Source organism: Crocodylus siamensis, chromosome 6, assembly GCF_052110815.1.
Source record: "Crocodylus siamensis isolate JL-2025a chromosome 6, ASM5211081v1, whole genome shotgun sequence".
Lineage (NCBI taxonomy): Eukaryota > Metazoa > Chordata > Crocodylia > Crocodylidae > Crocodylus > Crocodylus siamensis.
This window is the reverse complement of record NC_143400.1, coordinates 16,556,840-16,834,024: the sequence shown is the minus strand read 5'-3', so window position 1 is coordinate 16,834,024 and position 277,185 is coordinate 16,556,840. Positions and strand designations below refer to the sequence as shown.

Sequence of the window (277,185 nt, the reverse complement as noted above, 5' to 3'; positions counted from 1 at the left end):
CCAGGAAAAAGCCAACCTATTAAATAGGTACTTTGCGTCAGTCTTTCATCAGTCCCATGGGACGCCCATGCCTGCTATGGGACAGGGAAATCTGTGTGAGGGGGATCCCCTACCCTCCATAAATGCTGACCTCGTGAAGGAACACCTTGAGAAGCTGGACACCTTCAAGTCAGCCGGCCCTGACAACCTGCACCCCAGGGTACTCAAGGAGCTGGCGAGCATCATAGCCCAGCCCCTGGCATGGATCTTTGAAAACTCCTGGCACTCTGGTGTAGTGCCTGAAGACTGGAAGAAGGCCAATGTGGTGTCGATCTTCAAGAAAGGGAGGAGAGTGGATCCGGCTAACTACAGGCCCATTAGCCTGACTTCTATCCTGGGGAAAATCTTAGAAAAGTTTATTAAGGAGGCCATCCTTGATGGACTGGCCCAGGCTAACATCCTAAGGGATAGCCAGCATGGGTTTGTTGCGGGTAGGTCTTGTTTGATCAATCTCATTTCCTTCTATGACCAGGTGACCTATCACCTGGATGAGGGAGAAGAGATTGATGTCATGTATCTTGACTTCAAAAAAGCTTTTGTTCTGGTATCCCATGATCACCTCTTGGCCAAACTGGCCAGTTGTGGCCTTGGCTCCACCACAATCCGCTGGCTGGGAAATTGGCTTCGTGGTCGGACCCAGAGGGTTGTGATTGATGGCAGTCACTCATCATGGTGCCCTGTGACCAGTGGGGTCCCCCAAGGCTCTGTCCTGGGACCCATACTGTTCAACATCTTCATTAACGATGTGGGCATTGGAGTCAGGAGTGGACTGGCCAAGTTTGCCGATGACACCAAACTTTGGGGCAAAGCATCCACGCCAGAAGATAGGCGGGTGATCCAGGCTGACCTGGACAAGCTCAGCAAATGGGCAGACAAGGACCTGATGGTGTTTAACACCGAAAAATGCAAGGTTCTCCACCTTGGGAGGAAAAACCTGCAGCACCCTTATAGGCTCATAGTTTCATAGTTTCATAGTAGCTAGAGTCGGAAGGGACCTAGGTAGATCATCTAGTCCGACCCCCTGCCTTGGCAGGAAAGAGCACCGGGGTCAAATGACCCCGGCAAGGTGCTCATCTAACTTCCTTTTAAAAATCCCCAGGACTTCCCCTGGAAGCCGGTTCCAGGCCCTAGCCGCCCTGACTGTGAAGTAGCGCCTCCTAATATCTAATCTAAACCTACCTCCGCCAGCTTGTGACCTTTATTCCTGGTCACTCCTGGCAGCGCACGGGGGAACAGGGACTCCCCCAATACCTGCTGATCCCCCCTGACCAGTTTGTAGCAGGCCACAAGGTCCCCCCTTAACCTTCTCTTGTGGAGGCTAAACAGGTTCAGGTCCCGTAGCCTCTCCTCATAAGGCCTGCCCTGCTGACCCCTGATCATACGAGTGGCCCTCCTCTGGACTCTTTCCATATCGTCCACGTCCCTCTTGAAGTGTGGCGCCCAGAACTGGACGCAGTACTCCAGCTGCGGCCTGACCAGTGCCGCATAGAGGGGGAGGATCACCTCCCTGGACCTGCTCGAGATGCATCTGTGGATGCATGACAGGGTATGGTTGGCCTTCTTGACTGCCTCCCCACACTGCCGGCCCATGTTCATCGTGGAGTCAATGACGACTCCAAGATCCTTTTCCGTCTCCGTGCTGGCAAGAGGGGAGTTCCCCAACCTGTAAGTGTGGTGCCGGTTCTTCCTCCCCATGTGCAACACCTTGCACTTATCAGTGTTAAACCCCATCCTATTCTCATCCGCCCACCGTTGCAACCTGTCAAGGTCAGCTTGTAGCCTATTGCACCCTTCTAGTGCACCCACATCCCCCCACATCTTAGTGTCATCAGCAAACTTGAACAGGGTGCTTTCTACCCCCTCATCCAAGTCACTGATGAAGATGTTGAACAGTGCGGGCCCGAGGACTGAGCCCTGCGGAACCCCACTGCCCACGTCCCTCCAGGTCGAGAAGAACCCATCCACTACCACCCTCTGGGTGCGGCCCTCCAACCAGTTAGCGACCCATTTGACCGTGTGGGCATCGACACCACAGTCTCCCAGCTTTTTGATGAGGACAGGGTGAGAGACAGTGTCGAAAGCCTTCCGGAAGTCCAGAAAGACTACAACCACAGCAACCCCTGCGCCTAATGATTTGGTGACCTGATCGTAAAAGGCCACCAGGTTGGTCTGACAAGACCTGCCACTGATGAACCCATGTTGGTTGCCCCTGAGCACGCATTCCCCCGCAAGGCCCTCCTGGATGTGTGCCAGGAGAATTTTTTCAAAGAGCTTACCCGGGATTGAGGTAAGACTAACTGGCCTGTAATTTCCCGGGTCCTCTTTTTTTCCCTTTTTGAAGATAGGGACCACACTGGCCCTCCTCCAGTCCTCCGGCACCTCACCAGAGCACCACGAGTGCTCATAGAGCCGCGCCAGGGGTCCCGCAATGACCTCGGCCAGTTCCTGTAGAACCCTAGGGTGAAGATCGTCCGGACCAGCGGACTTGAACACGTCCAGCCTCTCCAGAAGTACCCTAACTAACTCCTCGCTAACCCCTGGCCCAGGCGTGTCTCTCCCGGGGCCCGAGGGGGGCCCAGCAGGGAGGTGGCTAAACTGGTCCCTACTTAGGAAGACAGAGGCAAAGAAATCGTTAAATATGTTAGCTTTGTCATCTGGCATGACGACTAAGTTGCCCATCGTGTCCTGCAGGGGCCCCACATTACCCGGGACCCTCTTTTTACCCCCTATGTATTTGAAGAAGGACTTCTTATTGTCCTTAATCCGGGAAGCTAGTCCTATCTCCATCTCTGCCTTGCCCCCCTACATCCTCGGGCGACTGTAACATAGTCCTTCTTGGTGATGAGCCCATCCCTCCATTGGGTGTATGCCTCCCTTTTAGCAAGGAGACATTCCTGGATGCTCCTAGTGAGCCATGGGGGTTTATGTGCCCTCCTGCTCCCTTTGACCCTTGTTGGGATTACCTCCCTTTGGGCATGGAGGATCGTCTCCTTAAGGAGCAACCACTCACCTTGGACATCTGGCTCCCTTCCCCTCTGGGTCCTCAGCGCTTCCCCAACGATCCTCCTTAGCTTGTTGAAGTCAGCCCTCCTAAAGTCTAGGGCTGTTGCCTTGCTGCAGCCCTTTGCCACCTTACGCTGGATGGTGAATTCCAGCAAGCGATGATCATCACCCGCAGCCCCCTCACCAGGTCGTCACCCGTGGCCAGCACCAGGTCCAACAAGGCGTCCCCCCCGGTGGGGCTGTGCACCTCCTGGGTTAGATGGAGGTCCTGCACTCTGGCTAAGAACTGACGTGAGCGGTCAGACTTGGCTGACTGCTCTTCCCAGCAGATGTCTGGGAAGTTCAGGTCCCCCATGATGACCACATCCTTAGCCCTCACTGCCTCTGTGAGCTGACCTAAGAATTCCTGGTCGAGCTCTTCTCCCTGGTTGGGAGGTCTATAGTAGACTCCCACCGTTAAGTCTCTATCCCCTGGACTGCCTTTTACTCTAACCCAGAGCACCTCAGACTGCCCCCCCTCTACCCCCTTGCTAATTGACGAGGAAGTATATTCCTCCTTGATGTAGAGTGCTACGTTGGATAGCACTACAGAAGAAAGAGACTTGGGGGTCATCATTGACCACAAGATGAACATGAGCCTGCAATGCGATGTTGCGGCTAATAAAGCGATCAAAACGCTGGCTTGCATCCATAGATGCTTCTCGAGCAAACCCCGGGACGTCATTCTCCCCTTGTACTCGGCCTTGGTGAGGCCGCAGCTGGAGTACTGCGTCCAGTTTTGGGCACCACGATTCAAAAAGGATGTGGAGAAGCTTGAGAGAGTGCCGAGAAGAGCCACACGCATGATCAGAGGTCAGGAAAACAGATCTTACGATGACAGGCTGAGAGCCATGGGACTCTTTAGCCTGGAAAAGCGCAGGCTCAGGGGTGATCTGATGGCCACCTGTAAGTTTATCAGGGGTGACCACCAGGATCTGGGGGAACGTCTGTTCACCAGAGCGCCCCAAGGGATGACGAGGTCGAACGGTCACAAACTCCTGCAAGACCGTTTCAGGCTGGACATAAGGAAGAATTTCTTTACTGTCCGAGCCCCCAAGGTCTGGAACAGCCTGCCAGTGGAGGTGGTTCAAGCACCTGCATTGAACACCTTCAAGAGTAAATTGGATGCTTATCTTGCTGGGATCCTATGACCCCAGCTGACTTCCTGCCCTTTGGGCAGGGGGCTGGACTCGATGATCTCCCGAGGTCCCTTCCAGCCCTGATGTCTATGAAATCTATGAAATACCATCTACCACCACGAGGTTTGTGTCCTGTACATCAGGAGGTTCCTTATCCAGCTGATACAGGTCGGGGGACTCCCATCTGCTTCAGCATCTCAAAGAGGAACCTGTGCAATCCTCTGTCATAGGCTTTCTCCAGGTCCAAGTTCAGTACAGCGACTTTCTGCCCTTTTTCCTGTTCCAGCTGGCACACGTCCCTCAATTGCAGCAGGCCCCATGGAACTGACACCCCAACACCCCGCACGACTGGTCCTCATGGATGACGGTACCTAGGATGGACTTTGGCCAGCAGCTTATAGTTGAAGTTCAGGAGGCTGATAGGTCCCCAAGCCTTCAACTCTTCCCTCAGGCCCTGCTTATACAGAGGGCTGTATTTCAGCCCAAGGCGGGTGATCGTGATGCGGTGCTGCTGAACAGCTTGTGGGCAGCCACAGCATCCCACCCCAGAAGCAGCTGCATTTCATTGCTTGGCGAGCAGCCCCTATTCTGCGTGGCAGTGCAGCAGGGGCTGTCTCACACCAGAGCAAGCTGCATCACAGGCTGGGGTGCTTGGCAGAGAGGACTCCCCCACACACACTGCTCAGACACAGCCCACAGCACCCATGGGTGTTTGAGTACAGGGGGCCAAGCCAAACCTTGATCTCATCTGTAGCTATTTGCAAAGATGTAAATGAATGGAAGGGCTTTAGCCCTGCCCCCCTGCAACTCATGATGGCATCTACGCCATGCAGGGAAACAGCAGGCGAGGGTGCTGTGACATGTGTGTAACATGGCAGCAACACACCTAGGATGGTGGAGGAAGCCCACAGCGAGGTGGAGGCACTGCGAGACCTCCTGCTTCTCCAGCCACATCTCGGGGAGCCCGTGGCCCCCAGCCTGGGGGGAGACTGGTGACCATGTGGCTGCCACTGGGTCACAGCACCACCCAGTGGTAGCCCCTGGAACAGAGGGCTCTGCCCTGGGACCTGGCCACGAGCAGCGGGGTGGTGGCCCGCACCTGCCATACTAATGCAGGCCTGGGCTGATATGTAGCAGCTGCCTCTTTGGCATGGCCAGGTCCCAAAAGGGGACCTGATGAAGCAGGGCTGGGGGGTGGGAGGGGGGCATGGGTAGTACCCCAGCGGGTACGCAGGACTGCAAGCCCTGGCCCCAGCCCTGGCCCCAGCCCTGGCCAGTGCGAGTCCTGCACTTACTCACAAAAGCCCCCGTCAACCGGTGCTGAGCCTGGGAGCCAAAGGAGTTGGATGTGCTGGCAGCAGTAGTAGGCTGTTCCCTTTTCCTAGTGCACCCCCAGCACCAGTGCTACAGGGGCAGACCTGAGCACAGCTGATGCCCCAGCCCCGGGGGCCGTTACCTGGCACATCTGGGTTCAAGACCCCGGGGCCCAAATGGCTGGGACAACAAGGAAGCCAGTGGTCTGGGGGGCCTGAAGGAACTGCTGGATCTGCATGGGCTGGCGCGGGAGCAGGAGGCACTGGCTGTGCCCAGGGCCTGAAGGCTGCCCCACTGACGCACAGCAAGTCAGCGTGGGAGTCCAAGCACCTCGCTGGGCTGTTAACACACCAGCGGGTTTTCTCCATGGCTGTGACAGGGTCTCTGCCATCGACGACCCTATTAGCAGGAACACAGGGCAGCACTCTTACCCCACTCAACACACACCCTTCCCCAGGCCCAGAGCCCAGGGAAACCCACCCAAGGCCATGCGGGTAGTGGGGTGGCAAAGCAAAGAACAAAACCCTGGCCTGGCACCCTAACCACTGGACCACCTTGCCTCTGTCGCAGAGTCCATGACCCCTTCCAAAGACACAGAGTCGCTGTCAGTCTCAAACTTTATTCAGCATGCTGGGCACCCTGAGCAAGCTCAGAGGCCCCGAATAAAACTGTTAGAGGCAATTTATAGTTTACAGTCAAGATGCGCGTGCAAGTGGGAATTTTCCACTGTGACAAAAAACAAGGTATCAGGCCAGTTTGAGAGACTCCTAATTGGTTCAAACTGGTTTTTGTGGCTACATGTTTGTTTGGGAATGCTGGCTAATAGGGAGGGGGCTACATCCTTGATTGCTTCAGACTTCAAGGCGACTAGGATTTGGTCATCCCAGAGACTTATCAAGCTGTGTCCTTGAACTGCTGAGTCTGCTTTGTAGTTAATTTCTACAATATTATCTATGGTCTTGCTAATTAATTTCTACACCGCCACTGCCTGCGAGTTGCCAGGACAGGGCTGGACGGCTCCAGGGTCCAGTGGGGCTGGGCCAGGCGTTTCCCCTCCACTGTGGACACTGCCAGGAGGCAGCACGGGGTGGTGGGGAGTCAGCGTCTGTCATGATGTCCTGGGTCCCTCCTGGTAGTGCCCAGCTGCTTCAGGCCCTGGAGCTCAGTGGATCGTGGTCCCCATTTGGTGGGGGTGAGGTTATGCCATGGCACAGCCCCCCACTGTAGTGTTACCGCAGGGCAAAGGGCCGTGACCGTGCACCCACACCCACCACTCTTCGCTCTGGGTCCTGGAGGCTAAGGGCAGGGATTGCCACGCTCAGCCCCGGGGCTGTGCTCTGCACCAGGCAGGGGAGCAGTGGGCGAGACCGGGGGCACCGGGCTGGGCAAACTGTCAGGCTCAGCCGGGTGGGGGGAGGCAGCAGGCCCAATGGACCCATTGCTCTGACCCACGCAGTGTGAACTGGGGAGCAGGGACTATTTGATGTCCATTGAACTGGGGAGCAGGGCCCGGCCCAGACGCCCATCCCCCTCTATCCACATAAACCCCCTCATGCCCTTTACAACCCCTCCCCCCAAACCCACCTCCCCATCATATCCACCCCTTGTCCACCCCAGCCGCGCTGTCCTGGCTCCTGTCCCTCCATTGCGCCTGGCCCCTTCCTGCCCGCGTTGCTCCAGCCTGTGTGTACATGGGGACTCTCACCCCAGCTCTGCCCACCCCCTCCGGTGCTGGGAGGAAAGAGCAGACGCCAGCTTCGACCGCCTGGCAGCAGCATCCTCTGGGGAGAAGCAGGAGATTAATTGGCATTGACCCGGGCAGGATCGATAGCAGCCAGCCAGCTGGGCAAAGAGCTGCTATCCTGGCCTGCACCCGTGAGTGGCACACACACCTCCTCACACACCACCAGCGTTTTATGCCCATCACCCACTGGGGCCAGACCCCCATGGGGCAGGATTGGGTCCTTCACAGGGCTGGGATGGGGGTCTGTGCCCCGGCCATGGGGCTCCAAGCCAGTTCTGCTGTCATGGCCAGGCTGGGGCCTGTGGTGCCCATCCTCCCGCCCCGGTGAGAAGTGGGTGGCATAGAGCCAGCTCCTGGGGGCATGGGGGGTCCATGCTGCCCCTGCGCTGTAGTCTGGCTGCTCTGCTCAGCTTAGGGGGGTTGGCTCTGGGAGCAACCGGACTGCAGAGCCAGGGAGGCTGCGAGCCGTCGAGAGCAAGGCTGGGGCAGGGGCATGTTCAGTGCTCTGCGAATGCACATGTCCCAAAAAGACCGGATCATAGAGCCCCTCTCAGCTGTGGCACTGGGCTAGCAATGCCGGGGACTTAGCACAGCCCCTGCCGCTGTGTCCTGGGGACAGCGGGAGAGATGGAGCCAGGCCATGACAGCCACGGTTTGACGTGGTTTTTGGCATAGGGCTCCTGGGAGTGTGGGCCCACCCCTGCCCATCTCCCTGCTCCCACCACTAGCCTCCACCCCCTCAGTTTATTTTTCCCTCTAGCCCCAGGAGGGTGCTCCCCTGGCGTCCTCCAGCCAGCCACTGGCAGCGCCTTGGCCCCCTGGCAGCCTGCTCCCCTCCTCCCTGCAGCTGCCCTGGGGGGTCCAGCACAGGCCAGCAGTTCTGGGATGGAGCAGGCCAGTTCTGCCCCACCAGCATCTTAGAGACCCCCAGGGCACAGGCCTCACCTCATGGCTATGTCCTGGGGGTCAAGTCACAACTAAACACCTGCTAGTGTTCAGCCTGCAGAGAGAGAAGACTGCAGGCCTTTCATAGCTGGGCTTTTTTGCAAGCTTAGACACAGATTCAGAGGCAGGTACTTAATGACTATCCTTTCTGCACACTGAATCATGCCACAACAGCACTCCCCAATGATCCTCCGTTCCCTTTTAGCTGGCCAGGTATTGCCACCACCCGGGTTAGACAAAGAGGTGGAAGGCAGGTCTATAACCAAAGCTTTTATTGATTTGCACCCCAAATCCCAGGAATAAGCCCCTGCCTCCATGCCTATCACAACAGCACAATATTCTCATCTGCAGCAACTGGAGAGAGGATGGCAGCACGCAGGCTGGCAGCAGCTTGCCTTGAACGTGCTGAGGTCTTCCCCAAACTCTCCCTGTTTCGCCGCAGTTATATGTGGCACAGAGAAATATTCTGCCGGGTGTTGTCGCAGTGGGTTTGTCTGACTGAACTAGGCTGAACCAGCTTTTCTGCGGGCTCGAAAGACACGTTAGCTGGGGCCTGTGTCCTTGTGAAAAGGACCATCCTGGGGGAGAGTACTTTGCTCCTCTGCCCTCTTGCCACGTTTGGTTTCTTTTACTTTGCTGGCGAGGCCAGTTGTAAGTGGGCAAGCTCGGTCCGGGACAGGGTTTGCGGCTTCCTCTGGCCTCATGTCTGCAGCTGAGCACCAGCCCCTTGAATACGGCCAGGGCTGACAACAGGTTAACAAAGATACCGGGCGATTTCAATAAAATCCTAGCCGCCCACAGACCACTCGGTTGTTAGCAAAAGCGCAGTTGTCACTTCTAGTGGCGGTGATAGCCGTGGTCGACATAAGTCAAGCAGCAGCTATTTGGCTGTGGCCTGGTTTAATATGAGTGGCTTCCCTGCAACATTTTTTAGTTTACTGTATAGGCTACTGTTGTGACTTAAATATAACTTAGTGATTATTAATTGTGCACCAGCTTCGGCACGTCATTTGTAATTTAGGTGTTAGCTTGGCAGGTAGTCTGCTGTGCTGCTCAGTGAGGTCTCCATGCCAAGCCCTGTCTACAGCCTGTGGCCTCCCCTCCTAGGCACGAACATGCGCCGGCGTCTCCTGGCCCAGGGATCCTTGGGGCCATCCCTGCAGCCTCCGGCTGCACCCTGATGCTCCATGGTGCCTGGGAGCTTCGAAGTGGTGCCAAGGGCCTGCAGGGTCTTGCAATGCAGCCACCTCTGGGGTGGGACCCAGCAGGCATTTCACAGCCACGCTGCATGAGGACTGCCCACTACCGCTGGGTGCCCAGGGCGCTGGGCCGGCGACGAGGCGGGGGCCCCGGGCGTGCAGTGCGGTGCGGGAGCTGCCGGCCCCGCGGCGAGGGGCTGCGGACCGGGCCGGGGCGGGGCCGGGCCGGGCGGGGCGGGGCCGCGCCGGGGGCGGGGCGGGGCTTCCCTGCGCGGAGCCGCCCGCGCCGCCATGGGAGCCGCCCGGGACGCCGTGCCGCGGGGCGCCCCCGCCCCGCTCCTGCTGCTCCTGCTGCTCCTGCTGGGTGAGCGGGGCCTCCGGGGCGGGGGGTGCACCCGCGTCTCCGCGTTTGTGTGCGCGTGCGGGGGGCACCCATTCTGTGCGTGTGTGTGGACAGGAGGGTGTGCACCCGCTTCTGCGTGTGTACGCTTGCAAGTGCATGGGGGGGTGCACCCGGGTGTGTGCGTGCATGCGTGGGGTGTCGAGGCATGGGTGCGTGTGTGCACGCAAGGGGGGCGTACAGGCAGATGTGTGTGCGTGCGGGTGTTTCTGTTGGGGGGGGTGCGCACGCCACATGGGTGTGTACGTGTAGCAGCCGGGGGTGCCCAGTGTTGCCCCCTCCCTTCTGGCCCTGCTGTCGCTTAGATCCGTCCCCAGCCTGCTCCAGTGCCCCCTCCTCTCTCCCCGCGCCGCCCCCGGGCCTGGCCGCGCCCCGGGGGTGCTGGGGGAGGGGCAGGCCCCCGGGCGCATCCCAGAGCTGACCCACATGGGGCAGCAGCCCCCCCCCCGTGTGGGGCAGTGCCACAGGCAGCCCCAGGGATCCAGCTGCAGGCAGCTGCTGTGCCCGTGGCTCAGGCCCCAGCCTCCCCCCACCTTCAACCCTGCCCCTGCCCTTCCCTGCGCCCCCCTGCCTGCCGGCGCCTGGCCCGCCCTTGCCTCTCTGCCTCTAGTTCAGGGCCAGGGGCTGGGGGAGGCGGCCGTAGGGCTCTGCCAAGGCTTTCTGGCCCCGGAGCCAATGTTTTGTGCCAAGAAAGGTGACTCACTCCTGCCTTTTGGCTCCAGGCCGCGTTGAAACGGATGGGCGGGAACGGAGCTCGCTACGGAAAATGGCTCAGGGGCCGGGCTCCCCCTTTCTGGGCCTGGTCTCTGCCAGCTCCTCTGCAGTCCTTGCACTTTCTCTCCCCTGTGGCGTGTGCGTGCGGGCCGGCGGGGACCGGGAGGTTGCTCCGTTTGCAACACCTGCCCTGCAGCAGGGGCGCGTGCTGGCGGCTACGCTGCAGTCAGGGCGCCCTTCCCTGTGCGGAAGTGGGCAGAAAGGGTGCAGGGGAAAGCAGGGCTTGAACCTGCCTGTGCCCGTGGGGAGCAGAGGCCTGGCGGGGGGGGGGGGGGTTCGTGGCAGAGCTACGCTGGGGCAGGGTGAGGGAGGTGGCGGGTGCTCTGTTGTGCTCAGGGCCCTGGTGCCCCGGGTCCTGCTCCCTGGCAGTGCCTGGGGCCGGGGCAGGCTCTGACACCTGGGCTGGCCAGCCTGGACCCAGCACAGCTTGGGGAGTGCTGGATCCGGCCGCCCATGAGCTCTGGATTTGCAGCCCTGCGCGGCTCCGCTGCGGCCTGTGCCATTGCAGGTGCCCGTGGGAGTTGGAGCTGGAGCCAGCACGCCTGCTCCCTGCCTCTGCTCTCAGCTGTGCTCGACACCAGCACTGGGGCCCCAGCGGCAGCCGGAGCGCAGCCCAGGGCACTGCCACCCGCTCGGCAGTGGCGCGGGGGAAGGTGCCAGTGACGAGGCTGGTGCTGCCCCCCCATCATACATCCCCCGCACTGCCAGCAGCGCCATCTGTGCCCTTCCCACCACAGCCATCTGCTGCCCCCTCCCCCACAGCGCCCGGCGCAGGGAGCCGGCCGTGCAAGCTGCATCGCACTGGCATGGTCTCGCGTGGGAGGCAAGAGGTCCCCCAGTGCCCCTGGCTCGTGCACCCCACTTCCCTGGTCCCCGGCCTTGCCTGCACCTCTGCCTTTGCCCTGCAAGCCCAGTCAGGCTCTAAAAACATGGGTTTGGCCGTGTCCTGGAAGCAAGGGACTCCCACTTGCAAAGTTGTCCCCCTGCCAGGATGGCAGAGCTAAGCAGAAGTGCTAGGGGTGCCTGGGGAGTGGGTTATGGGGTGTCCCCCCCATCGGGCTCTCTGCCTGTGCCCCCCAGGTGCCTCTCCTGGTCTTTGCAGCTGTGGGTGCTACAGTGGCCCAGTCTGGGTCAGGGACCGCTGGGTGCTCTCTGTCAGGGGAGCTCTGGGTTGAATGGAAGTGGGGGTGGAGAGCTGATCCCTGGCGCAGGGGATGTCCCCTTGTTCCCTGCCAGCGTGAGCTGCGTGCTGAGCAGCAGCATCATGTGTGACCTCTGTCCCCGCCAGGCTGCGCCACCCCCCGCTGTGGCCTGACCCAGATTGGAGAGCGCGATCCAGCTGTGCAGCCAGGGGGAGAAAGGGCCTTTGTGCCTCTGTGGGCTGCCCAGGGGTCGCCTGCCCATCACGTAGTGCAGGGGCTGGCAAAGAGGGGAGCACTCAGGGATGGGCGCACGGGGCCTGGTACTGCGGGCCCCTGCGTTGCGGAGCTGGGGCCTGGGTTTAGCCATAACCCTGTGGTGGGTGGGGGCAGCTGGGGATGCAGTGAGAGGTGGTGATGGGCTCTCTCTGTTCAGGTTTCCCTGCACATGAGGGTTGGCTGGGCTGGGTCATGGGGCTAGGGGCCCTGGCATGGCCCTGTAGACCCACTGGTGCCGGACCCTGGATGCTGGTACCACTGCTGGGGTCCCAGGCTGGCAGCCCCATCTAGGTCTGCTGCTCCTGGCTGCTGCCCAGGGACCTGGTCTCAGGGAGTCCTGAGTCTTGTCCTTGAGGGCAGGGGCACCTTAATGTCTCAGGGCCTGGGCCCCTGCAGGGTGCGGGCATGGAGCAGGGTGGGCAGCTGGAACTGGCCCTGCCCCAGGGTGCAGCAGGAGAAGGACATGCTTGCAAGGAAAGGTCTAGGGTGACCATGGGGTGCCCCACAGCCCAGCCTGGGCCTCACTTCCCCCCTGCCCCTGCCCCAGGGCATTTCTGGAAGCTGCTGTATTTTAGAGCTGCCTCAGGGCTGCTCTTCCTTTCCCAGGGCAGGGCTGGGACACCTGCTGTCCCTAGAGCTGGACTCCTGGGTTCCCACCTCGCTGTGCTGCCTGGGGCGGTGCTGGGGTGTGCGTGGGTGGGATGTGGGGCCCAGAGCTGTATGTGGGAATGGCGGGGGGCGGGTTATGCATGTGGAGACCTGGGGCCAGGCAGGGTATGTGACTGTGGGAGGGGTATGCATGGCAAGGGAGCCTGGGGGCTGCGTGGCTGGAGTTTGGCAACCCCAGGTAATACGTGGCAGGGCTTGAGCTGCAGGCAGGGAGGGGGCTGTAGCGGTCTGTGGGCCTGGCCCGATGCAGAGAGCCCCAGCCGGTCCCCCCAAGCCTGACCACTCTGTCTCCGCAGGGATGAGCACAGCACGGGAGGTGCACGTCCCGCCAGGGCCCCTGCTGCGGGTAGAGGGCACCGCCGTGGCCATCCCCTGCCACGTGACAGAGTACGAGGGCTCCACACTGCAGCACTTTGAGTGGTCCGTGTACCGCTCGGCCGCGCCCACGATCGCCATCGGCGTCATCAGCACCAAGGACCCTGCCTTCCCCTACGCCATCTTCAGCTCCCGCGTGCGGAGTGGTGATGTGGCCATGCAGCGGCTCCGTGGGGACGCCGTGGAGCTGCGCATTGCCCACCTGCAGCCCGAGGATGATGGCATCTATGAGTGTTACACACCCTCCACCGACTCCCAGTACCACGGCAGCTACAGTAGCAAGGTGGCGCTGAAAGGTACCGTTCGCTACACGGGGTGAAGCGAGGCCACCTCCTTTCGGGCAGCAGTTGCACCCATGCAAAGGTCTGGTCTTGGGTGGGTTATTGATACAGCTGACCCTGGATCACCCCAGCCCCCTGGGCCACGACATCCTCTGTGCCGGGTGCTGCACATGCAACCCCTGCCCCAGCCAGGGCCCATTGCTGCTGGGTTTGGCTGGCAGCTCCTACAGTTCCTGCCTGGGCTGTGCCTGGGATGGATCCTGGTCCCATGACTGCCACAGCTCCCCCCCCCCCCCAGAGATGTGTCATGTGCTGAAAGCAAACAGTAGCCGGATGGGAGCTAGCAGCAGGCTGGGGGAAGGGGGGCATGCGGGCAGGGGGCAGCCCCTCCATAGCCCTCTGGCTGAGCCCCTATGCCACAGGCTGCAGGGACCAATGGGGGGCTCGATGCAGGGCATGCACTGCCCCTGGGTCTGCCCCAGCTCTGGCCATGGTGGGGGTCCAACTGTGGGTCAGAGGGATAACAGCTTTGGGGGGTTGCCTGCTGGGACGTGGCAAGGATGATCTTACCCTGGAGAGGAGAAGACCAGGTTCCTCTTTCCTGTGGCTGAGCTAGTCCTGGGGCCATCCCAGGCTCTTGGGGGACTTCCTTGGGCCTTTCCAGGGGAAGTCTGGCCCTGGGGTTAGAGTGAGTGCCCAGGATCCCGGACTCCTGGGGTCTTTCCTGGGCTCTGGAAGGGGAAGCAGTATCTAGAGAGGCCAGCGCAGTCTGTTCCCATGTGTGTATAATATGGGCTGGTGAGCAGGCGTCGGGACTTCTGGGTCCTCTCCCAGGTTCCTGCAGGAGAGCGAGGTCTTGGGAGTCACAGCAGGAAAGCTAAGAGTCAGGACTCCTGGGTCCTGTCCCTGGCTCTGTGGGAGGCCGGGGGCTTGGTGGTTAGAGCAGGGTGCTAGGGGACAGGACTCCTGGGTTCTCTTGCTGGCAGAGCATGGCCGGGGGCTTCCCCCCTCCCAGCTGCCCTCTGACCCCCACTTCCACTCCCCGCAGTGATCTCCGACTCGCTGCGGGTCACGGCCGCCTCCCCCACACCCCAGCCCCCTCTCCGTGGCCGCATGGCCAGTGCCACCCCGCTCCAGCTGAGCCTGGTGGAGAGCCAGGAGCTGCGGCTGAGGTGCGCAGCGCAGAGCAGGACGCAGGAGCACACCCACCTCTCGGTCTCCTTCGGGGTCTCGGCCCCGGGCACACCTGTGGGGCGCCACACGCTGCAGGAGGTGGTGGGCATACGGCGTGACTTCAGCATGGAGCCGGGCAAGGCCTTCGCAGAGCGCTTGGAGGCTGGGGAGCTGGCCCTGGCCAAGGTGGGTGGCGAGCAGTACACACTGGTGCTGGGCCAAGTGCGGCCTGAGGACGCCGGCACCTACCACTGCACAGCCGGCGAGTGGATCCAGGACCCTGACGGCAGCTGGCAGCTCATTGCCGAGAAGCGAGCGGTGCTGGCTGAAGTCATCGTCCAGCCCATCGGTGAGTACTGGTGTGGGGCCAGGGGGCTTGAGCAGTGGGTCAGGCAGGGAGCATTGGGCAGTGGGGCAGGCAGCTTGTCCATGCCTCCAGCCCTACCTGAGCGGCTCCTGCTACTCTCCCAGGTGGGTTCCCAGCTTGCTTTTGGTGGGCAGGAAAGGGATCTCTCCACTGCTCCTTGCCTGGCATGGGTGGGCAGAGGGCTCTGCAGCTGTAGGGCACCTGTGCATGCTCGTGCAGGGGATGTTACTGGATGGGGGGGTCTCACTCGCTATTTTGTCCGGGCTCCCCTGCAGGCAGCCAGCTGACGGTGTCGGCCAGCCCCGCCGAAGTCCGGCTCACCACTGGTGATGCCTTGGAGCTGCTGTGCAACCTCTCAGGGGCCCTGCCCGCCTTGCCTCACGTGGCCTATGCCGTGGCCTGGGAGGTTAGCAAGGAGGATGCATCCAAGCGCCTGGTGGCCCAGCTGGACCCTGATGGGACAATGGTGCTAGGGCAGAGCTATGCCAACCGCCGCGTGGGCCGGCGCCACGTTGCGCTGCAGAAGCTGGCACCCAACCCCGGTGCCTATCAGCTGCGGGTGGCATCAGCCCAGCCGGATGATGCGGGCATGTACCGCTGTGTAGTTCAGGTGTACGTGCGATCATCCGGTGTGCCACTGAAGGAGGTGGCCAGGAGCCAGTCGCCTGGGCTGCAGGTGCAGATGAAGGCTGAAGGTACAAGACCCTTGGCCCTACCCACCTCCACGAACTTGGGATCCTGTGTGCCAGTGCCCCTCCTGCTCCCCACACTACTGCTGGAGGGGCTGGGGTAGTGGGGTCTGCTCCCCCCAAGCTAGTGCACCCACCCTGACCTCCCCTGTTGGAGACAGGCTTGCCCCACTCCCTTTGGGGTGCCCTGACACCTGCTTTCATTCTCCTTTCAGGCGTGGTGCTGGCAGCCAACGCGTGGCTGCCCGCCCCAGCCATCTACCGTGGGGACACGGCCGAGCTGCTCTGCAACGTGTCGTTGGAGTCGCCACAGCCTACGCACGTGGCCGTGAGCTGGTGGGCAGAGCCGATGCCCATAGCGGAGGGCACAGAGCCACAAGGCCGCCTGGTGGCTGCTGTGAGCCGTGAGGGCGTGGCTGAGTTGGGCCCACGGCTGGCAGGCGGCCACGTGAGCGTGGACAAGGTGGCTCCCCAGTGCTACCGCCTGCGGCTTCATGGCGTGCAGCCCCTCGACCAGGGCCACTACCACTGCGCTGCCACCGCCTGGGTGCGCTTACCCGACCGCAGCTGGTACCAGGCGGGTGCTGCCCGCTCCGGCTCCATCACTGTCTACCCCTACGCCCTCGGTGAGTGCCCCCTCTGCCCCTGCCCAGTCCCCCCCATGTCCCTACAATCTCAGTAAGTGTGCCCCCCTGTGCCTCCCCTACTACCCTGCCCAACCCCCTTTCCCCAGTAGTCTGACAGGGCCGGGTGGAGCTGGGCTGGTCTCAGTGGGGGCAGATGACCGACAAGGAGCAATGGGCTCCAGTTGTAGCAAGGGAAGTTTAGGTTGGATATTAGGAAAAATTCCCTCATGCGGAGGGTAGGAAAGCACTAGAACAAGTTCCCCAGAAAGGTGGTGGTCTCCACCCTTGGAGGTGTTTAAGTCCCGTCTAAACAAAACCTTGGCTGGGTGATGTAGTTGGGGCTGGTCCTGCTTTGAGCAGGGGTTGGACTGGATGTGACCTCCTGAAGTCCTTTCCAACCTTCATTTTGTATGGTCTGGGCTGCCCCTGCTCCCCTCTGCCCCCACTGTTTAACTCCTTCCTCCCCATGCCACGCTGGGTCTGACGAGCACCCCCCTCCCTGCAGCCATGGACACGCTCCTGGTGCCGCTGGTGGCAGGTGTGGTCAGCGCCCTGGTCGTGGGCATCGCCATCCTTGCCACTGTCACTTGCTGCTTCATGAGGCGGCTCCGCAAGAGGTGAACTGGAGCCAGGCCGGGACTCTGGAGGTGAGTGGCCCTGTGCAGTGGAGGGTTGGCATCTGGTGAGCCAGTTCCCACCCTGCCCTGCTTGGGACTCTGTAGCTTGCCAGGTCCTCACCATCAAGTGGACACCCAAGAGCTGGGCCCAACGAACCAGCTCTGATCCAGGAGTCTGGGAGCCAGCAGGAAGCAAGCAGGGGTTGTCACCTGCCCGGAGGCTGCAGGCCCCCCTACAGCCACCTCCCCCCTGCAGTGACCCTCTGTGGGGTCACTGCCTGGTCCCCTGGGTTTGTCATGCCTGCTGCAGGGGTCGGGTGCCCTACTGGATGGGGCTGATCTGCCCTGTGTGGCATGAGTCCCGTACTGCAGCCAGCCAGCAGAGATTCTCCTGGCCTCTGCCAGAGCCAGGCCTGGGCTCTACCCCCTCCCCCTCTCGGCTGGCTGGGGCTGCTCCGGCTGATGGATTTGTGGTGGAAAGTGTGTTTGCTACCAAGACGACAGTGTTTGCCTGTGACCGAGCTTCCCCCAGCTGCTGTTCTGGTGCAGGGAGCCTCTGGGGTGGTTGCTGGGGTCAGCCCTGCCCCGAGCCCGGATCAGGCTCCCAGCAGGCCTGGTGGGGGCTGTGGTTTGCTGTGGGGGGGAGGGGAAGCTGTTTGCGGGAGAGTGGGGCAGAAGCCTAACAGCCAGGCAGGCTGCGTTGCTGCTTCCTCCCTGGAAACGTTGACCGCAGGGCAGAGCCCAGCACGTCAGCACGCGGCCCGCGCGGGGCGACCGCAGGACTGACCAGGAGGCCAGATGCTCGCTGCCCTGGGAGCCCCCGCCAACTCGTCGCTGGCCCTGAGCCCCTGCCTTTGTCTCCCTTTGCAGGCTCCTGCTTCGCCTCGATCTCCGCCCCTTCCACACGACTGCAACCTCCCGGCTGGTGCCCCAGCGTCACCACCCCCAGCTCCGGCCCAGAAAGAACCAGTCCAGCACCTTTTTGGACCAAACTCAACCTGGCAGGATGGACCCGGGGCTGCTCGTTCTGGCAGCAAGCTGCTGCCTCGGCCTGGGGTTACGGGGGGGTGGGGGATGCAAAGGGCAGGGGCACCGGCCTCATCTCCTGGCCTGGCTGCTCTCCTGGATCCTTGGACCAGGCCTGCATGTCCCAGGGTGGGGGATGGGGCTGTCCCCCCCCCCCCCCCCCTCCACATTCCCAGCACTGCTAAGGACTCTGCACCCCTTCCCCGCTGTGCCCTGCCCCTTCCACCCACTCAGTGTTTGGCCCCTTGTGGGCCCTTTGGTTCTGTCCTGTGCAATCCACACTCTTGTGGCCCTTTATCTCTGCAGGATACCCCCCCTTGTCCTTACCCCCGTGCCTGGGGAGAGGCTCAGCACCTTGCTCACAGCACATCCCACAGCTGGAGGCCTGATGGTGTGCCCTGGCTTGGATAAAGAGCGATGTAGGCATTGTGTGCATAGTGGGTAACAACCTACTAGTGCAACCTGTTTGGGGAGCTCCCCTTTATGCGGAGCAGCAGCGATCTTGGGGCCGAAGGTCCAGGGGGTCCCCCTCTGCTTCTAGCCTGCACGGCGGCCACGGGAGAGGGGAGGAGAGTGAAGTGCCAAAGAGTTCAGGCTCCATCCTCCAGGTGCGGCGTGTGGCCCGCAGGCCCCCGCAGCCAGTGGCCCAGCATGGCTGGCTGCCTTGACCTGTGCTGCTTGCAGGGGAATGTGCTGGCTCCACATCCCCCCACCACATGTGGAGGGGCCTGGATCCCAGCCAGGGCCCTAGTGTTGCTCCCTCTGGCCAGGAAAGGCAATGCTGGTGCCCAGCAGGCCAGCACAGTGCCAATAAACCTGCAGAGAGGCCCCCGGACTGCGGCTCTTCCTTTCCAACCGCCCACCCCAGGTAACCGAGGGGAGGGAATCGCTCTCAGAGCACGGCTGAGGCTGACGGCGCAGCACTGCCCTGCGTGAGCGTGGGCGCTGTTCCTCTTTGTGCCAGCCGAGATGGCCAGGTGTGGCCCTGGGGTGACTGGGAAAGCCTCCCTCTGCTCAGGGCCGGACACAGGAGCCCCATCCGGCAGGCACAACTCAAAACGGCGCAGCCTGGCCATGCTTGCTGCTCGGGGCCTGGAGGAGGGGGAGGTCACAGAGCCCCAGCCACAGGCCGGCAGCCAGGGCTCCTGGGTTCTCCACCAGCTCCCAGGTGTCACGGGCCACCTTCAAAGACCAGTGGGTGCAGCTGGGGGGCTCTGTTCAGTGTCCCCGTCGGGAGCACTCACCTTCACTCATTTTAACTCTTTGTCTGTCACGTCCCTCCTGTCCTGTTTTTTGCCTTTGTTGTCCCAAGAATTTAGTTCCATTCATCCATTAGCCCCCATACAGTTGGGGCTATTCATTAGCCAGGTGGGCGTTAGAGCTCATGGTAATTGAATGAACAGATAGTCAGGTGTCGTGGGGCTGGATTGGGCCTTGGAACTGGGCCACCAGCCATGGGCAGCAGGGCCAAGGGAGCCGGAGCCAGGACAGCCCTGCAGTGGGCGAGCAGGAGGCAGGGATCCCATCCACCAGCCCTGGCCCAGCCTCCTCTCCATGTGCGCTGCTGGGCAGAAACTGGGGGTGCCACCTGGCGCTGCACTGGCCCCGGCTCTGGCAAGGCTGCAGAGCCCGTACAGGGGCCGCGTGAGCAAGTGCCGGGGAGAGTCTGCTGGGGCTCCCTGGAGCTGGCCAGTACGATGCCCCCAGCACTGGCCAGATCCCGCATCAGCTGCAGGGCAGGGCAGGTTGCACTTTGGGGCCGTGGGCTGGGTCCAGCCTGCTGTCTCTGCCCTGCCTTGCCCTGGGCCAGCTGCTGGAGAGCAGGACGGTGCTGCTAGCTGAGCCGGAGCTGCCCGCGGTGCAGAGGGGAATCTGAGACTGCCGCCTGTTTTGTTTGGCTCTGGCTGGAGCCCGGAGCAAGCCAGCGCTGGACATCAAAGAGACCCAGTCAGCAGGAGCTGCCGGCTGCACGCCACGTGCTGTCCTGTGAGTCACGGCCAGCGGGCCAGGCAGTGCCAGGGCACGGGGCAGAAAGATAGTTGGGCGGCAGTCAGGCACTGTCCCCCAGGCCTCAGTGCTGACCCCAGGGCAGTCCTTGGGCAGCAGCAGCTGCAATGCCCCAGCCTGGCCCTGGCACTGGGGGTTGCTGTGTCCCAGCTGCCCTTGTTCATGGCCTGGCCCCTGCCCCTTGGGAGCTGGGAGAAGGGTACCTGCCATGTCCAAGCTGCGGGATCCCAGCGCTCGTTGGCTTGGGGCTGGCTGTACTGATGGCAGGTCCAGGGCCTGGCAGGGTCGTGCGAGGCAGTGGGGTGAGCTGCTGTCCTAGTCTGTCCATCTGCAGGGTCCCAGCAGGCTGGGGCTGGTTTGAGGGGTGATGCCAGGAAGCTCCATGTCCTCGGAGAACTGCGCAACGGCTCTGAGCATGCCCTGCAGCTCCCAGCTGCCCCAAACACACGGTGCTTAAAGCCCCAAGCTGCTGCACTGCAAAGGCCGTCCCTTTATTACCGCACAGGGTGGCACGTGTCCAGTGCACCCATCCGGCTGCCCACCTGGACCCAGGGCCACCCCCTCCCAGAGACACAGCAGTGCGGGGGTGGGTTGGGGTGAGCAGGGGGATGCGGTGCCAGGCCTGTGCCTGGGGCTGCCGTGTCCCTGGGCAGGGGCCTGCTCTGGGGCACAAGCTCCTGCTGCAGCTGGATGTGGTGCTGGTTTCACCACCGACCTGTGCCCTTTCCAGCGGGTAGCATGTCCCATGGGATCATTGCAGTTAGTCCTGTTCATCCTTTTTCTGCCCCCTGCCCAGGCCCCAGCTCTACCAAGGCACCTGTCACTGCTGTCTCAGCCCACGGCAAAGGGAGGCAGCAATGGTGGGGATGGGTCGGGCCCTCAGGGTCTGCTCCTCTTTACTACTGACTGTCCTGAGCCCCGGGGCACGTCCCCCACCCCTCTAGGCTGCTTGGAGATAGGGGCACAGGCCGGCCTGGGGGTTAGCTGTGCTCTGCTCCCTACACGCTCAGTGCTACACAGGTGCTGAGGCAGTGCCCATCCTTGACTGCCAGAGGCCAGGGCAGTGGCCACAGGACCCAGGAGTCTGGGTGGCGAGGCCGGTCCTCCCGCATCGTCGTGTCCTGTCATGCCTCCTCCCCGCTGTGTGTTTGTGTTCCCATCCCTGCCACGATCCTCCGCCCGCTCGCACTGTCCAAGCACGTGCATGCCCTGTGGGTCTCCGGCCTCCCATGCGCTCCGTGTTTGCTCTGCAGAAAGACGAGCCGTGGGGGGAGGCATCAAACGGATAGAGGCTGGAATGTGCTTTCCAGACCCCTGCAGCCAGCGTGCTGGAAACAGTGCCCCCCTGGCCCATACATAGCCCATGCCACTCCCCCAACCAGCCCCAGGCCTACAGAGCCACACTCCCCCTGATCCCTCCCAGCCTGCCGGACCGCACTGGACCTGCCCTGGCTCACCCCCGGGTTCGTTCCAAGTGTTTCTTCCCCTCTGCGTGTTGGGGGCACCTGGAGCCGGAGCCGTTTGTGCTGATCCCAGCCTGGGGCACGGTGCAGCATAGCCGGGGCTTGGCCAGCATCTTCTCCTCCCCCGGCTCACACGCATGCACACACAAGTGCACATGCATGCACACACACAAACACATGCAGCATCCCCCAACCGCCCCATGCTTCACTAAATCAGATAGTCAGCAGGTATATTCAGTGCTTATCCCAGAGTCTTTTTTTTCCCCTCACACACAATCTCACACACACACACACACACACACACACACACACACACAGAGTTACACGTCCCATTCCCCCACACACACACACACAAGTACTTCACTGTGTCAGTCAGCTGATACATTCAGTGCTTATCCTGGATCCTCGTCTCCCCATCCCACACACATGCGAGCGTGCGTGCACACACACACACGGCTACACATACACCCAAGTGCTTCACTGTATCTGACAGTCAGCTGGTACATTCAGTGCTTATCTTGGCTCCTTGTTTCCCCCTCACACATGCCCAAGGCCATGCACACGCACACGTGCACACAAATGCACAAACTGCAGCCTGCGCAGTAGCGTAGCACCCCACCCGCCCTGCAAGTTCCCCACTGTGCCCTTGGGCAGTGTGAGCCGCGGCCCCCTCGCCCTGTTGAGGGGCTGACGATGACTGTGAGACCAATGCAGCTGTGGTCCAGTGGAGCTGCTCTGGGGCCCAGGCAGAGGGCGGCACAATGGGCCAGGCCAGGGGCTCCCAGGCTGACAGCAGTGCTCACCCCAACCATGCCACCAGGCCCCCTGAGCCAAGCACAGGCCCTGCCCTCCCACTTTCCCCAGGTGCTGCACCCAGACCTGGCTGCACTTTGGAGGCAGGGGCACAGGCACCGGGGAGGCCCAAAGGGATGGTGGGAAGGAGACCTGGACAGAAATCTGAACCCAGATGGAGCTGGAGATCCCCCCAGCGATGGGGGTGGGGGACACAGGAGAGAAATGCCCCAAAGGGGCCAGTCCAGGGGCAGCTGGGTCAGGCCAGAGACCCAGGGAGGGAACCCCAGCAGGGCACTCAGATCTAGGTCACGGCCCAGCTCAGGGGCCTCTAAGAAAGGGGGGAGCAGAGAAGGGCTCTGGGAGGGGGAAGGGGGCTAGGACCTGAGTGGCACAGCCAGCTTAGTGGACCACATATGTCTGCAGACCCCTCCCCAACCCCCCCGGGGGTTGCAGCAGTGCTGGGGCCCTCCTCTGTGTCCCTTATGCGCTCAGGATCAGGGGTCGCACTCTGGCCTGCTCGGGGCCATCCGCACACCCGCCAAGGGGATGGGCACCGCCCCACGGCTCACTCAGACTGAGCCCCAGCCTCCAGGGGCATCAGCAGCCACAGAAATGCAGCCACCCCTGGGGTAGAGCATAGCGAAGGCCAAGGGAGGTTCAGCACAGACTGAGCCTGCCTGGGGGAGGCTGTGCAGTGTCTGCACAAGGAGCGCAGCTCACCGGTGAGGGCTGAGCCCTCGACCCTGTCACCACAGTGCAGCTGCCCTGGGTGGCAGTGCGGGGGGGCATGGGTCCATGTAACTGCCCCATTTGCAAATGGGGGCAATCCCGGCTCCCCTGCTCCACACCTCCATAGCCTGTGCTCCTTGCAGAGCCCTGCTGGCATTGCTGGGTTGATCTCTGCAATGACCAGGAGGCGGCTCCAGGCTCAGAGCCATCTCTGGGCAGACCCGGCTCCATCTCAGACCCAGCCAGACCCCGATGCTTGGTGCCACATGGAGAAGGGACCCAACAGGCCCTGCTCCCGACTGCTACCTCCATGTCTTAGCTAGCACAAGCTTCTCCGCTGCAAATGGGAAACTAGGTCAGGGATGGTCTGTACCAGACCGAGCCAGTGGGGCAATGGAGGGGCACCGGGCTGGGCCCTATGGGCTCTAGGGTTCGTGGTGCCTGGTGCCTGGTGCCTGGCCTGGGGAGCTAACAGCAGGCAGAGCCATTGCTGGTCCCGTTATGATGCTGTCTGGTGGGGAGGGGGCTTAGCCACGCACACAGGGAGCCCCCAAGAGCTTGCTGGGCAATGGGTGGGAGGGAAACCAAGGCACAGCACAGCACAGGGCCCACAGCAGGGGCAGGGCTGAGAAGGAGGCTGCTCCCTGAGGTCCTCTGCCCACTCCCTAAGGTGCGTCCAGCTGGACCCCAGCACGTCCGGACAGCTTCAGGCAAGGGTCTGTGCAGCCAGCTGGCATGGAGGGGACGCAGCCACAGCCGGGTAGCTCCTGGCATTCCCAGGGACATGGAGGCTGCAGGGGCAGGGGGTTAACAACCCAGCCAGCTTTGAGAGCGAGCCGGAAGAACTGATAACAGGGTGGTGAGAGGTGGCTGCAAGCCACAGCAGGGGCTAGGGTTCACAGTGGCATGTATGACATCCAGGGTGCAGGCTCTGGGCTCTGCCTCCACTCCTGCACAGAGGCTACAGTGGAGTTTTCTGCTCTCCCAGGAGCCCCCGCTCTGTCCCCACCCCCAGGGACACCAGGGCTCAGGCTCCCATGCATGCTGACATGCAGTGTCCTGCTACAACAGGTGCTCAGCACCCCCCCAGGCTCAGCCCCTGTGCATCTCATGCTGCACCTCCCTGAAAGCAGGCACCCTGATGACATGGCAGCTCTGGGGCTGGGGGACACAGGGCTGGGCGCAGCCGTCCTGGCCTGGCTCAAAGGGGCTTTCCTGGGGGTAGGGAGCCACCCCCTCTCCTGCCCCGAGCTGCATCCTCTGTGGGGACTGGCCCTGGCATCAGGGCAGAGGGCACTGCCAGGCAGTACAGAGCCAGGGGCCCTCAGGAGCAGCAGAGCAGCAAGGGCTTTGGGATGGTCAGGGATGCTCCCAGTGTGGCTGCCTCTCCTGCCCGCTCCCCTGCTGTCTCTAGAGCCCAGAGCGGCCCCAGCTCCCTGCACCGCTCCTGGGAGGTCTGGGCCCCCGAAATGGCATTCAGGCAGAGGCTGGCAGATGCCACAGGGGGTGCTGGGCTGGGGGTCCTGGCACCTGCTCCTCTCCAGGCTCTGGCACCTGCAGGGAGGCACCTCAGTGCCTGGGGTGGCAGGAGAGGCCCTTCTCATGCCAGGCTAGCAGGGGGTGCCCTTGCTACCAGGGCATCCAGGTGAGGGCACAGTGCCCTGTACCCAGTACCCTGCTGTGCTGCAGGGGACCAAGTTCCTCCTTTGCTGGAGGCAGGTTTGAACCCATGTCCCCACCCGCAAGTGGGGGTGTGAGGGCAGCTCCAGGAGCCAAGGGCTGGGCACAGTGTCCAGTCCAAAACCTCTTTATTCAAAGGAAGAGCAGGCACCAAGCTGAGCTGGGCATGGGGCTGTGCCTGGGGGGGGCAGAGGGGCAGCTCGCAGGCCCCTGGGCATCGCCCTGCTGCAGCCCGGCCTCATCTGCCCTGCATCCCTGCTGCGTCTGTCCATCTCAGCAGCCATGACCTGGTTGTGGGGGTGAATCCTGCTTTTCTCAACATGGGGCAGAGTTGCTGGCCTCAGCACTCAGTGCCCAGCCTGGATGTCTGAGCACCGGCCCTGCAGCTAATGCACCCTCCACCCACTGGGATCCCTCCACCCACTGGGATCCCTGCAGCCAGCTGCTCCCATCTCCTGCCCTCTGCCACGTCCCTCTAGCCCCAGCCTCCTCCTGAGGCCTCAGACCATGCACCTGGACAGGGTGCACAGCTGCTCTGCCTGCCCTCCACCACCATCAGAAGCCCCCCTGCCCTATCACACCCCCACTATCACTATCACACCTCACTGGCTCCCTGAAATCACATGGATGCCCCCAGCTATGATAGTGCCCCCTGCCAGCCCTTTGCTGGTGTCCAGGGGCACGTCCCTGCATGGCTGTCCTGCACACGGCATCCCTCTTTGCCCCTCTGGCTGCAGCCCAGCTCACACCCTGCCCTCGCCTGCCCGGGTTACTGCACGCTTGCCCTATGAGGCTGCCTCCCCCTACTCCCTCCATCACTCCTCTTGCCCTCCTGCCGCCTGGCCAGCCCCGCCGCACCTGGACGCTGCCCGGCTACACCTTGGACTCACTCTCGGCGTTGGCTAGGCTGCCGTTGCGCTCGGTGCCATCCGCCTCCTTCTCCATCCCATCCTCCACCTTCTCGTCCAGCCGGCTGGGGATGGACCAATAGAGGTGGGCGTCCCTGCGGGCCGCGGCCTCGGCCAGCTCCCGGGCGCTGCAGCTGGGCGTGTTCACCTCGAAGGTCTGGTGGAAGTTGTTGTAGTCCACCTCGTAGAAGCCGTCCTCCAGGCTCAGCACCGACATGAACCGGTGGCCCCACAGCACCTCGTCCACCAGATAGGAGCTCCGGGCCTGGCACGTCATCCCTGCAGAGACAGCCCAGCCGTGGGTGCATGGTCCAGCCTGGAGGAGGGATCCTAGGCTTCCCGCTAGGGAACCCCAGGCCAGTCCCATCCACGCTCCATGCCTCGGTTTCCTGGCCCCAGCCCTGGCTTTTCAGGAGGGGGTCCGGGCATCGAGGCTCTTGCAGACGGGCATGGGGGGCATGAGCCATGGTCAGAGCATGCCTGGGCCTATCCACACTGGTGGGTGCCTGGTTCTTTGGGAAGATCAGGCTTGATCAGAGCCCCGTGTCTATGCGGTGCCCAGTGAGCAACCCGGCTGGTCCCTCTGGGCTCTGCCAGGTCTGTGCTTCCATGAGGTTTCACCCGACCCCCATGCAAGAGAAATCACTTGGTGGGTGAGCAGGTCACCAGCTGCAGCAGCAGGCACAGAGGCCCGCTACCAGCCAGATCTCCCTGCAGCTGGCTCAGCCGAGCGCCGTCCTGCAGCCAGGAGTCATGTAGGCCTGCGCGCCCCAGGACTGGGAGGTCTCAGCACCAGCTGGGCTAGCCCCAGTTGGGGTTGGCTCCTTGCCCCTCCCTACTGCAAGGGTCAGCACCCTTGTCCCTCCCCTGGCTGGGGTCATCACTCCCCTCCCCTCCAGAGAGCGCTTGTGTGTGGGGGGAGCTGTTTGGCAGGGTGGACACCCCCTCAGCTTGTCACCTGTGGTCACTCAGGGAAGGCCTGGGCTTGGTCCAGCTACAGGGGTGGGTCCAGGGAAAGGCAGGGGTGCAGTCAAACCTCCCCTTTGATCCTCCTCCACTCCTGCTATCTGTCGGAGCTGAGGGCCTGATCCTGCAGGAGCCAGGCTGCTCAGCCTCTCTTCCTAGCCCCAGAGGCCAAGGGCCCGATCCTAACTGCACCCCATCCCCCCGATCCCCTTTTCCAAATCCTCAGCCTGCCATTATGCAGACACTGGGGCAGCCTGGAGCCCCTGCTCCAGACCAGAGGACTCACAGAGGCTGGGAAACTGCCCATGGCCAGCCAGTTTGGGGGCTAAATGGGTGCAGGGAGAGCCCTGCCCCTATCCCAAGAGCCGGTTTGGCCATGCACTCGCACCCTGCCAGGGCCTGCCACCTGGGGCTATGGGCAGCTCTGGGCTTGGTGTGCATCACCGGGGGCAGCAAGGCCAGGCAGCGGGTCCAGGCATGGAGCAGGGCAGTTCCTGGTGGGCTGAATGGGGTTGTAGCCATAGCCACGGGGCTGAGTTGGCACTGGTGTAGCCTGCCTGGTTCCTGCCTCCACACACAGCCACTATCAGCTCCAACAGGGCCCTGTTGTGACCTTTTTTTTTTTTTTAAATTTTAGAGATGTTTCATGTGCCAAGCCAAATCAAGTCCAAATCCTTGAGGCAGTCCAGACCCATCAGTGGCCCTACAACCGGCAAACCTCCTCCTCCACCCCCACCAGGGGCTTCAGATATTTCCAGAGTCTTTTGGCAAGCATCCTACATGCAGGCCCAAGCCCAGTTGGGATGCCCCCAGGTTTCGCCTGCCCTCAGCCCTATGGCTGCAGGAGCAAGCTAGGGAGGAGCCTCCCATTTCCATAAAGTGGGCCTTAAGCCCCAACACCTCGGCAGGCACTAAACCATGCCAGAAAAACAGTTATCCCCCAGGGGCATAAGGAAAACTGCCTTCCTGGACCCAGATACTGCCAGGTCAGTATTGTTGTGACCCTGTTGTGACCTGGCCGAGACCCCTGCAGCCATGCTTACAAACATATCCAAAGGGGTCTGGGATCCCTCCATGCCCAACTCCAAAGGGGTTGCTGAAAGGGGATTGTGATCTGGATCTGACCAGGGCTTGTTCCCCAGTTCCTCACTCCCTTGCAGCCTCCAGCATGTCAGGTCCAGGAAACCCTGATTCAGAGGCCGTGCCCCTTGTTCCCATGCTCAATAGCAACCGCTGCCCCTTTCCACCAAGAACGGGTCCAATCCATTTGTGAATCAAGCTGAACTCTCAGCTTCCCCCATGTCTGGTAGCAACGAGCCCCAGTTTAATTACACATTGTGTGAAAAAGACCTGCTGGCATTAGTTTTAAACCTACTACCTACCAGTGGCATGTTGTGACCCTTTTTTCTTGTGTGGCGAGGGACAGTCAACAATCGATCCTTACTGACTTTCTCTTTGCCGTTTAGTTTTTGGAAACCCTTCCCCCCGTCAAGCATCTCTTTTCTAACTGACCAGGCCTGGCCTCTGCAGTCTCTCCTCCTAGGGAGGCCCCTCCATAGCACTCATCATCCTTGTCCTTCCCTAGCTCTTCTGTCTCCTCTCTGACACACGGGGATCAGCTCCAGGAGCAGAAGGGACTGGAGCCGAGCGCTGCGGCGGTGTGGGGACAGCACCTCTGATGCCATGGCACATGGGGTGGCGTCTTTCTGCCCTGACATCACATTGGCTTCCCTACTGCATCCCAGTCTGGCAAACTGGGCAAACTGGGCCTGGAGCCAGTGCCTGGGGTGGGCCTGGACCAGCCTGTCGCTGACCAGCTGACAACTGACTTGAGACCAAACCTTCAGCAGAAGAGAAACTGCTACCAAGAGCCTGAGTGTGGGCAGCTGCGCTGTGCCCGTGGGGCTGGGGCAACTGGTTGGACTGGGGTCTGGGGGTGTCCCTGCAAGGGGGAGCTCCTGGGACAGGAGGTGGGTTCAGGAGGAGACAGTTGGGGAGAAGAAGGAGCCAGAGGGATTAGAGAGAGGGATGGGACAGAGAGAAGGGGCAGGGGCAGTGGAGGCTGGATGAGATGCAGCCCAGCAGCAGGTTGGCACCACCCAGCACTGCAGCCCGTCACCAGCACCTTGGCTCCAGGCATGGGGTGGTGGTGGGGAACAGCCAGTTCTCACACACACAGTGGAAGCACTGAGTTAGCCTGGTGCAAGGACACTTGGGCCCTAATCCCCACAAGGCCCAGCCTTGGGGGTCCTCAGTGCCTCTGCTGCTGCAGGGACACGGACAGGCAGGAATGCATGAGCCGGGGGCAGAAAGGGGCAATGACTCCCCCTTGGACTGATGTGCAGTTTCCCTGGGAGAGGGAAAAGGGAACTGGCTGTGTGGGTGCAGACATGGCCACGCTGGGTCCCTGTGAGCTCTGCTGGGACAGCCCATTCCAGCCTCCCCCTGTGCTAGGGGTAGGGGGGTGCTGGCAGTTCAAAGGCATTGGTGGAGCATGAGTGCCATCTACCGGCATGAAGACACGGCATGTGCCCTTGACCCGTCTCCCCCGGCTGGCAGGGGTTTCTGCAGCAGGCAGGGTAGATTTCATAGAGTCCCAGAGCCATGGGGCTGGAAGGGAGCTCCAGGGGTCACATCCTGAGGCAGGTTCAACCCTGTCTAAAACATCCCAGATAAACCCATCATCTCAACTCTTAGCAAAACTACACAGTCAGCCCTGACGCAGCACCTGACATCTCACCCGAACCAGCCCCAGGGAAAGCAGGAAGGCCGTGGCAGCAACATCCTGCTGCTGCAAGGGTTATTAATATACACTCACGAGATCCCAGGCAGAAGTCGTGCCCCTGCTAGAGAGGAAGGCAACCCCTCCACACCCCCACACACCCCCCCCAATCTGACCACACATCCTTCCTGACCCCACTGGCACAGGCCAGTCCCCATTCCCAGCCTGGGCTGCAACCAACACCGAGTGGCTCTGAAGGAGGCTTACAAACTGCCTGACTCATGGAGCAGAAATGGGGTTGGGGAGCAACCAGCACAGCCCAGAGCCTGGGTAATCCCTGTGGTAGAATATAGGCATCACTACCTTAGAGACTAACTACATCAGAGCCATCTGGAGCAGAAGCTTTCTTGAGCTTACATGCACGTCACCCACAGCCATGAGCGGACGTGCGCAGAGCCATTCCGCATGGGTCTGCGGGGAGCCGGGGAGGGTCAGGGTAGGGGGGCAGGCTGTGGGGAGCCAGCTCTGAGCACTGGCAGGGGGGTCCAGTGCCTGGCTAGGGGCTCGGGAGCTCCTGCAAGGCAGGTCACAGAGGAGCTGGGCCTGTGATGCAATGCTGCCCCAGCCCCCTGCCCACCTCCCTGCATCAGGGCCAGGAGCCGGGGCTGTCTGGGGTGGGGGGCAGGGAGGAGTGCGGGTCGGGGGGGGGTGGAGGAGGCCAGAGAGATGCTCTGCAATGACAGGGCCGCTGGTTACTGTGGTGACGAATGCTGCACTCGAGCTTCTGGTTATGTAACTGCGGTGGGGGGGAAGGTTTAAAAATAAAAGGCTCCGGTTCTCCTGGCAAAGCCCCCAGGAGGCATGGCAGGAGGTGGCGGGGGGGCAGGTGCCTGGGAGCAAGCTCTGACCCCTTGAAGAGACCAGGAGTCAGGAGTTGGGGGGGAGGGAATAAATCCCTGAGCCCCAGTGGCACCAGCCACCCTACCGGGTGTTCACAAGGACCCCCGCACCCTGCACCCTCCCCAGTGCTGCCCAGTGCACACAGGGATTGGGGCCACCTGGCCCTGGGGCTGCAAGCCTGCAGATCCCCAGCCCCTGCTCTGCTGCTGCCAGCCTCACGGGTGCCTGCAGCCCCAGCTCCTTCAGGTCCCCGCAGCTGAGCAGCCCAACCAGCTCCCCTCATCCCCCCAGCAAAGTAGGTGCTCGCTCACAGGGCCCAATCCTGCCAGGGGCTCAGCCCCAGCCCAGGGAGGAGATTGCAGCTGTGGGGCGGGGGTCCAGGCTCAGCTCCCCAGTCCCTGGCAGCTGATGGTGCAGTGGATGGGGTGAAGGGTCTGAGGCAGCTTGTGCATGGGGCTTTGCTCCGGGCCAGCCCTGCTCTAGCAGGCAGCCTGTGCCCCTCAGCTTCCCCTCCTGGCTGGCTCAGCACCCAGGCCTGGCTCTGCAGGTCTGTGCAGGGAGCTGGGCTCACACCCAGGTGGGATCAGCGCCTCATCCTCTGAGCGTGTCTCCAGCGTCTGCCTGGGGAGGTAGAAGTTGTCCCAAGGGAGGCTGGTATCCTGGGGCAGCAAAGCTCTGCAGGGCAAGACAGGGCTTAACTCTGGGTGCACCAAGATGTGGCAGGCCGAGAGCCTCCCTGCCTGCCTGAGCTCTGCGCCAGGAGGTGACAAGTGTCTGTGCTGGGCTCCAGGGCCGTGCTATGCTGGGCAGGGTGCCCGGTGCCCGTGGGCAGATGGCAGGGCACACTGCTGGCTCCGCACTTGCTCCTGGCAGCCAGGAAGCGCATGTGTCCCTGAGCCTGGGAAAAGCACCCGAGAGGCTGGAGCTGCCAGGCAGCCGTGGCCGTGTCCACCAGCCCTCAAGCACCCAGGAAGCTGAATGAGTGTGTCCTCAGCACCCTTAGTTGTAGCATCAGCCGGTCTCTGGATGGCAGCCTGGTCTAGTGGCTAAGGCTCTTCCTGGGGCCCCTGGACTACTGGCTCCTGCCATGATCACTGCTGTTGCCCCACTGAGTGATTTTGGGCCTCTCCACCATCTCTCCACGCGAGGGACAACAAATGAAAAAAGGGAACATGCATGTAGGTCAGAGGGTCAAAACAAGTACACCGTTGGGGGGCACTGAGCAGCCACCTCCCACCGGCTCTCAAACGCAGCTAGTGAACCAACAGCTACTACCCAGTGGTGCTCTGCCCAGAGGGGGACCAGACAAAAACCAGGAAAATGGCTTCACAGTCCCCAGGAACCCTCCTGGCCAGAGCCTCCTTCCTGGTGATGTGAATAGCCAGCTTAGCCAGGGCTAGGAGGAGGCTGACATGGAGATCCTGGGCTTTGATGGGGCCATGGGTGGGGTGTGAAAAAATAAACGTGTGGGGAAAAGTGCAGCCAGAGCCTCAATAAAAGGTTCTAGAGGAGGAGGTGCAAGGCCTGCATCCTGGTGCACACCAGGAACATGTGCGCCAGGGTCTCCCTCTGCCCACAGAATGAGCATGTGTCAGGGGCCGGTATAAACTGTGCCAGATACAGGCTGTCTGGGGCTGTGGCTGTGTCCTGGAGTGAGATCAAGGGCTGAGGGAGTCAGGGCCACTTCAGGAGGGCTGACTACCATGTCACACCCATGGCAACCCTCTGACGGGCTGCAGAGTCCACAAGAGGATCCCTCATGCAATCTCAGTGCACCCCCTGTGTGAGGCCAGCACACCCCGTATGAGGTCAGCCCATCCCCGTGTGAGGTTAGCACATCTCCTGTGCAACATCAGCACATCCCCTGTACGAGGTCAGCACATCCCTGTGCGAGGTCAGTGCATTCCTGTATGGAGTCAGCACATCCTCTGCACAAGCTCAGCGCATCCCTGTGTGAGGTCAGAGCATCCCCTGTGCAAGGCCTGCAGTGTTGGGCTAATGTGTCGCTGCCTCCTTGATGCCCTGGAGATCTGCAGCAGAGCTGGCAGCTCCCCTCTGTACCACGGCCCAGAACCCCGCATTGCTCCATCCTTTCCTGCTTGCAGAAGGTGGTGCTTGGACCCCCAGCTATGATCAGGGTGCCCCTGGGCCCAGCCACACACTAATGGGGGTATCATCCCTGGCCCCAAATCAGGGACCCCCTGAAATGGACTTTCACGTACACTCAAGGCAACGGTCCCTTTCCACAGCCTTGCAGCCTGGGGAAATTGAGGTGGCGGGGCAAGGTGGCGGGGCACTGGCCAGGGCTCAGGCTGATGGAGACAGCAGTGCATCCAAGGCTGCCTGAACCCCAGGGCTTTGGGAGTGGGGCCAAGAAGGGAAATGGAGATCAGGCAGGGGTGCGGGGAGGGGACATATGGCAGGTGTGTGGTACCAGCTGTACCCCATGGAGAGACAAATGTGGGGGATCCTGCTGAGGAGTGAGTGCCCAGGGCATGGGCTGAGCAGCTCTCAGGGGAAAGAGGTGGCGGGTGGGGGAGCAGGGCTCAGCTGGACTCTACCTCATAGTCAAGATCCAGACCCCAGATGGGATCCAGCCTAAAACCTGCAGCCCCTGCCCCTAACTGGGCGAGCCTGGGTCTGCTCAAAACCTGGAGTGACTGTGCAGGAAGAGACGGGTCCAGGTAGTTCTCTAGGCACTGACCCCACACCCGGCCTGGGCCCAGGGAGGCTTGAAGGGACCAGGTTGGAAGCAGTGGGAGCCTGAAATGGGCCCTAAACCTGGACTAGATTAATTGGGATAGGCCTAGCGCAGGGGTGGGGCAAAATGTGGCCTGGGGGCTGGATGTGGCCCACCAGGCCAATCTATCCAGCCCGCGGGGCCCCTAAAAAATTTAGAAAAGTAATATTTATGTACCCTCGGCTGCCTGTCACGTGACCCTCAACGGCTTGCCAAAACTCAATAAGCAGCCCTCTGCTCAAAATACTTGCCCGCCCCTGGCCTAGCATATGCAGTGCCCCAAGCCTGGGCTAGATCGGGGGTAAGACTGTGCTGGGCCCCAAAACTGGTCTGACCCTGTGTGAGGCTGGACCAGCGCCAACGTAAACCCTGCCCTACCCCAATGGCCACCAATGTCAGTGCTGGTTAGACCCAGCCCGGGTCCCATGCCTGCCTTACCCGTGGCCTCCACCATGCCTTCAAGGATAACAACGATCTCGAACTCATCCTTCTCCAGCTCCTGCTTGGAGACCTCCCAGAAGGGGCTGTGCTCGTTGATCTCGTGGCTGATGATGAGGGGCGAGACCAAGAAGAGGCGGTCATCACCCGTCTCAAAGCCCACGTTGATGTCCGTCTGGTTGAGGGGGATGAACTCCCCCTCCAGTGTCTGCTTGGACTTGATGAGCTTGGCCCGGATGGAGGCCTCCACGATGTGCGAGTTCCTCAGGTCCCCGACCCGGAACATGAGGCAGAGGCGGTCATCGCGCAGCGAGACCACGGCGTGGGAGGAGAACACCAGCGTCTCGGCCCGCTTGTTGGGCTGGGAGATCTTGACGAACATGCAACCCACCATGAAGGCGTTGACCATGGAGCCCAGGATGGCCTGCAGCAGCAGCAGCACGATGCCCTCGGGGCACCGGTCCGTAATGACGCGGTAGCCATAGCCGATGGTGGTCTCCGTCTCAATGGAGAAGAGGAAGGCAGAGACGAAGCCATTGAGATTGTTGACGCAGGGCGTCCAGGCCTTGTCCTCCAGGTGGTCGAGGTCACCGCGGCAGTATGCGATGAACCACCAGATGAGGCCAAAGAAGAGCCAGGTGATGGCATAAGCCAGGATGAAGACCAGTAGGCTGAAGCGCCACTTGAGGTCCACCAGGGTGGTGAAGATGTCAGTGAGGTAGCGGTACGTCTCCCGTACATTCCCGTGCTGCACATTGCACTTCCCGTCCTTCTCCACATACCGCTGGTGCTGGCGCTTCTTAACCGGCTTCTTCTTCTCGTGCTCACCTGGGCCCCGGGCAGGTGCCTTGGGGGGCGTGGTGCACAGCGGGGACTTGGCTTCCCGCACCGGTGTCTCGGGTGCGGCAGAGAAGGCCGAGTTCTCCTTCGCCATCTCAGCGCCGCAAGCACCGGCTGTGCTGGCTGTGCTCCTCAGAGTCTGGGGGACAGAGACATCAGTTAGACGGGGCTGGTTACTAACAGGGGGGCCCTGGGGCTGCTGCTAGGAGCTAACCTGCTCTGCACCTGTACCAATGGCCCTCTTCCAGAATGACCAGGCCCACCCAGCACCTGGAGCCCCCTCGCCTGCCCCAGGCCGAGCAGCGGGAGAGGGCTCTGCCAATGCTTCACCACAGTGAGTAGGGCACATGGCCTGTGCCAGCCCCCCTACACGCCCTCTCTCTCACTCTCTCCCTCTCTCTCTCTTGCAGCAGGGGCTTGGCAGTAAATGCTGATGTGCATGCAGGGAGGTTCGCACTTTTTCCATGCCAGCAGCTGCCCGGCATCAGTGCCTGCCTGGACTCATCCTAGCAAAGGCCTTGCCACTGCCCTTCACAGCCTGGCACTGGGAGCCAACTGCATTGCAGTCGACAGTCACAGGTCCCTTCTGCCCCAGCATGGCCATCCTGGCACAGCCCAGCTCTGCTTAAGACTGAGAGAAGGGGCTGGATCAGACTCATGGAGGCTGCACAAGCACCATCCACCAGCTCCGACATGCAGCCACCTCTGGGGAGCATGGCAGGGGCTGTGACCCGGCATAAGTAGCAGTGCAGGTGCTGGGAAAGAAATGGCAGGGGGCAAAGCCCTGGGGCAAGGGAACTTTGAGGGTGCTGTGAGGTGCTGGAGTCTATTGACTCAGGCCCCCACTTCCCAGTGCAGCTGCGCCCCCTTGCCCCAGGGTTGCTGGCTTTCACAACCCTGTTTTCCAGTACAACACCAGGCTCTGGCTCAGCTGCACTCTGGGTCTGCAGCCACGGATGGGGCGGGCACCGGGCTCTGTCACGGGAGGAAGCCAGTGTGCCCTGGGGAAGTGGGCAGGGCTGTGCTCACTGCTGGAGACCAGGCTGGCCTGGACACATCCCCCCACATGCACAGGACATGCAACAGGGCATCCCCACACAGGTACACAACACCAGGCACACACGGCACCCCACATGAGGAACACACACATATCCCCAACTCAGAACAACACACACAAGATGCAACCCAGATGCATGCAACATGCAGCTGTGCACCATGCACAGAGCACTGCACCCAAGACACATGCAGACACAACATGGGGGGAGGCAGGACATGCCCATGCCCATGCCCGGCTCAGCCTGGCCCCCATGGAAAGGCCAGGGCAGAGAAAGACACCCCCAAGCACATGGTTATTTGCATCCGCAGCCCATCAGGGTGCCACCCCGCCCCGCCAACTCACCATGAGAGAGGACAGGGCGAGGGGTCAGGGCTGGAAAAGGAGCCGGGCAGGCAGGGATGGGGGCAGGGGCCTGTCCTGTCCTCAGCTCCCTGCTCTGTCCTGAGCTGACCCCCGCGCACATCCCATCCTGGCCCTGGGAGCTCTCTCGGAGCCAGGCCCGCTTCCACAACCAGCTCTCTGAGCCAGGGGCTGCCTCCCTCCTGGCCCCACGCAGCCCAAATCCCCAGGCAGGCCCTGGAAATGCCAGCGCCCTGTCCCTCCAGCACCTGGAGAAGGGATGGCAGGAGGGCGCTGGGCCCAGCTCAGGCAGGGGCAAACCTGGGTCTTCCGGCCATGGCACCGGCTGCTCCCACCCCGCGCAGTGACCCCCTCTGGCAGGGAAGGGCAGGGTGACCAAGCAGGGCCGCAGCTGCTGCGCCAAGGCCGGGATTGGCATTTCTCCGCGCGGGGAGGAGAGACGTCTCCCGCTGTCCTCGATGCCCGGGGCCAGGCCGCGCTGGCGCCGAGGGCCCCCCAGCACCAAGGGCCGGCAGGTGCTTCCTCCGCTGCTCCCCGCTGCTCCCCACCCCCAAGGGCCTCGGCCGCCCCCCGCCCCCCGCCGCACCGGCACGGCCCCGATCCGGGGGAGACCCCCGGCCTGCTGCCGCACTGACCCCCGGGGGCGCCGCTGGGCCACGCCCCCACGCGCGAGCGGCCCGGGCCGGCCCGCGGAGCTGTCCGCCCGCCCGTGCTGAACCGGCCGGCCCCGCGCACGTGGCGGCCGCGAGCCGCGGGCCCGTCACGGCGCTCCCAGGCGCCCCTGCTCCCCGGCCGTTGCCACGGCAACAGCTCCGGACGTCCTTGGGCCGGTGCGGGATGCCCCCCCGGGCCGGGCACTGCTAGAAATGCCGCCCGCCGCCCGCCGGGGCCGGGGCCGGGGCCGGGGCCGGCGCTGCAGATGGCGCGGGGGGGCTGGATGAGGGGCCGGTGCCCGGCCCGCGCCGCGCGGCTCTCACCTCCTCCCCGCCGCCGAAGGCGCTCGGGGCCCGTGGGCGCGGCGCCCCCGCATGGCGCTGCGGCCGGGGCCGGGGCCGGGGCCGGGGCGGGCGGGCGCGGCTGCTGCGGGTCCCGGCGCTCGGCGGAGCGCCCTGCGCGGGGGGCGGCGCCGGCCGTGACTGGCAGCTCCCCCCCCCCGGCCCCAGGGACCTGCCTGCACCTCCGGGCTGGGGATAGCGGAGCCCCTGGCCCGGCCCCGCCGCCCCCCACCCCTGCCCGGGTCCCTGCCCCGCTGCCCGGGCCAAATGCCCAGCAACGGGCTGAAGACCGGCCTCCCCCGGCACGAGCTGCGCGGCTGGGAGGGCCGGGCCCCCGCCGGAGTGCGGGAGAGGGGCGGGCCAGCTCCGTCCAGGCGTCCGGGCCCGCAGCTCGGCTCCGCAAGGCCGTCCCCCTGCTCCTTCTGTTGCCAAACCTCCGTGGGCCCATTTCACAGCCGGGCAGAGCATGACCGGCCCAGCGGTAGAGCGGGGCAGGGAAGCCAGGGGTCCTGGCTCTCCACCCCTGGGGGCCCTGGCAGAGGCAGGTGCCTCTTGTCATGCCTGCCCTGGGCTTGCCGTTGGGATCAGCGGCTTAATGTGCTCAGAGCAGGACACGGAGGACCTGCGGCGCACCCTGGCAGAGCAGAGCCGTGCAGCAAAGCAGCTGGGTGCAGGGGAGTGCGGGGGCACGGGCTGCTGGCAACAACTCCAGCCTGCCCCCGTCCTGGCTTCACCCCCCACCCCCCGAGGGAGAGGACCTGGCTTCCTGGGAGAGGTGGGTGCAGGAGGTGGCACTGCCAGGACAACACCCCAATGGCTTCTACTCTAGGCTGTGCTAGAGCATTGGGGTCTGCCTAAAGCATGGGGAAAATGGGACCCCAGATGCCCGGCTCCAGGGATGGGGTGAAAGCCAGTGGGTGGAGCAGGAGGGTGCAGCTCCTCCTTGCAGGGAGGACGAAGCCCCCCTTTAGCTTCACCCCCTGCGAGGGAAGGGCCCTGCCCTACCTCAGCTCTGCCACTGCTGGCCCCGGTGACCTTGGCAGCATCCCCGCAGGCCAGCCCCTGCTGCCAGCCCCTTCATCCCAGCTCCCAGCGTCCGAGCCACAGAAGCGGTGACACAGGCTATTCTTAGCTGCTGTGGCAGGGACGTGCCCAAGGTGCTCCACATCCTCCCCTTCCCCCAGGGAGCTGTGCATACGCTCTGCCCTGGAACATGCAGCCGTGGAGAGGCCCCTCCGGGCACAGCAGTCATGCCAGGCTCTTTTCCTGCTCTGCCCTTGACCTGCTGGGGGTGGATGCCGCTCTGCTCCGTGCTGGTGATGCCAGTATCTGGCTGCTCCCGATCCGTTGCAGGCTCATGGGGCAGGCTCACTGGGCTCCCACCCTACACACAACAATAGGCCCAGCATGCTGGGGCCGAAGGGATCCTGCTGTCATCAGGGCTGATGGGGTCATGATGAGTTGGTGCTCCACAGAGTCAGGGCTTCATGAGCTGTGTCCCTCTCCATGCCACTGGCATGCCCAAGGCAGCCCAGGCACAAGGGCAAGGCCCACTCACAGCTGGGGGCAGCATGGTAGTGCTGTGCCAGTGGGGGGGGCCTACTACACCTGCAACCAGGGGATAACAACCCACAACTGTGACCTGCCCTCTGCCTGCTGGAACGTGGATGCCACTCCAGGGTGCTAGGGGATGTGTCAGGTATTTCCCCGCGAACAACTTCGGAGACAGCCAGGAAGGGCTGATCCCAGCTGCAGCGGGGGAGAGGAAAGGACTCATCAAGGCAAGTCATGCCTGACTAACCTGACTGCCTTCTCTGATGAGATGACTGGCTCTGTGGGTGTAGGAAGAGCAGTGGATGTGATCTACCTGGACTTTAGCAAGGCTTTTGATACAGTCTCCCACAACATACTTGCAGGCAAGCGAAGGAAGTCCGGGCTGCATGACTGGATTGTGAGGTGGATACAAAACTGACTGGAACATTGGGCTCAAAGGGTAGAGATCAATGGCTCCATGTTTAGACAGCCGGTTACAAGTGGAGTGCCCCAGGGGTCGATCCTAGGGCCAGTTTTGTTCAATGTCTTCATCAATGACCTGGAAGAAGGCACAGGGTGTACCCTTAGCAAGCTTGCAGATGACACCAAGCTGGAGGGAATAGTAGAGGTGCTGGAGGGTAGGGCTAGGATTCAGAGTGACCTTGACACATTGGACGATTGGGCCAGAAGAAATCTCATGCGGTTCAACAGGGACAAGGGCAAAGTCCTGCACTTAGGATAGAGCAAACCCATGCACCAGTGCAGGCTGGGGGCTGATGGGCTGGGCAGCAGCTCTGCAAAAAAGGACCTGGGGTGACAGTGGGCAATAAACTGAATATGAGCCAGCTGTGTGCCCTTGTTGCAAAGAAGGCTAACGGCATCCTGGGCTGCATTGGCAGGTATGTTGCCAGTAGGGCAAGGGAAGTGATTATTCCCCTCTATTCAGCACTGCTGAGGCTGTATCTGGAGCCCTGTGTCCAGTTTTAGGACTCCAGTACAGAAAGGATGTGGACAAGCTGGAGAGGATCCAGCAAAAGGCAACAAAAATGGTTTGTGGACTGGGGCACATGACTTGTGAGGAGAGGCTGAGGGAACTGGGGTTATTTAGTCTGCAGAAGAGAAGACTGAGGCAGGATTTAATAGCAGCCTTCAGCTCCCTGCAGGGTGGTTGCAAAGAGGATGGAGCTGGGCTGTTCTCAGTGGGGGCAGATGACAGACAAGGAGCAACGGGCTCATTGCAGCAAAGGAAGTTGAATATTATAAAAAAATGTTCTCACCAGGAGGATGGTAAGACACTGGAATGGGCTCCCCAGAGAGGTGGTGGAGTCTCCATCCTTGGAGGTTTTTAAGCCCTGTCTTGACAAAGCCTGGTCTGGGATGATCTGGTTGGGGGTGGTCCTGCTTTGAGCAGGGGGTTGGATTAGATGTGACTGCCAGAGCTCCCTTCCAGCTCTCATTGCCTATGACTCTATGAAAAGCCATCCCAGCAGGGGTTAGGGAAGGGGCAGGCATGACACACTCCTGTTGAGGGAAACCACAGCAAGCCAGAGAGAGCATGCTGCATGCACTCCGCTGGGACCCGCCGTGCAGCTGAGAGCAGGGCAGCCCCCATGGGAGCAGCTGGAGCTCAGCCTCCTTACACCAAGGGCAATTCAGCCCAGTGCCCCAGGGCCACTGCCCTCAGTGACACGTGCCCAGTGTGGCACCCTTGCTTGCCTGGGGCAGGCAGGGCCCTGCTTCTCCTTCCCAGACTCCACTGCTGTGAGGCTTGGGGGGGTGGCATCCCCACTGGGAGGCATTATGGAAAAGCCCTGTGGGTTTTCCCAGAATGCACCTCTGCAGTGCAGACCCGCCTATCCATGGAGGGTGACATGGGGTGGAGCAGGACCATGTGGGTGCAGGCTGGGCCCCAGCCCAGCCCCATCCTGCCCCGAATGGAGCAGCTCGTGCCATTCTGTTGTTGAATGGGCCTACAACCCACCCCAGAGCTGGCTGCCCCATGTGCTGGAGGGTGTTTCCTTGTTGGCTGAGCTCCGCTACGTGGTCTCAGCCACCCCAGCCAGGCCCTCCAACCCCTTGGCCTTCCCCTCTGCCCCTTTGCTTCCCACCAGGGCCAGGTTGGCACTGCATTTACCCCGTGTCCATGGTGCCTTCCCATAGCAGAGCCTCATGTGAAACCATTGGGCAGAGCAGGCACCAGCGCGGGGAGGAAGATTGAGGGGGGGCAGCCAAGCCCAGGGGATCCCAGTGAAGCCGGGACTTGCTGGCCCACCCTGTAGGAGCCACGGCCCCGCACTGTGCAGTGGCAAGGTGGGAGGGGACAGGTGAGGAGCTTGCCCCTGGAGGGAGGCCTTAAAGGGCAGGGAGGGGGCAGAGGCGCGAGGGGACACATCAAGCGAGTGGCATTAGGCCGAGGTTGCCTGGTGCCTTCAGTGCCTGGCAGCTGCCACCAGAGGGCAGCACTGCCCCACGAAGGAGCGGGGGCTGGGGCCTGTCCCAGCCAGGGCTCCTGCACTCACCCCTGGGGAGCTGCAGCCACAGGCCTGGGCTCAGACTCTGCTGGACTGGTGCTGGGGGGCCCGCGGCCTGGCCCTGCTGTGGGGCACAGCCCTGCGGTCGGGGCAGCAGGGGGCAGGATCTGGCCTCCGCAAGGCCCGCTGCTCTGAGGTCTGCTGGGCAGGGCTGACCCCCCGCTCCATGGCACCACCGTCTGTGGGAAACAACATGGGCGACCCTAACTGCAGGGTGGACAGATGTAGAGTGGCCCTGCCCCAGCCAGGCACTCCCTCCCCCAGGGGCGCAGGCTGTCTGCAGACTCAGGCAGCCCCTGGGTGCAGCTGTGGCTCTGAGGCACAAAGGCCTGGAGCCCCTGAAGGAAGGGGGGGCAGGGAAGCCTTGCACAGGGTTTCATGGGGATAACGTGGGTCACCGCTGAGCCCTAAGGAGGGAGCAGGGGTTCCCAGAGCTGCGGGGATGGGAGACATGGGCCAACTCTGGCAGGAGCCAGCCACAGCTCCAGCATCCCCTTCCTGGCAAGGACTGGGGGCAGCCAGCCCTACAGCCCGGCTGCCACCGCTGTGGGCAGGTGTCTCTCCACACCTCAGCTCCCCGGGGCAATATCAGAGCAACGCCAAGCTGCCCCATGCCTGGCACAGATGAGCTGAGGCCTGCGTCCCACCACGGCCCCGGGTTCCAGGCAGAGACTGGGGATGCAGGGGACAGGCCGGGTGGGCAGAGGGACGGGAGGAGTGGGACTCTCAGGTGTGATGTGGCAGAGCCAGAGCCAGAGCAAGTGGGGTCAGGAGGTGATGGAGAAACCCAGGCATCCCAACACTGAGCTCCGTTAGCTTGTGAGGCTGGTGGAGAAGGCAAATACAGGGTGCAAAGCCCTCGCCATGCAGAGGCTCCAGGCTGGGCACCTTCTCATGCCTCCTTCCGGTCTCCAGGGAGCCCAGGCTGGGGTCATTTAGCGTCCCCTCCACGGTATGTCCTGTGGTATGCAGCCCCTCAGCCCCCACTGACCCCATGCATCCAACTTGGATTCACCATCGTGGCTTGGGAGGCCCCTGGCGATGCCCAGTGCTGCTTGAAGCCTCGTGGCATTTGCTCCATGGGCTACCCAAGGCCGCAGCCCTCCCCCTCTTCACCTGGGATTGCACTAGCACCCCGCGATGGCGGGGTCAAGCCCTGGGGTGCTCAGTGCTGCACAAAAGCAGGTGGCCTCTGCCCCCAGGAGCCTGCACTCTCCAGCCACGCCCTGCCTCTGGCTCCGCCTCCTACATACCAAGCCCCATCCGTCCACTGCCACAGGAGCATAGCAGAGCCAGGGGGCAGGAGCCACAGTGCTGAGCCCGTCCCTGGCCAGGCAACACCCGGCATAGGGCTGGGGAGGGGTGGCGGGGTAGTATAAGGGTGGGGGGGTAGTATAAGCAGCAAAGGGGATCAGCCCCCAGTGCTGCAAGAGGATGCCCCAGCCTCCTATCTGATCACTTCTGAGGCTGGATCCGGCCCACAGCCCATAGGTTGCCAACACCTGGCCTAGCCTAGCTGGCGGCTGGAGCACTATGGGGGCAGGAGGCACCCGGGGAGAGGCGCAGGGGCTGGAGCTTCAGCTCCCTGAGCAGGTGCCCAAACCACTAGGGCATTGGGCGGAGAGGTGGATGGTTTCCCCACTCCCCTGGCCCAGTAGGTCTCTCCCCATCACAGAGGGACAACTCTGGGCTGTCAGTGCTGCAGAGATGTGGATAGGCGACGGGACTCTGCCCGCTGTCCAGGGGAGCCCCCGGGTGGCAGGCCGCCCTGCCAACCCCCTGCCTGTGCCCGGTGCCGGCAGTGGCAGGTGTGAGCGCACATTTGCCTCAGGCCCTGGTTAGAGCCACAGAAAGGGGCAGCTCTGCTCCTGGGAGAGACAGGTTCCCACAGGATCGTGGCATAAGGCGGCATTGTGTGAGCTCTGCCGAGGGGCCCGGTGCCTCCGTGCCTGGAGGGGGCAGGGTGGGGATAGGCAGGGCTGGGCATCAGGTGCAGCATGGCAGCCAGCCAAGCCTGGGGGAGGGGGACAACATGGGCACCGCTCCGGGCTCCCCACAGAGCTCCTGGCATCCAGGAGCCAGTCGCCGCTGCCCCCCGGCTGCATCGGGGGAGTTTCACCTCTTCTGCCTCTGCCGTGCCCAGGTGAGCTCTGCTCTGCCACGCAGGGGCCTGCCACCCACGGGCCCTGGGCCACTTGGGATGCGCCATGGCCATTGGCCATGCTGCCCCACAGCCCGGCTGCGAACAAGTCGCTGGTCCAGCGCTGGGCAGCAGGGGCTCCCGGCCGGATCCGATGACCAGTCTGTTTGCTGCTGGGCCCTGGAGCAGATCAGGAGGGGCTCGCGGGACCCTCCAGCCAATCCGCCCTGAAACCTGAACCCCTTTCAGCCAGTGAGATGGAAGGAGATGGCCTAAAAGCAGGAAGAAAAGGGAGAGAGCACAAAGGAAAGAAGCAGGCATTATCCACCCCGAGAAACGGGACGCGTATCACACCTGGGCTTTGTCTGCCGAGGTGGCAGCCCCTCCCACAGCTCCTTCCAGCCAGCCCCTGGGGTACTTGCCCCTTTCTCTCCCTGCGCCATTGTGCAGAGTGGCTGCGCCACGTCTCAGCACAATCCTCCCTAGAGGTGGCTGCATTTCACTGCTGGCAGGCTGCTCCCCGGGCTGGAAGAGGCCTTGAGGCTCATGCAGTCTGGCCCCCTAGTTTCATAGTTTCATAGTTGGGTGGGCTGGAAGGGACCTGAGCAGATCATCAAGTCCGACCTCCTGCCATGGCAGGAAAGGATGCTGGGGTGAAACGACTCCGGCCACCCCTGTAACCTGTCCAGATCTAGTTGTAGCCTGTCCCTCCCTTCTAGTGTGCCCACATCCCCCCACATCTTAATCAGCAAATTTGAACAGGGTGCTTTTCACCCCCTCATCCAAGTCGCTGATGAAGATGTTGAACAGCGCGGGCCCGAGGACTGAGCCCTGGGCGACCCCACTGCCCACGTCCCTCCGGGTCGAATAGGACACATCCAACACCACTCTGGGTGCGGCCCTCCAGCCAATTTGCGACACATCTGACTGTGTAGACATCAACACCACAATCTCCTAATTTTTTAATGAGGATGGGGTGAAAGACAGTGTCGAAAGCCTTCCTAAAGTCCAGGAAGACTACGTCCACTGCAACACCTGTGTCCAAGGCTTTTGTGACCTGGTCGTAGAAGGCCACCAGGTTGGTCTGACAGGACCTGCCTCTAATGAACCCATGTTGGTTGCCCCTAAGCACGATCTCCCCTGCTGGCCCCCCACAGATGTGCTCCTGGATAATTTTCTCAAACAGTTTCCCCAGGATTGAGGTAAGACTAATAGGCCTATAGTTTCCTGGGTCCTCCTTCCTCCCCTTTTTTGAAAATGGGGACCACACTGGCCCTCTTCCAGTCCTCTGGCACCACACCAGAGCACCACAAGTGCTTGTACAGCTGTGCCAGGGGTCTTGCAGTGACCTCTGCCAGTTCCCCCAGCACCCTGGGGTGGAGATCATCAGGACCTACTGATTTGAACACATCTAGTCCCACCAGAAGTTCCCTGACTAGGTCCTTACTGACCCTGGGCCTGGCTGCGCCTCCCCTGGGTCCATCCTGTATCCCAGTGGGGGGATGGCCCTGTCCCTGCTCAGAAAAATGGAAGCAACGAAACTGTTAAAGAGATTAGTTTTGTCATCTGGTGCTACCACCAGATTAACAAGCATGTCCTGCAGAGGCCCCACATTATTTGGCACCTTCTTTTTACCCCCTATGTATTTAAAAAAGGGCTTCTTGTTATCTTGGATCTGGGTCGCTAGTCCCAGTCCCATCTCCGCCTTAGCCTTCCTGACAGCCCCCCTGCAAACTCGAGCCCAGGAGGTATAGCCCTCCTTGGTGATGGCCCCTCCCTTCCACTGGGTGGGGAGGGAGGCGCTGTTCCTACCCCATCCCAGACAGGCACGGAAGAGAGCGTGCTGTTGCCTTCAGCCCCAGAGGTGGCTGCATTTCCATGGGGAGGTGAGACGTGTCCCGTGCATGGTGAAGGGCTGGTGGTTCACGGGGAAAAGGCAGATAGGTAGCTCCAAGGAGCTGATGCGATGCTGTCCCTGCAAGGGGAGGGACGTGGACACAGTATTTGGTGTTGCAGGGACCTCCATTTCCCAGGGCCTTTCAAACCTGCCCAGTGCTAGGAGCTCTGGCTGCTGAGGCCTTCACTGCTTAGGCCTCCCTCACCAAAGCAGAGCTCCTGGTGTCCCCAGCCATGAGCATCGCCCCGGCCGTGCCCCCAGAGACTCACTGTCCCCTGCCCTTCAGGAGGATCCACGCTGCCCTCCTCAGGCACCGTCTGTGCCCGAGTCCGGGAAGCCAGACACACCGTGGTAGGCACCTGTGTGCACTGCTGCTGGCAGTCCCAGGTGAGTCCCCATGCCCCATTGCTGCCCTGATTCAGTCCGCTCTACTTGCCTCCCCGAGGGCAAACCCCCTGAGACTGCCCAGCAGCAATCTCTCCTTTGCTCCCCCTCCTGCTCTGCTGCTGCCCCTCTCGCTACCCCCCTGTGCCCACCCAGGCCCAGACTGACACAGCACCGAGCCCCAACCCCAGCCCAGGCAGCAGGCTGCTTTCCCCTGAGGAGCCCTGAACCCAGCCTTCGGTCACTTTGGGTCATGCACCGGGCCATGACCCCGGTGCCCAGCCTCGAAGGGGCAGCAATGACCTGCCCTGGGGACGAGGCCTTGCAGTCCCATGAAGACAGCACCCTCTCCACTTCCTGTCCCAAACAGCCACGTGTTTTGCCACCTGTCCTTAAGCAGCAGAGCTCAGATTCATGCCCTCATGTGACCCCGTGCTCTCTCTCACTGTCCGTGCAGCCCTGAGTCAGTCCATGGGGTCCCCAGCCCTGGATTGGGATGTGAGCGGCAGCAGGCAGCGCCACACGGGGAGCAGGCATCTGGGGAGCTCACGCTGCTTCATTCCATGTGTTCCTGTCACTTGGGATTCACAATCACAGCCCAGCCCTGCCCAGCCTGGGTGCTGCAGCTGTGGGCTGCACTGGGATGGGGGCAGGGCACCCTCCTGCAGCCCAGTAGCCTAGTGGTTAGTTCACAGGCCCAGAAAGAAGAGAGCCCAGGGTCTAAACCTGCCTCTGTCAGCAAGGCTTGAACCCTCCTCCCTGCCTTGCAAGGGAAGCCTGAGAGCATCCGCTGCTGCTGGAAAGCAGGGACTAGCTCACCTCACAGGCCTGGGCCCAGGGTCATGGGTGACTGGTGCCACCTTAGTCGGGGGGGCACGCGTCCCCCAGTGATGAGTTAGCAACAAGGACCCCGCAGCCGATCTTGCTGACCAGGGGGTAGACACCCCTGCAGCCAATCTCACCAACGGGCAGTGGGGTCCCACCACAGCTGATCGCAAAGTGGTTGTGGCGCTCCCACTCCCTGGCCAGCACTCGCAGCGGGGGGGGGGGGGGGGGCACTGGCACTCCTGCCTGCTCCCCTGCCCATCGCCTGAGCGGCAAGCGCAGCTGGTCAGGGGGTGCATCGATGCTCTCAGGGGGTGCATATGCATCCCCATGCACACCCTACACATCGCCAAGGTGGTGAGGGATTGTGGGGGGCCAGGAGCCAGGGCAGACAGCTTCTCCTTTAGGATCATGGAAAATGAGGGTAGGAAGGGACCTCAGGAGGTCACATCTAATCCAACCCCCTGCTCAAAGCAGGACCAGCCCCAACTCCATCATCCCAGGCAAGGCTTTGTTGAGCTGGGGCTTTCTGCCAGGCCAGGTCCCTGAGTGCCTCTTCCGGCCAGCGCTGTGGATGTTAGGGCTACCATATGTCCGGGTTTTCCTGGACATTTCCTCTTTTTGAGTCCTATGATCTCCATCCAGATAGTTTTGAAATCTGAACAAACATCCGGGATTTTGCTCCACTCCTCTGGTGTGAACAGGGGGAGGGAGACTGACAGCAGGGAGCACCACATGCTTCTCCATGCATATACACATGCCCCACATGCAGCCAGGCAGGGGAGTGGAAACAAGGTGTCCTGGCACCGGGGCTGCGGGTGGGGAGTGAGGGACGCTGGCAGGGGTCGGGGTGGGGGCTATGCATCAGGAGTGTGGGGCACTGGCAGTACCAGGGGGCTGTGGGTGGGGAGTGAGGGGCACCGGCAGGGTTGGGGGGGGCAGGAGCTGTGGGTCAGGAGTGCAAGGAGCTGGCAGTGCCAGGGGGCTGCGACTTAGGAGTGAGGGGCACCAGCATGGCTCAGGCGGCAAGGGTCTGCGGGTCTGGAGTGAGGGGTAGCAGCAGGGATGGGGGCTGTAGGTCAGGAGTGAGGGGCACCAGCACAGCCTAGGGAGGGCAAAGGACTGTGGGTTGGGAGTGAGGAGCACCAGCAGGGTCAGGGTCTGGGGGTCCGGACTGAGGGGCAGCAGCAAGGTTGGGAGTGAGGTGTCCCCCAGCAGGAGTCCTCTTTCTGGAACTGGAAATATGGTAGCCAGGATGTGGCACTGATAATCCCATCGCTGCATCCCCAAGTACGGTGAGAACAGCCTTCCCGGCTGAGATGGGCCAGCACTGTCACAGACGCAGACCTGGCACCCATTTCCACCAACTGGCAGGAGCCAGGGCTGGAGTTGGGCCCTGGAGCTACAGCACATAGGAGGCTTGTTCTCACCTGCCTTAGGACCCTCCGGCGCTTTGGGGAAACATCCCCCCATGCGGCATGCACATGCCTGGGCCAGCCACGGCCCTGTACCCGTTCCTGTCCAGTGGTTCAGAACAGCCCTGCTTGGAGAGCCAGAGGCCGAGGCAGCCTCCTGTCCAGACAGGCCTGCTGGGTCCTGTCTGAGGGGCCCGTGCAGCAATTTTGCCTTTGATCCCAGGCAGGAACGTGGCCCAGGCTGGGCGTGCGCTGCTGTACAGCGCCTGGAGGACTGGGCTTCATCACGGCAGGTGCAGCCCAGGTACGGGGGTGCCTCAGAGCCTTCCTAGACTGCTTGTGGCTTCATAAGGCTTTGCTGGATGTGCCCTGCCCGCGGTCACAGAGGCACCGGGCCAGCTTTCCTCCCAGCCCAGCTCCCATGGCAGCGAGAACCCAAGTGTGGACAAGCTCTGGGGGCCACTCCCATGACAGGGAAGCAGGCCAGGCTGTGGGAAGGGATCCCAGATGTGTCCACAATGGCCTGGGCCCGAGCATCATTCCCAGATGCCACCCCCCCCCCCCCCCCGCCCCCCGCAACCACCACATGAGCTCCCTTGTTGCCTCACCTGGGGCCTGAGTGCACCGCCTCCAGGCTGCACTGGGGGGCCACGGGGGCAGGGGGTGGCTCTCAGTGCCTGGCAGGGGGGTGCAGGACTGGGCCGGGGGTGGGGATCTGGGGGAGGAAGGTGCTGGGGGGCTGCATGAGGGAAGGGGGTTGCCCATGCTGCACCTTGCCTCAGTTGAGCTGAGACCAGCTTGGCTGCACATCCAGGTGGGCGCCATTGCAATGCATTCTGCGTATGTGCCCTACAGTTCCCTGGCAAAGCATGCTGGGAAGCTCCTTGTGGCTTTTAGGGAACCCAGGGGGAGGAGGGGGTCCAGAGATGATGCTGGTGGGAGGGGCTGAGCTCCCAGGTATGGTACCCCTGGGCTCTACCTAGTTTAGCCACATAATGCCCCTCTGGGAGGATGCATGCCCTCCTCCAGGGACCCAGCTGGAGGCCCCCAGGCTCAGGCAGGCTTGGGGGGAACATCCCTGCACTGGGACTCACATGGGAACATCTCATGGGTGCAGCTGCCAGGGCAGGAGGCAGGAGGCTCTGGCCTTGCGGGGGCTCCAGGGAACAGGCTTTGGCACTGGCAGGAAATCTCTTCTGGGGTGCAAGGAGCAGAGCTGGATTCTGCCCGCTGGGTCCAGTCTGGGCCTGCAGTGAGGGATTCCCACCCCCCCCGCACAGGCGCTCTCGCAGCTCGGTGGGTCCAGGGCTCTCTGTCCCCCAGCGCTGGAGAACTGGCATCACCCGCTGCTCCTGACGGGCTCGCTTGGCACGTGTGACCTCAGCTGGCCCGTGGGGCTTTTCCTCCCTTGAAACTTGCTCTGGTCTCTGCAGCTGCCTACCTGAAACAGGGCTATGGGGCACGGTGAAACGTTTCCTGATTCCTCGTTTTCCAATAAACCTCACATTGCTGGGCCCCGACCAGCACTTCCTGCCCGGCGCCAAACCCCAGCACCCTCCATGCAGCCAGCAACGTGCGCTTTGTTAGCTGTCTTCAGCTCCTCAACAATCGCCCCGTTGTGGGGCCGGGAAGAGCAGCACGATGAGCCCAGAAAAGGGTGGGACCTCCGGGCAGGACTCCTGGGTCTGCCACCCACCTGCGATGTGACCTGAAGTCAGCTTGCCGCGTTGCACCTTGGTTTCCCCACCCATAATAACCCCCACTGACGTGGACCCAGGAGCAAGTGGCTGGGAAATGCTTTGAAGGAATTTTCTTGCCTCCTGTTGCTACATGTGAAGGTTTTTTCACCTTTGCAGCATTGGGTGTTGACTGCAGCCAAGGCTGGGCATGGGGACTGGGCTGTGCCAATGCTCCTGCTGGGACTTGAACCAGGAGGGTCCTGGCTGGAGGGTCTTGCCCCTGCATTCAGGGTCAGACCTATGCCATGTCGGACTTTAACCCCCTGCTCAGATTGGTACAGACGGGGTAGAGGGTTTGCCTTCCTCTGTAGCCAGAGGTGTTGGCTTTACCTGGGATCTCTGGAAAGTATTTTAACAACTTTTGCAGCAGCAGGACACTCATCTCCCCCACCTCCCCTGGGGCAGATCAGGGTGCTCCAGGTGTCTTTGGACAATGGGCCTTGAAGCTGTGATGGGGTTAACTATCATTTTCAGAACAGGCTAGACAAGGATACGTCTAGGATAGTTTGGATGGGGAACATCCTGCCTCAGGGGTTGGACTAGATGTGACCTCTGGAGGTCCTTGCCAGCCCGGCTTGTCTAATAGCCCATGAGCTGCGGATGTCAGAAGCCCAGCGCTCGGGGGCGTCAGACACCGGCTTCCCGGGTGCAGCCAAGGGAGCCAACCTGCTCTGCGGCTAGGGAGAGGCAGCAGGTCAGCCCGTACGGACAAGGGATTGGGACTTCTGCTCAGGGTGGTAGAAACAACGCCTCTTCCAGGCAGCTCCAGCCACTGGCTGCCCAGCTGCCCCAGGGGCACAGCAGCTCCTAGCTCTGTGGCTGGGTCACCTGGGCAGGCTCTGGCACAAGATCTGGGGCCGTGGGGTCACTGAGGCAGCACCAACCTCTGCCCTGTGCATTGCCTCCAGGGGCAGCAGCAAAGTGGGGGCTAGCGGTACTCCCTGGAGATGGATCCTGAGCATGTGGCCGAGGTCCCGGGGTCGCAGGCTGCGCACGTATGACACCAGCTCTGCCCCAGCCGCCTGGCAGTGCCTGAGTCTGGCACTCTGGGGGGAGCGGGGGAGCTAGGAGGGATGCATCAGGGCTGGCAACAAGGCAACAAAGCAGAGGGAAGAAGTTAATTTGGGTCTTTCCTGGGCTGTCACAGCCCCTGTCCCCCAGCACAGAAGCTCCAGCTGCCCATGTCACACTGGGGCACGCACCAGCCCCTGTCCTGGGGCACTGCTTGCCAGGGGACGGGGCTTTCCAAGCTCATGGATCCCAGAAGCAGGGGGAATTTCAGAGCGAGCCTCCCCATCGCAGACCGCTCGTGACAAGCCCCAGCTCCCGCGGTCAGTGGGGGCAGGAGGGTCATAGCTCCCAGGTAAGCGACGGGTCAGTTCCAGGCTGAAAACAGGAGCAGCAAAGGCACTAAACCCCCCCGGGTTTACCCGCCGTGCGGAGGATGGCCCTGCCTCTGGGCGCGGGTCGGGGCCTGGCTGCGCTGAGTCCACCTGAGCTCCCCACACAGGCAGGAGGGGGCTGGCCACGAAGCGGGGCCGCTCGGTGCCTCTGCCCAGTCCGGGGCCGGAGGGGCAAGCTGGGCAGGCAGCAGCGAGCTGACCCCTTGCATGGCTCCAGCAATGGAAATTGCCACTCGTCCCCGCTGCAGCACCCTGCACCCCCGGGGGCAGCCACGCAGGCCCCGTGGCTCTGCAGCCACAGCCCAGCAGGGCCATGCTGAGTGCCCACCGTCCATCCGCCCTTCCCCGGGAGCCCTGGCCAGTAACGTGACCCTATCTGCAGCGAGGGATTGATTTCCACCTCATTAACTTTCCTCTAAAACTTTCCCTCTCCATCCTCCCTCCCCCGCCCACCTTCCCTTGCCAGCTCTTTTTCGTTCCTTCGTTCCCCTTTTCTTTCACACTCTCCAGCTCCTCCCACCCCCCTGGGCCTCTCCAATGGCCACTGGCACCAACCTTCTCCCATAGGAGCAGCGGGGACGTCAATCAACTCCCTCAGCCGCCCCCTCCTTTTAAAAAATAATCCTTTCATTCAATGGAACTTGGACAAAGTTTTCTAAGAGGGGAACGGAAAAAAAAAAAAAGAAAGAAGGAGCCATAAAACCCAGGCGAGATCAGGGCCTTTCAGAGCCTCTTATCTGATAGCGGGAGCAGCACTTAAGGGCCCGCGCCCGCTCCTCACCCTCCCCAAGCCTTGGCACTTCAGGGCACCGGCTTTGCCTGCTCACCTGGGAGTGTGAGAACGTGTCTCACGGCACCGCCAGCGCCGGGGAGTCACCGTGTCCTCCGGGGTCCTGTTGCCAGAGCCCTGCCAGCGTGGGCCCGGTCTGCCAAGCCACCCCTGTCCACCACTCAAGGTAGGGAGCGGGGCCGGAGCAAGGGCAGGCTGGGTGTATGCCCTGGGTGGGTGTCGGGGGGCCCTCACGCTGCTGACACCTTGCTAAGGCAGAGAAACCTGCTCCCCTGGAGCCGCCGGGGTCCGACACCAGGGTGACCGGCCTGGGTCTTTCTGCCTGGGTCTCTTGCTCACATTGCCTTGATGCTGATGCATCTCTGGGGGCGTTGGTGGGGTCGGTCCTGGCCTGCTGTGGGCTCAGGGAGAGCAGGACCGGGTCCCAGCGAGGCAGGGGGCTGAGCGATGGTGTGACGCTGGCTGGCGGAGTGCGACTTGCTGAGGAAGTGCAGGCGGAGAGGGGAAGTCTCATGGTAACAGCGCGTGCCTGGGGCCAGCTCCCGCACCTGCACCAGCCCCCGGGTGCTATCTGTGTGTGTGGTGGGTGCTGGCATGGGAGACGTGTATGCTGCAAGAGCCACGGGCAGCAGCCTCTGCCAGCCTACGCGGCTGCAGCACCCCCACCTCTGCCCCATGGCACCCCCGTGTCCCTGCTCCTGGCACTCACGGGCAGAGGAGCTGGGGCAGCACAAGCTGCCCAGGGATCAGGCTCTATGGCTGGGAGGGCGGCATCATCCCGTCCCTGCCAGACCCGCCGCGCAGCCGGAAGCCTGCTCCGCCCTGGAGCCCTTGTGCCTACACCCCTGCCCACCACCCCCAGCCCACGGGCTGCTCCACGCACCCGGCAGTCACCACGCCACTGCCCAGGGCAGCTGGGAACGGGCTGCCCCTGCTGCCTTGGTCTGTCTCGTCCCCGTTGTCCAACTCCAGGTGATTCAGCGGGACGTTGGACAGAGGCTCTTGCTGGCACTGGCTCCCCCAGACCGTTAATGACCGTGCTGCTAATTGACCTCCTGATTCAGCTGACAAGGGGCAGGTGTATTGGAGGTCTGGGCTGGCTGGCAGCAGGGACAGCACCCGTCTCTGCCCTGCCGGCTCCTGTCTGCAGGTGTGGCGATCTCTGGAGGGGCTCCTCTGGGGACACTCCTGCGCTGGAGCAACGGGGCGCTTCCCTGGGCTCCTTCCACGCGGGGAACGGTCCCTCCGCGGGAAAGACCACTGCTTGCAGAGGCCCTGCGGCTGCCCAGGACCTCGGCCTGGAGAGTCACAAGAGTTAATCGCAGGCCCGCTCCGGTGAGCCGCAGCCAGCAGAGCAGAGCGAGCCCCCTCCCCCCCGCACAGCGCAGCCGGGCCAAGATCGGCGCCAGGCAGGGCCCTGAGCCAGCCCAGGGTGCGGGAGCCCCTGGGGCCCAGCCAGGCCCTTCCCCTGGTGCCGTTGGGTTCAGGTTGGGGTGAGAAGTACTTGCCCTGGGAGGGGGCACCTGGGGCAGAGATCATCTCTGGTTATGATGCCCCAGGTGAAACACAGCAGTCCCGCTACCAAGACCCCAGCCTGGGTGATGCCCTCCTGGGGTCGCTGGGAGTCGGGGTGCAGAGCAGCCGGGATGGGGCTGGTGGGGTTTGGAGCATGCTCTGTCTGGCCCGGGCAGCACTGTGGGGGGACGTGGTGCCAGAGAGCTCCTTGCAGAGTTGGCCTCCCAGCTGGGGCTGAGCCAGGGCCCCCCAGGCAGGACGGGGCACCACGTGCCAGGGGGCGGGGGGCTCCCACCGTGCGGCGCCGTCGATCCGGCCGGGGCCTCCCTGGCGAGTGCTTGGGCGCGCAGTTGGGCTGCCTGGTGACACACGCTGGGCCGTGCTCTCCCAGCCTGTGGGCCAGCCCCTGAACCCCTCCGTCTTCAGACTCTGCCCTGTGGGACACCCGTGGGGCTGGGCACAGGGGCTGACAGGGGCAGCCCCTGGCCGAGAGGAGTATGGGGCCATGCCCTGCCCCTGAGCTGGGGGAGCTCAGTCCGTGGAGCATGAGAGTTGGGGCATCTGGGGACCACTGCTGCAGCTTAATCCATCGGAGCTGGGGCTGTCGGGGTCCTACCTGCCAGTCCCCATCCCCCGTGGCTCAGCCCAAGCCTTCTCCACGCCTTTGTCCTTGTGCTGAGGGCCAGCTGTCCTGGGACACCCTGGGAGCTGTGTACCTAGCACAGAGGAGACAGACTCTGGTTAAAGACAGTGGTCCTCAGAGGCTCAGCCCTTTTGGGCACCTCCCTGAGACATGGGGTGGCTCAGCTGCCCTGGCCCCAGGGTCTGATGCCATCATCTGCTCTCCCTAAAACCTGAGCTCCTGGAGTCAAGGGACTCCCACACCCGTGTGTGTGTCTGTGATGATAACCCTGACTCCCCCCCATGCACCTACCGTGCCCATGGTCTCCTGTGCCCTGTAGCTCACAGCCCTGGGTATGCACTGCCCTTGGCACACACTCTGGCACCCAATTAGCCCCTCCACTCCCAGCAGCTTCATCTGCAAGCCAGGCCCCAGCATGAGTGGGAGGACAGCGGTGGGTACAGGGCAGTGTGGGGGTCAACCCCTGGGCCCAGGCCTGGGGCAGACATGGGTGCTGAGGAGGGCTGTCACCGTGCTTGGGACTGGTGGGGTGGCTGTGTCCTGCTGCACAGAGGCAGGAGGGTCTCAGTGTTAGTGACGGAAGCTCAGCTGCGATAAGCCTGGCAAGCCCCGCGGAGAGCGAGTGCATGGGCAGCGCCGTGCCCACCAGGCCAGAGCCCAAAAGGAACTTCCCTGCTGCAAGGGTGGGGGCTGCCGGGCAGCGGCGCAGGAGGCGTTGCTGGAATGGACCTTAGGCTGGACGAGAGCACTGACAGGGAAACTGAGGCACAGCCGGGGCATCAAAAGACCAGAGGCTTGTGCCTCTTGGGGTGCAGAGGGGCCATGACAGAAGGTGCAGGGAGGGGCGTCAGCCCTGTGGAGGGGCAGAGTCCCGATGTGAGGGCAGTGAGGTGGTGCCTGCGCCTGCCGAGCCCTGTGGCTGGGGCTGGGGGAGAGGACAAGGGGCTGGAGGATGGGGGGTGGGTGCAGTACTGGGCAGAGCTGGGATGGATGCCAGCAAGGCCTCCACACAGGGGCGGGGGTGAGCAAGGCCTGGGGAGCAGGGCAGGTAAGACTGAGAGACCCAGAGAGCGGGGGGCAGCCTGCAGGCCCAGGGCAGGACCAGGCAGGGCTGCCCCAGCCAGCTGGGTGCTGGGAGCAGAGCAGCTCTCGGGACAGCGCTGCCTCAGCCCCCAGCACGGGCAGTGCATGTGGGCTGGGCACCATGTCGTGGCCACCCAGCGTGGGGCCCACGTTCTCGCTGGACTTCGGCTCTGCTGTGCGGGCACCCCGAGGCACTGTCCTGCCCCTGTGGCCCCCCGAGAGCCCACTCAGCCACTGCCTGGCTCCAGCGATGCCGGGCAGCTGTGAGCTGCTGAGCTGCCTGGCACCTGTGCCAAGGGGATCCTCAGGCTGCCTTGGGGCACTTGGATGGGCTTCCCCGTGCCACCCACTCGGGGGCAGGTAGGGCCATGTCACTGGGCAGGGTGCATGCACGGGCTGAGCTCAGCTCCCTCCGACACTGCCCAGCTTCTGCCTGGACCATCCCCTGGCAGGTGCCAGGGCGGCTTCATGTCCCAGGCAGCGTAGGGAGCGGGATTTGGATTCCCACTGCCCAGGAGGCCCCAAGAGCTGTTCCCAGGGGCCAGGGGCTGGCTGACTCTTGCTGGGCTCCCCAGGGAGGGTTCATGGCTGGGAATCCCCAGCCTCCATCAGCCTGGGGTCCCCGCCACAGCTCAGCCCTGAGGCTTTCCCTGTGCCCTGCCTCTCCACTGAACTGAAATGGGCTGGAGTAGCTGGCCATGACAGGCAGACATGCCACAGGCTTGGGCAGTGCCAGCTGGGGGGCACAGCATGAGGAGCCCTGGGCTGGACTCCCCCATGTCCCTCTGGGGCCCTCCCCATGGCATCAGGCCCAGCAGCGAGCCCAGGGCTGCACACTGCTTGACGGACGCACTGGCCGGGACCTAGCCAGGCTAGCAGTGATGTGGGGATGGGGGGTCACCCTGGAAAGCAGAGAAATGCAACCACGGAGCCGTGGGATGGGCAGGGGTCAAAGTCAGCCCTGGCAGAAGGCAGGTCTGTGAGAACAGAGGATCTTTAACCAAAGCAAGTCGGAAAAACATTCATGTTGCATCGACCTCAGAGGAGCAGATTTCACTTTTCTCACCCCCAAATGAAACCCCACTTGTGTGGTTCTGGGTCAAGGCTCGGGGGCCTGTTTTACCATTTCCTTCTGATGATGTTTGGGGACTTTTGGCAATGCAGCGTCGCGGCCCAGCAAAACGGGTGGGAAATGCAGGTGTGAAGCGGAGTGTTTTCCAAGAAAAGGCTTTTGGCTCTGAACTTCTCCCCCTTCAATTCACATGCAGTTGGGATGGACCCCGGACCACACTTTGCAGCTGCTGCACTGTGACCTCTATGCGTAGTCAACCCCCTGGCTGCATGGGGACAACATAGGGCTCCAGAGGGATCGGTCCCCAAACCCCTGTGTCCTGCACCTGGCCTGGGAGCGGCATGTTTTCGACCTGCTCTTCACTCTGTTACCTTGGCGTAGGCGCCTCTGCATGATGTGGGGGGACGAGGAACTGGGCCCTTGAGCTTTTCCTGGCAATGGGTGTTTGAAACCCTCTGAGAATTGAACCAGGGGTGTAGGTTGTAGCTGTGTCGGCCTGAGGACATAGGCAGATGAGGCTCTTTGGGTAAATCTGATATCTTTTCTTAGACCAACTCAATTGGGTTGGTCTAATAAAAGATATCAGATTTACCCAAAGAGCCTTGTCTGAGCATTGAAGGGTTTTTTTCTCCCGGCAGCAGTTTTGCAGTCAGCGCAGATGTCCTGAGGGGTGACGCTCTTGCTCCTGGGGGGACACCTCTTGTTTCTGCTGAGAATCTGGTCCGCGTGATGTTCTGTGGATGTTTTAAACTGCATTTATCGAGGGAGGGATTTACTGATGCAGAGAAGGGGACATGGCTTGTCTGGCACTAGCCTAGCCCTGGGGAACCCTGACCCAGCGCCCAGCCCCGCCTGCAGGGTCTCCGCAGTGCCAGGTGGGCTCCACGCCTCAGTTTCCCTCCCGGCACAGAGCGCGTGCTGCTCCTTCCTGCCCTGGCTGAACGCCTGGCAGGGTGCTGTCCGTGCCGGCACTGCATGGGTGTAATTGCCTGGGTGCAGGGCAGCCAGGCCAACAGGAGTGTAGTGGAGGCCCACGGACTTGCTGAAGCCAAGAGCAGCTGACAAGCCGCCAGGTTCCCGTGGGCTTGTTTGGAAGAGCGCCCTGGCCACGGGGAGGTCAGCGCTCCCCGGGTTTCCCTTGCGGGCTCCCACACGGCAGAGGAGCCAGATGGGAGAGCGCTATGCTCAGCGGCACAGCAGTGGAGAGACAGACCCTGGGGAAGGGGCTATGAGCCCCTGAGGGATGAGCACATGGCCGGAGAAGGAGCTCGGGTACCACAGCAGCCGAGACTAGCCCCAGAGCTGAAACTAGAAGGACCTGCTCAGGCCAGGCCAGAAAACCAGACCTTGACCCTGACCTGGGCTGGAAATGCCCAGCTGAGGGCTTGAGAGCTGGTTGGTGCAGCGACATCCACAGGATATCCATGGAGAAAACTGGGGGTGATGCTCGTAGGTGCACAGAGCCCATGATAGGATCCCTTTCATAACTCCACTCTAGCCAGTATCCCCCAGTTACCCAGCAGGATGCCCCGCTAGCTCCCCCACCCTTTACAGCCCAGGCCAATTCCCCTGGGGCCACCGGGACAGAGCGGCGCTGCCCCGGCCTGCAGCTCACCTGCCTGGGGATTAGGAGTGGATTAGCGCCAGATTGTGTTCCTGGTCTGTGCTGAGCAGATAAATCAGCCACCTCTGGAGCGTGATGGGCAGAGGAGGCTACACAGATGCAGGCAGGGCAGGGTGTCCCATGCCTGGCACTGAGGGCAGAGGTCCAGGGCTTAGCACACAGGTCAGCCCCTCCGTGGAGAGGCAGCTGCGAGTCTCATAAGACTCCTGTCTGCAGGTCAAAGCCCTTGGCCAGATGGTAGCGGAGCGGTGAGTAAAGCCCTGACCTGGCTGCGGTACAGTGGTGCCTAATGGCCCTCAAGGATCCTGTCTCATGCATCAGCAGCTATTGAAAGCAATCCTATTTTCTAATTAAAATGGAGGCGGGAGAGGGAATTAGATGATCCAATTCTGCTCAATTAATGGATTGGCTTCTGCTGCCTGGCACGGCCAAACCACATCGTCTCTGAGCAGCTAGAGCAACCAGAGAAAGGCAGGTATGAAATGGGGATGTGGGCACAGGCCTTTTATTCGTGTTACAGTAATGAGTGCTCAAGGTCTTTCCATAGACAAGGGGTGATGATATTGGCTGGCTGCTGGTTTGGCCTGGACATCAAGCACTGACCCTGGAAGTTGCAGTGCTAAAAGGAGGAATGGTGTAGCCGGAGCTAAAACACCCTAAATACACAGCCCTGTAACAGCCGGGGTCCTTGTAAGATCCCCTGCCCACCGCTTCCCGAGCACGTCTTTCTCAGGCTCCTAGCTGCATCGCTTAAAGAAAACCAAAATCCAGCCTCCATGGGGAGAGCAGAGCGGGTGCCCCTCTGCAAACAGTGTTTGCTCTCAGCGCCGGCCCTTAAGCAGTGCGCAGAAAACGCAAGGACACAGCAGGAAAAGTAACAGCCAGGGTTGTGGCCTAGCTTGGGTACCAAACTCCTCCCAACTTTCTGCTTGCTTTCTTTCCTTTTTGGGGGGGTTGGAGGGGGTCTCAATGTTCTCTGTTTGCTCCAGAGCAGAGGTTTGGGGCTTGTTCTCCCTCTCGGCAGCCAAGTCTTTGGGCTGATTTTGACTTAGGGAGGCTCCTTTCTCACCAGAGGGATAAACACAGGCTGTAAACCTGGCTCCTAGAAGACCCCTGCAGCCTGGGCTGTTCCTATCCCGTCCCAAACACCCCTCCAGCCTCAGCTTCCCAGATCCACAGCTTCCCTGCACAGCTGGTGCCACCACCCGCTGCTCTGGGCAGGCTTTCATGTGAAGCTGCTTTGGTGCTGGCTCGGCCCCTCGCTCCATGCCCTCGGCGGTAAGGGAGAAGCACTGTTCTCTATGGCAGCCTTTCAGCTATTTGAAACCTGCTATCATGTCCCCTCTTAATCTCCTTTTCTCCAAACCAAGCCTGCCCAGTTCTCTCCATCATTCATGACAGGGCTTGCCTTCCAGCCCCTTTATCAGCCTGTCACTCACCTCTGGATCCTTTCCAGTTCCCCTGCCGCCTTCAAAGGCAGAGCCCAGAATGGGAGGAGACTCCTACCGGGGTCTCAGGGCAACCAGGTTTTGCGGTGACTCCTGCACGGGGACATTGGCAGGGAGGATCGGGCCCCGTGGGTGCTGTGCTTTGCTGCCTCGCGCCATTCCCACCCCTGCAACGCAGCTGCTGACGTGCTGGAGTGCAGAGAGCACATGGCTGTGGCCGCTGTACAGGGGTTGCAAGCCCCTCGGGGCACGGGTGCTGTCTGTATTGTCTGGTCCCTGGTCCTGTACTGCTGTTACTGCAAGCATGAGTGCACATAAGGATCGCACCCCAGGGTGCTGATTGAGCAGCATCTCCCTGTTTCCAGCTCTCATGATTCTACTCCTGGGATATCTGGTGTCTTCCCTTCAAAACGCCAGGGTCCAGAGTCCTGCGATTAGGTGAGACTCAGATCTTGGCTAGGGAGAAATGCGGCCCCTGAAAGGCTGGAGACCAAGCAAAGGACAAGCAGGCGGCGTGCATCTTCTTAAACAGAGCCTTGGGCTGTTGGCAGCCGTCTCGTGATGTTTAGGGGCCTGGCAGCTGAGCATTAAATATTAGCAGATGTTTATAAGGGACCACGGGCAGCACAGGGCAATGAAGGGAAAGCCGTGGGTGATCCTAAGTGAGGCCTCCATTCTGATCAGACTGGAGGGGACACATCTGGGAGTTGCCTACGTCCCGGGAGCCCGAGGGACACATAGGGGTATGGCCAGATGGGAGCAGCAGTGTCACCTGTTTGGCTCCTCCTTGCCCTCAAGAAGCTCATTGCCATGGTAAAATTCTGTGGCACACCTGTTCATTTCTGACGGCACACCTTTGTGCCACGACACACTGGTTGGGAACCTTTGGTGTAAGACGATGAGAAGAGCTCTGAGCAATAATTCATCCTTCCCATCACCCAGACAGAGAGATCCCCTTGGTCCATAACATAGAGACCCCCAACAAGTTTTCCCCCCATCGCCAGCAAAGCGAGATCTTCCATTGTAGATACTCAAGACCAGATACTCGTGCTGGGTGCTGCACAAGCACCTGGTGAGAAATATCCTCCCCACCCTGGGAGCTTGCTGTCTCAGCAGCTGAGGTTGGATTTCCCCTGATGCAGATCCAGGGGTGAATGTGCACGAGGAGCGTGAGCAGCCACGTTTCCCACGTGGGGTGCCAGAAGGGAAGTGAATTCAGGGAACCTGCAGCAATGCAGGGCCTCAGCCAGGCCGGTCCTTGTGGAGCTGTGCTGGAGCCTCCAAGCAGAGGTTGGATGGGTGTCTGTCTGGGATGAGGCCCAGCAAGGTCTGTGCCCTGTATGTAGGTGACTCTGGAGGTCCCTCCCACCTGCACCATCTTCTGTGATCAAAGGCTTGTCCAACCCAGGGCTTGGCAGCCTACAGGGGGCTGGACCCAGGCAGCAAAGAGTGTGGACCCGGCCTGTGGTGGCATGTGGTAAGGCAAGGACTGGTGACACGCAGCACCTTCCCTGCCCTGTGCCACACGTTCCTCTGCAACCTGCTACTGATCCCCTCTTCAGTGAGCCCCAGCCCTCCTCCTCCATCGCTCTGCTAAGGCAGCTTCTGCTTACCCTTGCCCTTGAATGTGCCACTCCCCATCACCAGTGGTGACAGAAACTTGAACGGCAAGGGTAAGCAGAAGCTGCAGGAGGGGCGTGAGTGAGAGAGCAGCCTTTAGCACCAGGGAGGGAGGGCTGGGGGTGGAGGGGACAGTGGTCTGTGATGTTGTCCAGGTCACAAGCACCATTCTTAAGGGAGCTGACCCTGGTCAGCTAGTCTTAAAACTGCGTGAACAACCTGCTCATCCAACTACCAGACCTATGCCCCCAGTCACTGAGAGCTCCATACCCTGCTCCCCGGACAACAGGAGACCGAGGGCCCTGCCAGCGTCCTGCTGCTGTGGGGGCAGGAAGGAGTTGATTAGATTAAGCTCAAGAGATCCAAGGATGTAACTGAAGTTCCCATTGGCGTTGGCTGCAGACAAGGCTGGGGGTGGGGACTGGGCTGTGCCACTGCCCCTGCTGGGACTGAAACCTGAACTTTCTTGGCCAGAAGGTCTTGCTCTTCCACTCAGGGTCAGACCGATCCTCATCTCTGGGGTCAGGAAAGATTTTTCCCTTGTGGTCAGAGTGCTATGGCCTGGGGTTTGCCTTCCTCTGTAGCAGGGGCACAGCCTCTGGAGTGTCTATTAACAACTTTTTACAGCAGCAAGGCATTGGCCGCTATTGTCCACCTGCTTTCCCTGGGGCAGGGTTGGGTGCGATGTCTTGTGTTATGTCAGGGTTGACAGTAGTTTTACTAAGGGGTTAGATTATGGATGGCCTAGGATGATAGGATCCTAGAAAATGACGGTTGAAGGGATCTCAGGAGGTCACGTCTAGTTCAACCCCCTGCTCAGAGCAGGACCACCCCCAACTCCATCATCCCAGCCAAGGCTTTGTCAAGCCCGATCTTAAACACCTCCAAGGATGGACTGAAGACTCCACCACCTCTCTGGGAAGCCTGTTCCAGTACGTTACTATCCTCCTCATATCCAGCCTCAGCTTCCCTTGCTGCAACTGGAGCCCATTGCTCCTTGTCTGTCATCTGCCCCCACTGGGAACAGCCCGGCTCCATCCTCTTTACAACCCCCTGCAGGGAGTTGAGGCTGCTATCCAGTCCTGCCTCGGTCTTCTCTTTTGGGTTGGGCAGGGCTAATTCTGCCTTAGGCAGGGGGTTGGACTAGATGTGACCTTTGGAGGTCCCTTCCAGTCCCATTTCTCTGTCTCTATGACCCTATAAAATCACCTGCAGACCAGCCCTGCATTACAGGTGCCTTTTCACTGGTACCGCCAATGTTTTCAGTATTGATCAGCTGACTCTGCTAATCCATGTCCCTAAAAGGTGGCCCTCACTAGAGCAGGGGCTGGCAACCTGTGGTTTGCAGGTTAGATCCAGCTTGCAAAAAAGTAGGATCCAGCCCACAAAGATCTGACCTGGATTGAGGCAGTACAGGGGGTCTGTGGCAGGCAGCTGTGACATGCCGCCAGCCCTCTCAGCAGCACCCCACAGCCCTCCCGCCTGCTGTCCTGTGTTTGTGCACCCCCTCACTGGGGATCAGTGGCCAGGGTGAGGGCAAGGGGCTTGTGTGCTCTGGGGGGGCTGGGTTGTGAGCTTCAACCTGTGAGCTCCCTGGCACTACAGCAACCAGCTTAGCATAACCACTCCCCGATGGCCACACACCCTGCATCATGGAGGCACCAGAGGTCCAGGACCCCTGTCACCATCTGGAGCAGACTGGGTGGCTGGTGGCAGCTGGGGTCACTCATGGTCTGATCCTTGTGCTAAACGATCCCCCAGTGCGTCCACCGCGACGGGGACACACTTCACTGCCAGCACCACCGATTATCCGGTCCCCTGAAACTTGTGTGCGAGGAGGTGGCTTTGCTTTTGCAGCCCCTGCAGCATGGTGCCCAGCAGACATGGGCTTTGCCGGGCTTGGAGCTGGTCTGAACACATGCGGGGAAGTCAATCCAAATGAAGGACAGGATGAGTTTCACGTGCCTCAGTGAAATGGCAGGAACCCCCTGCCCTGGGGACACTCTTAGCCAGCAATAAAGTGGCCTGGATTCAGGTCAGCAAATCAGCTCAACACTGCCCGAGGTGGGAGGCAGCTATGGTGGAGCCCAGGGATGTTTCCTGTGTGTGCCAGGCAGCCAAGCCCTTGTTCTGGCTTAGCCAAACCTGGGCAGGAACTGCCAGAAACTAAATCGTCATAAGTCTCTCTTCAAGGGGAATAAGAGCATCATTGTTTGAGGGTGTAGGAGACACAGGTGGCTGGTCCGGTCCACCAGCCTGTCCCCAGCCAGCTGGGCCAAACACGCCAAGCCGGGCCAGGATCAGCTCCAGTGGAGCTCACATTGCCTCTACTCTGTAGCAGAAGCCAGTGCTGATTTCCAAGCTGCTCCACACACACCCCCCTCCCCGAACTGGCCTCTGTGCTCCGGTGCACTGGCTCCTAGGAGCATTACAATGAAAATTAGACCTCAACCTGGGCCATGAGTGGGGCTCCCCACTCCCTTCCCTGCCCCTGACCCCCAAGACCTCACCAGAGCAGCGAGCTGGCAGAGACCCTAGGCAGGAGGGAGAAGCTGGAAAGCCCACGAGGGTCCCTGGGAAGTGACGGAGGTTCACTGAGGGCACCAAGGCACCTGAGCTGTCACCAGGCAGGGGGAGGCCAGTCAGGGAGTCAAAGCCTGGAAACCACCTTGTCCAGGTGCCCACAGCAGCAGGGCAGTGCCCAAGATGCCTGGGACAGGAACGTCCCCAGAAGAGAGTGGACATGCCTCCCACCCCACCAGACCCCCAGTCATCCCAGGCCAGCAGCCAGTGCCCTGCCCAGGGTAGTTTCTCTTCCCTTGGGATCTTTTTCACTAGCCTTTGGCCAGCTACAGCTCAACCAGCTAACTAATTAACCCACCAATTTAACCAGCAGTGGATTTTTAAGTGGGTGAGAAACTCAGGGGAGCTGCTCTCCATTCCCTCCCCTTACAGCGGCATAGCCCCGCTCCATCCCTCCTCAGCTGCGGCCAAAGCAGAGGAAGCCACCCTTCCCTCCTGCTCTCCCCAAACCTGCGTGGGCTTGGCAGAGGTTTGGGGGTCAGTTAAACTGCAGGCTCTAAGTGGAAAGCCAGGGGCTGCCCCCGACTGACAGCCCCCACCCGGCTCCCAGCACCGCAGGCCCGGTGCTGCAGCCGGCTGGGGGAAAGGTCTTTGAGCTGGGGGTGGTCGGAGCCCGGTGGCGCCCACCCCGGCTGCCCGGTCATAATAGGGCAGTGTCAGACCCTGGTGCGGCAGCCACGGCCCCACGTGCCCCTCCGTCTCCGAGCCCCTGGTGTCACGTTCGTTTATGTAGAAAGCCACAGAGTCAAGTGGGACTCAGGGCTGTGAATGGAGGTTACGGGGGCTTGGCATTGACTGTACAAACATTGCACAACACCCACGAGCCTATTCCCCGCGGGAGGGGGCTGCAGCTCCGCTCGTCTCTCCTTGCCACCAGCCTTCGTCCCTCCCGTAATGACCAACGCTTTGTGCTTTTGGGCCCATGCTCTCCGGGCCTGCGTCTTAGATGGAGCCGGCACCACTGCTGCTGGCTTTGGGAGATGGGGAAAATGAGGCAGGGCAGGGCTTCGTGGAGAGCACATGGGCAGAGTCACATCGTCACAGATTGCCTCGGGGCAGCGCTTGGCAGGAAACATTTCCCTGGCCGTTGGGTTGAACGCTGACTGAAGCAGGTCTCCCTTGGGGGCTGACGGTCATGAATAAACTCCAGAGCCCCCCCAAAATGTCCAGGTGAAGCTTTCCCCTTGGCCAGGCAAGGCCACAGTCCCGTGGGAGCCTGGGCAGCTCAGCAGCTAGAAAGGCAGGGCTGTTTGCTGAGGGGTTCAGGGTTTGAGTCCGTGTTCATACAGCAGCTTTGTGGGAGAAACCCGGAGGGCTGGATCGGGACAGGGACCTAGAGGGGCTCTTGACAGCTGCAGCTCAGGCAGCCCCTTTGCTGCATTGCTTTGCCTGGAGAGCCTTGAGCAGGGGCAGGACTGGAGGGGCCCCGCCAGCCCAGGGCCACCAGGCCACCAGGGCCTGTCTATTTGTATCATCCAGTTTGCCCTAAGGGTCACCCGCTAAGTAGTAGCCCCTACTGTATGGGGCCAATGGCTGAATGACACAACTAAATTCTTGGGACAACAAAGGCAAAAAATGGGACAGGAGTGGCATGAGAGTCAAAGGGTCAAAATCTGAAATGAGTGCTCCTGAGCAGAGCCCCCCGGGCTGCACCCACTGGTCCTCCAAGGCGTCGGTGGATGCCGCCCAGTTGTGCTGTGCTCGGAGGCACGCATGGAGCAGGGAGAGGAAAGCGGCCCCACACTCCCCGGCACCTTCCCAGCCAGACTCTCCTTCCTGGTCATGGCCAGAGCCCGCTTGGCCAAAGCCAGGAGGAGGTTGACCAGGAGGTCCCGGGACTTGGTAAGGCCGTGGATGGGGTGTCCAAAAATAAAAAGGTTGGGGGGGAAGTTCATCCAGAACCTCAGGAGGAGGCTCTGGAGGTGGAGGTGGAGGGGCTGCAACCCAGCGCACTGGAGCAGCATGTGCGCCAAGGTCTCCCTCTGCCCGCAGGAGAGGCAGAAGACCGGGGTATCGGTAAAACTCGCCACATACACGCCTGTGGTGACGGCTCCGTGGAGGAGCTGCCAGCTGAGGTCCCCAGTGGCACATGGGATGAAGGTGAAGTACAGACTCAGCCGGCCCCACGACCAGCTCCAGTGGGCTGGAGGACACGGGGGGAATGAGGAGGCCTGATGGTGGGGGACCGGCTAGCAGGGGAAGGGATGCCGGCACCCAGTGGAAAGGGAGATGCAGCGCCCGTCTTTGCCCTGACGGTACAGGTGTCGCAGGCCCCTGTGCTGCTCCAGGCCCAGTTCCTGCCCCGAGAGCTGTGCCGCCCAGCAGAAACGTCCCTGGTGGGGAGGAAATCCGGAAGCACAGCCCAGGGTTGGCTCCCAGAAGCAGCTGGTGGGGTTTGGAGCTGCCAGGGACAGCCCTGCCAGCGCCGGGTTGGGCAGGTGGCCAGAGTGCACGATAAGAGCAATTTGTCTCCCCGTTCCACAGTTTGTCCCCTCGACACCGCCGTGAGGGCGGCATGAAATGGCCCCAATGGGGGACAAGTCGTAAGCGGGGACAGAGGGGCACAGGACCCAGGTGTCCTTCCTGCCCCCCCTGCAGCAGGGAGGAGTCTTGGCGGAGGCGAGGCAGGAGAAGGGTGGATGTGCCTGGGAGGGGGTCGCATTAAAAAGAGGTGGTGATTTAAAGCTGGGGTACTGGCTGGGGCTGGCCGGGCTGGCAAGGGGCTCTGCTCTCTCTCAGATTGACTTCCCACGTCACCTTGCCACCAAAAGACCACAGGGAAAGGTGGGGAGGGGGCTCAGTCCAGCCCCGGGCTGGACCTCGGCGGCCTTTGGGGGGGCGATGGCGAGGGGGAGATTGAGTGCTGCAGGAGGAGGCAGTGAGCAGGGCTGTGCATGCTAATGAGGTGCCCATTGTCAAAGCTCCTTTGTGCGGCTGGAAGCTCCATTCAGCCCCTCTCCTACTGGGCGCACAAAGGATCCACTGTCCGGCCCGTTCCCCCCACAAACAGTCAGATGCTTTCACTAATTCCCCCTCCCTCCCTGGAGCCCAGCGGCCCTGCCCGGGCGGCTGATGCATTAGCCCGCTCCCCTCACCCTGGGACACAGCTGGGGGGCTGGGTGCAGCTGGGAGGGGTCCCTGGCTGACCCCCAGCCTGGCAGGGAACCCAGCAGGTCATGGCCCGGGGGCTGGGCTGCCAGAGGGCTCTCCCACTGGGAAGCAGGCCTGAGCAGGGGGCACTGAGTGGGCTGGAGGCGCTGGGGAGGCCCGGTCTGGGCTTTCTCTGAACCCTGCCGGGGCCCTGTGTGCTGGTGGGTTGTGTGTGCCATGTCCTGGCACCTCAGAGCCAGCCTGAACCCTGCTGCCCCAACCCAGCCAGGACCACCAATGCACTGGGAGGAGGCATTTCAACTATACATTGCCCGCACACGACTGGTCATGCCATGCACATGCACCCGGGAGCATGCACACACAGACCTGCCCACAATATACATGCCAATGAGTCCACACATGCCACTGCCCCTACCACACGTGCGACGTGCGCAAGAGCCTCACAGCACGGGTGAGTACACGCAGACACGCGCCACCAGCGGTTCTCAAGCCCTCGATGGACTTGAGGCATCTCTTAATAGACCCACAGCCCCCTGGGAAAATGCCACCTCTTCGTTTTCACCCTTTGTTTTGACTACCGGAAAATAATAGAGCAATTCTTCTGTTGCAAAGATCACAGCAGGACAGGGCGTTTTTTAACCCTCTGGATTCCTACTGGACATCTCTGGATTTCTCTGACGAATCGTACTAATGGTGCTGACATTGCATGGCATCCCGCGGCACTCTTGAAAGGCTCTCAGGACGCCCCAGGGTTGAGAATCACTGCTCCGTACGCACCAGGGAGCGCACAAGCTGCCCGGCTCCTTGCACACGCAAAGGCACCCAAAGTGGTGACTGCACGCGCGCTGCAGCAGAGGCCATTGGCAAGTGACAGCCGCAGCACTGTTCCCACGATACGCGGCCCACTGGCCAGGTGCCACGGCCCAGCCCCCACACGCAACGTCCTCACGCCCAGCTTTGCACACACACGCAAACCACTCCCACACCCTCCCCTACAACCCGCTGCCCTCGCACAGTGCCCACCCCCAGCTCCCACCCCCAACCCCACACACAGTGCCTCCTACCCCCAACCCATGCACCCTTCTCCCTAAGCACCTGCCCTCACCCCCTCTTTGTGGCTTCACGTGCCTGGAGCCCTCAGGGCACTATGCCGGGGTCCCTCTGGAACCCCCTCTCCGCGGCCCCAGCCGTGCCCTTCATGCCCTGACCCGGCTCCCTGACACCTGAACACAGGTTTTAACAAGCTGGCTCTTGTTGCGGAGGCCAGAATGCTGCCCTGGAGCTGGAAACATGCTTTGGCCTCCGTCTTCTGCATCGTTCAGGTTACAGTTTAACCCCAGCCCCCGAGGCTGGGAAGACCGTGCTGCCCTGGTGTGAGCAAAGGGCTCTGAGCATCCATGTGGATGCTGGGGGGTCTCCCCAGGGTGCTCGCAGAAACCAGGGGTTGTGGTGCTGGGCGCAGGGGGACGGATGGACCCAGATCTGCCAAACTCACAGGCTACCACTACATGAACCACCTGGGGGAGGGGAAGCTGAAGAAACTGGATGTGCCCAAGGTCACGCAGTAGGTTATAGCCGAGCTGGGGCTGAGTCCTGTGGTCCAGGGTCCTGCCCCCGTGCCCTCCCTGCTGGGTCACCCCCCTCAGCAGCATGATGACCAGAACAGGGTCCTGGCTCCCACGGAGACCAGGAGTCCTGTCCTCCACCCCGGTTTGCTGAACGGCTGTGCCCACCGAGACCCACCCGGCTCATGCCTTGGAGCTGAGCAGCGGCTTGCACCCAGGCATCCCACAGCACCGGTGCCTTGTGGTGCTGTATGGGCTGACAATGCCCAGGGATGCCCACAGGCCAGGGCTCGGGGTCTTGAAGGCAGCCACTGCAAAGGTGGGAAACAGAAGAGCTGGGAAAGAGATTCTCCTGAGTATTTTAACTGATAAACCGTTAAACTGTTTTACTGCAAGCTGGTTTCTGCTGCAGAGCACGCTGGAGGGCTGGGAGATGTGGGCCATGAATGTCCTCACACCTGGAGGCAAAGGAGCCAGCTGTTTCACTGAGACCTCCTTTCTCCTAACTGGTTGTTGGGCACTGGAGTTAAACAGTCACCAGCAAAACCCATTTCCCCCTGGAATGAAACATTTCTTCTCTGCTGGCTTGCTGGGCCAGATGTCTGAGCTCAGGATATGATGGTGCTTGCAGTCGCCCATCAGTTGGGCTCCGCTCTGGGCAGATGTGAGTGATCAAATGCAAACCTCAAGCAGGGGTGCAGGTTGTTGGTCTAAGGGCACAGGCAGACAAGATTCTTTGGGTGACCCTGATATCTGTTATTAGACCAGCTCAAATGGCTGGGAAAAAAATCTTTGCAAGCTTTTGGGTATAAATACCCTTTGTCAGGCTGAGAAAGCATCTGCAGTTGGTGTGTGCTCTTCCTGGATGGAAAGGCTTCTTTTTAAAAAAAATACCTTCTGATTTCTTTCTCTATTGAAGGAACATGCACTGTCTCCCCTGCCCAGAGCAGGTTCCCTTGACAGCAGCACAGAGGTGGAGGAAAATTGTCTCAACACTGATGATGCCTCTTCCCTGTCCAGTACCTCAGTTTCCCCATCTATAAAATGGAGACTGTGACTCTGTTTGCAGAAAGAGGAGTTCTGGGTGTCCGGTACGAGGCCGTGGTGTGTGGGTTTAGGCTTGCTGTCCCGCATTGCAGAACAGAGCGGAGTGCATTTGGTGTTTCCCAGGCGTCTGGTCTTTGCTGGTTGCCACATGAGGCCAGGAAGGATTTTTGTCCCCCTCCTGTCGCTACGTGTGTCAGAGATTTTTCTTTCACCTTCCTGGGAAGCGCTGGGTGTTGGCCACGGCAAAGGCTGGGGGATCGTGTCTGGGCTGTGCCAGCACTCCTGCTGGAATTAAAACCGTGAAGTCCCTGGTGAAGTCCCCGCTGCTCAGTGTTAGACTGACGCTGCATTTGGGGTCAGGAAGGAATATTACCACCTGATCAGACTGACGGGGACTGGGGGTTGCCTTCCTCTGTAGTGTGAGGGGCACAGCTTCTGCCTCAGATCTCTTGAGTGCATTTCAACAACCCCTTGCAGCAGTAGGACACGACAGCCCTTGCCCCCCCACTTTCAGGTTTAGGGGCTCTTGCTGAGTTTGGACAATGGGCCTTGCAGTCATGAGCCAGGTCCGCTTGTGTCATTTTAGGAGCAAATTAGACAAGGATTTTTGTGGGATAGTTTGGGAATGACTGTGCTGAGGGCAAGGGGTTGGATTAGATGTGACCTCCAGGGGCCTTGTAGCAAGCAGGGTAGATTTGTACCTTACAGACTAACTAAAGTGTGTATATATAGATAACACAAGCTTTTGTGGGCTAGATCTTACTTCAGACTAACACAACTAACTGTGTTTATCTCCAGCGGTGCTCCTAGCCGTACTCTTCTCTGAAAGCAGCATTAGCCGGCTCGTGATGCTGGGAGGTGGACACGCGTGCAGAGAGAGACAGGCCCTGTCTAGAAGAGATTACAAACCAAACACTTCTCGGGAGAAACTGAGGCACAGAGAGGAGGAGGGATGTGCCCAGTGTGTCCGAGCAGGTCTGAGGTGGTGCTGGGAACAGAGCCCTGTGGTCCAGGTTGCCAGGAGGATGGTGCGTGTGCCAGGCTCACTTCCTGCCAGTGCCCTTATCGCGCCAGGCTCTGGGGAACGCTGTTGGCCTGGGCTGTCCCTCAGGCAGAGGAGCCCGCAGAGGCAACAAGCACAGGCGCAGACTGATGCTGGCTGCTGATAGCATTTCTGCTTTAATGGAGTTCCCTGGGCTTTGAGGGGGCAGCACAGCCTGGGCACCAGTCATGTCCTGGGGTACCCGCAGCCCATGTCCTCAGGCCCTGGGTGCGTCTGCTGCTTTCCTCCCTGCCACAGGGGTGTAGCCCCATGGGCAGCACAAGCATTGCGGTGCCACCATGCCTGCCCATGCACTGTGGGTGGGCAGCGGCTGCCGTCATCCCCCTTCAATGATCCCCGACATAGCGCCCGCCACGACACCCACACTGAATGTGCCGTAGTGGAGGCTGGGCTCCGGCATGGTTGAGGGGAAAGGGGTGGATGCTGAGAGCTTCAGCCTGGGCTCCTGCATCCTGCGCTGCCCCACAGTCCCTGGCAAGGCTCACAGGTTGGGTGGACGTTACAGGATACTGCTGGCATAGCTGGGGTGGGGAGACCCCCTCCCTGCAGTACTCCGCGGTGTGGACACGGCCTCTGAGTCCTCTCAGGGGTCGAGCTTGCACCACATGGGCCAGGGGTCGAGCTCCAGAGACGGGGCCCGGATGGGCTGCCGGTCACCGAGACTGGACCTGCCGTGGTGATGCCTCCTCCCTTGCTTTTGGGGTCTTATCAAGCTTCAGCTTGCAAAGCATTCGGTTTTGTGTTGTCGCCCCCCCACCCCGGCTCCAGCTGGGAGGCTCTTCCAGCTTCTCCCTGCTCCGCTGGGTTGAAACCCTTTCCCCAGGCCCTGCCCGCTCGGGCTCCTTGTTCTCGTGCCAGCACCGGCTTCACTCACTCCTCCCCTTCCCCGCTGCCTCCTCAGCTCCGAGCGTTCATTGCAGGCATCTCACCCCTCCCTGCCAGGGCTTTGCCTGGCTGAGCCAGCCCCACACTCCACAGGCCCCCGGCCCCTCTCACCTTGAATTCACCGTCCAGGTGCCCCTGCCCCCTCTCTCCCCATACCCCCAGTGTTGCACAGCCTCCTTGCCACAGCACCCTCCCGGCAGCAGAGAGTGGTCCAGGGACAGCGCAGCACCCTGGGGCCTCCTCCTTGCCATTTGTGACTGCAGAGCCCCAAGCTGACGTGTGCAACCTCGCACTCGGTGCCTTCAGTCTCCGCCCTGCTTCTGTTACTCCCATCTGGTCCATCCTAGCTGTCCAGGATGATATCCCTTTCCTCCTCCCTAGTAGCAGGACCCCCCTACAAAAAAGCCCTTCACCCAGTCTCTGCCAGCCCCGGCTCTGTGGTAGACCTGGGGGACAGCGGAGGAAAAGAAAGGCAGAGGGTGGGCACCAGTTAACCAGGCTGCAAAACTGCAGGGGCAGAGGACAGCAGGAGGGTGGGCTGTTTGGACCTTCAGGTCCCACCAATTGAAGGCATTATTATAATCAATTCATACGTATCTTTATGACTGAGAGGCCTGGTGGGGGCCCCTGGTCTGCTGCTACCTCTGTCATTTTTCTGTGCTGTGATGGGGCATTCAGGACACCCATTGAGGTCCTGCCACGCTAGGGGCTGTACATGCATACAACCAGAGGTAGCTCCTGTCCCAGTCTCAGCGGAAAGCCCTAAGGCAGATAGAGCCGTGGCCAGGGAGCCCAGGGGAGCAGCGGAGCAGCCCCAGTGAGCTAGGGGACATGTCCCAGCAGTTCATCATTGGTCAGGGCTGTGGCAGGTCAGACAAGGGCTCCTGATCACGGGCCGCGGTGAATCACAGACATGAGGTCCCTGCTGCGGGGCGCTGTCCGTCTAGCTACTCCACAGGATGGAGGCACAAGAGTTGGCAGAGCACGCAGTCAGCCACTGCTCTCTGAGTCCATCCTGTGGGAGACAGAGCCCCACCATCCCCATTTCACAGGTGGAGATGCTGAGGCCCACAGTCGGGGTTAAGGGCAGGAAGGGGACTAGAGACCAGATCTGTAGCCCACCAGGAGCTGTGAGCAGCACTCAGGGGTCTGCAAGTGCCATTGCCCTGGCCTGCGCCACAAGTAGGTTTTGGACCCCGGGTCTTCTGCACCGCAGTGAAAGGCATAGCTCCAGGAGCCGGCAGCAGTAGCAGGCTGTTATCTGCTCTTGGGGGCACAGTGCATGCTCTGCTAGTGTGCTCCACCATGTCCTGCTCCTCTGGTCCCTACTTCTCCCACTGAGGCCCTGCCCTAGTCTCTGCCCTGCCTTACACTGCAATGGTGCCTACAGACCCAAATGCGGTTAGGGCCCCGAGGCGCCGGGTGCTGCACGAACAGCCCATCACCATGTAACTACGCAGGACAGGAGGGACCAGGTCCAGAGCGCAGTGGGAGGACGGGTCAGTGGGGACGGGACCCAGGCGTCCGGGCTCCTAATTCCAACCTGTCTCTGCCTCCCCGCCTGGTTCAGGTGTGTGGGGTCACGTCGCCCCCTCGTGGCCGTGGCCCATCCAGGCTCCAGCTGCAGGGCCGTGGCATCCACACTGCTGAGCTTGGTGCCTAATGGGAAGACATCTGGGGGATCAGCACGGGGGGGGAAGTCAGGGCAGAGGGGCTGGAGCCTCTCACCACTGCAGTGTTGCTGGGCTGCATTGCATCTGCTGCTGTGCTAGGCATGGGCTGTCGCTGCAAGAGCCTGACTTACCTCACCCTGCACAGGGGTGAAATGCCCTTAGCAGAGGTCTCTGCATGGAGGAGAAAGGGGCTGGGGCATGATCCCCTCTGGCCTCTCGCTGGCATGGCTCAAATGGCAGGCGACTCGCTCAGCTTGGCCATTCCAGAGGGGCACATCCAGCTGGTCCAGCCGGCTGTGGGGCCAGGCTCCTGGGCTAGACAGGATGTGGCCTCCCAGCAGCAGCAGGACCCCTCAGCCACACCATGGCAAGGGGACAGTGCTGCCCTACAGCCCCAACCAGCTCTTTTGCCTCCTTACTCTCCAGGCTCTTCAAGGAGCAGATAGGGCCAGCATGCCCCATGGCCTCCCGCCACCTGCACCGTGGCACTGGCTTCGGGGCCAGGTCTCAGGACTGTATAAGGAGAGCACAGTCGTCTCTGCAGAGCAACATGAGCCTGAACCAAGAGTCTGAGCCACAGTGTGAGACAGCACCAAAACGCCGGGGTCTGGGCAGCCTGCTCTGACCCCGCGCCCCACACCCCGGCCGGGCTGGAAGAGAACCCGGGGCGCCTGGCTCCCAGGACTGAGCCGGCACCCTTCCAGGGGTGGGGAGTAGCTGGCGCAAGGGGCTGGCAGGGTCCCCATGACCATCGCCAGAGGCCGCGGGGTCTCCTGCAGCCCCAGCCCCTCTGCACCACACTGGAGGCAGGGAGAGCCATGCCTCACAGGCGCCTGTCCACCAGCATCCATCCCCATCCAGGGGGCTGCTTTCCCAAATCGCTCTGCTCCTGGCCGCCGTGCATTGTGGGAGAAGTGGCCCACCGCTGGCAGAACAGCCGTGGCAGTACGTTCATCCATCTCCCCTAGGCCAGGGGCCAGCAATTATTTCGGCTGGAGGGCTGCTTAACGAGTTCTGGTGACCTGGAGGGCTGCAAGGGTAGCTCCGCCCCTTGACAGGTGCCCCGCCCCTGTTGCCATTTTGGGACAGGAAGTCCCACCCCCTAACCCCTGACCTTTGCCATTGCAAGTCCCTCCCTGTGTCCCCAGAAGTGCTCCTTTAGGGAAGGGGTTTGCCATCTTGGAACCAGGGAAAAAAATATATACTAAAAAAACCAAACATTTACAATAAAATATTTTAATATTATTTAAAAAAATATTTTTGTCCTGACTTGAGTGAGCTGGTAGCGTGTCTATAGAGGTGATTGCATCATAGGTCAAAATGAAGTCTTAGACTTGTATATTGTGGAAGGGTGTGGGGGGCTGGGCATGGGCTTTATGGGGGATTGTGGGGGTACATGTGTGTGTGGGGTGTGGGCATGTGTATGGGGTTTGTGGGGACATGTGGGTGTGGGATTGTGGGGTATGTGTAGGAGGAGGTGGGGGGGGTTGGGTACAGGCCCTCAGGATGCTCATGGCCTGCATCAGGCTGAGCCCCCTGGCAGTGTGCAGTGCACAGTGCCAGGACTCCCCGTGGCTGGGCCACCGGCTCCATTGAGTCCTGCACCATCGGGGAGCCCTGCACGATGAAATCGGCATTGCAAGTGGTGGGGCTTGGCTGGGGTGCCTGAAGGGCGGCAGATGTGGCCCAACTCCGTAGCATGGAGCTCCCTGCCATTCCCCATGACCTGCACAAAGCAGTGAGTGGGGCTGGGACGTCAACTCCCTCGCACAGGGCTTCCCCCTGGGCTTATGGCTCAGGCGGACAACCCGGGGACCTGCATGTGAGCCCTGCGTGATGGAGCCAGGTGGCCCCTGCACCCTTGCTAGCACATGCTCCTGCTATCCTGCCCTGGATCCCTGGCAGCCCCGGCCCTGGTACACTGGTGTGGGCCCCATGCTGCCACCCAGCGGCCGCTTTGCTCCCACCCACCGCTGCCACTGCCACTACTGCCACTGCCACCACCATCATCACTTCCTGACTTTCCCCCCACCTGCCGCCACCTGCCCACCCCCACTGCCACTTCCCTCCCACCACCACCACTTCCCTTCCCCAGCTCACCTGCTGCTGCCGCTGTTTCCCTACCTGTGGGGCTGTGGTCAGGGCCATCCCACGGGTGAAGGTGTGAGTGCAGTGCACACTGCCCCCATGGGAGTGAGCAGGGCTGGCCGCATGTGAGCACTCCATACTAGGCACATACCTGCAGGCTGGATACAACCGCCTGGCAGGCCAGATGCAGCCCATGGGCTGTATTTTGCCCCAGGTCCCAGCAGCAGGCACTCACCCAGATCAGACCGAGTGGAGTCTTCAGCCAGTTGCAAGGAGTGATGCGCACATATTGGTCTCTGAGACCAGCACCCAGCTTCATCGGGCTCCAGGCACAAGGGCAGCCTTTTGCATGATAAACCACAGGTTGCAGACACAGGCCTGGTCACTAATCCTCCCTCGCTTGGTAGCTCAGGGCTATTAGCACTGTTGGAAACAAGGGGAAACTGAGGCACAGATCTAAAGGCACACACAGAAGAGGCCTTTGGGTTAGGGCCTTGTCCGATGGTGGGACTGGCAGAAGGTTCAGGGGATGGAGAGGGAGGTCCAGGAGCTCCTAGTCCCTCACCTGGTCTCTGCACCCTCAGCCCACACCCCTGCCTGCTATGAATGGTTGTAATGACACCCATCCAAACTCAGTCCCAGAGACAGTAGGGAGCCTGGGAAAGGAGAAAGCTCGTGCTGGATCCGTGCTTCTCCAAACTCTTCACAATGTCCTAGTGCAGCCATGCAGGGCTATAGCCCCCCCCTTGCACAGATGGAAAAACTGAGGCATGCAGAGAATGGCTCACTTAGGGTCTGGGACAAAGCAGGAACTTGGCCCCCAGCCTGTGCCAGTCCCTAACTACTGGGTCACCCTTCCCTTGCTGTTGAGCCCCGATACTGGGGAAGAACCATGGGGCTGGGTGCTGGGCAGCACACTGGGGACTGGTTTCTTCCCATCGTGTCCCAGCAGGGCCATGTTGCTGGGGGCTTGGTTCCTCACTGGCTGCCTTGACCCATCTGGGGGGATGCAGCGAGCCTGAGATAAAAATACCTGAACCTGCCCAGGCTCCCCAGGGGTGGTGCTTGGGCACTGCTGTGACTTCACCGGGGCAGCACTGACCCTGGGCCAGGGCAGCTCAGCTTACACAGGGGTATGGCCCCCGGGCACCAAGCACAGGACAGATGCAGCAGAGCCAGGCCACACATGCCTGCACCTGCATTTGAGGTCAGCGCAGCATGTAGCTGCAGCAGCACTCGCCTGCCCACCACCCACGCCGCTCTGCTTTCATCTCTGGGGATGCATTAGCCTACGGGTCCCAGAACGAGGGAGCATTAAGATGCTGCCAGGGCGCTGGGCTGCTGAACCACAAGCAGACGTGGAGCAAGGAGGGATGATCACCAGTGATGAGCCTCATGCCCAGCACCTTCTTCAAGCTGGTTTCCTGGGTGGGCCGTGGAGCTTTTCAAAACACAAAAAGATAGGCTGTGTGTGTGAGCGCACGTGCACATATGCATACGTGTGTATGTGTGTGCATGTGTGAATGTGTGTGTGTGTGTTCATGTATGCATGCATGCATGCCTGCATGTGCATGCAGGTGTGCCTGCATGTATGTGTGTGCATATGCAGACATGTGAGTGTGCATTCATGTGTGTGTCTTTCTGCATGTACGCAGGCTGGCATGTGTGTGCATGTGTGCATGTGTGCATATGCACATAGAGAGAGAGAGAGTGCATGTGTGTGTGTTTGTGTGTGATTTACCCTTTCCACGCTGCCACTGCCCACGCTCAGAGCCCAGGAGAATACCAAGGAGAACAGAGGATGGAGGGTTTGGGTCAAAAAAAATAATCTCAGTTCCCATCTCTTGCACTGTGTGCCCTAGCACAGGATCTTTCTCGGAGGCTTCCCCTTCATCCCAGGCCTGCCCAGAAACAGGAGCTGGGTGCTTGGAAAGCCACATGAAGTTGGTCATCTTCCAGTTACAGAAAAAAACGGGAGGGGGAGAATTTCCCTGAGCGCAGCCCCCAGGACCGCCAGCAGCAAGGGGCCCGGCTGCTCTGCAGAGCCCCTGCCCCTTCCTGTGTGCTCCTGGGACAGGTAAAGCAGCTTTGCCTCCCAGGAGTTCCTTGCTTTCCGCTGCCTCCCCAGAGCTGCCTTGTGTTGGAGAAAAGGTCAGCTACTGTGTAGCACCCATACACCGAAGGGTGTGCTCATACACTGAAGAGCACTGGCCATGTCTCGTCTTTGGGCTCATTCCTAGCTGCGATCAATTCAGCACCGAAGAAGGGAGTGTCAGCATGCGAGTTTATTGCTCTGCAGAGGGGTCACTCAGTGCCACAAAGACAGAGAGCTCCTCCGACCTGAGTTTACAGCTTGGTATTTATACACGGACCGTTACATTGCTGCGCGCGCATTCAGGTTCTTCCGCTTGCCATTGCAAAGTTGCAAGATACACAGAACAACTTTGGGCTGCTTGAGATCAGTTTTGCAGCTAACACTTTTCGCTTACTGTCAGCAAGAGGTACACATTTTGCTTACTGTCAGCAAAAGGCGATCTTTAAGCTTAGGGAAAGGTCATTTGCTTTTCAAGGGTCATCTGCTTCTCATGGGTCATCTGTTTTTTTTATGGTTGCTTTTTCTTTTTCTTACGCTTGCTCAGTGTGTGCAGGTGCGAAACCAGTCTGCTGGCCCACAAAGCCCCCTTTGTGCGGAGGGAGATTGCAGAACCAGACAGCACAGCCTTCCCCAGCGCCCCCCGGGGCTCCCCGCTGAGAACGGTGCTCCGCGGCTTTGTTTCTGGCTGGCACAGGGAGACTGAGGACAGGCAAGACTAGGCCTTTGCTTCCCTCCGTGGTGGATTAGGGTCACAGCGCCACAGGGACTGCCATTGGCTCTTCCCCTATGTCATGGCCCCCTCCTGCTGGGACAGGCACCCAGAAAGGTTCAGAGAGATGCCTCCTGTCCCCCGGGCAAGCAGGCCCCACCAGCCAGGCTCAATATGCTCTTCCCCTCCTGACACCTGTTGCGGGCGCTCTCATTGCTGCTGGTTTGGGGGTTAACACCATGGGGGCAATAGACTCAGGCTCCTGGCAGATCTCCCGTTTGCAAAAGGTGCTTTGCCAACCCAGGGGCTAGGAGCTCTTTTTAATGCAAGCTGAAGTTCGTGGCATCCACACCCCATGATCCCAGGCGCCAGGGTCCACAGCCCCGGGCCCACAGAGCTGGTGTCCCACCCCTTCCTGCAGGCTGTTTACAACCCACTGGAAATGAGACTCATGCTCGCATTTTCCCCAGGCTGCTAACCTCATGCCCTGCCCCAGAGCTGGACACCTAAATGCTCCCCATTTAGAAGTGTCTTTTGTGACCGTCTTCGGTTATAAGCTGCCCCATCGTTGCTGGATCCAGCACTGTCAGCAGTGGGAAAATCCTGGCTCTCCACAGTCTCATTCAGTCGAGTTTTATTAAACAGCTGAAGCGGAGAGACGTGGAGAGGCTGGCGGAGGACATGCACAGCCAGGCTAGGGGCTGACCCCAGGTCGCTGACACCCCAGCGCAGGGCCGGAGACACCAGGCACTGCTCTATAGGACTCCTTGTCTCTGCAGCTTGCGGGGGGGGGAAGCTTTTCGAGCCCAAATTTAGGCTGCCATTGTGGCTTTTCCCTGGCCCCCTGAGACCACAAAATGGTATGAGCTGGGCCCCTAATGCTAGACACACACATACACCCCCCTCCCCACCGCCCTCCCCATCTTTTGTGCCTCAAAGAGCTCCAAGGGCTTTCCAGAAAACTGCTTGGAGAAGGTCCCGGGAGTGAGGTTACAGGGAACCAGATCTGCCGGCTATTCAGTGCCGTGGCAGATTGTCAGCTCAGATTTTGCACAGTGTGTTTTTGGCTGGCGGACAGCGACTGGAGCAGGGGCCACTGCCTGGGGGAGGGAGCTCAGCCTTGCCGGCCCAGCTTGCCATCGTCTAACCTCTTGGCAAAACTACAGTCAGCCCTGCCACAACACCAGACATCACACCCGAACCTGCCACAGACAAAGCAGGGGGACTGCGGCAGCCAACGTCCTGCTGTTGTAAAGGGTGCTAGTATATGCTGGAGAGATCCCAGGTAGAGGCTGTGCCCCTGCTATAGAGGGAGGTAAAACCCCCAGCCTATACCAGTCTGACCCAGGGGGTAAAATCCTGCCTGACCCCCAAATATGACATCGATCTGACCCTGAACAAGAGCTGGCAGTGACTCCAACCCTGCTAGCGACCTTCCTGCTTGCCCTGCAAGGAAAGGGAGCAGATTTGTCGTTCTGATGTTGGCCTGTGTTTCTGTGTGCACGTATGTGTGTGCATGCACATGCTCATGCAAAGCAGTAGCCCCAGGAAGTGGCACACAGAAGATGTATGCAGCAAGAAGCAGAGGCCCTTGATAGCACGTGTTGTGGATGTCAGGGAGGGACACACCAATGCATCCCCTGAAGAGAGGCCAGTTCCCAAAAGGAGAGCAGGGGCCGGAGGGAACGTGGTTGTGGTGAGAGCTCCCATGAACTCCGGTTTCCAGTGCTTCCACCCGGGTCGCTGCACGGCAGAGCGGGCAGAAACACTGGCTGTGGGGGCTCCTCGCTGCCCAGCCCAGCTTCTCCGGACCTAACCCAGAAGCAAGCGTATTGGCATCAAAGAGTGCATTTGTGATGGCCCAGCAGGTGAAACGATGCTGAAAGGAAACCAGCACGGGTTTGTCATGGGTAGATCCTGCCTGACAAACCTTATAGGCTTTTATGACCAGGTCACACACTGCCTTGACACAGGAGCAAAGGCCGATGTCGTCTACCTGGACTTTGGGAAGGCCTTTGACACATCCTGTTCTCATAGGGAAGCTAACGGGCTGTGGAGTGGACGCCTGCAGAGTCAGGGGGGTGGCCATCTGGCGTGGTGGTGGATGGGTCGTTCTCAGCCTGGAAGGAGGTGGGCAGTGGGGTCCCGCAGGATTCGGTCCTTGGACCTGTGTTATTTAATATCTTCATCAGCAATTTGGACGAGGGTGTGGAGACCCTCTCCAAGTTTGCAGATGATAACAAGTTATGGGGCAAAGTTAATGCACCGGAGGGCAGGGAGCAGATACAGGCCGATCTGGACAGGTTAGATCAATGGGCAGAATGAAATAGGATGCAATTCAACAAAGATAAATGGAAGGTACTCCACCTAGGGAGGAGGAATCCCAGCACACCTACAGGTTGGGGGATGACCTCCTCAGCAGCTCAGCAGCTGAAAGGGATCTTGGAGTCATAGTTGACTCCAAGATGAACATGAGCCGGCAATGTAACAAGGCCATCAGCAAGGCCAATCACACCTCGTCGTGTATTAGCACATGCATGACCAACAGATTGAGGGATGTGATATTCCCCCTCTATGCGGCATTGGTCAGGCTGCAGTTGGAGTACTGCGTCCAGTTCTGGGCGTTGCACTTCAAGAGGGATGCGGAGAATCTGGAGGGGGTCCAGAGGAGGACCGCTTGCATGGTTAGTGGTCTCCGTGAAAGACCCTATGAGGAGAGGTTGAGAGATCTGGATCTTGTCAGCCTTTACAAAAGACGACTGAGGGATGACCTTGTAGCCCCCTATACATTTATTAGGGGAGGACAGCAGGGAATTGGGGATGCGCTGTTTACCAGAGCACCCCAGGGAGTAACTAGGAATAATGGGTGCAAACTAATGGAGAGTAGATTTAGGTTAGACATTAGGAAGACATTGTGTACAGTAAGGGTGGCCAGAGTCTGGAACGGGCTGCCAAGAGAGGTGGTGCTGTCACCTAACTTGGAGGTCTTCAAGAGGAGGCTTGACAATCACCTGGCTGGGGTCGTCTGATCTCGGTCCTCTTTCCTGCCAGGGGCAGGGGGTCGGACACGATGATCCATTGGGTCCTTTCTGACTCTATAATCTATGAATCTATGAATCTCATGCCCAGAGACAAGGGAGCCGGGCCTGAGAACTGCAGTGTGGGGGCTCTGCAAATAATCCCCCCTTATGTTGTGATAAACCTGTGCCCTCGGTAGGTTGGGGGGAGAATGGGTGAGCTGCTTATTCTCCCAGCTAAAGACTTTCTCCTGATCACGCTGTGAAAGAAGAGGCTGATGCTGGAGGCAGATGCATCTCCTTCCCATGCCCCTTGCTCACAGCCACCTGCACATGGGCATGGCCTGGGACCAGGATTCAAATTAAGCTTCAACTCTTGGCTGCGGGGGGGCTTCAAAAAAAAGCCGGCTGGGGTTGGGGCTGTGCATAAAGGTCCCAGCCAGTACCGCGGGGCTGGGGCTAGCAGCGGTGGCAGCGGCAAGGAGCCACTGCCACCACAGCTTGGGCTGCTTAGAAGAGTGTTGGGCAAGTTGGGGGTTGTGCGCGGTGGTGCATCGGCTCTGGGCTGTTGTGGGGGAGCAAGGGGTGCTGACCGGCCTGTGGTGCATTCTCGTTTCTTGGGGGGGCTCAGCCCTTGGCAAGCTCCCCTGCAATTTGAACCGTGCCTGGGAGGGCACGGGGAAGAAGAGCTCTGATGCACTCCAGCTGCTGCAAAAGCCCCTGGGGGCTGCCAGCATTAGAGCAGCCCTGGGGGTGCAGTAAATTAGGGGAGAGACAAGCTTTAAGGCCAACTTCATTCTCCTGCCCCTGGGGTCTGTGCTGAGCGCAGCTCGGCTGGCGCTCTGAGGCCGTGGCACTGGGGACATGGGATCCACTCCCTGTTGTAACAACCGTGCTTTATCTACTGACCAGTTGATGCAAACTGCTGGTAGTCACCTAGCACCTCCACACAAGCCTACCCATTGCAGAGCCCTGAATCCCCCTGGGTCTCTCTCCTTCCATCTATAAAAGGGGAGTGGGGCTCAGCCCTGCATCACTGGGTGGACAAGAACCTTATGGAAGGGGTTATGACAGTAGGGGCTGTGCCAGCGCCCTGCATGCATGCACCGCCTGCCCGGGGCACTCCAATCCCATGAGCTCACCCCTAAATCCTGAGACCGAGCTGGGCCTCAGGCAGCAGGGAACCCCAGGCCCTTTTCAATGAGTGTCCTTTGGGATCTTATTATTCAGCCAGGCCGGGCTGTTGGGATCCAGAGGCCTTCAGGCCTGGGTTTGATCTTTGTGCATAGCTCAAGCTGCATGCTTAGCTTAAATTGCGGTTGAGACATGAACCCAGTGAAAGGAGCAGGTTGAAAAATACCGTCCCTGACTTAAAATGGATCAGGAAGTTGCCTAACTATATCGAATAACTATAACTTGGGCAAAAGAGGAACAGTCCAAGCAAAATCTACCCCCTCCCAAGAATAATAAGATTACCTTGGAATTGAAAATTCCAGTTAAAGGTAACCATATTTGGCAAGCGAAACCGAATTTGGCAAGATTATTAATATGCATTAAGAGGAAGGCTTCAGTTAATTGTATGTATGTATATAAAGAGAGGTGAGAGAGGGAACCATCCAGAGCACCCCTGAGGAAAGCCTTGGATCCTGTCACTGATCCAAGGTCCTGTCTTGATATCATACCCGGGAACCAGGAGCCCTGGACAAGACTTCACGGCCTGATCAACCAGTGAAGTTGCATTCACAACGTTACGTGGTGGTGAGCATCTGCTTTGACTAGCTACAAACTTCAAATGTTTAACTGCTAATGGTGCTTCAATTCTAATTAGATTTAAAATCATAGAAACATAGTAAATGAGGGTTGAAGGGACCTCAGGAGGTCATATTTAGTCAAACTCCTGCTCAAAGCAGGACCAGCCCCAACTAGATCATCCCAGCCAAGGCTTTGTCTAGCCAGGTTTGAAAACCTCCAAGGATGGAGCTTCCACCTTCTCTTTGGGTAACCTGTGCCAGTGCTTTACTGTCTTTCTAGTGAGAAAATGTTTCCTAATATCTAACCAAAATTCCCCTTGCTGCAACTTGGGATCGTTGCTCCTTGTTCTGTCATCTGCCACCACTGAAAATAGCCCAGCTCACACCTTCCATTGTAGCTCACACCTTCACCAGGTAGTTGCAGGCTGCTATTAAGTCCCCTCTCTGTCTCCTCTTCTCTAGACTATATTTCATAGATTTCATAGACATCAGGGCTGGAAGGGACCTCGGGAGATCATCGAGTCCAGCCCCCTGCCCAAAGGGCAGGAAGTCAGCTGGGGTCATAGGATCCCAGCAAGATAAGCATCCAATTTACTTTTGAAGGTGTTCAGTGTAGGTGCTTGAACCACCTCTGCTGGCAGGCTGTTCCAGACCTTGGGGGCTCAGACAGTAAAGAAATTCTTCCTTATGTCCAGCCTGAAACGGTCTTGCAGGAGTTTATGACCATTATAAACCCAGTTCCCTCAGTCTATCCTCATAAGTCATGTTCCCCAGCCCCTGAACCATTTTTGTTGCCCTCCACTGGACTCTCTCTAATTTGTCCACCTCCTTTCTGTAGTGGAGGGTCCAAAACTGGACACAGGACTCCAGATGTGGCCTCACCAGTGCTGAATAGAGGGGAAGAATCACTTCCCTGGACCTACTGGCAACACACCTACGTACCTACTAACACACCTACCAGTTGTATCTGTTAGGGTTTAATAAAGTCGCCTTCAGTTTAGGACAACTGTGTCTTAGTCTCCTTGCTTGGTATAAGACCCATTATAGTGTCGCAAGGACACAATAAATTGGTGGAGAAGGCAGGCAGCCAGGTAATGGGTGTGGACGGTGGATGTAGGTCCCCTTGTGTTGTTCAGACTGTGGATGTGGATCCAGCAACATGGTGCAGTCATTTCTGCCCTGTGGAGGGATGCAGATCTGATCGTGTCATTTTGGGAGATCTAAAACACACGTTTTCAAGGCACGACTGTGGATGTAGGTTGTCAGATGATCGTGACTGGAGGTCATCTGTTTAGGCTTTAGACACAAGGTTTTCCCCCAGGGCACAGCTATGGATGTAGGTCATCAGGCAACTGTGGATGTAGGTCATCTGTTTAGCCTTTTAGATATGACTGAGGTAGGTCATTTATTAATTCCCACGGTCTGACCATAGATGTAGGTCATTTTGGACCTTGGGAAAGGGATACCTGAAACACTCACAAATTACAGTTGCTAGTCCTTCTTGGTGACTAGGGTCGCAACCTGTTGCCCAGAATGACCACCCCGACCAGTCTCCTCCCACTGATGGGGACCAGACGCTGGTAGAGCAATGGGCAGTGGATCCAAAAAAAAGGTACTTGTGCTTGGAGTCAAGTGCCTTTCAGGGACATGATGCCTTAAAGCGGGTTGGAAGGCCTTCAGTGTTTGGGCTGCTGCCACCAAACCAAAAGTAATTGAAGAAAAGCAGAAAACAGGAGCCGTGTAGGCTCTCTGGAAGGCTGCAAAGCACTATGCATGTTTAGTTCAAAACCACGAACAACAGATAGCTGCTTTGCTATGGGAAAGGGAGCAGCTCAAGAAAAAGGTTGATCAATATAAAGCTCAATTGTGTGGTGCAAGTGCAAAAGCACCCCAGACCGCTACAGCCTGATGAGCCACAGCGGCAGTAAATTTGCTGAGAAAAGGAAACCACTATATTGTGGGTGATTGTGGTGAATTGGTATCAGGAATGTATGAATCCAAAAGTTTTTGCAGCACTTTCCCCTAATGTAAAGGGTATATTACTCAGTATTAAAACTGTTTGTTCCCCCCAGAAAGTGCTTTTTCATAAGACAAGACAGCAGCCACTGAAAATTATGCAGGAAGCTAAAGACAGCTACAAAATTGGGCAGAAGGCTATAAAGCATAACCAGGAGAGGAATCAAGGCAAAGCCTTGGGTCTCCCATTCAACAAGCAAACTTGTCTGTCCTCCCCCTGTTTGATCCCTGCTGTCATTGACACCCATTAAACAGCTAAACCGTTTCTGTCTAGGTCAAAATTTGATCCAAAGAGGGGTGGCACCAAGGCAAACAATGTTAATTGATATGGGTGCCTCATTTTGAATTGTAAGTAATGGGAAAAAAAGAAGAGGAACTTGGATAAGTGTGGGTTGCACACACACATTTGGTTAGGTCACAGCAAGCTGATAAGAAGGTAATTCCAGTTAATACAAAGGGCTTGTCAGGTCTCTGAAATTAAGAATCCCTAGAGCTCGGAGCAGGTAAAATGGGCAAACCACACTTCAAAAATGGCTCTAAAAAAGTAGTGAACCAACAAGGCAGAGATTGAAATGTAAAATAACCATTGATTCTCAGGACTTTGTGAAAAACAGCAGTTGCCCATGAAATGACTTCCCACTACTAAGCCATGACTGACAGAGAAAAATGCAGATGCCCGAGCTTTAAAGGTAAAATGTAATCAGATGGACTGGCATTTTGGGCCGCTTGAAAAACCTGTCAATGGAAAAGCTGGTGACCCGGTCATGACAGAACAAGGAGCAATGGTCTCAAGTTGCAACAAGGGAAGTTTAGGTAAGATATTAAGAGAAATTTTCTCATGAGAAGGGCAGTAAAACACCAGAACAGGTTACCCAGAAACGTGCTGGAGGTTTTCAAAACTTGGCTAGACAAATCCTTGGCTGGGGTGATTGAGTTGGGGCTGGTCCTGCTTTGAGCAGGGGGTTGGACTAGTTATCCCCTCCAATCCTCATTTTTATGATTATATGAACCAGGTTTACTGGAAAAAAAACAGTGCTTCATCAGGGCTGGACCTGCCAAAATTGCAAATAAGGTGACTCCTACTGTATACCAAGTTAAAATACAGTCAAAGGGAAAGGAAATCAAATTTAAAAGGGTCCACGCATCACAAAGGCTTGAAAAGGGGGCAAAATTCCTAATAGTTATAACCAGATGTTTAGCGAGGTATCTGCCTTGGCAGTTTCTTAATTTTATTTTGCAAGTTAAACATGCATTCCCCATGGAGTATTCAGCAAAAGAAAACATCCATGGGCTTCCAACATCTGGGTTTGTAAAATGCTTGTTACAATATGAAAAGGAAAAAAACCCAAAACACCTGGGCAAGATAGGTTGGTAAATACAGGGCTGAACATCTCCAGTCGTAGAGGACGTGGCCTAGAAAGGACCGCAGCGCGTGGCAGGCCTGAGAGCTGCAGGGGCTGAGGGAAAGGCTTGGCAGGGCAGCAACCATTTGAAAAGGAGCCCATCATTGTGGGTGCCCCAGGGGCAAAATCCCAAGGGAAATCTGTTTCTCAGAGGCATAGGCAGCGGAAGGCCAGGGCTAACGGGGCTTAGTCCCCCAAACTAATTTCACGGTGGCCAGCAACAGCAGCAGGACCACCGCGCCGCTGTCCCGTAGTGCCCAGTGCTGCTCCTCCACCACCGCACACAGCACCAGCACGCGCCAGCCCCGCAAGAGGGAGGAGCAGGGGTCAGCCCCCCCAAATAATATTTACTCATTTTCCCCAAATAATATTTTTTCCTGCCACCTGTGCTCAGAGGTATTTTAAGGTCCCCTGAGTCAGGGCTGTGGCAACAGCCCAGTGGGTCATGCCTTCCAGCAGGGGCCGGAAGGGATGCCCAAGCCTTTGTACCCCTCGGCATGGCGGTGAATGCTAACACAGGGCTTCCCAGGGGCCGGCCAGCGGATCGATGCCCTGGGCTCTTCTCTCGTCCTTGGAAGGCCACACTGGTAGCAGTAGCGAGAAGGAAACCTGGAAGGAAAGAGGCCCCATTCTGCAGGGAGAGGTTCACGGCGGGTAACCGGGCTGCTTGCAGGACTCCGCCAAAGGCCTCAGGAGCCCCCGGACATGGGGCTGAGTCAGACAAAGGGGACCCAAAATGCTCCCCGGGCTTCTCCGCACACCCGGTGCTCTTGCCCCCACCCCAGCCAGGTTTTGCTCCATCTCAGCTTCTCGCCCTGTCAAAATTATGGTAATGAAGGCAGATTTGTCCTGCTCCGGTGCAAAAGCAGCCAGCTCACCCCAGCAGTTGGCAGCACCGCCCTCGCCCTGGGCCCTGGCCGGCGGAGAGGAAACCTGCAGTGCCAACCGTGGGCTTCTTACAGGCAGGGAACACTGTGCCCTCTTTCCAGCCAGCAGATGGATGGACAGATGGACAAATGGCCCTTCAGGGTGGTGCGAATGGTGGGGTGAATGGGGTGGATGGACAGAAAGACGCTTCCTGGGCCCTCCGCCCACGTCTCCCTGTCCCCCTCGCACTCCTCCTTTCAGCAGCCGCCGGAAAAGCCAGGGAGACGAGAAAGGGCCGGGCAGGGGCCAGCGGGGCATGGAGGGCCCAGGGAGCCCTTCGCTTCCAGGAGAAGTTTCCAAACATTGACTCAGGGATGAAAAGGGCCTTTCTTGTTCCCTCCGTACTTGTTTTCTGCTTGCGGGGCCGGGGGGGCGGGCCGTGACTCAGTCGGAAACACACATCGCTTTCTTCCCAGCCGGTTTTGTCTCTGTCTGGTTCCATTGATGTCCCCGGAGAGGATTAGCGAGGGGAGATAAAGCCCAGATCTTTGGCCCTTATGTAATACAGCCAGGCCCTTCTCTCCTCATCGTTTCTCCTCTCTCTCTCCGCTGCCCCTTCATTCTCAGCGGGCGAAGAGTCCCTCCAGCCCATGGGGAAAGGCAAACCAGGGCCTCCAGGCCACAAGTCCCAGGGATGCTAACAAGCGCAGCTCTGCTGCAGGCTGCGGTGGGGACAGGTGACCTCCAGACATGATATGGGGGCAGAGGCAGCGGAGCAAGAAGGGGTCTTCTAGCAGCCAGGTTGTCCTAGGGATTTGTAGGAAGGCTGGGGAGGACAAGCAACCATCCACAGCCATGTTGAGTTGTGTTGTGTTGTGTTGTGTTGTGTGTGTGGACAGGGCTGAGTGACCCCAGGAGCTGAACCATGTGTTAGCCCATGAGGCCAAGGCAGCAGCTCCGTGTACAACACAGGGTGGCCTTGGCCGAACAGGTGACAGGAGGGGGTTGGACCAGCAAGGGGTCGGGCACCAGGACTCCTGGGCTCCATACCCAGCTCTGGGAGGGGAGTGGGGTCCAGTGGCCAGAGCTGGAGCCTGGGCTTGGTCCCTGATGCTAGGAGCAGAAGCCACTGGGTGAGGACTGAGTGTGACACCTCTTGGGACCTTTGGTGTTTTTCTTGAAGCCCAAATTGTGGAAGTGAGAGAGCTGCTGCATTCATTAACAGAAAGATATGGTCTTAGCCTGTGCAGCGGTGGGGGGACCTGGAAGACGTGATCCAGGGGAACCAGGGCTCATGCGTGAGTTCCTTGTGCCCTAATGGTGCCATCCTTTCAGGCCCTGGCTCTTTCTTCTGAAATGATCAGACCTGCCGATACTTGGGAAAGGTTCCACAGTGCCCGGCTCCCAGTGCCCCGCTCTACCCATGGGACACCCCCGCCCCCCGCAAGCTGGGTCTGACTCTCTGCCCTCACGCTTCAGCTGCTCAATCCAATCTCATATTTGATGTCAGGTCAGATATGAGTTGGTGTTTGAAGCCAGGAAACGAGCGCCAGGGCTTTCTGCTCTGTTCCCAGCTCCGAGAGGCGAGGGGGAGCAAAGCAGATCAGGGGACTTGGCAGACGGAGGATCTGGCAGGTCGCACAGGTCCTCTGCTCCCTGGACAGCGGGTCTCTTGGGTCAGTCACAACCCTCCTCTGCGCCTGAATTTCCTCCTTTCAGTACTGAAAGGCTGATACTGCCCGAGCTGGGCAAAGCGCCTACAGATGGGAGGATGCAATGAATGAGTGTGTGCACGGGGAGCTGGCCACTGCAGCTTGCACAGCCTGGAGTCTCCTCTCTGCACAGCCCTGCCATATGCCGCCAACTGCTACCCTCAGCCCTTGGCCCCGGAGATGCCGATCAGCTTCATCACACCCAGTATCAACATCCCCCATAGCAGAGCTGGGGAGACTGAGGCACAGGGCAGGCCTGTGACTGGCCTGAGGTCACCCAAGGAAGTCAGCTGGGAACTGAGCCCCGGTCCTGCCCACACTTCAGCTGCAAACTCCTCCCAGGTGGATTCTGGAGCTGCCTTTCATCCCCATCTTCCATGTGGGTAACAGGAACTGTCCTCTCCGGTTACTGCTGGCTCTGTGCGGCGCTGAGACAGGTTTCCAGAGCACTGTGCATCGTGGGGGACAGGCCAGGGCTCCTGCAGGGCATTCGTGTTTCCACTCCTCCTGCCCCGCTCGCTCTCTGTGGCAGGAAGGAGCAGTGATAGTAATTAAAGGAGAGGGAGGTGGAAAGGAGGTTAGCCAGAGAGAGGAACCTGGTGCCCACCCCAGCAAGGGCAGCGAGCATGACGCTGGGACAGAGTGAGGCCCAGGGTTCATCATCAAGGTGACACTTCTTGGGGTCTGGTATTGGAGAGTCCCAGCTGGCCTCACTGGGAGCAAGCAAAGCCTCATGGGGTGGCTAGCAAGGGGGACCTAACAGGTCCTGCTAGACTCCGGGCTCCAACAGCCTGGACGGATGGATGGATGCTAATACAGAAGTGTTTCACACAGTGCCCCATGCAAACCATAACTGTGTCTAGCAGCAGATGAAGGCATCCCAGAGCCCAGGTGGTGGAGCTGGGCAAGCTGCTGAAGGGGAGACACAGCGGGTGCGGGGGTGTTGCAGGGGGCAGAGGCTGCAGAGAAGACCCTTGTGACTCCTGAAGGAAGCTGGAGAGAAAGCACCAAGTGGGCCCTGTGGCTGGCAGGAGAGATGAGGCTCAGGGCGGCAGTGAAGCTCCACTGGGCTTAGGCTACTCAATGCCCAAGCTGGCTGTCCTGCCTCAGCCCAGCCCCTCGCACTAGCCTAGCGTTGTGCCCTGCCTTTCTTCCCTGCATTCATGTCCCTCCCCCTGCTGCAGCAGCCTGCTGCCAGGCGGCCCTGGCATTTGGGGGGCGGGGGAGTGGCGCGCGGCTGAATGTGGAGGGGGGGACCTGGCACCGGCACATCCTGCCCCTCCTAGGGTCAGAGCTGGGAGCCTCATGCCCCCAGGCAGAGGCTCCAGCCCCGCAGGCCTGTGCAGAGCAGCTGGATGCAGTGCCCACCACAGGGAGTGGGGCCAGGCTCTCCTGCCTGCCCCCTCTGACAGGGCTCCCAGCTCCCAGCGCCTGGGGCAGGGCCAAAGCTGGAGCCACTGGGGTACAGCTCGGACCCACCTGCCCCAGGAGTGATTCCTGCAGCCTGGCCTGTCCCACCCGGGGTCAAAGCCAGGAGCCAGCCACCTGCCCCTGTCCCCTGCATGGCCACTGCCACCCCCCCACCCACCACTCCACATGCGACTGCCACCACTCCCCCCGATCCAGCCGAAAACCTGTGCCTCAGGTAACCAGCACAGCGGCTCTTTTAGCTTACCAGCACCACCTGTTTTTCAGTTCAAATCCCTGTTAACCGGCATGAATAGGGAATGGGCCATTCCCCACTCATGCCAGTTAACATAGTTTTGAACTGAAAAACGTAAACCAGTAAAAACTGAATGACTTAAAAAAATCAGGGAATTTATTGGTAAAAACTGAGAATGTGAAACACCAGGCATCTGGGACGAGGAGCATGAGCACTTTCCGCACGTCTCATCTCTTCTCTACCCATCCTGGGACAGTCAGAAGCAGCAGGCAGAGGAGTCATCTCTGGGGCAAAGCAGAAGGGTCACAGCTTGCAGGGACTTGGTGGCAGGGTCCATGACAGGGAGTGTCAGGGCTCTGGGGAACTGCTGGCTGCAGGAGTCCTGGGGCCTCCAGACACAGGCTGATGCCGTAATTAGAGATGTATCAAAGGGGGCAGAATGCTCCGCACGCTGCAAAGCCATAGGGGAGGAGGAGGAGGAGAGCTGTGATCCTGCCCCATAGCTAAGAACCCCCCTTGCAGCCAGTAAGTGCTGGCTCGACACTCTCTTCCCGGCTCCTGCTCCAGGACTCATCTTGCCCTTACCAGCTCTGTCTTGCCTTTGACGGTGGACTCCATGGGCCGGATCCTATCCCACTGATTGCGCACCTAAGGGATGCCTACATGCAATTCACTTCCTGCTCAAGCCCTGATCATACAATTATAGAAAATGAGGGTTGGAAGGCACCTCAGGGGTCACATCTAGTCCAAACCCCTGCTCAAAGCAGGACCAGTCCCAACTACATCATCCCAACCAAGGCTTTGTCTACATGGGTCTTAAACACCTCCAAGGATGGAGATCCCACAACCTCTCTGGGTAACCTGTTCCAGTGCTTCACCATCCTCCTTGGGAGAAAGATTTTCCTAAAATCCAAACACCAGCTTCCCTTGCTGCAGCTTGAGCCTATTGCTTCTTGTTCTGTCATCTGCCACCACCAAGAACAGTCCGGCTGCACCCTCTCGGAGCCACCCTGCAGGTAGTTGAAGGCTGCTATTAAATCCCCACTTAGTCTTCTCTCCAGACTAAATAAGCCCAGTTTCCTCAGCCTCACCTCACAAGTCATGTGCCCCAGCCCCCTAGCTGTTTCCATTGCCCCCCGCTGGACTCTCTCCAATTCGCCCACATCCTTTCTGTAGTGGGGGGCCCAAACCTGGACTGGGGATGCTAATGTTTTGGGAACATGCTGTCCTTTGACCTTTCAGACAGCATCACCAAATGGCAGCAAGGAGAGGGAGGACCAACCCGCCTTTGGCATTAACTGGCTTTTAGGAACTTAAGCAGGGCAGAAAATTGCAATCAGGCATCTAAAGGCATGTAGGTGCCCCCTTGGTGCAACAGAATCCAGCTCTGTGGAGTCCTTACCATCCATCCGTACAGCACCCAGCACAGCAGGGACCTGGCCAGCTGAGACATGCAGGGCCAGCGCAGCAAAGGCCATTATTATTGCATATGTGACTGGGACCTCCTGGGTCACTGCAGGCACCATGCCATGCAGCCACGACTCAAGGGGATGGTGGGAGCTGTTTTTCACTATGACCACTCATTGCATGCACCTGAATCTCACTGCCCTGAGTGACCTACCACCTGCTCCTGGGAGTGCTCCCTTCATCTTGGAGAAAGGGACTCAGCCCCCTTCCCCTATCAGCACTATGGGCTCTGTTTGCCTGTAGCTCACGCTGCCTAAACCTCCATGCCTGGCAGCTGAGACACTCTGGGCTGTGCTGTCCTCAGCAGGGAGATGCTCTGTTCACCAGCGCGCCCCTTGGGGTAACAAGGAGCAATTGGCACAAACTGACAGAGAGCAGATTTAGGCTAGACATCAAGAAAAACTTCTTCATGGTAAGGGTGGCCAAAATTTGGAGTGGGCTTCCAGGGGAGGTGGCGCGCTCCCCTACCTTGGGGGTCTTTAAGAGAAGGCTGGATATGCATCTGGCTGGGGTCATCTGACCCCAGCGCTCTTTCCTGCCCAGGGCAGGGGGTCAGACTCGATGATCTGTTGAGGTCCCTTCCGACCCCAGCATCTATGAATCTATAAAACACAATCCCCCGCCGGAGCTCAAGGTTTGGAATTAGTTTTGTTTAATCACTGCAAGTCTCCCGTGTGCCGGCCTTTTGGCTAAGATCAAGTAATACCTGTGTGGATGCTGTGAGACCAGTTTAAGAGCAGTATGGTGTGAGCCTGTAGCTTGGGCTGGGATCAGCAAAGGGCAGGGGCAGCAGGGCGGGGAGCTTCAGCGGGACCAAATTAAGACCCAATGTAACTTCAGACAGGGTAGCAGAACGAGATCAGAGTTGGGCCTGCCTGTGTCTTCTGTTACAAGCTTCCCGCATTCATCGGTGTCACCCCGGAGGCTGCTCCGTGGATCCCAGAGGTCCTGTTGGTTCCACACGGTCACATGGACTGGTGTGTGTCTGTGGCTTGTGTGATGGGTGCCTGGTGCTGGGCTCGGTGAGTTTGTGGAGACCCCAGGTGCCAATCCAGGGGCAGGCAAAATATGGCCCATGGGCTGCATGCGGCTGACCAGGTGATTTCATCCAGCCTGCAGGCAAGTGCCTAGCAATTCACCGTATCCAGCCCAGCCCCAGGCTGCCCCTGCTGTGCTTACATGGGGACAGCACACACTGCGCTCCCACCTTCACCCATGGGATGGCCCTGCAGGAAGGGAAGCGGCAGTGGCAGCAGGTGAACTGGGGAGAGGAAGTGGTGGCAATGGGAAAGAAGTGCCAGCAGCAGCAGGTGGGGGGGCGGGGGGGGCAGCAGACGGGGAAAAATAGGGAAGTGGCAGGGGAAGGGTGGAAGTGGTGGCGGTGGCAGCAGCAGTGGGGGAGTGGCGGTGGCAGCGGTGGGTGGGAGCAAAGCAGCAGCTTGTCGGGAGCACGGGGCCCACCCGGGATCCAGGGCAGGGCGGCAGGAGCGTGGAGCCCAGGCTGGCAGAGGCGTGGGGACTGCCTGGCTCCACAAATCGGGACATATTTTTTAAAATAAAATTAAAATGTTTTATTGTAGATGTTTAAGTTTTGGGTTTTTTTTCCTGGTTCCAAGATGGTAAACCCCTTCCCAAAAGGAGGACTTCTGGGGGCAAGGGGAGGGGCTTCCAGTGGCAAAGGAAGGAAGTCCTTCCTCTTAGGGGAGGGACAGGACTTCTGGTCCCAAGATGGTGACCAGACGGCAGGACACCTGTCAGAGGGTGGGGCTACCCTAGCACCCCTTAACAGCTCAGCAAAACTTGTTAAGCGGCCCTCCAGCCAAAATAATTGCCCACCCCTGCAATGGACTGACACTGAGCCCTGGCTGTGAACGTGGCACCTCCTTGCAGCCAAGATGGTGCTTTCCTGGCAGGGCTGCTGGACCCAAACAGCACCGGACACGTGCCTGTTGGGGCAGGGATAGGCTCGTGGCCCTGCCCCAGCACCGGGATGGTATCACATATGGATTTGGGGTCTGGGTCTGCTCCCCAGGGCATGGGGGAATCTGGACAGCTGCAGGCAGGCAGTGAGGCTGACGCTTACCTCCCGCTGCTAGCCAGAGCCCACATGGGGCATCCATGGTGAGTGGCCCAGTGGTCAGTGGTGGCCTCATGCCCGTTCGCTGCTGGGTTCAGTTCACTGGCCGTGCAGCACACAGTAACCAGGTGCCAATACCAGGCCAGTCTCGGTGCCTGCTGTTGCAATCCCCGGTCTGAAACGCATGGGGAGGGCTACCTGCCTGGTGCTTGGGGAGGGAAGAGGGGGGGTCCTTGCATTGCCTGGTGAGCACTGACCATGTAGGGCTGGAAGTAGAGGCACTGAAATGACTCTCATGGGCCTTGCTGGGCAGGGAGCCTTTTTGGGGTGGTGGTTGTGGCTTCTCCTTGAGCTGTGACATGAGCTTGGGCAAGCCCCTCTGGGCCAGGCTCCATGGCCCTCCCTCCCAGCAGTGGCTGATGGAGAACGCCCCACATCCTTCCTGCAGACACAGCGCTCCCCAGTTCCTCCCACCCAAAGCCAACCCTATGGGGTGCGCGGGGCCTGGAGCATATCAGCCTGTGCAGGGCCTGTGCGGGGTGGGTGGCAAGCAGCCAGAGCGCGGGGCGGGGGGAAGGGGGTGGCAAGCAGCCAGAGTGTGGAGCCGGACTGGGAGTGCCTTCAGCACGTGCCAGTGGCACTGTCTGCAGGGCCCTCCAAAGCGCAGGGCCTGGGGCAGTTGCCCTGATTCGCCCCCCACCATGGGACAGCTCTGCTCCCACCCAGGGCTGCACGCAGGCCCCATCTCAGCTTGTGGGGAGCCCATCAACCTGGCCACCACCTCCACTGTACTCAAGGAGTACAGGAACGCAGGGCTGGAGGGGGGCCTCACAGCCGGCCCCCTGAATCCACAGGTGCCCCCCCACCCCTCTACAGGCACCCACAGCTGTATGGCTGAAGGCAAGCAAAACTCGAAGGCATCTGAACCCCAAGTCTTCAGGCTTGGAGTTGCACGTAGGATGCCTGCCAAAAGATCTGGAAGTATCTGATGCCCCAGGCTGAAAAGTTTGGGGTGGAGGATCCCAGTGGTAGGGCCACATATGGCTTTTGAACAATTCAAAGGATTTGGAACAGATTTGGCTAATTTGGCCAATTTGACCTGGGACATGACACATTTTCCTTAAAAATAAAAAAAACCCTACCCTCCTCCCCGGGGAGTCTAGAGCCTGGGTTAGCTACAGCCTGGCTCCAGAGTGTCTGGGTCACTCTGAAAGGGGTCCGGCCAGCCCATGCACTGAGCAGGGAGCTGCTGGGAGCTGCCCGGGGGGGGACATCAAGCTCAGGGGGTGTCAGAGCCCCCAGTCCCTATGAAGCTCATTGTCAGCGGCTGGATCTGGAGGCCTCAGCCTCAGCCTCAACCTCAGCCTCAGCCTCAGCGTCACACAGGCGACGGGCTCCATTCCCTCCAATGGAGCGGGACTGGGGCTCTGTATCCAGAAGGGCAGCCTCCCTGCTCCACCACCACCCCTCTGTGGATCAACTCAAGGTGGGCAGAGGTCCCTGCTGCAGCTGCAGGATTCACTGCAGCTGAGTGGCTTGCTCTTAGGGGTAGAGGTGGTCAGCCTGCCTGGCGTGGGCTGAGGGGCAGCCGTGGCTCTTGATGCTTCTACCCCGGGGGCTCTGTGCCTGGGCTGGGCATGTTGGTGGTGCCACCTGCTGGGGAGACCGAGCCAAGGCAGCTTGGAGTTGTAATTAAGGTGGGAACTGGCAGTCTTGCTTAGCTTTTCATAGACTCACTGAGCACCAGGCTGAAGACTGTGCGGCCAGCTCAGGGCACAGTGCAGGGCACTAGCTTCTCTCAGGTTGCCTGCAGCAAGGCCGGCCACCTGAAGCTGGCAAAAGCATCTCCCAGCCAGATTTGAAGGCAGCCAGTCCATTGCTCCGCTCTGGAGGTCGGGCACTTCCAGGCTCTGCCCGATGCTCTGAATCTGCATGGCTTCCGCTCCCAGCCCCGGGGCCAGCTCTCTCTTCCCCCATTAGATGAGTGCCCTGTGTTTTGTCCTCACAGAGCTTCTTACAGCCCCCAATCCAGTCACCTCCTAACCCTCCTTCTGGTGCCCCAAACAGAGCAAGCTCTGTCAAGAGACAGGCAGAGATAAGGCGCTGGCAGGGACGTCATGTCTTCTTGGCTCCTCTTGCCGCCCGAACAAGTGGCACCAGGCAGATAATAGCAGCAAAGGGAAAACAATCTGGGACTGTAGCTGGGAAGCCTGCCCCTGACATCAAAGCCAGGCTCCTTCCTGCAATGCCACCCGTGCCCCATGTGGACACAAGCAAGTCATTTAATCTCCATCCTCACATGGGCACCGCAGCCTTTCATCTCTCTGCCCACCAGTGGCCTCGCCCCCAAGCCCTGTCCATGGAAGGCCTGGGAAAAGCAGGCCCCTCTGCCCACGGGAAAGACCCGTCTCCCCTGTTAGCAGTGACTCCAGGAGCTGTTTCCCACGGCAGTGCATCCTCACACAGTTCAGTGCTAATGCTGCAAGACACAAGGTAACCAAAGGAGCTTTGAGAAGAGCCCAGCTGGGAAGGCAGAGCCACAGGGTATGCATGGTGGAGCGCTGCAAACAAGGCCTGATACAGGGGGCCTGTAATCTTAGGGCAGGGAGTGGCCCAGCCCTCGAGGACAGGCCAACTGTGGGCACAGCGGCAGGGAAGCCGATGGGGGATTTCTTCAGCAAAGAGCTGAAGGAAGGTGCATCCACTCAGGACCTGTGGTCCCTTCCCAGAACCACTCCTTCCATTCAGCATCTTACGTATTTTTCTGGCCGCACCTCATGGGTTGATCCGCATTGAATTTGCAAGTGGTTCCAGCAAACAAGCAACTTGGTCACGCTCTGGTGAGGAACTGTAAGCAGTGGTATCCCCCCTCTCTGGTCCCTGTAGGCAGACAAGATGCCTCTATGGAAGATGCTTTCATTGAATGCAAGTGATTGGGCTCAGCATAAGGACAAGCAGGTGGAATTTCAGGCCTGGGAAGGAAATCAGACCAGATGATCACGTGGCCCTTAGCCTCTATGAGTCCATGCATCTGCCAGCAAGGCTCCAGCAATCCAGGAGGCAGATCAACCGATAGCTAGCTGCTTCTACAACTAGAGAGCCAGCCAGCCAACCTGCGTGCAGCTGATTTCATACGCTGAGACTCGGCTATCTCATACAGGGATTAGCGTCATACAATCAAAGAGAAATGGGACTGGGAGGGATCTCCAGAGGTCACATCTAGTCCAACCCCTGCCTGAGGCGGGATCAGCCCTGTCAAAACCATCCCAGACACATCCATCATCTAAGCTCTTAGCAAAACTACCATCAACCCTGACACAGCACAAAACCTCACACCCGAACCTGCCGCAGGTAAAGCAGGGGGACCGTGGCATCATTTCAGGACAGCGGGCCACCCCTTGTGCCCAGCCCACAAGTTGCCAGTCCCTGTTCTGGGACCAGCAAGACAATTCCTCTTTCTCGCTCTTGACGCTGTGCTTGCCTGAGAGAGAAAACTGCTCAGTGGCCAGAAGGGGCCACGAGGCCAAGGCGTTACCATGCTGCTGGACTGGGTACGTGTGAGCTATTTCTGGTCTCACGCTCTTACCAGGGGCCAGGCTAGCAACTGTAAATTAACTCTGGAATAAATTATTTACAAGCACATTGTTTCTAGATTTTAAGGCATCTGATGCAGGGGCAGTCTTAGTTTTACATTTGGAAAGTCCTTAACACAGGGAAGCCTGAAACAGATGGTGTCTAAGGCAGCTTTATCATCATCGTCTTCACCATTCTGTACTGCAACTTATTTTCTGATGGGCTAGAAATATAATCATTGATGCTGATAATCTCAATCCCTTGCTGATGGAATATGGTGAAGGCAAATGCCCAGCTTCTCAAATGAGGGCCGGCACAGATATTCAACATGTGGGAATAGAAAAGTTGCCCTCTGTTTCCTTCCATATGTGAGATGATGGAAATGAATTCAGCTGGACTGAGGACTGTTATTCTACCAGGCCCACAGGGAAGCAGGACACTGGAGTTTCTCCTTAAGGCATCCATCTACTTGACTGTGGGCGTGTCTACATGCCGCCCTACGGTGACATAGTGATGCGCTACGTTGCCTTACGGCATGCTACATGACATAGAGATCACACAGCTGTACACGTGATCGCCAGCTATGTCGCCGTAGCAGTGCACTCCCTGGCTATAATGTACTGCTACAGCAACATAGCAGAGACATCTAAGTGCGCACGGCACAGCAATCGCCTGTACTTACATGCTTTAGCGCTTCCAAAAGGAAGTACTAAAGCATGACGCCATAGCCACATGTAGATGCATCCTGTATCCATCACAGACATGTGCACAGACAGGCAAACAGACAGTTCACCCACTCATGAGAGAGTGATGGGGACAGCGGGGGACGGGGTGAAGATTTGGCCCTGCTAAAGCCAATGGCAAAACTGCTGTTGACCTCAAGGGAGCCAGAATTTTACTCAGAAGAGATCATAGCACCATAGAAAATGAGGGTTGAAGGGACCTCAGGAGGTCACATCTAGTCCGACCCCCTGCTCAAAGCAGGACCAGCCCCCACTGCATCATCCCAGGCAGGGCTTTGTCTAGCTGGGTCTTAAACATCTCCAAGGATGGAGACGCCACCACCTCTCTAGGTAGCCTGTTCCAGAGCTTTACTACTCTCCTTGTGAGAGTTTTTCCTTGTATCTAACCTCAACTTCCCTTGCTAAAACCTGAGCCCATTGCTCCTTGTTCTGTTGTTTGCCACCACTGAGACCAGCCCAGCTCCATCCTTTTTGGAAGCACCCTGAAGTGGGGGCCAACCTTTTTGGCAGGCATTTCACAAATTAGGACAGCCCCTTTCCCAGACCCACCTTGAGTGCCACTCCAGTCTCCTTTGCCTGGTCTCGTGCTCTGCTTTCTGCTCCCTGCCCTATTTGCTGCTGTGCTGCCTGTCTCCACCCTGATCTGCCGCATGGCACTTGTGCCACTCGTGCCACAGGTTGCCCACCCCCTGATAAGAGTCCAATCCCCTGCTCAAGGCAAAATTATCTCTGTTGATCTCGGTCCAACTTAGTCCATCCTAGTCCTAAATCTACACAATCAACCCTTCTGCACAGCATCAAGGCCCAGTGCCCAAAGACACCTAAAGCCCCCGAACCTGCTAGAGGTAAAGCAGGGGGATGAGGGCTGGCAGTGTCCTGCCACTGCAAGGGGGCTTAAAATGTATTGAAGAGATCCATCCACCCACCCACCCACCTACCCATTCATCCACCCACCCATTGACTCACCTACCAACCTACCCACGCATCCATCTTCCCATCTATCTCTCCATGCACCCATCTGCCTGTCCGTCCATCCATCCATCCATCCACTCACCCACTCATCCATCCATATATCCCAGTACACCCTAAGTATCTACCGATCTGGTTAGCTACCTCTCTCCCTATCTATCTAACCCCACATATCCCCTCTATCTACCTATTTATCCATCTGTCTCCCTCTCTGCCCGTGCCTCCCTACTCATCAATCCCTAGCCAGGGTTCTCCATACCTTCCACTGCTGCTGCCCAGACCTGGCCCTGATGGCTCTCGGCAGTTCCTAACCACGTGCCCTTCTCTTTGCCTTCCCTCCCAGATGACGTCTGCCACCAAGGTGTACTACAGCCAAACCACCCAGACTGACAGCCGCCCACTGATCGGCTCGGGCCTGCGCAAGCGCCGGGTGATGACAAAGGATGGGCGGAGCAATGTGCGCATGGAGCACATCGCCGACAAGCGGTTCCTCTACCTCAAGGACCTGTGGACCACCTTCATTGACATGCAATGGCGCTACAAGCTCGTGCTCTTCTCTGCCACCTTTGCCGGCACCTGGTTTGTGTTCGGTGTGGTCTGGTACCTGGTGGCTGTGGTGCATGGGGACCTGCTGGAATTCGACCCCCCGGCCAACCACACACCCTGCGTCATGCAGGTGCACACGCTTACTGGGGCCTTCCTCTTCTCCCTGGAGTCCCAGACCACCATCGGCTACGGCTTCCGCTACATCAGCGAGGAATGCCCGCTGGCCATCGTCCTGCTCATCAGCCAGCTGGTCCTCACCACCATCATGGAGATCTTCATCACGGGCACTTTCCTGGCCAAGATCGCCCGGCCCAAGAAGCGAGCGGAGACCATCAAGTTCAGCCAGAACGCCGTGGTGTCCCAGCACAACGGCAAGACCTGCCTCATGATCCGCGTAGCCAACATGCGCAAGAGCCTGCTTATCGGGTGCCAGGTGACCGGCAAGCTGCTGCAGACCTACCTCACCAAAGAAGGTGAGAACGTCCGGCTCAACCAGGTCAACGTGGACTTCCAGGTGGACACGTCCTCGGACAGCCCCTTTCTCATCCTGCCCCTCACCTTCTACCACGTCGTGGACGACGTCAGCCCCTTCCGGGACATGTCCCTGCGCACAGGTGAAGGCGACTTCGAGCTGGTCGTCATCCTGAGCGGCACGGTGGAGTCCACCAGTGCCACCTGCCAGGTGCGCACCTCCTACCTGCCTGAGGAAATCCTGTGGGGCTATGAGTTCACGCCAGTCATCTCCCTCTCGGCCAGCGGCAAGTACGTCGCCGACTTCAGCCTCTTCGACCAGGTGGTGAAGGTGTCACCACCCTGCTGCATCCATGAGACCGTGAGGTTTGGCGACCCTGAGAAGCTGAAGCTGGAGGAGTCCTTCCGGGAGAAGGCGGAGCGCGAGGGCAGCCCGCTCAGCGTCCGCATCAGCAACGTCTGAGCGGCCCATGGCTCACGCCCAGCCTCTCGGCGCCTACTCCTTCCCCCTCTCTAGCCTTTCCCCTCCTCCCCGCTCCTCTCTCCTTCCCCGCCAGTCTCACGGGGCAGTTCGAGTGATCCACTCTCCCATAGGACCATGCCGAAGGATTGCGCCGTTAGTTCCCCCCATAACACTGCTCCCACCTTGTCCCTGGGACCTCCTAAGGGAGAGGCTGGGTGGCCAACCTCCCTTCTTCCTCCTCCTGGGCCTGGTGCTTGCACTGATCCTGGCACAGTGCTGGGCACCCCACGGCCATGTGGAGCCCAAGCCAGCAGGGTGGCATCACCCCACAGCCCAGAGGAGATGCCGTGGGCTGCGTTTATGGACTCTGCCTTTGCCGGTCCCCCAGCTCCCAGCCTGCAGACTCAACTCACACCTAACGCCCTGCTAACGCCCCGCGAGGCACAGGCACACTTCCAGGACAGCAGCCTATACCGGGGTGCTGCTAGCGGCACCGCCCGCCCTGCCCCAGGCACAGTGATGGCCAGACCGGGTCAGCACCAAGGTCCACCCGGTCCCGTTCCCTGTGTCCAAGCCTGGAGGAAGAGGCAGCTTCTGTCTGCAACACTGGTGGGCACAGGACCTGGCCCAGCCTGCTGCGTGTCAAAGATCACCCTGAGCACCTGGCCTGACGGGCTGGCAGGGAGTCTTGTGGGCGAAGCATGTCCCTTGGCACCGGCTGGGCTGGGGGAAAGCTGCAGCCCCCAGAAACGGACCCTGAGACCAGTGCTGGGCACTGATGAACGAGGTGCTGGAGTGGAGGCAGCGGGGCTTGAGGCTCTGGCAGCCCCGAGCTTTGGGGTATGGGGAGGTGTCCAGCAGCCAGGGGAATATGCCTCTTCTTGCCTCCCTGAGCAGCTGCCTTGACACTTTCTCGCTGGGCAGGAGGCAGGCAAAAGAAGCCGGTGATGAAGATCTCCATGATGGTGGTGAGGACCCCTGGTTGCTGGCTACGTCCCCTCATGCTCTCTGCAGGGCCTGGAGCCCCACTGCCTCCACCCGCTTCCCTGACTCTGGGCATGAAGCCAGCCCAGCACACCTCTGCAGCCTTGTCCTGGTTGTGGAGACCTCACGGGCCCTTCCTGAGAGACCAGCCCCCCCGGCTGCTCCTTTGCACCAACCCCTGGCTGGGAGACCCTCACACACTGAGAAAACCCCCATCTCCAGGGACCCACAGCCCAGCCGCAACCTGAGCCAGCCAGCAGGGAGACTGCACGTGGCTTGGCTGCATATGATGCCTCTGGTGCCCATTGCTCATCCACCCGAGGGGGGCAGGGAATCAGCTGTGCCTGGGGATGGAGAGTTTGACATCAGCAGCACGGTGAAGGTCTCAGCCCCGAGGCTGCCGCGGATCCCCTGCATTGTGGAGGTGCTGCTGGGTGCTCGGGGTTTCCCCCGCAGCATTGGGCCCTGCAGCCATGTGAAGCACAGCTAACTGCAGCAGAAGGAAGCCACCGTGTCCAGCACATGCACACCCTGTGTTCAAGGCGCTGCCAGCACCTCCCCGGGAAGTCCTGCACTGCCCTCACCCCCTGCAGCACCAACCCTCTGGCCCAGACTGGCAGCTGAGCTGGAGGGTCACAGCCCACCCCGGGGAGAGCGGCTCACCAGGACTGCAAAACACCAGCAGCAGAAATGCCAACTCCAGATGTGGAGGCCATGGGAACCTCGATTCCCAAGTGGTCCCATTCCTCTCTGCTGCCAGGGCTTCCCCCGCAGCTCTGTCTTGTGTCCTGCCCCGGGCGGCTCTGTCACTTGTGTCCAGGGTCAGTGACACCAGCCCACAGGGGTCCTGGGAGTTTAGGAAGTCGTGGGCCTGTGAACACGCATGTCCAGTACTGTATCTGAACACCAGGGGGCAGCATGTACTTGTGTGTACACAAGTGTACATGCATGTGTGCGTGTGTGTGTGCATGCCTGTACCAGAATATGAGGGGCAGGTGTGTGTGTGTTTGTGTGCGTGTGTGTCAGTGTGTGTGCATGCATGTGTGTGTGTGTGTGCATGCCTGTACCAGAATATTAGGGGCAGATATGTGTGTGTGTGTGTGTGTGTGTGTGTGTGTGTGCATGTGCGCGTGCATGCCTGTACCAGAATATTAGGTGCAGGGGTGTGTGTGGGTGTGTGTGTGCTTGCCTGTACCAGAATATTAGGGGCAGGTTTGTGTGTGTGTGTGTGTGTCAGTGCGTGTCCACATGTGTGTGCGTGTGTGTGCATGAATGTACGAGAATATTAGGGGCAGGTGTGTGTGTGTGTGTGTGTGTGTGTGCACGTGTGTGTGCATGCCTGTACCAGAATATTAAAGGCATGGCGGGGGTGTCAGTGTGTGTGCATGCATGTGTGTGTGTGTGTGTGTGCACGCGTGTGTGCACGCCTGTACCAAAATATTAGTGGCATGAGGGGGGTGCGCATATGCACATGCATCTGAGCACTGGGGCAGTGAGTGTATGTGGGTGTGTGCATAAGCACCAGGGGTCAGGTGTGCGTGTGTGTGTGTGTGTACATATGCACATGTGTGTATATCTGAGTACGTCCGTGGGGGGTTTTGCATGCACAAATGCACACCTGTTACCTTCTGACCAGGGTTTTGCATGAGCCAGGCACAAGCTGTAGCCGTCTGTGCCTCTTCACTTTGGGGCTGGCTCTTTGGTGGGCGTTATAAGAAAGGCTCCCCAAGTGGGTGGCACTCCCAACATCCTAGGCAGCCCCATAGCTCCGCTCACATATTCACGCGTGGCCTCTAGGACATGTTAAGAAACCACCTGCACTTGGCTGAAGAGGCTGTGAAAATGAAGCAACAGAACAGTTCACTGGTTCTCAACTTTTCGTAGATTCCTCATTCCACAACTGTAATGAATTGAGCAGCGACCCATTTCAAACAACTAATTCCAGCCGGTTCTTCCGCCTATGGAAAAATACTAGAGCAAGTCATCCATTGCCAAGCGTGCAAAAAGACCACAGCAGGCAGGTTGGATTCCTATCGAAAGCCTGTAGGCCTGTCTCATGAATCACGTGCAGGTGTTTGCACAGCTACTAGCTCTAATTTTGCACAGCACCACATGGTACGCTTTGGAGGGCTGGAGCTGGACTGTTCTCAGTGGGGGCAGATGACAGAACAAGGAGCAATGGGCTCCAGTTGCAGCAAGAGAAGTTGAGGTTGAATATTAGGAAAAACTTTCTCACCAGGAGGGTGGTGAAGCACTAGAACAGGCTCTATCCAGAGAGCTGGTGGAGTCTCCATCCTAGGAGGTTTTTAATGTTCAATAAAGCCTTGGCTGGGATGATGTAGTTGGGACTGGTCCTGCCTGGAGCAGGGGGTTGGACTCGATGTGACCTCCAGAGGGCCCTTCCACCCTCATTTTCTAGGATTCAGTGATTCTAGGGATCTCACGGCTGCCACCCAGCGCTTAGCAGAAGCAGCGCTCCTGAAGTACTTTGTGAAGCTGAACATCAGAGAGCAATCCAGCTGGTCTCCTTTCCACATGATGAGCAAGGAGGTGAGACCTTGGCTGGAATATCCTGCAGAGAGCAACAGCCTGCAGCCTGCATGCACTACAATGTCACGGAAATGACCACCAGCAAATAGCACTTTTTGTCCTAATTTTTAACCTCCCCCTGCAGCATTTCCAGTGCACGTAGCCCCACTGCAGTGTCAATATAGACCTGGTGTTTTCACCCCTACAAAACCATACAGAGCTTTTCCCACCAGAGATATTCAGATGGGATTACTAACTAGACGCTCGGCACCAACTGCTGGCCAGTTTTACCTAAGCCCCGCGCTGAGGTTATTCTGTTTTCGGCTTGCTTATAACCATGGCAGGGGCACATCAGTTCCTACTGGACACAGGCAGCATTTTTTGAAAGGTAACTTTGCTGCAAAATCCATCTTTTCAGGTGACTGAGGTAGAAACCCAGTGCTCTGCTTGGGCTGGGACAAGAAAGAGCTATTGGAAAAGCTTGACTCAGGTTTCAGCACTGATGAAGGATTGAAAGGACTTTTTTGGTGGGAAGGGGACTTAAATTATTTTAAAAGGGATTTTAAAGGGGTTTAGTAATAAGAAACAAAGCACTTTGGTTGAGCCGAGATAATTTTCTGGTCCAGCCACCAAACTGGAAACCCAGCATAATTTGCACAGCTCGGTTTGAACAAGGACGATACTTGCAGTGCCTGAGGGGTTGTCCTGTCCAGGGGTAGAGAGCATCTTCTGGTGGGAAAGGGATGGGCTGGCCTACATATGGGTTGGTGCTGGCTGCTGCTGCCTCCTAACACATGGAAACCCCTAAGCCTTGGTCAGGATCCCATGACATCTTCATCAGTGACTTGGATGACGGGGTAGAAAGCACCCTGTTCAAGTTTGCTGATGACACTAAGATGTGGGGGGATGTGGGTGCACTAGAAGGGTGCAATAGGCTACAAGCTGACCTTGACAGGTTGCAACGGTGGGCGGATGAGAATAGGATGGGGTTTAACACTGATAAGTGCAAGGTGTTGCACATGGGGAGGAAGAACCGGCACCACACTTACAGGTTGGGGAACTCCCCTCTTGCCAGCACGGAGACGGAAAAGGATCTTGGAGTCGTCATTGACTCCACGATGAACATGGGCCGGCAGTGTGGGGAGGCAGTCAAGAAGGCCAACCGTACCCTGTCATGCATCCACAGATGCATCTCGAGCAGGTCCAGGGAGGTGATCCTCCCCCTCTATGCGGCACTGGTCAGGCCGCAGCTGGAGTACTGCGTCCAGTTCTGGGCGCCACACTTCAAGAGGGACGTGGACGATATGGAAAGAGTCCAGAGGAGGGCCACTCGTATGATCAGGGGTCAGCAGGGCAGGCCTTATGAGGAGAGGCTACGGGACCTGAACCTGTTTGGCCTCTACAAGAGAAGGTTAAGGGGGGACCTTGTGGCCTGCTACAAACTGGTCAGGGGGGATCAGCAGGTATTGGGGGAGTCCCTGTTCCCCCGTGTGCTGCCAGGAGTGACCAGGAATAACGGTCACAAGCTGGCGGAGAGTAGGTTTAGATTAGATATTAGGAGGAGCTACTTCACAGTCAGGGCGGCTAGGGCCTGGAACCAGCTTCCAGGGGAAGTGGTGCAGGCTCCTAGCCTGGGGATTTTTAAAAGGAAGTTAGATGAGCACCTTGCCGGGGTCATCTGACCCCGGTGCTCTTTCCTGCCAAGGCAGGGGGTCGGACTAGATGATCTACCTAGGTCCCTTCCGACTCTATCAACTATGAAACTATGAGCAAGCGAGGGACTGTGGGCAACAACGCCATTGGGACATCCAAGGCTGTCCTGCTGTGTGAGTTGGGGGTCTTAGCATGGCCACGCTGGGGTAACAGGATGGAGGATGGAGTTTCATATCCAGCTTCTGACAAGCCCACAGAGCTGTCAGTCATGGCCCAGTAGCGCTTGTACCCAATGCGCTGGGTGCTGCACATCCCCTTCGTGACAGCCCGCCCGCCCTAGAGAGCTTGGCATCTAATGAGATAAAGCAAACAGGCAGAGGAAGGGACTTGCGCTTGACCATGCAGTCAGTCGGTAGCACAGCTGGTATCCTTTGGGCCAGCCTGGTGCTCTCCTGAATGCTTTCTGGGAGGCCTGCTTCCTACTTTTCCCCGGAGATGTTCTCGGCTCTGCAGTGTCCGGCCTGGTTGGATGATCCGGGTTCAAGATTGTGCACTCTAGAACCGAGATCCTGCTCAGACGTTCGGGGTCCTAGACCATCTGGCCTGGTCGGGTAATCTGAGTTCTCAAACCCCAAGCACTGCCCAGCAGATGTAGGCATCCAAGTTTTTTCCCCTTCTTCTGAAAATGTCTCTGTTTCCAGAATTTCTTGGCTCCTCACCTTGCAGCTCTTCCTCAGGCCTGGAACACCAGGCCCCACACATCTCCTGGACCGTCCTGGATTGTAGTGCCCCGTTGCCCCTGTGCCTGCAGCATCCCCAAGTTCGAGAGCGCCGTGCCGGTCGGACTGCTGCAGAATCCAGTACCTTGCCAAACGCCCTGGTTTTTAGAGCTCCCATCCTCACGGAGCAGCAAGACAGGGCAACCATAAATGCCACAATGGAGAAACAGCCCCTGGCAGAGGCATGCAGAGAAGGTGGGAGACTCTCAGCAGAGACTACAAGAAAGTGAAGGAAGGAAGCTTTGGAGGAAGTACGGTCCCAAACCCAGAAGCCCCAGTGCTGCCCACAGCCCGTCTCTGCACTCCTGCACCTGTCGTGGAGGAAGGCCGCGGACTCTGTGCACGGCCTCACACTGCAGCCGACCTCGTTGCAATGAGGCTTTGCCCTTCCGCATCAGATATCGAGGACTCTCCAAGGGGATTTCCTTAGGCTCATACTTGAGCCGCATACAGCCAGGGAAGGCAGGCAAGGAAAGTCTTCACCCCGCACTGAAATGCAGCCACTCTGGAGTGGGGACAAGCATGATGGTATATTGCTATGGGCCAGTCACAGGAAGGGAATATAGTGCTTCCCCCTGCTGTCCCCACTGGTGACACTGGCTACCTGGGTGGCAATATAGCCGGGGGCACGGAGAAGGAATCGCCAGCCCTCCTCCATCCCCAAGAGCCTGAGATAGGCCCTGGTTTGTGGTCAGCACCGCTGGGAGTGGGGGAGCTCGCAGAATGGGGTCTCGGGCTTGGAACTGGAGGAGGCTGGAGCCACAGCTGCACAACCGGAGCGCCATCTGCACAGCCTGAGCCCCATGTAGTCACCATAGAGACATCTTGCCTGCTGAGGGCTGTGCTGGAGGCAGAGGAGGGCTGCCCATGGGGACAGAGCATGGAGGGCAGGCAGGTTCTGCCCCCACCCCCCATGCACATGCACATGCATGCGACTGTGCAAGCACACACCTGGCCAGGCACGTGGGGACAGACAGGTGCAGAGCAGGGGCTTACAGGAGCAGTCTGATGTGACCGAAAGGGAAGGAGGGAAATACAGGACTTGAATTTTCCAGCTGGAGAGCAGGCTTTGCAATGCAATGCAACCTTCACGGCCAGCCTGTGTATATGCTTATGCTGTGTATCTATACAGAGGTATATATAACAGCTACAGACAGTGTCATGGGAAAGCAACTTTGTGCCTGGAATCGATGCCACATAATTAGTATTAACAGTCCCTATTAAACCAGTGTCTGATATGGCTATGCAGATAGATCACTTCTCTCTCTCTCTCTCTCTCTCTCTCTCTCTCTGTATAACTAGACAGAATAAATGTATTTAAGATGTTATAATTTTTCCTAGCTCTGTATAAATATTGTGTTCTTATTAATATATTTATGTAATAGATACAGAATATGAGAGAGAGAGATTGGTGTGTATGTATGAGGCTGAATGGGTGGCTAGTTGGATGGATGGATGGTCAGCTGGCTGGATGCATGGCTGCATAGATGAATAAACAGCTGGCTGCCTGGAGGAATGGCTGACTGGTTGAATGTATGGTTTTACACCAGAACCACACACTAGGACTGACTGTTGTTTGTGCCCCTGGGGCTCGGCCTGGGTTACAGACACAGCTCACAGACATTCCCCAATTTCAAGTGAGAGCAGGACCCACGGGTGGTTTCAGTGGAAGCTACGTGGGCACTGCACTAGGGTGCCCAGTCACAGAACTGGTGTGTGTGGATGCTGGCAGGAGCCTGGGGAAAGCAGGTTTAGGGGTGACCCTGGTGGCTGTCACATTTGGGGGATTTCGCAGGGCCAGGCTGCCACTTGCTGCACCCATGGAAGCAGAGCAGGGCATTGAGGCATGGCCTTGTCCTGGCCTACCCAGGGGGAACTGGGACTTTCCTGCTCTGGCAGGACCTGGAGAACTGGAGACCGATGACTTCTAGTCCTGGGCATCGTCCCAGCCAAGACCAGTAGCAGATGGGTGGGCCTAGCTGGAAAGAGCAGGGGTGGAGCAGTCCCGCCACTGGGAATGCTGGGGCAGCACTATGCATTACTGGAGGAGGGTGCAGAGAAGGGGCTGGCTCCATCCTGGAACCACCCTTTGTGAGTCCAGGCGGGTCCCTGACAGGCAGCACGTCCAAAGCAATGCAACGTAGAGCTAGAACAAGGGAGAAGGTGGTCGATCTCCGTCTAGAATGTCTGTTGAAATATATAAATGTCTATAAAGGAAAATCTATATATTTTATTAGAGAGAACTAACAGAATGACTGAGCACTTTGTTGGAGGAGGTGAGCGCAGAGGGGTGGAAGCAAAAGTTTCTGGCAACCAAGGGGTAAATTCAGGAGAGCCCAGGGAAGTCCTTGAGACAGGGAAACTTCCATGGGAGATGTCTAAGGCTGGCAGTAGCTTGTGTTGAAGTGTTGTGGAGACGGGCTGGTGCACTTGGACAAACCATTTGTTGTCAGATTTTGGCTGTTTAACTCTGAAACCTGAGTGGAAAGACAGATGAACCATTTGGTTGGAACTGTAGCCTCAAGGCATTGACATTTTGACAAAAATACTTATGGAAAAGTTCATTTCTGACCCAGGACATGCAAAAAAATAGATGGATACACTCATGCCTTTTGCTACAGGTGGGAAGAAGTAGTGATGGAAACTGTTTTCTCATTATTTGCAGCTGAGAAGTGTAACCCCAGAGCTGAACCCACATCAGAGGTGGGCAAAAGAGCTGCAAGAAAAAGGTGGCTTTTGCCAGGATCTGAACCACTGACCCAGCAACTGGGGCACCTGGCTGAGACATTCAAATGGACATGCAGTGCTGGGTCCATGGTTCAGATTCTGGCAAAAGCCACCTTCTTCTTGCAGCTCTTTTGCCCACCTCTGATATGGGTTCAAATGAAAGGTCACTGGTCCCTAATTAAACTCATCCTCAGCCGGCTGGGAGAAGGCTCAGAGGCCTGACCAGCAGCTGCTTGCTTAAGCAAGAGGTAGCAGGGTGCAGTCCTTGGAGAAAGTGAAAGGTGGCAAGGATGCATTGCCATTTAACGATAATCACATGTAAAACCTTGAGACCTTTTCTATGTAATCACTGCCCACAGCATTCCCAAGCCCCATCCCCAGCGGGCTGAGCTGTGTGCTTTTAATATGGCATTTAATACCAGCTTCCCAGCGCCAAGTCAAGGTGGCTTAGTGGTATGAGAAATGCAGTAGCTGGCTAACCGCCGCAGTAACCCTAGGCTTGGGTGCGTATTCGGTGTGTGCATCTCTGCGGGGACACACCTAACAGTAAAGCAAACCCTGTCCTGTTAATTTAGCTGATCTTTACATTAACATCATTGTTTCCAAAAGAACAGACCAGCTCCGCGCATGCTTCGCCTGGTAATTCTGTACTGTACTGCGAACAATTTTATATATATATATATATATATATATATATATATATATATATTATATATATATATATATAATTAGGGAAGGAGCGTTTTTAGCCACTGGACAGACTGTGCACTAAAACTCAGATTTTAATTTCAGGAGGGAAAATGTTTTATTTGTTGTTTTTTCCCCTCTGTTCAGAAGAAAGGGGAAAAAAAGGTACTAAATAAAAATATGCAAATTTTAGGCCGGTTTTGGATGTCATGACTTGGTTTTGCCAATAGGGCTTGTATGGGGGCAGGTTCACGTTGGCCCAGGCGTCTGGATACAAGTACCAGACCTGTCAGTCCCTGGCCACCTCCTTGCCCCAGACCGGATGAGTCTCCGAGAAGCTGGGGCTTCAACTCAGCAGGCGGCCGGATGGGCCCTGCCAGCTGTGAGGTCTCCTGCCACAAGCAGGGTCCCGAGTCATCAGCGTGACAGCTCCTGGGACCCCCGCGCCCCTGCCCCGGGGCTGAGTGGAGCAGCAGGGCCAGGGTTTGCCTGATGGGGGACATCAGCGGGAGGGGAGGGTTAATCACTGCAGTGCCCAACTTATGCCCTTGTGTGGATTGGACCCTGAAGGCATGGACACCTGCCCATGCAGCAACCCCAAGGCCGGCTAAGTGACACATGGTGGGATGGGGCCCTGGGTGTCTGGACACTCTGCTTCTGCAGGGGCTGGCGCATCACCCCCGCAACCTAGAGGGCAGGGGAAGGTGAAGGGGGGGAACATGCTCCATCCTACAGCCCTGTGATGAGGGGGCTCCCCCTGAAGCTGGACACCCAGGTCTCCCAACCTAGAGCTGCAGCCCTTATGCCCAGCTCCAGGCTCCTCTGAGCCACTGCCCCTGGCAGGCAATCGGGTAAAATGGAGGGGGAACAGCGGAGAGGGGAAGCGCCAGCACAGAACCAGAGCCTGCTCCCTTTAGGGTAGCTGCCACCCACTGGCCATTCGCCCTCCGGCTCGCTCGCTGCCTTCTGGCTCCCGGGGCCTGACGGTGGGATCTGAGGCACATCCAGTTTGTGGCTGGGTCAGTAGAGCATCAGACTGCAAACCTAGGAGCGCTGCAGGTTCATGCCCCTCTGGGCAGTGGGTGCTTCCCATGCTAGATGAGCAAGTTCATAGGTGCCAGTACCTACCTAGGGCAGGCCAGGGCCCAGCTCAGCAGGCTGAGTTCCCATGTACATGGCTCTCCCATGTCCCCCTGGGTGCCCACCCACCACTGCCAGCAGGGCAGAGCTGTGCCCATGTCCATCGGTACCATGGGCCAGTGCCCAGAAGAGCATGATGGTGCTGGCCACCGTGGTGGGCATCTGTGCCCCCCCTGTGTCCCCCCGCACAGGCAAGCCAGGCTCAGCAATGCCTTGAGAGTCCCTGGCCAGGGCTGGGGGAGCAGCATCACCAGGACCACGGCGTGTCCCACAGAGCGGGTGCCCCTTGGGCCCCACAGGGAGACACACCATCCCCTGGGGTCTGCACAGCCCCCATGCCCTCAGCTATGGGCAGAGGGGCAAAAGGCAAGTGACTGTGGGGGTGGGGGAGGAAGGGGTGGGGCAGGGGGCGCTAGGTGGGGCTGTACTGGAGAAGGGGTCACAGGGGGAGACTGTGATGGGGCCTCCAAGCCTCTGGGTCTGCGGGCTCTGCAGAGAGCACGGGACAGGCAGTCATTGCATCCAGCCTCAAGACATGCCCCCAGCCCCCCAGGCAGTGCACGGCTCTATGGTCCCAGCGGTGGAGAAACCAGGAGCCCTGAGACCCACTGCCCAGCTCTCACCGCTGCGCCCCACCGGCTCCGCTGTGAGAGCAAAGCTCGTGTCGTGAGCGTCAGCCCTGCCCGCCTGCGCCTCCCTCCCGCCCGGACTGCACACACCGGGCCCTTGGTGTTGGAGGACACGGTTACACTTCCCCGACCTGGCGGCATCATCACAGAGCACCGCCTCAGCACCCTGTTTTTTGCCCGCAGGCCTGGCTCCCGCGATGCAACGCGGCCCAGTGGAGAGGGCCCCGAGCACTGCCTTTCGTGGGGTGGGCACAGGGCAGCAAGGACAAAAGCAGGGGGTGCTCCCTTCCCTTCTGCACCACAGCCCCTGCCCCAGGGTCCCCACAGCACCTGACGATGCCTGTGCAGCTGGCTTTTGGCCAGCATCTCCAAGCAGTGCACCAGGTTTGTGGCGGTATGTCCAGCCAGGTTTACCCCAACGGAGATCCCCACATCCCTCCAGTCATGACAGCCACCGTGAAGGCTTTCACCCAGTGAGCAACAAAGGCAGCAGAGACCCCGGAGGCTCACTCCTGTATCTCATGACCTGCCGTCACACAAAGCTCGGTGGGTCTCTGGACTCCCGGCCACCCCAGGGCTGGACTTGGTACCACCTCCCTCCACCAAAACCCCTCTGTGCTTCCAGGGCCACGGCTCACTCCTTGGCCTCCAGCCCGAAGGTCAAGAGCAGCAGCCTCTGGGCATCAGCTGCCACGTCATCCACAAAGTTGCTCAGCATCTTGTATGTGGTGGCAAAGGACAGAGCAGTGGAGGCCACAGAGCCCAGCACCGGGATGGCCGTGAGCACGTTGGGAGCCAGCGTGGGGGCCTCGACCCCCACATCCTTCAGCCGCTGCACCACCAGCATGCCAGAGACCTCGCTGGCCAGGGGCGACTGGACCACGGCCTTCAGCTGCTCCACCGGCTGCCCCGTCTGTGCTGCCAGCCTCTCCAGGGAGTCGTGGTCCAAGCCGAAGCCTTTGCAGTAGCCCTGCAGCGTCCTGGCCAGGAGGTCCACGTCACAGGAGACGAGGAGCCCCGGGATGGGCACGGCGTGGAGGCCGCAGGCCACGGTGGAGACCAGCCACATGTGCTCCTGCATGGCAGCTTTCTTCTGCTCCAGGATGTGCCGAGAGAGGCCCGGCAGGGCCAGCAGGAGGGCACGCCGCTTGTGGTGGCTCAGCTCCTTCTCCAGGGTATCCTGCATGAGGTGGAAGTCGTACTTGCCCAGTTTGAAGGCAGAGAGCAGGAAGACCCTGGGCGATTCGATCCCTTGGGCCCGCAGACCCTCCTCGCAGTCCTTCCGGATCACCTGCAGCACCCCCGCCTCGCTGTAGCTGGCCGGCCGACGCTGGAGGGAGGAGGTCAGGTCCACGTCCACCTTGGAGCGGACAAAGTAGAAGCTCTTGCCCGTGCCCTGGATGTGGCGGGCCAGCGCCGCGTGGTGGGCCGTGAAGCGCTGCGAGGCGATGATGATAAAGAAGTCGTAGCGCGAGAAGCCAACCTGCTCCAGGTAGGTGTCTGGGGGGGTGCCCGGCATGCCGATGCCCGGCAGGTCCCAGATGGTCACGCCAGGATAGCGGGGATGCTGGTATGGAGTTGGCTCCCGCGTGGTCTCTACCACCCCCGTGCGGGCGGCTCCTGCATCCTCATCGCCCAGCCCCCGGAGCGCGTTGACAAAGGACGACTTCCCAGAGCCTGCCTCGCCCGTGATGCCCACGTCCAGCCGGACACTCTCCAGGAATACCAGTGTCTCCTGCAGCTTGGAGGCAGCAGCCGGGAGGCTCCCCTGCTCGAAGGCGACTTTCAGGGCCTCCACCTCCCCCGCAGACAGCCTGAGGACGTCCTTGGGGGGCTGGGCAGCCATGGTGGCTCCCACCGGCTCTGCAGCCCCTGCCTCACGGGGAAGGCCGATTCTTCACATGAGGGGCAGGGTCAGCTGAGACCCTCACCGAGGTCCCTGATCACCGTGATTCTCCCAGGGGTTGCCCTTCTCTGCTGGCCTGCCCAGCCCAGCGCCAGCAGCACCTTGCCCTCAGGTCTGCCCCCTGACACCAGGGCAGGCAAGGGATTGCTGATGTCACACCAGGGGCCATGAGGTCACATGAGCTCATGATCCAGAAGGAGACTTTCCCCAGTCACTGGACGATGCGAGGCTCCCAGGATGGCTCCTGGTGAGGCTAGAGGAGACAGGTGCTGGATGGCAGGAGGGTCACTTAGCCTGACGGACGCATGGCTGAAGGCAGGAGTCCCTTTGCTCTAGCCCAGGGGTTCATGACCTTTTTCAAGCTCGGAGCACCCCTCTTTGGACCCATGACCCCCCCCCCCCCCCCCGTGTGGCTTGAGGCCCCCTCAGCAGATGCCAGCTCTTTGTTTTCACTTGGTTTTGGATTACAGAAAAGTCCCTGAGCAATTCTTCTGTTGCAAAGAGCTCCGGAGGACACAAGAGAGCAGCCTGCTCCTTGCCCTCGGGGCTCCTACTTGACACCCCCAGGTTTATCCTGGGAAATGTGTTTGCACCCCTACCAGTGCTAGCATGGCATGGCACCCTGCGGCACCCCTGAAAGGATCTCAAAGCACCCCAGGGTACCCCCGGCTAAGAATCACTGCTCTAGCCACCAGCCTCCGATCCACTCTGAAGGCCAGGAATAGAAGTTGGGAGTCCTGCCCCTGCGCTCCCTTTTGCCCTTCCACCCTGTCCCTCCCAGACACAGCCACGCAGGCCCCCACCGACCCCTGGGGCCAGCTGCTCACATGCAGATGGGGTTGGTGCCAGTCCAGCTCTGCCCAGCACACAGCTGCTCAGACCCAGGGGCATTTGCTGGCCCAGGAAGGGCTGGGATGAAATCATGAACACATCTCAGATTTACCTGTTGATTGGCCTGATGAGCTGTCTTATGTGACATCAGCAGGCAGGGCGCCATGCCATCATGCCATCACTCATTTGCATACAGGGCTCCTGGTTGCAGGTCCTGGGCTCGGGCTGACTGGTACATCATCGCAGAGCTGGGTACCCCTGCCAGGTGACTGGCACATTAAGGGCCCAGCAGGAAATGCCAGGGCCAGCCTCACGCTGCTCGTTTCAGGCTATGATGGACAGGATTCATGGGCAGCTGTGAAGGCCTCAGGGAGAGTATGGCACTGCTGCTCCACTGGCCACTGGGGTTGCACAGGGGTCTCTGCTGTCTGGTGCCAATGGTGGCCGCTGCACTTTGAGCATTTGCAGCTGATGCCCCTGGTGCTTCCAGCCTGGGCATTTCAACTGCTGCCTATGCTGCAGAAGCCTGGTGCTGGCTATGCCCACCCTGGTGCAGGCAAACGTGTACTCTGCGCTTCCTTTGTGGGGTGGGGGAAAGCTGCTGTCCTCAGCACGGGGGGGAAGGGGAGGCTGCAAGGAAGACCTGCCATGTGCTTAGCCACTGTGGGTCGGAGGTGTGGCTGGACAGGCCAGCAAGGCATGAGCACCCTCCTCCCTTGGGCACTGTCCAGAAGGCATGGAGACCATGGCAGGCCCCATGCTCCCAGCAGGGTGGACAGAGGCCTCTGCCAGCTTCACCAGGGTGAGTCCTTCCACCGCAACCATGTGCAGCGGCCCCTGTGCCCTGAGCAGCGAGGTTTCTGCGGGCAGCAGTGTGTGCACAGACACTCAGGATGCCCTGAGCCCAGACCAAGGCACATGGCCAGCAGCAGTGTCCTGCAAAGCCACTGGTGGGACTGAACGAGGGCCCTAGGCCCAGCTGCCAAAACCCGTCACTGCCCCAGGGGGGTCAGAGGTGTGCTCTGCCTGGCAGCCGGGGCTGCTCTGCAAGGGTCACACCGGGACAGTAGGCTGTAGCCCAGCTTCCTGCAGCTAGTAATGGGCACCTTTCCAGGCTCTGGCGACATGCCCCACAAAGTGGGGGTGGGCAGCAAGACCCCTCCCCAGCAGCCCCCTTGATATTAGCCCTGTAGCACAGGGGACCCTCTGCAGCCCTGAGCCCAGGTGACTGGGTGGAGGCAGCTCCCAGGAATGGGCTAGCACCAGCTGCTCTGGGGCAGTAGCTGGGCCGGCAAGGCAATGGGGCCACAGACACCTGGGCTGGTTCCACCTTACAGCACAGCCGGGGGGGCCTCAACCTTTCTGAGACATGGAGCCTATCCCCCTGCTACTCCATAAGGAGCCCAGACCCAGTCTTGGGTCCTCACTGCATGGGCACAGCCCAGCCGCACTTCCCCCAGACCCTCCAGGCACCGGGGAAGAAGAGGGCAGTGCGGAGGCAGGACACAGGAGGCAGGCTCACACAAACAGGTTTATTTCCAGGCAGAGGTTCAGTAGATTACAGGTGTTTGGTACAGCTGTGGCAACACATGACCCAGCCCAGGGCAGCCCAGCAGGACCCCGTGACAGCTGTGGCCTAGCTCCATCTGCCCAAGTGGTGTTGTGGGGAGTGGGAACTTCCCACTTGGGCTTCAGCCCCAGAGATCAGCCAGCTCTGCTTCTGGGGAAGCGCCTGGGCTCCCTCCACCCTGCCTTCACAGCTGCCCTTCTTACCATGTCTGTGGCTCTAGTTCCCATCCCTCTGGGTCTCAGCCATGACTGGCCAGACCCCTCACTGGCTGTGATGCTAGGGCTGCCACACAGGCTGCTCCCAGTGCCACCGGCCGTCCCCATTCATACAACAGCCCCACACACCACAGCCAACATAATGGAGGCCAGGCTCCCAGCAGCTTGACCCCTCAGGTCTACAGAAGAGCCACTGTGGGGAAACACCAGGCTGTCAACACCAGTGTGGAGCTGGCGGGAGGAACTAGCAGCAGGCAACCGAGCCGTGGGCTGCCCAAAGGAAGGTCTCGGGGCTGCTCCCTCTGTCACCTGCCCAACCGGCCCCGCTGACATGGCTCACAGCAGCACTGGCACTATGCAAGCCATGGCTCCTATCAGCGTGGCCCAGCCCCCTGAGCAGAGCAGAGCTGTGCAGAAGGCAGCTCCATCTCATGCTGGAGTGGCCAGGATAGCTGTGCTGGAGTGAGCCGGGCAGGGCCTCACCAGGGTGGGAGGTTGCTCCAGACACGGTGCATCCCAGACCTTGCCCCCCACAGCAACACTCACTGTAGGCCAAGGCCAGGCAAGGCCCCGCTGAACAGCCACAGGGATGTTAGAGGCCACGATGATGCTGTTCCAGCTCTCCCCCCACACCAGCAGGCTCTGGTGATGCCAAGGGGGAAGCCCCACCCCAAACCTCTCCAGTCACAAAAGTGAGGGCAAGCTGCTCGTCTTCAGTGCTGGGGCGCGCAGGGGAGAGGGCCACAGGCTGGTCCCAGAGCGCGCATCTTCTTCATCACGCCTGCCCCCAGCACGTGGCAAGCAACGTAGCAAAGCGCAGAGGGGGCCAGAGCCCTCGCGAGATGTCAGCTACTCCTGGAGTACAGGCCGAGGGTTCGTGTGAAGCAGCCACCTTTGCACAGGTGGGCAGGAGGATCTGCAGAACAGCGATGTTCCCGGACATCAGGGGGAAGGGGGTGTGGGGAGGGTTGGTTGACATGGAAAAGGCACCATGGAGAGCTTTAAAAACTGACAGTTAAAAATGCTGTGAGGCAGGGCCCAGGATTTAGGGCACAGGTGCAGTAGTCCTGGGGGAAGGAGGAAGGCAGGGCCCAGCGCGCTGCGCGGCAGGTCCAGCCGGCGTTCACACCAGGAAGGATGACGTCTGTTTGAAGTCTCCCTGGGGAGCAACAACAGGGAGAGGCTCAGATGTGATGGATGCCTCCGCACACCAGCAGAGATTGCTGCCTGTCATCTCCCCCACCTCCCATGGCTTGAAGCACGCAGAGGCAGCACGGTGGGAGCGGGCTGGGGACCCGTGTCCTCATGGCTCTGCCACTGGCCATGGAGCACAGACAGGGCTGCGCTAACAGTCCGTGCCGGCCCAACGGCAGATGGTGGGAGTGCTGGCTCAGCGGGATGCAAAGCATAAAGCAAGGGCTCTGCCAGCTCCAGCGGGGGTCTTTCAGCCTCCTCGTCCCTGACACGGGTCAGGGCCATGGCAGGCAGGACCTGGGTGGCACGATTCTGGGGGTGACCCAGCACATCACTGCCCTGCAACCCTTTCTGTGCAGGCTTCCTCTGCCTGGGGCTCTAAACAGCCCCACAGCCCATAGCTCCTGCAATGCACCCAGCGCTGAGGGCAGAAGAGAAACACAGACAGGAGCCCTCTGCTCCTGGGTCCCACCTCTGGCTCTCAAGCCAGACCTGCCTCCGCACCTCATAGTGCTGGGGTCTCAGCACAGAGACCGTTTGTTCCCCAAGTGGCAGATGACTCTTTAAGCAGCATGTGAGCAAGGAGCTCAGTTCCCACTTTCTGGGGGCTAACAGGCATGTGAGGCCAGTGGCCTTGCCAAGAGCACCTCAACACCCCTCTTAAACTAACAGACCCCTTCAAGCACTGGGCCATGGGGTGAGGTGCCTCTAGTTGCTGTTGAAAGCTGGACGCTGGTGCTTCTGAAGCATTGTGCCAGCCTAAGACAGGGGCATGCAGAAGCAGCCAGCACTCTGAGTGCCCCTGCCAGGGTCCAGCCCATTGGGGTAGCTCAGAGGGGTTTTGCCTTCCTCTGCCTTGCAGGGTGTGGTGCACCTCTGCCTTGGATCTCCGATCGCATTTTAACATCTCTTGCAGCAGCAGGACACTGCCTGCCCTTCTTCCCCTGCTTTGCCTGGGGCAGGTTCAGGGGAATCTTGCTGTCTTTGGCCACAGATTCAGGAACAGGTCAGACAGACGCTTGAGATGGTTTGATGGGGATAATCCTGCCTCAGGCAGGGGCTTGGACTAGATGCAATCTCCAGAGGGCCTTGCCAGCCCAGCCCCTCTAGGATTTTATGATCCCGAGAGGGCTGCAAAACATTTAAAGGCCCAGCAGACATGGCAGCACTAGTAGGCAGGGATTGTCCACCAGGCCAGGACAGGCCCTGAAGGATTATCCCCAATGCCGGGGGGCACGCAAGCCTGCCAACTCCACCTGCTGCATGAGTTATGCAGCTCGGGGTACTCCACTGCCTCAGCATTCCTGGCCACTCCCTGCATGTCACCTTCCCTGTTGTATGAGCAAGGGACCAGGGCAAAGCAGCAAAACAACCTGCCCAGGGTCCTCCAGAAAGTCAGTGGTAGAGCAGGGAATCAAAGCAGTTTCCCAGCCCGACACAGTGCTCTTGCCAGCCCCTTCTTACAGGTGCAAAGGCCAAGGCTTTCCCCTGGGCTCCAGCAAGCCAAGCTGCAAGGTAACATGCCCACCACTCTGCCCTCTCTCCATGCAGGGATCAGGACCATCTATTGCCTAAGCTAGGGCTAGCCAAGCCCATGTGTACTGCAACATTTGCAAAAGGCCAGAGCCAGCCCCAGCAGAGGTGCACCTATGGGGCATGAGGAATGAGGACCCGTGAGCTCTAGCAGCCAGAGCTGGCTCCCAGAAGGGAGGGGAGGGGAGTACTTACATCACTCCGTTGGGAAGGCTGGCTGTAAATTACTTTCTTGTTGGTGCTACTAGAGAGAAGAAGAGAGGGGGGATCAGACGTATGATGCAAAAGGCTGCTCTCTCTTAGGCCCATCCAGCAATAACAGCTGCTGCTCCCCAGCTGCTGTCAGAGGCATCTCATTTTCAGGCCTTTTCCCCACTGAGTGCCCAGCTCCCTCAGGGGCCCTCCCCACACTGGCCAAGAGGCCGCAGGCTGCCCTGCTCCACGGGAGATTGTGACCAGGACACTCTCACATTTTGCTTCCTGGGACAGCAATTGGTGGCAGCGTCTCCCTGAAGTCTGGGAGGCTGCAGAAAAATCACACTACACCCAGGTGACTCCTCTTGGCTGAATCCAACAGGAATTGGGCCAATGGGGGCCATGAAGCAGACCCCAGGGTGTGGCCGCAGCAGCAGTGGTGGATCATGGGAAAGGGTGACTGGTGGCAGGGAAAGCAGAAAGATGCTTCAGAGGCAAAGAGAAGTCAGATGCCTGAGCCCAAACCCCATGAAGCAGGAGTCCAGCAAAGGATGGGCCATGGCTGTGAGATGTTAGCCATCAGCACTGACACCCTGCACTCCACCAGCCCCAGGGAAGATCCGAGGTGGATGTGAACGACTCGGGAGAAGGTGGGGTCTCTGCGCTGACTCCCGGCTGCCCAGAGAACACCGTCCCCACTCCCCAGCACCAGCTGGCGGGTCCCTGCAGGGAGGCTTGCACAGAGCAAGCCACCGGTGGGGAGGGAACGGAGGTTCCACTTACTCTTTTCTTTCTGAAAAGGAAAAAGAAAGGAAGCAGGAGAGTTAAATGCCAACACCGAGCACCATGTCCCCCACCACCACACCTGCCCTGGACTGCTCTAGGCAAGAAAAGTCCCATGGGCCACCATGTTTCTGTGGGCACCCAAATCACGAGACTCAAGGAGAGGGAGCCTTGCATGACAGACCCCTTCAACAGAAACTCCAGATCCCAGGAGGCATCACCCCACCCAGGAGCTGCCAGGAGAAGGGGAGGGCAGAGCCTGGAGGACAGTACTCACTGTTGAAGTAGCCGCGGCTGTAAGCAAACCAGATGCCGAAGGCTATGAGCCCCACAAGGATCAGCAGCACCACCACGGTGGCTACGATGGCGCCCACGTTGAGTTCACCTGGATGGAAGAATCGCATTGGTGTCAGACAGAGAACAGGCATGCCTGCAACACCACAGCACTCCAGCCCCCAACAGCCACAGGCTGCATTGCCAAAGGTGCACAGGAGAACACTGCTCCAGCTCAAAGACCTCAGGCAGGGCAAGGGACATCAGCACCCATGCTGCAGTGATGGAGGTGCAAGGAGCCAGCTGGGGATTTGGATGGGCACAGCAAGGGAAAGGCTTTGGGGAGGGGAGGGGAGTGGAGCAACTGGCTAGACCTCTGGTCTGCACCATGGGTTTGGCGGACAAAGCCCTACCACACCACACAGCTGCAGTGGTTTGGAGGGGAGGAGAGCTGCGTGATACTTTTACCCCAATGTCTGGCTGACACACAGGGCAGAGAGGCCCAGGCTGGTCTAAGCATGCCTCATGCCAGCCCAGCCCACTCAGCCCCTGGCTCTCCCTCAGCAAGCATTCCTCCCTTCCAAGCCCAGGGGCTCTGCTCTCTCCTGCGGGAGAGCGATATGTTTTTTTGAAGCGGAAAAGCCCCTGCCAGAAAGACTGCGGCAGTGGAGGTACCACATGCTGCTGAGTGTGGAAAGGGAAAGGTGCCAGGACCAACTGCTCCTCTTGCCCCTGGAAGCCTGCAGGCACTGGGGTGGCGGGTAAGGACCGTCTCCCACCCATGGATAGACACAGTTCAGTCCCATGCAGGCTTAGGGAGCTGGAAGGGTGTGAAACAACAGAGGCACTGCCAGCAGGGCACACACCAAAGTGGGCAGAATCCATCATTGCAGCCATGTCCCATGCAAGCAGGGTAGTGCTCTGAGCACCTACTGCAGGACCTGGAGCAGGCAGAGAAAGGGGCAGGGGAGACGCCCCTGGCTTCAGTCTCCCTGCTGCATGGCACATTCCCATACGGAATAGGCTTGTCGACACCTCCACCTCCACCAGCACAAGCCAGACCCCCCCTGACTCTCCTGTGACAGCTAAAGCCTCTGCCTAGAGATGGGAAGATAAGCACCAGAGCAGGGTTCACCACATTCACTTCCTGTCACAGCTAGGGCAGGCCCAGTACTGACAGCTACTTTGTACTTAATCTATTCAGATCCTAACGAGAAGCCGAGACCATAGGCCCCACCTGCTGCCCCAGGCAGCACTAAGCAGGACTCCAGAATGGCTATCCAGGGATGGCTTTCTGCTGCTCCAACCCCACTGTCCACCCTGCAGAGGCCTGGGCTGGGCTTCCTGCATTAACCCCATGCCCGGATCTGAGTCCTCAGAGGGCAGGGCTCAGGGCTTGGTGATATTTGTTTCTGACCACAGCAGCATTGCCCCAGGTGGCCCTGCCTTAGGCAAGCTTGGGCTTGTGAGCCACTAATTCTTGGGCCAACACAGGCCCCACCTCCGAGCTTGAAATTCAAGCTAAGCAGAAAGGAGGAGTCTGCTTCCTTCCCCTCCTAACACTCCTCCTTCCCCCGAGGCCTCCTCACGCTCCGTGGGGCTGAGCATTCATACCAGAACCAACTGAGGGCATGCCTGGGGCTTAACAGACCAGCGCCTGGCCAGGCACCTGCTGCCCCAGGGTCCAGTCTGCCACACTGAACATCAAGGGGGAAAGTCAGAAGCAGCGTGACATGGGCTGACTCAAGGGGCTGACACAAAGCTGCTTTTCCTTACAAGATGGGGCAGAGCCATGATCAAGACACAACATGCCCAGAGTCACGCTCAGGACACAACGTGCCTAGAGCCTCCTGCCAGCTCTCAGGGGACTAAAGTTCTTCCAGGTTTGTTTTTCTCAGAGTTGCCCAACAGGCCTCTGGGTCTCGTCTCTCCCCACACCCGGATGAACTTGCCCCTTCTTCCAGAACATCTATGGTCACACTTGTGGGCAACCTGTGTCCTTCTGGGCATGGAGAAAGAGGAGACCCAGAGGCCAGCATAAGCCTTCAAGCCAACAGGCAGACACACGGAGCATCCCTTCCTTACTCGCTTCCAAGTGATAGGTGTCTGATTTCTGAGGGGTCCCAATGTTGTTCTGTGCCTCGCAGTAGTAATCCCCCGTGTCAAAGCCAGTCACAGGATCAAATGTCTACAGCAGGGGAAGAAGATACAAGAGACATGTGAGACAAAGCACACGCTCAGTCCATGACAGCCTGAAATCCCCGACTCTCCCCTAGCACGTACCAGCTGCCCTGTTTTGGGGTTGAGCTCGTAGGAGGAATTCTTGAAGGCCTCGCTCATCTTGGGGTTCACGGGCATCTGGATGTTGTTCCTGTACCACTGGAAGGTGGGGGGCGGGGAGCCATCCAACTCCTTGCACTTCAGCTCAGCCCTGTTGCCGATGGTCACTGAGGCGGGTACGTCAGCCACTGGCTTGGAGGGTGGCACTGCCAGGGAAGAGGCACAAGTCAGCACAAAGGACAAGGCACTTTGGTTGCTACTGGGACACCCCAGACAGGAATACCAGCATTTGCTGGTCATGCTTAGGTAATGACGGGACGTTCTGGTTGGGCTGGTTGTGCTTTCAGCAGGGGGCTGGACTAGATGCGACCTCCTGGGTCCCTTCCAGCCCTCACTGTCTGCGATTCTATGATGGGCCTGGGCCTAAATGAGCAGCCACACTCAGCGACACCACGTGGCCAGGCCATTTTGAGTGAAGAGAGCAGTAATCGGCATTCGGGCTGGCCAGTTTCCCAACTGGCTCCACTTCCCCAGCACTGCTCCAGGGGCATGATCCAGACCGAGCCACACTCCTTTTTGTATTCTGAATATGCACCTTGTAATGGAGTGGTGCTGTATGCAAGCAGGAGCCAGAGGCAGTTCCTTCCAGCCCCCTGCAGAGATCCAGCTCTGCCCTGGAGTTTGATTATCCTCAGATTAGCACAAGCATCCACGTAACATCCAGCTCCCTGGAGCTGATGGACTCTCCATTCATGGAGGTTTATAAGTTTTGGCTCAACAAAGTGTTGGATGAAAATATCTAGTTGGGGATGGTCCCACTTTGAGCACGGGGTTGAACTAGATGCGACCTCCTGAGGTCCCTTCCAAACCTCAGTTTTTATGATTTTATGACCCTAGGCTAGATGTTCCCAATTCTTCACTGCCAGAGCTCGGGAGCAGTCACTGCTGCCACCATAAGTGGTACTTAAAATGAAACCAAATCAGAACAGCACCACTGTCAATCCATCTCCTCCGACTAATGGCTGTAACAAGGCAGAGGGCAACAGAGCATCACATTTACTGCACTCATTCGCGGAGACAAATACAAGTGACTGCTTGAGCTCGAGCCTGCCGCTGGTGGGAGCTGAAAAGGTGTGGGGTCAATACTGGCCCCAGGGAAGCAGCCTGTCTCCTACCTGCCCCAATACCGGGATGTGCCAAGAGAAACTGCTTGGCCAAATCCATCTCAATGCTGAGAAGGGAACCAGGCTTTGGTCTTAACTGGCTTTGAAGCATCTGAGTTTTCACAGTACTTGTGAACAAAGTTGTAGTCGTGGCTGGAAGCAGGCACTGTGAAGACAGAGCAAGCTTTCTGGGCACAAGATGAGCCCCACAGGGACCCTTTTCAGAGCAAGGATGCAAGGCCCCTGCGAGGGCAGAGGATGCACCAAGGCCTGTCCCCAGCCTTCCTCACCTGACCTGTATCTGGCAATTCTCTGACCCTGGGCAGGTGACATCAGCCAGGCACCAAGGAAGGTTTCTCAGCGCACTGCCAACCCCATCCAGTGTCTCATCTCTAGCCAGGGCCAGTCTCATGCTTTGGAGGAAAGTGAAAGCCCAGAATTCATTCAACAGGGCACTAGGACAAGTCCCTTCCCCATCCCTGCAGATCTCCAGCCAAGGCCCCCCAACAGAGTCAACAACTGCCTTGCTGAAAGGCTTACAACAGGACAAGGTAAGCACAGGACTCAGCATATAGGGGCCGGTGATCATGGAGGCAGGGCTTGGCCTGCGTGTCCACACCCATTTTTTGAGGACCTGGGTTCCATCATCTTTTTTGGAAAACAAGGATCTGACCTCCTCCTGCGAGGGAGGGCAAGGCCATCACCTCCCTGCGAGCTGTTACCACATGGCGTTACCTTCCCAGCTAGGAAAAGGCAAAGGAAGATCAGGCCAGCGCTGACAGCATGCTCCACCATGCCACAAATGGGACAGACAGCACTTGCACAGGAGACAAACTAAACCTATGCCAACCATGTGTCCCTGACCTGCCAGCCTGGGAACGGTGACATGTCAGCCCTCCCCTAATGCCTTACAGAAACACCAACAGGACTAGCACTGGTAGAATGCTTCCTTCATTGCCACGCAATGGGCTACATATCCGCTGGCAGGTCTCTTTTCTCCACAACGGACTTCAACAGGACTGAAAAGAGCAGCACGGGGTTAGGATGCCCCTTCAAACAGTGCTGATCTGATCAGGTCCCAATCCTCTTGCTGCTTTTTCCAAAGCCAGCTGGCTGAAGGGGCACCGCGCCTCGGCTCCGTACAGCCAGCCCCTACGCGACTTGCTACAGGAGGGGGCAGGTACCTTGGACGATGAGGTTGACCTCCGACTTGGACAGCTGGCCTCCCTCCCCCAGGACCTCACAGATGTACGTCCCAGTGTCCTTCCGGGTCACCGAATTGAAGTGGATCGATGAGGGTGTGAACTGTACGCGACCTTTGTACGGGTCTGTGGAGAAAGTGGAGGAGGCATGTGGGCATGAAGGTGTGTACAACACTGAGTAGGTCAACACCAGAGGAAAGGCTGTTCCCACCCCACCAAAAGCCTCTGAAGGAAGCCCCCACCCATATCTTTGGTTTACCATAGCAGCCCAATCTCCGAGAGCCAGGCAGATAGGGGCACCGGTCTCATTCCTTCAGGAAGGGTTAACATTAGGCTGCTCACATCCCAGTTTGACACACCAGTGAAGGCAGCAATTCTCTCCTGGGGTGCTGGGACACTCCAAGGTGTCATGAGCTCCTTTTAAGGGTGCCGCACAATATTAGCACCACTAGGTATTTAAACACTTACACAATATTAATCTTACAAAAGATCAAGCCAAGCATTTCCAATACAAAACATCCCAAAACCTTGCAAGAAACCTGCTTTTCTGCAGTCAAAAAACCAAAAGCTACATGCTGGTATTTTCCAAAGAGGGCCTGCATTTTAACAAAATTGAAAACCAATCTACAGTTAATCGGCCACATTTCTTTTCCTACAGCTCTTTCCCCACTCTCTCAATGCTTTCAAAATCCCTAGCTCACAGGACTACAGCTAATTCACTGCATAGCAGCCTGGGGCACCGTTTCCAAACTTTTCAATCCGGAAAGCTTCTTCTTGCATCTGACTTCAGGAAGTCGACTCCTCCAACCACTTAAGAGTAGATCCATCAATATTACTGCAAGCTTTCAGACTCTTTGCTCCCTCTGGAAAGCTAAGCTGCAGGTGGCCAGAAAGGACAAGAACCCCATGGGCAGGGCAGACTGCACAAAACGACTGGCTGAATCTCACCTGCCTTTGCAATGCCTTGGCACACCCAGAATGCACGGGAGCTGCTCTGGGCATCTGGGACCCCTGGGATCCAGCTGTGTTCCTGCGAGTGCTTTCACAGCCTTCTAGCTGCAAAGCACTGTATTGTGCCAACAACTGCAGCTCCTTACCTCTGCTGGGAAGTTACAACCTGAAGAAGTTTAGCAGCCCCCGCCTATATCACTCACGGCCCCTACGCGGAGCTCCGTACCTGTGAACTGAGAGTTCCAGTAGAACAGCGTCAACGTGTTGCCCTTCGCAAATTTCCACTCGATCCGGGGACTTCCCCGCTGCGCCAAATACGCATCACAGGGCAGGTCAACCGCTGAAAAGGAACAGCAGAGAGTTGGCAATTGCACTGTACAGAGCAGAGCTAGGCAGGTAGCATGCGATCTCTACCAAGAAAGCTGGGCCATGTCCCATTCACATGAGGTACTGTGGTTCAAGAGTATAATTCAGTCAATCTGCTATGCCAAGTGTGTTCAGTCCGGTCTGGAGGCCTGATTCAGCCTATAGAGCTATGTCAGCTGGCGTGTGGGGCTCCCCAGGGGTTTGAAAATTTGGCAGTGGAGGAGTGGTGGCAATTAAACACTATCGCCACTCATCTGCTGCCAAATTCTTAGAATCATAGAAGTAGGGTTGGAAGGGACCTTGTAGACCTTCAAGCCTGCCCGGGGCAGGAGAAAAAGACTGGACTCAAATGAGTCCAGCCAGGTAGTCATCAAGCCTCTTCTTAAAGATCCCCAGGGTAGGAGCCAGCACCACTTCCCTAGGAAGTTGGTTCCAGCTCCTAGCCGCCCTGACTGTGAAGTAGTTCTTGCAGATGTCTAATCTAAATCTACCCTAATAATTTGTGTCCATTGTTCCTTGTCATGCCAGGGGGCGCTAGGGGAAACAGTGTCTCCCCCAAACCCTTCTGGTCCGACAAGGTGCGGTTAGCCCTGCCAACCGTGACCTCACGTTGTCGGCCCATGTTCATCTCGGAGTCAATAATGACTCCAAGATCCCTTTCTGCCTCCGTGCTCTCAAGAAGGGAGTTTTCCATCCTATAAGTGTGCTGCTGGTTTCTACTGCCCACGTGCAGCACCGTGCACCAAGCACCATGTACCTGATTTCAAATTATGCTCCACCTCCCACTTCAAAGCAAAGGGCAGGATGTTAGAACCAGGCTTTCAAGTAAGAATTAACTTGTAAATTAAGTTAACCACCAGAACACACTGCTGAGGAAATAGCAGCTTTCAACTCCCTGAAGGGTGGTTCCAAAGAGGATGGAGCTGGACTGGTCTGAACTGAGCAGGACCTGATTTCAAAAGCTAACGTATATATTCCAGTGCTAACCCCTGGTTGAGGGGCTGGGTAGTGGGAGTGAAGGATCTGCCATGCTCAGACATGATCTGCTTATCTCCTTACACCTTGGGGCTCTCTTCAAAGGATCTGGTGGCACCCTGCTGGTGAGCAGGGTGCAATGGTCTCAAGTTGTAGCAAAGGAAGTTCAGGTTAGATATCAGAAAAAACTCTCTCGCTAGGAGGGTGGTGAAGCACTGGAACAGGCTCCCCACAGAGGATGTGGAATCTCCATCCCTGGAGGCTTTTAAGACTACACAAAGCCTTGGCTGGGATGATGTGGTTGGGACTGGTCCTGTTTTGAGCAGAGGGTTGGACTGGATGTGATCTCCTGAGGTCCCTTCCACCCCCATTTCCTAGGATTCTCTCCATTTCTTGACCTCTTCCAATAGAGAATGAAGGCCTTTCTGGCTGATCAGAATTTAGCTGAAAGCCATAGGATTAGCTTAAATGCAAGATTAACAGACTAGCAAGGCAGGGGGGCACCCTCGAGGCTAACTGGATCAAAGAGGCGTGGGCTTTTGGAACTAACTAAAACAACTGACTGACTACACAACTAACACCTTTTTAGTGATGTAGGATTAACGGAGCAAAACTACAATCCTGGTTAGGATCTGGTTCCTTCTCACCTTATCAACAAGTTAGTCACAGCCCCAGCCGACCCACACCTGCCTGACAAGTCAGTCTGCTGTTAAGTACTGCAGGATTTCTAGAACAAAATACTGCAGCCCTTTGTTTGCTCTGGGCATTTGACAGCACCACGTGGCATAGTCTGTCTTGGTGCTTTCCCGACAGGTCACAAATTACAAGGACCTCTCCTTTCACCCGGCACAAGGCAAAGTGAAACTTAACTAGGAAACACGCTGTCACGCAGCAGAAACTAGCAGGAACAAGCAGCGCGTCTGAAATGACTCCAGGGCCTGCCAGCTTTGAGCCTGCCGAGATCGACGTTCTGGTTAAACATCTAATGCAGCGATTCTCAAGCAGGGTGCCACCAGATCCTTTGAGGAGTGCCCCAAAGTGCAACGAGGTAAACAGATAATATCCGAGCCCGGCAGATCCCTCGCTCCCATTGCAAGGAGGTTAGCACTGGAAAAGATGTATTCGTTTTTTAAATGACGTGCTGCTCAATTCCCAAGAGTTAGGGAGGGCTGCCTCGAGTCCAGCGAGTCCAAGAAGGCTGAAAACCACTGGTCTGATGGCACATCACCCTACTCCTGCCAGCAAGTGTCGAGTACTGGGAAAGCAGCTCCTGCCTAAAACTAGAAAGGTCAGGACAAGGTACCCCTAAGAAAGAGGGACATTTCCACACAGGAACCTAGGGACAGATTTTCAAAGGTACCATATCTGCTCCACCTCTTTTCAAAAACCTCTGCCCAAAGGACAGGGAATTGGAGTGCACAGCATCTGTGAGAAATACAGTAAGTTTCTATGGCTTGTCCAGGCAAAAAGGAAAAAAATCTGCACTCAACCCACAGTGGGCAGGCTCCACTCCCTCCATGCAGCTACTCAGTCACCTTACTACAAGGACAGATCCTTTTTCTCTTCCTCCTTCCTTTCAAAAACAGGGTGCACATCATATTCTGGGACTCACTATGTGAGAAAATATGGTAACCTGTGCACCTAAAGATGCAGACAGGCACTTAGTAGGACTTTTCATGCAGGAAAAATGAGTGGGAGGTGGGTATCGGGACTACTTGTCTGCTCCTGAAAACCCTGCCACGGAGCTGTGTTTCTCTGGCACCTTTGCAAACCCGGCCAACCTTGGGCTGGGCAGGAAGAAGTACTCGGAGCCTTCTGAGAGCTCTCAAATCCCTTGGGCTCCTTTGGAAGCAGGAGGGAAGAGTCACTGGGGCTTAACCCCATCCTTTGACCAGGTCCAAAGCCTGGCCCAGCCCCCAGCTCAGAACAGGGCCGTGGTCCACCAATCCCAAGACGGTCAAAATGGTTCCAGACCTGCCCGAGCCCTGCCTCCCCCCACTTTTGCCAGCATGGGAGCCATGTCATTCGCGTGTGGCTCCTCAGTGACCAGGTACCTGCAGGACAGCTGGGGCAGCCCGGTGCATGCCTCGCACTCAGGCCTTTGGTACTAGCCAACCCTGGCAAACACGCACTCAGCATAGCGCGAACACCCAGCCAGAGCTCCTCCAAGTAACTGCAGGAGCTTGTGCTGGAAGGAAGGCCAGCTACATCAGTCACAGGCCATTTCCCAGCTGGGGAAGCCTCCTGGCTGGGTCAAAGGAGCAACAAAGCACTTACGGCTATTCTCCGGCACTTCTCTCTGGGTCACCTGGCCTGCTACCAAGGCCCCTGTGGGAAGGAAAAAGGAAACGCAATGAAGACACACTTGTATGTGAACTACAGGTACCAAGAGATCCAAGAGCCAGGACACCAGCCAAGCTCCACCTGCCAGCAAGGTGGCTTTCCTACAAAGACCCAGCTCGGTCTCTTCAGTGCCACCCACCTGTGCGCCAGATGTCACGGCATTATGCCATATGCTGAGGAATTACAACTGTGAAGGGAAAGGCACTCGTCCCAACCTCGTCAGAGGGCTTCGCATTCCAAGCTAGGGATGTTAATGCACATCCTGAACCTCCCAGGCTTGCACAAAGGGGCCGGCCAGATGTCATGACCCATACCAGACCGTGCCTGTCCCCAAGCTATGGCGTCTCCGCAGGTTCCACGGGGAACAAAGTGGGGACTGAAATCCCTTCCCAGCAGGACAAAGTGCAGCCGCCTCCCATCTCCGGTTCCCACTGAAATCCCTTCCCAGCAGGACTGCGGCTGCCCCCAATTCAAGCTCCTCCCAAGATGCAGAGGGACCTCAGTTGCCCAAAGCCAACCTGCTGCTCAAAGGGCTGGTTTGTACCCTCCTGGAGACTCCACCACCTCTCTTAGGTAATTTATTCCAGTGTTTTACTGCCCTCCTAATGAAGAAAATTCTTCTTAATATTTAAACTTCCCTTGCTGCAACTGGAGTCCATTGCTCCTTGTTCTGTCACCTGCCACCACTGAGAACAGCCCACCTCCATTCTCTTTAGCACCCCCCTTCAGGTAGTTGAAGACTGCTATTAAGTCTCCCCTCATTCTCTTCTTCTCTAGACTAAATAAGCCCCGTTCCCTCAGTCTTTCCTCATAAGTCATGTCCCCAAGCTCCTGAACCATTTGTGCTGCCGTGTGCTGGACCCTCTCCAATTTGTCAACATCCTTTCTGTAGTGGGTGGCCCAAAACTGGATGTGCTGGGGTCCTCTCCCTCCTCAGCCCATAGCCCAAGACTGGGAGGATCGACGAGAACAGCATCTGTGCCCCCAGACCCTTTAGCCCCACTCCCAAATCCCTGTAGCGCCTCATGACCCAGTGGGGAGTGCTCTGAGCCGTGTCATTGGTGCCCACATGAACAAGGAGCGTGGGGTAGTGGTCTGGGGGCTGGAGGAGCTTTGGGATCTTCTCAGCAATGTCCCGGTGCAGGCCCCCGGGAAGCAACAGACTACCCGAGATAAGAGGTTGGGGCAGCAGATTGCCCCCTCAGGATGGAGTCTCCCACGACAAACTCCTTGCGTTTCGTCTTGGGGAGAGCGGGGACAGTAGCTGCAGTTGAGCCCATGTTGCCTGCGGGAGCTGGCAACTGAGCAGGCTCTGCTGGAGCAGCAAGAGGTGTGTACCTATTGCTAAGCTCCGGCGGGGCAGGGGCCTTGGTGTGGTGAGCCTTAGGGCCTTTGACCACCTTGGTCCATGCCCCTGACTGGACGGAGCAGGAGGTCCCGGAGTCCTCCTTTGTCCTGGAGGGAGACCGTGGTCTACCCTCCGGCTCCTGGGGGAGAAGGGCCTGGTAGCAGGAGTCGATCTCCTGCTCACAGTGCCGAAAGGGGAGCAGACCCCACACGGGGAGATGGCCATGCTCCCGGGCCCCAGAGCCTGAAAAAGGGACAGGCAATCCCCGCAGCTGAGAGCCAGGGGCCCCGTCTGCGTGGAGCCCGGGACCATGGGCTCCATGTGGGTGGCTGTCTCTAAGGTGCCTGGGGGGGGGGGGGGGGGGGGGGCCGCAGAGCCCATGGGGACCCTCGGGGTGTGACACGTGCCCATCTGTGTCATGCATCTGGTAAGCTGGCCATGGCCGGGACTGTCTCGGGCCCTCCCGCACACCTTCCTGCGCGAGCTCCGGGCTAACTCACGCACCAGCAGACAAGTGCACCTGTTTGCACAGCCTAGTCGCATGGCTCCCTGGGGGGCTGGGCAAAGTAGGGGCCTGGACAGGGCTTGACCTGGCCTGGATCCATGCAGCCACCTCCTCCCACTCAGAGAGGGGTTAACCCCCTCCCCACCACGGGCCCCGCTTGCCTCCGGCTGTGCTGGGGGTTGGCGGGGGGCTCTGCAGCTGCTGAGCGGTGTCTGAGGGGCTTCGGGGGAGCAGGGGCGCAGTGGGCTTTCACCTGTGCGTCTCGCCGCTCCGGAGCCTAACTGGGGCTTTTTTTGCTGTTGGCGGCCACTTTGCACTTGTCCTTGTTGAACCTCATGAGGTTCCTTTTGGCCCAATCCTCCAGTGTACCTAGGTCACTCTGAACTTCCCGGGCCCCAGTCTGCAGGGACCCTCCTAGGTATTTTTAGCACAGGTCAAGTGCATTTCGCAGTAGGGAAGGAATACTCCGCTGCTTCTCTGCTGCTCTAGATAACATCCCAAGCACCTGGTCGGGAGCCAAGGAGCAGCTCCACAGCTGCCCCGACCAGAGTCGCTCCTGCCCTCTGCAGGGGCAAGGGCTCTTTCCCACCCGGGTGTCCACATCAGTGACCCAACATGACGGCAGCCTCTAGCAGTGATCTACTACACAGGGGCAGACAAGGAGTGTAACGCCAGGCGGAAGACAGCATGTTCAAGGTACTGAGACAGCAGATTTGCTGTGTCTGTAGCTCCACCCAAGCTGTTTTCATCACCACATCAGGCACGTAGTTATCAGCTGTGCCTTGTAAGCAGTTTTCACGGGCAGCAAGTGCCATCAGAGTTACCTTTCAAGCCAACACCACCTTGGATGTACCCATACGCTCTGATGGCCACCAGCCCCAGAAGTCACCACCCTCTGGTTTTTTGCCAGGATCAACTGAACCCACTTTATATGACACTCTGTTATTTGAGTGCCAGCTCTTTGGGGGAAAACAGCTTTCTGAGATGACCGCAGCTGGTGCACTCTGGCACTGGGTCTAGGCTGGGGCATGGCATCTTCCAAGTGATCCCAATGGCTAGGATGTGATCAAGAGCCAGCTCTTGCTGGCAGCTGTGGCCCCACCAGGCCAGGGCTCAAATATTCTCAACGACACCTTGAGCCGCGACTGCTTACCATTACGGAGCCTCCGCACCGGTCCTCGGCAGCCCACATGGTACCAACCAGGTTCAAGAGCAGTGCTCCACAGAGCTCTGCGTATTCCCACCTGGCAGAGCCATGGGGCATGGAGGACTGCAGGCCTGGCTAGCTGGAGTGGGTGAAAGCACTGTCTGGCTCCTGCCGCTGCTCAAGAAGCCCATGTACTTATAGTGGGTGCCATGCGCCGTCTCCAATATATCCTGTGAGCAGAGGCCAGGCACTGCCTGTGCAGGTCCAGAGGGCAGCGTGTGCTGCAATCAGGAGCACTCCGGCACCCCACCAAGCTACAGCCAAGTTTGCAAGGGGACTGACAGTAGGAACCTCAGGAGATCCTCATCAGCCTGGTGGGCAATGGAAGGCTGTGGGGTGGGGGCTGATCAAATGAGGTCTCAAGGGCACCCCTGCTCTGGGGTGAAGCCCCACAGATAGGCCAAGGCAACTGCGCAAGCCCCTTTTCCCAGGTGGATTTCTCCAGCACCAGATTCGACGCACACCAGGCCATATCCCCATCACTGCTCATAGTGCTTGGTCCATGCTGCAGATAACTAATGGTACGCTTCCCACAAGCCACAGGCTCCTATAGCAGAAGCAGACAAGACTCTTCCCCAGAGGTGGTTTTGGAGCTAAGGTGCAGTCCGGGGGAGGTGAGGAAAGGAGTTTTTTAAGCCCAGACTACCTCCGTGGCTTGGTCCACTGGTGAATTTGGAAGCTCCAGAACTCAGACAAAATGGTGTTGCTTCCCCTCCCTAACTCCCATGTTAGTCTAAGTTCCCCCCACCCCGCTTTCAGACCAGCCGATTCAGATGCACAAGCTTTTTTCAGCAATATAGCCTACTGCATCAGATGCCACGAATGGACTTGCGTCTGACACAGTAGGCTGTTGCCTATGAAAGCTCATAACAAGACCTAGATGGCCAATACCAAACCAGAACTGATTTCTGGGGCACCCAAGGCAGTTATCTCTGTACGGATCTGGGTCTGCCCTGATAATCAAAGCTACCACTATATATATATGTTTGCCTTCTGATGGATTTGAGACCAACACAGTGACCTTCCTCTCCCAAACAAGGGTGTGCCACACAACCTGCTGTCTGCAGGCCTGCAGCTAATCTGTAATCCAGTCCATGCTGGTTTAGATTCCTATTTTCTTTTACTAGCCCACTTACTTAGGCGTGATCATCGCTTACAGTAATGGTGCCCTGCTATCTGCCTCTGGAAAGGTCTAATCAACCTCATCAATAAGTTAAGGTTGGCAACCTAGTCAAATGTTGTCAATTGACTGCCTATTTTTGGCCAGGTCAAAGGTTATAGCAATTTTACAATCCCCCCCCACACACACACACTTTTTGGTAGTTTTCTTGATGGAAATGTGCTTTTTCAATGTTTTTGACATTTCTTAATGGAAATTAGTGCTTTTTCTATGTATTATTTAGACCTGCTGGCTTTTTTTTTGGTTTTTGTTGATGTTGTTGTTTTTTACAATTTTTGACTGATATCTGACTGAATATCAGTGGACTGAACTTTGACCGGTCAAATACCCAACCCTAAAATAAATTGTGTGATTGTTTACAAGAGAAGCCCCAGCTAAGCTAAGGAACAGTAAAGCCCAGGTGAGCACGCAAACCAACAGCAGACTCTCGCCAATGCCTGAAGAAAGGTGTTTGTGCATGAAAGCCTAAAAAAAAAACAAAACAACCCACCTCCCCCCCCCCAACTATTTAGTTGGTCTTATAAAAGATATCATACCTACTCAAAGAATCCTGCCTGCCTAAAACCCAGGGAGTTTTCCTCCTCCTTCTTCCTCTGGCTGCAGAAAAGGGTAATGGAGCAGAGCCCTGGCCCAGGAGGAAGGGGCAGGGGCAAGCCAGACAGGAATGCTGATAAGAGGGAGTGAAAGAAGGCAATTACGTGGTGAGACCAAGGAGGGAAACCAAGCCCTGCTATCAGCAAGGGGCACTGGGTAGGGTGGAGCAGGCCGAAGTTAGCTTCTGCAGGCACCTGGCGCATTATCCCGTCCTACCTGTTTCTGCGTGGCCCCTCCCCCGTGCCCGCTCCTTGCAAAGTTTCAGGGGAAACTACACCTGTAGTCCTCCAGTGAACCTTTGGCCAGTATTACCCAACAACTCTGCCCTCCCAGGCTGGCAGGCACTGCTTCCTGCTCAGTGAACTCTGTTTATATGAGACCCGACTTTCTACAGGGGCCCTGTACAAGAGGGAGCCAGTTCCCTTCCTGTGCTGCTTTGCCAGGGGCTCCTCCTGCCCTCCCCAGCTCAGCAGGGTCAGCACGACGGGCACAGGAGCACCCACTGGTTTTAGGGTTACTGAGGGCAGTGGAGGCCTGTGACTGCATGTGTGTACACCCATGCACCCCCTGGCTCGCTGAGTGAGCGCTCCAGAACTGCTCTGCTCTCGCATGCTTTTGGAGCTCAGGGTTTGGCATGTGCTGCGGAGGGACTGGGTTACTACATCTGTGCCGGGAGGACAGAAAAGGGCCAGCAGGAGCACTGGCACGGCCAGGGCTGCAGCCAGGTCCCAGCACTTCTGGAGGAAGCCAACCCCTTCCCCCCAGCACATGTAGCAATAGAAGGGGGGAAAAGCATTCCTTCTCAGCCCCATTCGGCAACCAGCAGAGCCCTAAAGCCTAGATATACTAGCAAAAAGGCTCATGAAACTTAGCCTCAACCCACTCACGGTTCCTTCTGTGCACAGAAAGTGTCATTACCACGTTAAGAAACTAATTTTGTCCAGAAGCCCTTCAGGATTAAGGCAACATAATTGTTGAGAAACATTTCTCTATACCCTGACAAATAAAAAAATAAAAATCAAGCTATGTGTTTCACAGCTGTCTTGGAATAAATGGCCTGTGCAATGCAGACAGGTCCTTTCACAGGATCACAGATAAGCCGGGCTGAAAGGCACTTCCACACTAGGTCATCAAGTCCAACCCCCACCCCTTTTAACAAAGGGGCTTGGTCAAATGTTAACACAAGCAAAGAGCACACAAGCAGTTTTACCACACCTCCATCTTCTGCCAAATGTATTTATTACATTGATACGGCTGAGTTTTGTCCTTGGAATGGGGAGTGGAACAAGAAAATGAAAAAGGGAAGACAGGGAATGACGCACTACAGGCGTATGCGATGAAACAGAGGGTGAAAGTGAAATTTGAAGCATTTGTGGCTATTAAATAAGCAAGGAAATAAAAAGGGCATCTGTACACATGCTTCCGTGGTGGAGTGGGGACATTTTAATTACAGCGGCTCTGAGGGCCACTCTAATTAAAGCACCTGCAGCATCGCATGTATTCAGTACCCCTCGCTTCAAAATAGTAGTGGGGGGGCTTGAACTAAACCTTATTCGGGGTGCTTTTGACAAAGCGCCCCTACCACCATTTCGAGGTGCAGGGAACACTGAATAGATGTGACATGGAGGCTGCTGGAGCTTGTTAATTAACATGCTCCAGTGGACTCCATTAATCAAGTCTGCTTTGATGCCTGCTAATTAGCACGCATAGGAGAAGACATCAGGCATGCCTACAGGTGCCCAAAGACACTAAGCAATCATTTAATAAAAATGGTTTGCTAAGTGACAGCAACAGGTTGGATATTGGTCAAATCAAATTACAGCTATCGATTATTATCAGCTATGTAACTAGAGAGCGAGAGCCAGTACCACATCATCCTCAGATGAGAGCGCAATTCCTTTAGGGAAGGTCAACACAGCCCAATGTGAGAAAGTCAAATGGTCAAGGGCCTTGCAGACTGTCAGCTCCACATGCAGCTGCTGGAGACATCCACTTCACTGACGCCTCTGGCTAAGCATCAGCTGACCCTCTACCCAGTGCACTGGGGGTACCCAGCCCACGATCCCCCAGGGCACGAGTACCATCCTGCACCCTGACGATCCTGTATCGCCCCTTTCTCCCTGCTTCCACAGCAAAGCAGAACAGCAGGTCTGGGGAAACAAGAAGACCTGAAGATTCGTAGGTATAAAGGACCACAAAGAGCCCTGTGACCATCAGGCCAATGCCCTGCATGGTCATGCTACAATATTTGCATGAAGCTAGGGTTGTGTGAGCCACAACGCGGGATTTTAGGGCACCTAGCCAGATTTAAGGATCAGCAGCAATAGGACCCCAACTGTCACCCCTTGGTTTGCTGTTCTGAGGATGCCAGAAAACATGCCTGTGTTTCTAGTTTCTGCTTCTGGAGGTCCAGCTTCAGCTATCCTGGAGCCTCCTGCTGAACTGAAGGGCCCTCCGGTGCCAGATCCAGATCTAGGCGCAGACAGTCCCGTCTTCTCCATCTATCTGGTAGGTGCCACCTACAGCCCAGTGCAGAACCGCGAGTCCCTAGAGGTCTAGACGTCACGGTAGCTGCCCAGGAGGCAGCGTTCACTGAGGGCGTGTCCAAGACCCCAGCACGAAGGCTCAAAAAGCCACCTGGAACAACGCCACTTCCTGGGGTGGTAGGACACCATGAAAATGTTTCTTCTGCCGCTGACCTACGGCTTCCGGGAATCTTCTGCTCATCTCCAGTCAAGCTGAACTATAAAACAAGACTTTTGCTTCTGCCCTTCACCCATCCCCGTGTACGAAGACGCTCCTCTTTTCAGGAGAGCCCCGCTTGGATTTCTTCTATGTTCAAAATATCGGAGGTCTCCGCTCCCTGCTGCCTTGATTTGCTGCAGGGCTCGGCAGGATTGGAGCAGCGATGGCAGACTTGACAGCAGCCTGGCTTCACCTGCTCCTCCGCCAGCGAGAGGAAGGAACACCAGATCCAAATGGACTCAAAGGACTCCTGAAGACTGGGCTGCCACGACCCCCCAGGGCTTGGGACCCCCCAGAGTTGCAGGAAGCAGGAATTCAGCCCCAAGACCTGACGCTCTGAGCCAGCACCCTCAGCAAGGGCACAAGAAGTGTTAGAGTGATGTTACAGTGCTGATGGTCCAAGAGTAGTGTTAGAGTGCTGGAATGTTACAGTGCTGATGGTCCAGGAAATTAAAGATGGCAAGAAGACAAGGACCCTGCACTCTGGGGGGCTTTGGACAGGGGTCCCAACCTCCAATTTCAAAATTCAGGGAAACTTTTTGGGGTGGCTGTGCCCGATATCTTTGGAGTGAAAGAGGCCAGGACTAACTGTACAGCTGGAATAGTTACCTGCCACAAGCGTTGAATGCACAGCATTCTTCAAGGCAGGTCTTTTCTCACACCTGGTGAATAAAAAAAAAAAAAAAGCCTTGCCTAATTTTTGACCACTCCCTCCAACCAGCTGCAGCTCCCCAATGCATCTGGGGTATTTTAATGCAATAAGATCTGCTGCTGCTGACCTGTTCTGTGCTGGGGGGCCAAGCCCAGGCCCTTGCTTCTGCCCAGATCCCCTCCCTCTCTCCTTGGGAGCCGGTCCAGTCAACTTTCCGGTGTAAGTTAAAAAGCAAGTCTCAAGCTGGGCTAAGTCAAACAGGAACCACGGCACTTCCCATGTCCTGATTCCCTTCTATAAGGCAACAGGCTCCGTGGATGGTGGAAGAGCTGTGGATCTGATATACCTTGATGTTTAACTCATACTGGTCTCCCATGACACGGTCATTAGCAAGCTAAGGAGATACTGACTAGACCAGTGGTTTTCAACCTGTAGTCCACAGACCCCTGGAGGTCCGCAAACTAGTCTGAGGGGTCTGCAAAAGATGGCTATGATTAATAAAGAGTATGCAAATACCCACACTTACAATTCAAAGGTGTCCACACCTGCATTCAACATTTCCAAAGGGGTCCGCACATGAAAAAAGGTTGAAAACCAGTGGACTACAGAAAAGGACAGTAACATGGATACACAGCTGGCTGGATCGCTGTACTCAACAAGCAGTCATCAGAAGGAAGTATCAAGTGGGGTTTCCCAGGGACCTGTCCTGGATCCGCTATTGTTTAGCATCTTCATTAATGATCTGGCTAATGGGAATGAGTGCACACTTAGCACATTTGCAGGCGACCCAAAGTTGGGTGGAGTTGCAGATCCTCTGGAGAGCAGGGCTAGGCTCAATAATGACCAGGACAGACCACAAAAAATGGTCCACGATCAATCAAATAAGATTCAGCCAGAACAAGTGCAAAGTCCTGCACTTGGGGTGGAATACTTGCATGCATAAATGCAGAATGGAAAATGCCTGGCTAGGCTGCAGTACTGCAGAGAAGGACCTGGGGGTTACAGTAAACCAGTGGTTCTCAACCTTCTCAGACTCAAGGGACCCCTTGGGAAATGCCAGTTCAGTTTTCACTGCTTATTTTTCTGGGTACACAAAAATAATAGATCAAATTCTACAGTTACACAGCACTCAGAAGGACCCTAACAGCTCAGAAGATTTTTCAACATTATGGATTCCTATCTGAAATCTCTGAGATTGGTTTTGTGAATCATATTTCCACATCTAATAGTGCTGACATTTGTGTGGCACCCCACAATGCTGCTGAAAGGATCTCGAGGCACTCCAGCGTACCCCCAGCACCTTGCAGTAGACCACACTGAGTATGAGCCAGTGTGCTCCTGTTGCAAAAAGAAGAAAAGCCAACAGCATCCTGTGTTGTACTAATAGGACCACCCACCACTCACAAAGGCAAGAGAAATGTTTCTAATGCTTTATTCAGTACTGGTGAGCACTGCATCCAGGTTTGGGCAAGACAGATGGGACCAGATTGGAAAGAGCCTAGTGCCAAGCAAAAAACATCAGGGGCCTGGAAAGCAAGATTTATGAGGAAAGGTTGAAAGAACTAGGGTTATATAGTCTGTGGAAGAAAAGACAGCAGGGGATATGATAACAGTCTTTAAATACCTGATGGGTGGTTACAGACAGGATGGAGATGGGCTTTTCTGTGGCCACAGGGGACTGGACTAGGAGCAATGGCCTCAAGCTGCAGCAGAGGCACCTGACTAGGAGCAATGGCCTCAAGCTGCAGCAGAGGCACCTGGAAATTAGGAGGAACTTTCTGACTATGGGGGTGGTCAAACACTGGAACAGGCAGCCTAGAGAAATTCTGCAACCTCCAACCTAGAACATTTTCAAGAGCCGGTTGGACAGACGCCTGACTGGACTTCCTGCCTCAATTCTCTGCATTGGCTGCTTATTCCCTTTCAGACACAGCTCTGTGCACACTGGGATGGTTCAGACAGGACCTTGATCAGGGGGCTGGATGAGCTGTAACCTCCCAAGACCCCTTCCAGCCAGACTTCCCCTTGCCTGTTCCCCTTTGCTCTCCTCCAAGACTTCAGTTGTGTGCCTCCTTCCACATATGTGCTCAGGAGTGGTTGACCTGTGCTTGATAAGCCGGAGGCAGCATCACCGCTGCCGAAGTGGCGCTTCATGCCCAGAAACATGATGGCCAACATGCACGGTGCATCTGTTTATGCTTTTATACATACCTGGCTACAGCAGACAGGTGCCAAGTCAGTCCTTGACAGCTAATTGCTGCTCAGAGTTTCACACACTGAATGTGCACTAGACATTGAGAGAGACCAAGAGACATTCGGGAATGTTTGATTCATTACAGTGCTGGCCACCCAAGAGCTCTCAGAGCCATGTACACCATGGCCAGTACCAGCATGCCACTGGAAACATCTCCCTCCAGCTTCTGAACACCAAATGCTCACGATATTCAGGCCCCACTCTGATAGTCCATGCACAGAGCCCTGTCACCCGTCTTCCTTCAAGATCTGCATTCAAATAACCTGGGGAGATGGGGAGCACAAGTGATCCCTGCCACAGATGTATCATGCATGAAGAAAATGGAAGGAGCTGACATCCGCCCATTCAAACCCTGGGCACCTCAGGCAACTCATCAAAGGTCTCAGCAAGTTGAGCATCCTCAGGCTGTTTTCCTAAAGTTGAAGGATGCTGCTCTCTACACCCACCCCTGGCCACAGCACTGCATGGCCTTAGTTTCACAGTTGGTATGATCGGAAGGGACCTGAGCAGATCATGGAGTCTGACCCCCTGCCATGGCAGGAAAGAGTACTGGGGTCAAACGACCCCAGCAAGGTGATTGTCAAGCCTTGTCTTAAAGACCCCAGGGTAGGAGCCCGCACCACTTCGCTTGGAAGTTGGTTCCAGACCCTATCCGCCTTGACAGTGAAGTAGCGCCTCCTAATATCTAGTCTGAAAATCTTCCCTCTGCCAGCTTGTGACCCTTATTCCTGGTCACTCCTGGCAGTGCTTGGGGGAACAGGGACTCCCCCAGTGCCTGCTGATCCCCCTGACTAGTTTGTAACAGCCCACAAGATCCCCCCTCAGCCTTCTCTTGTGGAGGCTGAACAGGTTCAGGTCCCGTAGCCTGTCCTCATAGGGCCTGTCCTGCTGCCCCAATATTATGCGAGTGGCCTCCTCTGGACCCTCTCCATGTTGTCCACATCCCTCCTGAAGTGTGGCGCCCAGAACTGGACGCAGTACTCCAGCTGCGGCCTGACCAGCGCCGCATAGAGGGGGAGGATCACCTCCTTGGACCTGCTCGAGATGCATCTGTGGATGCATGACAAGGTATGGTTGGCCTTCCTGACTGCCCCCGCCCCACTGCTGGCCCATGATCATCTAGGAGTCAATGACGACTCCAAGATCCTTTTCTGCCTCTGCGCTGACGAGAAGGGAGCTCCCCAGCCTGCAGGTATGGTGCTGGTTGTTCCTCCCCAGGTGCATCACTTTGCACTTGCCGGTGTTGAATCCCGTCCTGTTCTCATTCGCCCACCCCTGTAACGTGTCTAGGTCCGATTGCAGCCTATTCCTCCCTTCTAGCATGCCCACATCCCCCCCACATCTTAGTGTCATCAGCAAATTTGAACAGGGTGCTTTTCACCCCCTCATCCAAGTCACTGATGAAGATGTTGAACAGAGAGGGCTGGAGGACGGAGCCCTGGGGGACCCCACTGCCCACATCCCTCCAAGTCGAAAATGCCTTGCAAGAGGCATTCAAAGATTCTGGTTTCATGGAAGCATCAAGTGCTGGCTATTCCTTGAAGCCAGACGCCTGCCTCAGGCCAGGCCTATGCTGCAAATCCATCAGCATTGTGGCATCAGTCAGGAGGCGATGAGTTTTGAGACCAGGCATCAGCTTGCTGGGTAGACAGTTGTTCCAGGAAAGCTGTGTTTTTATGGGTAAAACTTATTTTATGGGGTGAATTTGGTATAAGCAGAGTGCACACAAGGGCCAAGATCAAGGGTACCCAGCTGCCAAGGGACTGAACGCTGTCCTGCCTAAAACGTAGGCTTGTGCAACCCTAAGAGGAATTAAGTATCCATTCACACAGGACCATGGCCCGGGTTTGCAATAGCCAGCTGCTCCACAGGGTACCCACAGATGCCTAGGTATCTGCATTCGAACCCCTTACGGGCTCCATCTGGACTGCTGCATCTGGACCTTAGCCCTCTTCTGGAGGTAGGGGCTTTCTGCTATTCTCTACAGCCTGAAATGGGTGCCTACAATTCACAACCCAAACCCCACATAGGCTCCACTGCTAGAGCTGGGGCTGGCTGCACTGCATTTGGGAGGCAAGGGCCCACCCACCTATTGCTCAACACCTAATAGTTAGGGAGAATTGGGCTCTGCTCCTGACTCAGCCACATCCCCCACTTCCCAGAAGTGACCTCGTCAACAGATATAGGCTGGGCTGGGGGAAGGGCGCACCCCCGAGCTCTCTTGAAAAGCTGGCCTGCTGAGCAGCTTGGAGTACAAGACAGCCTGGAGGCAGGCAGGGCTCTGAGGCTCATGCAAAATAACATGCAAACAAAGCAGGTGACCCAGCCTCTTGGTCCACTCTTACCAAGTGCTGGGACACGCAGAACCGTGCTGAACCATCAAGGACTTCACATGCTCCTAAAGTCCACAGCCAGGCCAGGAAACCATTGCTGAGGCAACACCATTAGTCCACAGTGGAGACATTGCCATTAAGGCGACGTATCGCGAGAAGGTACAGATGCTTGTAGGAAACAGCAGGTAACAGGGTACTATGTATTAATAACCGCCCATCGCTACCCCGCCGTTAGCTTCGGAGACAGAACTGCTGGATACAGCCTTCCCCGCCGAGCAACACGCACGCACGGATTTGGGGATTTCAAATACTTCCACTCGACAAGGAGCGCGAGGGGTTGGAACAGGAAAGCGGTCGGGGCCAGGAAGTCAGCCCGGAGCCGATCCTGCTGCCCCTTCTGGGACGGCTTGACGGTTTAGGTCAAAACCAGAACGAGCGCCACAGGCACCAGCCCCAAGGGGAGATGCAAAGGAAGAAGGAGCACAAACAGAGACCGCGGTTAGGAAGGTGCAGCAGGTCAGATTCAGCAAGGGCAGAGCCCTTTCCTTTGAAAAACAAAACCCACAAGTATCACAAAGCCAAACCCAGAGGGTTTCTCCTCAGTCAGAGAAACAGGCAGTGGTTTCTCCAGGCAGTGCCCCGCCAAGCGGGCTGGGGAGCAGCCGCATTCGTTCATCTCGCGGGGGCCTGGGCGGACGCACCGCTGGTTTCTCAGCGTTTTTCCTTGAATAACTGGGATGACGAAATCCTCTGGGCTTGGGTGTCAGGGGGAAATCACAGAGGAGATGGGAGCGGCTCGCAGGTCTCGGGCTGATTTGTGGAAAGCAAAAGCCGCAGACACGGGGCGAGGGGGGCTCTGGGCAGCGCTCGGGCACCTCCGATGCTGCCCCCCACGGGACGCCGGGCTCCCCTCGCTCCCTGCGCACCGGGGGCGTACGGCTGGGGCTGGAGGCCCCTTCCCACCCCACTGCCCAGCACTTCGGGACAGCCCGGAAGCCTGGGAGGGGGCGGGGGCCCGGGGACATCGAGCAGCCCAGACAGGGCTGCGGGGCAGGACCAACCCGCCCCGGCCCCGGCCCCACGGGATCCCGCACTCACAGCAGCCGAAGAGCAGGAGCAGCAGCAGCAGCCACCGCCGCCCCGCCATCGCCATCGCCATCGCCACCGCCATCGCCGCCACCCGGGCTCGGAGCACACGAAGCGCTCCCGCCCCACGGCTCCGCCCGTACTGAAGCCCCGCCCCCTCGCAAGTGAGGCACCGCCCCCCGGAGCGCGGATTGGCTCTCCCCTGCCAAGTGATCCGACCCCAGTCCCAGCCCCGATGGGTCTCGTGGGCGTCTCCAATGAAGGCCCCGCCCCCCGCTCGCTCCCCTGAGGCTCTGCTTTGATTGGCTGAAAAGTGATAGACTCAGAGGACAGAAAGAACCAACTCTTGCTCTTTCCTAATAAGTTCGGAGCATTATTGAAGCCACGACGGTCCAGGAAATGTTCAAGAAGCAAGGGGTTTTTTTGAGATATCTTTTATTGGATCCACCATATAGTTAAGAGATGTTAGACAAACATTTGGATACAAGTACCCATTGCTCAGACCTGAAGAATGCCACTTTATACCTGAAAGCCTTGTCCAAAAACCCCCTTGCCTCTCTTGCTATTTCTAAGTCATTCTCATGATGTTTTTTGGCCTTGCTCATGATTTTGAAAGTCTTGACCTCGATAATATCAGCATAGCTAAGTCACGCTGAACTGGCTTAATATCTAGGGTGGAGCCTTGCTGCTTAGTTCAACGGTTAAATCGAGGCTGCCATGCCCACGCTAGCCTTTACGTATGCTAACACCACCCATTTTATACATGCGAAGACAAAGCTAAGCTTTCGACCTTGTCATTCCAACTCCAATGATTCCCAACTCCATGGACATCTCTATTGCTGCTGCATGTACTGTGAGCCCATCGCTGGGAACACGCTGACGTCTGGTGGCCAGTGCTGGACTAACACTACAAAATACTAACCCTTCTTTGCCCTTTGAATGCGTACACATACTAGTATTTCAGGTCCTTGCCACACTCCCCTGGGATAGGACACTATCATCATCACCCCATTTGGGGGGGGGCGGGACACAGAACGGGACTTAGTCATTTATCACTGAATGTCTGCGGCACGGCCAGGTGTTATCATTCGACACGAGTTCCCAGCCTTTGCAGCACCCAATGCCCAACTCCTGCATGAGCCTGACTGCTGATGTATTTCCCCACTTGGGGTCATGACTGCCAGATTGAGAATGGCTGTATTAGACATGAACGGTTTCCAGCCAGGAGGAGGCTCCTATTGTACTAAATATTGTACAAATACAGTAAACTGGTTACTGTGAGATAAGAAAGGCAAGATTTGTCCCTGCTGCTCTGTGGGAACTGCCTGCTCTTACCCAGCAGCAGTAAATGAAAGCTGACCTCTTTCACTGCTAGCGGAGCCACTGTGGGCTAGCTTTTATTTACCCTGGGGTGTCAGCAGAAATTGTGTGCACACCCTTGGGTACCCCAGGTAGAGACAACGAGGTCCTAGGACCATTGCACAAAGCACTGGAAAGACCCCCCAGTCTCTGTGTAGTTCTGTTCACCAATGTTCAATTAACTTCAATTAATGTACATTACAATGGGCAAAAGAAGGGCCCTGAAGATGGCAAGGAAATGGAAACTTTCTTATGAAAGATCAAAGGAGTGTGGTGGTTTAGTTCAAACGGAGATGGAGAGGACAGGAACAGCCTTTACATTAGTGGAAGAGCTTTTTAGGCTGAAAAACAAACACCAGCACCAGGTGAAAAGGCCACAAATTGGCTAGAGAAGTGGAGACTGTACATCAAGTCACCAAAGGAGCCGGTTCTGAAATGCTCTTCCAAGGAAAGTGGTGAGAGCAGTGAACCTGCCTGGCTTAAAGACTGATCCGGGCAACTCTATGGAAGGGATAACATGACGGGACAGGGATTTTTCAGGTCAACAATCATTGTGTGGGCCACAGCTAAGGCTGGCAGAGTACACAGATCCTCCCACTTAGAAGTCTTGGCCAGAGGATCTTGTTCTCACTTCCATGGTTAGGCTGATCCCTGTTCGGGGATCAGGAAAGATTCTTCCCTAGATCATACTGGTGTGGACTCCAGAGACTTTGCCTGCCTCTCTAATGCAATTTACAATCCTAATTAGGACCTGTGAATCTTGTATTAACTGGCTACTTCCCTGTCATTGCAAGGATGGGCCCTTGGCTTCCCTTTTCCACGTGGCATACCGGATGGGTCCTCAGCATCTTATGGTCTGTTACTTGGAGCTGCATGCAAGGATCTAAAGTGATTTGACAGAATCCTTGGATCTATGGCCACTTACAATGGTAGGGAGCTCAGCTTGATGGCATAGGAGGCCCTGCACCACCCTATATCCCCAACACTCATGGATGAGCATCTGCCCCTGAGCTCTACACCAGTAGAGAGCTTTGAGGCCCTCACCCAGCTGCCATTATTCCAAGGTCAACATTCAGCCTTCACATACAGAGAGATGTGGGATTCACTCCTGAGCACAGTCTGTCCATGGGCTTAAGGATCAGATGCCACTATCCACATGGTATTAGTAGGCTGGCCTTTTGAGCGGGCAGATGAGATTGGAAGGGACAGCATGTCTACAGCCCTGCACTGGAGCCTTCCTCCCTCACCCTGTGAGCGCCTTGGGTGGAAAGACAGCAGCACACAAGATCATCAGAGACCAGTCTCCCTCTGCTTGAGGGCTTTAGAAGCTGGAGAGCCCTGCCTGCAACAGCACCAGCCAGGTAGCAGTGGCTTTGTTTGTGGCTGTCTCTAGGGAATCCCCCACCGTTTCCCTACAGAGCCGCTATTGCTAGGCAGCTCCTCCGACAACATGGCCAAACCAGTCCTGCTTGTCTCGTTAGCACTGCCCCACGGTCCAATTACCACAGTCCCTGGACTATGCCAGCCTCTAGGTGGATATGTTATCCATGGGACTCCTTGGAGACACTGGAATCCTCTGTTATGTTGCTGTTGGAGCCCAGCTCTTGCATCTGCACATAGTCTCTGCCTGCAGCTCCACAGTAGTTGCTTACCAAGCCACACGGCACCTGCCCACCACTCATGAGATGCCTAGCGATGCCTGGGTATGCTCTTCTCTGCCACAAAAGGCAGAGGGTAGCCCTTCTGGGAAGCTGGTTCTCTCTCCACTGATCTGCAACCCTTGTGCAGCTGCAGCATTGCTTCATTTCAGTGCTAGATCTCTTAATTCCAGTCCTGCCCCTCCCATCTATTACCACTGCATCAAGTGCACACCCAATCCAGCCTTCAAACCCACACAGCAGCAAGAGAACAGCAATGCTTGGCTCTTCTCCCAGAGACATCCAAGAAAATAAAGGTCAGCATTATACACGTGTGGAAATTGAGGCAAAGAAGTGACTTCCCCCCCCAGCGGCCAGGAACAGACCCCAAGCGTCCTTACCCCATGCCCAGCAAGCACAGGGTTAACAGCCTGTTGGGATCACCAGTGAGGTGCCCCAGCTTGGTGGCTTTCTGTGGCTGAGATGCATGTTTTCTAGGATCTACAACCATGACTTTTTCAGATCAGTTCCCCTGGATGGACTCCATACTCCACACCAGCACCTCTCTCCCAGCAGGTCACACCTGCACAGGGAGCTACAAAGCACAGCTGGGTATTGCAAAGCATCCCATTTTATTGCCATCTAAAAAAGCCTCTTTCCCCACCAACTGGAGAGACTTGGGAGAAGAGACTTGGTAAGGACCCCACCAAAGTACGAACCCCAGGGGTTAAGAGGGCAGCTGTGCTGCAGGTAGAGGATGAACAAGTGCAGGTTCCAGGCCGGAGCGCCAGGCTCAGAGCCGAGCAGCAGCCTCAAAGGCCACTGTTTTAGGCAGGATGTCCAGACAGGCGCACCACGACACTGGGCAAAAGCAGCCAGGGGAGGATGACGTGGCAGTGAAGCGGAGGAAGGGTCTGCAGTACAGTGCTGGCACTGAGGTGAAGAGGCAAAGGCACTGGCCCTTGCCAGACTCACTTCCCTTCTTTCTCAGACCACTCCTTGTAGCCGCCAGCGTAGTTACGGGCACTGCAGCAAAAAGGAGACACACAGGTTCATAATGGGCACCAGGGCCAACCCACAGCTGCTAGGGCCAAAAGAGTCACCCCAGCCTGCAGCCCCTCATGGGAGCAGCAGAGCCCAGACCAGTGGAGGGAGCTGTACAACAGATCTGAGGTGCACAACAGGATGGGACAGGACAGACTTTAGGGATCCCTGTGGTCACCCAGTTCCCTCCGGTGGAACTGGCATTTTGGACAAGCTCAGTCCCATCCTGCAGCCTTCTCAGGACCTTCAGTCCCCCTGGTATCAGGCCTCTGCCTTACAGGCTACAGCTGCTTATGGGAGACAGGCAGTTCCTCAGCCCCGCCATAGGGCCGAAAGGGGGCTCAGAGACCAGTCCACAAGAGGAAAAACCAGAGCACCCCCTTCTCCTGGACTCCCCGTCTGGATCTTTGTTCCCAGTTAGCTTTCAGGCCCCTTGCCTGGGCTCTTGTAAGTCCCCCTCATCACCTTCCCTGACATAACTGTTCCCCAAATGAGCTCTCCCAACTCAGCTCTGCCTCACCCAGGCCAGAACAGCAGTAACAGGCCAGCCTGGGGCAGCCCAGGGGGAGGGAGCAGATCCACTGCAGGGCAGGCTGGGCTTTGGGGGCCTGAGACCATGCCCTCTCCCAAGTTCCACCAGCTCCACGCCAGTGAAAGCAGAACCAGGACCTCCTGTGAGGAGGACCCTTTCCTTCCCCATCAACCCCAAGGCTCTTCGGTGACCTGCCAGACAAGAACACCCACAGGCTCTCTCCCAGGGCTGCACTGTACCCTGTCCTTGCCTCCAGGCTCATGGAGCCCCTGGCATGCAAACAAGAAGCCCAAAAGGTCAGACCCCCAGAGCAGTCCCTGGCCAAAGGGGAAGGTGGACTCACTTGGTATAGCCGAGGGTCTTGGCAATCTCTACGGCGAGAGCCCCCCTCCGGCCCATCTGGCAGTGGAAGATGAGGTTCTTCTCATCCACCTGAGGCTTGTCCACAGCATACTTCATCTTAAATGTCTCAGGGTCCATCTTCAGGGCTTCTTCGATTTCTGTCACTGGAAAAGAAAGAAGGGGGGGAGAGGGCAGCGCTGGGGTAGCCCTAGGGAGAGGTCCTCTTCAGCTAACTGGCTCAGTCACTACCAGATAACAGCCTGCTGCTGTTTCCCTCCGACGGAGCTGCTCGGTTAGCACAGACGGCAGAGGACCACATCTCAACGCTGAAGGGGCCAAGGGCAGAGCCTCCCTGCGACTGCAGGGGATAATGCTCTACAGCCCGTGGACAGGATCCCCAATCCCCGAGTGCTTCCCAGGACAAGCAGGCACTTCACCCACTGCGGAAATGCAGCAGCCCACTGAGGCACAGAAACAGGCATGTTCAGCCAGGGTTTGGGAGTCAGACCCCTCCACGGAGACAGGGCAGCAGGGAGAACGGGCCTCAGCATACAAATAGAGGATCTTTAGTGAGGATCTCACCCCCTCCATGCACAGACATCCGAGAGAAAGCCCCATCCCATCCAGAGCGTCGGGCTCCAGCACCATCCCATGCCAGGGCGAGCGCTCCTCCAACATGCTCACCTGGGATATTAATGGAGTTGGCAATGTGCCCGTTGGCCACCTCCTCCGGAGAGCGTACGTCAAAGATGCGAGCTCCCCCCCTAGTGACCAGCGCCTTCATGTCCTCGTACGAGATGTTGTTACCTACATCAACCGCAGAAACAAGCCAACAGTCACTTGCCCTCTCTGTAAGAGATCAGTGCCCCGCCCCTGACGGGCAAGGGTCAGGCAGCTGCTCCCAGCTTTGCAAGGACAATCTCCCCCCGGGGGAGAGTCCCCGTTGCACCCAGCAAGAGATCGACCCCGGCAGCCTTTCCCATTGCCTGGGAACAGTGACTCCCAGCCTCCCCCAGACGAAGACCCAATAAGCACTCTGGAGGGATGTAGCAAATGTGACCTGGCTACAGTGGACAGGGCCTTGCTTACGACAGAGAAGGTGAAAGCCAGCTTTGGGTCACTACAGTCACCCTGATCACTGATACGCTGGGAACAGGACTCCAGTAACACTGCGTTCTTGCACACTTCTGCCTGCTCAAGACATCACAGGCTAAATCCTGCTGTCACGTACACGATGTAAACCCAGCAGCAACCTTACCGACTGGAGTGGAGGGCACAGCTTCTCCATATCCCCCTTCTCTGAACCCCGGCATCTCATTTAAGTCACCCCAGATCTACCTGGAGGCAGGGAGAGCTGCAAGCCCACGGGGCCGGCTCAGAGCTGCCTCACGCTGTCTCCCTCCAGCGACCTCACGTTCTCAGGCCAGGAAACCGGGCCGCTTTTCCCTGGCTTTGGAGCAGCTGGGACGGGGCACGGCTGGGATGGGGTGTTGCCACCTGCTCCCACGTGAACAAGCCGTGGGCTGGGCGGGCACCAGGCCAAACCCAGCCTGCAGCATTTCTGCCGGGCGCCAGGTGGATTCAGCTACAAGCCCAGGGGCAGCCCCAAGCGAAACCATCCAAAAGACCGGTCTGAGCAGGAAATGACACGGCAGAAAACCCCGGGAGGCAGCTCCAGAGGTCACATCTACTCCGACCCCCGCTTGAGGCGGGGTCAGCCCCGTGCAAAGCAGCCCAAACCGCAAGCGGACGCCCAAGCGCCGCACCCGCACGCCGCTTCTCCGAAACATCGCCAAGAGATGCTGGAGAGGTCCCCGGTGGGGGCCAGGCCCCCCGCTCCTGGTCCACAGCAATCCGACCGGGGGGAATCCCTTCCTGACCGCCCCCGAGCCCGGACTGCGGCCCCTGCGCTGCTGCCCCCGCCGGCAGGGAGAGGCCTGTGCCGGGCAGCCTCACCTCGCTGCATGGCGCTGCTGCCGCCGGTGCCGGTGCAGGTGCGAGTGCCCCGCAGCCCCGCCCGGCCCAGCAGGACCCGCACGTGCAGCATGACCCGGCAAGGCCCCGTCTGCAAACTCCCGGCCGGCCGGAGCAGCGGGGCCCCCGCGCCGCCAGCACCCCGCCCGGCCCCGCCTCCAGCTGCTCTGCTCCGCAGCGGCGCGCTGGGAATTTCCCCACCGTCCCCGGCGCGCAAGCCCCGCCCCCGGCTGGGGAGGGGCGGGGCTTGGGGTTCTACAGGTCCCGCACCTCCCGTACTTGCATGGCGGGGGGGGGTGCCAGGCTCCTGCGGGCCCGGGACACTGGAGCCCCGCAGCGGGGCCCAGGGCAAGCAGGCCTGGGAGCGGGGGGCAGAGGCTTCCCCGCAGCCGGGGCGCGCTGCCCAGCACGGCTCTGCCCGGAGACGGGAAGGGATGAGGGGCCGCCCCCGCGCGGAGCTTCCTGCCCGGCTAGAGCCAGGCCTTTGGCTGTGCCAGGGGGTCGTGGGCAAGTGCCCGCCAAGTGACTCGAAGCCAGGGGTGGGCAACCCCCGATGCCAGCGCTTAGCCCACGAAGGTGTTTTGCTTGGCACGTGCACCTCGGGGCAGAGGCAGGAAGGGTCGGGGCTGCGCTGCCACAAGGATCCGGCCCCTCGGGGCTCCCCCGCTGCCCACCCTGAGGTGCAGCAACACGGCCAGGGCTCCCTGGACCCGTGCAGCTGCCAGCAGCCTGTGCTCTGTGGCGGGCAGCAGGGGCCGGCTGTGGCAGGTAGCCAGGAGGCTGCAAGCGGCTGCACCGGGGTCCGTGGAGCCGCAGCCTGGCTTGTTGCTGGCGGGTGCGTGCGTACCTCGAGGCAGACGGTGGGGAGCGGGCTGGGGCTGTGCTGCCACAAGTTTGGGCCCCCCTCAGCTCCCTGCCGTCTGCCCCTGGCCCGCCAATGCCTTCCAAGTCAAGGTTGCAGGTGTTGCTCTGCCCAAAAATGTTGCTGACCTGAGGTGCATGTCTTCCTGGAAAAAGGAGCTGAGGCCGCTTAAGATGGGAGCTGATGATTTCTGGGGACAGATCATAAAAAATCAGGGCAGAGAGTGGGAGAGGTGGCAGGTTCGTAAGAAGGGAGCTGGATGGGAACATGCAGCAGAGTGCCCGAGCCCTGAGGGAGGCGATGGATGCTGCCCATGAGATGACATGAGCAGAGGAGGGGGAAAGACAGCTCCCCACTCACCCCATCCCCCCAGCCAGAGCCTCCCTCCTGGGCAGGCAGAGGGCCAGCCTGAGCAGAACTGGAAGGAGCTTGACCAGGAGGCCGTGGATGGGGACAGCATAAATGAAAAGTTGGGGGACTAGCACAGCCAAAACTGCAGCCAGAGGTGGTGGAGGGACCACATCCTGGGCTGCACTGGAGCAGGATGCCCTGTGGTAAGCTGCCCAAGGAGGAATCAAAATCTAGGCAGATGGAAGTGCGGCTGCAGTAGGAGATTGGTCCCTTCGGTGGGTATTTCCCGGTCCCCAGCAGTGCTGAGCCAGACTGGTCACTGCCCCCAAGAGCCTCATAGGCCCCATGGCACAGGCAGGAAACTCAGGCCACATATGCTTGATCCCCTTGGGCAAGGCCATGGGCACAGCAGGGGCCAGGACTCAGCTCACCTGAGAACCAGCCCACACCTGAACTGCTGGGTAACCCCCAGGGAGGAGGCAAGTGGGGCGGGGGGGTGGGCATGCAAGGTGCTGCACCTAGGGAGGAAAAATGTCCAGCACATCTGCTGCCTAGGAAATGACCTGCTCAGCAGCACGGAAGCAGAAAGGGATCTTGGAGTCCTAGTGGACTCCAAGATGAACAGGAGTCGTCAGTGTGACAAAGTCATCAGCAAAGCTAACAGCACTTTATCGTGCATCAGCAGATGCATGACAAACAGAGCCAAGGAGGTGATACTTCCCCTCTGTCGGGCGCTGGTCAGACCACAGTTGGAGTACTGCGTGCAATTCTGGGCGTCGCACTTCAAGAGGGATGTGGCTAGCCTGGGGAGGGTCCAGGGAAGGGCCACTCATATGGTTAAGGGCTTGCAGGTCAAGCCCTGCGAGGAGAGACTAAGGCACCTGGACCTCTTCAGCCTCCGCAAGAGAAAGTTGAGAGGCGAATTTGTGGCTGCCTATAAATTCATCGTGGGGGCGCAGAAAGGAATTGGTGAGGCTCTACTCACCAAGACGCCCCTGGGGGTTACAAGAAATAATGGCCATAAGATAGCAGAGAACAGATTTAGACTGGACATTAGGAAGAACTTCACAGTTAGAGTGGCCAAAATCTGAAATGGGCCCCCAAGGGAGGTGGTGCTCTCTACCCTGGGGGTCTTCAAGAGGAGGTTGGATGGGCATAGTTTCATAGTAGTTTCATAGTAGCTAGAGTCGGAAGGGACCTAGGTAGATCATCTAGTCCGACCCCCTGCCTTGGCAGGAAAGAGCACCGGGGTCAGATGACCCCGGCAAGGTGCTCATCTAACTTCCTTTTAAAAATCCCCAGGCTAGGAGCCTGCACCACTTCCCCTGGAAGCTGGTTCCAGGCCCTAGCCGCCCTGACTGTGAAGTAGCTCCTCCTAATATCTAATCTAAACCTACTCTCCGCCAGCTTGTGACTGTTATTCCTGGTCACTCCTGGCAGCACACGGGGGAACAGGGACTCCCCCAATACCTGCTGATCCCCCCTGACCAGTTTGTAGCAGGCCACAAGGTCCCCCCTTAACCTTCTCTTGTAGAGGCTAAACAGGTTCAGGTCCCGTAGCCTCTCCTCATAAGGCCTGCCCTGCTGACCCCTGATCATACGAGTGGCCCTCCTCTGGACTCTTTCCATATCGTCCACGTCCCTCTTGAAGTGTGGCGCCCAGAACTGGACGCAGTACTCCAGCTGCGGCCTGACCAGTGCCGCATAGAGGGGGAGGATCACCTCCCTGGACCTGCTCGAGATGCATCTGTGGATGCATGACAGGGTACGGTTGGCCTTCTTGACTGCCTCCCCACACTGCCGGCCCATGTTCATCGTGGAGTCAATGACGACTCCAAGATCCTTTTCCGTCTCCGTGCTGGCAAGAGGGGAGTTCCCCAACCTGTAAGTGTGGTGCCGGTTCTTCCTCCCCATGTGCAACACCTTGCACTTATCAGTGTTAAACCCCATCCTATTCTCATCCGCCCACCGTTGCAACCTGTCAAGGTCAGCTTGTAGCCTATTGCACCCTTCTAGTGCACCCACATCCCCCCACATCTTAGTGTCATCAGCAAACTTGAACAGGGTGCTTTCTACCCCCTCATCCAAGTCACTGATGAAGATGTTGAACAGTGCGGGCCCGAGGACCGAGCCCTGCGGAACCCCACTGCCCACGTCCTTCCAGGTCGAGAAGAACCCATCCACTACCACCCTCTGGGTGCGGCCCTCCAACCAGTTAGCGACCCATTTGACTGTGTGGGCATCGACACCACAGTCTCCCAGCTTTTTGATGAGGACAGGGTGAGAGACAGTGTCGAAAGCCTTCCGGAAGTCCAGAAAGACATCTGGCTGGGGTCATCTGAACCCAGCACTCTTTCCTGCCTATGCAAGGGGTTAGACTCAATGATCTATTGAGGTCCCTTCCGAACATCTATGAATCTCTGCCTGCCCTCTGGGGCCAGTGTTTTCCTGGCAGCCTAGGGGAGTTAGATGCCCCCTGCCATCATTATCACATGCATCAGAGTGGCGAGAAGGGGTGATGTCTGGGCAGGCTCCCGGGTTGTGACTAATCTGGACGCTCGGGCTCAGGCACAAAGGCCTTCCCTGCACACAAAGCAAGTCTGCTTTCCCCAGGGTCAGTCCTCACGCTCCTGCCATGGCAGCAGCTGTACCATACTGGCCTAGCTGGAGGGGCTGTGGTGGGATCTGGCCAGTGTAATCGCCAGCTAGTGGCATTTGCAGCAGGTTCTGCACCCCTGTAAATGACACCAGTAACCCTCCGCCTCCACCCCATGAACCAGCTGTGGGATCACCGCAGCTCCAAGCATCTCTCAGCTGCAATCACTGACCCTGTACTGGGCTGGGGGAATCCTGTCTGCCTGTGCAGTGGGGCCAGATCCTGGCCCACAATCAGCCGGCAGTGAACACAGGAGTCTCTTCCAGGCTGGGGCTGAACCCCTGGGGCTGCATGCAGGGTAACAACCTACTGATCTGCCTCTTGTGGCAGAGGCGAATATGGCATGAACTCCAGTGCAGCCCCCTCTTCCATCCCCGCCCCATGTGCATGCCCCACAGGTGTGTTCAAGCCCTTCCTTCCCCCTCCTCCCCAGCCCAGCCCAGCCCAGCCCTGCAGCTGGCTCAGTTCAGGCAGTGTGAGGGTGGGAGTCATGTCTAGAAAACCTACTTGGGCCCAAAGCAGACAAGGCCCCGGGAGCCCTGGGGAAAACATTGAAACCCTCCTGCCCCCAGAGCTGGGGTGGTGTCTGGTCAGGGCCAAAGGAAATGCAGGTGCCAGTTGCTGCCCATCTCTGGCCTCTTGCCCAGAGGCAGCTGGCCCCAGCTTGGAGACAGGCCAGGGGCAAAGGGCCCCTGCTCTGACCCCAGCACAGACCCCTCTCCTCTGCGCTTTCCCAGGGTGAGCCCTGGGGAGGGGCTGGGAACGTCAGAGGCAGGGCCCCTTGTGCCATCCTGGGCACAAAGCAGGAGAGGGGCGGTGCTGGGAGCCGTCCATGCAGAGCAGAGCAGGATGCGCTCACTGAACTGAGCTGAGCCCCAGCAATGGCCCCTGGAGAGAGACCCCCCAGCTGCCACCTGGCACTCGCCAGCCTGTGGCTGCTGCACTGCTGCGTGGCAGGTATGGGGGGCTGGGGCAGGGGAAGCGGGGGCTGTGGAAGAGAAGCCAGAGCAGGAGAGGGGGAGCCTTCCCTGAATTGAGCCTGAGCCCCTTGTTGTCCCGGAGGCTCTTCCTGGGTCCGACAGTGGCTTGGGTCAAAGCAGGCGGTGCCAGACTGCCCAGAGGAGGGGGTCTCGGAGGCAGGGGGCACTGGCTGGGGGGCAGTCATGCCTGTGCAGAGCCCTGGGCAGGAGGGATGGAAGTGACGCCTGGAGGGGACCCTGCTGGGACGGGGACCCTGGTGCCTCCTCCTGGGAGCTGCAAGGTCCTGCTCCCAGCCCTGGAGGCCAGGATCCCAGAAGCTGTGGGTGTTGGGACTCCTGGGTTCAGCTCTCACATTTATCCATCCCTGGGGGACCCTCAGCAGCTCAGCCCAGCTCAGCTCACCCTGCTGCACAGGCCCTTCAAGGGCTGCTTTGTGCCCAGGCCAGCTCCTGGCTCACCTGTCTGCCACCTAAGGCAGGGGTGCTTTGGGGGTGAGGGTCTGTCCCTCACCCCTGCTCTGGTAGAAGGGTCCCTCTCCCGGGATGGAGCTGATTCAGCCTCTGGGAATGGACCCCAGCTTCTTTCTCCCTTGGACATGGCAGGGCTGCAGCTCCTCAGCCGGGAACTCCTTGCAATTACTGCCAATTACCCTGAGGAGCTGTCACTGCCGGTCCCTTAACAATCAGCCTGGGAAGCAGCCAGGCAGATGGTTCCCTGGTGCCCACAGAGCCCCCCCGCCCCATCCCTCCACATTGGACACTGCCCCATTGTTCACCCCCACCGCTGAGACCCGCCAGGGCCCCCTCCTGTACAGGGTGAGGGGCCTGCGTGGGCACATGGCTGTGGTCCAGTCTGCTTGGATGCCCACTGTGCCATAAGCCAGCCAAGGCTGGGGCAGTGGCTGAGCTGGTCATCAAGGGGGACCAATTCGTGTCCACAGCTTGGAGGCAGGGGTTAGCACAGCTCCCCCAGTTCACTCAGCCCCAGAGGCCCGAGAGCAGAGCCCATGTCTCCAGGGCGCAGCCAACGTGGCACTGAGCCTTGGACACCTTGCAGGCCCGGGCTTCCTCCAGCTGGGAAATCCCACAGCCACGTCTCAGCCTGTCAGGTCAGCTGCTCCCAGAGTCTGAGCCCAGCCCCGACTCCCCCGTACCTCCAACATAGTCCTGAACCCAACCCACCTCCCCACGGGCTGCACAGACCCAGCCCAGCCACCACCTCCCCTACCTTGCATCTCCCCAAGCTCACCCGATGGCAGGGCCCAGCCCCACTTGTAGACCTGCTCTGGCCTGGGGTGGATGTATCCAGGCCCCGCTGTGGCCGAGGGTGGATAAGTCTGGGCTCCACTCATCCTGGGGTAGATGTGGCCAGGCCCCACCCCACCATGGGTTGGACATATCCGGACCCCACCCCAGCCTGGATGCTGAGGACAGGGCTGCAGCCCAGGCATGGATGGAAGGGGAGGTAGCAATCCTTCCACTGTGCCCTGGAGAGATCCAGGCCCTTGGCAGGACCCCGCAGGCTGGGCAGGGCCTTCCTGTGCACCAAAGGTTGCAGGCATACTACAGCTCATCTGCTCACGCCCTGGCCTGGGTCCTGCCTTCCTGCCATGCTCCAAGGGCCCGGCCAGGATCCTGTCACCCGCCTGTCCCTTGCCCCACTGCTATCTCTGCCATATCTCCGCCAGCCACGAGAGCCGTGAAGGTGTCAGTGGGGGCCGCCAGCGTCCAGGTGCCGAGGGGGGCAAGCGCCTTGCTGCCCTGCTCCTTCCACACCACAGCACCGCTGAACCGTCTCAACATTATCTGGACCGTGACGCCTGCGGCTGACCCCAGCTCCCCCCGGCAGGTGGGTGCAGCGCGGGCCCCTCCCCAACACCCCACGTGCTGCAGTAGCTGCTGCCATTGCAGTGGTGCTCAGACTTCCTCTGGGATCCGGGCGCTGGAGTGGGAAGGGGCCAAGACCCACTTGTGCGTGCCTGTGGGACCCTGGCATGTGCCATGACCCATGTGCACAGCTCCACATGCATTGCCACGGTGCACAGGGCAGGTGGACCAGCTGCAAAGCTCATTCACACTTCATTCTGCCCCGTGTCCCCTGGGCAGGTCCTGGCCTACGAGCAGGGGGAGGTGGTGGAGGGCCTGTCCCCGTACACGGGCCGTGTGGCCTTTGCCTTCCCGCCTACGCAGAGTGCCACGCTGGCCCTCAACGCCACGCGCAGCTCTGACAGCGGCACCTACCAATGCACCGTGATGAACCCACCCGATCACGCCATGCCCAACATCGGCGTTGTCCGGCTCACCGTACTGGGTATGTCCCCTGTCCACCCGCCTCACTCTGCCAGGAGTGCCAGGGGCCCCGCATGTGCATCTTCACGGCTTGGAGAGCACACGTGCATGTGAGCGTGTCTGCCCACGTGTTCTGGGCTCTGTACAGGACTGAGCAGCACTGTGGTGCAGTGGGTGTAACTGTGCATCTTAGCGTGAGGCTGTGCAGGTGTGTGTATGGGAGGGCACACGCGTGCCCAGCTGCTCAGCCTCTAATAGGGATGATCTTTCCCTTGGGGACCTGCAGACGCTGCCCGTTCCCACTCTACAGCTCTCTGTGCCTCCTGGCAGTGATCCAGGGTGGGTCTTGCTACCGGCTGGGGGAGCCAGACAGGGCGCGCTCTGCCCCTGGCAAGGTGTTGGTGTGTCCCTACAGTACCCCCCTCCTGGCCTGTGTGCTCCAGCGAGGGCAGCGGGGAGGAAGGGGGCAGCATTCTCCTGTCCTGTGCTGTGGAGGAAGCAGTGCCAACCCCCATCTTCACCTGGGAGAAGGACCCCCCGGTCACGCAGCCCCTGGTGACAAGCTATGCAGGTACCTGGGCTGGGGTGGGGGGAGTGGTGGCCTGTGTCAGATGCCACGTGCCATGGGTCATGCACCAGACAAAGCCTGTTAAAGGGAAGGAGGCTGGAGCTGTGTGGATGGCAGCCTCCGACCACAGCAGCAGAGCCAGGGCTGTGGTGGGTGCTGGCATGGCCTCCCCAGGAGCTGAAGCTGCCCCACATGACCCGCTCTCTCTGCTGGTGCTTGCGGGTAGGGGATGGCCGGGCCCTGCTAAGCCTGCACAACCTGACCGCCGCAGCCTCGGGCCTGTACCGCTGCACAGCGGCCAACACGCTGGCCACCCGCTCCTGTGCCCTCGAGCTCCACGTCCATGCAGGTGAGTCCTAGCAGCACATGGTGGGCCCTGATTGGATGTGCCTGGCTCCGCCGCAAACCAGCTAGCAGTCTGATTGGCTGTGGGCACTAATTAGCTCCCCATGGCAAGGCTGGTCCCTGAAACCCACAGTCGCAGGCAGTAGGCGGGCACATGCACCTCTTACCCCCCATGAGCCTCGCCGGGGCCGAGCCCAAATGCCCTTGGCCAGGCCCGGGCTGGGCTGGGGCAGGGCCATGCGGAGCCATTACTCAATGGGAGCACAGCAATGCCAGGGAAGGGGGCAGGCACTGCCCTGGGGCCAGTGTCCCTGCCGTGTCCCCTCATGCAGTAGCGTCATGGCTGGGCTGGGCAGGGAGCTCCCATCTGTAGAGACGCGCACATCACCCGTCTCCAGCGCATGGCAGGAGCAGGGTCCCAGGCTGCCACTGCCTGCTGCAGCCCCTTTACCCCCCTCCCAGCTCCCTGACACGCTCCCCTTTCAACCGCACACCTACGTGTCCGTCCATCTGCACATGGGCGGCGCTGGTGACCCCCACCCCTCATCTGCCCCAGGTCCACGTGACACGCTGGGCACTGCGGTGGGTGTTGGACTCACACTGGCCATGGGGCTGGTGCTGCTGGCACTGCTTGCCCTGGGGCTGTGGCTGCATCACCAGAGCGTCCGCGAACGAACTGAGGACGAAGACGAGGCATCATACAATGAGATCAGGTGAAGGAGGCAGGGACATGGGGGGCACAGCACCGTCCCTGCCGGGCACACAACCCCTTCAGCTCCAGAGCAACTGAGGCTGCAGAGATGCGGGCACTTTGTACCTGGGCCCTCGAGCAGTGAGATCCCAGACCCCTCTGCAGGACTGGTTGGGTCTGGGCTGGTTTGCTCTGCACCCGGGCAGCACCAGGCATCGCTGCTCGTGGCTGTTTCAGCCCTGGGGAAAGGATTCTGGCTATAGCACGTTGATGTTGATGCCCACCCCCCAGCGCTGCATGAGGCCCCTGGTCTGTGGCCAGTGGATGCAAGAGCTCACCTGACCCAGGCTCACAAGGAGACATGCTGAGTGCTCTCACATGGGCCACAAGTGCCTCCAGCTGCTGGAGGCAGGGGGGGGGCATCTCCCTGGGGTCTCCGGGGTTGCAAGCTCTTTTCCCAGCTGGTCCCAGCTCCCCAGGGTGCCAGAGCTCTGCAAACCAGGGGCTGAGCTCCCACCGCCGGCTGGGCTCCTGGGCCGCAACACTGGGAGCTCCAGGCCTGAGTCTGGCCCACGGGCAGGACAGAGCATGGGTGACAGACGCCCCCAGGCAGTATCACCGGCTGAGGCCAGCCACATGCTCAACGAGAGCCATGGGGGAGCTATGGCTTGGGGGCAAGCTGGCAGGAGGGTGCTGGCTCTGCTGGGGCACGCCACTGGGAGGGGGCAGCCAGTTCCAGCCCCAGGACCACGTGCATTGGATGTGAAGGGGCTATGCCACAGTGGTGAACATTAGAGCCAGGGTCACAGCACAGCCCACACCGAGCCTGGAAGCAGCTAATGCTCCCCCCAGCACCTGAGCCCAGGCAGGGCCGAGAGCAGCCAACAGCAGGTGCCAGGCCCCCAGCCACACTGTCGGACCCTCCAGCCGCCAGGGTGGCGTGGTAGTGCCAAGACAGCACCCCCCACAGGCTGCCCCTGCTCCCTGCACCTGAGTGCAATGGCCCGTGCCCTGTCCCCACAGGATTGACAGCCTCTCGCCCGGGCGCTGCATTGCCTCCAGGGGCCCATGGGACAGCAGCAGCAGCCCCTTCAGGGACAGCCGGGTGGCAAAGCCCCTCTGGTTCTTTGGCAGCTCCACACCCTGCACCGCAGACACCCACCTCCGTGGCGGGGGCAGCAGCCAGCTGGACAGAGAGGGATCTTGGTCAGGCAGCGAGGGGGGACCAGAGGACAAGCTGCAGGCCTGGCACCCTGCCTCCCGCACCGCATCCCAGCTTCCTCATCTAGCGTCTCTTGGGGCAGCTGCACACCCCACTTCCCTGAGCACAGGGCACCCCCTGCTCCAGCCACCCCTTGGCCTGTAAATCCACCCCCCCACAACCACACAGGCTGCCCCCCAGTCCCCGCAGCATGCAAGCCCAGTGCACTGCTCTTACCCCCTGCTCAAGTGCCCCATCCTGCCCTCCCCTGGGGCAGCCCCTGTGGCCTCAAGGCAGAAGCTGGGAGGTGTCCCACAGCCAGGGCTGGAGGCCTCTGCTTAACCTGGAGGATGAAGCAGCTCTCCCCTCCCTGCCAAAGGCCAGGACAGCAGCCCTCCCAGGGGAGGCCAGGCACGGCCCAGTCACCCAACTGCAGATTCCGCCATCACCCCATCACGGCCTGCCCCACAGGATAAAATAAAACAGGCATGTGTGGAAAACCCCAAAATCACTAGCTTTATTGATTCTGCTGCTTCAATTCGGAGAATTAAAAAAGTCTGATGGCTGCAGAGCCAGGCGGTACCAGCCTGGGGGTGGGAGAGGGTGATGCCCATGCTGTTGCCCACCACCTCCCTGCTTGGTGAGTGGAGGCCGGGCAGGGCAGTAGGCACATAGGCCACAGGCATGATGGTGCCAAGTCAGGCTTACAACCCACAGGTGACAGTGAGAGATGGGGGGTGAAGGAGACCAGCTGCTGTGCCCAAGCAACTGGCTAGCTCCCTAGGTGGGGGGTGGCAGGAGGAAGGAGCTGGGCCCAGAGGATCCAGCCATCCCAGGGTGACAACAAGCCTGAAGGGCAACATCAGGCTGCGTGACCATAAACTCAGGCCATGACAGCAGGTGCTGGGGAAGGCAGGGGGAAGTGGGCGTGTGTGCAGGGGGAGAGCTACAGTGCCAGGCTGAGACCACATGCACAAGCGCGTGCAAGGTGCTGAACATGTAATACTAGGGTGCACAGGCACCCGTGAGTGTGCACAGCCCAAGGGGCAGCTGCACCCCTGTGAGCTGACGTCTGCACAAGTGAGTGCCACATGTGGGCACAAGGGCAATGGAGCCAGATTGGAAGGGAAGTGGGGTGGGAGGGCTCCTTGTCTTACACAAATCAGAACACTTCTGGGAGCAACGCCAGCTTCTTTATTCGGGCAGCTCCAGAGAGCAAGTGGACTCAAGCCCGGGCTGGCAGGGAGCACTGGGGGAGGTGGCACTGGGGACTGGGTCAACCTCCAGACCCTGAGCCGGCCTCACTCGGGGCTGTACAAGAGCGATGGGCTGCGATTTAGAAGCGTCAGCAGGAGGGAGCTGCCTCGGGTGGGTGGGCACGTGGGCAGGACGGGAGGGCCATGGACCCAGCGCCAGCAGCCCCCGGGTCCCCGAGCCAGTGCCGCCCTGGCCCTCCCCCCCGCCCCTCTGCCAGTCAGTGGGCGTCGTTCTTGATGATGATCTCCACCCCGTGCTGGCGCAGCTGCGCACGCAGGATGAGGTTCTTGTTCTTGAGATCTTCCACCTGGGCAGGGAGAGGGGAGGGCACAGCTGGCATCAGTAGGGACTGGGTCATGCCAGGCTGCGCCTCCCCCAGGCAGCAGCTCGGCTCAGCTCTTGGCCTATGCTACAGCTGCCACAGGACATCCCACCCACATCGAATGACACCAGACAGATGGCAATGTGCCCGTGCCAGACTGGGGCTGGCGTCCACTCACCTGCTGCCGCAAGACCTCATTGTCCATCTGGAGCTGGTCAAGGCCCTGCAGTTCCTCAGAGAGGCGATGGTTGCTCTGCCGCAGCTCCTGGATGTAGTCGCAAGCTTTGGACAGGATCCCGCCCTTACTCTGGGAAGAGAGAGATGTGGGGGGCTGGGAGGGGATGAGCACTGAACAATCCCGCCCGCCCCTTGGCCGTGCGGGCAACATAGAGCTCACCCAACCCCCCGGCAAGCAGTGCCTGCCAGCCAGGCCTGGGCACTGACCTCCAGGGCCCCCTGCGAGCCTGCCCCAGCCCCCTTCTCAGGCTGGGGAAGCTCCAGGAAGCATCGGGGTCCGGCAGGAGGGGCCGCGTCCAGCCCTGGCGCGAGCAGGCAGCCCTGTCCTACCTGTCCCGACTTGGTGTTCTCCATGGAGCAGTCGGGGATGATCTTGGACAGCTGCACTATCCAGTTGTTGATCTTGTCCCTGCGCCGGCGCTCCACTGTGGGGAGGGCAAGGACAGCAGTCAGCAGCTCCGTGAGCAGCCAGCAACCCCCACCCTCACCCCAAAGACCTGAGAGAGCTGCTGCCCATCCCACCTCTGGGCCCCGTGCACAAGCATCATACTGCCAGCCCCACTGGTAGTGCTAAGGCACAGGGCTGAAACAGAGTGGGTGGGAGCTGAGCAGATATTGGGGTCCAGGAGGGGTACAGGAAGAGCTGGTGGGGGCTGAGCGACTGCCGTCGCAGCCCTAGTTTGGTTCATTAGGCAGTAGAGCCCCATAGTTCTGGGCAGTAACAGGGGCCACAGTGATTAACCCCCCTGTGCCAAGAGGGTCCCAGAAAACCAAGTCCCCAGCCCAGTTCCCCCTGCCACAGGGGCCAGATGCTGAGCCAGGGAGTGGAGTCAGGATGTGACACTGGCCACTGGAAAGCCAGGGATGCCCAGACCAGCTCCAGCCCACCACCTTGCCCCAGCTGTCCTTGCTCCTGGCCCCCACTTGCAGGGCTGTTGTGCAAACTCGGGCCCTTACCCAACCTTCTGCCAAGCACAACACAAGCTGCATGAGGACCAGAAGCACGAAGAAGGTCATCACCCTGCCCCTCGTTAGGGCACATGCCCCCCATTCTGTTGGGACGTGTGCAGGGACACACAGAAGTCTCCAGGGCAGGGAGGTACTCCCTGGGCAGGGAAGCGGGCATGGCCGCAGGGCACTGCAGGGGTCTGAACACCTGGTGTCAGTTCTCATGCACAGCAGGCTCCTCCAAGCCCATGTGCTGAAAGCTGGGAGCTGACAGATTTCCTGGCTTCCCGCCGGGGCCAAGCAGGACAAGTTTGGGGCAGGGAAGGAGAAGAAAAAACACGCCAGGGCTGGTCCAGCACATGCAGATGTCAGCTCTCCTACCCCGCGAGGGATCTCACGCTCCTGCCTGGACAGGATGACTCGTGCAGCAGGGGCTCTATGCCTCCCTCACAGAAGCAGGCAGCTTCTGAACAAAATCATTGCTTTGAAGTGAGAAAAGGCCCCTACAGAGCAGGACACAGCTTTTCTGGGAGGTCCCAGCTTCTGGCAGCCAGAGCCCTTTGCCAAACTCCAGCAGAGCTCACCACTGGCCCCAACACCGCAGGCCACAACATGCCTGGCTGAGACTTCGCCCTGCATGCAAGGCAGCCACGAGTAGGTGGATCCAGAAGCCATCACATGCAAAATGTTCATGGTTGCAATGGGAATGTCTCCCCACCCTTCACCTCTAAGCAGCATCTCACAGGAGGCTGCAAGCCCCATGTCACTGGGTAATGGGTGCCCAGCTCAAGTCTGAGGAAGAGATGCAGAGGCAGCTGGAGGCCAGCTCACTCCAGACAAAGCCAAGGCTCACACTGGGGCCTAACTATGTAGTTCCGGGCTTTCCACGTTGTGAGCTAAATCTTGCGACTTCCTCCTCCTCAGCTGAGGATGCCCGCGTGTGGCTACCCCCTAAAGACATTCTGCCTTCACCGACTGACCAACGCGTGCTCTGGCCAAGGCAGCATGTCTTGGAGGGCATGGCTAGAGCCAACCAAGGGAAGTCTTGCAGGAGCAGATTTCTCTCAGAGGCATCCAGGCAGCCCTTCCCTCCCCCTCCTCTGCCTGTCCCTACCCTGCCTGTACCTTCGTTGTGTTGTGCTCGGCGTTTCTCATCCCGGGTAGTCCGGGGCGTCTCTGACTTCCTGCAAGGAAAACAGACGCAAGGAGGCGTGATACGGAGGACTGCCAAGCGCTGCAGTCAGGACAGAAGCACAAGCCCTCTTTATAGGGAGGAAACTGAGGCAGAGGGCAGCACAATGACAGAGGCAGCACCTGACAGTGCAGGATCATGTGTTTTTAACTCCTAGTCCCATACACAGCCTCCTCCCGGAGCTGTGAGTTCAAACCACCCCCAACCCCACGGATGCAAGGGAGGAGGAGACGGAGTGACGCCGCAGCCTGACATGGGTGGACACTCACGGGGAATACGGGTGGGTCCTGGGTGCGATGGATCTCTGAGCTCCGCTCTGTAGAACCTCCTGTGGCGACATCATCACAAAGAACTGCCCTGCAGTCAAACAAGAGATGGGGAGGTCGTTTGGGGAGCCATCTCCACGGAAGGAACAGGGGAGGGAAGGAGCAGCTGCAGCAGGGGACACACCAGCAGCCGCTTCTCCGGCTGCAGCCAGAATGGGGCTGGAACCTCCGGCCAGGAGGTCACTACCAATTTAAAGCCCAATTTCCTGGGGCCCCAAGCTTCTGGGGCTCCCAGCAGGAGCCACCAGCCCAGCATACCCCTAAGGATCAGGCTGCCCATCTGCAAGGGCTGGGATTCCAGGCTAGAGCGAAAGGCGCGAGTTGGCTTTTCTAGGTTTAAAGTGCTGCACTGCCAGGGCCAATGTGGGGAGCAGGGGAGGGGCAGGCATTGAGCGACTGGCCCAGACATGCTACCCCAGGGCCAAAAGCAGCCTGCTTCTCTGTGTGTTGAAGGACCCACATACTGCGGTTCCACATCAACAGACAAGGCCACGCTCACATAGAGCCTGGGACAGGAGGCGGAGGCAGCCATGCCAGCTGTCGTAACTGAACGGTGGAGCCCTGGCTGGAGTGGCTGCGCAGCTGCAGGGGATGGACCCACCCCATGCCTCCCCAACCGTGCCCTGTGCCAACTGTGGCAGGGTGCATTTGGGTGTGCCAGGCCCCAAGCCGTCCAACCTGTACCAGTGGGCGTGGCTTGCCCCAGGAGGGCCTCTGAGTTCTGGGTGGTCACCACTGCTGTGGCTGTCGTCCCCGCACCGGCAGAAGTGCTGGTGTCAGCCACGGCTGTGGTGGGGAAGTACGTGTAGTGGGTCTCTGTGCCTGTGGCTTCAGTCTCGACGGCATCCTCGCTGGTAAACGCACCCTGAATAACAGCCTGGAACACACAGAAGGAGCTGGGCAGCTTCAGTGTTACCCACCTAGTGGACAGCACTCCCCTCAAGCCCCACGCACACACCAGCTCCAGAGAGCAGAGGCACAGAGGAAGCCTAGCCAAGGCAGGGTCAGCACAGCCTCCTGGGCTGCCCACATCTCAGCCCTGACCAGGAAGAGCATGAGCTCCACTGCCCATCTGATACCACAAGCTGCCAGACTGAGCCTTGGGACAGGGCTCATGATGGCTCAGATGGAAGGATGCCAGCTGCAATCCAGGCTGGGTCAGACAGGACTGGCAGAAGGGGACAGGGCAGCAGCACAGAGCTCCACACAGAACTGGCCTGGAGGTGCCCAGGAGTCACAGACCAAGATCTTCCCCGCCCGTGTGATGTGAGCATCCAGGTGAGCTGCAGTGCCAGTCTCAGCTCATTGGGATCCCCACCCCCCCATTGCACCACCCCTGCTCATTGGGGCCCCTACCTGTGTCATTGACTGTGTTGCTGGGTAGCCACTGATGGCACCGGTGCCTTCGGTCTGCCCATCCAGCTGCCCCTCGGCCACCTGTATCACCCTGTACATCACCTGCAGAAGAACCCAAGAAGAGCTGACTCCCAGGATGTGCATGAACTGCACAGTGGGCAAGGGGAGAGGAAGACTGGCCCATGCCTCCTGCACATGGGAAAATGCCCCTAAATTTCCTCTGAAGTCCTCCACCCCTCTCCTTCCCACCCCTGCCCAAGCTCTGCCCACCCGCTCTCTAGGAAAGCTCCTGGCCTCACTCCTGCCATCAGGCCAACCCAACCCAGTCCTCCAGCACCATGAGCTGGCCACACCCCAAGCAGGGCAGGGTCCCGATACCATTCAGCCAGCCCAGCTGTCCCTGGCCTAACCAGAAGCCATGTCAGGCACTAGCTAGTGCCTGCCTGTCTGAACAAGGGCTGTAGTCAGGTTTCTGGGGATCCAAAGCAGAGGCTGACAGACACCACTCCAGCGCAGACACCCCCCTGCCCAGGACACACAGAGACAACCATGGGCCCAGCTTGTCCCAGCCACAGTGGTGGGTGGCAGCTGTGGAAAGGTGCACAGAATGGCCCCTGGTCCCCATCCAGCAGCACTAAGTGCTCACAGCACCCACTTGTGCTCTGAGGGCTGGCAGGAGGAGCACTGAGATATTCCCCCCTGCCCCCACAAGAGTGCTGTCCTTAGCCCATCTCCTTCCTCCTTCAGACCCTGGGTCCCCCCTTCTTCCCTCTCCCTTCAAGCTGCACTAGCCAGGAGCCCAGTCCTAAGACTGCCCAGAACTGAAAGGATGTAGGTCCCTCCTGCCATGCCCTCCCCCCATCACCAAATCTTAGAAATGAGGGTTGGAAGGGACCTCAGGAAGTCACATCTAGTCCAACCCCCTGCTCAAAGCAGGACCCCCACCAGATCATCCCAGACCATGCTTTGTCAAGATGGGGCTTAAAAACCTCCAAGGATGGAGACTCTACCACCTCTCTGGGGAGCCTGTTCCAGTGTTTTACTATCCTCCTGGTGAGACTTGTTTTTTCATAATATTCAACTTCCTTTGCTGCAATGAGCCTGTTGCGCCTTGTCTGTCATCTGCCTCCACTGAGATCAGTCCAGCTCCATCCTCTTTGTAACCACCCTGCACGGAGCTGAAAGCTGCCATCAAATCCCCCCTTAGTCTCCTCTTCTCCAGACTAAATAAGCCCAGTTCCCTCAGCCTCTCCTCAGAAGTCCTGTTTCCCAGTCCCTGAACCACTTTCACTGCTCTTTGTTGGACTGTCTCCAATTTGTCCACATCGTTTCTGTCTTGGAGGGACTGTGCCCAGCTACACCCAGCACAGAGCCCTGGTGCCCAGCCTGGCTAGTAAGACGGCCACAGGCACCTCACAGAGCCCCAGCCTTCTCCGCTAAGCAAACTAAGGAAGCAGATCCCAGGTTTGCAGTTTGTCACTCTCCTCCCCAACCTGCTCACCAAGCAAGGTGCCTGGGGTCTGGGCAGAGTCCTGCCCTCCAGACCCGAAAGACACCCTTCAGGGCAGTGGAGAGGAGCTGTTTGGGAGGTGGAGGCAGAGCTGGAGCTGCCACAGGGCAAGGCAGGGCAGTCATACCTGAGTCCCACCATTCTCGGTGCGGAAGACGTACTTGATGTTGGGGTCAGGGAAGGTGGCTGCAGACTGGATGCTGGCAATGGCCACACTGGTGGGATCCTCGCCTGTGGCCACTGCACCTTCAGGAAAGAGAATGAGGATGCACGTAACTGGGGAAACCCTCCCCCAGCACAAACATGCATGCTTCCAGGCACAGGGGCCAACACTGCCCCTCATCCACCTCCAGCCACCTGGAGGAGGAAGGGGCCTGGTAGAGGACTGTCAGGGGAGGCTGGGCAGTTACCGGCCTGTCTAAGGAGTTCACATGACAGAGCCTGATCACAACTTGGGAAAACAGGGGCTCTGAAAGGACGATGGACCCCCAAACAGCAGGTGCCAAGTGCCAATTCCCCTCTTGGCTGCAGCAGGAGTCCTGACACCTCTGACAGCAGATGCTGATGCCAGAGAAAGGACATGAAGCAGGACAGACCAATGATCAGGGCCCACAGCACCAGGAAAACCACCAGGACCAGAGATGTTGCCTCTGCTCCCAGTCTGAGACCGGCATCTGCAGCACAGCCTGATGGCAACATCACCCCAGTGCTGCCAGCCTGGGCTGCACTTGGCACAACAACCCACAGTGAGCTCAGCTTCCCCGATTCCCAGCCAGGCCTCCAAGATAGGAAGCCCCTTTGACAGGGAATCTCCCCAGAGATCTCGCTAGAAGCTCCACCTGGGACCAGCAGAGCCTGAGAGGAAGGCTGCTAGTGCTGGAATGGAGATCCCCTCTCACCTTCCTGGATCTGCACAGTGCCCTCTTCAGTCTCAGCTGCTTTCTGCTGTCTGCAAGGGAATGAGCCACCAGTGAGCACAGGGAGTGCACCAGGGTGCACACGGCGCTGCCCATCACTCCAGCCAGCCCTTGCTTCTCAGGTTAACAAAGCGGCACACAGAGCTAAGGCTGTCATCAGGCAGGGCAGGGAATTTCCCTGACCAGGGCCAAGGTCCGTGCCCACCCTTCCTGGTCTACATCCAGGTCTGGCAGGGGGGATACCATCATTCACATGGGGCTGCAAAAGATTCAAGCTTAATCAGCCCAGAAGTCTTTGCCCCAGAGAGAAGCAGCAGCACAAGTGAAAGCTGAGCCAAGCTGCTCCTCTTGCAGGTCCCTGCTTATTCTATACCACCTTTGGCCTAAGACCACCTTCAAGGCCCCACCCTGGCTGCATGCAGCACTCACCCCTTCATCTCCTTGCTCTGTTATGCATCAGAAGAGCAGGTCGTGGATTTACCCCGTGCGTCTCACTTCAAAGCCTCGGTTTCCAAGCCCTGGAATGAGAAACCCGGCATCTCAGAAGCAGAGGCGACTTGCTGGCAGCCAGAGTGACCCTCTCCCCACAACGTTTGGTTTGCCCTAGTACCCCACTGGCAGACCCCATGCTGCCTTCCCCTACCAGGCACGCTTCTGCTTTACCAGATGCCTACAGCGCTGAAGCAGGCTGCCAGTCCTTTAGAACAGGCCTCCTGCTCACCCTCTTCCCCAAGCCCCATTCAAACTCCTGGCGATGGCATAAGCACCACAGCCCACTGTGCTGTCCTGCTCTGGGCACAACAGGACAGCAATGCCACCTCTGCCCAGGCACAGAGGAGTGCAGCAGCCTTCTGGCACCATAGTCTGCCCACGATTTGTATAAGGCTGCAACATGCCATTAGAGACTTGCCCATCGGCCCTATCAGAAGACACTGGGTGGCTCCCTGACCAGGGCTGCCCATGTAAGCACTCATCCCTGCCGCCCCCTGCTTGCCAAGGCAGGCACCATCCAGGGACTCTTAAGAGTTATCTTCTCCATTGTTGGCAGAAGTATTAACACAGCCTGGGGCTAAAGACAATTCCTGCACCATTCTCCAGGCATACCCCAATCTGAGCAGGACAACCCCACTACCACCGAGATCACAGGAAAATGGAGCTGGAAGAGACCTCAGAGGTCACATCTAGTTCGGTCCCCTGCTCCAGGCAGGATCATCTCCAATGAAACCACCCCTTCCAAGCGTCTGTCCAACCTGCTTCTGAATGTTTCCCGGGATGAAGAGCTCTCTCCGGGAGCCTGTTCCAATGCTTCACCAATGTTATAGTCAGAAAGTTCCTCCTCATTTCCAACTCAAATTTCCCCTGCTGCAGCTTGAGGGTATTGCTCCTAGTCCCGTCACCTGCAGCCAGGGAGAAAAGGCTGGCTCCATATGCCCTATCATTGCCTTTTGGGTATTTGAAGACTTATCAAATCTGCTCACTCTTCTCTCCTCCAGCCTAAACAACCTGAGGTCTTTCAGTCTTTGCTTGTAAATCCTGCTTCCTAGGCCTCCAGTCACTGTCGTTGCTCTCTGTTGGACTCTTTCCAATCTGCCCACAACCCTCTTGAAGTGCGGGGCCAGGGTGCACTAGTGGGGCCTCACGGGCGCCAAACAGAGCGGAAGAGCTCTATCAGCCAGCCAGATGTTACCCGTTCAGCCAGAGCTGTGCTCATCTCCCACTAGGCCCAAATCCAGGTGGCGTAAGCCCCATCCTGCACCGCTGCAGCCTTCCAGCCTTGTCTCCCCATCTCCTCCAAGGGCTTCCTGCCCTGTGTAGCAGGCAGTCCCTGCTCTCACACCCATGGCCCTGCCTTAATACCTTCTCCACATGTTGTTGTGCCACCTGCCTCACCACTCCCGACCAACTTCCCTCTATTGAGAAACCCCATGGTGTGTCCAGATCTCTTCATGCCATCCCTTCCTCAAGCCACTCCTCAGGGCAGGGGGATGTGGGGCCCAGTCCTGGCAGCACAACTCCTGTTGCTGACACCCATCTGATCCCATCAGTCCCAACTGCTTCGCCTCCTTCTGTCCCCCTCAGCTCTTGGCCTCGACTCTCAGGAACCACAAAGCTGGAGGAAAGCCCTAGGGGGTTTGGCACATGCTGGCTGTGGATCAGCCAAATCTCTGTCCCTTGCATGGCATACCTCCACCGTGAAGGGCCCTTCGACACAAAGGTACTAGCAGTGCAACCTCCACGGACATGCAAGCAGCCAGATGGATGGGCCTGAACTAAGCAGAGGTGCAGGTGGAGACCCTGAAGGCTGAGGCTGATATCCTGAGGGCTGGCTGCTCCCATCCGTGGCACCAAGTGCCCTCAGCTCCCAGCCACTTTAACAGGAGCTTTGAGTGCCCTGTGCCACCCAACTCCTACCTGTGACAGTTCAGATGGGGCCTCCAGGGACCAGGACACACGAGAAAGGACCCGGGGACCAGGATGCACCAAACTAGGCAGGGCTGGAAGGGCATCTTGAGAGAATGACAGCTAAGGGCATCCTCCCGGGTGCCTCTGCTGCAGCCTGCCACCCGCACTCAGACCACAGTCTGCCTGCCACCACCATGTGCCACGAGCCAAGCAGTACCCGCCTCCCGAGTGACCATGAGCCTCTTGGCCGAGCACTCGCTGCTCCTGCTAGTAGGCATGTGGTAAGCAGGCATAGCCAGTGTTAGCCCAGCCCCTGGGAATCAATCGCAGCCTGTATCATCCTCATGTGATGCCCCCTCCACTCTTCTTCCTCCATCCCACACCCCTGCCAGCCCACCCGGTAGCTCTGCTTACTGCTCTGCTCTCCCCTGGCCCCCGTTTCAATGCCTCCCTCCCCTACTGTGTGACAGGGATCACACACCACACATGACCCCAGTAGCAGCACCTTGGGCCAAGGCAGTGCATGACCTGACCTGCCCACCAAGCAGCCAGAGCCTGGCAGCCTGCTATAAAGACTGCCTGGTCCCCATTGCTTGCAAAGAGAGGCCTGATCCTGGGAGCCAGGAAACCCATGGGATAGACAGTGCCTGGCAAAGCCAGGCTGGAGCCCTAAGGGGTAGCAGCAGTGGGCAGAGCTCCCCCACTGCACCATGCACGTGACCAGAGAAAGCCTGTCCCACAGGTGAGAGGGACATGGTCTTCGAGAGCCATTCACCACCCATCCCTACCTCAGAGATCCCCGTGATGGAGATAAGCAGCATAGGCCAGGAGTCCCCCCAGCTGAAGGCCTGTCGGGGAGGTCATGCTCTCAGGGGTAGTGCCAGACCCTGCCACAAATACCCGCCTGACAAATACTCGCCTGACTTAAGAGTCATGTAGCCCTGCTGGACCTTGATTCACCGCACGTAAGGGAGACCAGCCTCTGCCCCAAGAGCACAGTCCCCTCGGCCTCACAGGGCCAGTCTACAACTGCAGCTGCTCCTGAGGATCCCCAGGTCTGGGCACACCGAATCCAAAGTGAGAGCGTGCGGCTCCCACTGAAAGTGAAGAGGAAGGTGCTCTGCATCCAGGGGTCCCTACTAGTCAGCTTACCTGGGCACAGACAAGCCCTTGCCATTAGTACCAATGCCAACACTACCAGAAAACCGGTACAAAGCTGTGCCCCTCAGCAGCAGGTCCCCAGGGCTTGGCGCCCCAGACTGACAGACTGATGGTGGTCAGCAGGCAGGGAGCAGGCTCTGCTGCATAGGAGCTTGCCCCAAATGGAGTGATGACACATTTGGACAACTGAAGTGCTGCCCTAGGCCTTTGGCCAGCCTGGTAACCCTGATGTTCCTGGAAGGTGGCACTGGGAAGATGTGGGGAGGCTGTGCAGAACCCAGGTGGGAGGGGGAAGCAGGCTGGATCCATCTCCATCAGCAACTGTCCCTTCACCACTCTGCAGTGTCAATGCCAGTGCCACAGCCTCCAAGGATGCTGGCTCATGACAGAGGCAGCGAGAAGTGCAGCTGGAAGGGAGCTTCAGGGGTCACATCCAGTCCAACCCCCTGCCTGAGGCAAGATCGGCCCTGTCCAAGCCATCCCAGACACACCCATCATGTAACCTCTTAGCAAAACTACCATCAACCCTGACGAGACACAATGCCTGAACATGCCACAGGTAAAGCGGGAAGACAATGACAGCCAACGTCCTGCTGCTGTAAAAGGATAATCTACGCTCGAGAGATGCCAGGTAGAAGGCCACACTCCCTGCTATAAAGGCAGGCAAAAACCCTGACAGTCCATACCAGCCCCTGAGGAACCTCCCATGCTGGTGAGACAAGAGAGAGCAGAAGGAACCCCACCACGGCTTTGCCTAATGGGACATGCTGCTGTGGCTACCCCAGCGGTTGTGCTGTGCCGATCCGGCCTGCATGTAGACAGGGGGTGAGCAGTAGGAGGAACTCCTCTATTGCCAGGGCTATGCTGGTTCCCAAAGTGATGTGGCCAGACCAGGGCTCAGCCACGTACCGCCTGGGATCTTCCCACGCCCCAGCCATCCCTGCTCTGCCCACAGAATGCTACAACCAAGACAAGGGCCACGACGTGGGACCTCCTCGGGGCCCTTGTCTGCTCTTACCTGGTTCTGCCAGCAACCAGAGGCTCCCAGCAGCAACACTCCACGGCGGCACAGAACCAGGAGCCCATCAATGCCTGCTCTCTGCCGGGCAGCGGCAGGAAGCCCTGCTGCTGTGGCGACATGGGCAGAGGAGCTGTGAGCGGACACCGCAGCACAGTCCACACAGGATGCCAGGCTCTGGCAAAAGGACCATGCCTGTGGACCGTGTACTTTAAAACCCACCCCCACCCAGTCCAGAACCATACCTCTCTCTCTCTCTCAGGGGAGTGTCACCAGGCCTAGCAGCTCAGGCAGGAAGTCAGGAAGGGGTGAAGGGTGCAGCTGGCCTCGTAGCCGTGACATGCATGTAGCATTGTGCCATGGTGCCGAGTACCCCTCTGAGCACCCCCGCTAGATCCAACCAAGATATCCAGCCTGGAGCTTCTACTACAGCCCAGTACTGCCTGCCCCAAACACTGCACTGCCAGGGGTCAAGTACCCACAGCTGGCTTCTCCGGTCTTTGTGCCGGGAGAGGTCAGAGCTCTGGGGTCTCTCTCACCATCTTGTCTATTTAAAACAGCCGAGATTCTTGTATGATTGCAGGCATTGGGGGCTGAAAGGGAGAAGCACAAAATGCCAAGCCTGGATCAAAAGCTGACAGCACTCAGGCCAATGGGCCATCAGTTGTCTGCCCGGACAATCTGATCTGGCCCCAAGCGCTGTTGAGGTTTGCAATGAAGCTTTGCCATCCAATACCAGTGACTGCCCTCAGCCCCAGGAGGAGGCTGAGCAGAGAAGGCCAAATGTAAACAGGCAACACGAAGAGCAGGATGACAACCCTGCACTTACACATTCAGGCCTCACAGCCCAAGTGCTTGCAGCAGAGCCCTTCCAGGGGAAAAATCCCGCAGAAAGGCCAGTGGCCTGCCCTGTTACCCCGGCTTGTTGGCAGCATTTTTCCACTACGGGAATGTGGCGTCTTGCCTCAGCTGTGGGAAGGGACAATTGAGGAAGCAAGTATCACATGGTACCTGAGGCGGAGTGTTTTTAGGGCAATGCACTGAATGGGAAATAACCCGTCCAGTCCAATTAACATCATGAGCCGTAGCACATTCGGTGGAAGGATGTGTCATATTCGTGTTCTAGGAGCAGACGCAAGGGCTGTCCCGGAGATGTGGCCCCAGTATTTCCCTCTCAGGCTGCTGGTTATCGGTGCCAAGAGGGTTTCTCAAGAGGCTGGTCTGTGCTGCACACAGATGCCTGCTCCTTAGGCCTCAAAACATTCATCAAGCATCAGCTGGCTTGAGACTAAAACTACTGAGTCAGGGGTTCCTTGCAGGGCTCTTCCCTATCACAGGTAACACACAGAGGTGCTGTAGGGGAGATGGGGAGATCAGCCTCTCAGCCCTTGGGTACAAAGAAAAGGTGGGTGGTATGGGGGCTGGACCCTGCCTGCAGGCAGCCTGGGACAAAGCTGCAAAGTGCCCTATTCATCTGAACAAAGCCACCCAGAGAGAGGGGATGAGCAGAACATGGGTGGACACCTGTCACTCCCCCTGGCATCCTGAACCAGCTGCCGTCTCCCTTTCCCCCTCTGCAGGATAGGGGGTGACACTGTCTGTAGGGCATGGGTGCAGATACATGCCAGCCTCCCTCCTGCACGGTCAGGGAGGGTCCAGTGGATTTGAAGCCCTTGTCCAGTCTCTCCTCTCTACCTCAACCCTCACTGCCAGCTGGCAATCCCAGAGCCACTGGGCAGCACCAAAGGAAAGGCAGTCTTACCACCACCTTGCACCCAGCCATGCCTAACTCCACCACGCCTCCTCCTAACACTTCCAGGCAGCTCAAACACTTATGGTGCACATTTTCACCATCACTGCCCACAAGTCTCTGCCCATGCCCAGATCAGGGACCCTGGGCAGAGTCATTCTAAGGCTGCTTGGTGGGGAGTGCAGCGGAGAAGGGGACATCTGCCGTGCTGACAGCCCTGCCGCAGGCTGCATCAGGACAGCTGCCGCTGAAACCTTAGATGTTAAACATAACAATAATCAAGGCTCAGCACAACACAATCACAAGGTCCAGAAGTAAGCACCAGGTTTCTCCCACAACCCCATGCCACGGATAGCCTGCAGCTCACCCCACAAACAAGCTTTGCCAAGCTCCTGCTACAGATCCCATTTTCATCACCTTTGCTGGCCTGCTCACCAGACCACATCCCTCTAGTCAAGAGCTCAAACAGGAGAGAGACACTCAGTAAAGACTCCACCAGCACAGCTGAGCAAGCCTCTCTGTTTGGGAGGTCTCCCCTTCATCTTATGAGGTTCATAAGGAACAAGAGCTCTGTGCTGCAAAGCCAGGGGAAGGGGCTCCTTACACCTCCCCATTTTTTTAGGAGGGCGGACAGAAGAGTCGTGCCAAGTTGCATCTGGACAAAGCACGTTACCATTTCTCATCTCTTGTAAACCAATCCGAAGTTAAGAGACTTTCAGTTTCAAGACGTGCACATATCCAAGTGTCAGCAGCATTACCAGAACCTCACGCAGCCCCCTCACCACTTCCTGCTCCCTTCACCAGTGGCCCCCACCTAAACAAGGATGGCATTTTCACTTTCATCCCTTGCATTGGCAATGCAACGCTGTGGTCTCAAACGTCCCAGAAAAGCATTCAGTTCCCTTATAACCAAACCCTGAGCTAGAATTTTTCTTAAGAAATCCTGGATGTGTTCCTCCTGGGGGTAGGATCTGTAAAAGCAGAGGCGGGCGGGGGCCCAAGTTTACCACAGCATCTGATTTTGTGTCAACAGCAGTGACTTCAGCACGCGCCAAACCTCCTATGGCTGCACAAGAGCTTGCAAGCACAGTGCTAGGAACAGTCTCGCTCACATAAAGAGCAGCAGGGCCACAGGGGAAGCACACGCCATGCAAGCCTTGCGCTCGAAAGTGATCCCTCCTTGCATTTCTCCACAAGAAGCAAAGGATCGGTTTAAACGAGGGAGGCCGTTCAAAAGCAACAGAGCGCAAGAACTGGCACATGCCAAGGATCGGGGCCTCGGGCAAGATTTCCCCCCTGGATCCTTCCAAGCCCTGGTGGGTCATTCAGGAAAACCCCACCTCGGTTTGGAGGGATCTCCCCGCCTCTCGCATTTAAACCGCCACTGCGAAAATCGGCCCCACGTCACGTCCACCGCTGAATCTCTCCAGGCCGTGTCCCGCACGCTCCTACTGAAGGCCACGCTGCTGACACCTCCGCTCGCCTGGCCTCCCCCTCCTCCCGCCCACTCCCTCGGCCTCCAGAGTCCTTCATCCCCAGCGCGATTCCCTCCCCAAAACCCTCCCAGTGTCAGTGCCCGCCCTCCAGCCTTCAGGCCCCCACCGAGGGCCAGCCTCCCTGGGTATGCTTTGTTCACATCTGGACGGAGGCAAAAACACCCTGGGCTGTCAACAAAGCTGGCACCTGGCACGGGTGGGCGGATAGTGTCCCCGCCGGAGGCCCAGGAAACGTCAGCACGCCACCCTGGCGGGGCAGGGCCCCCCCCCCCCGCAGGTCATGCCAGCACTGGGGCTGGTTGGGGCTGAGGCCCCCCTGCAAATCCCACGGGCAGCCAGCCCTGCCAGACAGCCAAGGGGAACCCCCCGGACGCCTCTGGGAGGGAGGGGACCCCCCCTCAACTCCCTCGGAGGTCCTCGCCCTGCAAAGGCAGAGCAGCCCGGGCCTGGGGGAGCTCCCTGGCCCCTCGGGGTGGCGCTGGGCTGGGCCTGGCCCGAGGCCCCACGGGGTGGAGGGGGGGGGCACCCCCGTCGCCATAGAGACGACCCCCGTCGCCATGGAGACCCCTCACCCCATTACCTGCGTGTCCCCCTTTCTCCCTCTTGCGCTCTTGCCCCCTTTTCTCTCCATGGAGATGTGCACATGCGCACTCGCCCCGCGTTGCTTCCCCCGCCCCGCTTCGCAGGCATACACCGCCGCCATGACGGTGCGGGGCGGAAGCCGGAAACGAAGCCACCGCCCCGCCTGCCATCTTCAGCCTGAAGCAGGATGCCATCTTGAAGCAGGGCAGCGCGTCCTCAGCAATCCCAGTGGGCGCCATCTTAAGCATGTGACGCCTTGGCTTCGGCTTCCGGCGGGCGCCATCTTAGAGAGGGGCGTTTTTCCTATGGCGGGGGTGGCTTCACCCGCCCTTTGCCCTCCTTTCCGGTTGGGCGAGGAGCGGCGCACTAGGGGCAGGGCGCCATGTTGGAGAAGGGCAGCCTGCCTTCACTCACATCTTGGATAGGGACAGGAGCCTGCTAGCTGCCCCTCAACTATGGGGGGCGAGCCCTCATGGCTCTGCCTGCTTGGGCGGGCCTGTCGGGATAGAAACCAGCTCTGGAGCCCTTACACATTTCCAAGCACTAACTTCATAGCAGAGCAGCCATGACAGTGGGGGCGTTACATGCTACGGGTGGCTGTTCTGCATTCGTTGCAACTCGTGCAATATATGTAACGTGTGGCTTGTCTTCTGCAAAGATGCACATTTCCCTTGGGCGGCAGCGGAGGGGCCTGGAGACAGGGCGGCTGCGTGGGGCAGGAGTTTGGACTTCTGCGGGTGGCCTCGCTCTGTTTTGGCCATTCGAGGCAGGGCGTCCAGCAGCCTCTTTCTTTCTGGAGGAATAAGATCATGCTAGTAATTCACCCTCACGTTCAGGCTCCCGTGTGCTGCCAGGAAGATGAAAAGAGCCTTGGGAGGAGGACTTGAGAAGAGTTTGGTCCCACGTTTTAAAGCCACCATCCTGACAGCTAGTGTGCTCCTGAGCACCTTGCAGAGGTCTGCCTGTGCTCCTCGCTCCTGCCTCGCAGCCCTCAGCTATGGGCCTCCCGTCGACTTAGGGATCAACCTCAGCCCAGCTCTTCAGTGCCTCCACTGGCTCCGGTCCTAGAGCCACAGTGACTCTAGGAAAGCATCTCAGCCCCAGCCTGCACCATCCCTTACTCTTCCAGTAAGGACCAGCCCTGAAACAGCTGCAGATCTCTATCTGTGCCCAGATCCAGCCTCCCTGCTGGAAGGCAGCGGTGCTCAGTGCAGGGTACCAGCTCCTTGGGACTCAGAGATAAGATGACGCGATGCAGTGGGAAAGGGAGAGGGGGAGCAAAGGTATAGGACAGCATCCTCTGCTTCCTCTGCTCCAGCTCAGCTGGAGTCCACATCTTCAGCTGCCAAAGGGAGGTGGGTGCCATCTGATCCTGCTTTGTCAGTCGAGCTCTCGGTGTATTGTATCAGCCAGCTTAAAGTGGCCCTTGCCTGCCCAGTACAGCCCACACACAAGCCAGTGTTCACTAACACCCAGCTGGGCAGGTACCTCTGGGCTGCAGATGCAGGAGGACGTGGCCCTGAAGATAGGCACGACCAGTGGACTGTATTCGAGGCTACCAGCAGGCTGGACTGACTTCTTCCAAACCATCTTTATTGTCCCGTGCTATCATACAGTTCAGCCCAGCGCCTCCCGCCCATGGGTCCCCAAGAGCTGGAGCACCTGAAGCAACCAGTGAAGTCACACAGTGTGAAAGAGCAGGGAGGGACTCCAACCCCTCACCACCCCTTTCGTTTTGAGCAGGCCAGCAGTAGGCAAGGCCTGTGCACCCCTCCAATACCCTCCCCCCACCCCCTTCCAGCCCAGTTCTTTCCCATGAGAGTCTGTCTTGGGCTCGTTCCTTCCTTGGCCTTTTTGGCAAGACGAGCATGTGAGGACGGCAGCAGAGCAGAGCCAGGGGATTCTTTGAAACACACACTGGATCGCAGCACCTCCATTTGGATCCCCAAACAAGTATCCGCCATGCTGAGTGATTGCTGGTGGGATTGGGATGTGCTGTGAGTACAGAGAGGGCAGTAACACGTGGCCAGGCCTGCAGCTAAGAGGTAACAGGCAGAGTGGACTCTGGGGAAGTCCTGGAGCTGAGTTTTGCATCAGGGGAGCTGTTTCTCTTCCAGCAAATTTTCTAGAAGCAAGAGAGGAGATGCAAGGTCTGGGTGGCCTGAGCAACTGTGACTGCAGGGCTGTTTGCTGTGTGTCACCCTGTTGATCTGCAGACGACCTGCCGTCACTCTTCAGGGCTCTTGTGGAGCAGAGACCCTGCAGCACCCAATAGGTTCTGCAAGGAGACTTGGCACTCCTGAGAATGCAGCCGCATGTTACTCATAGCAAAGCCTCCCCTGATGCAGTGCCAAGAGCCATTAGCTCAGTGGTTCAGAGCACGTTGCGAGTAGGCCAGCTCGTGCCCTGGCCAAACGGGCTGAAGGACTCCTCTGTGAAGCAGGGAAACCTCAGCCTGATGGAGGAGAAGAGGGGGAGCAGTTTGTTAAGCTCAAGTGTCTGAGGGTACCAGCATGGGCTGGTTGCGGCTTGTGTGAACCCTGCAGTGCAGCCAGGCTAGTACGGGTGGTGAAATCCTCTCCTGCAGCACATACCACGGACAAAACACACCATTTCCCAGACGCTGAGAGGGCAGCGAGTGAGGGCTGGGGTGCTAGCACTGTCGCCCACCAGCCAGCCAGTGCAGCTCCCTTCACGTGCTCAAAAATCTCTTGCCCCACGGCCGCCTCGGACCTCCAGAGCCAGGGACCGCCGCTGTTGGGGCATGGCGCTGGTGGGCTCCTCCCCATCGATAGGCCGCAGGCCCAGCTTGGGCAGGCTCAACCTGTTCCTAGGAGGAAGATCATGAGCAAAGGGTGCTGGTTCTGGGCTCAGCGGCAGTCGGGGTTCACAGGCAGGGTCGAGCCCAGTGGCCTGAAACAGGTGCTTTCCTATGGCCAAGCTGTCAGGGGACACTGGGGTCCCTGTGCAGCTAAGCGTGCGCAGGGGATGCTGTCCCAGGGCCCTCGGAGCTGGCTTGGGAATGGGGGACAGCTTCTCTGGTTTGGTGGGGCTGGGTTCCTCTTGGATGTTCTCCCCACAATAGGTCTGGTTCCTCTGCCCAGGAACCTGGGCCAGGTGCCTCTCCTTGGCCAGGGCCACGGCCTCATCGAAGGACATGCTGGCGCCGCTCCGCCAGCTGGCTCGCCGCTGCCTGAGCAGGGCATCCGAGATGGGGTCAGGGCTGTCGGTGCTGCTGTGGCGCTTCTCCAGCTTGGACGGCTTCTGGAGAGATGATTCCTTGCTGAACTCTGTGGCCCCCAGATCCCCACCACTTGTGTCCAGGCTGACAGGGTGCGACTGCCTCTGCGGTGGGGCTCTCCGGTGCTCCCCACCCTTCTCCGGTGTAGTCGGCTGGGGCCAGGTTGAAAATTCCCCTGGCGGGACCTTGGGCTTCAGGGCAGGAGGGATCTTGGCGAACTGGGGCTTGGGTGGCACCACCGGGACAGACTTCACCTGCTGGACACGGATGGTGCTGGCTGTCAGCCTCATGAGGACACTGCCATCGGGGCGCAGCCCCATGTGCAAGCCGGGTTCTGCCGCAGGGGGGGCTGCTGGCATGGGATGCCCAGGTCCCTGCGAGGCACCAGCAGGGCTGCACCCCAGTGAAGGGGTGATCCTGGGGGAGTCCTCAGGAGACAGTGTGGTTTCAGGGAGAGTCTCAAGGAAGAGATGAGTCTCATGGCTGTTCTCAGCCACAAGGTCTGTGGCGCTCTCAAAGCTGTGCATAGCAAGGACAAGGGCTGTGTCAGGGCCCTCTTCGGGAACAGGGGTCATGGCAGCCTCTGGGCCTGTGTTTGGCCAGGGGTCAGGGGCAGCTGTGAAACCTGTTCCCTGTGTGGCAGCTGGAGCAGCCCCAGTGTGAGGCTGAGCCCAGCCCTTCCCACTCTGCAGCTGCCCAGTGGATGGTGCTGAGGGACCAGCACTCACTTCCCTCTCTCTGGCATGACCAGAGCCCTCCTGGACAGATGCGCCAGGAACCTGTGGGATCGGCTCAGCACCCACTGGGCCGCAGCCCTGCTCCTCTCCTTCAGAGCCTGTTCTGCTCTTTGGTTCCCAGAGGCCCTCGCACCTTGCTAAGGGGGTGCTACCAGTGGTGACCTCAGCCCAAGGTGAGCCTGGCCCTTCGCTGGGCAAAAAACAGTCACTTTCAAGGAGCAGGTCTTCTTCATCCCACTCCTTCATGCCTTCTTCTTGGGGGGTGCCCACACTGAGCTCTGGCTGCTGCAGATGGATGCAGGGGTCCCCTGAGGCCTCCTCTCTCAGACACAGCTTGGCTAAGCTGCCTGGCAGAGGCGCCTCTGCTGTGCCACCTTCACCAGAGGACAAGGAGGCACCTGGGGCTCCAGCAGAAGCTGCTCCTTCCACTAGGCTCGTGGGCTGTTGGCAGAGGGGCTCTGGAGCTGTGTCTCCTTCCAGCCCCTTCTCCGGGAGAGCCATGTCCGAAGCTGGGTCTCCACCAGGCTCCCGGAGGTTCTCCAGCTCACTGGCTAAGGGACTCAGGTCATCATGGGCACTCATGAAGGCATCCTCGGAGTCCGTCTCACGGTAGAGGTCCTCGCTTTCTGAGCCGCTGTAGGCCATGTAGTACACCTCCTCGTTCATGCATTCCTCGATGGAGAAGTAGTTCGGGGGTGGCTCCGCCGAAAACTCCTCTGGCTGGCAGGGGAAAGCAGGCAGAGAGTTAATTCCTTCATGGTGGCAGCCAGGCTCCCTGGGCAGCTGAGGGTATGTGGAAGGAGACCCGGGGCATGAAACTCTCCTGTGAGCCTGGGTTTACCAGGAGGCCAGGAGCTGGGCACTGCCAGCCAGGGACCCACAGCTCTTCCACTCACTCCCCCATGGGACCTGCCAGCAGCATGGCTGAGCTGCTCAGGGGGCACAGAGAATGCAGACCCTGGGGACTGGAGCAATATCAGTGAAGTCCCTCACTGGCATGGGGGGCCTGAGCCCAATTGCTTGAGTGAGCTGGGTTTGCTGAGCTGGCCTGGGGGAGTTCACCCCACATATGTCGTTCACAGTAAATGTACACATGTGTCTATTTATCCCTCCCTCCCTTCATCCATCCATTCACCCATCCATCCCCATGCACTCAACCTATCAAGTTGGCTCCTTCCCTCCCTGTCTGCTTAACCCCACACATCCCCTCTGTCTGTCTGTCCGTCACTGTATCCAAGCAGATGCCAGGGATAAAAGCCAGCATCTGGGTTTTAGCGCTGCCAAGAACGTACGTTCATGAACCCGCTCTCCATGTCCTCATCCATCGCCGAGAAACCGTCCATCATCTCCCCAGCCAGACTGGGGCCGGTCTCCCCCAGGCGGCTCCTTGACAGCAGGTCACCTTCAGCCCCGTCATCCTGCCAAGCGTCCTGGCTGTCCAGAAATGAGAAGGAATCCCGTAGCTCCAAGGAGATGCGGGTCTCCTCCGTATCTGGGCCGTCTGCCGTGGTCCCTGCTTTGGAGGCAAATGCAGAGGGCGGTGAGTGAGAAAAGGCAAGGGGAACGTCTCGCAGCCAGTGCTTTGCTTCCAGTCACTGCAGAGTAATAGGGTGGGGAGGGGCACATCCCATGGGCAAAGTCCAGCCACAGGCAAGGTAGGAGCAGGGCCCTGTCCCCAGGCCAGAATCCCCCTTCAAGAACCTTGCACAGGGCTGGGGCACAATCAGGGGCACCACAAGGCAGCAGAGCCAGTAACAGAGCCACATGCCACCAAGGAGCTCCCAACTGCTGTGTCCTGCCCCTGCAGCACTCCCAGCTAGATCCTACTCCAAGGCCACTGCTCCCGCTCCCCCCTCCCACAGGCCATGCATGGCAGCAGGGGTGTCTGACCTGCTGGGGGGTGGGGGGTCTGTTGCCTTTCAACCCAGCTGGAGCAGCTGTTGCTGACATTGCTGAAGCTCCCTGGTGTTGAGAATATCAAAAATTAATTTTAGATGATGCATGAGTGAGACGGTCCCCCATTGGTGGCTGTTGCATTGGAGGGAGGAGTGGGGGTGGCAAGCCAGGGATCTTTGCAAGGCCAGGGTCTCTCACTGGACAGCTTAGCCGACTTTCCTTCCCTTTCGGCTTATTATCATAAATCCCAGAGCAGTGAGGTGGAAGGGACCTAGCCCAACCCCTGCCTGAGGCAGGATCAGCCCTGTCCAAATCATCCCAGACAAACCCCAATCTAAACTCTACATAAAAGTGCTGTCAATCCTGACACCACACAAGACATCACACCCGAAACTGCCCCAGGGAAAGCAGTTGAACCATGGGAGCCAACCTCCTGCTTTTCTAAAGGGTTGTTAATAGAAGATCAAAAGAACCCAGGGAGAAGCCATGCCCTCCTCTATATCTGCCAGTTAAGGTGAATCTCATCCTGTGCCTCCGTGGACTGGGCAGCCCCTTGTTGCAGGGAACAGGTCGCTTCCACCTGCTTCAGGCAGGGGAGAGTGATGGGCCCCAGGGCAAGCTGAAAGGGGTGCACTGCCTGACCACGCAGCCAGTGAACAGGCAGCGCACACTTGACTGCTCGCTGGCAGGGGTCCAGGAGGTACAGGAGCAGGGGGGCGCTGCTTGTGCTGCGGCAGCCGGCAGGAGATCTGCTACCACCAGCCACGGCAGTGAAGCAGCCCTAGGGTGCCCTGCCCTCCCTGCCCTGCTCTCAGGTGTGGGAGGAGAGGCAGGGCTGTGCTCCAGTGTTGTGGGAGCACTCCAGACACCCCCACCCCCACCACCACTCAGGGCAGTGCCCACCAATGTGGCATGGAGGATGCCCGCACCACGGCCTCCAAGCCACGCCGACTGCTTACCCAGGGCATCCTCTGTGCCGCAGGCACTCTCAGCTGGTGGCCCTGCCTCAGCAGCCTGCTCCTTGCTAGCTCCCCCCTCGGGCACCGCGGGGCTCTCAGAGGCTTCCTTGCGGTAGCTCAGGGCAGGGCACTCCAGCCCCCGGGTCAGCCGGGACAGGGAGAGGTTGGAGGTGATGTGGAAGGGCACGGTGACAGAGAAGGGGCCAGAGATGTGGACCCCGGCGCACTTCTCTGCCCGGTTGCGCGTGGCCTTCGGGGAGCGGCCCACCAGGGAGGCCCGGCCCGGCTTGGGCGTCGTGGGCTCTGACTTGGCTGTGGCCTCCCCCTCGGACTCCACCATCTTCTGCCCCTCCTCGCCTTTGAACCTCTCCTCGGGGAACTCCTCCGACTCCAGAAAGCTGTCTTCCCGCGATGACGGACTGTCAAAGCTCTCCCGGCGCTGGGGGGGCTGCTTCTGTGACCGCTTTCTGCCCAGACGGGTGTCATCTGAACCCAAAATGGGAGACAGATTAGGACCCTGTCCTAGCCCCTCCCCACAGCCCTAGAACCCCAAGCAAGGAGGCAAGAGACCCAGTAGAGAGTGCGGCTGCCCCACCTCATCATCCAGAGAGCTGCCATATGAAAAGCCAAGCCAGGCTGCCCCATAAGAGAGAGGAATATAGTCATGAATCTGGTGGAGGGGTGCTGCCTCCTATCACTGCCTAGGCAGGATGTGTTTGAGGCATGTGAGGAGGGCAGAACTTGGGCAAAGGCTTGTGCACTCATCTAGCAGCCAGCCAGACGCTCCAGCATGGCCATGCCTGGGGCTTGCACCTGGGTGAAGCCAGAGGGTTTGCAGGTACTCACAGCAGCAGCTGGGTCCTCTGCTCTACCCTGGCTAGGCTTGGGCAGGGGCATCCCTAATCCCTGGGGAGCAAGGAGAGATGCTGCACAGATGACCCTGGCCCCTGCCCATGGGAAAGACTCTGCGAATGGCATGTCTTCCCCAAGCTGCCCACCTACCCTCATTGGCGCAGGGCACGGAGCTAAGGGAATCCATGCTCTTCGCTGGCCGCAGGCACACCTTGCCAGACTTATCGTCTGCAAAACAAAACCCCACAAATTGAGCACAAGGCAGGAGTGATGAGGCCCCCAGGGTCGTGGCATGGGCCCAGGGACCTGCTCCACTGAGATGGCGTCACCGGGTTGAGTGGTCCTACCACGATATCAGTGTTTGGCACTGCCCAGGCAGCTGTAGCTCCTGCAGCATATGGAGGAAAGGCCAAACCCCAGCCCCGGAAGCACTCACAGCCCAGCCAGGGTCTGTGCCTAACAGGCTGGGTTTAAGGGTTTAGGATTTAAGGCCAGACCTTTGGCATTGACCATGCTGAGCCTGCTCCACCATGGGGCCAAGCCACACCAATGGTCATGGCGGCTTTGGACACACAGGCCTTCGGATGGCTCTGAGGCCTTCCTGCAATTCCCTGTGTGCCACTGTCAGATGGGGTCGCTGGTCACTGCTGTCAGGGTGCGGACTGTGGGGGAGGAATCAAATTCTTCTGTCCCTTTCATCTGAGCCTAGGGCAAGGCCTGGGGGACTGGGAGACTACCAGACTATAGGAAGCTGGCGAGGGAGCAGGTTTAATCCATTCCCAAGTGGAGGGAATCAGAACTGTGTGTCCAAGCCCCTGTACTGCTGGGGGCCAGAGGAGATGCTCTGTTAGGTACAGTGGCCAGGAGGGCAAGTTCTTCCCTGAGTGCTGCTGAGGAGGTTCCCATGACCATGTGCTAGCTGGGTACCAGCATGGTCTGTCTGCTGCCCAAAGGGCCAGGCACAGGCAGGGACCTCTCCAGCTTCTCAGGGGGAGGGCAAGGGGCCGCGGTGGGAGGGGCAGCTGGTTGGGGCCTGCTCCTTGCTGCACATACTGGGTAAGAAGTTGACTCACCTCTTCCTGGGCTTGGCCTGACTGTAGCCTGGGTAGCAGCCCTAAGGTGGCCATGCCAGCTGCAGCCCAAACCATTTGATACCTCTGGGCTGGAGCTAAAACACCAGGAGGGGAAAAAGCCTAGAAGCTGAAGGACAAGGCGGGCACAAGAAGAAATGGGTCTGACCTGGCAGATGGGTCTCACCTGGCCAGGAGTGAATGCAGGCTGGGGAGTAGGAGGGGGTTTCTAACCAAGATGTGAGACAGGACCCCCTGGAAACCTAAGTCCCCATAAGGTGGAATTGGAGGAGTCTGTGCACAAATTCATAGGATGTGGGGCCTGCAAGACCAGGAGAAACGAGAACGCCACCTCTGTTCCTCCCTGCTCTGTACTCTGCGTGAGCCAGCAGAGCCCCGTGCCCCCGGGCATGCTGTTGGCATGGACATCAGGGTGAATGAGCAACATAGCTCCATTTCTCTGTGGTGACCAACCCTAAGAAGGTTTCCTGCCCAAGTGGCCAGTGCCCATGGATTACATCTACATTTGGCTACAGCTCCTTTATACCCCTGGGGGGTGGAATCAAAAGGCTTGGAGTTTGCGTGCTGGATCCCCAGGGCTGGGTACACAATTTGTCTAGTTGCAGTCAGCACAAGGACTTGCTTTGCCTCTACTGGTGACAGTCATGATCCCAAGGGATCCAAGATTCCCCAGCAGAACTGTTTCCTCTGGGAAACACAGACACAGAGAGAGCAACATGCTTTGGTGGAACAAGAAATTAACTGAACTGTACAGCACAGGATGGCCTGGGGTGGTATAAGATGGGATGGTGCAATACTGTGCAGGACAGCATGGCCTGACGGGGTACGCCATGTATGTCACAGCAAAGCCCTCCAGCTCTCCTCTCCCCTCCCAGAGTCCTGCTACATCAGCACGGGCACGTCATGTCTGCTATGTCTGGGAAAGTGCCTACGTTTCAACTCCTTGCACTGATCTGAGCAGCGGGAGGCTCTGACATGGAGACACTGAGCCCTGATCAGCTGTGCCCATGACAGCAGAGGTCAGAGGGCCTAGTAGAAAACCTGAAGCTGCCCATAAAACATGTGGCAAACAGGGAGAAGGGCAGGGATGCTGCCAGGAGCACTTGCTCTCTGTTCCCCTCCCTCTGGTCCCATCCCTGCACCTTTATCCTCTGTTTTGGTCATCTTGCGCTTGGAGTCATTGCTGGATCTTCCCAGGTTGAAAATCGACCTCCATTTCTTGGCCTTCAAGGAGCCTTTTCTTCTAAGGAGAATCAGAGAGTTTAGAAAGCCCCTGGCAGGCCCGTCCCTTTCTAGCTTAGCCAGACATCACAACCACAGGGCACAGGGATAAGTTGGAAGGGCTATCCTGGACTGTGCGTGTGCCCACGTGTGTGTGCCCATGCAGCATTGCACTCTGTGTAGCGCTGTACACCAGAACAGCTCATGAGGGCACTGTTCTGTGTGTGGCTGCGCATGGGCTTGCCGACGTATGAGGTCTGTTGCACCCCATGGGCAGGGTTATGTCACAGTGGCCTGGGAATGTGTCACAGAACCACAGCACAGCCAGGCCGGGCTGGCAAGGCCCTCAGGCAGCCAACTCTAGTCCAGCTCCTGGGAAAGGCAAGAGCCACTCTGCATGAACCAGCCCAGACACGTGTTGGTCTAACCTGGGCAGTGGGGTCCAGCTCACCCGGACTCGGATGCAGTGAGGGATGGGAGAACAATGGCAGTAGCCACTGGACTTAACACAGCCGTCACATGCCCCCAACACAACCCACCCCAACAGCTCCATCCCCTGGATTTTGCCAGAAGGCCCTGCCCCCTGCTCGCTGGCACCTCCAAGCCCCATGACACAGGTTTGCTGGGCCTAAGTTTGACACCCCTGGTCCAACCCTAACACACACAGATGGTCCAATGCTCCAAAACCCTGAGTGCACTCTCACCCGCCTTGGGTGGAGCAGAGGGATGGGGGCCCTACTAATGCCAGCCCAACTTTTCCATGGCTGTAAGACTGAGGGAGGCTTTAATGACAGCCTTCCCATCCCTGAAGGGTGGTTATAAAAAGGATGGTGCCTGGACAAGGGACAAGGGGCAAGGGGCTGAACTTGCACCAACTGAGGTTTAAATAAAGAGGAACCATCTACCCTTGCAGCTGGCCAGCCCTGGGGCAGAGCCCTGGGGAGGTCAGGGAATCCCCACCATGGAAACATGGGGTAGAGAGACACTTGCCTGGGACAGACCTGCCTGGAGTAGGGGGCTGGACTCACTGGCCTCCTGAGCACCTTGCCAATCCCATGCACGTGTGAGCTCTCTGGGCAGGTCCCCGTCACTGGCCCAGCAGGCCCCAGCCCTGGCTCTATTCAAGGGGCCAGCCTGTGGCGAGGTTGCCCCAGGTTGGACCAGAGAAGCCATCACAGCCCTGGGGACCCTGGGGCAAGGGCACAGACTGTCTGCAGAAGCAGAGGGCCTGTGGTGCCATGACTGGCTCTAGCACCTGCGCTGCTCCTCCTCTGCGGGGGCAGGTCTGGATGGAGTCTGGGGCACCCATGTCTGCAAGCAGGAGCCAGGTGGCTGGGGAGGCCTCAATGGAGAGTGGGGAGGTGGGGGCAAGGGTACGTACTTGTGCTCGTTAAGCTCTATGATAGTGTGGTAGGGGCGCATCTGCGGGGGGCCATCCCCCGGGTGCAGCGTGGTGGGCACATTGTAGGGGAAGCTCTGGCCGTCAGTAAGGGGACCCGGCAGGAGCAGGGACTTTCTGAGGCTGTTGCGGTCGTTTCCTGCAGGGTAAAAGATGGGGCAGAATATCTCAGTGGATTAATGAGGCCTTTGTGCTAGCGACCACCACTAGGGACCCGGGGCTCCCCCAGACTTGGCTGGAGCCGGCAGGCAGAGCCAGCACCCACCCCCAGCTCAGCAGAGGCAGCTGTCCAGCCCCTCACTGCTGCAGGAGACAAGGGGTGGTCCTGGGGGGCATGGTCCCCACTGGACAGAGGAGAGTAGAGCCCAGCCCCAGCCCCGGAGAAATCAGTGCTGCCCTTTGGATCCCACTCCCTCTGGGCCCCAAGGCCTCTTCTTCTACCACTTGTCCCTGCAGAGAAGGGTTCCCTCCCCTCCAAGCTCAGCGCCTAGGTCACTGCTGGCACACAAGTGGCACTGCTCCTGGGCCCGGTGACACCCTGGGAAGGTGTCCCATACAGCCCATGGCGGGCTCCCTTCATCCCCTGCAGCTGGGGGCTGTTTTCTTCCAGGACCCATGCCCAGGTGGATCATCAGCACCCAGGGACTTTCAGACCCTCACATGGGAGCCTCTGCCTCTGTGAGCCCATGGCTGCAACAGGCTCATGGACAGCCACGGCAGCCACAGCTCATGGCAGCCCACAGCTCATGGCAGCCATAGCTTCCTCGAAGGACACGTGCCCATGTGGGTGGGGTCACGGCGAAGCTGGCAGCCAGAGCTCTTGGTACCCCTCAGCTGGCTGGGGCCAGCATGAAGGGTGTCTGGGCATGGGCCATACCCACTGCCCATGCCTGGCTGGGCATTTGTGTATCACAGGAGCTGTGATGTTTGGTGCCAGGCCTGGATGCAGCACCCGTGAGCTGCTGGCTCCACTAGGATCCCAACTCAACCCAGCCCAGGCCACCTCTGTCCGTCAAGTTGCATAGGCTCAACCTTCAGCCCCCCTCTACCCTCTGCAGGAAATCTTCTCTGCTAAGACCAGGAGGGACCTGCTGCAGTCCTCTCCTTTGACCAGGACCAAGGGGAGGATGGGGTCCTGCCTCTAGGTGATGGTGCGATGCCTCGGCCAGGAGCAGTGGGGCTATGCTCCATGTGGTCCTGGAGCAGGAGTCCCCCTGAGCCATCCCATGGCCCTCTGGTGTGCAGGGACCTGGGCTGGGTGCTTCATGGGCTCAGTACCCAGGCAGATGCCCACAAGGGACCAGGCCTGGCAGGACTCACTGCAGAGGGGGGCGTCTCCGAAGAGCTGTTCCACATGGGTAAGGATGAACTCCACCACGATGGATTGGACCCGAACCTCCATGAAGGCAGCCGTGCCATTGAACCCAGAGGCCTCGATGTCCTTGGACCTGGTGGGATCAGGGACAGGTGGCAGGGAGGGCAGGGCAGCTGAAGGAGGGCCTGGCTGCTGCGAGCTGGCTGGACCCCGCCACTGCCTGGCACCCACAAGCTGAGCAAAGCCAGGAGATGGGTGCACTGCACCCAGGTCTGGTGTAGAGGTCCCCAGAGCCAGAGAGAGCAGCATGGGGACAGGGGGATTCAGAGAGAATCAGGAACAAGTGCCCCACTGCTCAGGGTTGGGCTGGTTTGGATAAGCATGGTTTGCCCTGCCCACTGCCCTTGCTCTCTGTCCTTCCCCGTCCCCACCTCACCTCCCTGGTCCCCCATCTCCACCCACTCCCCGGTTATCAGTCTCCTTAAGCAGGACATGGCACCCATGGGCACCTAGCCAGCCCTTCCCCACTGCCAAGGTCCCTGCACCACCGACCACCATGGGAAATGCCCCCACTGGCCTGCAGATGCCCCCATTGTCCATCCCAGCCAAGTGAACCTCTCTCACCTGAGCAGGTTAGGGGCCCAGACGATGGCCAGGTTCCTGGCATGCATGTTGGTCTGGGCACTGAAGGAGGCCATGTGGACCAGGTGCTTCATCAGAAACTCCAGGGTCCTGCAGGAGATGGGGGGAGTGTATGAAGGCACCAAGGGCATTCAGGGAGCCACACTGGGCTGGGAGGGGGCCATAGGGCCCTGCCTGGTCAGGTCCGACCCATGTCCCCCATCACGGCCTCCTGTCTCCAGGGTAAACTTCTTGGCCTCGATGCCCCTGGGAAGCCCATGCCTGGTTCCTGCAATACTGACGCTGCTCCGTGGCTGCATGTGGAAGTTCCCCTTCAACTGGGACTTTTGGCTCCAGGCCAGGGACTTTTGAGGGAGCTGCAGCTTCCGACAGCACAGGCTCCTTCCCGGCTCTGCACAGCGCCCAGCACTGCAAGGGGCAGAGGCCAATGCCATGCAGATTGCATCCCTAGAGACTGCTGCCCACAGGTGCCTGCAGACCCAAGGAAGTTGAGCCCTGCCCCCCCGCCCCCAGCTGGCAGGACACCTCCCGCCATGTCCGGCTGCCAGCTCCATGCTGGTGGAGACAGAGATACCAGAGGAACAGGAGGTGGGGTATGCGAGGCTGCCGTGAGCTGTAGGACAAACCACAGTCCCTGTGACCCTGCACGGTACAGAAAACAGCCAGCATTGGGCTGGGAGGGAGCCCAGAGGGTGGTGGAGGGCTGAGCTGGAGGGTGGATGGGGTGGCTCCCTCCATGACATGTGGCCAGGGGCAGATCCAGGGGGTGCCATGGTGCAGTTGCACCCCACTTTGATCCCTGCTCCACCCAAACTTTAAAACCAACTGCCTGGGAGAGCAGTGGCATTTCTATTCAGGCAATGCTGACACAGTCACCTGACTTCATGGCTCATTGACATCTCCATGATTCCTGCTAATCTCTCCACTCCACAGGTCTTAAAGACCCTCTCTTCTCTGTAGTTGTTTTGATGTTCCACTATTCAAGCTATCCTTTCTTCTGTAATTCTGCTGTCTGTCAGCCAGTCCTGGACATGTCTCTCTTCTATTTCAGAACCCCACAAACTGTTTTTAGCTTTAGCTAAAACCCTTAACTTAGGTGTGGTCATATTAATTCAGAAATGACTGACAGTGAAGTATTGGAGGCACTGGTAAGACACTCAAGAAGGTGAGAATGAGACATACACTTAACTATAACGAGTACAGGACTAATGACAATATCTTTTGACTATTTTTGGCCTCGTTTGTTGTGGTTTTTTTAACTTAATATATGATCTAGCAAATTAATGCCCATCCCAACAGTTACGTTTGTTTTTGCTTAGATCTGAAGCCAACACAACACCAGCCCCCTAGCCTATTAGTAAAGCTTCTAGTTTTTCTTTAACTGGAGAAAAATGTGTTGTGCTATACATGATGATGGCACACCTTGACATCTGCACCCCCCTTTTCAAAGTCCCAAGGAGGTATTTTCCCCTGATCAGATTGGTGCAGGTTGGGGGAAGAGGGGGGTTGCCTTCTTCTGTAGCAGGGGCACGGTCTCTACCTGGGACCTCTTGATCAAACATACTTTGCAGCAGCAAGAATCCTAGAATCCTAGAAAATGAGGGTTGGAAGAGACCTCAGGAGGTCACATCTAGTCCAACGCCCTGCTCAAAGCCAGACCAACCCCAACTACATCATTTCAGCTAAAGTTTTGTCTAGCTGGGTTTTAAAAACTTCTAAGAATGAAGGCTCCACCCTCTCTCTGGGTAACCTGTTCCAGTATTTTACTACCCTCCTCATGAGAAAGTTTTCCCTAATATCTAACCTGAGCTTCCCTTGCTGCAAGTGGAGACAATTGCTCCTTGTTCTGTTGGACAAGACACTGGCTGTTGTGGTTCCCCTTGTGTTACCTGTGGCAGGTGAGGAGGTTCCTGGTGTCTGTAGACAATGAGCCTTGTGACTGTGTGAGAGCACTGATTGTGTAGTTTTAAGAATAAGTTAGACAAGGGCATGTCTATGATGGTTGGGACGGGGATGTCCCTGCCTTAGGTAGAGGTGGGACTAGAGGGAACCTGCAGGGCCCTGCCAGCCCGACTTCTCCTGGGACTCCACCAAAGGCTCTGAGTTGTTCTGAACATCACCATGGAGGCCAATGCCCAAATGTCCGTGGGCTGCTGAGGCTGCGACTTGCGCTGTGAGCAGCTTTTGAAGGGGCACTCTGTCCAGCTTTACCCAGCCACCCTGGGGCAGGGCCTGTGAGAGAATTAGGGGGCCCGGGGCATCCTGGCAGGGGGGCAGCCACACCTCCCATTTGGGATCTGATGTGGGGGCAGCTCTAAGCTTGTGGCTTGGTTCAGCTGTACCCCCATTGCACACTGTAGGCCCTGACTAGGGGCAGCACATGCTATCAATGCCCCACCAGTGCCTCACAGCCCAGACATGTACCCACACTGGGGAAGAGGAGAGCTGAATGCTTTGGACTAGATAGCTGTGCCTTGAACCAAGGCTGGGGGCACCCTCCGCTGGCATCAGCCTGGCCAGGCCTGGGCACAGTGCTGGGTACCTGTAGTGTGGCAAGGGCATCTCCTTAAGAACCTCCTTGATCTTCACCAGCCGTCCCTCCTCCATCTGGATGGCCACTGCATCCTGCACCAGGGATGGGGGAGAAAAAAGGGGTCAGAACTGGGACTGTCCATATCACGTGCCCACCTTCTCCACCCCCCAACAGTGCAACCGGGGTTGGGGGGGGACAGAGCCACCGAGTGAGCCCAGGGCCTGAGTGAGCCCAGCCTGAGACCACCATGATGCTCTTGACCTATCTGTACCTGGCCTGAGGCCCTGGAGCCTGGGCCTTTCTGCTTGTTCTTGGCCTCCCCCTGCCTCACGGCCTGCCCAAGCCTGCTGGACTTTCTGAGCTTGGACTCCCGGCTCTTCTGTGCTGTGACTGTGGCCCAGACCTGCCCATAGCACCCCCCAGCCTGCTGCAGCTTCCGCTGCATTTGCCTGCCACCCCTCACCGTCCATGTGATCTTGGAACCTGCTGGGAGTCCACAGGGCAGCCAGAAATTGTGGGACCAGAGTCAGCCCTGGAGAAGCAGCCCTGGCGCTGGTGCCTCATGCTGATGCTGGAGGCTCCCCAGGCCTGGCACAGCCCATGCTCGTGCCAGGATGGAGCATCGTGATGTTAAGAGGGGCAGCACAAGCCTCCTTCCCTGCCTCTCCAACTCCATGCTCTGAAGCATGTGTGCCAGGTTCCAGCTAGAGGGGAAAGACCTCCCTGGCGCATGGAAGAGGCTTATTCAAATCCCCTCTGCCAAAGGAGGAATTTGAACCCTATTTTCCCGCATCCCAGGTGAGTGCATTAACCATTGAACTGATGGACAGAAGGGACCTGCAGCCTTTCTGGGAGGAGAGGCTCTGGATCTATCGGTAAAAGCCAGGAGTTAGTAAAGCCAAGAGGATTCTGGGGCATCATGCATTGCTGTCATCAATGCTGAGCAAGCCCAGTCTGTACTTGTGTCTGCCTACCAGCTCTTTCACTTCTGGCTCTCCCCTCTTTCACTTTCCAGGTCGGGAGTCTGGAGTCAGTAACTGGAAGAGGGAGTGGGCTTGAAACAGGTGCCAGCCCCCTTCAGTGCCCTCTGGCAAAGCAGATCCTTGGCCATGATGGACTGACCTTAGCAACCCAGACCCAGGTCAGCTTGTCAGGAGTGCCTCTGATCTGATTCCCCCGCACAGAGGAGACACAGGTGGTTCAAGACCTTTGATGTGTGGGAGCAGATGCACATTCTGGCCTGAGCCCTTCCCACAGTTGGGGACGCTGTGCTGGGTTGTTCCTGCTGGGACCAGGGCTGGGATAGGAGCGAGCAGCACCAGGAAATGCCCAGCACTGTCTCTCCACTGAGCTGCATGCCAAGGAAGCTCTCTCTCTGCTGCCTTCTCCCAACCCCATCACCCTAGTGTCTCTGCCCCTAGCACACAGAGTACCATGCATGTCCTAGGCCTGGAAAGCAAACCCAGCAGGGATCAGGCTATCCTCCTAGGGCAAGACCCAGGCTGGGGACCACTCACCACATCCATTTTTACTATGGAAAGGGGATAGATTTATCTTTCTGCCTTTTGGCTTGAGCAAAGGCAGTGATTGCCTTGGGATCCAGCAACCTGCCCCCCTTGCAAAGTCACAGCAACACCCCAGTGCCTGCAGCTCTGTGGTGGACACAGCAGCTCCGGGCAGGCCATGCTGTATGGCTGCTCCCAGGGGCTAGCACGCTCACCGCAAATTTGTCATAGAGCTGGTAGGTGAGGAGGGGGTTAGGCAGCTCCCGGAAGTAAGCCTTGCACAGGGAGCTGACACAGTGGATGTCCTGCAGATACACATCCTTGTTGAGGTCGGGGCTGCGTTCACTGTCAAACTCCTGCCTGCAAAGGAGAAAGGAGGTTTCCTGGGTGAACTTTGAATTGGGAGAGCTGAGGGGAGCCTGCCCCTGCCCAAGCACCTGGCCACCTGCCATCTGCTCACAAGCTCACACAGACCCCCTCCATGCCCCTGCTGGGCTGGGCCAGTTGAAGACCACCTGACAGGGCATGGGTGGATCCAGGATTGGAAAAGTGGGGGTGCATCCCCCCCCCATAACACAGCACATATTTTTATTCAGGTCAAAAGTAACTAGAAGCTTTACTAATACATAGGAATGACTGGAATGAGTCAAAACAGTCCACAGGGCTGTGAAATAGGAGCTATTTCCAGAAGCAGCAGACAGCAGAACTGCAGAACAAAGACTGGCTTGGTAAGTGGAACAGCAAGACCATTAAACAGGAGAGGGTCGTTAACACCTGTAGAATGAAGGGATCAGGTAGATTTTAATGAGCCATGGATTCAGTTGACTCCCTAGCTGCTGCCTGAACAGAAATGCTGCGGCCACTGCAGGCAGTTGGGTTTTAACTTGGGAGGAGCAGAAATCAAAGCAGCGGGGTGCACGTGGCAAACCCTGGCTTATGGCCCTGCTTGAGCTGACAGGCCCTCCTTTCCCTGTACTGCTATTCCCAAGGCCCAGGCATGGCCTGCTCACTGCAGTTCCTCCATCCAGGGACATGAAGACAGCAAGGCAGCCTGGGCTAGTACAGGGTGGCATGACCCAGTTACAGAGGAGAATGGAAGGATCATATTCCCCACCACCACCCTGAGCTGCCCCAGCTCCCCCCTCTGGCATCCAAGACAATCACTCTGCTCTACTGTAGCCGGCCACCCAGTGCGCTTTGGCGCAAGTCCGGCCTCCCGCAGGAGCACACCCAGTTGCTGGGAGTCGCTCTGGGGGCATCACTGCAAGCCCTGGGGCCTCCCCTGGCATCTGGTGGGGGTCGGTGCAGTGGGTTCCAGCAACAGTAAGAGCCCATTTTGCCTGTCCTGTTGTCAGTCCTTCAGCCGTGCTGTTCCAGTGAGAGGTTTGGGACCTGCATGGACTGATGCCTTGGCTACAAAGCGTCATCAGGTCGTGTGCTCCGTGAGGATGCCTTGGTGGACGTAACACAGGAGTTTAAGCTCCCTAAAATGACTCTCTGTGTCCCTGAGCCTTATGCCTGTGCCTGTTCCTGCAGCCGTGGGCCAAGTGAGATCAAAGGGGCTCCTCAAGGATCACTCCCAGCATCCCTGGGATGCAGAAGCTCCGCTTTGCCACTCGCCCCGACCCTGGGTTGCAGGGGATGGGTCTGTATGGTAAGTTGACCCGGCAGGCCTCTCGCCTCTGTTTGCTTTAAGTTACCTATTGTCCAAGTCAGTCCCCGTACTGGTGGCGTATGCAACGCTAGAGCACCACTCACATGGACTCTCCCCACTCCTGCATCACCTTGGAGTGTTTTCTGTAAGACTTCCCTGGTTCCAAATGAACCAGGCAGGTATTGGGCATGAGAGGTTTCCTTCCCAAGCGGATCCTTTGCTTATGATCGGGGATGATATTTTCTCTGCCTTGGGACTGAGTCAGCAAGACCCTCTTCCAGCCTGGCACACTGATCTCCAGCTCAGTCATGCTCGCAAGGCTCAGGTGGGAAGTCTCTTCTACCTGATGTCCTGATAGCCTGGCTGGAGAGCTTTCCTTCTTGCAGATCCAGTCACCTTTGACTCACCGATCTGCGCATTGCATTAGCCACTGCTCAGATGCACCTAGACATCTGGTCCCACTGTGCCCGACTGCCCCTTTGGCTGAGCTTTGGGGTACCAGCTTCACCTGCTGCTGCCAGGCCATGTTTCTCTGCTCTCCATTCGCTGAGCACTGATTCCTGCTGCCACCCCAGCTCCTACTCATGGCTCTGGACTTTTGGCTTCTGACTTTAGCTCTGGGCTTCCAGTTCCAGCTCTCCCCATGCCTCTGCCTCTCAGTCCAGCTTTCCAGGCTCCTGACCCACTGCTTCATTCCCTGCCAGCCAGGCCCAGCACTTTCCAGCACCCTGGGATGCTCCTCAAGGGCTGCCCCTGATCCAGAAGCAGTGCAGGTGCCTCCAAATAAGTGAATCAGCCAGAGGGAGTGAGGCGGGCTGATCACCCACCCTCCAGCACTGTACGGAAAGGGCTGGCATGTTGGTCAGTGCCTGGACACTGGGCAATGGGACATCTCAGCCCCTAACAAAGGGAGAGCTGCATCCGGGAGCCTACAGCCCTTCTGGATGCTCGGGGGCTGGGGAAGGTCATGACCAGGAGGGGCATTGGGCTGACATACACTGCATCCTGGCCCATCGGGGTTCTTGGACCATGGCCTGGGCACCACTGCTCCCACAAGGCACAAGGAGTGGAAAGCTATCCATCCAGCAAAGGTCTCAGATGCCAGGAGATGAGGGGCCTACTCCCAGTGGGAGCTCAGACCCAGGCTGGGCCACTCGGTGCCTCAATAAGGGAGCCACCAGGAGCTGGGCTTGGCCCACAGGGCTAGTGGAAAGCCACAGTTGCCTGGTCCATCTTGGGGGCCATGCATGTAGGGGGAGCCCTACCTGCAGCGGGGAGTGTTAACTCCATCCTTACCTCAGCTTCTGGATGTTGGACGAGACCCCTGAAAGCCTGTAGATCCCATCCACGATACCGTGGTGCTCCACGAACTCCGTGCAGCTCTTCAGCACCTGGGGCACTGGGGGGAGAGGGACAGTCCAGTCAGAGCAGCTCCCATGGCTTGGTCACAGAGCCATGGCTGCTCCAAGACCCCCATTGCCATATGAACTCCCAGTGTCTCATCTCCCCTGGGAGAGCCCTTAGCTGTGTGTCCCGGAGAAAGCCAAATTCTCTATGAAGGTGCTGGGGAGCGGGGGAGAGGGGAGATCATACTGAATCCTTCTCACTGCCTCTGGCCCAGGACCAGAAGCCCCTTAGCCTTGGGCTCCAGCTGTTCCCCCCTGCCACTGCTGGACACAGGCAGCTGCCCAGGGCCTCGTAACGAGAGGCATGTTGCTAGGAAAGCACCCACACCACCGGCCAGTGCTGGGCTACTTGCCACGGGCTGCTGAGGGAGGTGCTGTCCCCGGCACCTGTGCTCTGGCTACCCTGATGCCTCCTTGCAGAGGACTCTGGGCGATGTTGGCAGCAACCTGTGCCTGCCCTCCACTAAAGGGCAGGTAAGGGAAGGAGCAGGTGAGGACCTGCTGGGCTGTGGAGCTGGCTGCAAGGGGTGGGGAAGTGGTGTGTGCCTGGGTCCTCTCTCCCAACACGCCTGCCTGGGCTCAGTGCCAAGAGGGGGAGTAGGGTTCACTCAGCACCTCTCCCCTGTCAAAGCTCACCCGCCTTGGGGAGCACATCCCTGGGGACCCGACGCAGGTGATGGGGAGCCTTCTGGGAAGGGCTGGGGGTTGGCAGGGCTCCCATGGGAGGAAATCTGCTGTGTGCCTGCATCCCACCACCCCACCAAGTTGTGCGTCAGAGGCCCCAGACTGCTGACGACAGCAAAGGGCTGTGGTAGAAGGAAGTCAGGTTGGGGACTCAGTTACCACTCAGCGCACTCAGTCACTGGGAAGTTTCCTTCTGGTGAGTGGCATAGATCTTGCCTGGCTCCATGCCATTGGCATGACTATACAAGAACGGAGGGGGAAGATCCTGCCCCCCCCCATTTTGCCAGACGGGCGCTGCACAGAAGGAACCAGGCTGGCACGACACTGCGAGAGGTTGGGCAGGGTGGAGTCCCCAGCTGATTTCACTTCTGCACTGTGCACAGGAAATGCACACAGAGGACCCGGAGCCAGGCTCCCAGTGCAGTGAGCATGCATGCAGGGGCGGGGGTGTGGGGCTGGGGCAGGAGCTGCCGAGCCTCACAGCTGCCCCGGCTCAACGCCAATCCCTTCCAGACCCCTTTCAGTGGAACGAGGCCTAAGTGCCATGGGCCGCCAGCCAGTTGCTGGTGGAAGGGTAGGTTCGTTTGCACCACTCACGAATATAAGCAGAACCAGGAGGAAATGCATTGCCCTGTCACCTTGCAGCCACAGAGCTGCATCAGGCACGAAGCCCTGCCCTCGGCAGCCCACTGTGAGGGGAGTGAAAAGGGGACTGCCTGGATCTCGGGTTGCAGGGGAAAGCATAGCCCTGCCACCCCCATAAAGGCCACGACATCATCAGGGAACAGAGGTGATGTCATGGGGAAGGGAAGAAAGAGGAACCAGCAGAGCAAGGTTTAACAGTGCCTGCATGTCCTGTGTTCTCCCTGCTGTGATTGCCAGGCTCAATAAATCCAGGCCCACATGAAAGAGAACAACAACCAATTTCAACCATGGAGCAGTATGCAACCTCTGCAGACCCCTGCTGTATCCCTGTGTCCATCTCAGTGTCTGTCTCTCTGTCTTTCTGTGCCCCATCCCACCCCTCCCTGCCCCTAGCTAGAGCCACCCAGGTCCCTCAGCCTCCTGTTCCCCACCCCTCAGTCCTCCCCCTGCTTTCAGGGGCTCCGCCCCCAGGACCGAGTCCCCTTCATCCCAGCTCAGGTGGGGCTGAGCCTGAAGCCCACCCCCCCAGCTTACTGGGGCAGCATTGACCATGGAGACATGGGCTGTGCCCTCTCTCCAGGCTGCACATACACAGGCAGCCCCCCCACCCCACTGCAGGGACACTAGGTATTAGGGACACCCAGCACCTTGGCAAAGGGGGTGTGGAGAGGCAGCCTGCTGTCCCCACAACGCCCTGGTAGCTCTGCGCTGGTGAGGCAGAGCAGGGAGCTTGGCTCAGACCGCTCTTCCACCTAACAGGGACCCTGAGTGGGGTGGTGGCAGGGGCTGAGCAGCATTGCGTGGGGGTGGGATGCCCGGGAGGGCACCGGGAAACACAGAACGAGCTGTGCCCAGCACAGCTTTCACTCGGCCCTGGATAAGGGCAGCTCTGATCCTGGCTGAACATGGCACAGTAGAAACCAGGCTCAGAGGCCACATCTACACATGGCTGCCCCAGGTCTGTCCAGGGGTAATCCTGCCCGCTCAGGTGGCCCCAAGAGACTGCCGTGGGGAGCTGCAGGGGGAGGCTTGGGCAGAAGCACTCAGTACAGGCACCCACCAGCCGTGGCAGGGCTGCCTGTGCCTTCCCGGTCCCTGGCACACGGGTGCAAGGGGTGACCCCTCGCCCTGAGTTCAACCCACTTTCCCATGCAGTTTGGGGTAAGCCACAACACAGGCTCCCAGTGACCGCCATGCCATGGGACAGTCACGTGCCCAACCTGTGCTGCATACATGTACCATGCACTGTACCGCTCCTGGGACAAGAGACTCCTGGGCTACCACTCAGGCTAGCACCTGCTGCTCAGGCCTGCCCACTCCCTTGTGCAAATGCAAGCCAGGCACTGCTTAGCAAGCATTGCTAGGGTGATGCAATGGCTCCTTGATATGCAAGGTGCAAAGCCAGGATCTTGGGGCATGCTCAGAGCAACCCTTTGCAAGCCAAGGTGGTGGAGAACATGCCTGCCAGGCCCGCCTCTACCAGATAGCATCTCAATCCTGGCTCATCCCAACGCTCCCTGAGCAGAGTTTCATAGTTTCATAGTTTCTAGGGTCGGAAAGGACCTGAGCAGATCATCTAGTCCGACCCCCTGCCCTGGCAGGAAAGAGTACTGGGGTCAAATGACCCCAGCTAGATGTTCATCTAACCTCCTCTTAAACACCCCCAGGGTAGGAGCCAGCACCACTTCTCTTGGAAGCTGGTTCCAGACCCTAGCCGCCCTGACTGTGAAGTAGCGCCTTCTGATATCTAACCTAAACCTACCCTCTGCCAGCTTGTGACCGTTATTCCTGGTCACTCCTGGTGGGGCTCAGGGGAGCAGTGACTTCCCCAATGCCTGCTGATCCCCCCTGACTAGTTTATAACAGGCCACAAGATCCCCCTCAGCCTTCTCTTGTGGAGGCTGAACAGGTTCACGTCCCGCAGCCTGTCCTTATAGGGCCTGCCCTGTTGTCCCCTGATCATACGAGTGGCTTCCTCTGGACCCTCTCCATGCTGTCGACATCCCTCTTGAAGTGTGGCGCCCAGAACTGGACGCAGTACTCCAGCTGCGGCCTGACCAGTGCCGCATAGAGGGGAAGAATCACCTCCTTGGACCTGCTCAAGATGCATCTGTGGATGCATGCCAAGGTGCGGTTGGCCTTCCTGACTGCCCCCCCACACTGCTGGCCCATGTTCATCTTGGAGTCAGTGATCACTCCCAGATCCCTTTCCGCCTCCGTGCTGACAAGAGGGGAGTTCCCCAGCCTGTAGGTATGGTGCCGGTTGTTCCTCCCCAGGTGCAGCACCTTGCACTTGTCTGTGTTGTATAAACCCAGGTGCCCACTGCTGTCCTCATGGGAATGAGGTCACAGCAACCCTGGGCACAGAGCTCTCCCCTGGCCCCTCACTCGGGTCTCAGCCTGGTGGGGACAAGATCCCAGGTTGTGTGGGGAAGCCTCCTGCTGCAGGGAGCTGTGCGTGTGCCCGAGCTCTGCTGAGCAATGCCCCGGTGTAGCGCTGAGGGGCGTTGTGGGCTGGGTGGAGCTCGTTCAATAGCAGCTAAAACTGGCCCTGCCTGCTCAGCTCTTATGCATCTATCCTGGCTGCTTCCCAGCCTGGAGGATAAACATCCCGGCTTCTCCTTGGAAGCTGGGCTGGGTGCGCTAGCATTCCCCTTTATTCCCAGCCGCTGTGCAGGCTTGGCTGCTGGAGGCTAAAGAGCTACCGCGCCCCAGCCCAGAGGTGGCTGCATTGCATTGATGGGCAAATCATTTCTCGTATCTATTTAGGTCCTAACCACCACCAGTGGCCACTGGCACGGTTCTGAGCTGACCCCAAGGGTTGGATGTCATGTCCCCGGGTAGCCCACCCCCTCTGCACATGTGGTACTCAGCCCCCCACATAGACACCTGACCCAGCTTTGTCTCAAGCTGACAGCACCCCAACTAACATGCATCCAAAATAGCAGCTGCCTACAACAGGGCTGGCCTCTCAAACCCCTGGGGACTCAGATAAGACATGAGGAGCCACTGATTTTCATGGAGCAGTGGATTGATTGGGGAGAAGCACCTACAGACTGCTGCACAGGACCTGGGCACGGGGCCCATCAATGCTTGACCCTACTCACTTGGCTTGCTACTTCCTGGGTCAACCGTGCCAAGGAAACAGAGGTGGCCAAAGCAATAGGAGTGATGGGGCATGGACGCAAACCCTGGCAGGGCAAAGAGCAAGAGCAAATTCTGCCCTGTTAAGTTGTGGCTTGTCACGGAGTCACTAAGGGAGCAGGGGAGCCGATTTGGCTGGAGGTTTTCACCACTCTGTACCATGGGTGGGCAATTATTTTGGGCGGAGGGCCACTTACCGAGTTTTGGCAAGCTGTTGAGGGCCGCTGGAAGTCCCACCCTCTAACCCCTGACCTTTGCCACCAGAAGTCCCTCCCCTTCCCCTCGGAAGCACGCCTTTCAGCAAGGGGTTTTGCCATCTTGGAACCAGAAAAATACCAAATTATATTCTAAAAAGTGATCATCTACAACATTCATTAATTTGAGTTCAAAAAGATATTTTTATCTTGATTTATATGGTTTGTGTAGTGTACACACAGGTGATCACACAATAGCTTAAAATGAAGTCTTACTATTGTATACTGGGGGGCAAGCGGGTGGGAATAGGTTTGTGGGGGGCTGTAGGTGTGTGGGTATGTGGGAAAGAGTGTGGGTGTGTGTGCATGGGCAGTGTGGGGGTGTATGTGGGGTGTTGGGGGATGGGGTTTGTGGATGATGTATGTGGGGGTGGGTGGCTGGGGTGTGTGAGGAGGTGGGGGTCTATGTGTATGTCAGTGTGAAGTGACGTATGGGTGCATGTTTATGGTGGGGTGTGTGTTGGACTCACCCTACACACACACACACCCACACACACACACACACACGGGTTGTGTGTAGCTTTGGTCCCTGATTCAATTCGGCAGAGATTTGGCCTGATTTGGTGGCCAAATCTCCAAATGCAAATCAAATCAGAAGGAGAGCCTTTAATTTGTCCAAATCGATTCAGAAAGATTCGGTGATTCGGACATAGATACAACTTTAAATGTTTTTTTCTACATACCTCAAGGTAGCAGGGGCTCATGAACACTGAGGTGCTGGGGCACATGGAGTGTCCCACAGGAGCACCGGGGGCTCCCCAGTGCGCTCGGCAGCAGACCCAGAACTGGACCAGAAACACTTCCGGGTCTGCCGGGGAGCATGCAGGGGGCTCCCCGTGCCCCTCCAGCTTGGTGACTGGTACCTCCTGGGTCTGGGGGACCCCCAGTGTGCTCCCCAGTGGACCCAGAAGTGGACCAGAAGTACTTCCGGTCCACTTCTGGGTTCACCTCCAAGCACATGGAGGGCCCACTCCTGTGGGATGCTCCATCTGCCCCAGCATCGCAGCATTCACAAGCCACACCTAGTACCTTGAGGTATGTAGAAAAAACATTTAAAGCTGTGTCTATGTCTGAATTACTGATTCTGCGAATCAGAATTGAATCTTCAGATTTGGTTTTGACCAAATTGAATCGGGACAGTGATCCAAATCAACTAATCGAATCATTGCCCCTGATTTGGGCTGAATCCGAATTAAATATGGCCCATTTCACACACCCCTAACACACACGCTCTGTGCCTCCCTACACACACACACACACACACACACACACACACACTCTGTCCCTCCCTTCCTCTGTGTGCACACACCTCCTGCTCCTGGCCCTGGGGTACTGGCACAGGTCCCATGCTCCTGCAGTCCAGAGATGCAGCTGGGAGCCATGTGGTGCCAAAGCAGTGGCCGGCAGGAAAGCAGGGAAATGGCTGGGAATGAGGCGGGGCTGGGCTGCGGGGCCCTGCTGCCAGCTCCCCTTGGGTCCTACTGTACCTGGCTCTTGACATCTTTGACAGGAAGCCTTGAGCAGATAAAATTAATTTTCTAAATTTTTTAGGGGCCCTGTAGGATGGCTAGAATGGCCTGGCAGGCCCGATCTGGCCCACGGGCTATATTTTACCCACCCCTGCTATATACGTACATCCACCCCAAGCCTGTCTGCATGGGGTGGGAAAGACTTCTAAATAATGCTAACGGTATTACCAATAACTACAACAGCAACATTATTATTATTACTGTTATTAATAAGAACGATGGTGATGATGATGATGAAATGTGCTGAATTTGTTCAACTGTTTTTGACAAGAAAACTTTAAAAAAATGAGAAAGTGGGAATGTCTGAGCGGAGGTCTTTCACTACAGACCAAAGCTGATTTCTTGCCCTGTAACCAAGATTTTTTGGATTGGAAATTTACCAACATTTAATTTTTAAAAAATGTGATCCATTTCATTTGGGGTTGAAGAAACATTTTTGTTGATCGCAAATTGTCACTGCTGTTGTTGCTGTTATGTTATGTTATGCCATATCATATCATATCATATCATACCATATCACGCTACACTACACTTTATTGCATCAAATTCTATTCTATTCTATTCTATTCTGCTTTACTGCATCTCATTACATTACGTTGTACTGTATCATTCCCCGCAAGACCTGAAAAAAACCTGCCCTGCATTCAAAACTTGTCTAAAACTACCCCAGGCCAGCCCAGCAGCTGATCCAATAAAAGATACCCCTGCCCACTGGCCCCACCCCCTCGAATCCTTGCCTCTCACCTATTTCCTGGATGGGGACTGTATCACTACAGTGCTACCGCACTTCCCTCCCCCCACCCTGCCCTCCGTCTCTCATTTTGAAGAGGAAACTAGTGCATTTCCTGGTGCAGGTCCCCGGGAACCCAGCATGAGCTGGTTTTTTAGCCTGCTACTCTGGTAGCTGGGGTCACACCCAGGTGACTGAGCGCAGGGGCTCCAGACCCAAGAGGCCAGTTGTGGGAGCAGTGTCCTAAGGAAGCTGCTCCAGCAGGAGGCTGCAGCTCCGTGCACTGCCTGCTCCTGGCCCTAAGGGCTGCGGGGTAGTGGTGGTGGGGGGATCCCGCTGCAGCCCCAGTGTGGGGAACACCAGGCCAGAGGGGTCCTGAGAAGTGGCATTGCTGGAAAGCTGCTGCCAGGGCCTGGCTCTGCTCGGGCAGGGGCAGGATGGCATCTCTAGCTGAGGTTCACACCCAGTTTTCAGGACCTGCTTTCCACCCACTGCCCCTAACCCTGGAGTCTGGGTTAGCATTGTGGCCTCTTTGCAGCTCTACCAGGGTTAAAGCCTGACCGCACCAGGCAATGCAGTGAGACACAGGGCCTGGATGGGCAGTGACCTGCTCTTGGCACCGCCATGCCAACCATTGGGCCCGAAAACACAGCCTGGGGAAGCCTCCGGATGGGGCCATTTTGCAACATTCACCCAGAGGATGCTGCGGCACACAGGCTGCCCCTTGGCAGGGACTGACATCACGCTGCAGCCCCAGGCCCAGGCCCAGCCTCCCCAGCCTTGTCCTGGGTGTTCACTTTGCACCTCCGCCTGGCGCCCAGCTCGTTTCCCTTCGGCAGCCTGAGCGCTTGCTTAATCAGCACTGAGGCAACCGCCTGTCAGCCATGCCCCGCCCCCCCCCCCCCCCCGCTTCTCTCCCTGCCCGCAGAGCCGTGGTCACGGTAGCTGTGCCCAGGCCCCTCCTTGGGGGCACCGCTGCCACAAAGCTGAACGCTGGGGGCAGGGGCCCATGGCGGTGCCACAAGGGCTCCATCCCCGCAGGGGTCAGTGGCCACCAGGTGCGGGGACAATTGCTGCCGTGCACAGACCAATGGGCTTGCTCCAGCTCAGCTCTCCCTATGCAAGCCCTCAGGGGCACCCCAAGCCAGGAGGGGTTGTGGGGACAGGGACGGGGGACTGGGGAGGGGAAGGTTAATTTCTGTGGATTCATGGCCTGGCATCGGGACCCTGGCAGCCACGGTGGCAAGGGTGCTGGTGGATTGGTGCAATGGGGGTCAGCTCCTCAAGCGCCTGCTCCAGGGCTGAGAGGCTAGGGCTGGAGGCAGAGCAGCACCCCTGGAGCAGCTGCAGGGATCCCAGCACCACCTCGCAAGCTGGCACGCTCACAGCAAGCTGGGCCCAATGGCCAGAGCCCCAGCACCCACCTCTGCCCCCAGCACCCTGCTGGCCCCCTGGGACTCCAAGGGCGGGGGTTTCTCGAGCACCCGGCTGCCCACGGACTGTATCTTGTGAGACCTAAATCATCGGCTCCATTAACTTCAGTGGAGCAGAAACTACAGCTGAGCCCCTGCCTGCATTTCTTGAACTGGTCGGAGCTGACACATGGGGTGAGGGCCAGGCCCACCCGCGGTGCTGAGCCCCCAGCAAGCCTCAGCTCATTTCTCCAGCGGGTGCAAAGAGCCTGGAAGTGCTCTCGAGGGGCCAAGCCCAGCTTGGTGTTGAAACATCCTGCCCAGTTGTTGTCCTAACGGCACAGGGTTAGATAGACAGCGCTCAATCAAAGCCACGGGCAGTGCTCTGCCCCGAGCCTGGCATTAGGCTGTGGCAAAAAAAAAAAAAAAAATCACTCGATCCCAAAGCTTCCCCCCACTCCGACTGGCTGATCGCTTGGAAAGGATATGTTTCCAGGCCAACCGGAAGTGGGGGGTCTCCTGTTGTCAAGTCCGGGCCCTGGATCCTGCTACGGTCCTGGCTGAGCAGAGACCCTGGGAGAGCCTGCCGGAGCAGCCCGTGGCTTCGCCCCAGCCTGCGCCACTCCACGGACTCGCCCGGGTGCTCGGCCCTGCCCCGAGAGAGGAAGGGAAACCAGGCCTGCCCCATGACGGCACAGCAGCCGCTTCCCCCCGCTTTCGTTCTGATTGGCCAAACACTTTGAAAGGCTCCCTTTCCAGGACCAAGCCCTGCATGGATCACAGCTCGGGATCAACCCTGGCTCCATTGCATGGAGGGCTGCGGAGGGGAGCCCCGCGGCATAGCATCTCACCCCTCCCTCCCATCCCCCAGCTCAGCAGGTCCACTTCCCGCCTCCATGCTCCATCCCCAAAACCCTGCCCGGTCCCGGGGCCTGCCAGGCCGTGCTGGGCAGAGGATGGCAGCTGATCTTCGCCGCTGCACACTCTGCCTTTGGTTTCCTGCCTTTATCTGTCATCCCAAATGGGCTCCAACTAAATCAGTGTGGAGAGCACCCGGGGCCTGACTGCTCCTGCTGCTTGCTAGGCAAAGTCCAGGCTCTGGTCCTGGGGATCCAGGGCATCCCGAGCTCTCAAATTCATGTTGCACCCCCCGAGTCCTCTCCCTCATGGGCAGGCTGCAAATAGCGGGCACCAAGTCATCGACAAGCCCCACGAGGCCTGCAGCTGAGCGGGGCCAATGTCTTGCAGGGCGGGATTGGGGGGGTCTGGAATGATGCTAGCGTACGGCACCGCACACCCGCGATGGCCGGCGGCACTGCAGCCCCCCCGGGAGCATGGCGCCCAGAGAACCTACAGCTACAAAGGCCCAGGGAGGGGGGGCTGCAGACGGGCACGCCAGCCCCTCCAGGCTTGCACGGCCCCACTGAGCCCGCAGCAACCAATGCCAGGGCAGCGAGGAGCGCAGCGGCCCCATCCTCTCCAGCATCCCTGGACGACTTCCTGCTTCGCCCCACAGGGCCCAGGGCTGGGCGAGAACCGTGAAAGCAAGGCGCCCGCTTACCTTCCTGGCCCGACTGCTGCAGGTGCTCCAGCAAGTCGCAGCCGAAGACCCGGTCCTTGGCGGCCCCTTTCCGCCGCACCTTCTGCCGGGCTTTCAGGGCAAGAGACATGGGGGCGGGCGAGCAAGCGGGAGCCCCGGGGGCCCCGGCTCTAGCACTCACGTCCCAGCCCTTTGTGCTCCCAGGGCCACCTGGCGCACGGGGCCTGTGCAGCAGCTGGGTGACAGGGCTCTCAGGCCCCGGTGCCGCCCATGGCCGCCATCCACACACCGTCCCACGCACTTCCTTAGAGCCACCCCATCACAGCCGTCAATCCACTGGGTCCGGGGAGAGAGTGCCAGTCGGCAGCCACGGTGCACGCCCAGCCCCGGTCGGCCAGGCGCCCATGGATGGGCAGCACGGCGCAGTGACGGCCCCGGCAAGAGGAAGCTGGCGGGGCCCGGGGCCCTGACGTAGCGCTGGTTGCGCTGTTGCACGCCAGTGATGGGGGGGCCAGGGAGCCAAACCGGCAGGAAGTGAGTCTTGCTGCCTCTGCGCCCGACTTCCTGCTCAAAGCATCTCCCAAACCACAAGGAGTAAAGCAGAGACTGCACAAGTGTGCTCACACATGCGTGCGTGCACACATGTGTGCAGGGAGCATGGTGCACACCCAAACTGACACATGCATCACACCACAGAGCCGAAGGGCTCCCCCCCGCCCCACACGCACACAGGTGCTCATGCCCATTTGCCCACATGGCCCACCTTCCCAGGAAACAGGGTCCAAAGTGGACATCTGATGGAAGTGAGGACACCCATTTCTTGGGGCAGTGCCCCCCTCCGAACGGATGCTTGCACTCCATGCTCCCACCAGGAGCTGGTGCTTTGGAGCCCAGAGAGCCCTGCAAGGCATATCCCAGTCACAGGCTAAGGTGGGGAGGGCAGGAACCGGGAGGGCACGTCCCTAGGAGATGTCCCTGGCCCTAGGATGCTTATGCACTGACCTCCACTCCCCATGGTGACAAGGCTGCAAAAGGGCATCAGCACAGCCTTGCACCCGCATGTTGGGGGGTTGAGTTCAGCCTGGTCTGGCTGACTGCGGGGCCTGGCAGCCTGCAAACAGCAGTACCGAAGTCCTGCCTTGCAGCCCATGGAGAGACCGGCCACTCGCCCCTGAGCCTGGGTTAGGCTGTGCCTTTGGCCTCCAGCCTTCCCCGGTCCCCTCTGTAGGGACCTCACAGCTCTGGCTGTCTCTAGGCTCAGTCGTCCTCTTCCAGCTCCCCTGACCTCTGGAAAGCCCATTGCTACATGGGACTGGGCAAGATACGCTGACGGGGCCTGCAAGGCAACTGTCCTGTTGCTGCAGACACAGGCACCACCCAGGCAGCATCCAACATGGGGCGGCTGTATCACCTGCTATGCCGTGCTTGCCAGGCATCACTCTCTGTCCCATCCCACGCCAGCAGCGAGGGCTAGAGGGGCACAGGTCACACCAGCAAGGACAGCAGCACTGGAACACAAAGTCACACCACAGGGCATGGGTCCAAACGTCACCTGCCCCCAGTGCCCCACAAAACTCCACAGACGCACGCTCCCCATGTATGTGCAGCATCGCGTGCATGCACTCAGCGTGCTCTTGCAGATACATGCGTGCCTGTGCACACCTCCTGGCACAGTTCATCTCTGCCCTTCCTTTCCACCTCCTCCGGCCTCTCCTGACCCAGCCTACCTGTGGTACCAGGGGATGGGCAGAAGGGGTTAACACACCAGCACCAGGGGACAAAGGGGGGGTTTATTTACAAAACCAGCAGTGCACGTAACAAAACAGGCCGCATGGCCTCCTCCTATACATCTATATACACATGGGTAGGATCCTATATACACACATTTACAGAACTTAGTCTGCCCGACAGGACCCAAGACACGCCCCAGCATGCAAGCAAGCCAGTGATGCGCCTCTGATGCTGCCCCGGGCTCTGCTTGGGGGTCTCCTGACGCTGCCTTTCTTTCCCTGCCAGCCATGCATGGCTCACACCGGGGCCTTGGAAGCCGAGGGTTTTCTAAGCGCAGCTCTGCTGACACCAGCTTTGGAGACCTGAATCCCGAGGGCCAATTTCAGGCAGGGGTTCAGTAAGGGGTTCAGTAAGCCAAGGAAACCAAAGGAGACGATCCAGCCTCATGCTTCAGGGCACCAGCTCCTGCCACAGGGGTCAGGAAGGATGTCGCGCACACATGACGTGGAAGCACAGGGCAGGCACCATGTGCAGTCTGAGCCAGCAGGCCCAGACAGGTGGGACACTATCCCAGCCCCTCTGTGGCGGCAGGGAGGAAGCAGCTGGGCATCTCGGTGTTTGTGAACAAGGGTCAAGATAAATCTCTTAATGGGTTCTTGCATGGGCATCAGAGGGACACCAGCCCACCAACTGTGGATACTGACTTGGTGCAGAGTCACTTGGATGGGCTGGATGAGTTTCAGCCGGCAGACCTGGATGAGCTGCATCCGAGAGTACTGAAGGAGTCGGCCGGTGACATAGCAGAACCACTGGCATGGCTGTCTGAGCGCTCACGGTGCTCGGGTCAGGCCCTGGAGGACTGGAAAAGGGCCAATGTGGTCGCTATTTTCAAGAAGGGGAGGAAGGAGGATCCAAGCAATTATAGGCCAGTCAGTCTCACCTCCATTGTTGGAAAAGTCTTTGAAAAGATTATTAAGGATCATATTTGTGGGAGTCCAGCAGGAAAAATAATGCAGCAGGGCAACCAGCATGGATTTGTAGCAGGTAGATCATGTCTGACTAATCTGGTTTCATCTGATGACCAGGTCACAAAATGCTTAGATGCAGGAGTAGAGGTGGATGTCATTTTCCTGGATTTTAGGAAGACCTTCGATATGGTATCTCACCCCATTCTCATAAATAAATTAAGAGGCTGTGACTTCAATGTTTACACAGTCCGGCGGGTGGCAAATTGGCTGGGGGGCCATACCCAGAGAGTGGTAGTAGATGGGTTGGTAACAACCTGGAAGGATGTGGGTAGTGGGGTCCCACAGGGCTCGGTCCTTGGACCTGTACTCTTCAATATCTTCATTAGTGACTTGGATGCGGGTGCAAAGTGTACTCCATTCAAGTTTGCGGGTGATACTAAATTGTGGGGTGAAGTGCACACTCCAGAGGGTAGGGAACAATTGCAGGTAAACCTGGATAGGTTAGAAAAGTGGGCAGCACACAATAGGATGCAGTACAAGGCCAAGTGCAGAGTGCTGCACCTAGGGTGCAAAAATATCCAGCACACCTACTGACTGGGAAGTGACCCTCTCAGCAGCATAGAAACGGAAAGGGATCTTGGCACCATCATGGACTCCAAGATGAACAGGAGTCGTCAGTGTGACGAAATCATCAGCAAAGTTAACCAGACTTTATCATGCATCAGCAGATGCATGATGAATAGATCCACGGAGGTGATACTTGGTCAGATCGCAGTTGGAGCACTGCATCCAGTTTTGGGTGCTATACTTCAAGAAGGATATGGATAGCCTTGAGAGGGTCCAGAGGAGGCCACTCACATTGGTTAAGGGTTTGCAGGCCAAGCCCTATGAGGAGAGGCTAAGGGACCTGGACCTCTTCAGTCTCTGCAAGAGACGGCTGAGAGGGGATCTGGTGGCCGCCTACAAGTTCATCAGGGGGACAGCAAGGGGTTGGAGATGCTCTGTTCACCAGGGCACCTCTTGGGGTAACAAGGAATAATGGTCACAAACTGGCAGAGAGCAGATGTAGGCTAGACATCAGGAAAAACATCTTCATGGTGAAAGTGGCCAAATCCTGGACTGGGCTTCCAAGGGAGGAGGTGCTCTCCCTACCTTGGGGGTCTTTAAGAGAAGGCTGGACAGACATCTGGCTGGGGTCATCTAACCGCAGCCCTTTTTCCTGCCCAGGCATGGGGGCAGATTGGTGATCTGTTGAGGTCCCTTCTGATCCCAGCATCTATGAATCTACCCTACCCCTCACCCCCCAACAACACTAGCAGCCCCCAGGGAGGGCCAGAGCCCAGATGAGATGGGCCGGGCTGCGATCCTGGCCTGTGTGGATACAAGTGACCACGCACCCCCCCAGCCAGATTTACCAGCTCTCAGCCCCTCGCTGGGGCGCACCTTCAGCTGGCTGCGTGGCGAGCTCCCGGGGACTGTGAGGATCCTTCACTCTGAGAGCAGCAAAGCACCAGGCAGGCCCATGCGATAAATAAAGCAGCAGGGGAAGGCAGGAGGCATTGGGTGATGGCCCCTTACAGCCTGGGACTGGATCCTCTCTGCAGAGGGGACCCACATCAGTCCCTCCCGTTGCCCTGTAACTCTCCCCACTGGGCATCATGACCAGGGAACGGGACACTTCAACCCCCACATGCTCCCCAGCCCCTCTGCGGTGGCAGGGAGGAAGCAGCTGAGGACATGCAACCAGACCAGGGGATCGGGGCAGATGGTGAGACTGTGAAGCAAAGCCATGGCCTGCCAGCACCAGGGACTCACAGGACTCACTGCCAGCAGGGACAAGGAGGCAAACTTTGCTTTCCCCCAACAGGTTGGGGGGGCTGCTGTGGACTCCAGAGAAGACTAGGAGCCTGGGACAGAGCTGCCACCTGGTCGTGAGGCTCTACACATAGCCTGGCTCCCACCCTCAAAAGCCCCTTGCCCTGGTCAGTGCTGACTGTGGGTGTTCCCAGGCAAGGGCGTCTGGCATGAGGATGCACTCGGGACCCCTGGGCTCTCTGGGGCTATTCCGCATGAGCCAGAGCATGGTGGCCCTGTCCCTGTCCCCCTGGTCCCTCCCGCACAGCAGCCTGCCGGGGGAGGCTGAGCTGCTTCTGTGTTACCGTCAGAGGATGCTGGGCAGCTCCACACCCTGCCCAGTCCTAGGTTCAAATCTTCAGGCCACAGCAGGGACCCCCTCTCCCCAGTCCCAGGGACTGAGGGAGCCCGGCTGGGTCTGGCCAGCAGCTGGGACTGGGACTGGATACCAGGACTGTGGCAGGCTGGGGGACCCTGGGAAGTACTCGGCAGCCCAGCCCGGCTGGGACTTGGAGGCCTTGTGAGGTGATGCTACGCATGGCAGCCTGGGAGCGGGAGCCCTGCGGCCCAGGGGAAGGATTGCTGGCCCTCATGTTCGTCACAGCCCAGCTGTGAGCGGTGCCAGCTCTGCCTGCAGAGGGGCTGTCAGTGGGGCAGAGCTCCAGTGTCTCTTTTCCTGGAGGCAGCGGGAGAGGCAGAAGCTTACCCACCCCTCACATGTACTCCCCCCCCCTTGCTAGTCTGGGGTCTCTTTGGACAGGGGCCTGGTCCTGTGGGCCGCTCAGCTTGTGGCTGATGCTCATCTAGCATCCTGATGTTCTCCTCCATCCACCCCGGGGAGCCCTGGGGCGGCTCAGGGCACCATCCCCTGCCAAGGCGGGCACAGCCCCCCTGCCAGAGAAGCACGGGATACCCCAGCCCTGCCCCAGGGGTGGCTCTCCTTGGGGTGAAGGCAGAACAGACTGGAGAGCAAAGTCAGTGCAGGCCCCAAAGGCTGGAGGCAGAGGCAGAGGCAGAGGCAGGCTGGAGCAAGGGGCAGGCCAGAGGGGACTCCACATTGGCCAGGGTCCCTAGTCCCACAGTTAGCACCCGCGCCCCTGCATCCAAAGCCCATCCCAGCTGTTTGTACAAGGCCCAGGTGGAGGTGTGCGGGGTCCCTGGGGGCACGTGTGCCCAGCCCCCAGCGCCACAGGGCAGGTGAGTCCATGCCCGCAGCGTTGCTCACACCAGGTGGCCCCGGCCGTTGATGTAGATGCCGTTGGTGCTGGGCTTGGCCCGCAGCGTGCCGTTCTCCTGGATGAAGTGGGTCATGGCTTGCTTTATGGTGTCACCATTGCGCTCCTCCTCCTCCTCCTCCTTCATGTCCTTGCACTCAGGGGTGGGTGCCGGGGCGGCTGGCACCTCCGTCTGCGTCTCGATCTCCCGTACTGTCGACAACGTGGAGTAACTGCGTCCTTCCACCTCCTCGCTCTGCGTGGCGGAGATAGGTCATGAGACTGAGTTGGGGGCACCCTCCTCTCCCCATGCAGCCCCTGGGAGGGAAGGCTCTCTTTTTCCAGGGCACATGCCTTTCTGCTGAGCTCTCAACTATCAGGCCCCAAAGGTACCCGTCATCTGGTTGTATCTGCCCATGCCGCAGGGGTTGTGTAACACCAGCACAGGCACTCACAGCCCCCAGCCAGGGCTGCACGGCCTAGGTGGGGGCACAGGTCCGGGATCATTGTTGGTTTGCAAAGTTGTGTCCCAAGACACCTGCCCGGGGCTGGCACATGATAGTGGGACACAGGCCTGTCCTGCAGGCTGGGGGGTGGGATAGCATGTTGCCCTTGCCTGTGGGAGATGGTCACGAGAGTTACGGAGACCAGAGCGCAAGAGTACCCATCACAGCAGGTGGGAGAACGCCTCTATGAGCAAGTGTGCATGGGAGTGTGTGTGTGCAGACATGCACACGCGAGCAGGAGGATGAGCATGGACAAGCATGTTTGTTTGAGGCTGTGCATACATGAGCAGGTATGAAACGTGAGCAAGCACACACATGTGCACATATGTGAGGATGTGCACACATGCACATATAAGCAGCTGTAAAGTGTGTGTGTGTGTGTGTGTGTGTGTGAGACCATGAACATATGGGGTGGGGTGTGTGAGGAAATGCGCACATATGCATGTATGTGAATTCATGCACACATGCACATATGACCAAGTGTAAAGTGTTAGTACATGTGTGCGCACACATGCATATGTATGTGTGAGGCCGTGCACACACAAGCAGGTGTGCAATGTGAGCAAGCATGTGTGTGTGAACACATGTGCATGAGGGCAGGTTTACATGAGTAGGGTTGCAAGTGTGAGCAAGTATGTGAAAGCATGTAAAAGCAGGAGGAGTGGAACTAGCATGTGAGAGGATGTATGTGGAGTGCATGTGTGTGACTGATCATGAGTGTGTGTGTCTACGCATGTGTGAGAGCACGTGGGAGCAAGCAAGAAGGGGGCACAGCCCGGGTCACTGAGCACACACATGGCACCGAGCCGCCTGCTTTCCCCCTAGGGGCAGGCTGAGGCCCTATGGAGCCTTATGAGCTAGGTGTGGCCTCGGGCAGGGGGGTCGAAGGCATGGGAGCCCTCCCCAGGGGGCTAGCGGGGAGTAGGTTCAAGGCTGGGGCAGTGGGAGCCTGTTGGAGGAGGGGGTTGGGGGGGCAGCACCCGGCTCACCAGGACAGAACAGGTGCTGGTGCCCCGCAGGCTGTCACCGCGCAGGCTGCCCTGCCGGCTGTCTCCTCGCAGGCTGCCCTGCCGGCTTTCCCCACGCAACTGCAGCATCTCCTCAGTCTGGAAATCAGGAAGGGCAAGACAGGGTAGCAGGTGCCCAGTCCCCCTGGACCAGCCCCAGCATCCCAGCTCTCCCCACAGGCCGTCTGCCTCCCTGCTGGGCGTTGCATGCTCTTTACAGCTGCGCAGCATGGGCACGGCCCAGCACACACTGTCCCCAGCTGCTCTGACCCAGAAGATTTAGCCTGTGACTGTGCCAGCTGCTGAGGAGGTCCCCGTGCGTGGGCAGAGGGGCAGCCCCAGGCTGCCCACACCAGCTGCTGCCCCTGGGGACCCTGTGGGCTGCGGTACGTAACACAAATCTCATGTGTGGCTGGCAGATGCCAAGCACTGACAGCGGGGCACTGCAACTGTCAGCACTGATCAAATGCAAATATATGCAAATAGGCATGCAGATCAGGGCAGACTTTGAGGACCCCACTGAGCTTGCCATTCCCACCCTTCATGCTGCTGGCCTATCCCCAGGGCAGCCTGCATCCTTGCCCAGCTGGGCAGCACTTCCAGTCACACGCAGCAAGCAGGGATCGGGCTCTGCTAAGGGGAAAGGCCTGGCCTGGGCCAACAGACTTCCCTGGGCCAGCATGGTCTCACCTGGTTCCTCGTGTCCGTGCTGTGGCTGGAGTGCAGGCGCCGGATGGAGTTCTCCCTTGTCAGCGTCAGCTCCTCCTCGCTGCCAGGCAGAGTCAAGGCAGAGCATGAGTAGCCTGGCCTGGCCCCCGTGCCCACACCCGTGCATGGAGCTCGGGGCTGCTTGGGGTTGAGTGGTTCTCCCTGCCTCAAGGCCACACCTGAGCCACTCCCAGCTCCTGCATTCAGGGCAGGGGATGGCACAGGGATGCCCAGGGCTGGTTGCCTCCCAATCACAGGTTTAGGTAGGATCTGACCCTGTAGGGAGGCCAGGGCAAGGGCCAATGTGGAATCTGCGGAGCTGGAAGCTTGGACCCAGGTCTGTCCCAGTGACACTCCTGGGAGACAAGCTTCCTCCCAGAAAACACCTTTAGGGGATCTAGACTCTACCAGCCCTCACTGACAAGGGTAAAGCCAGTTTGGATGGAGCCCAGGCACAGCATGCACCCCCCCGTGCCCAGAGAGCTCCATGCAACGCCAGCAGGGGGTGCTCAGGCAAGGCAGGCAGGGATCTGGGCACTGAGAAGTGCAGGTGATGTGAACATGGCAGCAACTGGGCCCATCCAGTGCCAGGGCTGTGGGTGACCCTTCAGCCCCCTTCCCCCATGCCTCAGATGCCAGGCTGAGCTGTGTGCCGAGCCGGGTCCCAATGTGTGCGGGGTTGAACCCATGGGATCCAGGGTAGGGGCAGAGATATCGGGGGTTCGAAGAACGGTGTGGGGTAGGAGCTGCCCCAGGCTTGCGCACTTACTACTTCTCGGAGATGCGCTTGGTTTTGCGCCTGTGATAGAGAGTCATGCAGATGACGACCACGATCAGCACGCACAGCAGCACAGCGGCGATGACGCCCACTACCACCATGGAGGCAGATACCACGTCCACCTGCTTCACAGCGCTCACTGCAGGGAACAAGCACATGGTAGTGGGGGTGTATTAGCAGGCTGATACCACAACCACAGCAGTCACCAGCATCCCAAAGACAAGCCACGGGCAGGCACATTCACACCTCAGATGCCCGAGGGACAGGTCAGACCAGATGGAAAGGCATGAGCAGAGAGAGGTGGTTAGTCTGAAATCAGGCAGAAAGCAGGATAGGTAAGGCCTCTTCTTGGAAAACCTCGTGCTGGACCTCTTGGATATAGTTAGTCTATAAGGTGCCAATCTACCCTGCCTTCTGCCTGACAGAAAGACAGCTAGACTGCTGGGAGGGGAAGGGGGAGATGGGCTGTATGGGGATGGGTGGATAGATAGAGTCTGGGGATAGAGAGACAAAGACACAGATAGATAAGCATGTACAGAGATGGATGGATAGTGGATTGACGGATGAGTGATGCCTTGTTAACCACCTGGCAGGCACCACTGGCTTTAAGCTAGTTCCTCACAGAGGGGAAGTGCACATGCACACACACACGTATGCACAAACCCACACATACTCCTGGCAGCCCAGCGCCCTTGACCCTGTTCTGACACAGAGCAGTGCCCACATGGGACCAGCAGCACAGGGCAAAAGCTCTCTTCAGACAGGGGCCAGAGGAGCTGGAGCCCTCCTGGTCTGCCCTCCCAGCCAGGGTGGCTGCTGGGACCTAGACCTGCCTTGCAGACGTGGGGCTGAGGCAGGACGTGGTGGCCCATGGCAGGCAGGGCAGCACAAGTGGAGCACAGGAGAGCTCCTGATGCCACTAGGACTGGATTCCTGTGTATGCCCAGCCTGCTGCCTGGGCCTGGGGGGGTGGGGCATGGGGATGGGATCACGTGTGGTGACATGGGGCAGCACAGACCAGAGAGGTCCCCAGGATCATCCTGGGCCCAGCTTCTTCCATGCAAATCCACAGCCCCTGCTGCACCCCACCAACCCCCAGGGCACCCCAGGAAGCCACTCCTGTCCTGATACTCTACCTTTGATGCTGACATTGGCCCAAGCCTCCTTGGTGGCAAAACTGTTGGTGACTTGGCAGATGTAGACGCCCGTGTCGCTGACGGCGAGAGGTCTTTGGAAGATGAGGATGTCACCCTTGACCTTCACACCTTCAGGGATGGGGCCTTCAAGCCTGGGGGGGCACAGGGGATGAATGAGTGGGTGCAAGTGGGGGCAATGGGGGCAGAGGGCTGGCCAGGCTGGGCATGGCCATTCAGGACACAATGCAGGGCTGTCCCACATGCTGTTCCCCAATGCAGGACTGATATATAGGGGTCTCCTGGAAGGGAATGGCGTGTTGGGGTGCCCCCAGGGCTCTCCTGGGCTGGGGAGAGAACCTGAGACAGGGGCAGAGGCAGCAGGCACAGGTTGACAGGCATGCATAGAGGCAGCCTCAGGCATGGAGCAGGCAACCAGACCCCTGGTGTCCCGCTTCTCTGTGCACACTCCCAGCAGCCCCCTGCCCTCTCACTGCCTCCCAGGGCCGACGTGCCTTGACTAGTGCTGGAGGTGTGTGGGCGCGGTGGCGGGGGGCGGGACATGACATCATGAACAATAGGTGCTGAAATCAAAGGGCTCGCTGCTGGTTCCCACGGTGCCTGGGTGGCTGGATGGGAGCCAGGGCCCAGCACTGGGGCCTGCCCAGACACAGCCCGAAACTGCACATGCTCCTGGCATCATTGCGCTGGGGCTGACTCGGCATGACCGGCACCACAGGACCTGACGTGCATGCACACACCAGACACGCGCGTGCATGGGGACACATGTCCCAGCTCGCGTCTCTGCACGCGCAAACCCAAACACCTATACACACCCCCGCACAAACCCATGCAAACACACACATCCAAGCAAAAGTAGGGATACACACAAGCACCTGCACCACAATTATACACGCATCCATGCAGACACGCACGCACACAATCACCAGGACACAAACACATGCCAACCCAGGGATGCATGCAAGCACATACAGGCACATACAGGCAGCATAATTCATATTCGCACACATGCGAATCTGTGCACATGCAGACACAAACTCCTGGGTACACACACATGTTGAAAAAGGGGCATGTGTTTCAGTGCACTTGTATACACAGGCACACTTCCTGCATCTGTACCAGCTAACACAAAAGGACACCCCCCTACAGGGAGGCACACACAAGTACACATGCTAACACATCTACAGCTATGCACATGCACACCCAAACATATGCAAACAGCCGTAGCCATGGGCACAGACACCCCAGACTTACAAGTTAATGTGGACAAACACAGGACCGTGTAGTGCAGCATGCACACGCAGTGTGCACAGGCACAGTGGGGCATGCCTGAATGCACAAGGAGAGCACACATGTGCAGCCACCTCAGCAGAAACCAAAGACACATTCGCACGCAGCTGCAGAGCCCAGATGTTCATGTGTGCATGCACACACACATATGCGCACACACTCACATCCCAGCTGCACATGCCCAGGTAAATACATATGTACACCCTCAAACATGCCGATATAGCCACACGTGTGCATCCGAACACACACAACATACCACCCAGATAAGAACTTCCTTTTCCTCTCCACAGTCTGGTTCTGTTAACCCTTTAGCTGCAGCTTCTATCAGAAAACCCCGATGCCCAAAGCCCAGGGCACCCTGCGCCATCAGACTCCAGCACAGAGTTCCCTCTAAGCTGTGCGGCGTGCACAGCTGTGCCTGGCAGCGTGGCATGAGCATGCCTGTGTGGCTACACACGCTGCACAGCTTAGAGGGAATGCTGCTCTAGCAGTGGGGAGGTTTGGTTCATGGAGTCGTCGGGCGCTGGGACCTGCTCCCCACAGTGCCCTGGGCAGCCCACAGCGGGGAGAGGTGGGAACCACGGAGGCACTGGCCATGACGGTTTAGGCCCAGAAAGACCCCAGGGACAGATGGGCCACAGGCAGCCATTGACTACTGAATGCACCCAATGCAGTAGTGCCTAGAGGCCAAGCTAGGACCCCACTGCACCAGGAGCCGTACAAATGGCTTTGTACTGTACAGCAGTGCTGCGGGAGCTGCAGCACAGGGAGCAACTCCCCAAGGCACCCCAGTCAAAGACCTTCTCCTAGCCAGGCACATTCAGGCCCCTCCAGGAGCCCAGCAAACCCCATGCCGCTGTCTGACCCCATTGTTGACTCTCCTGCCAAGACAGCCAAGAAGGCTCTGGGTGCATTTGGCCTCTGGGTGTATTTGGCCACTTCCTGAGACCTACAGCAAGTCCTAGCCAGTCCCTCAGCCCCGGTGAGACAGCAGAAATAGCTGGGTGATGAATAAGTGTTTACGGAGGATAAAACTTCCCTTTGAAAGCTACCGTGGGAGCCGGGTGCTCTAGCCTCCCAAGTTTTGAATAGCGGAGAGCCCGAGAATGCAGTGGCAGCCTCGGCCAGGCTCGTGCCCCCTGCTGGGCAGGGCAAGACAACAGCTAACTGCATGGCCTGGAGTCAAAGGGCATTATTCTGGGGAAGTTCGCAGCCCTGCTTGCTGGCCGTCACGGGCTCACCCAGGTAAAGTCACGGCCCTGGCTCTGGCACCCCTCAGGCTTCGACGCCAACGCAGAGCATGACACAAACCTTAACACGTGAACACCGACCAGGTCCAGCCTGCGTGGATCTCTAGCAGGGCCCAGGCCTCCCTGCACCCTGCTGTGGGATTCAAACCCAGGACCTCAGCCCCAGAACTGTCAACCCCCTCCACCATCTCCGACGGCTCCATCTGGATCCTAGCTTGGGGGGTCTCGCAGACACCATCTCCCCTCCCCTTCTGCTCAGCAGTGAATGCAGAGATCTCCCCCCATCACAGCCCCTCCTCTGCCTGGGTGGGTGCTGATGCTTACCGGGTCCAGTTGTAGGTGGGTGGGGGGTTCCCCTCCCCCAGGCACTTCAGGGAAGCTCCCTCCTTGCCCTGGTGCCACTCCTCCTCCTTCTCATGCCCCAGCACTGAAGCATCGGAGAGATCTGGGGGTACAGGGCAGTAGGAAGTGAGGGAAGGAACAGAAAGGGCCCTGCCCTGGGTGCCAGATCCCTCTGCCCCCCCCGCCCAAGCTCTGTGCCCTTGCCACCATGAGCTGTAATCCCCCCCTGCTGCACCAGCCAGGCCCCATGTGGCCGGGACCTACCCAGGGACCGCCTTTTATCTCACTCCCTGGGAGTCACAACATCCCCTCTCCCCACAACAGCTCCCTCCACCAGGGTCTCCCCCCTCTGCCCTCATGGCAGAGGTCCCCCCTTGAGGTCTCTGCCCCATCCCTGGAGCCCCCGGGGATCCGTGGAGCCCGCGTGGGGAAGACACATACAGGCGATGCTCAGCATATGCGTGATCCTCTTCTCGTGCTGCAGCCCCGGATGGGCGACAACGCAGGTCAGTGCCTTGCCGTTCATGCTGCGCCCAGGCACCAGGAAGAACTCGCTGGTGATGGAGGCCGAGCGGGGATGCATGGACTGGCGGGTGATGTTGGTGCCACGCACCTCCGTCTCCCAGGTCACCGTGGGCACCGGGTTCCCCTCTGCCGTGCACGAAGCAGCCAGCGTCCTGCCCTGGCCCTCCTCCAGCGGGGGGCCGGGATTGAGGATTGGCAGGGGGGGCACTGAGGGAGAAGGCCCGGGGGGGTCAGACACCTGGCACCCATCACCTGAGTCACCACCCTGGGGACCAGAGCAGCTGATCCCACATTATCCAGGGACCAACTCCACCAAAGTCTGGCCAAGTCCGGCTCTTGCCTGAGGGCTCTGCAGTCCTGGCTCCCCCTCAAGGGGCTCCCACCCCAGGGTGCCATAGGACCATTCCTTCACACCCCTCTTAATACCACATACACCCCCAGCTACCCCCTCTGACGCCCCTAATGCCATCACTCTCCCTGCATAACACCCTCCCCATGGCTTGGGACTGAGGGTCCAGACACCAGGGCTGCTCTCACCCCCCAGGAGCAGCCATCCCTGCGGGGGTGGCCCCTTCCTGGCCCGCTCGGCCACTCACCCAGCACCTTGAGCATCAGGCTGGCCTCGAAGTTGCCCAGGGGGAAGGTGATGAGGCGGCACTCATAGGTGCCCTCGTCAGCCTGCACGGCGTTCTTCAGCACGATGGCGCCGTCCATCAGGGCCCCCGGTGCCCGCCGCAGCACCCGTCCCTTGTAGGGCTCCTGGATGTGCTCCCCGTGCTCCGCGTGCAGCACGGCCACCTCCATGCTCTGCCCGTCTGCTCCCTGCTTCAGCCACGTCACCTGCACCACCTTCTCGCCCGCCTGGGCCTGGTAGTGGCAGGGCAGCACCGCGTCTGTGCCCAGCACCGCCGTCACGCTGCGCTGCACCTCCAGCACGCCGGCCAGCGATCCTGCGAGCAGACATAAGGAGGGTCAGGGGCTGCGGTGCAGCTGGACCTCGGGCTTGGCTGAGGCTGGCGCCTGGTGGCTATGGGACGTACTGGGCACCACCTACTCTTCTCAGCCATGCCACACAGCCAGGGCACAGCACTCAGACCTGCATGCGAACACCCCAGGCCGGATTCAGGTCGATGCTGGGAGATACCACCAAAGCCTCGGGCATGTCCCCCTGGGTTTCCAAGCTGTGGAGAATGGGACCCCCACCCCAGATCCATGACCCGCATGGTCCACCAACACCTCCCCAAGCCGTGGGCAGCACAGTGGGTGCACCCAAGGGGGTTTCATCCCCTCTCGACGTAGCAGGTGGAGCACAGCCCAGCTCCAGGGTGGGGTCCCATATCCTGCCCCATGACTGCAGGCCCAGCGGGCAGGCTGCTCCGGCCCCTGCTCAGAGCTGAGCGCAGCACGCAGGACTCCTCATGCTGTTGGACTGGTGCACGTTGAGCCACGCTGACCCCTCCACAGAGCACCATGCACTCCAGCACTTGCTGCTTCCTGACCCCTGCAAGGCAGGGCGCCCTGCCTGGACACATGGGGCTGGACACCTCGTGTGAAAGAGGTCACTGCTCTCTGCTCCGGGCAGGCTCCAGCCCCTCCCCTGCTGCACCCACCTGTCAGGCTCCCTGTGCCTGGCTGGAGGCGGGCGTGCTGCACTGAGGCAGGGCCCGCTCCGCCGCGGAGCCCGGGGCGAGGAATGCGGCTGGCTCTGGAGAAGCAGACAGGCCAGCGAGGCCAGATAAACCAGCCTGCTTGGATGCCAGAGGTTTTGCAGCAGCATGCGAGGAATCCACTCCCTTCCTCTCCCCAGAGCTTCCCGATCGCCCCCACACAAGGAGAGGCCAGCTTATCTTTGGGGGCACCTCAACATCGGGCAGGGCCAGCTCTTCCCAGCACCAAATGCCTCCACCCCTTCCGGCATCTCCACAAGGGGTCACCCAGCTGGTCCTGGGAGTCCCCCCAGTCACAGGCTCATAGGCAGAGGGTGGGGGCATTTCCTCCCTCCCATGCTCCATGAGTCACACCTGTACAACCCAGTCCTGCAACCCCACTCAGCTGCACCTGTGAGCGGCCTGATCACTTGTGTTTGGCTACAGCCTGTCTTAGAAATAGAATTAGAGAAAATGAGGGTGGTAAGGGACCTCAGGAGGTCACATCTAGTCCAACCCCTTGCTCCCAGCAAGACCAGCCCCAATTGCATCATCCCAGCCCGTCCTAGCCAGGTTTTAAAACACCTCCAAGGATGGAGACTCCACTACCTCTCTGGGTAACCCTGTGCTTTGCCACCCTCTTGGTGTGACAGTTTTTTCTAATATCTAACCTAGACTCCCCTTGCTGCAACTTCAGCCCATTGCACCTTGCTCTGTCATTTGCCACCACCATTTCCATCCTCTTTGGGCCCACCCTGCTGGGAACTGAAGACTGCTATTCAATCCCCCCTCAAGCTGCAGAGGAAGGCAAAGCCCCACAGTCCATGCCCATCTGACCCTAAATTGAGCGGTCAGTCTGACCCCAAGTGGAAGAGCAAGACCCCCCAGCCAGGAGCCTCTGGGCTTCCTGCCAGTGGTTGCTGCTCTGCCCCTTCCCTTCGGTCCCTGGTTCTTCTCCCCAAAGAACTCGCACGCCGCGATCGCAATGCAAACAGTCCAACCATCACGTGTGCGCTGCGCATGTCCACTGCCTCAATTATCCAATCAACAGGCAGCAAATGCCTCCTGCTTGGATATAAGAATGGCAAGAGATGGAGAGTCCATGAGTGTAGTGCCAGGGCTGCTTTTCAGTGCCTTATGTTCAGCGTGGATGCCCCTGACTTCAAGGGATGGCAAGGAGCTGCCTAAGTCACCCCCTGGGTTTGTAGGCAGCTCATGTCCCAAGGATTCCCCCAGATCTGCACTCACAATGTGTGCATGACACCAAGAAGCCCCCACCCACTCCCTAGGTAACGACAGTGGAGATGAGGGCCCTGCTACTGCAACAACAGGCAAAGATGCCCAGGAAACTCCAGGACAAAGCCTTTCCCCAAGCTGTAGAGGAGGCAAAGCCCTACAGTCCTTGCCCATCTGACCCCAAAATGGGTGATCAGTCTGACCCCAAGTGGCCTCTGAGCTTCCCGGCAGCGGTCCTCTTATGCCCCTTCCCCCCAGGCGAGAGCCCTTTGGCCCCTGGTTCTTCTCCCCATCAAAGAACTCCCCCGCCGCGATCGCAGTGCAAACAAGCAACCGTGACGTGTGCACTGCGTGTGTCCACCACACCAGTTATCCAGTCAACAAGCAGAAAAGACACTATGCAACTTCTCCTCGCCAACCCATTGCAAAGGCCACCCCAGGGTCCAAAATGTGTGGTTCCCGTTCAGGACACCACACAGCATTGGTGCCTCAATGTGCCTCGTACGTGGATTTGCACAATGACATAAGAACTACCATTTCCGGGGTCAGACCATAGGTCCATGTTGCTTGGTCTTTGGTGTCACATGGGGGCAGAGAACGGAGGCTGAAAGGGAGGGTGAACGGGGTCTGACCTGTGTTTGCTCCCCTGTTCCTCTCCCACCTGCAGCCTCCAGCACTGGAGGTCCAGGCAGTTCTGATGTAGGGGCCGTGCCCCTCACCCCTGTGCTTGATAGCGACCGATGCCCCTTTCCTCCAAGGATGTGTCCGATCCCTTGGTGAATTGGACTAAACTCTCAGCATCTCCCATGTCCGGTGGCCACGAGTCCCACCTTCAAGTCCCCTCTGAGTGAAAAAGAGCTGGCTGGTGTTCGTTTAAAACCTGCTGCCGGCTAGTTTCATGCTGCAACTCCTCATTCCTGTATTGTGAGAGACAGTTAGTAATAAATCCTTATCGACTTTCTCTTCACCATTTAGCATTTTGCAAAATCTTCTCCTGTCCCCTCCTCAAGCATCTCTCTTCTAACCTGACCAGGCTTGGCCTCTGTGCTCTCTCCTCCCAGGGAAGCCCCTCCATAGCACTCATCATCCTTGCTGCCCTTCTCTGGATTGTCTATACCTTTTTTGAGGTGCGGGGACCAGAACTGGGCACCGAGCTCTGCATGGAGAAGTCGCTGGGACTGTCAGGGGGCCACACTCCCAAAACAGGCCTGAGGAGGATCCTATACATGTCCTCGGCTCAGTTCAGCCAGGCTGGGCTCTGCCCTGCTCTGGACTGACAGGGGCAGCTGGCGGGGAAAGAGGGAATGGACCCAACTCCCAGGTAAAGGCGTGAAGCAGCAGCCACATCCCTGTCCTCGCTGGTGTGACTCTAGTTCCTGTGTGGACAGGCCAGGAGCTGTCCCCAGCATAGGCAGGGATCCTGAGAGCCTGGCACCCCTCTGAGCTCTAGGCTTGGGCTCCACACATGAAATCTGGCTGTGCACGTCAAGCCCCCACTCCAGAGGTGCTCGGCTCACCCAGTCCTGGCTCTCCCCGCTCGGGTGATCCCTGCACAGCTGAATGTGGCTCCTGCACGTTCCCCCTTGGTCAGTGTGGTTCTCCATGCACAAGTGTGCTGTCAGGGTGCTTCCACTGCCACTGCGGGATGCAGAGCTTCCTCGGACACCTCCACGTTGCAGCAAGAACTGACCACAAGGTTTGGTTCGGTGGGAAAAAACTCAGCCAGGTTCTTACCTACACACCACCAATGCATTTGCACGCCTGTCCAGAGGGTTACAAGATGTCAGCCCTGGTAAATCACAGGCACAACTCACAAGCCCTGAGACTAACCCAAGGTTCAAAGCTTTTGAGGCCTCGTCTTGCTGGAGTCATGGAGAAGTGGGGCTGGAAGGGAGCTCCAGGGATCACGTCTAGTCCAAGCCCCTGCCTGATGCAGGATCAGCCCTGTGCAAACCATCCCAAACACATCCATCATTTAAACTCTCCATAAAACTACCATCAGCCCTGACACCACACAAGGCATCACACCCAAACCTGCCCCAGGTAAACCAGGGGGACCACGGCAGCCAACATCCTGCTTCTATAAGAGTCTGTTAATACACACTAAAGAGATCCCAGGCAGAGGCCGTGCCTCCCAATCCAGACCAACGGGGGGAAATTCCTTCCTGACCCCATATACAGCATGAGTCTGACCCTGAGGGAAGGGTCAAGACCCTCTAGCCAGGACCCTCCAGCTTTGGTCCCAGCAGGAGCATTGGCACAGCCCAGTCCCCAGCCTGGGCTGAGGCCAACACCCAGTGCCTCTGAGGGAGACTTAAAAACACCCTGACACACGGAGCACAAAGGGCCAGGGGGCATCCAGCAAAGCCCAAAAGCCTGGACTACCCCCATAGTAAAACCCTGGCATTGCTTCCCCTAGATCATCCCTGACCAGTGGCTGTCCAATCTCCCCTTGAACCCCTCCAGTGTTGAAGAGCCCACCCCTTCCCTGGCATCTATGCCACAGCCTCCCCGCTCTGACAGTGAAGAAATGTTTCCTGACAGTCAATCTGAACCTACTTTGCTGCCACTTCAAGCTGTTGGTCCTCCTCCTCCTCTGCAGCAAGAGAGAAGGGGTGCTTTCCCTCTTCGCCCTGGCAGCCTTCAGGTATTTGAAGACTTCTGTCATGTCCCCTCTTAAGTGCCTTTCCTGCAAGCTGAACATGAAGCTCATACATGAAGAAAGCAGCTCTGTTTCCATCAGGCATTTACAGGACATGCATCAACACCTCTATACTGAATGACCCTAATCCTCAGAGTGGGTCTTCACTCTGGCTCCCGCCTTGTCGATTAATCTTAGCAATCAACTTTCACCCCCTGCTGTGCATCAGGTTGAAGCCAGCCGTGCACTGATCAGTGCTGGTGCTTAATGCCCACAGGTGGACCCAGCCTGCATAGCTTTTTTCAAACCCCTTCTGCCCTGGCCTTGTGGCAAGGAGCTTCCGCTGCTAACGATGCGTGAAAATGATCCGCCTTTGCATTCGTTTTCAATCTGCTCCCTTAGGATGGCATGGTCTGGCCCCACTGCAACGCTGGGATGGTGAGAGCAAATCCCTGTTTGTTTTTTCCATGCCACTCGGGAGAAACATCATGAATGACAAACGCCCTAGAGGACCCAGGCCCAAGCAAAGGGGAAGGGGCAGCAAGCACGGGCTGGCTCACGATGCTGTGGGCAGGGGGGCACCGTGAGATTCAGCACAGCATGCTGCAGCCTCAGGCTGAGAGTCGGGGGCTCTGCTCAGACCGGGGGCAGGCCCCAGACCCACGGGCCAGGCAGGCGGGAGCCCAACAGAGCAGACGGGTCTCTCGGGAATGGCTTCCCCCAGGAGCCCCTCTGGAGAGTTTGCTGGTTCCTCCCAACGCCTGATGCCTTCAGCAGAGCTGGAGCCGCTGAGCTAGACACACTTGCAGTCGGGCCAGCGCCTTGCCGTACCACCCCAGTGCTTCCAGCCTGTGCAGGGCAGGGCACGGGGCAGGTGCTGAGGAAATCCTGACCAAAGTCTCTGGTGGTCCAGTGGGGCCAGGACCCCGCCCTGCCCAGACATTAGAGGGAGACCCCATCCGGAGTCATCTTACTGGGTGCAGAGACCTTGCCCGTGTGCGTGCATGTCCATGTGTGCACGTGTCTGCATGTGTGTGCACATATGTGGCCCTGGGGTCTGCCTGTGTGTGCACCTGCATGCATGCCTTCAGGCAACTGTGTGCATTCATGTGACGGAGATGGGGGCAGACAAGGATGCATTGCGAGGAAAGGAGACCTGCCCCCATGTACCCCAGCGCAAAGCAGGGCAGGGTGATTAGGGGCCATGCACCTAACCCAGGGCTGAGGCCAGGCTCTCGATTAACCTGGCTCAGCAGCCTCTCCCCCACCACAGGTACCCCCAGGCAAAGGGCCCCACTGCACCCAGCTCCCACCGTCTGCAGCGTCACCTGTGGCACTCGTGGGCCAGGCCCAGCTTTGCTCCCCTGCTTCTGCTTGACTGCCACAAGAGTGGAGCTGAGGCTGCTTGTGGGGGGAGGAGGAGAGAGAAGCTACAACCCTCTTCCTGCTGGGCCCAGGCCCCGAGCTGGGCCCAAGATACTCTTCCAGGAGCAGGGCAAGGGAGGCAGGTGGGGCTGCAAAACATCAGGCATGTGGCCCTCCCAACAGCATGCTGCAGTGCCCCACACCCTGCCTAATCACTCACTGCAGTGCCCCACCTCCTGTTTAGTCACCTGCTGCAGTGCCCCACATCCTGCCCAATCAGACCCTGCAGTGCCCCACGTCCTGCCCAATCAATGCTGCACTTCCTCTCCATCCTGCTGCCCGTCCAGTCCTGTCCTTGCTCTGGCTCTGGCCTCAGCCCCCAGGGGTGCCAGGTCCAGACTATGCCCGTGCTCCGGAGGGAGCCATGGAGCACAGCCCAGCCCAGTCTGGGGCCCAAGGCCACCCAAGGAGCCAGTGCCAGAGCAGGGCAGTGTCCTGGAGCCCCAAGCACCACCCAGCCAGTCCCAGCCACACCTGGCCCAGGGCAGCTGCAAACATCCCGTGCTCAGTGTCAACAACCTGGGTTTGCTCAGCATCCGGGAAGGAAAACACCATGGTGTGCCAGCCCTCCCGTGTCACAGTGCCCAGCCATGCCTGCCGGGCACCCGGCCCTTGCGCCCTTGGGAGCGCTGCCAGCCATGCCACGGGGATGAGAGCTCAAGGAGCACACGTGCTCACTCCCTGGCCCAGCAGCCACTGTCTCCTCCATGGAGTCCATACAGCCCCCAGCTCGGCCCCGGTCTTGCCTGTGGTCTGTGCAGCAGCTTGCAACCTGGGGGGCCCTGATATGAGGGTGGCATGCAGCAGATGAGCAGAGCCACCTCTAACTGACAGATGGGGAAACTGAGGCACTGCCAGGCAACTGCCTACTCATTGCCCCAGCAGGTTGGGACAGAGCTGGGGACAGAGGTTTGGCCAGTGCCTCTCTGGGCCCTTGGGAGGCAGCCTTCCCCCAGGGCTCCGACTAGAGCAGGCACGGTCAGGAGCCTCATGCAGACCACGGCACCATCCTGCCTGCCCCTCGCCTGAGCGCCACGTCTGGGGTGTAACAGGCAGGTCACCCAGGACCCTACAGAGAGGGACACCCCAGGTACTAATGCTAAGCCTCAGGCCAGGCCCCATCCCATCCCCTGGGCACTGGAGGAGGATGAGGCACCGAGGTGCGATAACTTCAGGGCCTTGCCAATCCACCAAGGCCTCTGTGCCGGGAATGTGCCATCTAACACTGAGTCACCGGACAGCAGAGAGGAGGGGCAGGACCTGCCCGCCTTTGTTATCAGCAGGAGCACAGTCGAGTTAAGCTCAGGTGTCTCAGCCAAGCCCAGTAAGGGGAGCAGGGTCTACTCTTAGTGCTGCAGAGGGTGGGAGCTGGATGAAGGCTTGGGGTGGGGGTGCTGAGATGACATTACTGGGCAGGAGGGTCCTGCAGAGGACCTGCACCCCAGGGACATTCAATATCTGTCACTGTCTCTCCCTGGTGGGGCTGATGGAAGATCTTATGATCTTTGCTGCCATCCTCTGGCCCTCCTGCCCTGGCTCTGCCTGGTCCACGGCCTGGAGAAAGAGTTGAGATGGGCAGGTCGCAGTGGGCACCCATGTGAAATGCCCCTCACCCACCTGCCCTGTACCTCAGGCATGGTGCATGCAAGCACAAGGCGCTGCACGGTGGCAGGGGCACAGGCTGTGCCAGCCCTGCCACCAGACTTGCTCAGGATCCCATCTCCCATGGCAGCCAGGCCACGGTGCAAGGAGGCACCTCCAGGCAACGAAGGGAGAACGCCTGCAGAGGGAAATCAGCCCCCACAGCCTGGCATCCTTCCCCTGCTGCTGTCCCAGCTGCCCACCTGGACAGAGAGCATCCTGGCAGGGCTTTCTGCCCAGGGCAGGTGGGACCTGGTCCTGCAGCAAAGCCCTGGTGCCGGCACCAGTCATAATCACCCACTTCCTCACCCCGTGACCAGGACATCCTGTGCCCAGGCCCAGATAAACATCCTGTGAGCAAGCCACCCACTGACACCCATGGCAGAGCTCAGAGCACCTGCTCCTCAGAGACACCAGAGCTGAGCTGCCCACAGGCCCCGTGTCTGTTGTGCTCCTGCCTGCTCAGGTTGGTCTCTGGGCAGCGGCAGGGCTCCCATCTCCACCGGCTTAGCCCTGGTGTCGATAGGCAGAAATGTAGCCTGAACATCATGCAACGGCGCGGCACAGCTTCACCGCAGTCCCAGCTGCCAACTCTCATCTATCAGCACCATGCGTTTCCCTGAACTCCAACCCACCGAGCATCTGAGCACAGAGGAGGAACGCGGGCGTTTCACTCGTGCAAGGCATCACGCTCGGGCTTGAGGCATGACCATGGGCCCAGTGCCAAAATAGCGGGCACTTTCAAAATCTGGGTAGACGGATAGACAGATGGGGGAAAGGGATGGAGAGATAGGGAGGCCAGTTTGCTGGTATCTATTTTGACCTTATAGAGCTGTGGAGAAGTGGGGTGGCTGGAAGGGACCTCCAAAGGTCACATCTAGCCGAACCCCTGCCTGAGGCAGGATCAGGCCCGTCCAAACAGTCCCACACGAATCCATTGCCTGACTTCTTAACCAAACAACAGTCAGCCCTGACACCAAAAGACATCGTACCTGAACCTGCTACGGGTTAGGAGCAATTTGTCAACCATCCAAATGGGTGTCCTAAACCTCCACGTGGACACAGACAGATGCCTGGGCATGCAGACAGAGGACTGCAGCTCTTGATCCTCTCCTGTTTTTTTTAAAAACCCTCCAGCCCCACCTGTGGGAATCCCAGGGTCAGGCCCCAGCACCTGCTCTGGGTGCTCTTGTTTGTAGCTATGTACCATCTACAGTGCGACACCCCTTGCTCCTGTGGGGTGACTGGGGCTGTAGCAAGGCCGCCCATGGAATTAAGAGCCCCCAGGGGTAAATCCACCTGCTGTACTCTGTGCCTGCTTGTGCCCTAACCTCTCGCCCACGGTGCCCACGAAGCACCAGGCCTCCATGCGCGGGCTTGGACCTTGAGGAGCAAGGGGCAGCATCTGTCCTGGGGGAAATCCCAGGAACTCCACATTTCCCTGCACAACCCGACTGGGAACACGGCAGCCTCCCCATGAGCTCAGGCTACGTTACCCTGGCCTGAGACAAGCTGCATCGATCCAGCAGGAGACCACATGTCCTGTTTTGTCAGTGCCGTGCTCTTCCCAGAGGACTGCTCCTTTCTAGACACCACATCTGATGTTAAAAATTCACTGCAATTCAATTGCTGTCCTTATCATCACCCCCTCCATTAACTGGGTCATTAACAGCTCTTTTACCCCACAGAATTCAGGTGGTTTAACCGGTGTCTATCTAGGATACTCAGGGAATTTAATAAATATATTGCATGGCATGTTGAATGCAATGGGAACAAGGACACCATCCAGCACAACAGAGCATTTCAATTTGTCGAGCAGGCCAAAGAAGCTGCAGTGTCCTTCTGCCATCCAAAATATTCCTAAATACACCCATTCCCCTGGGGCATTTGGTTCAGATGAACGGGGCCTTGGACCTGCCGAATGGCTCTGATGAGCTTGGCCTAAAACCCAGATTTCTCATCTTTACACCATGGCGCTCTTCCTGGAGTCCCAGCAGGGCTGTGCAGATGGAGGCTGAACCCCTCCTTCCCAGGCAGCTTCTGCTGCACCCCAGGACCAGCTCCGGCCTTTGCTAGTGGTTGCCTCTTGACTATGGGGCACCTTGTGCTGGAGTTTGCTCCCCGACACCGCTCGGGTGGCTCCAGCTCGTCCCTGCTAGAGCCTGCAGCTGGATCCTGCTGTTCCCCCGTGGGCCCGGTGCAGGAGGCTGAGGCTGGCTCCCTGATGCCACGGGACTGGCTGTGGCACCCAGACAGAGCTGGGACTATCGCCATCCCTGTCGTGATGAAGCTTCTGCAGACTACAGGGGGGCAGGGGCGCAGATCCCACTGGCTCGGCAGGGGACACCTGGGTGGAGCTCACGGTGTGCCCCGTGCAATAGGAAGGAGGCACTACGCTAGGTCTCAGCTGCTTAGTCCCTTCAAGAAAAGGAGAATTTAAATTGTGGCTGCTGGACATGGCCAAACGCCTGCCTTTCTCCAGCTCCTGCTGACCCCTGCAGCTGGCTCGAAAACTTCTACCCAGGGACAGCACAGCCGCACGGACCCTCAGCGTGGTGTCAGGGCTGGCGGTGGCTTTACCAAGGGTTTAGATGATGAGTTTGTCTGGGACGGTTTGGACAGGGCTGATCCTGCCCCAGGCAGGGGTTGGACTAGACGTGACCTCTGAGGTCCCTTCCAGTCCCACTGCTCTGGATCGACGACCTCTGAGGAACCAGCGTATCCTGGCCGAGGGGCAGCTGAGAGAGCTGGGGGCATTTGGAGCTGAAACTAATTTTGGCAAGAAATGAAGAGGCCGAAATGCCTCAGGAATTTCCCTTCACTCCCTTAAACTGGTTATGTGAGGGAAACACCCAGCTGACTTCTGGTTTTGTTTTGGCGGGGGTTCGATTCTATGTGAAATTTGGGAAGTTGTTTCATTCAGGCTGTTCCAGTCTTTCTCCCTGGCAATGTCTTCCAATTCTTTTTAAAATCGAATCATAGCTTTAGAGTTGGTAGGGACTGGAAGAAAAATTGCTGGAAAGAAGCTGAGTCTGATAGGGGTTACTGCGTCCAAGCCCAAGCAACGGATTCTGGCTTTTCCTTGCACCCCAAGGGTTCTGGCCTGGGACTGGTGACAGGCCCAGCCGGACTGTGGGCAGCTCACAGGAACCATAAAACCTACTTTCTTAGATGTGCTTGGTACAAAGGGTTCATCCAGTCCCACGAATATCCTCCGTGCGTGGCCAATCTCCTCTTGAACCCACTTAAATTATCCGCCTCTCCGACGTCCTGCGGTCATGAGTTCCACGAGCTAATTGCACACAGTTTGAGGGGGGGGAGAAAAAGCTTTTTGTTTGTTTTCAACCTGCTCCCTTATAACTTCGCCATCTCTCCTCTGGCTTTGGGATTGTGAGAGATGGCAAAAGTAAATCCCTCTTCGCGCTCTCCATCATTTTACAGACCTCTTCTCTGTCGACTTTGCTCCAAGCTGCCAAGTCCCAGATGAGTCTCCTGCTACAGAGGTGCTGCCTTGATCAGCCTTGCTCCACTTCTCTGCACCTTTTCCAGTCTCACTGGATGCAGGGGACCAGAGCTGCAAACAGCACCCGCGCTGGAGGAGGACCAGGAAGGTCAAAGGGGATTTCAGAAGCCGTTCACTTGCCTGCAGAGCCCAAGGAAGAGTGTGACGCATCACACTCCAGTAGCAGTAGCAAGGACTGCGGGGGCAGGTCCTCTGCTAATGCAAGGGGCCACATGCAGACACAGGGCAGGAGCTATGCCCCACGGCTTCCAGGCCACGGCTGAAGCACTCAGTGGAGAAGGCTGGGCCCATTACATACAGAGAGAAACAACAAAGAGAGACAGGAGACAACCAGTGGGCATGAAGTCAGCAGCCGCTCACAAGTCATCCCGTGTTGTTGCTTCCAAGCAAAGGCCGAATCCAGCAGGCATCTCACCGTGGCTCAGTGCCCCGTGCGCCAGAGTCCCGAGCTCCCTGGAGCCCCGACTTTCCCCCTCTTCTAGCAACCAGAGCCGACAACTGAACCCAATCCCAACCAAGCCAGGCCTGGCTCCTCTCTGGGCTCCAAGCCTGCTCTGCAGAGGGTGCAGAGAGATGCCATGTGGGAGCACCCAGCTCTCCCTGGTTCTTCGTGGGAGCTGGGCGCCCATCCTGCTTGGACCCTCGGCAAGACCCGGGGGTAGCGGGTTTGCAGAGGGCTGGCCAGCTGCGTGGATGGATGCACCCGGGTGGCAGGGCCAGGCTGAGTCAGCGCCCCACCCTGTTGGCATGGGCTGAAGACGGTGCTGCTTCCAGCTGCGTCAGCACCAGGCAGGAGCTTCCTGCCAGGGACGAGGCCCCTTTGGGCTGCGTGCATGGAGCCGTGCAGGGAGGTTTCTGGGCAGGGCTCATGGGGGCACCTGCTCTGTGGCAAGCCTGGGCTCAACCACCTGGGCAGCACCGTCACCCAGGCTCTTTCGCTTGCTGGATGTCCACAGCAAAGGGCGTGGAGGATGGTGCCCTGCAAGCAGGAAAGCAACCAGCACAGCACAGTGCCTTGCAGGAGCTCTCCTGAATGCTGTGCTTGCCGGATGCCTTCAGCCCAGCGCCTGCCTCCAGCTGGGGATGGAGCACAAGGCAGGCGTGGAAGAGGCAGGCGTGGAAGGCAGCGTCGCTCCCAGCCCGTCCCCCCGGGCAGGCGGCTCTGACGGAGCTGGGTGCTTGACTGCATGTGAAAAGAGACGCCAAACCAGCAGAACCAGATCTCTGCTGGGTCACTTTCCTTTAACCCTCTCCACCCTGGCTGGCAGCGCCAGGACAAAGTAGGGGTCCCAGGCACAGCAGCACCCGCAAGGCTCAGGCGTGTGGCTCTTTCCTGGTCCCCTCTGGCCACGAGAACTTGGAGTCAGGGGCAAAGCAAGAGCATGGGCTGGAGGGATGGCTGGGGGTGCAAGAGCCAGCCCCTGCCTCTTGTCCCAGCCTGTCCAAGAGGAAAAGGACCTGCGGTCTGTGCCATGCCATGGCAATCCCAGCCTCAGGTGCTGGGAGCAGGGGGCCAATAGCCGCTGCACTGAGTGGACACTCCTTGCTGCCGTCCATGTGGCCCGAGAGCATAGCTGGGTGCCAAGGGCATAGCCAGCAGCTCTGGCAGTTGCCAGAGGGACCGCAGCCAGATGGCCGTCGCCCTGGGCTTGGCCACCAGCCTGGGAAGCAAGCAGGGGAGGAGCCGAGGCAGGCACCGACCGCCGGCTTTGCAGTCCTCCGCAGTGCCCGCGAGCCACGAGGCCCGAGGCTCAAGGTGCTGCTGCTGACACCCGCTGCATGGCTCCGGACGTTTTCGTGCCCCTCTCGACCCTCCCGCCCATGCAGGGAAGAGAACCACCACGTGGCGGGGCGGAGGCAGATCCCCGGGGCTCAGCTCCCCTGGAGTCCCAACCTGTCTCCATCCTCGGCAACGGGCCTAATTCATTAATGAATGCTTTCACTTAGATGAAAGATGCTCTCCTGTGCAGGGAGCTATACCCTACTCTCTCCGCAGCTGCGCCAATGCCCTGAAGCACAGTGGTGGGGTCCTCCCCTACCCGGCGCTGCCTGCAGACTCCGTGCTGGGTCCTCTGCCCAGCTGCACCCTGGCCTTGAGCAGCACCCCCTCTCCCCCGCCAGCCTTTCCAGGACACCTCGCTGCCCCCGGAGAACAGTTGGGGATTCCTACGCAGACCTCGGGCTCTCCACAGATTGCAACATCCAGTACCTGACCCCAAAACGCCATCCCTCGCTCTTCTGAATCACAACACGAGCTTGAGATATGGCCCGGCCACCACAGTGCTCGGCGCTGTACAAACACCGGGCGCAGTCTGCCCCTGGCCCCCCCAAGCTCACAAGCACCAGGCAAAAGGGGGAAACAGCCATGGGAAACAGCAAACGCCTTCTTATTTTGGTGGGGGAAAACCCTGCAAGTCTTTGCCAGCGGAAAAACTGCTTCTGTTCCATCCCCAGAGGCTTGTGTCACACACGCAGCATTTCTGGACCAGGCCTCACTCCCACCGCGACCCATGTCCCAGTGGCATCACCAACGCTTTGAGAACAGGTGGAGAGCGGCTGTTTTGGATGCTCTGCAGATGCAGGGGGGCAGCTGGGGGCAGGCATCCGCGCTCAGTGCCACGGGAGGCCTCGGTGCTTGGTCAGGTCTGTAGGCCTACCAGTGCCCGCTGCTGGGCACTAGAGCCCGTGGTGCAGCAGTGGAGCAGGTACGGGGAGGAAAATGTGGCTGTAAAATCCAGGGGGCAGGGCAGGGGGTGGAGCAGATGCTGTCTCCAACCCAGACACAAACCACAGCCATTCAAGAGGCACCCACGAGATGGGGGCCAGACCCTGATCCAGTTAAGAACATAATGAGGAGAGGCTGGGGGACCTGGACGTCTTCAGCCTCCGCAAGAGAAGGCTGAGAGGGGATCTTGTGGCTGACTACAAATTCACTGGGGGGACACGGCAAGGGATAAGAGATGCTCTGTTCACCAGGGCGCCTCTTGGGGGAACAAGGAACAATGGTTACAAACTGACAGGGAGCAGATAAGGCCAGATATTAGGAAAAACTTCTTCACGGTAAGGGTGGCCAAAATCTGGACTGGGCTTCCAAGGGAGGTGGTGCTCTCCCCTACCCGGGGGGTCTTTAAGAGAAGGCTGGATAGGTATCTGGCAGGGGTCGTCTGACCCCAGCACTCTTTCCTGTCCAGGCAGGGGGTCAGACTTGGGTTTCTGCATCTCTAAAAAAAACCCTGGGTGTCTCCCATAGTCCTCTGAGTTCAGGGAGATGCCAGAGCCCGGGAGATGCATGGTGCCAGGGCAAGAGTAGGCCACACCAATTGTCAGCTGAGCCTTGCCACTGCACAGAAGCTCGCTGCTCATCCCTGTTGCCTCCCCACACTTGAGACCCTTCATGTCTCTCTGCTGTCTTCTTAGAGAGTCGTGCGCCGGTTGGAGAGGAGCCCTGGAGCCGCCCAGCCCTGTCCCCAGGCCATGGCACAGATTTGGAGTGGCCTCAGTACCCAGCTCCAGGAGCGCTCTCTGCTCCCTTGGCCCCGGGCAGGGAGGAATGGAGAGGGTCTGGCATAACCCAGAGCAGTCCCAAGGCTGCTCTAGCTAGCACAGGGCTCCAGAGTGGCCTTGCAAAGCCCCAAGGTGGGGGGTGGCTGGCAGCCTGCCTCTGGTGCAGGGTGTGTGGGGTGGCTCTGGGTTACTGGAGGTAGGGGTGAGACCCTTGGACAGGGAACAGAGCAGGAAGGGGCCAGCCCCTGATGAGGTGCAGGGAAGACCCTGGCTGCTACTACCCACCCCTGCCCTGCCTCTGCAGGAAGCGGCTGTGTGACACATGGGCATCAGCACCTGGTGGCACGAGGGCTGGGGGCTGCCTTGAGCTGCCTGCGGGTTACAGTCCCGTGCCCCTGCCTGCACACCCCCAAGCACCACCACACACATGCACGTGTGCGCCACCTGTTACACACACAGTGGCGCACACACACACCCTTACACATACATACACACACACACACTCTTACATTCACACACTATTCCCTCACATACCACCCCCTTTCACTCACGTGCACACACCCACATGTGCCTTATCTACACAGGCACCCTCTTACATGCATGCACCCCCTTACACAGAGAGATACCACCCCTTAGATACATGCACACACATTCTTACATTCACACACCCTTCTCTCATACACATCACCTCTTACACACATGTGCACACACACACAAAATACCCACTTACATTTGTGTATAAGGTGTGTGAGAGTGGATGTGCATGGGTCAGGGGGTGGTGTGTATGTGTATGACACTCGTGTGCATACTTGCACATGCACCTTATACACACACACACCATCCCCTTACACATACACACACCAGCCCTTACATACATGTGCACACACACCCTTACACAAAAATGGACACACTTACATTCAAACACCATTCCCTCAACATATCACCCACTTACACATATATGCACACCCCCCCCACACCAAAGCACGCTTTACACACAAAGACAACATACCCTGACACATACCACATCCCGCATACACACCCACCATCCCCTTATACACACATACATGCACATCATCCCCTCCCACATGCATGCACACACACACCACTGCCTTGCATGCATACACACAGGGCCACAGACTCCTGCGCGTTTGCTCTCTTTCTCTTACACACACACACACACACACACACACACACACCCTTCTGCCTCAGCACCACTGCCGGCTTTGCTCCCCGACAGGTTCATAATAAATTGCCCAATCATGGCTGCTGGCACCGGTCAAACCGGCTCTGTCCCTGCAGGCCCTTGGGCAGGTGCTAGCGGGCAGGGCAGGGAGCTGCGAGCAGGGCACCTGCTGGGATTGGGGCTGCTCACCTTTGGGGCAGAGACCAGTTGGGATGCTTCCTGCCCCCACCTGTTCACTGACCCCCGGGGCTGGGCAGGGGCACCCCACAGAGCTGAGAGGTCCAGGCTGGGCATCCTTGCCACCTCACACAGGCATCTGCAAGCCAGGAGAGCCACAGAGCCCATGAGCACTGGGCGTGCTGCATGCGTGTCCACACACCCGCAGCTCTGCACATGCATGACTGCATGGACCCACATGTGGCCAAGCACTGGGGCAGGTCTAGGAAGCGTGAGTCAGGTAAGCCCACACATATCTGGCTAAGCTGCACACGTGCACACCTTTGCCCCACAAGTGTCTGTCCTACCACACTTGCACGCAAGGACATGCATGTAAGCGTGCCATGGCTCTGCCAGAGTACAAAAGCATATGTCTCAAAGTGCAGGCGTGACTGGTAGAAGACAAGGGGTGGGCATGGGCAGATAAGGCAGGCTGGGGTGCAAGGAGTGTGCAAAGGGCCCTCAAGTGACTGCATGAGCTCACAGGCATGAGAATGCGTGCTCACGTGCATGTGCATCTTTGCATGCCCTCTTCCACACCCTAGACCTACCCCTGCCACATGCAGTCAGGTCTGTGCAGAGGTGCAGGCATGTGGACATCGGGGGGGGTGTATACACATGTACCCATCACCATGGGCAAAAAGAAATACCACGCTGCTGGCACTAGCTCAGCCCCAGTCGCCCTTGCCTGCAGGCTGAGATGCAGCCCCATTCTGCCAACTCGCAGGGCGGGCACAGGGAGCTCCGGTATGGGATGCGGCAGATCCCTTCCTCCCAGCCCCTCAAGCAGGGTCTCTCAGGCCGTGTGCCCAGATGGTCCAGCACCCAGCCCGCCTAGGGAGCGGGCAGGGGGAGCAGAGCCACGTGGAAACCCCCTGCCCTTCCCTGCCTCTCTGGCACCCTAATCCCCAGTCTCAGCACTAAGCTGCAGGTTTAAGGGTTTAGGTGCTTCCAGACAGTTTGCTGGAGACATGGGGGGCCACGTGGGAGGGGCTGGCGGTGGGGAGGACTCCTGTCTCCTGAAACCGAGCGCTGGATGAGCAGAGGAGGGCGTCCTCGGGGCCTGGGGCTGGACAAACGCCTCCAGGGAAGCAGCATTGCCTCCAGGCCAGGCCTTCCTGACCCCAGCTGGGATGCCGGCCTTGGAGCATGCAGATGGCTGGTCCCAGAACACCCCCACAGCTATGCAGGTGCTGCTCCTGTCCCCCCCACCTGCCAGCCAGACCCCCAGCACCGTGAGGATGTGGTCCCCACCACATCATCCAGGTGAAGTGAGCCACAGGGGCCCTGGTGGGCAGGGCCCAGAGACACAGGAGGGTTGGGGGTACAAGCACCACAGCTAGTGGAGGAGGTGGGGGGCCAGGGAACAATGGGGCAGGGGGGAGGGCGCGGGCGCCATCGCTGCCAACTCTCTGAGGCAACGTTTACATTTCCCGGGAGCCCTAAGCCTCCCAAATCCCCCTCGCGCTGAGTCAGGGGAGGGCACGAAGCAGGCGCCAGCACGGTGGGTGGGAAAGCGAGGGGGGAGCTTGCAGCCCCCTCCTTCCCACCCCAGCCCAGCTCCCACGGCAGCAGAGGACCCACGGATGGAGCAGGAGGGAAGGGAGCAACCGTGGCTCCTCCAGGCCCAGCAGTGGGCACTGTGGGCAGGGGGCAGGAGTGCTGGCTGGGGGGCATCTCCTCCTGCCCCAGACCCAGCTGCTCCAGCAGGAGGCGCTGCGGAGAGGGGGCAGGGGCGCTGGGTGCAACTCCACCCACCTCCAGCTGCATCAGACCCTCTGCCCGCAAGCACGTAGCAATGGGAGGAGCCCTCCCGGCTGGTCCCAGATGCCCCCCACAGCCCCGGTGCTGGGCACCCTCACGGGGCAGGGGACCTGGAGAGCTACTCAGGGATTAGCATCAAGCCAGGTCTTAGGGGCATTTAGCTCCCAGCCCTGCTGAAGTTGCCGCACATTGTTCGAGGACCCCGTTGCCAGCAACAACTCTGAGTTTCCTCTGTGCTTCGCGCCACTGGTGCTCATTGCAGTGCATGCCCCTGGCCAGGAGCCAAGGCCCCGCTCCTGGGCTTCGTCCCCTCCAGGCCTGGGGAGAGGAGGGACGGGACAGCACTTGCTCACGGCTCAGCCCCTCCTGCCCCACGCAGCCCAATGCACCCGGAGGGGCAGCAAGAGCTCAGCTGGGATCACCCCATGCCGGGGCCAGCCAGAGCCTCACTTGGGCCCCTGCAATGGAGGGGGAGACTCAAAGGGGCCTGACCCTGTTGCAATGGGAAAGCGGATGCTCCGTGGGGAAGCAGAAGGCTCCTGAGGAGGCAAGAGGGAGGACATTTTGCACCTGAGTGTCTGGCGGTGCAATAGAGCGAGTGCTGGGAAATATCCCCCCACGCACACAGGCCCAGCTCCAGCCTGTCCTACGCGACTCCTGTCCCACCACTGCCAGCACCCATGGGGCCAGAGAGCTTGAGAGGTGCCGGGGGGGGGGAGTGGCAGGGGGCTTCAGGATGGGAGTGTGCACGTGTGTAAAGGACCCGCACAGGTGTGCTCAGGCCCCGTGGCCTGCGGGGCAGGGTGGGGCTCTGCCCAGGGAACATGCTCCCCGAGCAAAGCATTCAAGACACCCCAGACCAGCCCCTCCTCATAGGAGGATGGGGCCAAGACCCTGCCCAGCTGCAGGGACAAGGGACTCCAGTACCCTGGGGATCAGGACGCAACTCTGCCCAGCTGAAGGGACCAGCTGGCAAGAGCTCCTCCCCACACACTTGGCCCCACTGTCTGGTGGGCAGGGGCATCTGGGGTAGGTCCTGTGCTGCTCACGGCTGCTTTTATCAGGGTAGCGGACTGGCCTCAGCTCCCCCCAGCACCGAGCCTGGCAGCGCGGGCCCCGAGCGGTGCAGACGAGAACACCCGGGGAAACTCAGTGGCCAGAGCAGCACTCAGGGCCAGTGCCCCTCTGAGGGCAAACAAGAGACCCCCGCGTGGCCACATGTGGCCTGACGGCTGCACAGACCTCACCGCCCAGATACTCCCCTCTCCTGCCATGCCTCCCTCTCCTGTATAGCTCCTTCAAGGGCCTGGGCCGGGGGCCACACTTCTCACTGTGGGTGCAGAGGCCATCAGGGTATCCACGCACTTCAGTACCAGTGGGTGCACTACTTTGCACATGGACACAGTGGGGTGCTGTCTTTACAGCTGTTGGTGGGGGGGAAGCAAGAGGCCAGACCTGGGGCCACTGAGGCAGGACAGACCTGCTGTTTTGGAGGCAAAGCCCCCCGAAGCTGGTGCATGCAACCAGCAGCTAAGGCCTCCCCCCACCCCCCCTCCCCAAATGCCCCTGCAACACAGCCTCTGTGCATCTCCCTGCCGCAAGCAGCACCCTGGCTTATGGGGGCCCAGGGCCTCCGTTCCAGCTGGTGCTAGGCTGAGGGGAACCTGGACCAGCCCTGTGATAGCTGCAGCCCCCCCACACCACGGGGCCCCATAGCAAGGGAGAAGGAAGGGCGGGAGGAGACAGAGCCAGCACAGATGTGGTGCTGAGCTCTGGTGGACACTCTGGGAAGGGTCCCCACCGCTGCAATGAAGGATCAGGCCCTGTGCAGAGCCACAGCCCCCATCGGGCATCCTGCTGCCAGGGAAGAGGACCTGAGAGCACAGAGGAGCTGTGGCCAGGCTCAGGATGGGAGCAGGGCAGGGTCCCAGTGACACCAGCAGCAGATCCAATTCCCTGGGGCCTGCGCAGGGCGGGTGTCGGCATGGTGCAGCAGACGGCATGGATGGGCAGGACCGGTATTTAGGTGCCCCGAGCTCTGGAGGCGCTGGCTGCTCAGACTTCGGCCCCCGCACTACACCCAGCACTACAGACAGCACCCACACACTGGGTGCAGCACTGCCAGGCCCAACTGCTCTCAGCCCTGGCACCGATTACCACCCCAGCCTGGTGCCAGTCACTGTCCCTCTCTGCGACTCGTTTCCCCACTGGGGGATAAAGGCAAGTTCACGTGGTGGGTTGCACCAGGGGCTGCAAGGAACGATTCACCTTACCAGGGCCCTGGGCCAGCCCGGGCTACAAACCCAAGCCCAGCACCGCTCCAAGCCCATGGAAAGCCCCTCCAGCAAGAAGAGGGGGCAGAGTAATTGCAAACCCTTCCCCTTGGCTTTGGAGACCCAGCCAGAACACCCAAACTCCAGCACAGCCCACATCTCTCCCAGCCCATCCCAGCCACGGGCATGACTGAGATCCAGGTCTCGCCGAGGCCATGCTGCGCCACTGGTGAGTTTTGCACAGATGCTCTGACAAACAGCCCCCAGAATCAGCACCCCCCCGCACCAAAACCCCCGTGCATGCCCATCCCACCATGATAGTGCGGGGTGCGCCAGGTACCCATGGGGAAGCAACACTGGCAAAGAAAAAGAACCACAGTGCTTGAGAAGGAGCATGTGCAGAAGTGATGGAGGACACGGACACCATCCTGCCGGACCATGCCCTCCCCAGACAACAGCTCCCGTGATGCCCACAGTCCTTGGAAACGTCCAGCCTTCACAGACAGGCCTAGGACAGCAAGGGCCAGGGCCTGAACACAGACAGTCCCTCACCCCCCCCCGCTCACTCTGGGCCCCGTGGCGACACCTGCCCACATCCCTCCCCAGTGGGAAAATCCACAGGCTTGACCAGCAACTGTGCCCGCGTCTCCACAGGCCAGAGAGAAAGGGTTTGAAGCCTGAAATCTCAGTCTGCAAACAGCACAGCATGAACCAGCTGGATCCCAGCCGCCCCCAGGGCATGGGAGTGACCCTGCCCGCAGGGGGCACCAGCAGGATTCGAACCCAGGATCTTCCGCAGTGAAGGCTGAATTAACAGGGCAGCTCTGCCAGCTCCTGTCAGTGGCAGGTCCTCGTCATTCATGGAGTAGCTACTTGTGGGGGGGACAGGGAAACAAAATGCCCTGTGGGCACGTAACAGGCCGCCAGAGGAGCTGAAAGGTTAACTCCATGGCACCTCCTGCCCAGGGTTGACAGTCAAAAGGGTCCTGGCTACTGTGACTGAGTGGCACCCTGTGCCACTCAGGTTGGGGAGACCCCAGCTTGCTCTGCTATTAAACCAAGGGAGTGATGAGGGGCCAGTTCAGCTCCTGCCCCCTGTGCCAGCAGCTTCCTGGCTCTGGGGATGCTCTCGCTGCCCGCAGGCATAGAGCAGGATGGCAGCAAGGCGGACATACAACACTTTTACATACCACACGCAGAGGCCCCTATTACCCGCCCCAGCTCCCCTCCACGACGGGTCCTAAGCTGATGCCCCCGGGGCGGACACCCAGCCGCCTGCAGCCCTCCGGCTGGGAGCCCTGGGCAGCGAGGGTGGTGCTGAGAGGAGATGCCTGGCTTCCCTGTACAGGTATTGCATGTGGTTAGTTCAAGGATGTGCCTGGACACACACAATAGGAGAAGGCGAGAGAAAGGGAGGGGAAGACAAAGAGCTCCGGAGTCTCCCCACCCCGAGTCCCAGACAGCGGAAGGGACAAGCACGCAGGGAGGATCCCCGAGACACTATTTGGAGGCAGGCAGGGCCCAAGGCAGGGGAGGGACAGGAGCCGTCGCACACCAGCAGCAGCCGTGACCCACCCTGGGACCTGTAACCTCCATCCCACACAGACCAGGCACCTCGCTGGGCCTGAAACCTCAGTGCCGGGGGCACACTGCCAACACACGAACCCTCCCGTGCAGCCAAGGGCCAAACCAGGAAGAGACGAGCCCTCCAAGAGCATCTTCGCTGGACGGGGTGAACTGGGCAGAAAAGGGCAAGCAATGCCCCACAGTCCTTCCACGTCAGTCAGCCCGAGGACGGCAAGCAGGGACAAGTCGCACTACAGGTGCAAAGCTGTCCTCTGAACCCAGCAGCATCCAAAGCAGCCTGGGCTCCAGACACAGCCCAGAGGATCAGGCCCGTCTTCAGCGGCAAGCCTATGGCACTGCCACAGGGCCGAGGACGGGCTGGGCTAGAGGCAGGCAGACTTCCGCAGAGGGGAGTCACGGCTCTGCCGCTCCTCTGGGAGCCCCAGCCAAGCTGGCAAAAAACACCGGCCGGAGTCAAGTCACAGACGGAGTCTTTAATGAGACAGGCATCAAGTAACCATGTCAATCAGCTGAGGGGCATGTTGGGCAGGGGGCCAGGGCTCCAGTGAGACTCCAGGCAGTGGCTGGTTCCCGGTGCTGGGAGCCCTGGGTCCGTCGAGGTGCACGGCGCTCAGCCCTGCGGGGATCAGCACCCAGGCTGCAGACTCACCCAGCTGCCACCCTGTTTAATGAGGGCCTGGCCCCTGGGAATACGCCCTGCTAAGGTGCCATGTGGGAGGGAGCACCCCATTGCCAAGGGGCTCCCACAGCCTGAGCCCCCTGGGGCCCCTCAGGCTCCAGGCAGAGGTGACACAGCCAGGGCAGCCTCTGGGCATCCCTCCTTCCAGCCGGCTCAGCCCCACCATGCCCCCCATGCCAGTGCCAACCCCGGCCCCGGTGCGCAGGCGGGGCCACCCGTTCTCCGAAGCCTTTCCCCAGCAGCCGCACACGGACAGGCGGCCCTGATCCTGCCCTGTGCACAGTGCCACAACTGCTGTACTGCGAGGCCCCCGCTGCAGGGTCCTGCACCCGGTCCCTGCGGCTGGCAGGCCTGCAGCTCCGGCTCACCGGACAGCACAGTCCCCTTTTGCCCGGCCATGCTCGCGGCAGCTCCGAATGGCAGGGCGCTGCACCAGCACCCAGGACCTCCTGCCTCCCGGGGCTGTTATGAATCACCGCTGTCTTGGGAGTCACAACACAACCGACGCCCGAGTCAGCAGCCAGGCAGACGAGGTGCGGGGAGGGGGCACTGGGCACCGCCACGGGGTCCCACCCCCAGGGAGCTGCAGCCAGGGGGGCACTCGGCCGCCAGGGCACCGATGGGGCGGTCCCTGCAGAGCAGGGTGCTGCACCGACACCTGGGACCTCACCCCCCGGCGTCCCCGCTGCCTCGGGACCAGGCGCCGGCCGGTCAGGTCAGCAGCCAGGGCGCAGGGCGGGCGTGCTGGGCGCCGCCAGGCTGGGAGTCCCCAGCCCCCAGGGCAAAAGCGGAGGGGGGGCACCTACCCCCCGGGCTGCCAGGCGTCCCCGCCGCCTCGGGAGCCGGGCCGGGGCCGTGTCCCGGGCGCCGCAGGCGGGCGGCCCCATGGAGCAGGGCGCCAGCCCCGGAGAGCCGGGCCGGGCCGGGCCGGGGGGCGGGGGCGGGCCGGGACCTCCGGCGGGGGCACTCACCGGCGGCGGCGAGGAGCAGCAGCAGCGCCGGGCGGGCCATGGGGGAGCGGCTGCGGCTGCGGCTGCGGCTGGCTCGGCGCGGGGCGGCTGTGCCCGGCGCGGGACGGGACGGGACGGGGGCGGGGCGCGGCGCGGCGCGGCGGGGCGGGGCGGGGCGGGGCGCGGCAGGTGCCGGCGGGGCGCGGCCCGGCGCCGCCGGGAGTCCGGGCCGGCCGGCGGGAGCGGCGCGGGAGCCCCCGAGCGGAGAGGAGCAGGGCGGGCACTGCCCGGCCGCGGGCGGAGGGAGGAGAGCAGTGCTGGGGCCGCCGGCCCGGCTGCTCTGACAGGCTCTTCGTCGTGCACGGGCAGACCCAAGACTTGGAAAAGGGGGTGCACGTGGGGGGCATGATCCTCTGGAGCACAGCACGCAAGCCTCCAGTTAAAAAGTGACCAGCAGCTTCAGCAGGGCTCCGGGCTGGGTGCCTGACTAAAACAAAAACAGAAATAAAGCCATGAGACCTCCCAGCTCGGACGCGGGGCCTGTGTCCCAGCTGGGGCCTGTTCTTGGCCGGCCCCATCCCAGGTGCCCCCCACAGCCCTGGCACTGGACACCCCCGGGGTGGCAGGGACCCATGGGAGCTGCAGGCCCTGCCCTAGGATTAGTGCCGAGCCAGGTCTTACAGGATTTAGCTCCCAGCCCCACTGACGTCACCGCCTATTGTTTGAGGGCCCTGTTGCCAGCAGCGACTCTGAGTTTCCCTCTGCGCCTCTGGGGCTCGTTGCTGTATACACCCCCCACCCCAACCCGTGCCAGGAGCTGCAGCCCCACTCCTGGGCTGTCAGCCCCCATTGAAATGAGCTACATGTAGTCTGCAGAGCTGTGAAAGAGGAGCTTCACGACCAGGGGCAGCAAGCAGACAGCAGCGTGGCAGAGCGAAGGCTGGCTTGACTGGTGGAACATCAAGAGCATGAAGAAGGAGAGCAGGTCGTTAACCCCTGTGGAGTGACGAGTTTGGATCGGGTAGATGGCCGTGATCCAGGGAGTCAAGGGACTCCCTTGGCGCTGCCTGACTGGGACTGCCAAGCAGTTACCTTTCAACACGGGGTGGCGCAGGAATCAAGGGGGGGGGGTGCGAGTGCACCAGGTCACCCCCCTAGGTCCACCCCTGTTGTTGTCGCCCTGCTTGGTGTCCTCACCTCCTGCGCAGCTGGGCTGTAAGGATTCACTTCCTAAAGATGCAGGGCAACCGTGGCACAGGGAACCCGAGTGAACTCCTGGCCACCTCCCGAAGCCGCCCTGTGCCTCGGTTTCCCTCTGCCCCATGGAAATGCAGCACTATCTGGCTCCCCCCACAGGGCACGGAGAGGGAAACTGTCCAGGAGCGATGGCATCCCATGGTCACGCCTTTCCGTCTTGGCTCATTTCCCGCTAGCGCCAGGACCACGTAGGCTGGGAAGCAGGGGGGTTACGACAGAGACAGCCCAGCACTGTTGCCCCTAGAAGCCTGCAGCCCATCTGCAGAGACAGCCAGAGCCCAGGGCACGGGAGATGCAGACAGGAGCCCCAAGGCTTTTAGGAGCTGCAGTCAGGCCGGCTCAGCTGTTTAAAGAGTTGGTTTCACTGCAGGGGAGTGAGTCTCCTTGTGAAATGTCTGTAAAAGGAACCTGTTTCCAACACACGGAGAACCCGCATTTCCTCCCCGCTGACAGCCCAGTGGGCAGGTTTCAGCACGTCCTGCCCCATGCCCCGTGTTGGAGTCCCGGTCCAGGAACCCTCCTGTCTTGGCCTCCTACCAGGGCTGCTCTGCGGCTGGGCCAAGCAGAGTTTCGATTTCAAGGATTCAGCAAAACCTTGAGCTCTGCGTGGATGCAGGTGCCTAAGCGGTCCCGGCTCCAGGCTGCCAACCCCCTGCCAGCTTAAAGCCACGGCTCCTGGAGACTTGGAAGGGCAGGAGGATGTCAGCAGGCAGCGTCTCGCCAGAGGAAAGCATGGGGGTGTAACTTCCCTCCAGCTCAGAGCCCAGAAGGCGAATGCCAGGGGTTCCTACTTGCTACGTCATAATTTCGAGCCAATCTCTTGACTGGGGGCCCTGGGGCTGGGCACACGCAGCCAGACTAGGTGATCCTGGCTGGCCTGGAGATCTATGAATTACAGCAGCTGAGGAGACCCCTGGCTCAGGGGGTCCCTCAGGTACAAACCTCCTGTGATGCAAATGGCATGAAAGTGAGAAGAGGATTCAGTTTTCAGACGCCTCCTTTCCCCTCCACCTAATGGGAGAGGCACTTCCACCCCACAGCAGACCCCGTATCCAGGAAGGAGCAGCTCCTGGGCAGAAAGACCCAGTTTTTGGATCCTTTGACATTCAGCAGAGGCTGACCTGGAGCATCACAGGGGACCAGGGAACTGAGAGCCCAGGCAGAAGAAAGGGAAATGTCTCTTTGAAACAAGGCAGGTAAACTGCCCCGGGCCTCAGCTCCATGCACACTCTCCAGCATGAGACTTGTCCCAGTGCAGTCTGGAACAAGCTGGGAGATGAAAACCAGGAGCTGGCTTTTGCATGGGATGGAGATCCATGCCAGCTCCTCTCTTCCTGCTGTGATTCCCAGGCTCTGCTAGTCCTGCCCAGGGCTGGTTAACCTGGTCCTCCAAAGAGCATGGTAGCTACTGGCTGGAGAATTGGGAGTCTCTCTGTAGAAAGGTGGTTTTTTTCTCCGCTCTGCTGCAAGATCTGGAACCTGAATCTCTGCTCACATCGAGCCAGGGAGAGACTGGGTCAATAAACTGCATCTGTGTTGGCAACAGGCGCCGTCTGAACCGTGGGGACATGTGGAACTAGGAGGGTGCCAGGGGAAGAGTTTGGAGGGGGCCTGCGATGTCCATCTGCAGGCACGTGGCTGGAGGGCCAGGGCTGCCAAAGAGTTCTGGTACCACAGAGGCGACCTGGATGCAAAAGCAGGTGTCGTATCACTGGCGTCTGGACAGTTTATTCAGAACCAAGACGGTGTCTGCAGAGCTGCTATGGCAGCCACCACCACATGGGTGCTACATGCAGGCTTTCCAGTACTGCTGTGTCCTGCCAGAGAAAGTTTGGGATCCTGGAGCAACATGGATTTGTATAGGATAATTTGGATAGGGCTGATCCTGCCCCAGGCAGGGGGCTGAACTAGATGTGACCTCTGGAGGTCCCTTCCAGACCTACTTCTTTACGATTCTCTGCTGTGACAATGCTACTTTACAGGCTGTACCAGGCTGTGTGTGTTTTCTCTGCCCTGGGTCCTGGTGTGGGACAGGCTCAGTTCCTGGGAGTCAGGTTCAGCCAGGAAAAGATACTGCCTTGAATGCCATTTGTGACCATCTCTGTTCCAGGACTGCTAAATGGGTGCTCCACATGGAGCTAACCTACATGCTCCATCCCTGATTTCCATCTGCTGGCCAGCCCACCTGCAGCCTCCCGTACCTGGGCCTGCTCGGCAGTGGGATGGCTGTTGGTTTAGATGGGGGGGTGACAAACATGGTGACTCAATGGTCTTCGTCCAGCTTTTTCCCTGCCAGCTGATCAGCTCCAGCCCAGCCTGCCTGGGCCACAGTTCACTGCCCCCTGCCTGCCCTTTTAGCTTCCCTCTGCATCACTTCTGCCAGCATTGTCGCCTCCCCCATATCTGTGACAATGCCAATGTTCGTGCATGTTGTCCTTACGCTGCACAGACCAGACCAGGATCAGGACTCTGCTGTGCCAGGAACAGTGCTACACTGCTGGCTATGCCCCGCTCTGGTCCAGTACCTTCCCTCCAAAGATCTTGGGATCCAAAGATGCTCTATAAAGCCCTGTTGGGGATCTGTGCAGCACCTGGAGGGCCTTGCGGTTGGCAGCTACCCGGCAGCCCCTGGAGCATCGGAGCCACACAGACTCCTCCAGTCCAGAAGGATGAGGAGCAGACTGGAACCAAATGCAAACGAGCCATTTTCAGCCCAGCTCAGAGCCCGTAGCCGTGGGTTTGGGACTGGGCTGAGTGAGGCCAGGTAGTGTGTCGGGGCAGGCACCATACCATGAGATTAGATTAGAGGTGGATTATATAGGGTTGGCAGCTCAGAGCAGCCTACTGGCCTGGGTGAGGAGGGAGATTAGATAAGGGGCAGACGCCTTGTCTGACCGCAGCACCTCCTCTCCCCGCAACTTGGAGGGAGTCCAGTGGAGGGCAACAAACATGATGTCGGGGTTGGGAAACATGACTTGTGAGGAGAGGCTGAGGGGACTGGGTTTATTTAGTCTGCAGAAGAGAAGACTGAGGGGGGATTTAATAGCAGCCTTCAACTCCCCGCAGGGTGGTTGCAAAGAGAACGGAGCCGGGCTGTTCTCAGTGGGGGCAGATGACAGACAAGGAGCAATGGGCTCCAGTTGCAGCAGGGGAAGTTGAGGTTGGATTTTAGGAAAACTCACTAGGAGGGTGGTGAAGCACTGGAATGAGTTACCTAGAGAGGTGGTAGAGTCTCCATCCTTGGAGGTTTTTAAGACAAAGCCTTGGCTGGGACGATCTAGTTGGGGCTGGTCCTGCTTGGGCCAAGGGGTTGGACTAGATGTGACCTCCTGAGGGCCCTCCAACCCTCATTTCTCTGATTCTAACTGTGTGCGTCTATCATTGCTCTGTGGGTGTGCATGTCTGTAAATCGCTGCTGTGTGTGTACTGGATTGTGCATGGGTAACTGGTGCCCATGCCCCCACAGCGACCAGTCAGCAACCGGGGGGTCCCCCCACAGCCACTCTCACTGACCAGGAGGGATGGCCAGTCTCACCGATGGTGGGGATTCCCTCCTGGCCGATCGCGAGGCAGCCAATCCTTGTGGCTGCTTCTGGAAGTGGCTTCGGCACTTCATGCAGCACTCCCACTCCCCGGCTGGCACTCGCAGGTGGGGCACCGGTGCTCCTGTGTGCCCCCCACTACCCATCGCCTAAGCAGGGAGCATGGCCAGTCAGGGAGTGCACCGGTGCTCTCAGGGGGTGCATGTGCACCCCCATGCACCTCCTACACATTGCCACTGGGATTGTGTATGTGTGTGTGTGCAAGTGTGTGCCTGCGGGCATGTGTATATATATATCATTGCTCTGTATACTGGATATTGTGTGTGTGTCTATATATCATTGTTGTGTGTGTACTGGATTGTGTGTGTGTATATATATCATTGCTGTATGTGTATTAGATTGTAGGTGTGTGTGTCTCTGTATCATTGCTATGTCTGTGTTTTGGACTCTGTGTGTACGTGTGTGTGTGTCTATGTCTCTGTGTATCATTGCTGTGTGTATTGGATTGTGTGCGTCTATGTCTCATTGCAGTGCATGTATTGGATTGTAGAGGTGTGTGTGTCTCTATGTCTCTGTGTGTCGTTGCTGTGTGTATTGGGTTGTGGTGCTGGCTAGCCTCTTATGGGAGCAGGGCTTGGCCTCGGGGCTGAGGGTTGTTCTCTCCTGTCTGACCCACACCTGCTCTGGGCTGCTGGCACTCACACACACACAATTATTCACACCCGCGGCCAAGTGTCGTCTCACACACAAGTGCACATACTCATCCACAAGCACCCCCCGCCCATGTGAGGCAGTGCCTGCCTGTCAGCGCCTCGCTGGGTGTCTCCGTTCCCAAGCCATGCAGCCAGCCCCACTGGTTTGTGCACATTCATATTTTCAGGTGTGCCCTCCCTCACCCCGCCTCCTGGGCCAGGGGCCGTCTCCCCTCCTCGCCCCAGGACTCACAGGAGACCCCTCCCCGGGCCTGATGCCCCCAGGACTGGGTAGGCCCCTGAAGGAGGTGCATACCCAGTCCAGTACACACACGCACACACACACATACACACACACACTCACACCAATACACACAACACAATGATACATAGACATAGACACACATACACAAACACCCAATCCAATAAACATGCAGCAGTCAGACATACACACACTCCCAATACACACACAGCCATGAGACAGGTGTTCACACAGATACAAACACAATCCAATATACACACAGCAGACAGGCATGTGCACACACCCACCCAATCCAATACACACAGTAATGAGACAGACACTCCTTTTGTATTCTCTCACACACACATTCACACACCCCTAATCTAATATACACAGCAACAAGACAGACACTCCCCCATGCATTCACATACTCATGCACCAATACACTCCAGCCCCGACACATCCACATCCACATCCACATCCACATCCACACCTACACACACACACAGATATATGCACAGATACACAGACAGACACAGCCCCATGCACATGCTGACACGCACAGTGTTGCACAGATCCCACCTACATGCACACACACTCACTCTCTCTCTCTCTCTTGCTCTCTCTCTCTTCCAGTCCACCTGCACAGACAGGTAAAGCCAGCTGGGGGTCCCACAAAGTCCTCACTTCCTCCCACCCGGCCTACTATAGCCAGCCTACTCTCTGGTAGCAACCCAGGGGCTGGAGGCACTTGTGCCTGAGCAGGTGGCTTCCCTGGGGTAGGGGTTTCACGGTGAACTTCATCCCCCCATGCATTTGCTGTGGTCCCCAACACCACCAGGAGCCGGAGTCACAGGACACAATGGGAGGGAGGTGCACAGGGGGCTTCTCCTGTAAGCTGTGGGCACCAGGCTACAGGGTGTCAGCATGCCCAAGAGGCTGGCTTACCCAAAGGGTTGCACTGCCATGGTCTCCAGGGCCCCAGCAGACACCAGAGCTGTGGGCATTAGATGGGGACAGGTCTGAAGTCGTGGGGTGGGGGCTAGCAAGCCTGCTGTCCTTGAGCAGGGCTCCCCTCTGCCTTGCTGGCCTCCAGGATATACCTGGACCCCTGACCCCACTCTCAGGGGTGCTGGACTCCTTTGCTGGGGGTGGCCAGACTAGGACCCTGCCCCCAGCTTGCTCCATGGTGTGGGGGAGACAGGGCCTCCCTGCGGTGCCCCAATACCAGGCGTCCAGGAGCACTAGACTTCTCCAACACAGAGAAGCCCCAGGGGAAAGGGCAGGCTCCCCGGGCCTGGGCACAACAGGGACCTGCTGGCAGAGGCAGTCGGGTGTAACAGCAGTTGGATGGGCAAGGGACCCCGGTGGGCAGGAGCCAGGGGTCTCTGTGGAGCAGGGGCGGGGGGCAAGGCCACCCAGCTAGAATCGCCAGGCAGGGCAAGGCATGGGGGCGGATGACGAATAACTGAGTTGCAGCCAGGCTGCTCTGCCTCTGCTCCTCCCTGCCCATCTGCCTGCTCCCTGCCACCCCCCAGCCATTGCCCCTACCCCATCCATTCCCCCGTCCTTTCCCCACCCCTCCTCCACCCTCAGACTGCTTCCCCCAGCTCAGGAAAGTGCAGCACCCCAAGCACAGCCCAGGGCTCCTCTTCCCAGCTCTGGCAATACGCCTGGACCTTGCTGGCAGCTGCAGCACCCAGAAACCATGGGGGCAGAGCTGGTTTATTGGCACAGAGATCACAGGCAACACAGCTGTGGGGCCACTGAGCGTGGGGCCTGGGAGGGAGGAGGGGGCACAGGCCGGGCACGGGGCTGTAGGTGGGCAGTGCTGGGGGGTGCCAGCAGTGGCACTCAGGCACTGCAGGGCTTGGGGGTGAATCCCAGAGGTGGAGGTGCCGAGGGCTTTGGCAAGGGGAGGGGGGGTGGGCAGGTGCACAGGACTGTCTCCCAGGCACGGGGCTCCTCAGCTGCTGGCCACGGCAGAGCTGTCCACAGACGAGTCCTTGGAGAAGGCGAAGACGTGGAACACACCTGGGAAGAGAGCTCAGGTCAGGTCGGGGCAGGGGGCAGCTCCCCTGCACCCTGCCCTCCCCGGGGACCCCCTGTCACACCTTGCTCCCGTGGCACCGATGCCATCTCTGGGCTGGGGCTCTGGGGGGAGCTTGGACTGGTCTTGCCAGGGGAGTCCTCCCTGCCCCTCTCTCTGGGCCCCAGACACCCTCAGCCCCCAACAGCCCAGATCCCCCTCACCCAGGAGCACGAGATGCAGGCAGAGCTGGGGGTTACCTGCTGAGATGGTGAGGATAACGCCAACCCAGCCGAGGATGTAGGACCAGGAGAAGCGCCAGTCAGCGTAGCGCTTAGCAAAGACATTCACCGTCACACCCGTGTAGATGGACATGCCCAGCAGTGCCAGCAGCCCTGGGGGAGCACAGCAGGGGCTCAGCCCAGGTGGCTCCGTGGGCTGGAGGGCATGTGGCACGGACCTGGCAGGCACTGGTCCAGCCCAGGTGGTGACAGGGCCAGGCAGGGGCCAGTGGGGTGCAGGCCCCTGGCAGCAGCCGCAATCAAGGGCTCTATGAAGGGCCCCATTGCTGGAGCCCCCAGCCCCGGGGCCAGGGAAGCAGTGGAGATGGGGTGGCTGGGGCCTCACCCACTCAGCCATGGACCTGCTCAGGACCCAGCACCTCTGAGACAGCTGCAAGGAGGTATGTGCTGGGCACTGTATGGGCAAAACCACAGGAGCCCTGGGCTGATCCCTAGTGAGGAGGGTCCCGGTGATCCTGGGGCTGCTGCCACCTCCATGGGCCCATCTTAGCTGGAGGAGTGCCAGGGTCAGCAGTGACCAGAGTCTTTTCCCCCTAGGGAGCACGCCCTTGCAGGCGTCACTCAGCACCACCAGCTCAGCCCCAGTGAGGCTGGCACCTGAGGGGACCATACCAGCTTTGCCCAAGTCCACTGTGGCCAGCAGGATGCCCTGCCCAGTGATGGCCCCATTGCCACTACTCTCCCCTGTGCCCATGTAGAAACATCAACAGAGCCAGACTGGGACAGACCAATGGTCCATCCAAGCCAGTATCCTGTCCCTCACAGCAGTAGGGGTGGATGCTACAGAGGGAGAGCGTCAAACTGGATGTCTCCAGGGTGATCTCTGCCTATCCAGTGCCCTACTCGTCTCCTTGGGTGCCCCTAAGCTCTAGTGTGCTGGGACCTGGTGACCAGCAGTTCCCTGCTCCCTTGATCCACACCTGTCATGATTTCCTAGACCTCTGTCCTCACCCCCTCAGCCTTCTCCTTTCCAAAATACTGCACTAGCCTTTTTAGTCTCTCCTGGTCTGGAAATGGCTCCAGGCTCCCTATCAATTTCGTGGCCTTTCTCTGTACTCATGTACCAGCAATGAGTAGGGTGATGCCTGCCGTGCGGGTCCGTGTCAGCCTGGCGCTGCTGGAGAAGGTGGTGAGCCCAAGGATGATGCCTGCGAAGCAGGAGAGGATGGAGAGCAGCATGAAGGCTCGCGTGGCATCCCAGAAGGCTGCGGAGAGGGGGACAGAATAGAGGGGGGAGGCATTAGGAGACATCTGGGGCTTGGTGACTGGCTCGAGGAACCAGGAGCTGGATCTCGTGTGTTGTGCAGAGCAGGAAAGACACAGGAGCAAAAAGTCCCCAGCCCAGCCCAGGGGCTGCTGTTGAGGGAGTGGGAGGTGCTGGGCACCCACCTGTATGGTCCTCATGGCGGATGCCCACACTGAGACCCCAGCTAGGCTCTGAGCAGGTAAGTGCCCCTCGTTCCCTTCAGCCTGGCCCCTTGGAGAATCAGGGGCTCCTGTCCTGGGGGCACAGCCCCTGGCTCTAGCACTGGGGTCCTGCTGGGCACTGAGCCAAGGCTCCCAGTGCGTCCTTTTTTATTTTTATTTTTTTATTTTTTTTAAGGAAAATTTTTCATGTTCCAAATCAAATGAGCCAAATGAATTCCAAATCCGTGTGAGTCATTCAAGAACCATATGTGGCCCTACTACCAGCAAGCATCCTCCACCCCTGCCTGGGGCTTCAGGTACTTCCAAATCCTTCAGCGGGCATCCTTAGTGCAGGCCCAAGCCCAGAGGGTTGGGGTTCAGATGCCCCTGAGTTTTCTTGCCCTCAGCCATATGGCTGCAGAAGCAAGCTAAGGAAGGAGTCTCCTATTTCCACAAAGTCGGCATATAGCAGAGGTCCTCCCACTGGAAGTGAAAGTGGGAGGCTAACTATGCATGATTTCGTGTTTTTTTTTCCCCCTTCTAGTAGGAAAACCATCTTGGTGGTCATGGTATTTCTGCTCCCCTGCTGCCCTGGAGCTGGCAGGGGATGGGGTGGAAGGTAAAGAGGCTGCTCCTGGGGCCTGGCTAAGCAAAGCCCATGGGAGCCAGTGCAACACCTGGGAGAGCCCAAAGCAGGCGGGCGAGGGTGTGAGCGGAGCAGGATGGGTACCTGAGAGGATGCGAGTGGCTGCATTTTGAATGAGGGGCATCCTCGCTACGGCCCGGAGAGCGGCTCCTGCAAACACAGAATCACAGTCACGCGGCTCCAAGCGGAGGCGCTGGGGTGGCCGCGGTGGTGGCAGGGTGGGGTACACAAATGGTACCATCAGGAGCTAGACAGGGCTGCCAGGGGGCTGTGCCAGCCAGCGGCCAGCCAGGACCACTCCCTCTCCCACTCCCACTCTTTGTATCTTGGGGCCTCTTGCTCATGTCCATGAGAGCAGCCTCTGGGCTGCTCTAACGTCCACGGCACATGGGCCCTGGAGGCCTGTCTCCTGTGTCTGCCTCTGCATCACCTTGCTCTGTACCTCAATTTCCCCATCTGCAGTGCAAGATCTGATCCTGACAGAAGGGTAGGTAGGCAGGCAGGGGTGGAAGCTGCCACACTGCTGCTTCCCCAAAGGCAGCTCCTCCTCGTTGCCAATGCTCAGTGGGGTCTGGATGCACCCGGCACCCCCCTACACACACACACTTACACATGTATACACACACAGATAGTCTTGGGGTCTCAGGCTGTGGGAGCCGATCCTGGGAGCAGTAGGGGGAAGGCAGGAGACTGGGGGCAGAGGCCAGGTGGAGCGGGAAGGAATAGGGCTGGAACAGCTCGGTGCGCTCCGGCCACCACGGAGCACTTGTGCATTCACAGAGGTTGCAGGCAGGTCTGGCTGGGCATCAGCCATCTACAGCCTGGCTGGGCATCACCTCCTCCAGACCCAGCCCCCAGCAGCCTCCTGGCTGGGCCTCACCACGGGCACCTTGGATTGGCAATACCAAGGATGCCAAAGGCATGTGGGTGCCCCCTACTCATCTCCAGGGACCCTGCTGCCCTCCACCGGCCCAGCCCTGGTGTGGCTGGGCTGGGCAGTGCTGGGTGCCCTGCTTACCAATGGTGATGGTGTGCACATGGCACTTCCCGCCAACGCAGAAGCGCCACAGCCCCTGGTGGCTCAGGTTGCCTGAGTAGCGGTACTGCATCCAGAAGTCAGTGGCTGTGGCAACGATGAGGAGGACCAAGCCGGACACGGCACACAGCAGGCCTCCACCCATCAGGTTGTGCATCGCAGGCAGAACGCAGGGTCTTGGGTCTGGTGCTGGCAGCGTCCTCCAGAGCCAGAAAGAGGAGTGGGAGCTGCCTAGGGGAGGGCAGGACAGAGAGAGCACGGCCTCAAAATCCACCGCCCTTTGTGTCACATGCTACCCGGGGCATTGGGGCCACAGGTGGGGAAGTGAGATGTGGGGCACAGCAGGGCAAGGGTCCTGGGCACCGGGGGGGAAGCTGGGTGGGGAAGAGGAGGGGGATGGTGCAGTGCCTGAGCCAATGATGGGAAGGGGCTGATGTTGACCGGGGCCTACTGCTTTGCTGACTTCAGTGCAGGGGCCTCAACTGGATGTAGCCCCTGGCAATGAGCAGAGGCCCCTGGCTCCCATCCGGCCACAGGGCTAGGGAACAATGTGCCCTGGAGCCAGGCCACGGGATGCCTACGTCAGGCAAATGTGACCCCTTTGTTCCCAACAATGGGCCGCGCTCCTGATGCTTCCATGAGAAAGCACCAAGTCAGGGGCCAGGCTCTGGGCTGCTCCCGTGGGGGTGGCTGAGCTGGGGCTGCAAGGCAGCAACAAGGGCGTCAGCAACCCCCAGCTGAGCCCGGCACAGAGCCCACCCCAAGCCCCAATTGCCCACCCTTACCACCCACTACAAGTGTACCCTGGCCCCACACCCTCCCCATCACACACCCACCCCCAGTCTCAGCACTGCAGAAACCAGGCTCCCACTCCATGCCCACCCCACCTGTGCTCTGGGTCCGGGGATGGGCTGCGTCAAGTGCTCCAGGGTTGAACCCCCCCCGAATCCCCTGCTGCCCCACTGGGCACATTGTAGAGGACCAGTTGCCCTGTCAGCAGTGTCCAGTCCTCACCATGGGCTCCCTGGCCCCAGCCCAGTAAAGCAGGCAGCAGGTTCCTTGCTGGGGGAGCCCTGAAATTGCCCAACCCCCTGCCTTACCACCCCAGCGTAAGGGCCTAGTCCATCAGTGACCGGCACAACCTGCCTTGAGCACCTGCCAGCAGCTGGGGCATCCTTGATGGCGCTCCCAGCCATGAGGTGCCAGATGCGATCAGCCCTGCTCGCAGGCTGGTACCCAGACATTGGGACGGACGGGCACACAGATGGCTCCGTCTGGGCACAGACAGGTAGATGGCCCTGGTTGGGGATGGACGGACAGATACAGTCAAGGGGCGAGGGATGGGGAGCTGTACCTGGCTTTAGGGCTTGCGGGCAGGACAGCCCATGGTTGTAGGGGGCCGAGCTCTCCCTGCTCTGTCCTGCTGCTGCGTTTGCTATCCAGGGATCTGCCGGAGGCCCAGGCAAAGGGACAGGGCAGGGCTGCAGGAATGGGGCTTTTATAGCCCCCCTGCACCTGCTGCTCCCAACCCCATTGTCCCTGGGATGACAAAGGGCCACAATAGCGTGGAAGCCTCTGGCAGCCGCTGGCCCCGGGCTGGCCGGCCCCGCTGGGCACGGATCTGCTGATGCAGGAGGCGCGGAGCTGGGGGCAGGGCAGCACTGGCCTTTGTGCTGGGCACCAGCGGAGCAGGGCAGACCTGTGCCCCCTCCTCAGGCTGCGTTGTCCAGGAGAGGCCCCCGGGGCACAGAGCGGGGCAAAGAAATGAATGGAGATGAACAATAGCAGGGATGGTGGCTGTGTAGCCAGAGCAGGGGCAGGGCTGGGGCTGGGAGAAAGGGACTTAGGTGCCAGGTTGGGGCAGACAGAGCAGACCTGTGGACAGCCAAGGGACACAGGATGGAGGGCAGAACGGGGGAGGCAGGAGCCCGTAGCTGGCCCCAATGCCCAAGGGAGCAGCAGCGCCACCTCCCAGAGTCCGGGTTGAGATTTCAGCTCTAGATCCAGTTTCCCCAGGTGCTTGGCTATATGGCTAAGGGCAGGTGAAACTTGGGAGCATCCAAACCCCAAGCCTCCGGGCTTGGGCCCGCACGTAGGATGCCTGCCAAAGGGCTTCAGAAATATCTGAAACCCCTGTTCGGGGCAGAGGATGTTTGCCAGTTGTAGGGCCACTTATGGCTCTGGACTGACTCATGGATTTGGACCTGATTTGGCTTTGAAAAATGAAAAATTTCCTAGAAAAGAAAAGGGTTTTGGCTAGTCCCTGCCTGGGTAGATCCCCTCGGGTGCTACGACTGCCCCAGGGTCACCTCACCCAGCGGTTTCTGGGATACAGCTCATGCCAGCGGGACTGCATGGCACTGAGCTGGGGCAGGAGAGCTGGACACTTGCAGCTCCCAGCCAGCTCAGTTACTGGCCAGCAGTGAGGGCTGGTGTCTGGCAGCCACCACGGGGCTGCAGCTGGGGCGCTGTGAAGGGGCCTGGGAATGTCAAATGGGAAGGAGGTTCCTGGCTGGCCCTCACCCCTCCATCCTCCCATTCACACCCAGATCAGGCCCTATCTCAAGAGCAGTCCTCACCAGTTGGTGCTTGCTGCAGTGGGTGGTGATGGCTCCTCTGGAGTCGTCTCCCAGAGGGTTGGAGGCTGTCCTGCTGGGCAGGGGGATAGTCACAGGGGCACACTGCTGGGCCACCCCTACTGCAGAGCGGAGAGGGCACTGAACATGACCACACATGGATGGTCTCCATTCCTTCCCTTGCCCTCCACAGCGTGCCCATCCCTCCAGGGATGCCCTGAGTTGCTGTGCGTGGCTATCAGCAACATGGATCCTTCCAACAAGAGTGAGGTCCAGCTCCCTCCAGACACACTCCTCCTTCCCTCAGGCCCCTGCCAGACATGCAGGTAAATGCACGAGAGGATCCGAGGCACATCTGTGCCTCCAGCGAGGTGGCACTGTGGGACCCAGCATCAGCCCCCATCAGGCCGTACTGCCATAGCAAACTCCTGCAGCTGGGAGTCCCGTCAGCTGTTGGGCTCCCAGTCACAAGGGAGCATCTGGCCACACGTTCAATTAATGGCTTGATAGGAACAAACCACAAAGTTCTTGCAGATTTTTGTGGGATAACCCAGTGGCTTATTCCTCGTTTTATCATGCCATTAATGGCGTGAACGTGTGGCCGGGTCACAACTCAAGATGTGAGGAACTAGGGGACCGGAAGCAGGTGGAGGGAGGCTGTGTTGCCCCTGTCCGAGCCTTTGCTGAGAGCACTCGCCTCTGGACTGAATACCTGGAAAACAATGCCCAGCGTTGGAAAAGTTTTCAGAGGAGAATCCGGGAGGTCTGGAAACACCTCCCTGGTGTGGGTGAATGCAGGGAGTCTGGCATATTCAGTGTGCTGGAGAGGAGGTTGGGATCAATGCTGGTCATACACCGGAAGGAGGCAGCTGACGCTAGAGGGCTCCTCGAGCCGACAGTCTGAAGATGCAAAAAGACTGGCGGGCTGGGAACCGACAGCAGATCCGTTGCAGCTGGACTCAAGTGCAGGACAGTAACCAACAATGCAATGGTCGCAAGGCACCCCCCACTCTGGGGGGCGAGAGGACCATGGGGCTGGTGGGCACCTGGTCAAGACCTTTCTTGCTCTGAGGGTTGGGAGCCTTTGACTTCCTAGGCTGAGCTCCTGCAAGGCCAATTTATACGCCTTTGTACCTTCCCCCAGGCCCTGTCCCCCCTAAGTTCATGGTGTTTGCCCTCTATGAATGTGCCTTTTTTTTCTTCTCATCCCTTGGGCAGTTTTTCCCCCTCAAAAAGCACAGCCCCTCCAGTAGGAGCCATCAAGAGAACTTCCCCCGTGCCGTGTCAGCTCAGCACTCTGCCGGGCTGGTGCCAAATACAGGGGCAGATCTGGGGTCGGACCGCCAGGTCGTGTGGTCAGACCCCGCTTTGGCTGTGCTGTGGGTGAGCTGTCAGCATGGCACCTGCCCAGAGCCCCTCCTTTCCAGTAGCTCTGGAGCCTGTGGGCTGCTCATCCCCTCCTTTCCACTGCTGCTGAATACAACAGGGAGGGAGGGGAAGCAGCAGCCCCTGGACCCCACCCCAATCAGAGCTCATTGTGCATGCATGACACAGCCAGTGTGTTGGGGGGGGTGTTAGGGGTGCCTCTCCTTTGTGCCTACCTGGATCCACTACTGCTCTTCAGATGTTTGAAGAACAAGTTGAGCCTTCAGGCAGCCTTTGAGGTGAGATCTACCATCGTCTCCTCTGCCAGAGGCCACTTTATTCCAGAGAGGTTGCTCCCCAACATCTTCAATACGTGTCTGGACCATCAAAGCCGTACAACAGTCACCCTGGCACAGGTGCCACTTGTCTCTACCTGCTGGAGGGTCTCTGGGTTTAAAAGGAGATCATGTCGCCCCATGTTTTTGGAAAGAGCTGTCATGGAGAAGTTCCAGCCTTGGGTTGCAGCTGCTGTATGTCAGCCAGGTCTCGCTAGCAGAAAGCCAGGATCACCAGGCATGTTTTCAGCTTGGCCTGAAGTGTGGTGCCCCTTTGGTTCCAAAGCTAGTCTCACAGATGTCCACTGGCTTGGGCAGTCCTGTCTGAAACATCCTCGGTGCCCCTGGTATCCCATGTGGCGGCTTTCCCGGAAAGCTGATTTTGGGAATGGCTGGTGACATGTAATGGTTTGCAGATAGAAGGTCTCAGTCTGAGTCCAGTGGAAAATGCGAGCATGTGCTTGCAAACCTGTGGCTCATGCATCCTGACATGAAGGAACAGCTGTGACACAAGGGTTGGGGAACAGAAGTGTGCAAACACGCTCACATCTGTCTTCCTTTGAAGTCACTTTAGATCCAACAGCTCAGCTTTTGATCTTCACTCTGGTACCAACAGCCCCAAGTGCAAGTATCCAAACGGCAGCGAACGAAATGCGTGACACGGAGGGTGCTAGGATTTATCCGTGTTCGGCACTGTCGGTGTAAGCCACGGCTCAGAAGTATCGCTGCCGTGAAACGCCCCTGCAAGACCTGTCTTCCTGAAACCACCTCAGCAGGGCAGCAAACAGGTCAGGGCATCCAGAAGCCTGCTGTGCCCCCAGAACCAGGCACTACACAAAGCTCAGCCAGAACACAAAGTAGATCCTTGCTGAGCTCCCGGCCTTTTTCCTCGTGCTGACATCCTGCAAAGATCACATTCCTCTGCCTTACCTACATCTGCACGGGTGATCCAGCACAAATCCTTCCACAAGAGGCTATCATTCACACTGACAACAGCCTTGGGAAGAACCAAAGCAACCCGCAGCTAAGAGATGCCCCTTTAATTATCACTTAGAGACCGACCGTGCCTCTGGTACATGTGCATGGAGGAAGCATCTTTGCATTCGGGCTGCGGTTGTTTACTCGTACTGCGTTGCTATAGTGTGCTGTGCTGGATGGCTCCAAGCCGCGTAGCTTCTGGTCGCAGCTGCACCAGAGCTGCCTGCTCTCCCCTTCCAGAGCACGGAGATGGCAGCTACTTACTGCTTCTGTGCTGGCTCCAGCTTCCTGCCCGATCCAGGACTCCTTGCCAAGCACATTCCAGCACACTTGAACCATCGTCCAGGATCTGTTTCCTCTCAGCGAGGAGGTTGTTGACCTCAGAGCTCATGACAAGAGCAGTGCTGTGTCTAGCAAGACCGTGGAAAGAGTGTAAGACTTGCCATTGACTGGGTCAGACCGGAGATGCATCTTGCCCAGTCTCCCATGTCCCGCAGGGGCAGAGAGTGGACTGATGGGGAGAGTGAAATGGGGCAAGCGGCATATAACCACGTCTTGGCCGCCTCGCTGGCCCGCTGCAGCTTTGTGCAGCCTTTTGTTTAGCTAGTGCTGCACTGCACACTCAACAAGAGGCAGCTTTCCTGGGTGTAGACGCTTGGGGCTACATCTCTGTCCCTTTATGTGCCTCAACAGCCGGTCATAGGGCTGCACAGGGGCAGGGTCTGGGATGCTCTGACCCCTGACAGTGAAATACGTACATGCAGCACACAGTGAAGTGGGGGTGATGGGAGCCCATTTCACCCCATTTACCTCTAGCTTAGGGCGCTTGTGCACTTGGGAGACCCTGGCTCCAGGCCCCCTCTCCCCACCATGCAGAGGGGGTTTGACCCTGAATCTCTGCAGAGTGCTTCCACCACCAGCATGTAGGTTAGACAGTAAGCACGTGGCCCCCACTCCAGCTCTCCCCCAGACGCTGGTCCCACTGCCCCTTGCGTTACTAGTCATCACATCACTGGGAGCAGGGGTCCAGGCTTTCAGCAGCAGCCGTCTCACTAAGCCACATGCCCTTTGGCTTGAACACTTCTTCCTGGCCCCGCAGAGCTCCCTCGCATGGCTGCCCAGGGGCCCAGCCTCGAGGGCAGCACCGGAGAGGGGCTTGGGTCATGCCTGACCTGTGGCATGGCAGCGAGAGCACCCGCTGGCTGATGGCACTTTGCCACCGGGGTTTCCTGCTCCCTGCCCTGTGTACTCTGTGCAACCTGCTGCTTTGCTTCCTGCCCGATCTGCTGCCCTTTTTTCTGCTCCCTGTCCTGTGCCCCCCGCTCCATTTTCTGTTCTGCTTTCTGCTCCCTGCTCTGCCTGCCATTCTGCTTTCTGCTCCCTCCCCTGTGCTCCTTGATCAATCCACTGCTCTGCTTCCTGCTCCCTGCCGTTTTCCCTGTCTAATCTGCTGCTCTGCTTTCTGCTCCATGCCTGATCCCTCTCTCTGATCTGCCATGTACCACACATAGAGGCTGTCTTTGCCACTTGTGGCAAGTGTGCCGTAGGTTGGTGCCCCCTGCCCTAGGCTATTGGCTGAATCATGGGAGAGCTGTTCTCCTCCTCTTCTCCCCACTCTGGTGACAAGCACCCGCTCATCATTGCCTGGCTAAAGCCTGTCCTCCGCTCCAGGACTCACCCAGCTGTGAGCATGTTCCTTTGGGCGGGGGGCTGGACTCGATGATCTTCCAAGGTCCCTTCCAGCCCTAACGTCGATGAAATCTAAATCTATGAAATCCATACCCACCCAGCCAGGCGTGTACATAGTGTGTGCCAGAGCTGGAACGCAAACTGTATAAGCCAAAGCCTGCAGCCATCCATCTGTGCACAGACTGCTGAGAAAGGGGATTTAGCTATTCAGCCAGGCTGGAAGATGTTTTTCTTCAAGGGACTTCCATTTTTTACTGGCATTTCCATCCATCTAATCTGGATGCTTTGCAATGGCCAGGCCAAGAGTGCTTATCCTCACTGCATAAACAGCCTCCTCCACCCCTTCACAGCCAACGTCAAGAGCCCTTGTCACTGTATGCGGGGAGCTGAACTCACAGGGCCGTAGGAACATGAGCCTGGAAGGGACCTCAGGCGGTCACATCTTGTCCAGCCCCCTGCTCCAGGTAGGGTCATCCCTGACTAAACCAGCCCAGTCAAAGATCTGTCCATTGGAAGTTTCTCAGCATGGCCATTTCACAACATCTCTAGGCAGCCTGTTCCAATGCTTGGCCACCATCATAGTAAAAAAGTTCCCCCTAATCCCCAACCTCAGTTTCCCCTGCTGCAATTGAGACCATTGTGCTTAATCTGACTTCCTAGGGGCCCAGAGAACATCCATCTCCATCCTCTTTACAATCATCCTTCAGCTTGATGGAATTCACATTTCACAAACTCAGTCTTGAGTTTAGAGACATCAAGCCTCCTCACCAGTATCCAGGATCATGTTGGGTGTTTGACTGGCCAATTCACCTCTGTGAGTAAACCCACGGTCTGCCCATCATTCAGCCCCTCTCATGGCTTTTGCGATCATTGCTCCATAAATAAAGTGAACAAAACGCTGGCTTGCATCCATAGATGCTTCTCAAGCAAATCCCAGGACGTCATCCTCCTGCTGTACTTGGCCTTGGTGAGGCTGCAGCTAGAGTACTGCATCCAATTCTGGGGTCCACAATTTAAAAAGGATGTGGAGAAGCTTGAGAGAGTGCAGAGGAGAGCCACGCGCATGAACAGAGGGCAGGAAAACAGGCCTTATGAAGAGAGGCTGGGACTTTTCAGCCTGGAAAAGCACAGGCTCGGGGGGGACTTGATGGCAGCTTGAAGTACATCAGGGGTGTGCATCAGGATCTGCGGCCCAAGGGATGACAAGGTCAGACAGTCACAAACTCCTCCAAGACCGTTTCAGGCTGGACATAAGGAAAAACTTCTTCACTGTCCGAGCCCCCAAGGCCTGCAACAGACTGCTGCCAGAGGTGGTTCAAGCGCCTACTCTGGACTCTTTTAAGAGACATTTGGATGCTTATCTTGCTGGGATCCTGTGACCCCTGCTGAATTCCTGCCCCTGGGACAGGCGGCTGGACTCGATCTTCTGAGGTCCCTTCCAGCCTTAATGTCTATGAAATCTATAAAATCTCATTATCTGACAATAACAGAACCATACAGTTGTCACTGCATTGAAGGGGGGGCATCATCTGGAGATTTCATTGTTATTTGGAAGTCAGAAAATAATACAAGTCATGGCCTGATTGGGTTTCGCACAACACTGGAGGAGAAAACATTGTCCCTGTTGCAAGTCCTGACACTGCGCTTCCCATGATCCCGATCCCATGACTCCTCCCCTGCTGTCTACTCCACCGATGTTTTCATCTAGAGCAGTCATATCCCCTCCAGTCCCCCACCCTGACCAGTTCTCCATGACCATGATCATCCTATAACCCTGCTCTTTGTTTACTGCTGTCAGACTGGGCAACCAGAACAAGATATGGATGAGGCCTCACCCATGTCTTGTGACATTTCATTACAGCATACCTATCTCTGCAGGAAACATCACTCCCGATACACCCGTGGATCGTATTACATTGGCAGCTCACAGTCATCTTCATGAGTCATTGTTGACTAGAACACCCAGTCCTGTCTTTTCCCTTTTCACTTCCAACTGGTGAGTCAATTTATAGCAGAATTTGATGTTGCTCCTCTCTAAGTGCATGACCTTGCCCTTTGAACCACAAAATGTCATCTGATTTCCATCACTCCAATCTTCAAGGCAATGGTTCTTCCTCTAGGATATCCTGATCCTCCTCTGCCTTGGCAATGCCTCCCCTAATGAAGTCATCCACATTTTTCATTAGCCCCTCTCCCTTTTGGGGGCCAAGACTAATGAAAGTCTTAAACCAAACCCAAAGGGCTCTTGGAGTGCCATGGAGAGCCCAGCAGCCAGCAGCAGTTGGAAGCAGGAGGAAAAGAAAAGCCGTATTTTCTCATATATCATGTGCCCCATGACAGGGTCCGCCCTAGAGGATGGCTGTGGCACTCCCTAGAGCCCACTCCAACCCTGTCCCACTCCCTCTTGTCTCTCAGGCCACCTCCCTGCACTTGCGCTCTCCTGCCATGCCTTGATGTCCGGCAAATAGATACAGGAGGCTGCCCTCCAAGGCCAGAGTGAGCCCTGGATGCTTGACTCCGCCTTGCTTATCTCCAGGCTGCCTTTAGCCACCCTCACAGTCTCATACGTCTTATTTTAATTTACTTCTCTGAACCCTCCAGCCCTGGCTGCAGTCCGCTGGGTCTTTGACCTTTGCAGGACTCTCTCTCTGTCTCTCCAGAAACTCTGAAGACAGGCAGGCAGCTACAGGGCAGAGCCACTTCTCTCTCAGAGAAGTTCAGCACAGGTCCTTCCTCGTACAGGGTCAGGGCCAGTCTGAGCCGCTAGCCCTGGGCTCAGGCTTATATGGCCCTTTCGCCTCCTCTTCCAGTCACCTGTCCTGGCCCTCTGGTAATGGCCCACTCACAGCATCACCTGCCCTGCCTGCAGGCTCAGCCCTGGTGCCCTTTTCCTGGGCTGTCTCCTTTGCAGCTAGGCTCCCTGCAAACTGCAATGGCTCTGCTGGTCCCTCGCAGCTGGGGTTTCTCATCTACTTTGTTATGGATGGATGGCACTTTGCTCCTTATTTTCCTGTATGCTACCTCCCCCTGCTCTTACTTCCTTCTAGTAGTACATGTGTCTGGTTTTTGGAAGGCAGAATGAAGAAAACCAAATTTGCCTTTACTTTCTGGTATTTTTACAGGGAAAAACACAGATAGCTACAGCAGGGGGAGAGGCGGCGAAAACCTATGGCTGCTTTGTTAACCCCTTAGCTGCAGGACATGTGCCTAGCTGGCTTGAGGAGCAGGGCTGGGCGGCTCAGCTCCTGCAGGCTTGGGCCCTCAGCTAATGCTGCTGGCTGAGCCAAACAGCCCTCTGAGTTGAAGAGGGGCTGGGCAGTAGGGCTGTGCAGAGCAGGTAATATTCGATTCGACAGCCATGTTGGATATTAAACTGGGTCCTGCTTCGATTTGCTGTCCGCGTCGACTCAAGGTCGAATCTCAGTCGAATAGTCGAGCTGCTTCGACTTCCCCATAGGCTATAATGGGGAAGGTCGAAGCAGGCTATGGCTTTGGCATTTCTTGTCTGATCTTGATGAAACTTGCAGAAATGGTAGTGCCCAAGGAGCCCGCAAAGCCTGCCAACTTTCAACAAGATAGGTTCAGGGGGTTTGGAGAAATAGCACCCCAAATTCTTGAGAGCAAACCTCCTGTGACTTCTGTGTGCAAAGCCACAGGGAGCTCAAACCTGCCGGCTTGCTCGCCCCTGAGGAGCCCACCGAGCCTGCCAACGTTCACGGTGATAGGTGCGGGGGTTTGGGGGAAACTGCACCTTAGGCTGCTGACAGACAAAACTCGTGACACAGATGGCGCGAGGAGGGCGGCGTTCGCTCCATCTGCACCTGGCGCATGGGGACCCCGGCAGCGGGATGTTCACCTTGAGGAGCACCAGCTGCTGCCCCAAACCAGGACCCAGGCAGGTGCGGTGGGTGTCACAACATCCACAGCCGTGCTGAACGCCCCCTCGCTTGGCACACCGGTCAGTGGACAGGACAGGGATTCCCAGGCAGCTGTGGCCAGATCCGGCCACGTCGGACTGCCGGTTGCCCAGTAGGCCAAGGGGTCGCAGTCCAGGGGCTCCACGGGCTCAGCAAGATAGGCAGACACCATGGTGTGAGGGCTGTCTGCCTGATCCTGGGGTGTGGTGGGTCTGGACCCCCTTAGGGGGCAGCAGGGCAGGCCCTACGAGGAGGCTACGGGACCTGAACCTGTTCAGCCTCCACAAGAGAAGGCTGAGGGGGATCTAGTGGCCTGTTACAGACTAGTTAGGGGGGACCAGCAGGCACTGGGGGAGTCCCTGTTCCCCCAAGCACTGCCAGGAGTGACCAGGAATAACAGTCACGAGCTGGCAGAGGGGAGATTTAGGCTAGACCTCAGGAGGCGCTACGTCACGGTCAGGGCGGCTAGGGTCTGGAACCAACTTCCAAGAGAAGTGGTGCGGGCTCCTGCCCTGGGGGTCTTTAAAAGGAGGCTAGATGTACACCTTGCTGGGGTCGTTTGACCCCAGTACTCTTTCCTGCCATGGCAGGGGGTCGGACTCGATGATCTACTCAGGTCCCTTCCGACCCGACCAACTATGAAACTATGTTTGCCATGGTCTTAGCCCATATTGGCAGTGCCTGTGGTGGAGGGGAAGACTGGCTCGTGGATGGGAGGCTGGGTTCAGACAGTGGACCCCCCTGTCCCACTCCCCCCTGCCTCCGCCACTCCGCCTCTGTCACTGTCTTCATAAGTACCTCCCTCTAGCGACTCAGTGTCTCACTGCCATATACGGTGCCCTTCACCCTTGGGTCACAGAAGGCGGCCAGCATATGCACTGTGTTGGACCCCAAGGCTTCAAGCCTTTTCCTAAGGCCTCCTTCAGCCACCTCACCAGTGCCTGCACGTCTGGTGACAGCAGCCTGCCCCAGCCAGGGACATTGGACCCCGGGAAGCTCTCTGTTTGGCTGCAGAGCTCCTTCACTATGGGGACCACGCGACTGAGGAAGGCATCAGCAGCACAGGATCTCAGTAGTCTCAAGGAAGGGCTTGAGGACCAGCAAGATCTGGGAGATGGCATCCCACTCAGCTTTGGTCAGGGGGCCGCTGATCCCAATCTCCCCAAGCAAGGCCAGCTCATGGACGGCCTTCTGTTGCTCCACCGGCCTCTCGAGCATCGGGTATGTGGAGCTCCACCGAGTCTCCATGTCCTGGACGATTCTGCGCTGCAGGACATTTAGCTCTGCTTGTTTGTCCCGCAGCATCTTGCCCCCCTTGATGCTCCGGTGCAAGTAGCCTGCCACCTTCCTGCGTCTGGAAACGAGCCTGCTGGTGTTGCTGGCGCCATCACCGGCAGCCCTGTGCCCCTCCAAGGCATCCCTCACAATCAGATGTAAATTGTGTGCCACACAGCAAATACCAGCAAAGTTGGCATCACGGACTGCCTGGACCATATTGGCCCCATTGTCGGTGACCATGAAGCCGCAGGTGAGCTCAGCCTGCCCAATGCCCAGCCACCCCTGCACCATGCGGTTCATGGCCCCCCTTATCTCTGCTGCTGTGTGGGACTCATCCATCACCTTGGCATGAAGGAGAGCCCACCGATGGCCTGGCTGGCCACACCAGTGCCCTGTGAGGGAGAGGTACGCATGATCTCCCCCCTGGCTGCTCCAGATGTCCGACCTGAAGTGTACGGTCACCTGCAGACCTGCCTTGTGCAGCTCCTCCCTCAAGTGCTCCCTGCGTGCTTCGTATAGGGAGGGCACCACCGTCCTGCTGAAGGTGGTGCGTGTGGGCACCTGGTAGGATGGAGCCAGCTGTGCCAGGAGCCACCTGAACCCTCGCCGCTCAACAAAGGTGAAGGGCTGGCCATCCAGAGCAAGCATCTCCCCAGTGGTCTGGGTGACCTTGCTGGCAATTGCAACGGGTCCCTTTTGCCCCCCATGTTGCAGGGTGCTCTGCCTCTGCTGTGGGGGACGGGGGCTGTGGAGCGAGTGAGGCCGTTCCTGTAGCAAAGGAGTGGTACCTGCGGAGATGATTTGGCATCCCCGAGGTGGTCATGCGCTTTGTTCCCTTGCCCCGGCTGATTTTGGCTCGGCAGTGCACGCAGATAGCAAACACGGGATCATCTGCCAGCTCATAACAATCCCAGACCATGCTAGTACTAGGCCTTTCCCTCTGGCGTGCGGGTGCATCTGTGGATGCTGCTGAACTCTCCCCCTCTTCAGCAGTCAGAGGCACGGCAAGAGAAAGAGTGGACTCGGCTGAGCCGCTTGCCTTCACCTGCACAGAGGCACCTTCTGAAGTGCCTTCTGGGAAAGACCTCGTGGCTTGGAAGGAAAAAACCTGAGGGGTGTCGAGCACAAACTCGAGTGATTCCCCCTCCTTCCCCAGGACTTCCCTTGCCAGGGCACTGAGATCCAGGGCTCTTCTTCTGGCGCGGGAAGGCTCAGCACAGGCAGCGACACGGCGGGGAGCGCGCTGCTATGCTGGAGGTTGTGGCTGCTGTGTCTGGACATGAGAGTCTCAGGCACAGGCAGTGGCTGTGGTGGCACCGCTGCTCCCCTCTCTTTACTGCTTGTAGCAGCCTCGTCCCTTGTAGCGGGAGGAAAGAGGCTGCGTCTGAGTTGGGTGGGGGGAGAAACTGCAGCTCTCCCGCTTGCAACCCCCCTTGCTCCTCTTCGTGCAGGCTGGTCAGTGCGGCCACCTGCCTTTCCACCCCGCTGCATAATGTGTTCCTTCGTATGTAAACCGGGACCTCTAAGTGTGCTGTGCGCCGCGGGTTAGATTTCTGGATGTTACGTCAATGTGTTTGTATGCATAGATAATATATTGAGAAGCGTTGGTGTGGTGGAAAGAATGAATGATGTATAAATATATATATATATATATATATATATAAACTAAATCCCTATATATAGAATAGATCCTAGGCTGCTACTACTAACCCTATCCAACATAAGCGTAAACTAATATGAAAAGTAGCTGTAAAATAAAAGCACCAAGTTCTCAGAAATCCCTGTTGCTAGTGTTGCAAGCAGGGAATCTGTTTAAGATCAGGGCTTCCAGCCGCCGTGGTCTGACGCAGAGGTGCTGGACAACACCAGCAGCCCAGAAACAGACCCCCAAGGCAGAAAGCAGAGAGCAGGCAAACTGGTGCCTTTTATGCATTTCCTCTGGCCCTCCCCCAGAGCACTGGGATTGGACGGGACCTCAGCGAATGCTGACAGGTCACTGGCCAGCCACACATGCCAGTCATGAAAGCACTCCTTCCCCCCTCGCCCCCTCCCTCCCCTTACTTTCCTTTTTTTTTGCCCCCCACAGGGAATCTGGTACACGCAAGTGGAATATTCGACCCGCGCTGTTAATATTCGACTCACGCTGTTGATATTCGACTTCTGGTATTCGATTCGATAGCTATTCGACCAGCTGCTATTCGACTCGACTGTCACTTTTCAAGGTCGAATATCTGTCAAATCAAATATTAAGTCGAAGCTTTGCACAGCCCTACTGGGCAGTTCAGCTCCTGCAAGATCAGGCTTTCTGCTCTCGGCATTCCCTCATTTAAAACAGGCATGCACCTCAGCAGCTGTTTTTTAGGAAAAGGTGCCTGTCATATGCAAGAAAATATGGTACTGAATCTCTTGGAGAGTTCAGATCCCAACCATGGTGGCTTTGCACTATCTGACAGTTGTATTCAACCTAATTATTTTGGAGCTCAGCTGAGTGAGAGGGACGTTACTGCGCGTGGCATGGAGATGTTAGAAATGCACAGTAAATGGAGTATCGTTATAACATTGTTAGAAATGGAGTGTTGTTAGAACTGCACAGTTTGCATCTCATACCTGGTAAGAAAAAACACTGACAAGGACTTTTCTTTCTTAGCTAGCTTTGCTACAGTTTTTCTTATGCTAAATCACTCTCTCCCCCACTCCCTCCTTCACACTCCCCCTGGTTTTCCCATGCAGATTACAGAAGCTGGAATTCAACTGACTGTGTCCTTGAAAGGGGGGGGATTTAAACTCTTGGTGACCTAAAGCACTTTCTGAGCATGCGCAATTAGCTGATGCATATTTGCTTATCCACCCCGCATACTTAAGTAGTTAATTATAATATACATGCGATGGATGAAGTGACGTGGTCACATACATGTTTGTATGAACCGGAAATGAGCTGTAAGAGTTCCTGTTTCTGCACACATGCCCAGGAGGGAAGGGATAAAACCCAGCTGAAAAAGTTCCTCAGGGGTGCGGAGTAATCTGAGTCCTTTGACTCTGCTCCGACCCTATTTGCAAATACACCTTTTGTGCTGCTAATAAGTGTGTGTCTGAGATTTCTTCGCGTGCGTGCCTCCCGAGAAACGAACCGCAAATTTTTGCAACAGAGATGTGGGGCTGGGTGATCTTTGCTAAGTTCTGCACAAACTTTTTCTCTGCTACTGTTCTGTGAACCAACAGGTCTGAGCCCAATCCACATGAAACATGGAGTTCAGCAGAGGGCTGCAACGTGCTGACTACTTTGTTTAGGCCCAGCAGGACACAGCAGGGAGCCTAATATCATCACTCAGTGCTTACCGATGAATTGTCACGGAGCAAGGGCCAAACATTCACCAGGTTGAAGGGGTGTGCACATTTGCTGAAATAAAAGTGGAATTTCTTTCAGCACTGTCTCAATGTTGGTCACATCTGTTTTCCATGGACCTCATGAGCTGCGCACGCTGTTTGGAATGTGTCCCCCCCGGCTGTGAAACTCAAGACAGCAAATGGGAATTTTTAGAGAGAGTTAATCCCACAGCTCTTTTGGGATCCATCCACCAGATGTTTTCTATGTCATAGTTAACCTTGTTAAAAAAAACAACCAGGATTTTTTAGGCTACTGCAATACAGTATCTGGGATCTCACAGCGTGGAAAACACAGAGCTTAGATATAAAGTGTTGCTGGCACCTTTTCTTACCTCTCTGCCCCAGAAGTCCAGGGCTCCTTTTCCCAGCCAGACAGTCAGGTCTCAGTGCTGGCTGCCGGCCTGTGTTGCACATTCTCATGGTGTTAGTGTCACATGCTCTGCTCCCCATTGAAGTAGTGGACATGGCTCATTGATCTTCCACAGGATGGGAAATCCAATCGCCCAACACAGATGTGCCTCCCGATCCCATGAGCCCCTCCCATGGGCCAGCCATCCAACACAAATGTGCCTCCTAACCCCATGAGCCCCTGTTTGGTTCCTACCCCCAGAGGGGAAATAAATTCTTAGGGCCTCCCACTGCAAATTGTGAGAGGCTGAACTGTGCCAACCACATTGGTCATGCAAGTGATGAAGCCCTTGGCCTGGAGCCTGGAGATGCAGGACTGGGCCTGCAATGGGCTATGCACAAAGCAAGAGAAAGGGACATTTGCAGGGTGGTTGGGAATGGGGCTGCCAAGTAACTTCCATGCTCCCTGCGTTTGTGCTCTCCCTGGCTCACCACCTCGGACCTCCCAGCTTCTCGCCTTCTAAGTCCTGCCTCACTCTCTCCCCCCAGCCGGCCTCTGGCAGTCCAGCACTGTGGAGGGATAAGCCTCTCCACTTGCCTGTCTCACTGATGTAGGGCTATAGCCCCAACCCCACCACTCTGGTTACAAACTGGCTCCTGGATGCACCTGGCCTCTATGATAACAGGGTTGTAAATCCCAGGGTGGGGACGGAGTTGCTCATCCTCTGTAAACCTAAACTCTCACCTGAGGGTGCTGACATTTTTTAAACTGACCAGCCAGTGTCATCCATGGTCTGAGAATACTGGTTTATGGTTGGCCCAAGGGATGAGGCCAGAAAGATTACTGAAGGGTCCCTTCTTCCTGGAAGGAGAAGAGCCGTATTGGGGAACATGGAGTACGCACATGGAGTACGCACACGGAGTAAGCATGGCCTCTGGAGCTCTTCTAGGCTCCCGATGAACATGTGAGTAACTTACTTGAAACTTATCTAGAAATATAGCTTACTGTAATGTAGAAGCGTAACAAAAGGCTACCTAGCCACAGGTTGCTCTGGTTTTCTTTGCCACTTCTCTAACCCATACCCTTTCCCAAGCCTATCCTCTTTAACCAATAAAGCTGTCCCCTATAACAGGCTCAGTGGTACTGGCTGGGAGAGGGATTGGGGCATGCCTTTATGCTCCCTAAACTCAGCTGACTAAGGGAGGCTACTTTCTGTGCTTCAGGCTTAAGGAAGCTCCCCAAGTTCTCACAGTGGGTCAAGCACCCTCAAGGTCTTCAAGGCCTGTATATCCCAGGGGGCACAGGGTCTGAATAAAGATCAGACCCCTGGGTGGTGGCAGCGGTTACCCCAGGCTTGCGGGTGTGCTCTGGAAAGGGAGTCGGCTAGGTGTGAGGCTCCCCAGGGGAGCCACTCAGAGCTTGGCAGGTGGTTGGGTGCAGTGAGTTGGGTGGCTCAGTGCAGGAGAGCCTCCTACTGGCCCGCCACAAGCACGAGCTCCCATCCTCACACTCATACCTCCTCGCATCTAGCTGCACTTCCTGCCCCTCCAGCTCCTGGGCTGGGAAACTGGCTCTGGTAGACACTGCTGAGACTCTTCTGGGACTCTGTTCCCGCAGCGGGAAGTGGACTGTGGCTCTCCTCCAGACTGTCAGCTGGGTGCAGACTGCATTCTCTGCCTGCCCATCCCTATGGAGGAAGCAACAGATGTGTGACCTCTCTCGGAGGCCTGAGCTGCACTCTCCCTCTTAGGGGGTCAATGGCTTGCCCTCCTCCTCCCCTTCGCCCCCTCAGAAGAATGCAAAGCTAGTTCTTCATGAGGTTTTCCTTGATGGAGCTTGTTTTCACTGTCTCCAGGGTAATATAGCCGCAGCCACTGCACAGGCTCCCTGAGGACTCCACCATCTTAGGCCTGGGGTCCAAGCCACCACTTCAGCAATGCCAAGACCACCCAGTCCTGCTACCTTAAGATGGATTGACCCCTTATCATGCACTGGTTTTTCCATCGTGTCCAAAGAACTTGGACCCCTGCAGACTTCATCCCCTTGGGATCATGCAGCCAGCAGGGTCAAGCCAAGGATTAGTCAGCCTGAGCCCAGGCTTAAGGGCCTCCATTCAGGATGGAAACAAGCAGCCAAATCCATGCCGGCAGCATGGCTGCCTCACTGCTGCAGCTGGATGGGACTGTCTCTCATTCCCCTGGTGGGCCATGTCTAGCCCAGGGTCCCGGGAATGTCCTCCTGCCTTCCAGAGTCTCATCACACCGGTGCCAAGTGTGCTGCTCCCTGTGGCTGCCAGGCGAGAGAGGCGGAGATTCCTCTTTGGTCTTCCACAGGATTGCCAAGGTGCCTCCATTCACACAATCAGTCCATACAGGCAATGAAGACAACGGCCTCAGGACCAGATTGTGGTTCAGGACAGGACTGTTTGAAATGTTCACAGGATGGGTCCTCAGTGTAAACTAGGCTCCTTCGGGAGTGATCCACTTCAGGGCATCTTTGCATGGCCAGACCAATGCCAGAAGGACATCTGTGTCAATGAAGATAAGGCCTGTTGTGTCTGAAACCTCCTGCAAAGATCCACCAGAGACGCCCAAAGTAATGCAGAAGATGGTCCTGAACTAGACAAGGAGAGTAAAGGCTTTGCCCCACATGTCTCAGGTTGCACGAATGCAGTCACAAGAAATAAGGTTCATAATGAAGGAGAGCAGAAAAGCAGCCTATACCATGCAAGATACCTGGCTGCCCTGAACCCAAAGCCCCATGGTTCCAGTTCAAGTGAACAGGAATGAGGCCTCCAGTGAGGTGCGCTCTCGTGCAGGTTTGGTGCTATGCTCACTGGTTTTCTATTTTACTAAGGTTGGTAACTGAAGACCACATCTAGGGCAGACGCAATTCAGATTGGGGTCAAGGGGCCTTACGTAGATCATTTTTCTTCCCCTTCCAGTAGGCTGTACCAGCCTGAGCACCTCTGTGCCAGTATACCAGCAACCACAGCAGGGGACCGTAGTGGTTTAACTCTCCTGGCATTAGCAAAGTGGTACAGTGGGTATGTAGGCAAGACCTTGGTAAAATACTCTTTGGGTTCATTTGAAATGGTGCTGTTGTGCTGCACAAATGAACATAGGACCGCTTGGCTGGCCAATCACAACCCTTGTTGCAAACTTCCATCATCTACACCCATGCCTTTGGCACTGTCAGCAGTCTTAGCACCAATGCTGTGATAGCACCTCCCTTCTCACCACTGGCCTGGGAGCCTGCTTCGCTGGGCACTGAGCAGACATCAAAAAGACCCTCCCTAATCTCATTCAAACCCCCTTTGGAAAATGCCAGCTCTTCACTTTCACTCATTTCTTGACTACAGAAAAATAGTAGAGCAATGCTTCTTTTGCAAAGACTTCAGCAAGCCGCCAGCAGGGCAGGGTGTGCGAGATGCTCTGGACTCCTACTGGGAATCTTTGGGTTTATCTTGTGAATCAGATGCAGGTGTTTGCACACCTCACAGTGCTAATATGGCATGGCATCCTTCAACACCCTTAGTGGGATCTTGGTCGGGAATCACCGGTGTAGAGTGATGGTGATATTTTCCTCAGACTACGTGGTTCTTTTTGCGGGGGAGGAAACGGGCAACTGAGATGTTTGGTGGTGTTACCTATGTGAAGCCAATGGAGTTACCCCAAGACTAATTTGCCCCAGAGGTGCAAGGCCCCCAGCCAGCTCCCCCCACCCCTCCCGAGGGGATACCCAGGGTCCTTCTGCCATCTGCGACCGTTTTCATTTGTACAACAGACTCAAACAATTGTAATCGCTCTCCCTTGCCTGCCACTTAGGCCAGCTTGCTTCTACCCTGGCCTGGAAGACTGCAGTGAGCCAGATATCAGCAGAGATTTATTTTTGCTCTGTGTGTGTTTAAAAGCCTGATCCCGGGTCGACTTCAGTTTCCATCAGGAATACGTGGGGTAAGGTGACAGAGTGGAGGAATAAAGAGAAAGCTCCTCATATCACTGTCCCTTGGGCTCAACAGATTAGCCAGTATTTATTCAGGGCATCTGTAAGGAGGTGCAGGCTTCAGGGCACTGGCCCCCTGGCTGTAGGTAGGCAGGAGCTCATAGGCGGCCTGGCAGAGGGCTGGGAATCACCTGCATTAGTAGGAGGGTGGAGCCACAAAGAGGGTTAATAGCTCCCCAAGCAGGAGGAAGGGGAAAACTGTGATGCTAAGGGAGAAGCTGAGACCTTGGGTTTCCCTCTCAGGGTCTGAGGAAGACCTCATGGTGCGGTTTCTCTGTCTGTCTGCCTGCCCTTCCTTTTGCTTCTGTGGGGGCAAGTTTTCCCCATGAAAAATAGAGGGCCTGGAAACCCAGGGCGGTGCAGAGCTGAGTGGCCCTGAGGAGGGAGCTGGGTGAGCGACACGCTTACAGCCTCTCAAGGATGTTGCTCCATCTACTCCATGCATTGACCTGGTATTGCAGTGCTTCCAGGACCAGTGCAAAAAAAAAAAAAATGTTGCTGTCAAGAGGAGAAACAGGATTCTTGGCGCGATGCTGTTTATTTGCTGTGCATGTACACAGGGCTTTGTTGCCTTGAGCACCAGCTGGACAAACGGGGCTGGATTTCCTCCTCACTCAGAGGCTTCTGCATCGGTGTCCAGGCTGGGTCTCTCCATGAGCGAGACAAGAATCAGGCGAGGAAGGATCAGGAATTGTGCCCTGGCCAGGGACAGATGATGCCAAGCAGACAGTTGCTGCTCCCCTGCCAGCCCCTTAGACCTCTGCGTGCCTTCCAGCATGACACAGACCAGTGGGAGTCAAGGCAGGACAGCCGACGAGGCTGCAGGATGGGCACGGGGTGACTTACCCACCCGTGGGGAGCCCAGCCTGCCAGCCAGCGCTGTACCAAGAAGCCGTCTCATCCCCTGCTGTCTCATGGCGTCATGCTCGCTATCCTCCCTCCAGGCTTTTCTGGCTCTCACACAGCCTAAGCAGTGAAGCCCTCCAGACCACAGACATGAGCTCTGCCATGGGTGGCTTTGCAGCACATGCAGCTTTTCTCTGTTATGTAAAAGGGGGTGCGCTGTTCCTCTCGTAGAGATTGAAAGAGCTTGGCGCTGCCACTGCTTCTAACCATGCCAGGGCTTGGCATGTGTCAACAGAGAGGGAGAGACACCTGGGAAGAAAGAGTTCATGTCACAGAGCACAGCATTACCCTCAGTAAGAGCAAGGACATGGGTGACAGGGGCTGGGCTGGAGCATGGAGCTGACACGTCAGCCTGGAACAGGGATAAGACGGGGCAGCCGAGCCCAAGTTGAGAGCCAGGAGCCAGTGGGCAGGAGCCTGGAGCCAGGGTGAAGCCAGGAGGAGCTGGTGGGAAACTAGGAATCAAGAGACAGGACCGTGGGAGCTAAGACCGCAGCACCAGCAGCCCCGGGTGAGGCAGAGGCATTTGTCCCTTGGAGCAGCCCCCTGAGCCCAAGAGCTGCTGCTCATATGAGCCAGCACTGGGGGCCGTGGAGGGCAGTTTGACCCCTGGCAGCCAGGTCCAGCTGGAGGCCAGGTCACCTGCCCCCTGCCTGACTCCTGCTCCCCCTGACCACCTAAGCATAGGCATATTTTCTCAGCATAGGGCTCTTCCTCCCCTGGAGCTAGCCAAGTCCCTGATCCTTACCTCTGGCGCCCCAACCCAGTGTCCCCAACCCTGACTTATGGGGCAGGTCTTGTACTTCCCCCTTGTAGACCCAGAAGGGGAGTAAGCATAGGCAGCCTCACCCTGTGCCCAGGGAGAAGGTGCTAGGGCCTGGCCACCATATCAAGACGGCGTGTGCAAACCCCCAGGTGCTGGGTCATGCAGCACCAACCTCCGCCTGATGTGCCTGTACTAGTAGCAAGGGGCAGGACCTGGCCTGTGGGGCGGCAGCAGTGGAAGGAAGAGGGAAGCAGAGGTCTGAGCACACATGAGGTCTTGGCCTTAGCACGCCCAGCGCAGCCGGCCACATGAACCTGCCGGCGTGGGATGGGAGACATCGCAGTGGAAGTGCAATTTCAGGGGGGTCGACAGGGGAGAGCCAGCATCAGAAGCGGACCCAGGGGGTGCACCGGAGCACTTGCACCCCATGTGTTTCCTGCTGCACCCAGAGTATAAGGCCAACTGCCCAGCAGCTCTAGTCCGACAGTGCTGAGAGAGTGACTTCAGGGCTCATTGTCCTCACCCTGGTCCCTTCCATTCTCCATTCCTCAGGGGTTAACGACCCTCTCTCCTTTGTAACGCTCTTGACGTCCCACCAGTCAAGCCAGCCGCTGTCTGTTTACTGCTCCTGATCCTAAAGCTCCTCTTTCACAGCACTGCAGATTGTTTTGGACTCGTTCCAATGAAGTATTTGTTTTTGCTTCAACCTTAAATTGAATACTTCAGC

General features: G+C 58.6%; 10 protein-coding genes across 20 annotated transcripts; 2 read left to right on the top strand and 8 right to left on the bottom strand.

Annotated features, from left to right (window-relative positions):
* Window positions 1–9,698: 9,698 nt before the first annotated feature.
* Window positions 9,699–18,665, top strand: IGSF8 (immunoglobulin superfamily member 8). The gene is made up of 7 exons (XM_090056374.1): window positions 9,699–9,786; window positions 12,980–13,354; window positions 14,388–14,861; window positions 15,155–15,574; window positions 15,784–16,194; window positions 16,700–16,841; window positions 17,682–18,665. The coding sequence occupies exons 1-6, from the start codon at window positions 9,714–9,716 to the stop codon at window positions 16,813–16,815; spliced, it is 1,869 nt and encodes a 622-aa protein (XP_089912500.1). The 5' UTR covers window positions 9,699–9,713; the 3' UTR covers window positions 16,816–16,841; window positions 17,682–18,665.
* A 5,982-nt stretch (window positions 18,666–24,647) lies between these two features.
* On the bottom strand, window positions 24,648–34,157 carry KCNJ9 (potassium inwardly rectifying channel subfamily J member 9). Its single transcript, XM_090056395.1, has 2 exons — window positions 33,186–34,157; window positions 24,648–25,698 (listed from the first exon to the last, which is right to left on the bottom strand). Exons 1-2 carry the CDS (start codon window positions 34,117–34,119, stop codon window positions 25,385–25,387), a joined length of 1,248 nt encoding a protein of 415 aa, XP_089912521.1. The 5' UTR covers window positions 34,120–34,157; the 3' UTR covers window positions 24,648–25,384.
* A 16,769-nt stretch (window positions 34,158–50,926) lies between these two features.
* On the top strand, window positions 50,927–101,203 carry KCNJ10 (potassium inwardly rectifying channel subfamily J member 10). Its single transcript, XM_090056398.1, has 2 exons — window positions 50,927–51,260; window positions 98,520–101,203. The coding sequence occupies exon 2, from the start codon at window positions 98,520–98,522 to the stop codon at window positions 99,654–99,656; it is 1,137 nt and encodes a 378-aa protein (XP_089912524.1). The 5' UTR covers window positions 50,927–51,260; the 3' UTR covers window positions 99,657–101,203.
* Window positions 101,204–111,418: 10,215 nt separating this feature from the next.
* Window positions 111,419–112,630, bottom strand: LOC149861296 (interferon-inducible GTPase 5-like). The gene has a single exon (XM_090056396.1). The coding sequence runs from the start codon at window positions 112,628–112,630 to the stop codon at window positions 111,419–111,421; it is 1,212 nt and encodes a 403-aa protein (XP_089912522.1).
* Window positions 112,631–115,039: 2,409 nt separating this feature from the next.
* Window positions 115,040–142,622, bottom strand: F11R (F11 receptor). Of its 2 annotated transcripts, XM_090056434.1 has the most exons (9): window positions 142,481–142,622; window positions 128,499–128,549; window positions 125,107–125,220; window positions 123,912–124,055; window positions 121,568–121,770; window positions 121,370–121,472; window positions 119,285–119,396; window positions 118,229–118,277; window positions 115,040–116,465 (listed from the first exon to the last, which is right to left on the bottom strand). In XM_090056434.1, the coding sequence occupies exons 1-9, from the start codon at window positions 142,551–142,553 to the stop codon at window positions 116,430–116,432; spliced, it is 885 nt and encodes a 294-aa protein (XP_089912560.1). In that variant the 5' UTR covers window positions 142,554–142,622; the 3' UTR covers window positions 115,040–116,429. The 2 variants fall into 2 exon arrangements, with proteins under 2 accessions (XP_089912560.1, XP_089912559.1); XM_090056433.1 differs by lacking the exons at window positions 115,040–116,465; window positions 118,229–118,277 and adding an exon at window positions 118,993–119,021 and having other exon boundaries at window positions 119,289–119,396.
* Window positions 142,623–146,077: 3,455 nt separating this feature from the next.
* Window positions 146,078–149,531, bottom strand: TSTD1 (thiosulfate sulfurtransferase like domain containing 1). The gene is made up of 4 exons (XM_090056444.1): window positions 149,339–149,531; window positions 148,067–148,189; window positions 147,384–147,546; window positions 146,078–146,490 (listed from the first exon to the last, which is right to left on the bottom strand). The coding sequence occupies exons 1-4, from the start codon at window positions 149,427–149,429 to the stop codon at window positions 146,436–146,438; spliced, it is 432 nt and encodes a 143-aa protein (XP_089912570.1). The 5' UTR covers window positions 149,430–149,531; the 3' UTR covers window positions 146,078–146,435.
* Window positions 149,532–159,792: 10,261 nt separating this feature from the next.
* Window positions 159,793–175,922, bottom strand: USF1 (upstream transcription factor 1). Of its 8 annotated transcripts, none has more exons than XM_090056406.1 (11): window positions 175,773–175,922; window positions 167,794–167,882; window positions 167,347–167,396; window positions 166,575–166,693; window positions 164,938–165,039; window positions 164,266–164,458; window positions 163,525–163,612; window positions 163,189–163,247; window positions 161,323–161,540; window positions 161,057–161,185; window positions 159,793–160,863 (listed from the first exon to the last, which is right to left on the bottom strand). In XM_090056406.1, exons 2-11 carry the CDS (start codon window positions 167,799–167,801, stop codon window positions 160,774–160,776), a joined length of 1,056 nt encoding a protein of 351 aa, XP_089912532.1. In that variant the 5' UTR covers window positions 167,802–167,882; window positions 175,773–175,922; the 3' UTR covers window positions 159,793–160,773. The 8 variants fall into 8 exon arrangements, with proteins under 8 accessions (XP_089912532.1, XP_089912531.1, XP_089912530.1 ...); XM_090056405.1 differs by having other exon boundaries at window positions 164,260–164,458; window positions 166,575–166,687; XM_090056404.1 differs by having other exon boundaries at window positions 164,260–164,458; window positions 175,773–175,921.
* A 1,291-nt stretch (window positions 175,923–177,213) lies between these two features.
* On the bottom strand, window positions 177,214–206,553 carry ARHGAP30 (Rho GTPase activating protein 30). 3 transcript variants are annotated; one of them, XM_090056341.1, is made up of 13 exons: window positions 206,185–206,553; window positions 196,116–196,218; window positions 193,381–193,525; window positions 191,670–191,752; window positions 189,110–189,217; window positions 188,491–188,618; window positions 187,153–187,309; window positions 185,693–185,793; window positions 183,610–183,687; window positions 182,608–183,093; window positions 181,643–181,714; window positions 181,045–181,268; window positions 177,214–180,472 (listed from the first exon to the last, which is right to left on the bottom strand). In XM_090056341.1, exons 1-13 carry the CDS (start codon window positions 206,291–206,293, stop codon window positions 178,475–178,477), a joined length of 3,792 nt encoding a protein of 1,263 aa, XP_089912467.1. In that variant the 5' UTR covers window positions 206,294–206,553; the 3' UTR covers window positions 177,214–178,474. The 3 variants fall into 3 exon arrangements, with proteins under 3 accessions (XP_089912467.1, XP_089912468.1, XP_089912470.1); XM_090056342.1 differs by having other exon boundaries at window positions 185,693–185,790; XM_090056344.1 differs by lacking the exon at window positions 181,643–181,714.
* Window positions 206,554–207,934: 1,381 nt separating this feature from the next.
* Window positions 207,935–243,902, bottom strand: NECTIN4 (nectin cell adhesion molecule 4). The gene is made up of 9 exons (XM_090056386.1): window positions 243,780–243,902; window positions 220,087–220,440; window positions 219,407–219,697; window positions 218,948–219,068; window positions 216,066–216,217; window positions 214,921–215,068; window positions 214,134–214,212; window positions 213,426–213,542; window positions 207,935–212,186 (listed from the first exon to the last, which is right to left on the bottom strand). Exons 1-9 carry the CDS (start codon window positions 243,817–243,819, stop codon window positions 211,938–211,940), a joined length of 1,551 nt encoding a protein of 516 aa, XP_089912512.1. The 5' UTR covers window positions 243,820–243,902; the 3' UTR covers window positions 207,935–211,937.
* A 7,485-nt stretch (window positions 243,903–251,387) lies between these two features.
* Window positions 251,388–255,116, bottom strand: LOC149861290 (lens fiber membrane intrinsic protein-like). Its single transcript, XM_090056442.1, has 4 exons — window positions 254,893–255,116; window positions 252,886–253,026; window positions 251,780–251,914; window positions 251,388–251,524 (listed from the first exon to the last, which is right to left on the bottom strand). The coding sequence occupies exons 1-4, from the start codon at window positions 255,065–255,067 to the stop codon at window positions 251,457–251,459; spliced, it is 519 nt and encodes a 172-aa protein (XP_089912568.1). The 5' UTR covers window positions 255,068–255,116; the 3' UTR covers window positions 251,388–251,456.
* Window positions 255,117–277,185: the final 22,069 nt, after the last annotated feature.

Excerpts from the sequence above, each read along its gene's own strand:
- IGSF8 (XM_090056374.1), top strand. The coding sequence starts at position 9,714 with ATGGGAGCCGCCCGGGACGCCGTGCCGCGGGGCGCCCCCGCCCCGCTC. Across the intron at positions 14,862-15,154 it reads AGTCATCGTCCAGCCCATCG|GCAGCCAGCTGACGGTGTCG; the intron begins GTGAGTACTGGT and ends GCTCCCCTGCAG. Across the intron at positions 15,575-15,783 it reads GGTGCAGATGAAGGCTGAAG|GCGTGGTGCTGGCAGCCAAC; the intron begins GTACAAGACCCT and ends TTCTCCTTTCAG.
- KCNJ9 (XM_090056395.1), bottom strand. The coding sequence starts at position 34,119 with ATGGCGAAGGAGAACTCGGCCTTCTCTGCCGCACCCGAGACACCGGTG. Across the intron at positions 25,699-33,185 it reads AGGCATGGTGGAGGCCACGG|GGATGACGTGCCAGGCCCGG; the intron begins GTAAGGCAGGCA and ends CTGTCTCTGCAG.
- KCNJ10 (XM_090056398.1), top strand. The coding sequence starts at position 98,520 with ATGACGTCTGCCACCAAGGTGTACTACAGCCAAACCACCCAGACTGAC.
- LOC149861296 (XM_090056396.1), bottom strand. The coding sequence starts at position 112,630 with ATGGCTGCCCAGCCCCCCAAGGACGTCCTCAGGCTGTCTGCGGGGGAG.
- F11R (XM_090056434.1), bottom strand. The coding sequence starts at position 142,553 with ATGGCGGTGGCGATGGCGATGGCGATGGCGGGGCGGCGGTGGCTGCTG. Across the intron at positions 121,771-123,911 it reads GGTCAACCTCATCGTCCAAG|TGCCACCCTCCAAGCCAGTG; the intron begins GTACCTGCCCCC and ends CTTCCCTGGCAG. Across the intron at positions 118,278-119,284 it reads CGCGGCTACTTCAACAGTGA|TAGCACCAACAAGAAAGTAA; the intron begins GTACTGTCCTCC and ends TCTTCTCTCTAG.
- TSTD1 (XM_090056444.1), bottom strand. The coding sequence starts at position 149,429 with ATGCTGCACGTGCGGGTCCTGCTGGGCCGGGCGGGGCTGCGGGGCACT. Across the intron at positions 148,190-149,338 it reads CAGCAGCGCCATGCAGCGAG|GTAACAACATCTCGTACGAG; the intron begins GTGAGGCTGCCC and ends CGGTTGATGTAG. Across the intron at positions 147,547-148,066 it reads CAACTCCATTAATATCCCAG|TGACAGAAATCGAAGAAGCC; the intron begins GTGAGCATGTTG and ends TTTCTTTTCCAG.
- USF1 (XM_090056404.1), bottom strand. Across the intron at positions 166,694-167,346 it reads CACTGTGCAGATCCAGGAAG|GTGCAGTGGCCACAGGCGAG; the intron begins GTGAGAGGGGAT and ends TCTTTCCTGAAG. Across the intron at positions 164,459-164,937 it reads CAACACAGTCAATGACACAG|GCTGTTATTCAGGGTGCGTT; the intron begins GTAGGGGCCCCA and ends TGTGTGTTCCAG.
- ARHGAP30 (XM_090056341.1), bottom strand. The coding sequence starts at position 206,293 with ATGTCTCTTGCCCTGAAAGCCCGGCAGAAGGTGCGGCGGAAAGGGGCC. Across the intron at positions 191,753-193,380 it reads AGCTCTATGACAAATTTGCG|GATGCAGTGGCCATCCAGAT; the intron begins GTGAGCGTGCTA and ends TCCCTGGTGCAG. Across the intron at positions 189,218-191,669 it reads ATGCCCTTGCCACACTACAG|GACCCTGGAGTTTCTGATGA; the intron begins GTACCCAGCACT and ends CATCTCCTGCAG.
- NECTIN4 (XM_090056386.1), bottom strand. The coding sequence starts at position 243,819 with ATGGCCCGCCCGGCGCTGCTGCTGCTCCTCGCCGCCGCCG. Across the intron at positions 219,069-219,406 it reads GCATATGCTGAGCATCGCCT|ATCTCTCCGATGCTTCAGTG; the intron begins GTATGTGTCTTC and ends CTGTACCCCCAG. Across the intron at positions 212,187-213,425 it reads CCAGCACCTGTTCTGTCCTG|AGCGAGGAGGTGGAAGGACG; the intron begins GTGAGCCGGGTG and ends TCCGCCACGCAG.
- LOC149861290 (XM_090056442.1), bottom strand. The coding sequence starts at position 255,067 with ATGCACAACCTGATGGGTGGAGGCCTGCTGTGTGCCGTGTCCGGCTTG. Across the intron at positions 251,915-252,885 it reads CATCACCCTACTCATTGCTG|GGCTGCTGGCACTGCTGGGC; the intron begins GTACATGAGTAC and ends GTGCTCCCCCAG. Across the intron at positions 251,525-251,779 it reads TATCCTCACCATCTCAGCAG|GTGTGTTCCACGTCTTCGCC; the intron begins GTAACCCCCAGC and ends CTCTCTTCCCAG.